Below are 247,455 nucleotides of genomic sequence, written 5' to 3'. Positions count from 1 at the left end.
GTTCTTTGTACCACCTTCTTCTGTACAGTTCAAAGCAGTATTTCAAAGTAAGAAGTTTAAAAATGAACATAGCTTTAAAAAAGTGGCCGCTCCTGCATCGGGGTCTCCCCTGGAGCTTTCTTATCATACAGACACGCTGGAGCCGTGCTGCTCATAGGCCTTTTCTGATAGCACAGCACCCTCCACCTCTACCCGGTTGCTCTTCTTCAAGAGAACACCTGGAGACAGCTGACATCTGCACTTCGTCTTCCCAATTAGGTCCAAACAGCTCTGGTTCTCCTGGCAGCTGGCAAGTGAGCTCTCCTTCAGTCACATTCTCCGCTTACGGGGACTGGAGGGGACAGCTGTGACCTGAGAACCAGTCCCACTGCCTCACAGCCACAACAAACCCCAGAACAGTGTCCAAAACGCAAGGCTGGGACTTCCCCGGTGGCGCAGTGGTTAAGAATCCGCCTGCCAATGCAGGGGACAGGGGTTCGAGCCCCATAACCCACAACTACTGAGCCTGTGCTCTAAGAGCCCATGCGCCGCACCTACTGAAGCCGACGAGCCTAGAGCCCCTGCTCTGCACCAAGAGAAGCCACCGCAATGAGAAGCCCGCGCACGGCAACGAAGAGTAGCCCCCGCTTGTGGCAACTAGAGAAAGCCCCGCGCAGCAAGGAAGACCCAATGCAGCCAAAAATATAAATAAATAAATAAATTTAAATTACAAAAAAACCCAAAACACAACACTTGATGCTGCCAGGACCTTGAGAGCGTGTCTGGAGTATCTAGCACAGCTGTATGTGTCGCCTTGATAAAGGCGAGAAGTGGTCACACAGTCTGAGGGTCCACAAGTCCATAGCGAGAGGCTAAGTTCGGAGCTGCTGTTCGGCGGTTTTCCCGCATAGATCTGAGCTGGAATGACGTTTCCCCAGTGCTGCAGGTCCTACCCAGGAGAACCCTTCCCCTGCCTCGCTGTGTGGCTTGGAACGATTCGCAGACCCTCTCTGGGACAGTAGCCCGACTGCACACCCAGCGGTACGTAAGACCTGGCGGCTGGGGCGACAGGCAGCACACGTGCCTGCGGAGCCGGGTTCTCCCCGCCTACGTCATTTGCATAACAAGTCCCGGCGCGGGCTTAACGCGACTCTGCGACTCAGGCTAGGTCAGGTGACATGCCTCACAGCGCCGCCTACACGGTTTCGCAGGAATCTGCACTTCGGGCTTGTTTTCCAGCGCCCGCCATCCTCGCCGAAGAATGAAAGGCGAGGCTCGTCGCCTGACAAATAATTATGGAGCTGCCTTTACTTTCTGCCCGGCACGAAGGGGGCGCTGGGGCCGTGGACAGAAGCCGACCGGGTGCCTTTCCTGGGGGTGGGGATGGGGTGGGGAGACTGAGCAGGGAGCAAACCAGTGACCTGCCCCGTGACCTCTGCACCAAGGGAGTGAAGTTCAGGATGAGGGGCCCCAGCCGGGCAGAACATGCCCAGGAAGTTCTGGGTCCAGGAGCCTTCGGGAGTGGACTGGTCAGAAATTAGTCCCTGCAGGCGGCTTGTGACCGGCCTAGAGCAGCCAGGCTTAGGAGACTGGGCGTTACGTATAGACTGAATCGCGCTTTAACAGGAGCCCTGCACCTCATCTCAGCCCCAGAGGGGATCCCAACCTGTTAGGGTTTCTCGTGCCACGTGCGCTCGCCCTTCCAGAGCCTTAATTCGCCACCCTCTTTGCCTTCCCTTCTTTGGTCAAATCCTGGGCCCGCGCGCGGTCGAGGATGCCTTGTCCCCTCCCTCCCCCTCCCCCCTCGGGGCCCGCCCCAGAAACTCCGCCGTGTCCCCTCGGTGAGAAGTTCTGACAGAGTGGACAGTCATTCGCATAGGGCGCCGCTCGCTTGCTCCGAAGGCGCTGTCCAGCCCACGGTGCTGAAGCGTCCCGGGCCCTGACAACTGAGAACAGAGATCATTCCCAACCTGGCAGGCTCCAGGCCTCGTCCATATTGGCCTAATAATCCACAAGGAGCCTTGTCTGCCTAGCGGGCTTAAACTGGAATCGCCTCAGGGGCCCGAGCTTTCATGAGGAGGCCCAGGGAGAGTGGACAGTAGTCAATTCCTGGGCTCCATCCTGAAACCAGTAGAACTATGGGCATCTCCACTGACCCCTCCTGACTTATCCTATGAGTCATATGGGGAGACTGGGCCCAGAGGAGGGTCCATTTACCTTCCAGGAGCTCAATTCTTCCCACTTGCATCCAAACCCAGCAGGCCCTGCTACCTGAAGGGGGTGGGGTGAGACCATCCCAGGAATTCCTCCCATACACATTCCCTGTAGTGAAGATGCCTCTCCCTCCATTCTGGATGACCCTCAACTTCCGTGGATGTTCACAACCCTTCCCCCCAACCCAACGTCCAGGCAGGCAGGGGAGATCAGGTGTCCCCATGAAGGGCTCTGCAACTTGGAGTCTAGAATCTTGCCCTTGAAGGAGTAAATGACACGGTTGCCCAGTGACTTGAGCATAATTGTGATGGCAGTGATACTGGGCAGCATGAAGAAGCTGGGTACAGGGCAGAAATCAGACCAGAAAAGAGGGCTGGTAAGATGCCAGAAGGAGTAGCCACTGGTGTCCAGGACCAAACCCACACTGGAGCCCACAGAGCTATCGTGGCAGCCCAGGACCCAGTCGTACCTCCTTAGCATCAGCCGAGCCTCCGTTCAGGCTTGGAGAGAGAAGTGCGAGTCTAGGCAAGAGAGTTTTAAGAGGCTGCTCCCGAGGAGCTGACTCTGTGGCCAGCACGCATTTGGCAAAAGTAAATGTCATGTCCTGGTCTCCTCAGATGCGTGAAAGTACCCAAGTTCAGTGCCCATGACCGCCAGGCAACTCCAGTTTAAGGTTCTCCGGGGTATATAGTGCATTCTGGCTGGATGTGGCTCAAAGAGCCCCAGGGGACAATGCACGGTGGCAGGGTTGAGTTCACACCATGAGGAAGAGCAGGCGGCAGCCTCAGGATTGCTGAATCATCCCAGAATGAGGATTCTTAAAATTGTGCTGCATGGTGAATCAAGTTGCTTGACCCCTCTCCTTATTCAGGGTGCCTGCTGGTGCACCCTGGATGAGTGCCTGAAGATGGCCAGTGCCACTTAGCCCCTTGAAGGGACATACCTGTGTGGGACAGCAGTGGACAGTCAACCACAGAATGAGAAGGTCTAACCCTATCCCCCAACACATGGGCCCCATACTGTAGCCCCCATGGCAATGGATTAATAACTAACGTTGCCCTGGGCATCACAGTGACCCCAGGAGAGCAAAGTGGATATTAGCAAACCCATTAGGCAGATGGGAAAACAGGGGCAGAGAAGGCATGGGACAGTCACCAAAGCCCCAGAGAAAGTCCAACTTTTTTTTTTTTTTGGATCTAGCTCTCAGATCAGGGATTGAACCTGGAGCCATAGCAGTGTAAGTTCCGAGTCCTAACCCTGGTCTCCTAGGTAATTCCCCCAACTATCCGATGTTCAGCTTATTGCAACACCCTCCTTCCTGTCACGTGCTCTCCACTTCATCCGTCAAGGAGCCGATGCTAATGGCGGTCCCCTCCTTCAAAGCCAAACAGCCCTGGTTACCACGGTAAGTAACAAACAGCCACTCCAGACTCTCAACAACAGAATCCTAGGAGGACGTAAGGAGGGCTCCTGTGGCCTGAGGGTCAACATGCCTGACCTTGGCTGGCCCCACAGCCATGGCAAGGACATGGACAGCATCCAAAGAAGGAAGGGGGCTGCCGGGCAAACTCTGGGAGAAGCGTAGGGGGCCTGGTGCAAGTGCTGACACCTTCCGCACGTGCTGGGCCCTCAGGTGGTGAGCCAGAAGTGCTGCCTAGGCTTCTTATTGCAGTAGGAGAGCCACAGCTGGGCCAGGCTCTTGTTGGGGAAGAATGTGAGTCCAAACACATCCAGCAAGCCTGGCAGAGTGAGGACAGCAGAGGGGCCACTGCAGGGGACCACCAAGAAAGTTTCTCTAAAGGCCAGTGTGGCAGGGATCCTGCCAAATTGAATGACTGGGCATCCATGTGAACTAGAATTCCACAGCCTGGATTACCGGGGGCGAGGTTGGGAACATCACACTGGGCAGTGTACAGAGCAGTAACAACGCCACATACACATCTCCAGGGTGGTCCCCATCCCCTCTTCTGCCCCCGTCCCCAATTCTGTATACTCTCATCCCCTCAAAACAGGCAGAATCGGAGGCTAAGGTTAAGAAAAATTTCCCAGAGAGTTACAGAATGGATTTTTTAAAAACAGATAAGAAACTAAGATGATTAAACTTCATATTAGTAGGAGTTCTAGAAAGAGAAAATGGTAGGGAGGAAATTTTTAGAACTATTTTTTTAATCCCCATAATGGAAGAGCATGAGTTGACAGGTTGAAGGGACTCATACCACATACCCACACAGTGGATGAGAAATATCCAACAAGGCACAGCGCTGACAATTTTAACAGTACTTATAGATAAAGCGATCCTAAAACTTTCTGCAAAACAAGTAGCCACACACTAGGGACTATGAATTGTTACAGAACACTAGAAGAATACAGAAGAAAACTTCAAACTTTAGAGGGAAAATTATCTCCAACATAGAATTATCTATCCATTCAAATATCAACCAAACGTGAAGGTAGAAAGAAAATATCATTAGATGTTCAAGGTCTCAAAAATTTACCTTCCGTGTGCCTCTACCAGGAAACTGCCAGAGAATATGCTCCACAACAAGCAGAAAGAAGTGAACTAAGAATGAGGAAGCCGGGACTTCCCTGGTGGTCCAGTGGTTAAGACTCCGCGGTTCCAATGCAGGAGGCACGGGTTCGATCCCTGGTCGGGAAATAACCGTGTCCGACCAAAAGATCTAAAAAAAAAAAAAAAGAATGAGGAGAGGAAGCCATGGGATCCAGATCCAGAAAAAGAGGACCTGTTATAGGAGAGGGGCCTGGGGATCCCAGATGAAGGCGTAGAGATGCTCTTGGGGGACAGTTACATGGCAGCAGCACTAGGCAGCTCCCAGTCCAAACAGGAGCATGAGGTCTGAGAGTCTCCAGGATGCCTGTAGGGGAAAGGGAGCTGGAGCGACGTGCCGCGATTGCCAGCATGATCAGTGGATGTTTGCTGGCTCCTGTGGTCAGGTCGGGAATGAATTAATAATAGGTGTATAGAAACAGAAAAGAGAATCCAGAAATAGGCCTATACCATATGGTCAACTGATTTTTTTTCTTTCTTTTTTTTTTTTGGCCGCACCGTGCGGCTTGCAGATCTTTGTTCCTCGACCAGGGATCGAACCCATGCCCCCTGCAGTGGAAGCATGGAGTCCGAACCACTGGACCACCAGAGAATTCCCAGTCAACTGATTTTTGACAAATGTGCCAAAGCAATTCAATAGGGGGGAAGAACAAGCTTTTCAACAGCTTGCCATATGCACTAAAAAAAAAAAAATTAAACTACAATCTTACGCTACATAGAAAAATTAACTCAAAATGGATCATGGACCTAATGTAAGGAGGGGGACTTCCCTGGTGGTCCAGTGGGTAAGACTGCACTCCCAATGCAGGGGTCCCGGGTTCGATCCCTGGTTGGGGAACTAGATCCCCCATGCATGCCGCAACTAAGAGTCTGCATGCCGCAACTAAGAGTCCACATGCCGCAACTAAGAAGTCCGCATGCCGTAAGTAAGGCGGCTGCATGCCACAACTATGAGCTCGCATGCCGCAACTAAAAGATCCTGCACGTCGCAACAAAGATCCTGTGTGACGCAACTAAGACCCAGCGCAGCCAAAAATAAATAAATAAATATTAAAAAATGAATAAATAAAAATAAACGCAAGAAGGTAAACTATAAAATTCTAGAAGAAAACAAAGGAGTGATAAAGTGTTTGGGAAAGAGTTCTTAAATATGACATGAGCTATAAAAGAAACTAAGCAAGTGAAAAATAAGTTAACTATTAACTACAGGAAAAAAACAAAACATTTTACAACATAGGAAATTCAGTTCTATTGCATTATGAGGCTCTGCTGTGAACAACATTTACATGATCATAACAATGAAGGGAATTCCCTGGTGGTCCAGTGGTTAGGACATGGCGCTCTCACTGCTGGGACCCAGGTTTGATCCCTGGTCAGAGAACTAAGATCCTGTAAGCTGCATGGCACAGCCAAAATAATAATAATAATAAAGACATTGCAAATTAACTTAATCAGAAATTGTGATAAAATAATATCAAGACTGTAGGGAAAGAAAGTAAAGGCTAAATCCTCATCAAAGTAGGAAGTGAACAGATATCTAAAATTTTAAACTCAGTGAGTAACAACAGAAGCATATGATTTAAAGATATGGACATACATGTTCCAAAAACCACAGAACAATCTGAAAGCAGCTGCCTCTCAAAGTAGGGAGCTGCTCTGGAACATGTGGGAGGAGGACGCTGTTATAAGCCTCACAGTACTCTTTTTCTTTTCAACCACCTGCCTGTATTACTTAGACACAAACAAAGTTGGGTTTTTTTTTTGGCTGTGCCAGGCGGGGCTTGTGGGATCTTAGTTCCCTGACTAAGGATTGAACCCGTGCCCTTGGCAATGAAAGGGCAGAGTCCTAACCACTGGACTGTCAGGGAATTCCTCAAATAAATTAAATTTAAAGCCACCAGAGAGCCACTGAAACTAGCTGTGTGGGCCTCAGGCCAAGTCCAGCCCTGGTCTGGTGAGCGGATCGTGGGAGGTGATCACAGTCGGCACAGCCCATGTGCTCTGCATTCTGGGGAAGTTCAGGTTTTGTCCAGGAGCGGAGGCCTGGGCCACTCCACTGCTTGACACAGATCTCAAGAGATGCACTCTCCTGTTTCCCATGCTTGGCACCCCTCTCTGTCCCCACCACCCCCAGCACTGCACTTCTCACGCTCCTGTCCCCATCTGTCTCTTTGACTGTCTCTTCCAGGGAACTGAGAGCTCCCAGAAAGCATGAAAGATGCACTGTTCATCGCTCTCTCCCACCCTCCCACCTCCAGTGCCTGGCCCAGGGCTGGCACACTACAAAAGCTCAACGCTGTTAGGCATGGATGTTGGCAGCCCAGGTTCATGGACAAAGAAGGTCTTATGAAAGTAAACGTGCTAAGTCATGAGTGGCCCCAGCAGGTGGTTCCCTTTGACCAGTTTGCCACTCTTCATCAGGATCTACAATATGTTCTTGTACCAACTGTGGTGCTGCCACTCAGTGGCCCTGTGGTCACCCCAGGAGCCTCTGTCCTCCCCCTGCCGGTCTTCAACACTGCACCTGCCCCTGTGGGAACAGATGCCAGTGATGCCAGTGAGGGGCACGCAGGCTACCCCAGTAAACCCCTTCCCACAAGTAATCCAGTTAACTTCTGGGGTAACCCTGAGCCCGTGTCAGGCATGGTACCAAGTGCTTTATATGCACTGGCTTTTTAACCTGCTCAGAGGCCATTTTACAGAGAGGTCACTGAAGGCTTGGGCCTCAGCGTAGGTGTGCCAGGCTCTGTCTCCTGCACTATGCCTTGGGCCAAACCCAGGTGTTAACTCACAACCTCAAGTCAGAAACCTGTCCCTCATGGGCAGGGACCCAGCATTTCTAGAAAAAGAGCCCTTGGGTCGAGTCAGTAGGGGATAGTCGATCTGTGTGGTCCCCAATACAAGAGCTCAATCACCCTGTTGTCCCTGGGGCCCCAGGTACAGGGCAGGGTATTCCTGGACCACCAAGACCCAGTAATGGGAATGGGAAGCAGTGAGAGGAAGGTTACAATGGGGAGGATATATACAGACCAAATAATGTAAGATTTTTTAAAATTGAAGTATGGTTGATTTACAGTGTTTCAGGTGTATAGCAAAGTGATTCAGTTATATATATAATATATATATATTCTTTTTCAGATTCTTTTCCATTATGGGTTATACAAGATCTTGAGGGAATTCCTGGTGGTCCACTGGTTAGGACTCGGCACATGCACTGCCAGGGCCCGGGTTCAATCCCTGGTTAGGGAACTAAGATCCCGCAAGCCGCACAGCTTGGCCAAAAACAAAAAGATATTGAATATATTTCCCTGTGCTATACAGTAGGACCTTGTTTATCTATTTTACATATAATAGCATGCAATGTTAACCCCAAGTTCCTAATTTATCCCTCCCCCTTCCCAGATAATGTAAGATTTAAATTCATTTCTGCCTGGACCCATACTGGACATGGGGAAGAAACACAGGGGAATGAGGCCCTGTATTCCTGGTCCTGACAGCTCAGGGAAAGGCCAACAACACACACTCCAAAGCAGAACCTTAGGCCCAGAGGTATTGAGCAGAAGAGTATCAATCAGCCTTCTAACCCAGCCAGTAGGCAGGAGATTGGGGAAGGCTTCCTGGAGGAGGTGACGACTGACCTCAGTCTTTCGAAATGAGCAGACTTTAACCAAAGGAGGAAAGAAGGGCAATCCAAGCACAGGGACCAGAATGAGAGAAGGCACAGAGGTAGGGTGTACAGAGCATGTGGTGAGAGGCTGGAACATTGAGAGGTGAGACTGGAGAGGAGGTCCGCGGAGCCAGAGGGGTGAGCTTATCTGTTGGGATCACTGATTTTATAGGGAAGGAAACAGGTTAGGGGTCACTGGACCCTAAACGATGGAGCTCAACCACCTCTTTGAGTTAATAGGAGAGAAAGCCCAGACAAGAGTGGCTCTCCTTAGGAATAAGCCCTTCCGTCTCCTGCAGGAAGGGAGCAGGGCTGGAATTCAAACCCTAGGCTTCTGCCCCCAGCTAGTGCTCCTTCCATGCCATTCCGCTGCCTTCTTCTCACTGGGAACCCAGCCCCTACTGGATCCTGTCCTCTGCAACCTCTGATGGGCAGCTGATACCAGCAAGCGTCTGCAGGGACTCTGGATACCCCTTGGTGTCTTTTGAGATAAACCCAACACAAATAAAGTTTAGTCAATAGCCTGAACTCTCAGTCTGGATCTCTGCAACGGAGAGCAGGCAGAGACAGGAAAAGTCCCCTTCTTGCCGAGCCTGGAAAAGCTGCAGCCCCTCTCCCATCCCCTTCACTCCGACCCTACAAGTCCTCCCTGAGCTACTGAGGGAGTCCTGGGGGAGGAAACAGAGCAGGGAGGGAGCTGGACATGGTCACTGGAGTATGTTGCGGGGCCTCCTCGGCAAAGCCAGTGGGGGAAACTTCTGCCTTTAAATATTTTGAAATAGCAACAAACATAACAAGCACAAAAAATCAGGTGGCACATGTTCTCTTCAGGCCTGGTGTCCCCACCTCCCAGATCCCAGGCACGGGAGCCCAGGCTCACACCAGCAGGAGGCTGGGACCAGAGCTTCTGTGGACCTTCCAAGTATGTTTATTCACATTCCTGTGGGCCCCTGGGGGACCAGCTGAGGTTCCCAGTGTCTGCTGAGGAAAAGAAAAAGCAGCCCCTGACATCCAGAACTGATCGGACGTTCACAGTTAGACCTCAGACACTCAGAGCCAGGTCATTTCCTCTTTCTGTCAGACATAAACAATCACAGAATACCAACCTCAGTCAAGGCTATTCTGAGACCATGATAAAATGAGACAAAATAAGGCTCCTTCATAATTTTGTCTAAGCACAGACAAAAATAAGGTCACTGTGCTGCCACCCATAAAATATCAAACATACCCCTCTTTTGGCTAAAATGAATGACTGCTATATTTTTAGCAGCTTTACGGAGATATAATCCACATAACATACAATTCATCCATTTAAAGTGTACTATTCAATGCCTTTAATTATACTCACAGAGCTGTGCAACCGCCACCATGGTAAATTTAGAACATTCCCATTGCCCCAGAAAGAAACCCTACACCCCTCAGTCCTCACCTCCAAATCCATCCATCCTCCTTGCCCTAGGCAACCACTACAGAGACTTTCTATCTATATAGATTTGCCTATTCTGGACATTTCATATAAATGGAAACATACAATATGTGGTCCTTTGTGACTGTCTTCTTTCAATTAGCATAATGTTTTCAAGTTTCATACATGTTGTAGCATGTATCAGTTATTCACCCCTGCAATGCCTAATTTTATATGTCAACTTGACTGGGGTGTGTATATATATTGGGCATAATCTCTCCTATTACTTCTGTGGCAGTATGCACCAAGAAGCTTAATCTTCATAACTTGGATCCCAGTAATTCTACTTCTAAGAATGAACTAATTCCGGACTTCCCTGGTGGCGCAGTGGTTAAGAATCCGCCTGCCAATGCAGGGGACACAGGTTCGATCCCTGGTCCGGGAAGATCCCACACACACTGTGGAGCAACCAAGCCTGTGCGCCAACTACTGAGCCTGCGCTCTAGAGCCCGCGAGCCACAACTACTGAGCCTGTGTGCTGCAACTACTGAAGTTCGCGCACCTAGAGTCCGTGCTCCACAACAAGAGAAGCCACTGCAATGAGAAGCCCGCGCACCACAACGAAGAGTAGCCCCCGCTCGCCGCAACTAGAGAAAGCCTGCGTGCAGCAACAAAGACCAAAGCAGCCACAAATAAATAAATTTTTTAAAAATAAAATAAACGAGGAAAAAAGCATTTCAAAAGGTGCAGGTAGTTCACTCCTTTCCTCTCCAGGACTGAGCCTGAGGCGGGAGGCATGATTCTGCTGGGCCCTCAGCCCTTCAGCAAGTCTCAGCTCCCATCTGCCTCTTCAAAGTGTAGGTATTTCTCCAAGCTTGAGGGCAGTTTGAGGGATTTTTTTTAAATAACTTTTTTATTTGTGCTGAGTGTAGAACTTAACCTTTATGAAGAAGCATGATACAGCTCTCATAAAAAAGTAAAATACATTTCAAACTTTCACCGTGCCACATGGCTTGTGGGATCTTAGTTCCCCGACCAGGGATTGAACCCATACCCTCGGCAATGAGAGCGCCGAGTCCTAACCACTGGACTGCCAGGGAACTCCCACATTTCAAACTTTTAAGCAAAGCTGCAGCATCAATGCAGCAACAGTGATTGCTCTAATGATACTTTCATTATTCCACCTTTTCAGTTTCAGGAGGAAATTATTAGCCACTGGTTCCTGGTTAACTTGAAAACACACCAGAGGCTCGACGCGGAAAGTGAGCATCTAACTGTCTGGCCTGGGAAGGGATGGGGGGCAACGGAGAGACTTTGACATCAGACAGACCTGAGTCAGAATACTGGCTCTGCCACTGCTAGCTGAGTGGCTTCTCAGCTGAACCTCTCTGAGCCTTGCATTCCTCATGTATAAAATGGGGTGATTCCACCCACACTGCAAGGTTGTAAGAGTGAAAAAGTGACACTGGTAGTATAAGGCCAGTGCAGTCACACTGAGTCAGTCCAGTTAAAGGACTCCAGCTGTTTGCAGTCAGGTGCTGGAAAATGTTAAAACAGAGTTTTGCTTCCAAGTTTCTATTTAGAGGGCTGGAAAATCTAAAATTATAGAGAATTTTTAAAAATTTTTATTGGAGGGCTTCCCTGGTGGCGCAGTGGTTGAGAGTCCGCCTGCCGATGCAGGGGACACGGGTTCGTGCCCCGGTCCGGGAGGATCCCACATGCCGCGGAGCGGCTGGGCCCGTGAGCCATGGCCGCTGAGCCTGCGCGTCCGGAGCCTGTGCTCCGCAACGGGAGAGGCCACAACAGTGAGAGGCCCGCGTACCGCAAAACAAAACCAAAAATTATTGGAGTATAGAGAATTTTTTTAAGGTCAAAGGACTGAAGGAGTGAAGGAGAATCCCTTCTTCCAGGACCTCTGTTCCGTGAGGTCCTTGCCACTGCCCCCAGTGCAGACCAGGCTCCTGGGGGCAATAATCTGCCTCTGGCCTCTGGGGCTGGCCCTGGACCACACCTCCATGAATATGAGGGGCCTTCAGAGGAACCTGATGCTTCTGGCCTGCTTCCAGCTTCCCTGGGGCAGCCTCAGTGATTACACTATCCATATGGTAGGACACAGCTGGGCTGGGGTCACATCCATCAGAGCACTGCCTCAGGCAGCTTGTGTGTGATTGTGACTCCACTGTAAAGGGCAGGCAGCAAAGCCCAGGAATCCCCAGGGGAAGCTGGGAAAACGGCTGTCCCTAAACCGGCTGGGCCTGCACTTCTTGGATCTAGGTTTGGATTATTTGTAACAGTACAGCTAGGAATTTTCCAGAGTCACCTTCCTTCCCCCTCTCCGCGCTCCCCCGCTTCCAGAGAATTGAGTGTATTTTGTTGACAGCTTGTTCTCTCAGATGGCATTGCATTTAGTAACATTTTTGGCTGTTGTGATTTTTGTTGTCGCTGTTATTCCAAATCTTATTACTCTAACTTGTCTCCCTTCCCAGCTGAGGAAATGGTGACCAGGTGAGTAAATGTTCCAAGACCACTGTTTTGTGTATTACGGGCAACCAAGAAAGAACGGGAATGTGCTTGAAGGCAGAACCCCGGAGGCCAGGGGGGTAGAGAGGGGTTCGCGAACTTAGATCCCCAGCCCTGCTTTCAGCACGGGAGGGCCGCTTGCAAATAACTTCTTTCGAAAACAACTACTTTAAAATCGAGACTGAAGGATTCGTTATAAGACGGGTGAGTTTTAACGAAGGAGCCAATAGAGTCTGCGAGCCTCGGAAGGGCCTCTGAGCGCGGCAAGGAGGCGCCAGATTGAGGGCGATTTAAAAGGACTAAATGGGACTTAGACCCCATGGCGGTGAGGAGGAATGGGACTCCCGGCCCCTGCCCGGCCTCCTGCACTCACTGAGCACCTGGCGACGGGACGGCGCTTTTGGGATCCGAGTACCTGTTGCACAGGACTGCTCTCCTACTGCTCCAGAAGCTTCAGGCTCGGCGTCAAGCCCCTCCCACCCCTCCGCCCCCGCCTTGCTCCCAGTTCCAAACCGGAGCCAATCAGTGCTCGGCGACGCCGGGCAGGGAAACCAATCGATTACTCCTGCTTTTTACTAGAAGTAGAGCGTCGTGCACTCGATCGGTGGCAGGTCCCTGGCCCGAGGCAGAGACCTTGCTAAGTTGGAGGACCTTGCTAGATGGTTGCCTCATGCGTGTCTGGGAGGTCGAGGTTCCTTCGCGTGGAAGGAAATTGTCCATGAACAGTTCAGATCCGAGAAGAACACTATCCCAGGCCCTCTCCCTACCTCGCGGTGTGGCTTGGGGCCGCTGATCTATTCTCTCTGGGTCTTATAAAATGTATGAGTGGGACAAAAACGGTCTCTACAGTCCCTCGTTTATCCTGGCCCAGCAAACCCGGGATCAGCGCCTGTGTGTTTCTGGATGATGTCAGTGGTCTCACCCTGGCCAGGGACATCTGAAGCTTTTTTTTGGGTGGGGGGGCGGGTGTCTATAACTTTATTGAACAAGCACAGTTAGTTCTCATCCACATTAACTGTAGATTTTTGAACGTGGGAACAGGTACATAGGTAACCAACGTATAGAGCTGGTTTGGTGAATCTTCATCTTCATTATGTTTTCTGGACAACCACACACAGAGATGGCATGGGGCCTTCCTTATTCCTTGGGCGCAGACAGCTTTGTTGAGCCTAGTGTCAGTGCGTACATCTGGAGTCCCCATCTCCTTCATGGCAAATGTCCGGATTTCTTTGAGTGCCTGAGGGGCACACTTCTTGAAACCCGCTCCATGGATGTGCTTGTGAATGTTGATAGTGTATTCTCTGGTCACCACCTAGTTGATGGCGGACCAGCCCTTCTTCTCCCACCCTTCTTTGCAGGAGCCATCCTGCCAGGCCAGGGTTGGAAAGCTGAAGCTTTTTGAGCAGTAACACACACTGCAGCCAGGTTTTCCCCAGTTCAGTTTTCTGGGGCTGGAAATTGCTTTTCCCCATCTGTTCATCTTTAAAAACCCTCTGACATTGGCCCTCCCTTACCTTGCTATGTGACCTGGGACAAATTACAGCCCCGTCTCTGGGCCTGTAGCCCTATCTGTAAAATAAATTCAGAACGCCCGAGACCCTAAGGTTCTCCCCCGTCATGTCATTTTCATAACACTGCCAATACATCCTACAACTGGATAAACCGAGATTGGGACCAGTGGCTGGATCGGGGGGCAGTCATTTCACCGAGACTCTCCCCGGGGCGATCCTGAGCCACTGGCCCTCAGGAGCCCGCCTTTCCTCAGTCCATGCTACCCACGCTGAGTAAAGCAAGACAAGCCTCCTTCACTGACAAATATTTGTGGAGCTCCTACTGTGTAGTACTACTGTAGGAGAAGCCAAGCCGGTTCCTGACCTGAGAAAACTCAGGGCCTTGGGGTTGAGAGAGACAGACCAAGGTAGAGAGGAGAGACCCGCAGAGTGACATTTGCCACAAGACCAGGGAGCCTGGGCAGAGGAGAGGACCCGGCACATGCTGCCCAGCTGGAGGTGTTGGAACTAGGACATTTCAGGAGAAAGGGGATCTTCAAGCCTGACTAGGAAGGGTGTTCCGGGTGGGTGGAATCAGAAATTCGAGGAGGCCAAAACAGCGAGGAGGTGGAACCCTGGGACTGCCTGTGGAGTGGATGTGGCCAGAGATGAATTAGTGGGGTGTGACAGGTGCCTTAAATGCAAGTTCAGGGGATGGGGCATTGTGCCTAGATGGAGTCACGTTTAGTGGGAGCCCTGGGTTTCATCCTGGCCCTGGGATGGGGAGGGGGGCACCTGTCAGTGTTCCCGCACCACCTGCACGCTAGCCCTCCCAGAGCCACAAGTTGCCGCCCATCCCAAGCGCCTCCCCTCCGCCTTTGTCCGCTCAGTCTGGGGGCTGCAGTCCGACAGGGACGCCCTACGACCGGCCCCCGGAGGCGCTGGGGACGGTTCGGCTTCAGGGAGGCGGCTCTGCTCCCGTGAGGTGTGTAATCTGAACACTATGAAGGGACATTTATACGGTTCCTCGAAGTCTGTAACTTTCCTCGCGGTCACCAGGTCAGCTCTGCCGAGTGCCTTGCCTCCCTCCCCTGGAACAGCCCTTCCACATCTCCATTTCCCTTCAAGAGATGCCCTTATCTTTCTTTCTAATCGGGGGCGGGTAGTGGAGGCTGCATACCTGGGCCTGCGAATGCCAGACATCTGTCGCAGAGAACACCAGAGTCAGCGTCTACACTGGAATTCCAAGCGAACCGGATGGAGGCTCAAGGAGGGTTGACCAGGACCCGCCTTCAGCCGTCGGCTCCGCGGTTCTGGAACACCAGCTTTCCCAGGCTAGCTCGGCTCTGGCTCCCTCCCCGTCTCCTCCCCCCTCAGCAGGGACCTCAAACTCGGGCCCTATCCTCTGAGCACTGGCCCCAAGCCCCACACAGCCTCTGGGGCTTGAGGCCCGGGTCCAGGAGCTCGGCTCCGTCCGGACCGTCCCTCCGCCTGGCTTCCCACCCTAAAGCTCGCGATGGGGGAGTTGGGCGCTCACAGCCCCTACTGGGCTTAGGCCTGCACCTCCAGGGTGCTGTCCATCCCATGGTGCTGAAGTTCCCCAAGGCCTCCGCCCCCTAGGAGAAGACGCGTCCCCCGTTCAGGATCCGACCCGAACTCCAGGGCATGTTCACACTGGTCCAATAACCCGCATGGGTCATCGTCTGCCTCAACAATTCAGACCATCACCGGTTTGAACTGGAGGCACGCAGGAGCTCCGAGCTTGCCTGAGAGAATGTCCATGACCTGACCAGACCCAGGGACCGCGGGAGAGGTGGGCAAAACTCGAATCTCATACTCCGTCCTGGGGCTGGTAGGAACTCACACATTATGGACATAGTCCCTGCCCACTCCAAACCTGTCTTGTGAATTGTTTGGTGAGACTGGGAAGGCTCCCTCAGTTTTCACGGACTCAGCCCCCTTACAAGCATCCAAGCTGTGCAGACTCTGCTACCTGCAAGGCAGGAGAGAAAAATCCCTAGAATTCCTCGCATGTACCTTTCACACAGTGAATATGCCCTCCTTCGACTCTGGGTGACCCCCAGCTCGTGTGGGCGTCCCCATTCCGTGCCTCCCAAAGACTGGGCAAGGAGGAAGGTGCCAGCTGTTCCCAATGTAGAGTACCGTATCTCCCGGTCCAGACTTTTTGCCCTTGAGGGTGTAGGTCGCAATGGTGGTAATTCTGGGAAGCCCAAAGAAGCTGGGGCTAGTTCAGAAATGAGGGCTCAGACGGTTCAATGAAGAGCCAGCACGCCGGGCTCGTGCACTCCAGCGAGCCCTGGGAGGGCCCTGCCGCACCTGCGTTTCCGCTGTGCCCCTGCACGGTCTTCCAGGACCGCACGCAGCTCGGGGCCTTCTTACACCTTCTGATCTTCAGCCCAGGGCACGGTGTGAAACCAGATAGTGGAGGCAGAAGTCTGCAGCGCAGGGCCTGCGGGTGCTGTCCAGCACGTTCCAGGGGAGCCGAGCCTGCGGAAAGCGCCCGGCACTACCTCCCAGCGGAGGCTGACCCGGGTTGCCGGCGCTCGGGCTGGGAGTGGCGCGCGCCCCAGAGTCACGCAGCTCTGCACGGAGCCGGCAGCGCTCCGGAGGCCTAGGCGGGAACCGGCACGTAGAACCGCCGGCTTCGAGGGCAGGGGCGGCAGCAGCGCGGCGCCGTGGGTTTCCGGCAAGCGAGTGTGGAACGTTTACTGCGAGAAAGCAGAACCGAAGCCAGCCGAGGACTCCACAAGCGGCCGCTGGTCCACAGGTTCTCCGAGGCGCCATTGCGCAGCTGCTTCCCGGACAGCTCTGGGAGTGTCGAAATCCAGTGAGAAGACTTGCACGTCACCGCCCCAACTCTGATCTGCTACAAAATGAAAATGCAGAGCCTCTTGTTGAAAAATTAAGAATTTCAAGACGACGACAGCAGAACATTAAACCAAGTGCTGCCCCTGTGCAGCTATACAAGTCCCATGCCCTTGAAGGCGGCCCTGCCCCTACCCATCCCACATGGGATTCATTAAATAAACTTTACCCTTCAAGGTTAACTTTGGGGTTACTTACTACAGCAGAACCACGGCCACCCCCGTCCTCTGTTGCCACAATAAGAGAAGAGTCAGGGCAGATTGATCTACCCATCCCACAGGCATCCATGGGGAGCTGTTATCAGAGGTGGGGAGGTGAGCTATCTATGCAGCTTTGCTCAATCTCAGCTTCTATCTGTAGCTCTGACACCCTCATCTGTTCCCAGGGCATGGGTGAGCCAGGGCCAGGGAGTCACTTCCTGAAGGAAGTGGTTAGGATGGGGTCTTTAGGGGACTTGCTGACACATTCTCAATTTCTTGTCTCAGTTTCCCTATGACACCTAAGAGTAGTTCAGATTAAATGAGGTTGCACATGACAGTAGTGTCCTGGAAGTCTCCTGAAGGGGACTGTTAAAAACAAGACAAATGGAGTCACTTATGCTTAACCCCACATCGCCCAACTGAGACTTAACTTAGATTCATCTCTCCCCAAAACGGAATCTTAAAGTCAGTCAGGAATTGCCTAACCAGCACTAGTTAAGTAATCTGCCTCATTCTGAACGACCCCTACCGTTCTCTAAAGGAAAGTGCCCTTGCCACAGCCAATCTGCTTTTCTGTCTAGTGTAACTTCCTTGTTCCCGCTCCCTCTGCCTATACAAGTCTTTCATTTTGTACAGCTCCTCGGAGCTCCTTTCCATCTGCTAGGTTGGATGCTGCCCAATTCATGAATCATTGAATAAAGCCAATAAGATCTTTAAAATTTACTCAGGTGAATTTGTTTTTTTTATCAGAGCTAAAGGTCTGGGCAATGGGTATAGGGTGGACCTAAAGAATTGTTTTTCAACTCTTTGAATGCGATTTTATTGTGCTCCGCACAACTGAAAAGAAATATGGGGAAAGACAGACTAAAGTTAGGGGGAAGGACTTTCAAACTGTAAACGGTACAGGACTGTTGGGGGAGCAGGGACAGCAGAGGGCGCTGCTGTGCAAACACACCCGTAAGAGGAGGCGCCCGCAGGCACACACTTTTTCTCACACCGTCTCTACCCCGCAAATCTACACAGAAACACACTCCTTACCCCCTGAACCGTGCCTCCCCCCATATTCCCTATCTTACAGGTACTTCAGAGATCAAAGAGTTAGAACTCCTGACTCAGATTCTTTTTTTTTTTTAAATATATTTATTTTGGGCTGCGCTGGGTCTTCATTGCTGCGCGCGGGCTTTCTCTAGTTGCAGAGAGCGGGGGCTACTCTTCGTTGAGGTGTGTAGGCAGTGGCTTCTCTTATTGCAGAGCACGGGCTCTAGGCGCGCGGGCTTCAGTAGTTGTGGCACGCGGGTTCAGTAGTTATGGCTCGTGGGCTCTAGAGCGTGGGCTCTAGAACACAGGCTCTGTACTTGTGGCACCCGGGCTTAGTTGCTCCGCGGCATGTGGGATCTTCCCGGACCAGGGCTCGAGCCCGTGTCCCCTGCATTGGCAGGCGGATTCTTAACCACTGCGCCACAGGGAAGCCCTGACTCAGATTCTTTAACTGGCCTCTGGGGGTCCCTTGGACCCTCACCCCACCTCCAAACTATTTTCATAAACTGAAGGTAGTTTTTCTCAATGAGGAGCTGGGGAAAGGATCTGGGACCCCTGGTTTCCTTCCCCAGTCTGTGGCCCTGCCTCTCCAGCGGGGAGATATTCTCTTCAGTGTTATTTACAATGGAAAGTAAGCTGATGGCACAAGCCGTGTACATTGTGGAACCACAAAATGACAGTTGCAGAGGCTGTGAGGTAACATGGACTCATGTTCACACTGGAAGGTGAAGGTTAAAAAGCAGGACTATGTCAATAGTGTTTTGCATATAGATTAAGTTTGAAAGAGAAGTTGGAAAAATGAAACAGATGGATTAAGGTGGGGGTGATTGACTATTTTCTTTAAAATACTTTTTCTTAAAAATACATTAAAATGGGCTTCCCTGGTGGCGCAGTGGTTAAGAATCCGCCTGCCAATGTAGGGGACACAGGTTCGAGCCCTGGTCGGGGAAGATCCCACATGCCGCAGAGCAACTAAGCCCGTGCACCACAACTATTGAGCCTGCGCTCTAGAGCCTGGGAGCCACAACTACTGAGCCCTTGTGCCACAACTACTGAAGCCCGTGTGCCTAGCGCCTGTGCTCCTCAACAAGAGAAGCCTCCACAGTGAGAAGCCTGTGCACCGCAATGAAGAGTAGCTCCTGCTCGTCGAAACTAGAGAAAGCCCGTGCACAGCAACGGAGACCCAATGCAGCCAAAAATAAATAAACAAAATAAATAAATTTTTAAAAAAATATGTCAAACTGTAAAATGGTTACCTCTGGGAGATAAGGTTATCTGCAATTTTTCCCCCTGCTTCTTTCCAAATATTCTACAATGAACAGGTATTATCTGGATAACCAGAGAAAAAGAAGTTAACAGACACACAAACCCTTAAAAGAGCCTGTTCTCTCCGTGTTCCCATACCATTTAACTGAGGAGGGAATTTTCGCTTCCCCCCCCCCGCCCCCCAAGGCAGCCTATGTGGCTCTTACCTTTTCTCCCCACCTGGTTCCACCCTCATCACCCTCTTTAGAGCTCCTTCCACCACAAACCAGAATATATATAAATACTACATTGGAAAACCCAAAGCAGCTCTGACCCCGGCCTCCTGCTGGTGTGATCCGGCTCCTGTGGCTGAGAGGGGAGGGACAGCCGTGGGGGAGTTTTCCTGAACTCTCTACGGGGCGGGAACAGACATATGGCATCTCCATTGCTGGATTATTCCATGCTTCTTGCTGCTACTATTATTTCAAAATTTTCAGGGGTAGAAGTTTCCACAAACCTCTCTACTAAGGAGGCCCCAATCCTGCCCCCACGATAGCTCCTCTCTGTTCCCCCCTTCCTGCTCCCCCGGGGTTTTCTCTACAGGCCAGAGAAATAGGGTGGGTGTGTCGAACAGGGAAGAGGGACTGCAGCTTCCACAGATGCTGGCTGGAGAGGTGCTTTCTTGTCTCTGCTAGATTATGGCAGAGATCCAGGTTCCGGAATGGTGGAGCCCACTTTGCACGTGCTCCCCCCGTTTTTTTAAAAAATTTATTTATTTTATTTATTTATTTTTGGCTGCGTTGGGTCTTCGTTGCTGTGCACTGCCTTTCTCTAGTTGCGGCGAGCAGGGGTTACTCTACATTGCAGTGCACAGGCTTCTCATTGCGGTGGCTACTCTTGCTACAGAGCACGGGCTCTAGAGCGCAGGCTCAGTAGTTGTGGTGCACGGGCTTAGCTGCTCCGCAGCATATAGGATATTCCAGGACCAGGGATCGAACCCGTGTCCTCTGCATTGGCAGGTGGATTCCTAACCACTGTGCCACCAGGGAAGCCCCTGCATGTGCTCCCTTTGCATGTAGGTTTAATCTCAATATCCAGGGACACGAAAGCTGGAGTCTCTGCAAACGTTTCCCTGTTAATTGAAGGGGACTCTGCAGGTGCAGAAAGCAAGGGGAGATGGAGGCTGGGGGCTCCAATGGGAGGAAGGTGTGTGTGGTGGGGGGATGAGATGGCATGGAAAGAGAATGGGGGCGGGGCAGGAGACTAGGGTTCCAATCCCAGCTCTGCTCTTTCCTTGCTGGGTAACATGGATGAGTCACTACGCTCTCTGAGCCTCAGCTCCCTCTTCCATAACTCAAGGTAGCTGAGGATCCCTGTCTCTTTCTATGGCCGAGTTACTCTGAGAATATTTCCTGGCCTATAAAATCAGGATCTTGGGCTTCCCTGGTGGCGCAGTGGTTGAGAGTCCGCCTGCCGATGCAGGCGACACGGGTTCGTGCCCCGGTCCGGGAAGATCCCACATGCTGCAGAGCGGCTGGGCCCGTGAGCCATGGCCGCTGAGCCTGCGCGTCCGGAGCCTGTGCTCCACAATGGGAGAGGCCACAACAGTGAGAGGCCCGCGTATCACCAAAAAAAAAAAAAAAAAAAAAAAAATCAGGATCTTGATATCTACCCCTTATCAAAGGAAAGATCAGGGGACTTCCCTGGTGGCACAGTGGTTAAGAATCCACCTGCCAATGCAGGGGACACGTTCGAGCCCTGGTCCGGGAAGATCCCACATGCTGCAGAGCAACTAAGCCCGTGCGCCACAACTACTAAGCCTGCACTCTTAGCCCGTGAGCCACAACTAGTAAGCCTGTGCACCACAACTACTGAAGCCCGTGTGCCTAGAAGCTCATGCTCTGCAACAAGAGAAGCCTCAAGAGAAGCCTGAAATAATAAGCCTGTGCACCGCAACGAAGAGTAGCCTCCACTCACCACAACTAGAGAAAGCCCGCGCGCAGCAACGAAGACCCAATGCAGCGAAAAATAAATAAATTTGTTAAAAAAAAAAAAGGAAAGGTCAGTCCAACTTTCTAATCCCAACATACCAGTCTGCTCTCTCTGGGGCCAAGTACCTCTCCAAGTACCTCATCCCTGAGCACTCTCCCTCTCACCCCACCTCTATGCCTTCTCTCAGTCTGTTTCCTTTGCCTGGATTTCCCTTCCCTTTTCATGTTAACATCTGTGTGTCTTCCAATACTCAGCTTGAGACTCATTTTCTCCAGGAAGCCTCCCCCTCCCCCCGCCCTCAGCTCCCCACCCACTGGCTGGGCCAGGTGCCAGTCCTCTGGGCTCCTGTAACATCATGGGCATCTGCTATTCCTACCCGTAACAGTTATACTTAACAGCTGAGGTTTATTGAGCACTTGCTAAGTGCCTGGACCTCCTTTTACCAGGCCCTTTACCAGGGCCTTTACCAGGCCCTCTACCAGGCCCTTTACCCAGCATTATCTAGCTGAATCCTAACCATACATGTGAGGGAGGCGCTGTCTTCATCCCCATTTTCCCGATCAGGACACTGAGCTTGAAGGAGGGAAGGGTGAGTGTGAGGTGGGGATGTGAATCCAGGCCAGTGTTGCTCCAAAACCTATTCTAAGCTTCTGCCTTCTCTCCATCTGCCCACCTCACCCCCTGACCACAGACCTGGTAGTCTCCTGTTAAGGGATATGTCCTAGGCCTTCCTCTGACCTATGAACACCAGGAATGCAGCATCTTGCTCCCCTGTGTCTCCACCCCAAGCCCATCAGAGTCCCAGGAGAGGCTGAATCCGAATCTCAGCTTTTTGGGTCCCTGCAGTTGGGGTTTCCCTCCTTGTCCCTCAGCCTTCCTCACCCCTCCCTAGGTCTTGGGAGACCAAGAGGAGCCTGGATGTGCCAGGGCCCCTCCCTGGGCCTAGCTCAGTGACCGCTTCCACTCAATGTCACATCCATGCCTGCCTAGGGTCATGTTCAATCAGGTGAAAGGACGTCTACTTAGATAGAGGTCATGATGAAGTGTGCTCATGTGTCCAGGCCCCTGGTCAGCCCTCCTCAGGCTTTAGTCTCTTGAGTTCTCACAATGAATCATGAGAATCAGAAACCTACAAGGGGGACTTCCCTGGTGGTCCAGTGGTTAAGACTTCGCCTTCCAATGCAGGGGGTGCGGGTTCGATCCCTGGTTGGGGAACTAAGATCCCATGTGCCTCGCAGCCAAAAAAACAAAATATAAAACAGAAGCAATATTGTAATAAATTCAATGAAGACTTTAAAAATGGTCCACGTCAAAAAGAAAAGAAAAGAATAGAAAGAAACATATGAGGAAGATAGGGGTGTGATTTTTATTTCACAGATGAAGAAAACCAAGGTTTGGCTGATGTCACAAAGCAAGTGGGTAGAGCCACAGGTGATCCAGGGTTGTCTGATCTCAAAGCCCTGTAGCTCCCCGAGCGCCTCCCTCCTGTTCCGGACAGGGCCATGGCGTGAAAATCCTCAGAGGAGGAGAACTGTGATTCATTTCTGCCTCCGCAGTGGCCCAGTGGCTACACCCAAGGCACCAGGAGGCTGGTTGTGAAAGTCTGCGCTGGGCAGCCTCTGGCCCAATAACTGTTTATTGGCAGAGGTCAGCAGGGCAGGGTTATCACCACCACTTTATAGATGGGGAAGTTGCCATCAGAGAGGAGTAAGAAAGTTGCCCTAGGTCATCCCTGAGTCAAAGGAAGAGCAGGGACTTGAACACAGGAAGCTCAGGGACCCTGTGTGGAGTAAGAGGGAGGAGGCTGTAGCAGGGCTGGGACAGCTGGGCCTGGGCTGGCAGCTTTATGGGCCCCATCGAGACATAGCAGGGCCCATCCCTGATCTAATGATCCCTGCTGTAATGAGGGGTCATGTCCCCTCCAGGGAAACTAGGCCCAGGGTGACTAGATAGTGACAGGCGACAAGTTTACGGCAGGCAGGACAGGGGTCCAGGCTGGGAGATAAGGCTGGGTGACCTTGGTAACACAAAGTAACCTGCCTTGTGTAACCTTGGAATCAGAGAGGATGGATAGAGCAGGAGCCACCCCCCTTACTTCCCACGTCGCAAATGTGCGGTCTCGGGGGTACCCGTGATTAAGACGCATCCTTGAGGAAGCGCCCGTTCTTAACCTCCTCCCCCTCCCCATGCCTCAGAAGGAACACCACACAGGGGCCTGGTTCTCCTCCCCCAGCTCATTGGCCCAAAACATAGTAGGGGCTGCGCTGACGGGAAGGGAGAGGATTACTTAGAAACCAGCTTCCTCTTCCTCTTCCCAAAGGGACTTTGAAGTGACTCTAAGGTCACCAGTCAATAGCCCCTTAGCCCCACCAAAGGTTTCTAAGTCTCTCTCCTGCCTGTAAGGGGGACTGGCGTGGGGTTACAGGGACCCCTGAAGTAGACTTCATTCCCAGGAACGGGCTTCCTCCCCACTCAATTCCCCAGTCCTAAAAGATATATTTTTACAGCCTTGTGAACACAAATCAACTCCACCAGAAAAGATCCCGGGGTGTGGAATCCCTCCCCTGACTGTCCAAGTCCCAGGCTGTTGATGCAATTCTAACGCAGCACAGACAATAGGACCCTAAGCCTGATGTGGCTTCCCCCGCTCTCCTCTCTGGAGGATCAAAGCTGCTCCTTGAGGCTGTGTGATCCTGGGCCAGAAGGTGGGGGCAGTCAGCCAGGACTCTAAGCAGGGAGGAAGCCCCTTTGCCCAGATAGTTCTGGAGGAGGCAATCCCTCCTCGGAGGTCTCTTGCCTAAGTTCAGAGGCCCATGGGTGCTGAGAGGTTGGCAGAGGATGGGGAAGTGACTAGACCAGAAAACTGGGGCTTCCTGTTGAAGGAGGGGGCCCAGGCCCACCCAAGTCCATATTCCCCACTCAAGTCTGAGTGAGCTTCTCAAACTGCCACGGAAGTCCCCACCCCATGTGGGACACACAGTACCTAGAGCCATGAAGGGGTCTATAGAGGCATTGTAGCAGGCGAGCCAAGTCCAGGAGAGGGAGCATCCTTCGTGAGACAAGAGGCAGCTTCCTCTCATGGAGGCCCCCAGCCCCATTTCCCTAAATGCTAGGGCCTCCTCCAAGGAAAGTTTTCTTTCCCTGAACTCCTCTGAAGATTCTGGCAGATGAGAAAAGGAGAGATCCATTCAGACCCCAGTCTCTTCTCTTCCCATCTTATCTCTGCAGTCGGGGGGGGGGTGCGCTCAGCAGGACCAGCCCCTCTCCTCTGACCCCATTAGTTCCTCTCTCACTGAGCCTCTTTGCAATCCATTACTCAGTTCCGCCCACTCAGCATCCCCAGCGCTGGCCATCACATACACACTTGCACAGAAATTCATAAGTGTCCTCACTCTGGGTTAGAAGAACAGTCTTTGGGTTTTTTTTTTTTTTAAATATAATTCAAATATTTATTTGACTGCGCCGCGTCTTAGTTGCGGCATGTGGGATCTTTAGTTACGGCATGTGAGATCTAGTTCCCTGACTAGGGCTCGAACCCCAGCCCCCTGCATTGGGAGCACAGAATCTTAGCCATTGGACCACGGGGCAGTACCTGGGTTGCTTAGAAATTAAGTTTGGAGCAGCCTGGGAGGGAACAGAAAAAGAGATAAGACCCAGAGAATCAGCCGTCACTGCCTGAGACAGAAAAGCAAGCCCTCTTTCTGGGGACACCGGATTCAAGAAACACCATCGCACATCCCTCAACTCCGTCATCCCTCCGACGCTATCTCCATTCCCCGAACCTCCAGCCCCAGCCCATTCCAAGGCCCCCGCGGGCTGCTTCGGAGGCGAGAGGGCTGCGCAGCGGTCCACGCCAAAACGAACCAAGGCAGGAATTCGGGGTCCCCACCCTTGTGTGGATCGAGTATGTTGCAATGTCGCTACCCTAGTCCCAAACCAGAGACCAGGTGTGGGACAGGGGAGGAGCGAGGCAGGAGGGCGCCGCCTCTGCGCTGAAGGACGCGGGTGGGTGAGGGGCCCTCGCGCACCGGTCGGAAGGTGACCAGGCGGTGGGGGTGGGTACGGAGCGCAAGTGGGGGCGTGGAGGCTCTTAGATCAGGGACAGGTGAGGGGAGGACCCGCCAGGGGGAGGAGCCGCTACCCGCGTCCTGCTGTCGGGGCTCCCTCCCGTCGCGGCTCCGCTATAAAACCTGGGTCGGCAGGACCGCGGACCCCCGGCGGCCTCTTCAGCGCGCGGTCCCCGGCTCGGCGGCGTCGCCACTCCTGCGCAGGATGCGGCTGCTGCCGGCGCTCCTGGTCCTCGCCGCCGCCCGGCCCTGGGCCCGCGCAGGTGAACGAGGGCTTCGGCCCCGGGACCCCTCGGTGGCCCTTCCGTGGCCCCTCGGTGCTGGGGCCCCGCGCCCCCCGCCAAGGCTGCGCCCGCGGGCGATGGGGCGGCGCGGGCGGCGGGAGCGGAGAGGCGCGGGCGGCCGGGCGCGGCGGGCGCGGGGCAGCGGGTGCAAAGCGTGTGCGCGACTGCGGTGTGCGGGGCCCGGGGCCCTTCGCTGGGCGCCGTGCGGGTCCGGGGCAAGGATGCGTCTCTGAGCCGCCGCGGCGCGCGCCTCCGTTTCTTACCCTTTCTGGTGTTCCTCCGTCTGTTGTGGGTCGCTGTCCGTCCGGCGGGGGCTCAGTGCTTGGTGGCTGCCCCCGGCCCGGGGCAAGGACAACAAACTGGGTGCAGTGGGGCCCGCTCATCCCCGCTTCCCACCCTGGGTGCCTTGTCCCCGGACGCTGCCAGCACCCTTCACCTCCAGAACTGTGTAGGGAGCCTGGAGGGGGACATCCGGAGACCCGAGCCAAGCCGGTCTTTCCGGCCAGGGTGATTTTCGTTTAAAGATTAATGGTGAGGCCGAGCTCTTAATTATTCGCCTATGTGGAACGTGGCAGGAGAGGGGTGTTAATATTTGATAAGGAGCTGAAGGCGCCTCCAGCGTCCGGGCACAGGGATCCAATCTGGCACCTTCTCTACGACCCCACGGGGGTCCCCATCTCCTTGGAAGGAGGCCCCCATCTGCCAGTCCCCATCTCAGCTACCCCTCGGATGGTCCTTGGGGTCCACCTGGCCGAATCTCCTCTCTAAAGCTAGATGCTCCTCTCTTGGAGTCATGGGTGAAGGCTGAGGGTGCCCTCAGCAGCAGAGAAGGAGACCCTCAGCTGGCCCATGGTGGGGTATGAGGGGCATCCTGCAGCAACTCCCGGCCTCTTCCTAGGAGAGGAGGAAACAGAAAAGGCGGGATGTGAACATTTTAACATGTAGGGTTGGAGGTTTGAAACCTACTTAAGCTGCTGGGCTTGTAGAAAGAGAAATGCTTTGCAATTAATGCGGCTGCTTTGTAGCTGTGTGGCTTTGGGTCACTTCCCTCCTGGGTAAGTCAGTTTCCTCCTTGGGTAAGTCAGTTTCCTCGCTTACAAAACAGAGAGTAATCTGACTCAGGTATTGTTCTGAGGATTCAAATAAGATGGTGGGAGTAGGTGCTTAGTGCCGTGCCTGTGTGGCACATAGCAGGCACTCCGTAGCCACATGGCCTGGACTCCGCCAGCCAGGGCTCTCTCTCAGCCGCCCCCTCTCACAAGCTGTGCTCCCCTTAAGCGCGGGGGCTTTCTGACTGGGAGCTGCCGAGGGTCCTGCCTTCCCCCCCCACCCGCCCCATTTCATCTCCTAGGGAACCTGAGGCTGGAGAGTGACCAGGCTGTACATCGACGTCCTCAGACCATCTTCTGCCAGGGAGAGAGGAGGGGAGAGGGTCATAGGCCCCTTCAGAGTCCCAGACCTAGCCAGGAGCTGCTGAGACTTTGCCCAGGGCATCTTCGGGTTTCGCTGAGCTGGTTTTCAGGATTCCTCCCTCCCCCTGGAGTGGGAGGGTGCGGTGAGCAAGGTCCACCCGAGAGAACTTCTTCAATCAGCTCTAAAGCAGGGGGCTGGGGTGGTGGGTACGTCAAGGGTGGGGGACAGTGACTGGGTGACTGGCGATGGTCGTTAGTTCTCTCACTCCATCTCTGGTCAGGGCAGATGGACTAGGCAGCATCTGAGCTTGGAGCCAAGACCTGTGGGTAGCTCCTCTCCTTCCCAGGTCCTCTAGGAAGTGGCCTCAGAGAACTGGCTGGTAATTATCTGTAAGGGCTGCTCCCTCATGAACCAGTACAGGAGTCTGAGCTGCTCCGTGACCCTGCCACCACTTGCCTAAAAACCAGCCCCTACCTTCAGCCTTTAGATACAGACCTGACCCCCAGCCTTGGCCTCATCAACATCACATTTTCCTGGCTTCTGCTTCCTAAAGAGGGTAGTTTCAAGAGCATTCAACCAAGTGGGTCAAAAGTCTCTGTGATTAAGACAGTGGATCAGAGGCCACCGTGACAACCCTAGGAGCTGTAGCCAGAAGCAGGGAGGAGCAAATTCCTCAGAAAAGCTCAGCCTGGACCAGCTGGGCTCCAGGGAGGCTGACAGGGGTTCCACCCATCAGAGCTGGCTCCTGAGGGTTCCGGCTCAAGCCAGGCTTCCCCTGAAAACAGCTTCCCCCTGGGTATCAGTCACCAGGAGGGGCCAGCTCTACCTCAGATGCGCCTTCTGCCTTTCAGGACCTCTGAGACCCATGAGAATCATAACAGGAAGCCTTTCACGGATGCAAATGACCTCCCATCCAGTGTGTCCTTAGACACTGCCTTTGGGAGATCAGTGGCAGCTCCTTCTGCCTGAGGAAGGAAGGAAGAAAGTGGGCTCAGAAAAGTTAATGAACTCTCTTGCAGAGAATAAGCAAGAGTCAGAGCCAGGACTGGAGGCCGGGTGGTGGGCTCCGGCATCAGAGTCTGCCAACACGCAGAGACGGGCCTGGATGGGAAGTGGCATCTGCCCTTTGCAGAGCTGACCTTCGTCAGGCTTGCCCAGATGCAGCAAGTCCCAGGGTCAGCAGAACCCTGTCCCGGGCAGGGGGTGGACTGGCCAGGGGAAGACACTGCAGGCACTGTTCATCTCTGAAAGAGGCTGTGTCAGCAAAGTAGGCACAGCATTTGATCCAGACCTGGGAGACTGGGAAACCCCAGGTGGCTCTGAAGGGCCCAGAGTGCGGGGTGGCCAATTTCCTATAGGTGCTCAGTCTCCTGGCCTTCCTCCCAGCCCCTGCCGAGAACCTGCCCCCTCTCCACCCCATGCCCATTGCAGGGACCCCAGAGGAGGTGGGCTTGGGTGGGGATGGATGTGCTCAGAGGCCTTAGCTCAGGCTGAGCAGGAAGCTCTGCTTTTCTTAGGAATTTCCTCATCCCTGAGTTCTTTCCAGCTCACTTCATTTCTCTCCTTGACTTTGGCCATCTGTGCCCTGACAGGAGGTTGAGGAGGGGAGGGAGGGAGGAAGCCAAGGAGAAGGGAAGGACTCGTCAGGGACTTGACTAAATTCCAACTGCCTGGAGCACTCTCTACCGTCTCTCATTTAATCCTCCCCACAGTCCTATGAGGTGGATGGTATTAGTTCCATTTTACAGACAGCAAAACTAAGGCTCAGAGAGATTAAGTGACTTGTCCCCAAACCCACAGCTCCTAAGTGGCCCAGCTAGAATTCCAGCTCTGATCAAATGCTTTGTCCACCCTGCTGACACAGACTTTCTTTTAAAAATCAATAGAGTAATTTTAGAGGCGTTTCAGGTTTACGGAAACATCAAGCAGAGAGCACAGAGGAGAGGGTTCCCATGTGCACGGTTTGCCCTGTTGTCAACATCTTGCATTAGTGAGCTACATCCATGATGCAGCCTTTTTTCAGAGATGCTGGTTCTCCTGTCCGGAGGCAAGTGGGGGATTGGAAGGCAAGTCTGTCTGGTCCCAAACACCAGGACTGCAGGTTGGAGGGACAGGGGAAAAGACCTAGCCACCTTCCTCCCTGCAGGACTGTGAGAGTTTAGACAAGAATGGGTCTTAATAGCACAAGAGGGTGTGTTCCAGGGAGGGACTAGCCTAATCTCCCTCATCATCCCATCAACTCTGGGAAAGCAGCCAGGCTGAACTTGGCTGTATTGTCCTGGGAGGCCTCCTCTTCCCCTCTCACCAGCCTCCCTTCCAGGTTTGAGGGAGGGGATGCAAGGAGGGAGGGGGAGGCTGAGGAGCAACAGGTAGAGAGTGTCCAGGCTAGCCCCTGGGGAGAGCTGACCCGCCTTGGAGGGCCCCTCAAGGGCTGCTGGCTGTCTGGTCTGCCTTCTCTGAGGACAGTGCCCTGGGCAAGGGGACCAGTGGATTGGCTGTGGGTCAGGGACGCCTGGAGCCTGGCTGTTTCGACTGCCTCCTTCTCCATCCCTACAGTTTCTTCTTAAGGCTCCTTCCCCTGGGCCCTCTGTCCCCCAGGATGTCACCCCAGGAATGCTCTATACCATCTCAGGCCAGGTTCTGACTCCAGGGATATTCCCAGCCTCTGGCCCACTGTGTACACACACACACACACACACACACACACACAGTTGCTTGTGTGCACACAGTTCACTGGCACTCATAGGGACAGATGTGTGTGTACACAGATACACTGACATGCTTCTGCACAGGCCTCACATCCTTCCTCTCTCTGTTCCAGGGTCACACTGGTGCTACCAGAATCAAGTCAAACCCTCCAACTACACCTGCTTGGGTAAGTGCAGCGAGTCTCCAGGTTGAAATGGAGACCCAGGGAAGGTGGGAAGGATGAGGTGATGGTGGCCCCAGTCAGATATCAGCTCCTAACACACACACACACACGCGTGCACACACACACACACACACACACACACACACTCTCTCTCTCTCTCTCTCTCTCTCTCCTGGTGCTCAGGGCACAGGGAACATAGAGTGACCTGAGTTTTTACTGGGACCTCCTGTCATCGTCTCTGACACCAAGAGAGTCAGCCCTCTGGTCCTCTGAAATAAATCAGGAGCAGCATCAAAGCGAGAAATTCATTTTGCTCCTCTCATAACAAAATGGAGAGTTGATTCTGTTCCAGTGACACCCCTGCGTGTGGGCCTGCGTGGCGGTTCTTTGTACTTTTTCAAGCGCTGCCCAGTTTCCTGCAATCTGCTTTCCTCCCACCGTTGCTGTTTTGGTGACTGGACAGTGCTCCCCAACCCCCCGGCCCCGCTCACTGGTGTGGGAGGTCCTGGGTGCAGGGGGCTGGGCTCCCCTGGGGCTCCTTCCCTGCCTCCCAGGGCTCAGATAAAGCTTAGTGTCAAGTCACGGGGTCCTTTCACAAGTGGCCCTTCCAGGGGACTCCACTGCTTCCACGCACTCTCCCATCAACCTCCTTTGAACTTCGGAACCCCTAGGAAGCAGGTTATCACGGAGCTTTCCTTTCACAGCCCAGCATCTGAGGTGGTCCCCTACCCCAGAGCTCACACCCTAGTCCTACCCTGTCCACACCACGCCTTGCTGGTTTTGTGTGAGTGTGAGTGTCTGAGGAGGGAGAGGGGTGAGGGTGGAGTTCTGTGCTGGGCATCCCCCCAGCACAGCCTGCCAGCCATCCAAAGACCTTGCTGCCTTGAGCTGGGCCTGACCTGAGTGGGGTGGAGGATGCCACACCTTGGTGCCAGGTGCCCCTGACTCCCAGCCCACCCTCCCTCCCTGCTCAGGGCCGGACCAATGGGGCGATAGCTGCCAGAATGACCGCCAGTCCCCCATCAACATCGCCACTGCCAAGACACTGCTGGACCCAAACCTGGGACCCTTCTCCTTCTCCGGCTATGACAAGAAGCAAAAGTGGGCCGTGCAAAACAATGGCCACTCAGGTAGGTCTCAGATGGGCTGGATGCAGGCCCCGGACCGCAGGGGCACGGGATCCTGGGACTCAAGTTCCCCAAGGACTGGAGGGTTGGGCTCCTCCTGGCAGGGCACACCAGGTTGTCCACTTTTGCTGAGGAGAGGCTGAAAATCCCTGGGAGGGTGGGGTGGGGAAAGCAGGGTGGACTTTGGAAAGGAGGGAACATTCTATCAGTATTTTCAATCCTGTATCAGAGCAATCTGTAGTGGGGGAGGGGACAGGTTCTAGGAAGAAGGGACAGCATGGCACAGAGGCGTGAAACAGCTTGGGGTGTTCAAAGGGCTGCATGTGGCCCCACGTGCATGGAGGACAGAGCCAGCCCAGGGTCAGTCCAGCTGGGCCTGGGGCAGGTTGCCCAGGGCTGAGGAGTTTGGATGTGGCCCTGGGAACATTGGGGCACCACGCATGGAGGGGGTTGAAGCACGGGCGGGACCGGGCTGAGCTGCATGTTTGGGCAGTGAGGGGTGTACAGAGGGAGAGGCAGACAGGGAGGCCGAGGAGGGGGCCAGGGGAAGGTCCAGGCTGTACCACTGTTCCTGTCCCTTCAGGCCTGGGACCGTAGCCCGTGAAGGGTGCGAGGTAGGAGAGAAGGTCCTGCTTGGCTGGAGCTGGGATGAGGGGCTGGGAGAGGCTGGGGGAGGTGGGTGCGAGGACTCTGCCCCCTCCTGTGCCCTCCAGTGATGGTGTTGCTGGGGGCCGAGGCCTCGATTGCTGGAGGAGGACTGGCCGCCCGGTACCGGGCCAAGCAGCTGCACCTGCACTGGTCCAAGGTGCTGGACTGGGGCTCGGAGCACAGCTTCGACGGGGATCGCTTTGCCATGGAGGTGAGGGACCTCTTCCCAGGTGGATGCCTTGGCTGGGCTCTGGGTATACTTGCCTTGGGCAAGAAGGAGGGTCCAGCACCCTGACGGGTTCTCTCTCCATCCCTCTCACCCCTTACCAGATGCACGTGGTACATGAGAAAGAAAAGGGGACATCAAGGAACACGAACCAGAACCAGGACCCCAAAGATGAGATCGCGGTGCTGGCCTTCATGGTGGAGGTGGGGCTGCCGTCCCTCAGGGCTCGAGGCGCTGCTTCTTAGGATCCAGAGACCTGGGATCCCAGCAAGGCGGGAGGGGCTGGAGAAGCTCCGACTTCCCCTCTGTTTCTCAGTGACTTGTACCTCCCCATGTGGGGAGCCCAGGGCCTTTGAGGGCCTCAGTCCCAGAAGCTGCGTGCCCGCCCCACCCCAGACTGGGAGAGTGAACTGGTGGTCTCCACCGGCTCCCCACAAGCCTCTCTCAAGCCCCTTTCCCTCCTGTTCCAGGCCGGATCCGAGAATGTTAACTTCCAGCCCCTGGTGCAGGCGCTGTCTGACATCCCCAATCCCAGTGAGTCAGGACCCGGGAGGCGGGGGGCTGGGGGAGGGGAGAAGACTTCTTCCTACAGAATGAGGTCTGGATGGTGGAGGAGCCTGTACTCTCAGAGTGAGGTGTGTGAGTCTCCCCAGATATGAACACCATGCTGAAAGACAACATCAGCCTCTTCGACCTGCTCCCCAAGAAGGAGAAACTGAGGCACTACTTCCGCTACCCGGGCTCGCTCACCACACCAGGCTGCGATGAGAAGGTGGTCTGGACCGTGTTCCAGGAGCCCATTCAGCTCCACAAGGACCAGGTACACGGGGCCCGGCTGAGGGTGCAGCCTCCCCTGCGTCAGCTCCTGGAAACTGTCCCTTTGCGGGGGGCCCCAGGCAGTCTGGGGCTCAACAAGCCCCCAGGCGAGGCTAATGCAAGCTCAAGCTTGAGAACCACTGTTCTCTGGTAACAGTGATGATAGTGATAGTAATCACAGGCCCTCAAAGCCCAGAGCTGCGAGTCCCCTCTGCTTAGGACACGCATGGGAGCTGAGCCCCCATGGATGCAAAGCACTTTACATCCCTGATTCTTTTCCTCTGCACAAGAACCTGAGGGGGCTCAGAGAGGCCAGGCGACTGGCCTGAGGTCACACAGTGAGGAGTGCAGCTCCGCCAGCTTCATCCCTCCCTGCTGAGCCCTGTGCCTTCCACAGATCCTGGCATTCTCTCAGAAGCTGTATTATGACAACGAGAAGAAACTGAAAATGACAGACAATGTCAGGCCCCTGCAGCCCCGGGGGCAGCGCCAGGTTCTCAGGTCCCAGGCCCCGGGACGGCTGCTGCCCTTGCCGCTGCCCGCCCTGCTGGCCCCCGTGCTCACCTGCCTGACAGCAGGCTTCCTCCGATGACGACTCATGTTTGGACACCTGACCTCTGGTCTCAGCCCTTAAGAGGGCTTGAGCCTCTGTTCCTCAGGCTTCCCGGGTTGGACTTTGGTGATGATTAAAACAGGGACATGTTTTTTGGGAAACCTCTCTTACGTCTGTTTTTAGTTCCCACAACTACTGCTGCCCTGCTCCCCTCAACCCACCCCAGCATGCCAGGGTGGGGCCTTAGGGCCTGGAGATTTCTTCTGAGCCGGCACCCCTCCCACCTTTGTGAATTCCCCGTTGACACCCCAATTGGAGAGATGCCGAAGGGACCTCAGAGCTCCAACACAGCCACAGCTGGAGAAGTTCCAATCCAGCCTTTCATTATATAATGGGGGAAGCTGAGGCCCAGAAAGGAAAGGAGGCTGGGTGGAGGCCACAGAGTGAGGCCACGGCAGAGCCAGCTGAGAGCCGGCCAGCACCTTCCGCCCTGTACTAGTGGTGGAGAGTGCGGGTCCTGTGTGGGTACAGCCTAGGTGGGGTGGGTAGTGGGGTTCATTTATTTGCCCCAGTGTTTCTTGAGCATCTATGTTCTAGGCACTGGGGCTGTGGCGGGGAATGAGACAGACAAAATGCCTGTCCTCCTGGAGTTCACAGTCTAGCAGGAGACACTATAAATAAAGAGACACATTGTATACCGTATCAGATGGCTGTGGTCAATCAGTGGGAAGGGGCATCCATCAGAAGACTTGCAGGAGCCAATGGGGGGAGGCCACCTGGAGGCCAGCAAGTGTTCATGCATGAAGGGAGGGAGGGAGGGGGAGAGAGACAGTGGGCAAGTGAGGAGGGTGGGGAGGGGGAAGGGGGAGAGGGGAGCGGGGGCCGTGGTGCAGGGGCTGCAGGGGTGAGGCGTACGGGGAGCAGTTAGGACTGATGCCTCATCCAGGAGCTACTGGGTCACAGGTGAATCCAAGGGTCTTTGGCCCTTGAACTTAGGAGCTTTCAATGAAGGCATACCTCCCCCACCCCAAGATCCTGTCTCTAATGGCTTTTTCCTTTCTGGGGCCCAAGAAGGGAGTGAGACTAGGAGGCAGCAGGTGCAGAGAGGAGGGTCCAGAAAACAGGGAGAAAGAAATAAGGGCCCCACAGGTAGGTCCCAGGCCAGGCTGGGCCCAGGGGGCCAGGGGTTGAGGGGCCTCAGGCTCCGGGACCTCATCATCTAGGGCAGGGCTGGAGTTTTGGAGGACCGTGAGATGGATTTTAAGAATGGATTTTGGGGGCTTCCCTGGTGGCACAGTGGTTAAGAATCTGCATGCTGATGCAGGGGACATGGGTTCGAGCGCTGGTCCGGGAAGATCCCACATGCCGCAGAGCAACTAGGCCCGTGCGCCACAACTACTGAGCCTGAGCTCTAGAGCCCACGTGCCACAACTACTGAGCCCACGTGCCGCAACTACTGAAGTCTGCGCGCCTAGAGCCCGTGCTCCGCAACAAGAGAAGCCACAGCAATGAGAAGCCCGCTTACCGCAACCAAGAGTAGCCGGTGCACAGCAAGGACCCAACGCAGACAAAAATAAATAAATAAAATAAATAAACTTAAAAAAAAAAAGAAGAATGGATTTTGGAGGAGCATGAGAAGAGGGGAAGAGGCCAAGAATGGGCCTTGCTGGGTGGCGAGGGGCCCTGGGGCCGGGGCCAGGTCAGCTGGTGCAGGGACAACCTCTCTGTAACAGGCTTCCCGTCTGGAGGTGATGAGATAGATTCCCACAGGAAGACACAGAGCTAGGTCAGCACACATGGGATTCCACTACCGATGCTGGAAGCCCTGGCTTGCCGTTGGTCTCTGGAGGGGGGCTGGTTGGAGGAGGTGACCTCTAAGCTTTCTCCCACTCAGATGCCCTCAGAGTCCCTGACCACCCGCAGCTAGGCTGAGGGACAAGGGCTGCTCCCCTCCATAGCAGCCTCCCTCTCCCTTTCCTCCTTCGTGACCAAGAATAAGCACCCCTCCCTTTACTGCTGACCACACAGCCAGCCTTGGTGGGGGTGTTGGTATTACTGTCACTATGGCAACAGCAGGCAGCTTGTGTCAGCAGGGGGTGTGTGGACACGAACCTGTTCTCTTTGGTTCCCACGCAGGCAGGCTGGGGGGGTCTAAGCTCCAAGCTGCGCCCTCCTCCTCCCCTCCCCCTTTCAGGCTCAGGGCTCTCAGAAGTCTGAACTGCCCCTCCCCCCCAACTACACCCTCAAGGCAACGTTCAGTGAATAATGTGGCAGCAGAACCAGGAAGTCCCAGCTCTTTTCTAGCGAGTAGGGGACCCTGGGCCTCTCCAACCCCCGACTGCAGGCACACGACCCTCCCCCCGGCCCCCCGCCGCCGTCCCTCTGACCCCGCAGTAATAAACCTGGCCAGTGGGGGCCACAACGGGCACAGCTTGTCCCCTGCAACTGGAGGCCAGAGCAGGTGCTGTCAGCGCTCGACTTACAGCAAGGTCACTGCTGGCCAGTCACCCCGGGAGTGGGCAGCCCCTCCCCTGGAATTGGCCCCTGCGCCCTGGAGGCTGAGGCCAGTGAGCTGTGTGTGTGCCCCTGAGAGCCTCCTCTTCTGAGCGGTTTCACTCCCCTGCCCCCGCCAGCCCCCGCCCCCCACCCTCTGCAGACCCCTTCTCTGGAGAAGGTGCTCTAAGCTCCCTGTGCCCAGCCAGCCTGGCTCCTGACACAGCTCCCCCAGAGACGATGGGGGCTACCAGCAGCCCCCAGCCCTACTTTCATTCACTCCTGAGTCCCTGCATTGGGTACAACAACGTACACACACACACACACACACACACACACACGAGCACACACACTTCACTGCGGCCGACCAGGGCTGGGGAAGGCTCCATGGCTGAAGGTTTGGGTCACCACCTGACTTCTAGGTCCCTTAGCACAGACCATATGCGCGTTCACTGAATGCCTGCAGGAGCCGCCGTGGGCCACACGACAATCCTATAAGGGGGTATTTCTCCCGTTGCTCGGATGAGGTTGCTGAGGCACAGAGAGGGGTTAGGGGACCTGTCAGAACCCGGGGTCACCTCTCTGCCTCTTGGGCTCCACGGCCAGCTTTCTCTCTGACAGTCATCCAACCTCTGGAACAGGGGCAGGGTGGGGTCTGCAGCGCGCTGTCCCACCCTGTCTCCACATGCTGCTCTGTATCCCTGATGGGCTGTCTCTCTGGCCCCCTGTTTAGATTTGGCACCTGGGAGGGAGCCAGGGGCTAAAAATACTCCCCATGTGTTTAGATGATTCTTAGAAAATAAACTTCCCCATCTTGGCTCTCAGCGTGCACACTTGCTGGCCCCGGTTCCTGTGGCTCTGATCTGCCAGTGTTGGGAGGGGGATAAGGGAAGCAGGGGGTGGGGGGAGTACTAGGGTCTGTAGGGGCCCAGAGTCAAGGGTGGTGGTGGTGGACGTGCCCAGGCGCACACGTAAGTGTAAAGGCTGCTGTGTCACAAAACTCCAGGGGCTGCCTGTACCGAGACTGCATTGTGAGCGCTGCCCCAGTGTCATGGGCCCTGAGGCTCTGTGCTTCTGAGTGGGTTAGGGGTGGAAAGAGGCAGGGAAGCTGGTAACCTTGCAGGGATGGAAACGTGGCTTCCCTGCTACGGGCCTCTTTATCCCCCTGCAAAATGGGCTAAGGTTGGCCCTTCTGTCTAATGGGGACTAGCTGTCCTCAGGCTCCTGCTGGTGACCTTGGGAGGAAGTCCAGGCCCGTGTCTGTGGGTGGGACTCTGCTCCTGCACCTTGCATTACACGAGTTCTAGCGGCTTTGCTTGTTTATCTGAATAGGGACAAAGGCATTATCTCCTCTAGGGACCAAGGACATGTTCCTGGATCCCTGCGCCCAGGGAGGGGCTTCCTTTGGAGGGAGTGACAGGACAGACAAGTCACAAGCCAGTTCCTTCCTCAGAGCCCTCGTCTCAGATGAGACTGGACTCATATTCCAAGTGCTGGCTGCTGAAAAGCCCGGGAGGGTGGGGATAGGCACAGGGGCAGGGAAGGGACGTGGGTACACGGAACAAGATTTTTCTTTCAACAACATTGAGTCTTTCAACAAACACTATTATTTCCTCTGTGCCAGAGACTGATGATTCAGGGAGAGAAAGGCCCATCTGTGCCTTTCTTTCCCCCAGGACTCCCAACCGGAGGGCCTACAAAACATAGGCCGTGAGGGGGGCGCAGGGGCCCCAGACCTGGGGTTTGAGTCCCTTTCCCCTGCTGCCTAGCTCGGTGAGGTGACTTTGGTAATTTAATTCACCATTCTGAGCCTGTTTCCTCATCTGTAAAATGGGGACGGGGACGGTATTTACCTCATAGGGTTGCTGTAAAGATGAAACAAGATGCCTGGCCAGGAGGATGTATTCAATAATTTGTAGTTACTATTACGGTTCTTCTTATTAGAGAGAGAGCACTGAAGGATGGGTAAGGCCTACAGATGGGGAAACACTGGCTGCTTCCAGGGATGGAGCTAGGGAAGGGTGGGCAGAGGGGCGATGCATTGGTTCGCCGCTGGGGTCAGTAGCTGATGTCTGGTGGGGTAGCAGTGCTGCTCCTACCCAAGGGGGGACCCTCCCATCCCCAGCACACTCACGGGGACTGCTGCTCTGCTCAGACATGCAGGGACGTCCCCCCAGCCCTCCACCCCACCCACGCACAGAGCAGCCCATGAGCCAGACCTCCCAGCCCGACCCTGGCTCAGCGTTGCCTAGGGTCACTCAGGACATCACCAGGAGGAGCCAAGGGGGCCAGTGGAGGCCCAGGCTGCCTGCAGCTCTCCTGTCCCTGCTTTGTTAGGTGGGGTCAGGGTGGGAGCCTGCTCTGCTGCTGCGGGATTGACTGCGCTGGGGACTGGGCTCCTATTTCACCTTCCTCCAGCCCTTCCCCTCCCTCTTCCCAAGGAGCCGCGAACTCACGCACGCATGCGCCCTCTGATCTGTCCTTGTCTCCAGCATGGGCTCTGTCCCTGCTGTCTGCCGGAGGGCCTCTCCTATTCGCATTGGCTGCAGGCTTCCCCCAGCACATGGTCTGGGTGGCCGGACAGTATAAACAACAAATAAACAGATAAACAAGGACATTTTAGTATAAATATATCCCTCCCAAGTAGCATGGGGCACACTTACACTAAAACATTACCTGCTGGTTATCTGAGATTTACATTGCACCGAGTGTCCTGTATTTGGATTTACTGAATCTGATGGCCCTACCCTCATCCCACCTACGCCATGGAAACTGAGGCCAAGAGAGAAGGGTGGGCAAAAGAAGGGACAAGAGGCTGAGACCACCGCCCCTGCCTCCTCCTGGCCCTTCTCCTTCTCCCTCCGGCTGGCCACACCTCCCAGGAACTGCTAGCAGACTGGTTTTCCCTCTGGTGTTTTGGGCTCCCCGTGGGGAGGGCAGCTGGGCCCACCTCAGAAGGGAGCTGGAGCAGGCCCTTCTGCCAGTGGATTTCCTCCCCACTGTTTTCCAAAGAAATGGGAGAGGCCGGTGCCAAGGAAATCTCTTTATCTCCCTTTCCTGGTCTCTGCCCGAGCCGCCCTCGCTGAGCTGGATGTGCCGGGGCTCCCTTCCTGCAGTCGGGCTCCCGCCCATCATGCCAGCCACCTCTCGCGGAAGGAAGCCCTCAGGGAGAGCCTGGCTGCTGTCCCAGGAGGGGTCTGAAGGGGCCTGATGCCAGGATTTTATTTATAAACTGAGTCTCAAGAGGTGCAGGACCCCGACGGGGTTGAAAAGCCCGTCCACGTGACAGCCTGGGGTGCAGGCAGAGAAGGATGGAGACACCTGCAGATAACTGAGTCCGGTCTGTTCAAATCAGATGCTCTTCCTCTAACTCCTATCACTTTGTAATCTCCCTATCTGTTTAACGACCTTTAGCTCTCACTCTTTGCACTCCTGCACTGTTATGAAAGGCCCTTTGTAAGGTAATTTACACCTACTATCTCATCTCATCGTGACAGCAAACTTTAGAAGGTAAACTCCCACTGGAACAGCTGCTTCAGGACAGTGGGGATGTTCACCTGTTTTGTTTCCTGCTCGAGGTGGGCACTGTGATGCATGGCTCAGAGCCCCCTTCAAGGAATGGTGCGTCCCAGCTCTGGGTGCTGTGGCGTGTGGACCTCTTCATCTGTTGGCCTCTCCAGGAAGGGGAGGCTTCCTTGCTCAAGGCCACACTCCTCTCTGCAGAGCCCCAGCCATTGACTGACCAACAGGGGAAAAAGTGGGTTAAAGGGCCGGCCCCATTTAGGGTGACCCCAAAGGGCCATTCCAGCATCAGAGCTCTCGGTGGGGCCAGTTGAGGTTAGCACTGGGCCCTCGTGGGTGCTCCATTTCTCTCTCTTCCCTCCCACAGGTGTTGATCCTCGAGGTACTCCTTAATAAACATCCTGCACACGCAACGCCATCGGCTTCCCAGGAAGCCAGCCCCAAGGACATCAAGTGTCCAAACAGTACAGAGCACACGGTGAGCTCTCAATCAATACTTACTTGGAAGAACCCTGGGGCAGGCATTGCTGCTCCTGACTCTACACAAATAACAGTATAATCAGAGCAGCTAACGTTTACTCAGGTGAGACTATTTGACATGCTCTCTATCTCAGTCCTTAGAAAGAGCTTCTGAGATGGGCATGTTCTCCACTTTCAGATGAAGAGATGAGACACGGGACCCAGAGCTGACAAGTAGGAGAGCAGTAGTAGGATTTGGACCCAGACCATCTGATACTCAAGCCTACCCTCTTACCATCCCTTTGTGGAAGGAAACCAAGGCTTAGCAAGGTAAAGGATCTCGCCCCTTGCCAGCCCATGAGTGGCCACGCGATCTACAAGCCCCACAGTCCCTGCTTGAACTGAGTGCTGCTGGCCTGAAAGTGCTTCTAAGGAGTCCTCAGAGGGAAGCTTGGATTTAGAAACCACCGGTCTGGCCAGAGATGCTGGGGACACATGCTGTTCCCTAGATCTTCAATGCTCTCCCTGCCCTTCCCTGCTTGTGGCTTGTCTCATGAGGTCCACACAGCAGCCAAAACCTGGCTTGAAAGTTAACTCCTTTGTGAAGCCTTCCCCGATCCCTGCTCCCCTCCTTCTCCACCAAGATCCCCTAAGGGAAGACTGGAGGATACCCTCTGAGCCATCGGAGGACGGAAGTGTCAGGCCAGGGTTGGTCACGCGGAGGCGGTGGGGGGGGGCGGCGGGAGGGAGGCAGGCAACAAATGTTGTCAGCGTGAGTGAATAAAGGGAAAGATGATAGTAAAGCAGAGAATTAGCAGGCACCATTCCAGCGCTGGGATTAAATATTTACCTTGCCCATCAGGCAATCCTGAGAGATAATCCTGGTTTTCTGAGCTCTATCTATGCAGACTTTCCTTCAGTAACTGACACAATCAACCTGGTTTTGTTATAGTTTGAACAGCTGTTTCCACATGTGGGGCTAGGGCATACGAGGGGCTTTATTTATTTTATTCATTTATTTTTGGCTGCGTTGGGTCTTCGTTGCTGTGTGTGGGCTTTCTCTAGTTGCGGCGAGTGGGGGCTACTCTTTGTTGGGGCGCATGGGCTTCTCATTGAGGTGGCTTCTCTTGTTACGGAGCACGGCCTCTAGGCATGCAGGCTTCAGTAGTTGTGGCGCATGGGCTTAGTTGCTCCACGGCATGTGGGATCTTCCCGGACCAGGCCTCGAACCCGTGTCCACTGCGCCACCAGGGAAGCCCTGTACGAGGTGCTTGATCCTCGGCTTCTGCTGTTCCCCAGCATCACGTGTTCTCCCCAGTGAATCCGCTTCCCCATCCTTGGGCCCTAAGTCCCTTTGCCCCTCCATCCTGCAGGCCTGGCCAGGCTCCACAAGGCTGCAGGTCAAATTGGGGTTTCACTCTAGTTTTAGCTGTGGCTTCACGTGCAGTCAAGGGTTGAGTCACACTGGAGCTGCTTGGAGGGTCATAGGACCCTCCACGGGTGCTGGGTCTATTGCCTGAGTGGCCTCCTGGGAGGCGCCTCTCCTAAGGGAGAGGCATTGGGTGTGACATGCTGGGTCCACGTGAAGCCTCAGAGTTGTAGGGGTGAAGGGATGCGGAGTTTGTTGTGGCCTATGTCAGTCAGCCTCTGGGATTCACCGGGGTCGTAAGGGGAATGGAAGTGGCTTATAAAAACCGGAAGAGCAATTTTACCCAAATACTAAGGTAGGGGATGGCAGCTCTGCTGTGGGAACACTCTAGCAGAGTAGAAGGGCCCAGTGGGGGACTCCGATCCTGGTGCCCAGTCTGTGAGGGGAAGCAGTGGTGGTGCTGGATTAGGGGCGCCTAAAAGATCAGGAGGTCCTACCCAGCAGACACCACATGACAGCTGAAAGGACTGCTTCAAGCCACATTTAGATACCCTCCAGAGGCTGCATCACTGTGTAGACGGAGAGTGGGATTTTTTTTTTTTTTTTTTTCCGGTACGCGGGCCTCTCACTGTTGTGGCTTCTCCCGCTGCGGAGCACAGGCTCCGGACGCGCAGGCTCAGTGGCCATGGCTCACGGGCCCAGGCGCTCTGCGGCATGTGGGATCCTCCCGGACTGGGGCACGAACCCGCGTCCCCTGCATCGGCAGGCAGACTCCCAACCACTGCGCCACCACGGAAGCCCTGAGAGTGGGATTTCTGCAGGAATAATAGTGAGATCCATTGAAACCTGCGTATTCAGAGAGTGACCTTGACTTGAGCCCAAGGTTGCTTTGGCCAGGCCAGCACAGTCGGCACAGAAGCTGGTTCACAGACGCTGTCGCGTGGAATTTGGTGACGGTTCAAGTTCAGGGAGCAGGATATGGCTGGTCTGTGCTCTAGATGAGGAAACGGCTGCCTCAACAAATACCCATGCAAACGGGATTAGATGAAACGTTTCGTCCAAGCCTTTGCCGGGCGCTGTGGCCATGCTGCCACTTCCAGGACGTTCCCTTTCTTTTCTAATCAGTCAGGGAGTTTAGATTTCCCTCTACATTTATACTGCTTATGTTCCCAGAGTCCAGATTAGGCATACTTTCTCTCTCCTGACGTATATGAGTTTTGGATTGAGGCTTGACGTTTCATTATCATCAAAGGGGAGAGATGAGAAAACCAAAGCTGGGCTCATAAACCCTGGGGAAAAAGACAACGGGCTGCCTCTTTGGGGCTCAGCAGTCAGAATTGAACGGAAGGCCGCTGAGGAGTCAGCCTGCTGCGTGATTGGCCCACTATGCGGGCTGGATGGACATGTGGTATCTAGTTTAGAAGCCCAGGCTTATGGGCGCAAACACCTAGTTATAAATGGTCAGGCTCGATTGTTCTCCCTCCCTTCCCAGGAAAGGCCAGGAAGGAAAAGGCCTCAGCTGAAGGGGGGGAGGCATTGTACTTGGTAGGTCAGGCATCTCAGGTAGCCCGCCTGGCAGGGGGCCCGTGGGGAACATGGGATTCTCACGGCTTCCGTGGCTGGTGGCTGCCTTCCCAAAACCAGTTCATTCAATCCTGGTCTTTCCCATCCTGCCTCTGGCACAATCACCTCCCTGCTAAATCCCTGATACTACCAGGCACTCCAAAGTCCAGTTTGGAGCTAGTGGCCTTGACCTGCCCCAGTCCCAGAGTCCTTTCTTTCTCCCTCCCTGCTCCCACTTTCCCTTCAACACCCCTCCTCCCTCCGTCTGGCTCCTAAAGTCCCTGGGCCTCCAGAGGTGAAGAGAACAAACCTACGAAGTGGGTCTCCCTCAAGAGTCACTGAATGGCTATTTGCTCCCAAGAGTTTTTCATCTTCCAGGAAGAGGGAGAGGAGGCTGCTTTCAGGACACCTACTTCCTCTCCTTACATAACAATAATACTTTGCATTTGCATAAGCGTTATTGGTTGTAAAAGGGGTTCACGTTCACTTTCTCATTCAGTGATTATCACAATAGGATAACCTCACTGATTCTGTTTCCTCGTTTATAAAAAGAGATGATAATGCATCCCTCACAGAGCTGTGGTGAGCATTAAAGAATGAATGAAACATGCATAGCTTGGGGTCTGGCAAACAGTAAATGTCCATTTAATGGTCAAGTGCCCTCTTCAACTTTTCTCCCGATTCCAAGGGCAGAACTATCCTTTATGCCACATAGTAAGTGCTCAATAAACATTTGATGTATGAGTGATAAACTCTGCCCTCTCCCTTTCCCATATCTCCCAAAGTGAGAGGATGTTTATTTGCAAATCCAAGCCGCAGGGAGTTCTGCAAACAAGGAGTGGCAGCAGTGACTTTCTCCAGCCACCAAGGTGAAAGGCCACAGGCCCTGGGGCTGGGTCCCTACAGTTGCCCTGCCACAGGCTGCTCCAGTAGTCTCTGCAGCGGGGGAGGGAAGTTGACTGGCCTTCACTCTAGTTGGCTGGCTTTTCCTCCCTGCCCAGCCAGATGTACTGAGAGTAGCAAAATGGCTTTGGAAAGGCCCACCCCGCTGGCACGGCGATTTCCAGCAGAAAATTAGAATGCTCTCCTGTTGAAATCGAGCAAGACCCCATGGGCCCTCCTGGGTACAAAAGCCCCTCCATGCCCACCGTTTCTTTTTCTTTCTTTTTTTGGCTGTGCCACGCGGCTTGTGGAACCTCAGTTCCCCCACTGGGGATTGAACCTGGGCCCTCAGCAGTGAAGGTGCCAAGTCCTAACCACTGGACCGCCAGGGAATTCCCTGTGCCCCCTGTTTCTTGTTTGTAGAAGCAAGCTGTGGTCTCCTAGGCCTTCCCTGAGTTCCAAAGAGCAGATTCAAGCAATGACCAATTAAGGAAGAGAGGGAATACAGAAACAAAGGAAAGGCAGTCAAGAAACAATAGTTCAGCTATGAAACAGTCCTAATTCCTCCTGAAGGGATATACATAAAAATCTGACACATACCTTTGAATTGTTCTGCAGAAACGAAGACCCACATGTGGTGGAGGAAGGCGACTGCATGCTGACCACAAGCATGTAGACCCCAGGGGGTTGACGTTGTCACGAAAAGCTTCACCCTGTTACCACGCACCGGAGGACTGAGCGTCAGCTGATCACGCACCCCAAGACCCCGCCCCTTTATCCCGAAAAACCTTGCGCCCAGGCCAGCCGGTAAAGCGGATCTGAGACAAACTTACGTCTCCATCTTCTCGGTTGCCACCCTCTCTATCAATAAACCTTCCTCTGCACCAAACTCCGGTATTTCGGTTTGTTTGGCCTCAGCACCGGGTACTTGAACTTGGGTTCGACAGCACTGTTGCTGGGGACCATTCTCCGGGAGCTCTTCAGGGATCAGCACTGCATCATGATCGACTTTTTTTTGGCCGCACAGCGAGTCTTGCACAGTTCCCCAACCAGGGATCGAATCCGGGGCCACGGCAGTGAAAGCCCCAAGTCCTAACCACTGGACTGCCAGGGAATTCCCCATGATCGACTTTCTGAATGCTTTAGTGTCCAAGGTGCTTAATTTTTATAAACAAATTTTAAAAAAATTTATTCATTTATCTATATTTGGCTGCGTTAGGTCTTCATTGTTGCGCGTGGGCTTTCTCTAGTTGCAGCGAGCGGGGGCTACTGTTCGTTAGACTGCGTGGGCTTCTCATTGCGGTGGCTTCTCTTGCTGTGGAAAATGGGTTCTGGGCGCGCGGTCTTCAGTAGTTGTGGCTCGCGGGCTCTAGAGCGCAGGCCCAGTAGTTGTGCGCATGGGCTTAGTTGCTCCATGTCATGTGGGATCTTCCTGGACCAGGGCTCAAACCCGTGTCCCGGGCATTGGCAGGTGGATTCTTAACCACTGCACCACCAGGGAAGCCCCCAGGTGCTTTACTGAACATCTGATCCAGAGTTCCCAGAGGCTGCTCAGGCAGCACCCCATCCCCCACCCTCACTTCAGCCTGAGCAAATCCAACCTCACCTGCTTCAGCTATAGGTCCTTCAGATAAAATACAGTTGGAGGGAGCTTCGCTGGTGGTGCAGGCCTCCAAGGATCTTGCACACGGCCACCAGCCCACTCTCCCTCCTGGCCCTCCTCTCCTCCGTTCTCGGGGCCACACTAGGCGGGCTCCTTTCTCTGGCTTGCCTTCCTTCTCTTTTTTCCACAGCCCTTCTAGTTTTCCTCCCATTTCCTGCCTGTTTCCTTCTTTCTTTTTCCTCTACTTCCTTTGATCTTCTTGGAGCACTTGAAGCCTAGTTTCCACCTGCATTCCTCTTGGGCTTGTGGTAAAGTCCAAAGTTCATTATCAAGAGAAATTTCAGAAGTGGATTGTGTATTTGAAAAAGAGAAAGTTAAGTTACAGAAAGCACAAATTTGTTTATAACTAAGTGGTCTCAGATTAGTGTGTACTTAATGAAAACCATGGGAAAATGTTTTGCAACCATACCAAAATACTTGGCAATGTGAAACACTTTTATGAGAGCAGGTCTGACCTTCTCAGGCCTTCCCAACATGCTTCTCCTGCTTGTTATCTTCTACTATATGCCCCTCGTGCACCTTCAGCTCACCTCAAACGGCCTCCACAGCCTCTGGAACGCACCACCTCGGCTCCCTTTGCTGTTCAGACCACTACACTGCTCTGCACACTTCTGACAAGAAAATCCTGGTCTTGCTTCATGGCGCTGCTCACTTCCCTTTCCCGTATGGTTTTCCCTAAGTACTCTGCCAACAGCTACTGTCTAACGTCCTCAGTCAGCACGTCATCAGAGACAATTATACCTACCAATCCTCCTTAGGTGTATGCATATGCATATCATCTTTCCCTAATTAGACCGGAAGTAATGATTCATTCCCTGGAGCAGTGGTTTCCATAAATGACCAATCTGCAGGACAGTGCCAACTGGCTACAAAAGAATCTCCCCTGAGGAACTTATCAAAATGCAGATTCTGGGGCTTCCCTGGTGGCGCAGTGGTTAAGAATCCACCTGCCAATGCAGGGGACACAGGTTCGAGCCCTGGTCCAGGAAGATCCCACATGCCGCGGAGCAACTAAACCCATGCGCCACAACTACTGAGCCTGTGCTCTAGAGCCCACAAGCCACAACTACTGAGCCTGCGAGCCACAACTACTGAAGCCCACGCGCCTAGAGCCTGCGCTCTGCAACAAGAGAAGCCACCACAATGAGAAGCCTGCACACTGCAACCAAGAGTAGCCCCTGCTCGCCCCAACTAGAGATAGCCCGCGCACAGCAAAGAGGACCCAACACAGCCAAAAATAAATAAATTTATATTAAAAAACGCAGATTCTTGGACTGCTTGGGAGAAGATGATCTCATAAATCCGGGTGTCAATAGGCACAGAGCACAGATGTAATATGACAATGTGGGTGGGACTCTGGAATCAGCACATTTAACAAGCTGCTAGTTGATTTTGATGGTGCTCATGAATTGCCAGGTTGGGAACAGCTGCCCCCAGAGAATCTAGCACAGAGCTCTGTACCTAGAATGTGCTCATATGTCATTAGCTGTATGCTTCTTGACTGGTAATGAACTTGAACATAACATTATTGTTATGTTATACCTGTGTTCTGCTTCTCTAAGTGGGGAAAGAATACTATTATTTGAGTACCCAATAGGTGTCAGGCCCTGTGCCTATTTACATTCATTTATCTATTCCTTATAATAATCCTTTGAAGTAAAGTGATATTCTCATTGGGCATGAGAAATCTGAGGGTCTAAAGAACTTGTTTTAGTGCACGGTTGCTGTAATATAGCAAGACCTAGAATCTCTCCAAATCCATGACCTTTCTACTTACCAGAGGGCATAAAAGTGGTGGCTAGTATCTGGCTTGCAAATATGTTTTACTTGGACAGTACAATGTTTAAAAATGAAAAAACAAACCTGCCAACATGTCTAAATTGGATATTTTGTATATCTGGATTTCTGCTTCTCCTTAGGGGGAAAAAAAAGGTTTGGTCTAACACTGGGGCCCGCATTCCTGCATGGCAACAAATGGAGCCTTTAGAAGGATGTGTGCCCTACAACTCACCACTATTCCCCATTCTCATCCACAGCTGGACCAGCTTCTCTTACACTCTGTTCCCAACCTGGTCCCTATAGGTCTCTGAGTTTGCAACTCCTGCACTCTTATTTACTACCTTGCTTTCCACTGGTAGGAAGTTTGGCAAACCTAAAGTCAGCCTCTTTTTATTGCTCTATCACGTATGGGTCTCTGATCACAGACGTAGGCGTGTTTCTGACCTTCTGATTTCAATACTAAGAAACCTGGTGGTACATCATCAAGGAAAGCTGGGATCTCTGTTCCCTAAGCTGCACATTCTGGCTCTAGCCTAGTAAAATTCTATAGTCAACCTTTAAAATAGTTGGAGAAAATGTGGCAATTCAACTACTTGCTCCAATTCAATGGTATCTACAACTAAGAAAAGAACCCATAAGTGAGCAATGCCACCAAGTGGAAGGGAGATTCCATGTTGAACTGCCTTAGCCAGAGAGGCTGATGACCACTCTCAATTTACAGGGCCATTCAGGAACCAGAAATAAAATGCCTGCCCATCTCTATATGTTGTTTCTTTTCAAGATTGTCTTTTTTTTTTCATTAAAATATTATTTATTTTATATATTATTTACCTTCCATGTGCCAGGAACAATGTCTGAGATACAAAGATGAAGATATTCGAGGCTGTCTTTTAAAAAGCCAGAGACACAGACTGCACTTTGGAAGCCGTGCTTCATTTCTGATGACTTTTCTGATCCTTTTTCTGTTTGTTCGTTTCCTTAAACAAGCTACTATTGCTGCTGATTCAACATGTTTCATTCTATACATTTTTAATGTGGATTCCTGTTTTTTGGAGAATGTAAGCGGTGAGCTATCAAATTCTTTTAGTGTCAGTATGGCAAGGAAATACAAAAACCTCCTTGTATAGGACTCATCTCATGGGGGTAGGATTTCACATTCATTGAGCACTTCCCAAGAAGCTGTGCCAGGCACTTATATACTTCATTTACTTAATATAAGCCCCAGAAGTAGGTATTCTGATTTTAAAGGTAAATAGATAGGATTGAATGTGAAGGACCCACAACTCTAAATCTTCGACTCTTCTCAACACTGTCAACTGCCTCCCTGGAGATCTCCCAGAATGACAACCAGGGACATCCCTGGTTTCTCAGAGCCCCCTAGAAATCCAGGATCATCTCAAGGCATTATACAAATAAGAAGTTGGCCTCTTCTTCACCTTATCTCTTAATCTGCAGGAAAACTATTGAGAAACCTCCTTCATCAATTCTCAGTTCCAAACCAGCAAGCCACCCTTCTCCCTAACCCCTTCAACGCCTTCGAAGCAATTTCCTAACAGGGATGTGGGCCAAATTTAATTCAATTTATCCGGTCACTGCAGGTATCTTGTTCTACCTTCAACACAGCTTGCATTCCCTCAGAGACAGAACCTCCAACTCTGTAAATCAGGTAGGTATTATTCAAGTTAGGAGAATTAAAACAGGGTCACAGAGAGGAAGGCTAAAGAATTTGACTTTTTTGTGTTTACTTGTATAGAGGAAAAACAGCACATAGATGCATCCACAGTATTTAATTTGTTTGGATAATAGTTACAGATAAACAGTTACACTCCATATACAATTACCAATACTTTTTTATACAGTTCATATTTCAGTACATCAACACTATTTTATTTACACTCTATTTATGTACATTAACATCTTTCTAAAGTCAGTGCATTGTCAACAAGTTTTATACAGTAATTTACAAAGTGAATGTAGTTAGTTAATTTAATAAATTTTCTGCTAATCATGAATTAAAAAAATTAATTACAACCAATATAACCAACACAGATCAAACAACATTAGTAGATTGTGCTACCTGCTTAAATAAAACATCTGTAAGGAAATTCTTTAAAATCTTCCACTTTTTCGTGGGACTTGTCCAGTTAGGAATGGACAGATTTTATACACTGAAAATCATGAAACTATAAAGTCTGTATTTTGTTTGACTTTATCACATTATACCATTTAGGCCACTCCTTCCTACCTGCAATTATAGGCTTCTTCTGAATAGGGTTTCAACTTAGATAGCCATTTATGACAACTTTTCCAAATGCTCTGAGGAGAACTGGATAGCAACCGACCTCAGATATCAGAACACAAATGCTTAATTACATTGGTACCTACTATCTATGAGGAAGGAAGGATAATGGAATCTGACAATTAATGAGAATCAGCTTCCAAGATCCAGATGAATAAAAAAAGACTGAAAAAAAAGTGAAATATTTACTTCGAATACATATTTAAAAACAACACAGGAAAAAAATGTTGCCTGAAATAAATAACATTTATATACTTTTGTTCCAGTCTTGAATTATTGAAGGAAAAAATGAAGTGAGCAAAGAAACATAACTTTTGATGACCACTACTGTGAAATGTAAAAAAAAATAAAATAAAAAGGACAAACACCAAAATAAAAAAAGTATATGGACATGCAAACAAAAGTTTACTTCCTAAAACCACCAATTTCATTAAAAATACTTATACACTATCAATGTTTGGGATGTGTTTTGTTGTTAAATTTAATATGATGAGGGAAAATACCCCAATTAAGTTAACTTATAGCCCTTATAGCCATCAAATATGAACAAGTTCTGAAAAGTTTATTTGCACGTATTCTTTCTTTAAAGTGCAAAACAAAGAAACGAACAAACAACCACTAATTGTAAAATACCATCTAGCTTTGTTGCCACTTTCCCTCTCAGAAGCTCTCTGTGCAACAGTGCATGTAAAGATGGTGCAAATTTTGGCAACTCCCCTCCCACACTCAGCAGTGGTGGTAAACATTTTTGAGGGCTCTTGAAGTATCCTCAGAGTAGGCCGTCTCTATCTGGAGGGTTATTTTATTTTAGCTGGATCTCCCAGGACGCTTTTTTTTTTTTTTCCTGCAGGGTCTCCCAACCAAGGCCCTGGGTAGAAGGCACACAACTCTTAAGAGAGTCTCCCTTTCAGACTTACCACTTATATATGCCTCTGCTACCACCAGTGATTGGTTGTGTCTCAAACACAAACACAACAACAAAAACAAAAAGCAATAAAGACATAGAAAGAGTGGGAAAATGGTTTAAAAAGTAAATCGAAAAATCTGTGTCCATGCTGTAAGAATCCTTCGCACGCCTTTGTGATCTTGCTTTCTCCATGTGTCAGTCACTACAGTGGAATAAAACTTCAGGAAAAAGGAGGTAGCATGTCATGTCGTCCCCAGACAACACTACAATTTTTTGTTTTACTTTGACTCCAAGGAAATTCTTAGTATTTTGTTATGATTATTGGTAAACTATACTCGCTACATGTTTGTTCATATCTGGACAAGCACAACTTAGTTCTTATTTGGTCCCAGGTGGCTGGTGCCAAACCCTTTTGTTTACAGGCTAATGGTGGGCTCTGCCTGAAAGTTCTCTACCAGGGAGCTCGAGTGAGACACTTCCAAACAAAATTATTACTACTGTTATGTTAACTGCTATTTTAATTAGGATTTTTATTTTGTGCTTCAGGGTCACAGGATAAAATAACTACACATTTAGCTTGCCTTTCAGTGACGCTTTTGCCCTATGTCAGCTACAGGGAGTCATCTCCCTCATCACTAGCCTGTCTAGCAGCCAGAGTGGTAGCTTTACTGTAACACACAGTACTTTTTGTAATCAGACTCAAAGTCTTCGTCCATGCTGCTTGTGTCTGCCATCTTTTTGCCGTCAATCTTTGGCAGAAATTGTGCATAGTCTATCCCCTGCTGCTCATAGAAAAGAATGTAGGCAGAGTCGGTGTCAATTTCATCAGGGTGAAGTTCCTGAAGGAGCAAGAAAGGCTTTAACTAAAAAGCCATCACTATGCTGGCTCTTAATCCTCACCAGGGAAGGGAGGACCAACCCTCTTTAATTACTAAACCTAATTGCTTCCAATCAGCTTAATATTTTGGCTGTCTCATACCTGCCCCTAAAAAATAAGGCCCATTATTTTCAATGTTTGATTTTTTGGGGAAAATATTCATATCATAGACAAGTCAAAAGAATGACAAAAATGAAACAAAACAACCCATCAAATTCTACTAGCTCAAAAGATAAGAAATTTTTCTTATAACCAATACCTTCTTCCTCTTCATTGTTTTCATTCTCTGCTCTGCATAACCCCCCACCCCAACCAGGGATCAAACCCGGGGCCTCGCAGTGAAGGCGTCGAGTCCCAACCACTGGAGTGCCAGGGAATTCCCTGCATATCACTTTTATTCCTTTATACTGAAGGCATCTATATACTGATTCCCCCTTAGAGGAATTTTTTTTTCTTTTTTCCTGATTCTAATAGCAATAACTATTTTCTATTCAGGAGAAAGTTCATTATTTCAACAAATGTCCTCCAGTTCTGTTGACATTTGTTTCTTTTATTCAAAGATTGGGGATATTTACCTTACAGCTGCTGTCATTGTAACAGTACCACCTGCTGTTTGGGTTTTTGGCATAAGTGACGTAATGGCCCCCGCCCAGAATTCCTGAATGGCACTATAAGAGAGAAGAAAGTGGAGGTATATTAGTAGTTGACAGGGCACAGTACTAGGATCCAATCAGGAAAACACTTTTGGGAAAAAAAAGTGTTTTCCTTCTTCCAAAAACAAATCAAAGAGGAAAACTGAAAATTTTAAAACTCTGAATCTTACCATTTTATTGTTGTAATTATTTTTGGAAAGCAAAAATTCCTTAGAAACACACAATTGTGAATGACTTGAACCTGTGATTCCGGTTATAATGATTACACGACTGTTCCCTTTATTACACTGCGAGCATCTTGGATTCTACCCAAAAGGCCAAGATATCTACTGCTAACTTTGTCTATCACCAAGCTCAATGACCAGCAAATAAGCAGGCCCTGAAAAAATGATGAATGAATGAATGAATGAAGATGAGCAAACAAACTCCTGAAAGTGCAGATCATTCTGAATACATACAACAAACCACTTACCGAAATTGCATATAGATTATAAATAGGCTTAACATGAATATCTTCTCTTTGGTCATCGGTGCTGTCTTCTTCACTGTGGTTTTCAAACTGACCATTGCTGTAGCCATTGCCACATGCCTCATGCTCATAAAGGAAGCCATTGGCCAAAGCTACTTCATGGTCCTGTGGGGTGACCAGCTCAGGCTGGCTGCCCCCCAGCATGTGCCCTCGGCTCAAGGCATCAGCCAGCTCACAAACTTGCCCAGCCCCGTTCTCTTTGCTGGCATCCAAGTTCTCCTTGCTACTTGACAGTTTATTTTTGCTGCCGATCTGGGGTAGCCGGAGCCTCCCTTTGCTCCTCCCTATAGTCCGAGGGCTGCTGTTAGGGCTGCTGTTTTTGCTGGAGGGACAGCTGGTTCCACTTTTTCTTGATAAAGAAGGTGAACCTGTGAACGGGAAGAAAAGATAAATCCAAATGCCACAAGTTAAACCAGCCACCAAATGCTAACTATGAAGTCAACTTCACAAGCGTACACATAAAGGGAAAGACAGGGGCGTCCTGACTGGCTACTCTTTATTCCTATTATGTGGACAGTAAGTTACATTCTTGTCTTCCTCAACACCAAACCCCTCAAGGCAGCAATGTCCTGAAACTGTGAAGTACAACTAAGTACAGACTTAGCAAATAGCAGAAAGATGATTTAGGACAGATTCAGTTCAAAACAATATTAGACTAAGGAGTCTTACAAATACATATTCTTCTTCTTTGTAAAATTAGATTAAAAAATACGATCACCAATTATTAAGCACTTACTATTGCTAGGCATGATATTGGGAACTCTATTATCTCTACCTCTCACAACAATCCTGTAAAGTAGTGGGCCATAAATAGCTCCCCACCCCCTTATATACCCTTAAAAATTGTTGAGGACCTCTAGAACTTTTGTTTATGTAAGTTCTATCTATCAATATTTACCATACTAGAAATTAAAACTGAGGAATTTGAAAAACACAATATACAAGCATATATTTTTCTTTCTTTTTTAAATTAATTAATTAATTTTTGGTTGCATTGGGTCTTTGTTGCTGCACGCAGGCTTTCTCTAGTTGCGGTAAGCGGGAGCTACTCTTCTTTGCAGTGTGCTGGCTTCTTATTGCGGTGGCTTCTCTTGTTGCGGAGCACAGGCTCTAGGCATGCGGGCTTCAGTAGTTGTGGCATGCGGGCTCAGTAATTGTGGCTCTCGGGCTCTAGATTGCAGGTTCAGTAGTTGTGGTGCATGGGCTTAGTTGCTCCTTGGCATGTGGGATCTTCCCGGACCAGGGCTCAAACCCGTGTCCCCTGCACCACCAGGGAAGCCCCACACAAGCATATATTTCACTGACAATATCACACGTATTGTTGGCTCTGACTCCGCTTGTGAGAGAATGAGAGTGGAAAGGCAAATACTTAGTATTTTTTCCTTTTTCTTTTTTTTTTTTGTGATATGCGGGCCTCTCACCGTTGTGGCCTCTCCCGCTGCGGAGCAGAGGCTGCGGACGTGCAGGCTCAGCGGCCATGGCTCACGGGCCCAGCCGCTCCGCGGCATGTAGGCTCCTCCTGGACCAGGGCATGAACCCGTGTCCCCTGCATCGGCAGGCGGACTCTCAACCACTGCGCCACCAGGAGAGCCCCTTCCTTTTTCTTTTTTTGTTGCCTTGCTGCGTGGCTTGTGGAATCTTAGTTTCCTGACCAGGGATTGAAACTTGGGCCACAGCAGAGAAAGCGCTGAGTCCTAACAACTGGATCACAAGGGAACCCCCAAATACTTAGTATTTTTATGAAAACAGTTCTGATCCTCCAGAAGGGGTCTCAGGGACTCTCTAGGGGTTCTCAGACTATATATTGAGAACCCCTGCTGTAAGGGAACAAGGATGACAACTATCATTCGTGATCACCAAATGTCAGGCTCTATGTAAAGTTCTTTACTCTTTTTCTTTTTTTAAATGTTTTGTTTGTTTTTTGGGTTTTTTTTGGCTACGCAGTACGGCATGTGGGATCTTAGTTCCCTGACCAGGGACTGAACCCGTGCCCGCTGCACTGGAAGCGCTAAGTCTTAACAACTGGACCCAGGGAAGTCCTAAAGTGCATTACTCTTGATGTATCAATTTCTCATTCTGTGAACTTAGTATTATCTTCATTATATGAATGAGAAAATAGATTTAACGAGGCTGTATTTCTTGCTAAAAGTCACATTTCAGACAGGTTCCTGTACAACCAAGCTGTTGCTCCAGAGTGGAAAACAGGGAAACACGCAGCCTAGAGGGATCCCTGGAGAGCCCTTGCAGAGTGATGTCTGGGCTCTGTGAAGTCCCCCAGGCCTCCTCACCTTTAGGGCTACAGATGACGTTCGCGCTGAGTGAGGATGGGCTCTTGCTCAGGAGCATGTTGGCTTCCCCAGCTGAGTTCTGAGCATCCATTTTCCTCACCTCTCCTGCCAGAACCCTGGGCTCAGAGAGGTCGTCCCCCTGGGGTGTGAGTGGTTTACGCTGACAGAGAGCTGGGTCTCTCGGCACCAAAAAAGCACTAGGGTCAAAACTCTCACGAGGAAATTTAACAATTTTCTGTGATTTTATCCATCGCCCATTTACAAATTGAAATCGTTTAAGATGAATAATCTGGAGAAGAATAGAAAACACTTGCATTAAAGAGTTCTGAAGATACAAAATACACATTAAAAATCCCCAAGTCTAATACACGTAAATGTTCCAAAAATATAACATAACTTTTTTTCCCCCAGAAGAATATATTTTATTATGTAACATAGTTAACGGTCAGGCCACTGCCCTTTAGCTATATGACTAACATGGTAATCCTCCTAATTTCCTTCAATATCCTAGGAGCCTATACTTGCATGTTCTCTGGGCTTGTGACACATGTGACCTTTACTTCTCTCCAATATCACAGAAGATCCATTCATAAACACACTCATGAGGATAGAACACTATATACTGAATGTTTTGAAGAAAAATGGAGGCGTTTTTTACAGATGAAACTTACCGAGTCTCCAATAGGAGGCCTCTTCCTTCTTACCACATCCTTTGGTTGCAACCACGGAGTTTCACTGTCCTGAAGAGCATAAGAATCTCCCTTCTCTTTTTCTTTTCAAGAGCAATGAATTCCTCTAGCCTTACGCAGTATTATGCTCTCTACTGTGGGCACAGATATTTGGGTGGCTCCCTCTACCCTAAATGCTTAATAATTTACTGTTTATATAAAGAGAACCCCTTTCTAAGGGGGATGCTGGTGTGTGGATTTAACAGAAGCCCACCAAGCTCTCAATATAACATCTATTCCTCATTATTCTTTAAAGACCTCAAAAACATAGTTTTACAAATGCCAATACTTCATGATATGTTTTATGTGATGGTTACATGAGTATATATAACTGTCAAACTCATCAAACTAGACATTTAAAATCTATGAATTTAATTCCATGTTAACTATACCTCAATTAAAAAAAAAAAAACTTCCCCCTTCCCACCTACCTGTTCCCAAGCCTGTCCCTGTGCTCTGCTTCCCATCCCTCGAGCTAGCTAATCAGCATTAGTAATTTCTTGTGCATCCTTCCCTGGAAAGTTGTTCTGGTCTACATTCACAGTCTCACAGAGTAGTAGGAAGAAGATATGAATAAAAAAATACACACAAGGTCTGGTTAAAATACACCAGTGCCTCACATTTGATATGATTTCCTCCCTTAAGGAAAAAACTTTCTTAAATGAATAGGAAGAACTGACACCTCAAACTTTCTTGACAAGCAACAGGTGAGTCTCCTAATCCATGAATGGAGAAGGCAGAAGTACATCAAATCAGAAAGAATATGTAAGCCCCAGTGCACTTGTGCCTTCACATTTAATTCAGCAGCGTGTTGTGGCCATGTGATGAAGCACAGGGGGATTGGAGGTTCAGCCTCTGTTCTCTTCTGTAGTCCATAAAGCACAAGCCTAAAGCTTCCTCTCTCCCTAGAGCCAGGAGTGCTTTCACCTTTTCCTGAAGTTCAAATTCACCAGGTTGTACCACTCGTGGCACTTCTCATATATTGCACTTAATGCAGTTACTGGTCTATATGACTTCTCTCCCCTTCTAGGCTGTATGCTCTTTAGGATACAAAACTAGCAAATATCTGTAGTACAATTCATCTCTGTGTGCAACAGCAAATGTGTTTTAAACACTGCTGCAGGAAGGGTCTTATTCTCAAAAACTCTTATTTGTTCCCCACTTCTTTCCTTCAAGCTAGACTCTTGCTCTCTCAGAGGTGGGACTGTAACATACCAGAATGGGGGGGAGCCTCCAGAGATCTAGTTTCTTGGTTGCCAAGCAGTGGGTCTTACACTTGGAGCAGTAGTACATCTCATTTTCCCCCAGCTCCTCCTCACTGGTGAAAGCACGCAGGCAGCTGTCCAGGTTGATGGGCTCAGCTTGTGCTCGCCGACTCTGCTCCACACTCTCGTGCTCATCTACAACCTGCAGGTGGAGGGGACAGGAGGAACGGGAGAAGGGGTGGGTGGGAGGGAGGGGGTTTAAAATGGTCACCTGCTATGCATCATCCTCATTTACTTTACATGAGGAAAAAAATACAACCCAAACTAGAGTCTGAGCAAATAGGGCATTTGTACATTTATTCACAAATATAACATCAATAACATCCTTGATCAAATTTCTATTTATATGACCACAGCTTTTTGGGGAAAAATTTCTGCATGCTTCCAAATGACAAAAACAAACAAGGAATTGCCTGTTTATTTTACAATTTGAAATCCTAAAACAGCTTACATGTGGACTGGCTCTCAAGGCAGGGTGTTGAGATTAGGCCATTTATTTATTTATGTATTTGCGGTACGCGGGCCTCTCACTGCTGTGGCCTCTCCCGTTGCGGAGCACATGCTCCGGACGCGCAGGCCCAGCGGCCATGGCCCACGGGCCCAGCCGCTCCACAGCATGTGGGATCCTCCCGGACCGGGGCACGAACCCGTGTCCCCTGCATCGGCAGGCGGACTCTCAACCACTGCAACACCAGGGAAGCCCAGGCCATTTATTTTTTAACAGGGACACAGAACATTATTAGTATGCTGCAGGCTTTACAGAGGCTAGGAGAAATAATATCACTGAAACACAGATGCCAGATCTGGATTAAATAAGAAAGGATACAGAAAAGCTCACCTTAAGAGGACAACCCCCAGGGCATTAAAACTCACAGGCTACAACTCATTTGCATATTGGTGCCAAGTAACACAGAGTTATCAAAATACCATGTGTATTGTTATCTGTCTCCTGCCTCTTGGCGCCTTTCTATCTGAGATGGCAATAAAAGGAACAGCAAGCTCAAAAAAGCCTGATTTTGCTGAGAAGACCCCTAATACCTGCCCAAACCTCTGTGGTTCCTGTTAACCAGCATGCTAGGCTTTGAAGCAAGGAGGAGGTAAATATGAGGAAGGAGAGAGCAAAGGGGGGTAGATGTGCAAGGATGTATGTTGGAAGTGGCGTGGGAATCAGGAGGAAGGAGACAAGGAGGGGCCTAGAATGCAACAGAAAGGAAGGATTTTTCCCTCTCCAATTCTTGGCTGCCACTTACTAAGCAATCAAGAACCACGGCAGGTGAGGCATACATAGCATGACTACGAATGACGGTGAGAGACTCCACAGGGATCAAATCGCAGGGTGGGGCCGGGAGGACATGGACGACAATGAATGCCTCTCTTTTTGACAAAGGTCACATACAGGTCCCTCACTCCACTTATTACTCCTTCCTTCCGGAGGTGAATTGGTTCTCTCTGCCTGAGGCAATTTCCCTCAAGTTTTCCTTCCTGAGCTCACAGTTTAGAACAGATTTTCAGGTGTGACTTTTTCCCTACGTGAGAAGATGGCTGAGTCACAGGCTGTCAAATGTTTTTATAAACTATCAAGGTTGGGGTTGATTATGCAATGAAGAGTTTTAGCATTGCATCACCATCCATTTCTAAGGAGCTTATTTAAAAAGGGGAACTTAGAGGAAATCTTTTTTTTTTCCGGAAGGAAAATCTGGCTTGACCTTGATTTCTTTTCTGATATTAACTCTCATCATTTTTAGGGCTGGTCATCCAAGGGAAAAACTGACATGCTTCAAAAGGAAACATGCTGTATCATGGTGGTTAGAATCAGAGTAGAAAAAGAGGTGTATTAAATATAGTACTGTCTCTTTTCTCACAGCCAGTTAAACATTATCTGTATTATTACCTCTACCAGGGATGCCTTATGGCCAACCACAAATTATAGTAACTAAGTAAAGAATGTTGATTTTTATTGACTATATTTTCTATAGAACACACAGGCTATAGAGCTGGATGGAGACAGGGAGGAAGGAGATGGATGAAAAACATATCTGTGGACAAAAATAATTTTTATTTATTAATAAAATTTCCCTAAATGACAAAGATTCCCTTTACCTCTTGGGATCCATTCCCAGATCCTCTACAATTATTCAAATAGTCTAAATTATTATTGGCACCCTCTTCCTTTTTTTTTTTAAATCTAAGTTGCTTGAAAGTTCATCCTTAGCCCAAAACATAAAGGAATGAAATAATAAGCTTTCATACATTATAAGACTATTAGAAAAAGAGGGAGATCTGAGAAGTTATCTAGTTTAATTTTTTACTAAGGAATATGAGGTCCAAACGGGAAAAGTAAAAAGAATAAGCACAATTGCCTATATTTTTCCCTCCTTACCAAATAAAACATTCATGTAGAAATTCTGGAAAGCAGTGAAAAATGTAAAAAGGCAGGAAACCTTTTATACTCTTAATATAAAGGCAAACTGTCAAAATATTGGCAGATTTTCTTCTGCCCTTTTTTTTATACGAAGAGATTTTTCAGTGTATGCAATTTTATGTCTTTTTTTTCAATTTTATATCTTGCTTTATAAAAAACTTTACAAGACATCATAAGCATCTCTATGTATGTCGGGAAAAACTCCTGGTAGCCAGCATTTTCAATGGCTGCATAATATTTTATCCAATTTCTATACCACATGCCTCTAATGTGGGACAAATACAAGTTGCTTCTAATTTTTTACTATTCTAACAAATGCTAAGATGAAATCTGTCAACAAATCACAGAGTATTTCCCTAGGATAAATTCTTAAAAGGGGAATTACTGGAATAAAAACCATAAAACATACAGGCAACAATCTCAATTTTGAATCTCCTTTGTCTACGTGACTCTCCAAGCACATGCAGAAACCACATGTAGGAAGAAATTAGTCATGTGGCCCCATTCCCCAGAAAGGAAGGATATCGCAATAGCAGCTTGGTTTCCATGGTATCCTAAGAGCATCACTGAAAATGGAAGTGGGATGAGATTTAACAGGTCACGTAGGTCCCTCTTCCTATAAAGCAGGATGTCCTCCAGAGTTTTTCAGATTGCACACTGGGTTTGTTAAAAAGGGAAAGAGATTTACAGCCAAATAATTTTTCATCTTTGACAGGAGTATCTTGTCACAATAATGTCCTGTTGGATTTTGTGCTGATGAAGATTTAAGAATCTTTCTTTCAATTGCTAAAATTTTCCCTCTTTAAAGTAACCATGGTTGAGGTTATTGAATTACCTTGCTACAGTGAGCATAATCTGCCAAAACATCTACTTCTCTTCAGCTACCTTTAGCCCAATGATCCTTCATTTGGCCAAGTATCCACAAATAGTACTCATCCTTGGCTAGTGAGAGCCTTACGGTGTGTGGGGGCGTATTTAGGGATCCAAATAGGGAATTTGGTCTGGAACTGGGAGTTCCCCCACTCCTCAATAGCACAAAAAGACAGAAAAGTCCATAGAGAACAGACTTGTGGTTGCCAAGGGGTCGGGGAGGGTTGGATTGGGAGTTTGGGATTAGCAGACGAGAACTATTATATGTGCATTATATATGCGAATGGATAAACAACAAGATCCTATTATATAGCACAGGGAACTATAATCAGTAACCTGTAATAAACCATAATGGAAAAGAATATAAAAAAGAATATATACTTATGTATAACAGAATCACTTTGCTGTACACCAGAAACACAACATTATAAGTCAATTATACTTAAAAAGAAAAAAAAGACAGAAAAGTTAATTTTCGTTACTAACTTATCTAAAGGGAATGTCTTAAGAAACAGTGAAGGAAATTTCCATCAAGAATCATATAAATGGGCTTCCCTGGTGGCGGCGCAGTGGTTGAGAGTCCGCCTGCCGATGCAGGGGACACGGGTTCGTGCCCCGGTCCGGGAGGATCCCACATGCCACGGAGCGGCTGGACCCGTGAGCCATGGCCGCTGAGCCTGCACGGGCCGGAGCCTGTGCTCCGCAATGGGAGAGGCCACAACAGTGAGAGGCCCGCGTACAGCAAAAAAAAAAAAAGAATCATATAAATGCAAAAGCCACTACTACTCTTCCTGTGACTAAAACAACTCCTTTGATTCTGTTGCTTTTACATCTCCATCAGATTCTTCATATCTCTACACACAAGCTATCTAGTCACTCTACTCTTCAAACAATATTTAGCAAACATTTTTAGATATGGAGGTAGTATTCTTTTGGAAGTTACATTTTCAAAGTTTAATGACTGCTCCAGCCAGAGTGGCAGTAGAGGAAGGCTAAGTGTGAAGAACAGGCATGGAGATGTACTCTTAGGTGTCTTGAAACATTCAGTTCTTTCTCTAATTTTCTGATCACTGTGCCCATTAAAGGTAGCAGCTATAGCCCTGGAATGCACTTGGGCTAAGTAATAGTGGTTACCAAATGCTGCAGCTTCAATAATAATTAATAAACAGGCAGAGAGACTGGCACGCTTGATATGTCATGGCCAGAGAATATAACTTCTTAATTACGTCCAAAGTTTTGTTTCAAGATTTACTTATTATTAACATTTTTGAAATTCAATGCCCCAATACAATTAACTCTACAAGTGGGAAAACTGAAACATCCACATAATCATGTTAATATATTTAAGTGCCACAGAGAATGCCAATGAATGTTTTTCTAGCTGTTTTTAAACTGTCTGAAAATAGAAATGGCATGATACAGTTAAGCTGGGAAAAATCTTACATAAGAAAACCACCATCTTACGATGGCTTTGAGTACTTACCCTTTCCTGTGATGTTTGATAGCGGAGGTGAAGGGCCGTGGGGTCCCAATCCACAGCGATATAGGCATTTCCAATGAAAGCTCTGTCTTCCCCACAATCAATTTTACAGCCCCTGCAAAATCTAAAGGGGGAAAAAAGATCTACTGAGGAAAGAGTAATTACGAAGGGATCTAAATTTTCTTTATCAGAAATATTCTCCCCAGGAATTCCCTGGAGGTCCAGTGGTTAGGACTTGTCGCTTTCACTGCCACGGCCTGGGTTGAATCCCTGGTAGGGGAACTAAGATCCTGCAAGCTGTGGGGCGTGGCCAAACAACACAAAGAACCCCCAAAACTCTCCCTTTCTACTTCTTCTCTTTTTTTTGAAAACAAATTTGTTTATTTATTTATGGCTGCGTTGGGTCTTTGTTGCTGCCTGCGGGCTTTCTCTAATTGCGTTGGGGGGGGCTACTCTTCACTGCAATGCGCGGGCTTCTTACTGCAGTGGCGTCTCTTGTTGTGGAGCATGGGTCCTAGGTGCACGGGCTTCAGTAGTTGTGGCACATGGGCTCAGTAGTTGTGGCTCGCGGGCTCTAGAGCACGCAGACTCAGTAGTTGTGGCGCACAGACTTAGCTGCCGTGCGGCATGTGGGATCTTCTAGGACCAGGGCTCAAACCCATGTCCCCTGCATTGGCAGGCGAACTCCTAACCACTACGCCACCAGGGAAGTCCCCCTTTCTACTTCTCTACTTTCCTTCTTGGGCATCCCAATTTGTCATGGGCTTCTAACTTCAGACTGATAAATGCATGAATATGTACTAGTAATTATTATTATTTCAGGGAATCCTGCTTATCACTTCTCAAATCTTTGGTTTTTCAAGGTACTTGATAACCATTTGTAAATCCACATGAATATGCGGACTTTATGGCAAATAAGTGATATGGGAATTGGCTATCTGAGACCATACACCCTCAAGAAATTCTAAATTCAGTTATTAAATGCTTGGGGGTAGGACAATTTATCTGGCATAACCATGCCTATTTCCTTGTTTGTAAAATGGCACATTAAATAAATATATATAAAAATTTATGGGGGCGGGGAGGGAACCATGACAAAGGCCATGGTTCCAAGGCCTATACAGACTCAGTTTGCTAAAGCCTATTACAGTTCTCTGAAGGCTGACTTCAGTACTCAGGCATTTTCCAAGCTGGGACAGTAATGGCCAATTAAACTCCATAACTCTTCTAAAAACCAAAAATAGACTTCCAGCAAGGTCTAGTAAATAGACTATGTCTTACTGGGCTCAGAATTGCTAAACTGATTTATATCTAAGGAGCAGAAGGTATAGAATGATAAATGTTAGTCATAAACTATGAATTTGATGAGGATTGTAGAGTTTACAAAACCAGCTAAATCTCAAGAGCAAAACTTAGCTATTGACCTCACGGAAGAGATGAATGAAGAATTCCTAAGTTTATTTCAAGCTTTTCATTATTCATTATTACTTCTAGAAACTGGAAACGTTATGAAAAGGGTATAATATCTGAAGCTGCAATTCTAAAATTTTTCTTTTGCAGAAGGTCACTTTACCTATACCATGGGCACCAAGCACAGGAGTTCCCATCTTTCTGCACAACTCGTAGAGTGAATGGATACTGATAACCCATACTGTCATCACTGAAACAGAACATAAACCAAAGAGTATAAGAAACATTTCTTAGTTGAGGTCTCTTTCATCTTCTCTTGAACGAACCCTAGAAAGAGGCATCTGTCAGAGCAGTATGTTCACATTGACAGCTCAATGCTGGTTATCCTAACCCATTAACTGCAGCCCTGTGCAACCACACTCAGGGCTCCCTGCTTATAGAGGGGGAGACACAGCAGACTGCCAGATGTCTCTGAGCGAGTCCATGTGGTCCACGTAAATTTCATAAAAATAAGCTAATCATGAAATCAAATGCTAATTATCCTTCAGCCCTAATTCTATCAAGAGATTTAATTCACATTAAACCAGACCTCTTCCATGACAAGAACACTGACAGACCACAGAAAGCTGAAAGGTCATAATGGTATTAGAGGAGTTGACTGACTATATATTTAGAAGCTTCTTTAATGAGAATCCCTGATGTGGTACATGACAGATACCCCCTTTCCTTGCCTTAACTATCTAAAGCTATAAGCTACGTAACATTTTTAGGGTAATGTCTTAACTGCAAGATAGCTTTGCGAGTTCTCCAACTTTAAAAAAATTTATTCATCCTTGCCCCAATAAGAAGCAATGCAATGACTATAACATAAGAGCAATATACTTTATGGATCATTTGGCAATTTGTAGTGGCTATTGCATGGCTGCTCAAGGTAATAAAACCATGATAAGGACTCACTGTAAGGGCAACAGTGAGTATCATGCTTGTCACAGCAGTTCCCAGCTTTCTGCATAACTTGTTGATTGAATGACTATTGATAGCCCATGCTGCCCAGTATCATGTCAATGAAAACCAGGTCAATGGTAAGTAAGGAATCCAAAGAAAGATAAAGGGACAAAACAACCAGGTAGCACTCTGGCAGAGAACTGTGCAGCACCCTCTTCTAAAAAGTCTCTTTACTTTGTTGCTCTAACGGAAACCTGGCTTTCCTGAGGACTCCGCTTCCAGTTCACCTCTTAAGTGCTAGCTTTCTTCTCATACACCCCAGAACCTGAAGGTGATATGGGTCTCCTCCTTACTCCTCTTTACCACTTCTGGTAAAATTCTGGTTTCTATGTAGCATCTGCTACTGAATTATACCACCTGCTTGCTATTCCTCCTTGGTAGGGACATTTTTTCTTTAGTCACTAAAGATTTTAGAACGCAGTTCACTGTTTTTCTCTCTGTCACTTCCATCATACTCTTGGTGACTTCAATGTAACTTACCTAACAACTCCTTGGCCTTCTCTCTTCCAACAATAATCTCCATTCTATATTGATCTACCCTCTCCAATGGTCATATTCTAGATCTTGTCAATTGATGGTGGCTATTACATGGCTGCTGAAGGTAATGAAGCCATGATAAAGACTTTACCATCTCCAAAAATCTCAATTCCAAACATCCTACTTTGAAACAAACATTTCCTATCTTCTTGGATCACTTATTCAAGTATCACTACTCTAACAATTCTTTGACCCAACATAAACCTCCAATCACTGCCCTCAAATCCTCACTTTCCTCCTTATCCACTGTCCCTCAAACTAATCATCTTCTGCATGGATCCTCAATTCCAGGAATTTGTCCATTTAATCTAAATTTTCAAATTTATTGACATGAATACTCAGAAAAGTAGAGAACTGTACAATGAACAGCACCCAACTACAATTAATCATCGACTCTTGGCCACTCTTATTTCATCTATACCCTTACCTAGCCCCACTAGATTCTTTTATTCCATTTTTTAAAAATGTGGTACAATATACATAAAATTTACTATTTAATCATTTTAAGTGTACAACTCAGAGGCATTAGGTACATTCACAATGTTGTGCAATTATCACTACCACCCAGCTCCAGAACCTTTTTATCTTCTCAAACAGAAACTCTATCCATTAAGCAATAATAAATTCCCCTCCCCCCAGACCTTGTTAACCTCTAATCTACTTTCTGTCTATAAACTTGCCTATTCGAGATACACCTCATAAAAGTGGAATCATACAAATATTTGTCCTTTTGTGTCTAGCTTATTTCACTGAGTGTAATGTCTTCAAGGCTCATCCATGTTGTAGTATGTATCAGAACTCCATTCCTTTTTATGGCTGAATAATACTCCACTGTATGTATATACCACATTTTGTTTATCCATTCATCTCTTGATGGACTTCTGGGTTGTTTCCACCTCTTGGCTACTGTGACTCACTAGATACTTTTGAAGAAAATCAGAGGCATTTTATCATTTTCATCCATAAATATTTCACTGTGTTATCTCTAAAAGATAAGCCCTTATTATTCTTTTAATGTCTGTAGGACCATCTTCTCTTTAACCCACTCTAACCTCTGTGTCTTTTTTTTTTTTTTTTTTTGGCGGTATGTGGGCCTCTCACTGTTGTGGCCTCTCCCGCTGTGGAGCACAGGCTCCGGATGCCCAGGCTCAGCGGCCATGGCCCACGGGCCCAGCCGCTCCGCGGCATGTGGGATCCTCCCAGACCGGGGCACGAACCCGTGTCCCCTGCATCGGCAGGCAGACTCTCAACCACTGCACCACCAGGGAAGCCCTAACCTCTGTGTCTTCATCTACACCACTCCACTAAGACAGCTTTTGCAAGGTCACCAAAGACTGCCATTTTATCAAATCCAGTGGTCAATTCCCAGTCCTTCTCTTAATCTGACCAGTCCTCCCTTAAACACTATCTTCACTTAACTTCTGGGACACTACTCACTCCTGGTTTTCTTCTTACTTCACTGGCTGTTCCTTCTGAATCTCCTTTGTTGTCTCTCCCTCCATTATTCAGCCTCTAAATACTGGAATGCATCAGGAATTAGATCTTAGGCATCTTTTCTCTTACTATCTAAATAATATCAACTGGTCTCAGGGCTTTAAATACCAACTATTTGCTGATGAAACCTATATTTATACCTCCTGGAAAGACCTTAAGTCTATCTCCCACTTGAAAATATAACACAGATCTTGAATTTAGCTTGATTCCTATCATTGCTTGCCAAAACCTACTCCTTCTCCAGTCTTCCTCATTTCATTAAATGGTATCAGCATTCACAAACAATTGTTCAGGCTGAAAATCTAGCTTGGATTCCTCCTCCCCTCATACTCTATATCTGATTCATTAGCAAGCCCTGGGAAAAGTCCTCATCTAGAAGCTAGATTAGATTTTCACTTCAAATTTAATCTTGCCCTATTGTCATTTTTACTAAACACAACATTCATCAATTAAATCACTTATCTATTATTTGTACTTTTCCTTTAAAATTTATTTACCTTAAGCCGTATCCTAATTATCAAAAGACCCTCATAGCATAACAAATAACCTATCTGCAAAAATAATTTCTTTACTCAGTTAACACAGAAGCAAAACTCCCACTTGTACCATGATAACAAGAAAATGATCTTCAATTCAAATGAGATATAAAAGGCAACACAATCCCAAAGATTATTAGAAGTAAATACATTTACTAATCCAATAGAACAGTGGTAAGAGGAATGGAAAAAAAACCAGAAGATGCTTATTTTCTTTACCAAGACTTATGAAATTACTCCATGTTAAAATGACATGGTAGGGAGATAATCCAACTGAATCATTGTTATGGCATGAGACTTTTTCAGAGTTCATGTATAGATATGCACGTATAGATACTGCTCCCATTTGGAATTTCAGAGGGTTGAGATGATGCAAATTTCCTGGTGAATTCATACTCTCTACTTTTGTAGTAACAGAAGCCAAGGATATTACCTGAAGCATATAAAATACTAGCTGAAAAAATTTAGGTAAGAGATCAGAGAATACAATTATTAGACACTGGAATGTCTAGGTGATGAAAGGAAGGCGTACAGTCTCTCCTACTCAAAAGACCAAACCAAATGGTTGAACTGTATGTTCTCTGGATGGTTCTTCAAGGAGTGATTAACCTGACATGGAATGGGTCCTATAAATCACACAGAATTCACATAAATTCTTCTTCTACATTTGGAAACCAAAGATCTAGGAAGATGCCCTGAAACTCACCAATCTTGCGCATGATTACTAGCTTCCTGAGGTGGGAGTGGGCTGGCTAATCGAGATACTTGAATCCAAACTGCATCATACAGGTCTTTCTTCCGGGTATGCGCAGTACATGGAACAATCAGAGGCATTCCGAAAAGGCTGGGGCGATTCTTCTGAGATGACAGGAAATACAGTTCTGTCCTCATCTGTATGTACAAACAAGAGAAGGAAGAGCGGAGAAGATAGGCCTCTGATTCCTCCCTTTCATTCTTCTAAGACTGCCAAAAACAGGCATCACTACCATTTTCAACTTAGTCGCTATCACACTTCTCTTTATTTATAGGACCATCTTTTATTAATATGAAGAGAATGGTTATTCAAAGTGGAATCACTAAAAGGTTGAGGTATTGCCAATTTCAGAGTTGCTCTCTATCAAACTTGGGTTTTCAGCATTTAATATTTTCAAACTGCGTAGTTTTTCTCTGATAAATATTTCTCACACTGAATCATATGTAAAAAAATTAAAAATCATATTCTTAATTACATGATAGAATAAAAGTAAGGTAAACTTTTAAAACGTTTGCTTTGAGTATGTTAAAGGAGATTTTTATCATTTCTTAACATGGAGATACTGCACAGAATTAGCTTGGAAATGATGGCTTAAAACAAAAGTTCAGTATAATAGAAAGGTTGCTGGGAGTTGCAGGATTACTCAAAAAAGCTGATGAGCGCTTGGACATTTAATTCTTTAAGTTTGGTCTTTATATAGTAGAGAAGCTAAGCCAACAACTTATAAACCCACTAGTTTCTAAGTGAAAAGACTCTCTTATTTCAGATCCTCAAGTATTTTGTTTTGCCATTATTCACTTAAGATTAGCTAAGTACATGATTTTAAGACCCCATTTCATGTGTTGGTAGTTATATTATTATAAGACCCACAGAAATGTGGACAGAGTTCAGAACTATTTTTTAAAAATCAAAAAACTTAGATGAGTTTTTCTCTTCTAAAACTTCTACTTTTCTTCCACTCCAACTCCTGGTAGATGACTTATTTTACTAAATAAATGAGGTCATTTAAGCAACTATTTCTTTACTCTTCTCAGTGTATTTCTCTTCTTTTTTTTAAAAATTAATTTATTTATTTTTGGCTGCGTTGGGTCTTCGTTGCCGCGCGCAGGCTTTCTCTAGTTGCAGCGAGGGGGGGCTACTCTTCATTGCGGTGCGCAGGCTTCTCATTGTGGTGGCTTCTCTTGTTGCAGAGCATGGGCTCTAGGTGCGTGGGCTTCAGTAGCTGTGGCACGTGGACTCAGTAGTTGTGGTGTACGGGCTTAATTGCTCTGCTGCATGTGGGGTCTTCCTGGACCAGGGTTCGAACCCGTGTCCCCTGCCTTGTCAGGTGGATTCTTAACCGCTGTGTCACCAGGGAAGTCCCTGTATTTCTCTTCTAAACCCACACAATTTTCATCCTCTTGAAGGTAACTTCTCCCAGGGCCCTGTGGCCCATACCTGCTCAGTTCCTAATGGGATAATGCTCCCAGCTTTACTGCATCAGGAATTTTCCTTTTGTCCTCTCCTAACAACTTTTTCTCTAATCTGAAAAAACTCACTTGACCTAACTGTGCTAAGTTCTTGCCCTATTTCTTTACTTGGTTACACAGCCCAACTTCTCAGTTTTCATTCTTTTTGATGTCTCTGGCCTATGTAACCACGTCTTTCTTTCTTAATTTTTTTTGAAACTGACTTCCCTTTAGTTGTTGTGTCAACACAACACTATTTCTCCCTTTAGTCTCTGAATATTCTTGCCTATGATACCTTGCCTTATTCCCCTTCTTTTTCTATCTTGTAGAAGGGAGTAGAAGAAAAATATTTTCAAAGTAAGTCAACCATGAGATCAAAGGGTCTGAAAGAAGAAGGTGGCAATGAAAATGATGAAAAATGGTAAATTCAAGTAGTATTTTGAAAGAAGAAATTAAAAGGCATAATGATACACTGAATATAGGGTTTTAGAAGAAAAGGGGAAAAAAATCTAAGAACACTTCTAGGCTTTAGCCTTTAGCATGGAAGAACGGTGTTGCCTTTCACATCAATAATGGGAAAAGGGAGTTGACTTGGGACAGATGGTAAAATCAATTTTAGGCATTCCCCAAAGAAGCTGCTAGATCATGAAGGAAACTGGAAACAGGGAACTGGTTAAAAGGTGAAAATTTCGAGCTGACAATATGGCTTTATGGTCCAATAATTACAAAAACCTATATATAATGCTTTAGCACTTACAAGCACTTTATGTAACATATACATGATAAATGAAGAGAGCTGTTTTCTAAGAAAGATTAAAAATACGTCAGTGTTCTTAATATATAATCTGATAATGCTCCGTTAAAAAAGACATGGGGAAATAAATGAATCACCCCAATTATTTTAGCTGATGGGACCTGTTGGAGCTGTGCTTAAACAAAATTCCAAGACACAAATATATCCCTTAATTCTCTAGGATGTCCACTCATACAATCCTGTTTAGAATATGTTCCATAGAACATCATTCACATGGTCAGAAAATCACTTTAACTCGGGAGTTACTGATTCAAAGGAGGGAAAATATACATTTCAAAGAATTATCACAAAGCAAATAGTTGTGTAATCACCAGTCAGGTCAAGAAACAATTCAGCCAGCACTCCAGAGCCTTCCTCTTGCTTCCTCCCAATCACAAATTCTTCCTTCCTCCTAACGGTAACAGTTTTTCTCAATTTTATGGTAATCAATTCTTTGCTTTTCTTTATCATTTTATACCCTACGCATAAACAGAAAATTTCATTTTCCCTGTCTTTAAAGTTTTTATTTATAAATAGAATCATATTATTGGTATTTCTTTTGTGTCTGGTTTCTTTCCCATATTATGTTTATGAGATTCATTTATGTTGGGTATAACTAAAAATTCATTTATTTTCATTGCTGTATAATATTCTATTATATGACCATGTCTCAATTTCCTTATCCTTTCTACTACTAATGGACATTTAGTGGTTTTATTTTGTGTTTTCATAAAAACACAAAATGGAATAGTGAAATTACTTATCTTTAATTAGAAAACTATTTTTACAAGTAGCCGTATTAATGTACACTCTTATCAGCAGTGTATGAGATTTCCTGTTGCTCAATTATTCTTACCAACACTGTCAACCTGTTTAATAATGATAGCTATTCTGGTGGGTGTGCAGTGATATTGTAATGTGGGTTTTTTAAAAAAAATATTTATTTTTGGTTGCCTTGGGTCTTCGTTGCTGCACGTGGTCTTCTCTAGTTGCGGAGAGTGCAGGCTACTCTTCATTGTGGTGCGCGGGCTTCTCATTGTGGTGGCTTCTCTTGTTGTGGAGCAAAGGCTCTAGGCCGTGGGCTTCAGTAGTTGTGGCACGTGGGCTCAGTAGTTGTGGTGCACGGGTTCTAGAGCTCAGGCTCAGTAGTTGTGGCGCACGGGCTTAGTTGCTCCACGGCATGTGGGATCTTCCCGGACCAGGGCTCAAACCCATGTCCCCTGCGTTGGCAGGCGGATTCTTAACCACTGCGCCACCAGAGAAGTCTTCATAATGTGATTTTAATTTGCATTTCCCTAATTAGCAGTGTGGCTGATCACTTTTTCATATGATTATTGGCGATTTAGATATCCTTTCTGTGATGTGCCTATTTAAGTATTAGCCATTTTTTTATTGAATTGTTTTTTCTTAGTGACTTATAGGAGTCCTTTATATTTTCTGGATTGAGCCTTTTTGTTGGTTATATGAGTTACAAACATCTTCTACTCCTAGGCTTGCCTTTTACTTTCTTAGTGATGTCTTTTGATGAAACCGAAGTTCATAATTTTAATGATGTACAATTTATCTTTTCTTTTATGGTTAGTGCTTTCTGTGTCCTGTTCAAGAATCTTTTTCTCTAAACCAAGGTCATGAATATATTCACGTTTATTATCTTCTAGGGTCTGCTTTTCCTTCATATTTAATTCTGCAGTCCACCTGGAATTGATTTTTATGTGGTGAGAGGTAGGTGTGTCAAGTTTCATATGGCTATTCAATTATCCCAGCACAATTTACCGAGAAAACTGTCTTCCACTGCTCTGTAATGTCATCTTTGTTATAAATCAAGTGTTCATACATAACAGAGCCCTGTTTCTGGGCTATTTTATTTCATTGGTCTATTTGCCTTTTCTCACACCAATATCACAATGTCTCAAGTATCATTGCTTTATAAAATCATTATATCTGGTAGCTCAATTCTTCATGTTTTGTTCTTCTTCAAGACTGTCTTGGTTATTTTAGTGCTTTGTGCTTCCATATATTAGAATCAGCTTATCAATTTATACACACACAAGCATACACATACAGAGTATGCATTTTTATTGGGATTGTGCATTGAATCTGTAGATTTGTTTGTGGAGAACGGATATGTTTGAAATACTGAGTCTTCTAATCCATGAACACAGTCTGTTCCTTCAAACATCTGAGTCTTCTTTAATTTCTAGCAATAATATTTTATTGTTTTCTATACAGATACCTTGTATATTTTTTGTAAAGTTTATTTCCAGGTATTTAATTTTTTTCTTGGTACTTAGTTTTTTGAATAAATGATAATTTTATGATAAATGATTTCTGTAGTGAATTTTGGTGGTCCCCAAAAAGATATGTCACATCCTAACTCCAAGAACTTATGAATATGACCTTATATGGCAAAAGGGTTTTTGCATATGTAATTAATTGAGATATCATCCTGGATTATTTGGATGGCCCCTAAATCCTATGACAATTGTTCTTATCAGTGAAAGGCAGAGGAAGAAGGAGAAGAAGGCCAAGACAGATGCAGAGATTGGAGTTATACAGCCACAAGCTAAGGAATGCCTGTACAAGTTGGAAGAGGCAAGAAGGATTCTCTCCTAAAACCTATGGAGGGGGCACAACCCTGTTGATGCCTTGATTTCAGACTTCTGGCCTTCAGAACTGTGAAAGAATTAATTTCTGTTGTTTTAAGCCACCAAGTTTGTGGTAATTTGTTACAGCAGTCCTAGGAAACAACTTGTCTTGCCCAAGAATCTTCTTGTTTCTCCCTCCAAAACAAACAAACAAAACCTTCTCCCCAAAGGCATCTACACTTATATGGCGGAGAAGATGTACGTGGCTACATGAACATATAGGAGCCACAAACTTTTTAAAGACAGTAGTACTATATTCAGATGCACCAGCTCTCCTGTTGCTGCTTGATACATGAGTGAGGAATGTCATTTCATACGTAGGCCGTCATGTGTGATATTAAATCCTGGCTGCAATCACTTAGAACATAACACATTGAAAGTGCACACACTGAAGATGTTGCAAAGACAGAAAATGGCTGTTTCATAAATAACACTGGCAAGACCAGCAGTAACTTGCCTAACATTAAACTAACCATTTTTCGGTGGACTGCAATGATGTAGCCTGTAAAGGAACTGTCAGGAAGAGATGGCATATGACCATTCACCATTCCATTTGTGAAGTTTTTCTCAGTTCCACATGGCACAACAGTGTTTGGCATTCCATTGGGGATGAATATGGATCGAGGCAGGTCCCCATTGGTGGTTAGGGTGAACATTCCATTTGTAGATGGGGAAGAGGAGAAATCTACAAATTCAAAGATAAGTATAGCATTACAAGTCTGTGGTACCTTTATCTTTGCTCTTTTCTCAAATATCGCTGGAGCCCAGACCACTGACACTCTCTTTTAACAGAGGACAGGGAGGAATCATAGGTCAAATGATAATTCTAGATTAACTGGAAGATTTTAACTTCAGATTTTACCTCGATAACTCACACTTCTGACTAAATGACAAAGCATGAGTAGCTGATAGAAAGAGTAAGTAGAATTTTTCCAACAATCTTTATTAGTACCGTGTTGTGGCACGAAAACAGTTCTACTGCTTTTCTTTTTCCTCTCCTCTAAAAATTCATTTCTCCATTCTTCTAGAAATGTTCTAAGACGGTAGTCCCAACCCAGATGATGGGTTTTTAAAAAATTGTTTAACTTTTAAAAAAGACTATTTTTTAGGGCAGTTTTAGATTCAGTAAAATAAAGAGCAAGGTAGAGATTTCCCACCTGCTGCCTGCCCCCACCCAGCACAGCCTCCCCCAGTAGCAACCTGCCCCACCAGAGTGAAACATTTGTTACAACTGATGAAAGTCGCTGCTTTTTAAATTAAAATTAAATTAAAAGTGCATTTCCTCCCTTTGACTAGCCACATTTCAAGTGCTAAACAGTCCATGTGACTAGTAGATAACTCTATTGGATGGCAAAGATTACAGGAAGTTTTCTTCATTGCAGAGAGTTCTATTGGACAGTGATGATAACCAAAAAGCAATGTTAAATCATCCACCAACCCAACCATCAGTACTATCTACTGAGTGCCAATGAGAGGAGCCTCATTCTCTCTGAAGCATGTTATAGTTGGGGAACGAATCTAACTGGCAACAGTATAAAGAGGAGACAAACCCCACTAATGGCCAAAAAGACTCATTGGATGACCATATTAAATCACAGGCAATATTAGATAAACAGATTCCTTTTTAGTCAAATTTATTATTTTGTTTTCTGATAGTACATTTCTCTCATACCATCTGTTACCATGTTAATATTAGATAAAAGAGTTAAAGGACATCTGAATTCCAGTGGTAGATTTAGCTAGTAACTACCTATCTAACTTAGGTTCTCTGAATTTTAGGTTCCTCACCTATAAAATGAGGATTTGAGATAAATGATCACCAAGGTTTCCTTCAGGCTCCAAAATTCTTTTGCTCTAATATTTTTAGCCTAAACAAAAGCCTAAAAAGGATGACAACCCTTAGACTGTTATTCAAAGCTAAAATCATGAGAAGGAGCTCTAGTTCTATCTTACCTGTCTGTACTGGACTAGAAGCTGAAATTGGAGATCCAGGGACGGGAATTTCAAATGCACACAAAAATCCACTCACTGAGAGTCGTACTTTCTGGTTGTCCTGAGGGAAATTCTATAGAAAAAGAGGCAAGATGAGAAGGGGGAGATGTTTCAGATAAAATGGAGAATCATCCCTCTGATAGATCTGAAGCAAATGTCTTAGATCCTTTTATCAGTAAAACAAATAAGATGTCCGAATAATTTTTCTAAAATAACTATAAATGAAAGCTTGATAAACTAAGTGAAAACTAACCTTCCTGACAAAACCATTATCCCCTTTCATAGGAGGGCAGTATGATGTGTATAACTGACTTCTTAAGTTTTGTCCATCATTTCAAGAATCTAAACCCAAAATCCCCAGAGAGATCTCACCTCCGCATTACGTATGAAAAAAAATGTCAAAGAGGTGGGAGTTTGTTCAGAAATCCCAAAGATGAATATAAATAATACCAGTGGTAGGAGCTCAATTTAGGGTAGGCAATATATTTATTAAATTTCTTGTTTCTCCAGCTGGTATGCAAGAAGTGATTTGTGTCACTTTGTCTTTACTCTTTAATTTCTTAGTGTGTTGAAAGGCCAGGTATATATATTCATAAATAAGTACTAAAAGAACACATTTGTACATATATAAAATACTTTAAGAATTCTAGCAATAGTGGTAATACAGAAGAGCTGTTAGATGTAGCAGCAGCAGTCACTGGGGGTAAATCTAGACTGTAGTGACACAGCTAGATCACTCCATATAGGTAGCTTTGGGCTTACATATTTCCCTTCTTTAAAAATACCACCATTGGGACTTCCCTGGTGGTCCAATGGTTAAGACTCTGTGCTTCCACCGCAGGGGACACGGGTTCGATCCCTTGTAGGGGAACTAAGATCCTGCATGCCATGCAATGTGGCCAAAAATAAATAAATAAAAAAAAATACCACCGTCATTATTACTCTTTTATTCTCGTAGACAACTCTTTTTTTTTTTTTTTTTTTTTTTTGCGGTACGCGGGCCTCTCACTGTTGTGGCCTCTCCTGTTGTGGAGCACAGGCTCCGGACGCGCAGGCTCAGCAGCCATGGCTCACGGGCCCAGCCGCTCCGCGGAATGTGGGATCCTCCCGGACCGGGGCACGAACCCGCATCCCCTGCATCGGCATGCGGACTCTCAACCACTGCACCACCAGGGAAGCCCCTGGTAGACAACTCTTTTAAGTTTCTTCCAGAACGAAAAACTTCACAAATTTTTTTCCAGTTTTTGTTGTGTTTTATTATCTCCCTTGGTCATTTGACACAGTAATTAATTGAGAAAACTGTGATCTTTGAAGGATGGAATCAAGAGTTTCCTAAAAAGAACAGCTAATATCACCTTTATGTTGGAACCATGTACTTCTGCAAGAAGGATTTGTTCTGATTTAAGTCCACAGAGATCGCTCAGCTGTTTTTTTAAACCTGTGTACTTTTCATCCATATTCAGTCTTAGTCCATACCGTACAGGGGTAGTACCATCCAACGTAATAACTAGTAAAGAGAAAAGATTTTTTTACCAGTAAAATTCAGGTTTCATTGAAAGCTTTACACTGTGTGTGTGTGTGTGTGTGTGTGAGAGAGAGACTTGGAAATAGCAAACATTTCAGTCTAGAATTTTAATTTTATATGTAAACACTACGACAGATGGTGCTTAAAGATAATCTTAAGTAAAATCATTATTTTTTGAATATTCATCTGATACAGAAGTGTGAGTGGCTTTGCAAGATTTTAAAGAGAGTTCCTGGCACATTTGAAACTGACAGAAGACTCAATGGGCACAAAAATGGACCCATATTCCAAGTCTTTCAAACCTCAAATCATGCCTGAAATTAGACTGTTAAATTGTAACATGCTCACAACACTGTAAACCAACTAACACCAATAAAATTAAAAAAAAAAATTATAACATGCTGACTACCAATCTTTATGAGAACGCATTACACACAAATGACTATACTTACAAATTCAGGCTGCTTGAATAAGGTAAAAGACAATGGAATTAAATAATTTTTCATAACTTTGCGACCCACCTGTTATTTCTAAGTGCATATAACTGTCCATCGGTAGTGGCAAAGACAAAAAATTGAAAGGGTCAAATCGGACACTTATATGCCCACATGTCTTGCATTTGACTTGGGACCTTAGCTGCCCATGGAACAAATCCACAACTATTGATCTATTTCTCCTCAGATGGTTGTCCCAGGCCTAGCAAGAAAAATGATTAGAGAAATTTTTTATCTCCCCAAATTCAAAGAAAATGGCTAAATATATTAGATCTAAATGTCAAGAATATAATCCTTAAAAAATAAAAGCTTCATGCCTACAAATTTACAAGTCAGATATGTAATTTAAAATATACTGTCTACTGAGATAGTAGAGAAATACATAAAATACTTCAAGAATTCTGGCAACAGTGGTAACACAGAAGAGCTGCCAAGTGTAGCAGCAGCACTCACTGGGGTAAATCTAGACTGTAGTGACATAGCCAGATCACTCCGCATCGGCAGCTTTGGGCTTACATATTTCCCTTCTTTAAAAATACCACCATCGGGACTTCCCTGGCGGTCCACAATAGAATGTGATTCTTTCTGCTCAATCTATAACGTATTAAATTCAGACGGAAAACCCTATTTTTTTCTTTCTTCTTACCATAGTAACAATGATGAGTTCTTTGTCCATTAAAAAGCGGATAAAATATGCCTATTGGTCACTGTACACATTACTTTAGCAATTATGGGGACTCCTAAATTTCTACTGAATGATTATTCCTACATCCTCTCCCCCAAATTTACGTTGAAGAGGAAACACTTTTCTATTTTTATTAAAGATGCTTTGTTTTAGGATTATTGCACAAGAAATAAGCAGAGAAACGTAAATTCCTTCGTTTTCGCAGTAAAATTCTGACCGCAGAATAGTTTAGTTATCATTAAGTTGTGCAACACGTATTTGTGGTCAGAATATTTTATCTATTGCTTACATTAGAAACTCAAAACTGACAAACCTCTGCAGCTACTTCCCAGTCTGGTCGGCCATCACTGTCCTTTAGTTCCACATATGGCTTCTCATGGACTCGGTTGAGATCTTCATGAAGACCATCCAAGAGAAAAGCCAGAAGTTCTTGGGAGTCTTGTTGCTGGAACCCATTAAACCTGGGAGCATATTTTGCTATGGTCCACTATAAATATAAGAGGAATCAAACTCATTATTTGCTATCTCATAAAGTTTAGAAAGAACATGCCCATAATTCTATCAGAGGCATTAGAAGAAGATACATAGTATAGTATTTAGTCTGTCTCTATTTCAGCAAACATATTTTGGATAATCATGAAATCTTTCTAATCTTAATCTCAAATGATGCTCCCTCCCCCAGCCCCAAAAAAGTATTATGGCCAATCCTATGTCCTGGTTTAGCATCATATAAGCAAACAGTTCTTAAGGTACATAGCTATTTAAGATACAAGATGGAAATATTAAAATGGCATTTGCTCACATTGGAAGATTCCCTTTTATAATGTTTTCTTTTACAGTTAGCTTTTCTGGTCTTGTTGTATCCTAGCTTTTATTATTAGAGGCAGAATAGCCTCATGTTCAACTGTGAGGACTTAGTAACTAGCTTGCAACCTTGGACAAGCTATTTGACTGCTATGAGTCTTAGTTTCCTGAGCCATAAAATGCGGATAATAATGTTGCTTTATACTGTAGGGCCATTTAGAAGATTAAATGAGTTAATACATAATTATTACAGTGGCTGGTAATCCTAACATCAACTAGAATTCACTGCATATGATATTAATGTCAAATTTGTATCCATTAAATTACATTCTTTCTGCTACTTTTTAAAATTCTACAGATAGAAGTAATTATCTTAGTAATGTTAAAAATGTATGGAGTATCATTAATTAGACTCAAGTCTACCTTGCAGTTAGAATACTGCTAATAGTGAAGGATTAAGAAAGAAAGGCTTACTGTATATACAAGTAAGATACCTGATAAATTAGTAAAATGAATGACATCCCAAATTTAGACTATACTTTTGATCTTTTTCTACCCAGTATGTCTATAGTAGTATTTTGCATATATGTGAAGAAGTAAAAGTATCTGACATCCAGTTTATGCCTTGTGAAGGACCAAAAAACATTACACTAAAACTAAAAAGCTAAATATAAATAACATGTAGAGAAAAATAATTACTTAAATAACTGCTTAGGACTTAAATACCTTTATATTATTTTAACATGCTTACCCGAAGCTTTAATGGGGCAACATTCTTCTGAGTTCCACTCCAAAGTTCCTGTACTAAATCCCCATAGCATTTAGCCATATGCCCCTTCATACCAATGGGATTTGTCCTAGAAGTTTGAGAGGAAAATTCATTGCCAAAGATTCTTATAAATCACAATCATGTGGACACAGAAATGCCTAGAGTCTGTTTCCTCACATCAAAATATCTTTTCAAAATAAGAGAAGTAGCATTTGGTCCTTACTTCATGCTTAATAGGGCAAATGAGATTAAGACTTTGCTCCCCCAGGGTGAAGAGAGAGGAGATTTAGGTAATATTGTGTTCATAGCAAAGTTATAAAAGTTAAGAGCCAATGACTCAAGGAAGATTACCTGTTGAGTTCATAAAGATGTCTCCCTGAGATAAAATACTGTGTCAGTGGCTGTGTGTTACTAACACACTGGATGCTTGAGTTCATGAAGCATGTGTTTCCCAGGTTACTCAGACCTGTGGCCCCCTTTTCTGTCGGAACTGGAACAAACAACATGAGAACGGAAGCCTAGCTGTAGCAAGATGTCATGACCAAACAGTTATTTGTATTCAATGCAATGATTTTTATAACTCTTCTAATCAATTAAATGGAGTTAATATTTCTCTATTGGGTCTTGCAATGCTAAGTAGAGGCTTTTTAATGGAGCATCATCGGCAATCATGATAATCTATGTTCATTTGTAATCTAGAAGCAGCAGTGATTCTCTTTAATTGTTATGATCGTTTTTTAGAGTTCAAACAATTCTCTCCTAGAATTATGTCTTTCAAAATATATAAATTATTTAATTGCATGGTTAGAAAGAAATTTGATGCTTCAGGAAAAAGAAAAATAAGAGGGGGCCTAATCGCTTTTGAGCTAGAAAGCTACAAGTCGTTAACACTTCAATAGTTGAGAGAAGGAAAAATAAAAGAATAATTTTAAGATTGTTTAAAAATAATACACTGTAGACTTACCCTTGTGTCTATCTATTTTACTACTGTTTGCTATAAAGGACATTTCTTCAGGCCAACTCATATCTTTGTTGCGAACTGGAAAAACAGACAGCAATGTGTTAATTTCTTATCTATTCAAATCACACCCACTAAATTGCTTCTGTTAAAAAAAAAAGTTCTTATTTCTAAATCAGAAACTGAAAAAAAAAATCAAGTTAATTTTAGTAATTGCCTCTGAAACCATTCCAATTCTTTACACTGGAGACTTTATTGGTTAGAATTAATTAGTAAGCTAATCTCTAAATTACATACATGAAGTAAAATTATACTCAACCATCTATAGAAGGAATTAAAGTTCTTAAACTTAATACATTGGAACTATTACAATGCTTTCTTAAATTGTGACAACTGCCAGAGTAATCTATTCATTTTAATACAAAGGCAGCTAGGAATGTTTCATGAATCTTCTTTTTTTTTTTTGGCGGTACGCGGGCCTCTCACTGTTGTGGCCTCTCCCGTTGTGGAGCACAGGCTCCGGACGCGCAGGCTCAGCGGCCATGGCTCACGGGCCCAGCCGCCCCGCGGCATGTGGGATCTTCCCGGACCGGGGCACGAACCCGTGTCCCCTGCATCGGCAGGCGGACTCTCAACCACTGCGCCACCAGGGAAGCCCTGTTTCATGAATCTTGATGAGAAAAGACACACTAAGTTTTCAATGATGTGTGCTTGCCAGTGTGTAAATCTATGCTTATGTTGGTGAATGACTAGTGTTGACTAATGAAAAGCCTGCACCACTAACTGTTGCAAGAAAGTCTCCTGACAAAGAGGCAGCTTGAAAATTTTAAGGAGCTATAAACTTATAACTGAATTCACTTGTTTTTACCCACTGTTTCCACCCTTTCCAGCCAATGAATGCAGACATGTTTTTCTCTTAAAGCAATATAAATAGTATTACATTACAGTAGGATTACATAAGGGTTTAATGGGTTTTCTTTACTATATAGAATATAGTGATCAAATACCAGTTGGAAAAACTATAAAATCAACTATCAGTGAGTAATTCAATCTTTAAATTCTTCCCCTAAAAATCTAATACAAATGCATGCTTCCATCTTGTACCTTCAATTACCAAGTGCTGCTCATCCTGGATTTTCAAATATTCCAATCTATGATCCTCATCATCCAGAAGAGTGAGGTAATTCTGTATATGGAGGAGGAAATGTTTTGTTAATTTAATTACTAAACATGAAACAAATATGGAAATAAAAATGAATGACAATTAAAAACATCCTTGTAGTTACATAACTCGTGACAGATATTTAGCATATTATAGTTATTCAGAAATGCTTATAATTTTGGTGGCAAAATGAGGGAAAGACAATGTATACTTTGTAAACACATACTTTATGTCTCTAAAAAAGTTATATAGGATTTGGGGGAGACCAGAAAAGACTCATCACATATCAAACCAGAATTCATTGAGATTTAGATTTTCTGAACAGCTGATAGAAAAGAAGTTTTTTTAGTATCTAGTATGAAATTCAGTAAATGTGCTTGTGGTCAAGATGGAACTTGATTATTTACTAGGAATTGAAAATGTAAAACCAAATGTCATGCAATAGAATTATACATTTTTGTTGATGCTCACCCTGTCTAAAGTGCTCAGAAAATTAATTCATTTAATTCTTACAACTATCCTAAGGGAAATACTATTATTTTCCCCATTTACTCATGAGAAAACTGTGACACAGAGTCAAGGGACTCGCCCTTGGTTATTCAACTAACAGGTGTGAGGGCCAAGATTTAATCCGTGGCAGTGTAGCTCCAGGACCTCTGCTCTTAACTTATTATACAACTGGTCACCTCTCAATGGTGACCAAAGGAAAATGTAAGAAAGAAGGAACTAGGGAATAAAGAACTGGTTAAAACTACTTATGATCCAATTTCAGAGTATTAATGGAAATATATTGCATGTGTTAGGAAGAATATATAAGCAATTAACAGCACTGCCTCTGAGGAGAATGGAAGATAGGGGTCAGAGGATGGAAAGGAAGAATTTTCACTACATACTTTTGTATTGTTTGAATTTTTTTAACATCTATATAAGTTACTTTAAGACAAATCAAAAATAAACTATTTGTTAAAAAGTGATATTTGCCGTTACTTTATAATAATAATCTTTACAAGATGGTACTGTCCATGACTGTTATTATGGGTTTCAGATGACAAATATCTATATGTATGCATCCAGTAATTTAAAAGTTGAAGTTTCCACTGCGATTCCGAGACATGGCTTTCAGAACAATTAGTGTAGATAAAAATAACCCATACTTATGAAACATGGATTTAACACTTAATCAGGACTTTCCTTGACTCCAACATGTCTCTTACCTCACTGTTGTATAGCCACAGGCGCATATCCTCCTCTTTGATGCGCAGCCTCTGAGATAGATATTCATGAATTTCCTTGATGGTCTGCATTCGACTAAAACAGCCTGTATAGGCTAAGACCCGCTTTAATGGTGCATTCGGAGAAGGTACATTTCCTATGGTCACAGTAGTCACAGTAAGGAAAAACGCAGATGTAAAAAAAAAAAAAAAAAAAAGCACCCCTCTCAGCAATGGGGACCATACTATTTTTGGACATGATGAGAAATGAGAGTTACAGATTTAATAATTTTATAAATTAAGACGCTTTAAGAGAAAGCTTTAAAATGAAGATAGGAGAACTAAGTGTCTTAGAGTAAGCCTTAACTTTGAAAGGAAGAACAACAAAATTAGAGGCCCAAATAATTGGCAGTATCTGGATCCCAAGAAGACTGGCAAATATCAACGGGCATCTGTATCTAGGCTGCCCTCAGCTGAGTCACACTCAATAGCAAAATCAAAACTCAGTGTAAGAATGGGGAAGATAAAATGGGGCTGGATTTGAATTCCACAGATAGATAATTGGATTTACCTGATCTACTTTCTTAAAATAAACTGTCTTTGAGTTACTAATCACATCACTCTCATTAAGTAGCCCAATTACCTAGCACACTGGTACAATTACACAAGAATTGTTACTTGTACTTAGAATTCTAAGTAGGCATAGATGTTACTTGGCCAAACAAAGCTTTAAAGTGAAGCCAAGAAACTTCCCATGACAAAAAAATTGCCCTATTGAAAGGTAGTAAGGGGGGAATCATATGGCCTGCCCACCCGAAAAGAGAAAAGCAGACATGACCTTGAATTCTTGAAGGGCTCAAGGTGGAAACAAAAAGAGGCAATAAGAGGAAAGAGTGAATACTGAAGGAAGAATATATCAAGTCTAACCACATATTTCAAAAGAAAAGGGTGATAAAATGACAAGAGATTATGGAAATCAAAAACAGGTTGCTAAAACAATATGCTAAACCCTGGGTAACTACTCAGCCAAAAATCTAGACAAAAGCTGTAGCTTAAAATGGTCATCTCTGCCTATGGGAGGTTATAGTTTACTGAGCAACCCAAAACTAAAATACACTTAACATATCAATATAATCCATGAAGGGTACAATTATACACTCGAGGTAGTTTTCCATCCATTCAATGGTGACTTAGCTTTTTTCCTCCCATTAAATGTGCTTTGAGTCTTTACCTACTAAACAGAGGAGAAAAGTACTGGCATCATCCACTTTTTCAGAGTTTCCAAGAATTAACTCACCTAAAATAAGCTGAAAAATCATCTAACAATGACTTCTTTTCTGTTGAAAAGGCTACAATTAAGTCATTGTTAACTGTGGCAAGGTTTGTATACCTGTCATTCCAAAAGGAATAAAAGAGCCTAGTAAACAGCTGTGATAAATTGAGTAATGAGAAAGATGAAAACCACGTTATGGAGAACAAACCCAACCATGATCAATTTTTAAACATCTAGCAAGGCAAATCATTTACTATCAGCAAGCAAAGGATAATCCCTAGAAGAAAACAAAAGAGCAAATTTCTCCAAAAACACATCAGAGGATTAGTTATAAGATTACAGCAAGAAAGCATATTTTTATAAACTTCAAAGTGATTAATGATTGATTTCACAACTAATTAGTAAGAAATAAAATTTCAAATTAAGAACAAATTTGGAGCATAATAACTACCCAGTTCTAGGATTCAGAAGCATTTGCAAGTGCAGTGTCCAAGTCAACTTCTATTGTCCTTAAGCCACATAAGAAATTTATTTGAATTCTAGACAGTTTTTGTAGCATAGCTCATTAAGCAGGCAGCCACTTATTATACATAATTTTGTGCTTTTGAATAGCACCAACAAATCTAGTGGAATTTACAGAAGCAGCAAAAATCTAGGATCAGCACAAGAGTTACAAAGAATACTTACTAAAAGCGCAACAACACATCTTGCCTCTCATGTTATCTTTCAAAGAGAATTGAAAAAGATATGTACTAAGGGTGACATGGGAGCAAGGCAAATACTATTATTATTCAATGGAAAATTAAATTAAGAGTGTTTCAGAGAGATTCTTATTTCACTGTTCCTTGATTTTAATGTGTTCCAAGACAAAGTTTGGTTAGGCAGAGGCCACTGCTTTGCTATAATTCTTACCAAACAGTATGTGTAAGAATCTCCATATATTATCTGAATACAACCTTTAATGAAGATATAAAACTACTCTATTACATTTCAAAGGAGGGATGATACTTTATAGGGTTGGTTTGGATTCAAAGGTAGTTCTTTCATATTAAGTTATATTAATTATAACATCATTCTGGCATTGTTAACACAGTGTGGGACTATGTGTAAATGGATGAACTCATTATTTTTGCTGAAGAAGAACTATTTCAAATATTTGCAAGGCAAAAGCATTGAGCAAGTCCAGGCCATCAATAAAATTTAACCTCATAGATCAGCTCGGTGCTTTGTGACCACCTAGAGGGGTGGGATAGGGACGGTGAGAGTGAGATGCAAGAGGGAGGAGATATGGGGATATGTATATGTACAGCTGATTCACTTTGTTAGAAAGCAGAAAGTAACACACCATTGTAAAGCAATTATACTCCAATAAAGATGTTAGAAAAATAAAATAAAATTTAACCTCACAGAGAAATCAAAAGGGAACTTTTTGCATGTATTACATTAAAACGAGAACTTATATGTCATTTTGATAGGCTTGATGTTTTTGAAAGAAAATGTGTCAATTTCATTTTCAAAAATGTATCTTTTCCTTTGTATTATCTGTCTGTTATAAAGGCTCCTTGGACCTAGTATGAGAAATGTATCATGTTTTGTTAAAAAAAAACAAAAAACAAACAAAAAAAGATGATATTGCCAAAGAAATTACTGCTTAGAAATTTGAGTGGAGTTGAAAAGACCAGTCATTGACTGGCAGACTCTAATTTAGGTCCAGCACATAATTTACAATGTCTTGTTCTCAAAGAAACAAAATAAATAAAATTTACTTCTACGTATTATCTTTGTATGTTTACAAGCCAAAAAAGGGAACAACATTTCTCAGTTAGCTGCTGAGATTTTGCCTCTACCCTATCTAGTTCTTGCGCATGACCGTAGATCTAAGCCCCACAAGTGATTTACTGATTCTGTATGAAAACGGATGAAAATGTGTATTAGTACAGTGGCACCAGACTATGAGCAAATTGGCTTTTATTTTTTTAAGGAAATGCATGGTATTCTTGCTGCATTCTTAAGTTACCTCTTGGTAAATGCTGAGGAAACATTCTCAGGCTCATCATACCCATATTCACCCAGATGTTAGACTGCTGTGTCCGAGTGGCAGGCTGCTGTCTCAGGAAGAGAAGATAGCGAGGAAATAATTCCAGCTCTGGGATTTCTGTCTTGCTATTCTTGATTACCTATTGTTTTAAAAGACATAAAGTGATCACTATAAAAGAAACAAAACTTGCCTTTTTTTTGGTTTTTTTTTGCGGTACGCGGGCCTCTCATTGTTGTGGCCTCTCCCGTTGTGGAGCACAGGCTCCGGACACGCAGGCTCAGCGGCCATGGCTCACGGGCCCAGCCGCTCCGCGGCATGTGGGATCTTCCCGGACCAGGGCACGAACCCATGTTCCCTGCATCGGCAGGCAGACTCTCAACCACTGCGTCACCAGGGAAGCCCAAAACTTGCCATTTTTAACCTAATTTCTTAGATTTATTTTTAAACTAAAATGTTCAATAGGTTCACTGCCTATATATCAGTTAGATTATAGAAATTCACAGGTTTAAATTACATGGGTTTAAAGACCCTCAGCCTCCTGCACCTTAGTCCATTTTCCAGGATTAGGATTCCTGGTGGGTATTTTCTCCCCTTTCATTTAAAAGCAAGTAACATCAAAATTAAGGGGAAAAAATCTTAAATATTATCTACAATTCTAGCACTCTCACACCATAACTCTTTTCACTTTTACATATTTCATACATATAAATGATGGTATTTTAAAGGACAAATTCTTAGGAATGGAGTTAATAAAAAAGTACGAAAGTATTCATGTCATTAACTACATAAGTCATAGTGACACCCAAAATGCAGCAGTATTCCCGGAAATGTATGAATGTATTACTTTCACAAAAACTTATCACTGGATATCATTTAAAGATACCCCATTTCTGGGCTTCCCTGGTGGTGCAGTGGTTAAGAACCTGCCTGCCAATGCAGGGGACACAGGTTCGAGCCTTGGTCCAGGAAGATCCCACATGCCGTGGAGCAACTAAGCCCATGTGCCACAACTACGGAGCCTACAAGCCACAACTACTGAACCCACGTGCCACAACTACTGAAGCCCACGCACCTAGAGCCCATGCTCCGCAACAAGAGAAGCCACCGCAATGAGAAGCCCATGCACCGCAACAAAGAGTAGCCCCTGCTCGCCACAACCAGAGAAAGCCCGTGTGCAGCAACCAAGACTCAATGCAACCAAAAATAAATAATAAAATTAAAAAACAAACAAAAAAAAATAAAAAACAAACCCCATTTCTTTAATACATATAAAAAATATTATAAATTTGCTTAAAATTTTATTTCTTGTATTTGTAGTGAGAACAAAAATGTTTCCACGTAAAAATTTACTATCTGTGTTTTATGTAACTGGACTGTTCATATATTTTTTGTCTATGATTAAAACAACTAAATTGGATGTACAAAACTGGAAGTCACACGGTTGAAACAGGATTTTTCAGTAATCTCTCTAATAACTTGCTTGCTAGCCCCAAAACACAGGAAAACGTATTACCAAAGTAGTGCTTTAAGAGTTTTAAGAGTAGCACCTTATCAATTTAGCATTCCAAAAGGATAGCAAGGTCAACAGTCAAACTCTTTAAAACATAAAATCTTACAGAACCTTTAATAGTCTCAAGTGATTGGGCTTTGTTTCATTTCCTTTTGCCTTAGTAACCAATATATTCTGCAACAGAGCATTTTTTAATATCAAGAGGGGGCAGTAAAGAGCCAGATAAAAACAATGTTACAAACCAAACCTTTAGGACTATTTCTTAAAATTATTCTACATGTTCTGATATGCTATAGTATGGTACTAGGAAAGCTCCACTTAGGAGCTTTTTCAACTCCTATTTAAAGCAGTAAAAGGAGCTCTCCCTGACACTGGAGGAAAACAAAGTCTGTCCACTTCTAGAGAGTCACTGATAGCTGCAAAGCCAACAGTAAAATTCTCTTATGATTTCAGTTTAACTGTGATTTTGGGAAAGATCAATAATTCTGCATCTATAGTCATCAGGCTACATAAAAAACATACTTTTGGCAGAATCTGAAATGACAAAGAAGTAATTTTTATAATCTGTAGCTTGCTTTCCAAGATAAGTGATTTTGTGAGCAAATTACAGATTAACAAATTCTTATACATACAGGCACAATCATACATAAATACATATTTATTTACATTTTAATTATTCTTGTATATGAACTTATTAACTTCAACCATAACCGGCAAACAATAGATGCAATTCCATTTACAGGAATTTACCTTAAAGAGATCATCACAATGTTTAGAAAGAGACTATTCACCAGAAAATTGTTTTTTTTTTTTTTTTTTTCAGTCGTGTGGTGCAGCACACAAGATCTTAGTTCCCCGACCAGGGATTGAACCTGTGCCCCCTGCATTGGGAGCACAGAGTCTCAACCACTGGACTGCCAGGGAAGTCCCAGAAAATTGCTTTAAACAATTAAGATCTAGAAGCAAACTAAAAGTCCATCAGTGGTGATTGGTTAATTGTGATTTATGTACATATGCATGTGTATGTAATAAATTAAGGAACACTATGCAATTATTAAAAATAATGGTATAGATCTAAATTTATTAGCTTAGAAAGATATCAATAGCATCTATCTTAGACTGAAAATAGCAGATCACAAGACATCAAGTATAATATGATTCAATTTCATTAAATTATCTATACATATTTGTATATGTATATGAATAGGCACAGAGGAATGTTTGGAAAGATGAAAACCAAAATGTTAATAGTAATTATCTCTTAAGTAGTAGGATATGGTAGATATGGTATGCTTTTTATTTTCTTCTTTATTTTTTCTATATTGCTTAATTTGTTATCATTGAGCTTGTACATGTGCAAATTAAATAAAGCTATTTTTTTAATGGTATGATTTATGTAAAAATGAAAGTATTTACTTTTAACCTTGCTGTAGCAAATATATTTAGTATTCTTTAACTTGAAACACCATATTCTAAATGTTTTTACAGCAATTTTTCCTGAATCAGGTTAAATTTATCTTATTTAGAGGTAAAAAAATATTATCAAGCCTGCAACTGAAGCTTTTATGTAGTAAAATTACTACTTATTAAACTAATATTTATCTGACATCAATGTTAAAAAACATGATCTTTTGTGAGGCTCCAAAAAAACTTGTTTAATAATTATAATGATGATGGTGATGATAGTAGCAACAGGCAAAATTTATTGACCATTTACTATAAATCAGGTGCTGTGCTAATCATATGTATTATTTACTTATCAAAACAACTATAATGAGGTAGATATTATTGTTATCACCATTTTACAGATGAGGAAACTAAGGTTTACAGATTAGCACTGGCAATCTGAATTCAGGCAGACTCCAAAACATCAAACTCACTCACTCATTCACTCACTCACTCGCTCACTCACTAACTCTATCTATCTATCTATCTATCTATCTATCTATCTATCTATCTATCTATCTACCTACCTACCTACCTATCCATCCAACACAATTATCACCATGATTCTCCTACAGACATAGAATATTAGATCCGCCTTTGTCAATGCAGGGGACATGGGTTCAATCCCTGGTCCAGGAAGATCCCACATGCCTCGGAGCAACTAAGCCTGTGTGCCACAACTATTGAGCCTGTGCTCTAGAGCCCATGAGCTACAACTACTGGGCCCACGCCCTGCAACTACTGAAGCCCGCGTCCCTAGAGCCCGTGCTCTGCAACAAGAGAAGCCACTGCAATGCGAAGCCCGCGCACCACAAAGAAGAGTAGCTCCTGCTCGCCGCAACTAAAGAAAGCCCACGTCCAGCAACGAAGACCCAACGCAGCCATAAACAAACAAACAAATAAATAAATTTATTTTTTTTAAAAAAAGAAGAATATTAGAGCAGGAAAGTCCCACCAGAAATTAAGTGATTAACTCAAGGACTATCCCACTTCCCAATAAATAAAGAATATAATATGTATGTAAATGTATCTATGTATATTCATATTTATATGTATCTACCTAGGAGTTCTGTTGACAAATACAGTAGAAATCTTTTGGAGTCAACAAACACAAACCCTAAATTCCTGATTGTGATTTAAACATAATTTTTAATAAACATAATTATTAATAACTCAAAATCATTATCAAAATTAAGAGTACGGACATATAGCAGACTTTTACTCTTTTTGGACATGACCTAAGTTACTATATCTTATTCATGGAAATCCTTTCTGGTATAAAAGCGTTCTTGGACATTATACAGGGAGAGTGTTTCTTGATACAGTAAAAGAGTCTTCTTATAAAGTATTTTACTGCGTCAGTAATGTGAAGAGTATTCAGGGCAATGAGTACTGCTGTTTACTGTATAAGCAGAACAAATAATGTTGAACAGTTAACTCACTAATATTTTGATATTACACACTCCAAGCCCTTTAAATTACTGTAGAGCATTTTACTTATGCTCTAAATGGCTCATTCTAGTAATGGCAACAATCAGAATTCACTAGTTTTGAATTCTTTTTATTATATGTTGTGATCTTTTATATGTTCCTCCTTCAAAAAGACAAACCACAAAAATCCACCAACAGCTACAAGATGAATCCAATCCCTAAGTGGATGCCTGTGTGGTTAATGGGAGTAACAGTTTTAGAAGTAACCTCTGTACCACTTCCTCTACATTCACTGAACTTTTTGGCACTGGCTCTCAGACTTCTGCTCCAGTCTGAGTTCTGCATTATCTTAATGGCTATGTTTATGTGGATGACTTATTTAATAGACTAGCCTCATAATTCCTTGACTCTATTTAGTCTAGTGACTATTTCCTCCACTCCATATAAGTCACCCACTCCCAAAGGAACATCATTGTATGGTTGGTACCTAATGTAGTGCTCAATAAATGTATGAGTAAATGAATGAATGAATATGAAAGAACCTAAAATTCATTCAGCTAATTTGAACAGGTACTGAATACTCTGCTACCATGGGTAAGAACTAATTTGTGGATAGTGAGGTTCACATAAAAAATTAATAGAAGACCCCATCTATAATTGCTCCTTATATAAGGCAATACTGGCTATACTTACAGGTCTAGGTAAGGCCAGGTTTGCTCCATACCAATGATAAAGTGCTCTCCATACAGGTTCTGGAACCATTTCATAATCTCTTCCATGAATCAGCTGTGGGGTTCGTTTTAATCGTCCTCCTTCTAGTGTTAATGATGTAGCCTTAGAAAGAATGGAATGTAAATGTTGATTTTTTTTTTTTTTGGCTGCACCTTGCAGCTTTCAGGATCTTAGTTCCCAGACCAGGGATGGAACCCGGGCCCACGGCAGTGAAAGTGTGCAGTCCTAACCACTGGACTGTCAGGGAATTCCCCCAAATTTTGATTTTTAAAATTGCAGTCTCTTGTGTTTTAACAAAACCTAGACACAGGAGAATAAATGCATCACTACTCAGTTTCATGTCACTAGAAAAAAATGAATTTTCTAAAAGATTTTTATTTTGAACTTTCAAAATAAACTAAGAAATGAAACTCAAGGCAAATCATTTGAAAAAAGTCACTGGAACATTTGGGAATAATAAAAGTTTTCACAGACTTCTTTCCAACAGTAAAAAATATTATTTTGAAAAAAAAAATTCACATACACGTGAAACTACATTTTTACAGTAGCTGTCCTAAGTAAGAAAAACATTTCTAAGGATCACTAAACTGCTTCTACACAAGTACTAAGTCATGAAATATTCTCACAGAAACATTTCCATCTACAACAGGTTAATAAAATGAATCACAGACATTTTCTATGTGCTAAAATCCGTAGAATGAAATTTATTAGCAACTTGAAAGAGATGTCAAATTACTTACCTTTACTGGTTCTTGAGTTACTAGTGGCTGGTTATCAATAGCCCCTGGTTTCTGAGGATTGAGGTGCAACAAAATATTCCCACTGGTTCCTAGTAAACACTGGTTGTTATTGTCAGAAGTGTTATGTTGTCGAGCAAAGCACATATCTGCCCCTGGTGTGGCAGAATACAGAAAGCCTGTAAGGAAAAAGAAGGTGGAATCTCTTTATTTTATTATACATAAATAGGCTTGAATATACAAACTCAATGTCCATGTATTAGGTTAATGCTATTATTCTGTGGTCAGGTCAGTACAGGGTTAGATTCTGATGAATTCTGTAGAAGATAGGAATTAGAGAGGTATTCCTTTCTGGACAATACCTAGTATAACACTAGGTAGAATAAAAGCTTTGAAAATTGTTACCAAATGAACGTTTGGCTAGACTCCTAGAATATCTAATAATTCACGAGAATTATATGTCCTCTTCCTTTCCTCTGATAGGAAAGGAAGAAATACAGTCAAGTAGCTGGGCTCTCACATATCTTCCCTTAATTCTTCTCTTCCACCTGCAAAGGTTCTTGGTAGATAATGGTGATAACAAGTCTCTAAACCAAAGGGAAGGAGCTAAAACAAGAACCCCAACAGAGAGTGCTGGGACGGAAGAAACTGTTCCCTAATAAATCTATTTGAAAGGAAGGCATGAATGTCACAATAGAAAAATACACACAGGAAAATGACTGATGATAACTTAGAGTTGTGAACCCCAGTGGTATCTTAAGGTATTTCAACTCTCAACCACATATTAATCTCAGGTAAACCTTCTAGCCATCATTTACTTTGAAACTTGTATCTGTGGTATGGCTCAGCATGTGTATAGCACAGATTATACAGAGTGAGCATATATCAAAAAGGATCTTAGGGAGGGTCAAGAAACAATCTTAGTGTGAAAGCTGATCAGAGAGAGCACTTCTAGGACTGCTAAGTGATCTCTGTAACGTCAGATGGTGAAAAAGAAGCAGTAGATTCTACAAAGAGTTTTGTAGAGAAAATGCTAACTCTGTCCAATTTGCCTTCTCCCTCCACAGAAAAGGAGAAAAAAAACTCAAAGATGAAACAACAACAGAATAAGGTTGAGAGTTCTGCCACTGTATCAGCAGAATAATAGGGATTCATTTGGGCCAAAATACACCAAAGCATCTTCCCCATAAGTGTAGAACCACTAAGTTTTATGTAGGTATCAACAATGGAAGGGGATTATGGGGAACATTATGAAGTCTTTCTAAATATTTTAACAAAATAACTCCCAAATTCCATCCTGAAATGTCTGTAGAATCTGATATGAGGGTGCATTTAATCCAATGAATGTATGCTTATGGTTAGAGAGAGTTCTGGAGATAAAAATTTAGATTTTATTATGTCTTCTCAAATTTAAATTTATTGACAAAATGATTTAATAACAATATGGAAAGATTGACTTAATCAATGAAAACTGTGAAAATATTTTCAAATTGAGAGATTAATGAGGTAGAATATAGAAGAGCTCCTCTTTGTAAAGATACTAATACATTCAAGAATCTATTAATTGACCATTTCATTCGAAACTTATTTCTGTGAATGGAAACCTGATGCCCCATATCCTACCAAGCACACTCTCTGAGTGTACCCCTTTAAGAAATGACCCTGCCTAAACCTCTTGGAAAACAAACTATGCTTACCACTGCCAGCAGTTTCCGAGGCTTCAGATGCAGTAGAAATGTTGTCTGAAAATTTCTCTTCTGTGGTGTTCACATAACTGGGGCTGCCTCCTCCGATTCTATCTTCACTCTGCTCTATAGGATGTACTGCTGTTCCAAATAAATATTTTCCTCCATTCAGAACAGATGACGGCTCAATTGCAACAGGGCTGGCATCCTAAAAATTATGAAGTCAGAAATTAAGAGGTAAAATTTAATAATCTGCCAATTATGCAGCCTTCAAAAATGAATCCGCAAATGGTCTATTGTTTCTAATCTTCCTGTGGTTGGCTACAGCCACTTAAAAACATTTTGATGGATAACTAAATTTTAATTTCTTCAAAGGGGAATAGTGTATATAAATAAAATTGGTAAGGCAGAATGGGAACAGACTGCAAGGGACTCTGTGCCACATAAAATAATTTAGACTTTATTCTGTTGAAAGTTGGAAATCATGGAAGGCTTTTATTGATACTAAAAAATTAAATAATATTTATTCTTTTTACTATTAAAGATTACATTGTTATTATAGAAAATATGGAAAAATATGAAGAAAATAAATATCACAAGTACTCAGATGCCATCATTTATTTTTTGTGACTGAAAACATATACATATATGTAAAAAATAAATGTGGAGAATACAGTTACAATTAAGGGCAGGGCACTGACTTCCCAGCTCTGTGACCTTTTACAATAAGTAAACTTATAAGCCTCAGCTCCTTCATGGGTAAAAACTAGGATAATATTAGTATTAATATCTACCTCAGAGTTTTATGCCTGGCATTTAGTAAATGTGAACTATCATTCTGGTTGTTGTTAGATATCACATTTTAAATACAGCATATTGCTAATTTTTCTTTCCCTTAACATTATATTGATAGGATTTTTCTGTGAGAGGCTTTTAAATAGGGGAATAACATAACCCAATTTTTGCTTTAAAAATAACTCTAGTGTGTAGAAAGGATTTGAGGCAGAAACTGAAAATTGAGACACAAATTAGAAGACTTCTATAATAATTCAGGCAAGAGATGATGAGGCACTAAACCATAAAAAGCTAGATCCATAAGTAAGGAGATAGAGAGAAGAGCATGGATTTAGGAGATAAAAAAAACCTTGACAACTAATTGTGTATGAAAGAGGGGCACAGATAATTCCAAGGTCGGACATGAGGTGCTGGCTTAGATGACTGGATGGGAGTTGACACCTTCATAAGATAAGGTGTATTGGTGACTGGAATCGTTTTGGGAATAACCTTATTTTGGGATATTCTGGTTTGAGATATGTGGACATTGAGTCTAGTGCTCAGGACAGAGAAAGAGACTAGATATAAAAATGTGAAGCTCTGGGAGGGAGGGAGACGCAAGAGGGAAGAGATATGGGAACATATGTATATGTATAACTGATTCACTTTGTTATAAAGCAGAAACTAACACACCATTGTAAAGCAATTATACCCCAATAAAGATGTTAAAAAAAAAAAAAAGAGATTCCAGGAAAAAAAAAAAAAATGTGAAGCTCAACAGACTTCTGGAAGGACAAGAAAATGGTGTATGTAGAATAAGGAGAGTACAGCATTTACAGGATAGGTAGCAGAAGAATCTGGGAAGGACACTGAGTCTGAATGACCAGAGAAAAATGAGGAGATGCAGAGTACCAGAAGCAGAGGCCGCTAGCATAGAACTATTCTCTACTAAGTTTACTTGTGGAAAAAAAACAAAAAAAAAAGAGAGAGAGCTAAGAATTGAGGAGAAGGTGGAGGGAAGGTGCTATGAGAATGTATATCTGTGAGTGTTTTAAAAAGATCAGGATAGGGCTTCCCTGGTGGCGCAGTGGTTGAGAATCTGCCTGCCAATGCGGGGGACACGGGTTCGAGCCCTGGTCTGGGAGGATCCCACATGCCACGGAGCAACTAGGCCCGGGAGCCACAATTACTGAGCCTGCGCGTCTGGAGCCTGTGCTCCGCAACAAGAGAGGCCGCGATAGTGAGAGGCCCGTGCACCGTGATGAAGAGTGGCCCCCATTTGCCGCAACTAGAGAAAGCCCTCGCACAGAAACGAAGACCCAACACAGCCATAAATAAATAAATACAAAATTTTAAAAAAAAAGATCAGGATATTTTTAAGTGAGAGGTAAAGAGAAAGACTAACGGGGCTAACCAGTAGAACAAGATCCCACAGGCATCTGAGAATGATAGACAGTAGCATGGGTAAAGGATCTTAAGTGGCATTCAATAAATAATGACATAAATTTTAGTAGATGAAACTGATCAATGGCTGTGGGTCTTGAAGGCACAGCTTATAAAGTAACTAGTTGAAACCCAAGAAAAACATCAAATTTAAAAGACAAACTCCAAGTCACAGCATAGCAACAGCATAATGGATGCTTTAGATTCTTTTAATGAAATTACAGCATCCCTAATTTTAGCCAAAACAAGGAGACATTGTGTCAATATTTTATTAGATTTTTTTCCCTCTTTGATCTGTAAGGCAGGGGAATATTATCAATTTGTAAATCCTTCAGAAGCCAGCTCTGAAGAAATCCCAGTGCCTTTAATCAAGAGTGGCAATAAGAATGAGAATGAAACCTAGATTTCTTTCTACATACCAATTAACTTTATTGGACTAAAAAATTTTTAATAGTCTTATTGTTAAAACTTCAAATAGTTCAGAAGCACACAGATTCACATTCTTTATTACAGATCCAAGTGTTACCATCTTCTATTAATTATTAACTTTCTTAAAATATGGGAAAGGTACCAGATTATTTTGGGTATTAAATAACCCTAGTTCACAATGAAAAAATTATTCCCTATTCAATTCTCTTTCAATCCTCTGATTACTTCAAGGACAGGGTCTCAGTTTGGTACTAATGTGCTAATCTAATGCTTGATCTGCTAATCTAATACTTGACAATTTCTATTTTTGACAGAGAACAGGTCTCAGTATCAGTCTTCAAAAGACAACACTACTTGGCTAGACTTTAATAATATATTTTATTTTCATTGATTTTATTTTGATCCTCTATTTCTGGAATGTGACACTGATTTTCTATTTAAGATAGTGATATAAAGTTTCCTTTTAAAATAAAATATATTTATGTAAAAATGATAAAGTTATTTATATAAACATACTAAGAAAATAATAGTATGGGAACTATATGGTAAAAAAATGGTGACCATAGTACACAAATGATAAAAACTGGGAGTCTACATTAAGTATGGATTTGGGGCCATCAATATTTTAAATTCAACTATCCACCAAAGAAGTCAAAATTGTATATGGACAATGGAACAACAGAATCACACTGACCTATGGCCTGTGAAGTAGGCCTGAGTAGTTAGTTTATATTATTAATATGTTTGGACTTCAGTTTGTAGACTTCATAGCAATTTATTAAAGATAATATTGATCTTCTCACAGCTTTTCTGATATTGAGTCCCTACCAACAAAATATATTCCATTTAAGTCAGATTTCAAAAGAAAATTTTCAGTAAACAAAAATGACTTATTTAAATTAATTCAAACTTTTTCTTCAATTATGCTTTCTGATTTATTTGGTCTGGAGTGGAGCATAGGCATTTCTTTTTTTTTTTTTTAAGCTTTCTATGTGATTTTGCTATGCAACCACTGCCCAAGTGAGGATTATAGTCTCCTACTTTTGTTTTCATAATGTGCTCCAAATGCTGAGTAGAGTAACTAATTCCTTAATGAATCTATTACTTGCTCTGGAACTTGCTTTTTAGAAAAGCAAGTTGGTAGCATCATATAGGTATTCATTTCTTTCCCCTTCAAATCTTTATCGAGGTTGGAGCATTTTATTACTGGCCACTAGTCACACAAAGTCTGATGGAGTTAATAATCCTATGAAAAATGTAGATAAACAGGAATCTTACTCACATATTTGACATATTCTTTCCACTGCTGCCACCACTGCATGGAGATGATAAACCAATTGTGTCCGGGTTGCAGACCATACCTGCTCTCTCGTTCTAACCATCCTCTGTACATACAAAAGAAATTCAGTACAACAAATGGTGTATAAAACATATGACCATGCACCTACAAATTATCATTAGAAATTTTTCAAAGGAAAAACATGAAACAGATATACTAGGGAGATGGCCACATTTTAAATTAGTGAAACACTGATAAGCCAATTTCTGGAGTCATAACACCACTATTAAGCCTCCAACTGATGTTTCAAATACAGCTTAAATGAGGAATAATTTAGTAACATACTAGTTACCTGAATTAAGTAAAGAACTCAATGATTTTGGTAAACTTACAGTCATGTGCAAACATCACCACAATCCAATTTTAGAACATTTCAGATACCCCCAAAAGATACTTTATGCCTATTTTTAGTCATTTTTTAGTCAAATTGCTGCCCTCAGCCACAAGATACCACTAGTCTATTTTCTATCTCTTATAAATTTCCTTTTTATGAACATTTTGCAATTTTTAAATGGGCAAGGAACTTAAATAAATGGAATGTTATCACATTGTCTTTTATATCTGGCCTCTTTTGCTTAGCATGTTTCTGAGGTTCATCTATGTTGGAGTACATATCACTAGTTTGTGCTTTTTTATTAATAATATTCCATAGGTATATTATTATATATATACATATATACACCATATTTTGTTTATCTATCTAACACCTGATAATTTGAAACTGGCCAGCTGTTTTCCAAAGTGGCTGCACCATTTAACATCCCCATCAGTTACTGTATGAGGGTTCTAGTTGCTCCACATTCTCACCAACACTTGTTATTGTCTGTCTTTTCTATCACAAATGTCCTAATGGGTGTGAAGTGGTGTCACACTGTGATTTTATTTTTAAGATTAATTTATTATTTATTTATTTTTATTGTAGTATAATTGCTTTACAATGTGTTAGTTTCTGCTGTACAATGAAGTGAATCAGCTATATGCATATCTATATCCCCTCCCTCTTGGACCTCCCTCCCATGCTCCCATCCCACCCATCTAGGTCATCACAGAGCACAGAGCTGAGCTCCCTGTGCTATACAGCAGGTTCCCACTAGCTATCTATTTTACACATGGTAGTGTATTTATGTCAAACTTCATCTCCCAGTTGGTTCCACTCTCCCCCCTTCCCCTGCTGTGTCCACATGTCCATTCTCTATGTCTATGTCTCTATTCCTGCCCTGCAAATAGGTTCATCTACCATTTTTCTAGATTCCACATATATACATGAATACATGACATTTGTTTTTCTCTTTCTAGCTTACTTCACTCTGTATGACAGCCTATAGGTCCAGCCACATCTCTACAAATGACCCAATTTCATCCCTTTTTCTGGCTGAGTAATATTCCATTGCATATATGTACCACATCTTCTTTATCCATTCATCTGTCATTGGTTGTTTCCATGTCCTGGCTATTGTAAACAGTGCTACAATGAACATTGTGGTACATGTGTCCTTTTGAATTATGGCTTTCTCAGGATATATGCCCAGTAGTGGGATTGCTGGGTCATATGGTAGCTCTATTTTTAGTTTTTTAAGGGACCTCCATACTGTTCTCCATAGTGGCTGAATCAATTTACATTCCCACCAACAGTGCAAAAGGGTTCCCTTTTTTCCACACCCTCTCCAGCATTTATTGTTTTGATGATGGCCATTCTGACCAGTGTGAAGTGATACCTCACTGTAGTTTTGATTTGCATTTCTCTAATAATTAGTGATGTTGAGAATCTTTTCGTGTGCCTCTTCATCTGTATGTCTTCTTTGGTAAAATGTCTATTTAGGTCTTCTGCCCATTTTTTAATAGGGTTGTTTGTTTTTTGGATATTGAGCTCCAATGAGCTGTTTGTATATTTTAGAGATTAATCCTTTGTTTATTGCTTCATTTGCAAATATTTTCTCCCATTCTGAGGGTTGTCTTTTCGTCTTGTTTATGGTTTCCTTTATTTATTTTTGGCTGCATCAGGTCTTAGTTATAGCACGTGGGATCTTTGTTGCAGTGCTCGGGCTTCTCTCTAGTTGTGGCCTGTGGGTTTTCTCTTCTCTAGTTGTGGCATGCAGGCTCTAAGGTGCATGGGCTCTGTAGTTGTGGTGAGTGGGCTCTGTAGTTGTGGCATGTGGGCTTAGTTGCCCCATGGCATGTGGGATCTTCGTTCCCTGACCAGGGATCGAACTCACGTCCTCTGCATTGTAAGGCTGATTCTTTACCACTGGACCACCAGGGAAGTCCCCACACTGTGATTTTTAAGACACTATTCTTATTGAGGAGAAATTCATATAACATAAGATGGTTGTTTGTTGCACATTTTAAATGTACTAAATGTACTAAATTGTATACTTAACAATCGTTTTTTTTTTTAACATCTTTATTGGAGTATAATTGCTTTACAATTGTGTGTTAGTTTCTACTGTGTAACAAAGTGAATCAGCTATACATATACATTTATCCCCATTTCTCCTCCCTCTTGCGTCTCCCTCCTACCCTCCCTATCCCACCCCTCTAGGTGGACACAAAGCACCGAGCTGATCTCCCTGTGACATTTGGCTGCTTCCCACTAGCTATCTATTTTACATTTGGTAGTGTACATATGTCCATGCCACTCTCTCAGTTCATCACAGCTTACCCTTCCCTCTCCCCATGTCCTCAAGTCCATTCTCTACATTTGCGTCTTTATTCCTGTCCTGCCCCTAGGTTCCTCAGAACCATTTTTTTTGGTTTAGATCCATATATATGTGTTAGCATACGGTATTTGTTTTTCTCTTTCTGACTCACTTCACTCTGTATGACAGTCTCTAGGTCCATCCACCTCATTACAAATAACTCAATTTAATTTCTTTTTATGGCTGAGTAATATTCCATTGTATACGTGTGCCACATCTTCTTTATCCATTCATCTGTCAATGGACACTTAGGTTGCTTCCATGTCCTGGCTATTGTAAATAGTGCTGCAATGAACATTGTGGTACATGACTTTTTTTTTTTTTTTTTGCGGTACGCGGGCCTCTCACTGTTGTGGCCTCTCCTGTTGCAGAGCACAGGCTCTGGACGGGCAGGCTCAGCGGCCATGGCTCACGGGCCCAGCCGCTCCGCGGCATGTGGGATCTTCCCGGACTGGGGCACGAACCCGTGTCCCTTGCATCGGCAGGCGGACTCTCAACCACTGCGCCACCAGGGAAGCCCCATGACTCTTTTTGAATTATGGTTTTCTTAAGGTATATGCCCAGTAGTGGGATTGCTAGGTCATATGGTAGTTCTATTTTTAGTTTTTTAAGGAACCTCCATACTGTTCTCCATAGTGGCTGTATCAATTTACATTCCCACCAACAGTGCTACAATTGTTAATTTTATGCTATGTGAACTTCTCCAAAACATTTTCATACATCCCAACTAAGCAGTTATTTTCTATTACCCTCTTCCCCCAGCCCTTGACAATCACCAATCTGCTTTCTGTACCAATAGATTACCTATTCTGGATATTTCATATATTTCATATAAATCAGGGGGCCCCAACCCCCAGGCCGTGGACCAGTATTGGTCCATGGCCTGTTAGGAACCGGCCACACAGCAGGAGGTGAGTGGCGGGTAAGCGAGCAATGCTTCATCTGCCGCTCCCCATCGCTCGCATTACCATCTGAACCATCACTCACATTACTGCCTGAAGCACTCTCCCCCCACCCCACCCCCCGAGTCTGTGCAAAAATTGTCTTCCACGAAACCAGCCCCTGGTGCCGAAAAGGTTGGGGACCACGGATATAAATGGAATCATATAATATGTGACCTATTGTGTCTGGCTTCTTCATTTGTGAGGTTCATCCATGATGTAGCATGTATGAGTACATCATTCCTTTTTATGGCTAATATTTCATGGCATAGATATACATTTTGTTTATTCATTCATCTACTGGTTGATATTTGGGCTGTTTCCACCTTATGGCTATTGTGAATAGTGCTGATACAAACATTTGGCTACAAGTATTTGAGTGTCTATTTTCAATTGTTTTAGGTATATACCTAGAAGTGGAATTGCTCGATTATGTGGTAATTCCACATTGAAGAAGTACCAACTTATCTTCTAAAGCAGCTACACCATTTTACAATTCTACCAGTGATGCAATGAGGATCCCAAATTCTCCACATCATCAAAAAATTTATTTTCCATTTTAAAAATTAAAAATACCCTAGTAGGTGCAAAGTGGAATTTCATGTGGTTTTGAACTGCAAAATTTCCTTAATGACTAATGTTTTTGAGCATCTTTTCAACTGCTGGATAACCACTTGTATATCAACTCTGAAGAAATGTGTATTCAAGTCCCTTGCCCATTTTAAAATTGAGTTACCTTTTGGTTGGTGAGCTGTAGGAGTTCTTTAAATATTCTACTTACTTGACCCTTGTCAGATCTATGATTTACAAATATTATGTCTCATTCTGTAGGCTTTCTTTTCACTTTCTTGACAATGCCCTTTGAAGAACAGTTTTTTAATTTTGATGAAGCCAAATTTATCCATTTTTTTTCTTTGGTTGCTTATGCTTTGGGGGTCATGTATAAGAATTAATTTCAAAATCGAAATCATTCTTGGAAAAATATTTTTGCAGGATATAGAATTCTTGTTTTTTCTTTCAGCACTTTAAATCTTATTGAGGATCCATTGTATGTGATAAGTAGCTTCTCTCTTGCTGCTTTCAAAATTCTGTCCCTGGCTTCTGACAACTTGATGATAATGTGTCTTCATGTGGATCTCTTAGAGTTTAACCCTGCAGTTCAATGAGCTTTTTGAATGTTTAGGTTCTTGTCTTTTATCAAATTTGGTAAGTTTTTTCTTCAAGTATTCTGTCACTTCCTCTCCTCTCCTTCTGGGATTCCCATCACGTGAATGCTTGCTGCTATTTCACAGGTCTCCTAGGCTCTGTTCATCTTCCTTCATTCTTTTTCCTTTCTACCCCTCAGTCTGGGATAGTTCAATTGAACTACCTTTAAATTTGCTGATTCTTTCTTCTATCTACTCAAATCTGGTGGTGAACCTCTCTACTGAATTTTTCATTTTGCTTATTGTACTTTTCAGCTCCAGAATTTGTGCTTGGTTCCTTTTTATACTTTCTCTTTACTGATATTATCTGTTTGTCCATACATCATTCTCCTCGTTATTTTAACCTCTTTGTTCATGGTTTCCAGCAGCTTTCTGAACATATTTAAGATAGTTGATTAAAATCTTTGTCTACAAAGTCCAATGTCTGTGCTCCCTTAGAGACAGTTTCTGTTAATTTCTTTTATGAATGTGCAATGGACTTTCTTGTTTTGCTGCATGGTTCATAATTTTTGTTGAAAACTAGACCTTTTGAATATTATAATGTGGCAACTCTGGAAATCTGATCCTCCCCCCGCCCCCGCTGGTTTTTGTTGCTTGCTATAGTGTTTGTTCAGTGACATTCCTAAACTATTTTTTGTAAAGTCTGTTATATGTTGTCTCTGAAGTCTCTCTTCACTTCACTTGTGTTCAGCTAGTGTTTTGATAGAGATTTCCTTGAATGGCAGGAGCGAGGGGAGAGGGAGAGAAAAGGAATAGTAGGGGGAAAAAAAAGAGGGAGGAGGAGAGGAAGAATAGGGAGGAGGGGATGGAGGAGGGCAGGGTGAGGAGAGGAAGAAGATGGGGAGGAAACAAAAACCACTCCTGTCTTTACAGAATAGCTCTGTGCTGGGGAATTCTTCAATGCTTATCCAGGCTCTTTACAGCTGCCTTAGCCTTCATTTTATACATGCCCTCAGTCTAGAGATTAGCCAGAGGTGAAAACATAGGGGTATTCTCAGGTCTATTCTGAGCATGCATCTCGCCACAAGTATGTGCAAGGCTTTCTAAATTTGCTAGTATACATAAGTGTGCTTTCAAATGCTCTAATTTTCCAAGGAAACTCTCTCCAGCTTCTCCTCCTAGACTTTTGGCACTCTGTTGTACAGCTCAACTATAATCTTTTGCCCCAGGTGGTTACGGTTTGTTCATTTGCTTTACAATATTTTTGAGGAATGCCCACTGCTTTTCCAGCCTGGTTAAGTTCTCAGTTAGGCATACCAGAGATGAACTCCTTGTGTCAGTTCTTCAAATAAACCCAGACAGGTTAGAACAAACACACACAAATCTTTGTGAACATGGTGTGCTCTGTTCCATGTGAAACCAAGCACAGGTGCCTAAACCAGGAACATGGGTTGCCATCTTCAAGACTGACAATGAACCAGATAAGGGCAAATATAATTGCCAGAGTTTTCCTATTGCTTTTTCAGTTGGCCTTTTTTAAAAATCCAGCATTTGCTTAGTTGCTATAAACCTTCAACTCTTTTTGAGAGTTCTAACAAAGTTTGTTTTGACAGTTTTTCCTTTATTTTTCACTGTTTCTGTGGAGAGACAGGCTCTTGGAACTATACCAGTTTCACTGAGTCACTGCTATCATTGTGCTTTTAATTTGCCTTCCCTGAAAATGCATGGGTGTACTAGCCATTCATTCATATATATTTAGTGAAATGCCTATTCAAGCCTTTTGCATATTTTACTTGGATTTAAAAATGTTGTAACACTCACTTATATAACCTGGAAACAAGTCCTTTACTGAATAAATGATATGCAAATATTTTCTCCCAGTCTCTGTGTTAATGGTGTCTCTTGAAACTTGAAAGTTTTTAATTTTGACTATGTCCAATTTATCAAAACAAATTCATTTATGGATTGTGCTTTTGGTGTTATATCTAAGAAATCCTTGGCAATACCAATCACAAAGACTTTCTATTGTTTTTCTCCAGAAGTGTTATAGTTTTAGTTTTTATGTTTAGGTCTATGGGATCCATTTGGACTACATTGTTTTTGCATGGTATAGGTAAGGATCTAAATCTTTTCAAGGTGGATATCCAACTATTCCCACACAATCTGTTGAAAAGACAACCCTTTCTCCATTACATTTTGTTGGCAAATTTGTAGGAAATTAATTGACCAAATATATAAAGGTTTATTTCTAAACTGTCAGTTCAGCTTGATTGACCTGTGTGTCTGTCCATGTGCCAGTACCACACTACCTTGATTAATGCAGCCTTATAGTAAGTTTGAATTCAGGAAGTTCAGGAAGTTCTCCAAGTTGTTTAGGCTAATCTGATTTCTTTGTGTTTCTATATGAAAATTAGGAATATCTTGTCAGTTTCTACAAAAAAGCTAGGATTTTGATTGGTATTGTGTTGAATCTATAAATCAGTTTGGAAGAATTATCTTGACAGTACTGAGTTTTCAAACACATGAACACGGAAAGTCTCTTCATTTACAAAGATTTTAATTTCCCTCAGCCTGGCTTTGTAGTTAGTTTTCAGTGCACAAGTCTCACACTTCTTTTGTTAAATTTGTTTCCTAGGATTTTATTTATTTTGATTCTATTGAGAAAGGAACTAGAGTCTTAATTTTAACTTTACTTTCAAATTATTCAGTGTTAGTAAATAGCAATTCAATTGATTTTTTATATTGGTTTTGTATCCTACAACCTTGTTGAACTAATTATTAATTCTAATAGATTTTCCGTGAATTCTTTAAGAGTTAGAATCTATGTCTGCAAATAGAAACGGTTTTACTTCTTCCTTTATAATCTGGATGACTTTAAAAAATTTATTTATTTAATCTTACCTGATTTCACTGGCTAGAACCTCTAATACAAAGGTGATAGATGTGGTGAGAGCAAGCATCCTTGCCTTTGTCCTGATCTTATGGGAAGTCTTCAGTGTTCCAACCATTAGATATATCAGTTGTAGGTTTTTCCAGAAATCTTTATCAGGTTAACAAATTTCCATTCCCCAAAGGTTTCTTTGAATGTGCATAGTTGTGTTCCAATAAAACTTTGTTTGTGTACCCTGAGATTAGAGTTTCATTTAATTGTAAAGTGTCCCAAATTATTAATCCCCATTTGATGGTTTTCAAACATTTAAAAATGTAAAGTAACATTTTTAGCTTGCAGGCTGTATAAAAATCAGGTAGCATTCCCAAGTTAGCCAAAGGGCCAGAGTATGAAAACCCATGGCCTAGAATACAGTCTGTCCTAGACTGTATTCCATGTGCACTTGAATATGTATTCTGCTGTTTGCTGGGTAGACTGTTCTGTTACTGGGTGCATATATATTTACAATTGTTATATCTTCCTGATGAATTGAAACTTTTATCATTATAAAATGTCTGTCTGTAGTAACATTTTTTTGCATAAAAGCCATTTTAATTGTAATATCAGTATAGCCACTCCAGCTCTCTTATGATTACTATCTGCATGGTTGCATCTTTTTCATCCTTTTATTTTCAATCTATTTGTGTCTTTAAATCTCAAGTACAAATCATCCACAATTTATGATGGGGTTATGGCACGATAAACTCATCATAAGTTGAAAATATCTTAAGTTGAAAATGTATTTAATACACATAATCTGCTGAACATCATAGATTGATTAGTTTCGGCTACCTTAAACGTGCTCAGAACACTTATATTAGCTTACAGTTGAGCAAAATCATCTAACACAAAACCCATTTTATAATTCAGTGTTGAATATCTCATGCAATTTATTGAATATTATACTGGAAGTGAAAAACACAATGGTTGCATTAGTATAGAATGGTTGTAAGTGTACTGGTTGCTTACCCTTGTGATTAAGTGGCGGACTGCAAGCTGCAGCTCACTGCTGTTGCCCAGCATTACAAGAGAGTATTGTACCACATATCAGTAGCTCAGAAAAAGATCAAAATTCAAAATATGGTTTCTACTAAACATGTTATTGCTTTTGAACCATGATAAAGTCAAAAAATCATAACTCAGGGACTGTCTGTAGTTGGATTTAAAAAGATTCAGTCTATCTTTAGCTTTTGATTAGAGCGTTTAATTCATTATTATTTAAGGTAATTATTGGTTTGGATTTATGCCTACTATTTAGTTATTTGTTTTCTATTTATTTCAATTTTTTTTTTTTTTTTTTGCGGTACGTGGGCCTCTCACTGTTGTGGCCTCTCCCGTTGCGGAGCACAGGCTCCGGACGCGCAGGCTCAGCGGCCATGGCTCACGGGCCCAGCCGCTCCGCAGCATGTGGGATCTTCCCGGACCGGGGCACGAACCCGTGTTCCCTGCATCGGCAGGCAGACTCTCAACCACTGCGCCACCAGGGAAGCCCTCAAGTATTTTTATTTGTTCCTCTATTCCTCCTTTACTTCCTTTTTTGCATTAAATAGATATTTTCTAGTATATCACTTTAATTTTTTTTAAGAAACCATATTTTGGGATTATTTTCTTAGTTGCTGCTCTAGAGTTACAATATGGATCTTAACATATTCTACTTCAGATTAACTCTAAATTATTGCAGTGAAATATAGAAACCTTACTCAAATATAGCTCTGCCTCCTACTCTTTTTGTATTATTATTGTCACACATTTTCTGTTACAAAAACAATTTTTAAATCACTATCTCATTAATTTTAAATTAGTAAAAAGAAACAGAAAATATATATTTATACTGTCTTTTATTAACTATGTAATTATGTTTACTGGTGCTCTATATTTCTTTGCGTGGAGTCAAATTACCAAGTGTCTGGTGTCATTTCCTTTCAGCCTGAAGAAGTTTCTTTAGCATTTATCTTAGGACATGTTTACTAGCAACAAATTCAGTATTTATATTTACCTTCATTTCTGAAAGATAGTTCTGCTGGATAAAGAATTCTGGATTGACAGTTTTTCCCCTTTCAGCATTTTATTTTATTTTTATTTATTTTTTATTATTTTTATTTTTTGTGGTACGCAGGCCTCTCACTGTTGTGGCCTCTCCCGTTGCAGAGCACAGGCTCCGGGTGCGCAGGCTCAGCGGCCATGGCTTACGGGCCTAGCCGCTCCACGGCATGTGGGATCTTCCTGGACCGGGGCGCAAACCCGTGTCCCCTGCATTGGCAGGCGGACTCTCAACCACTGCGCCACCAGGGAAGCCCCCTTTCAGCATTTTAAATGCCATCCCACTGGCTACTGACCTCCATCTTTTAAGAACGTCAGCTGTTGACTTGGGGTTGCTGTCTACAAAAGAAGTCATTCTTCTCTTCCTGCTTTGAAGATCTTCTCTTTGCCTATAGCTTTGAACAGTTTGACCATGTGTCTAGATATGAATCTCTTTATGTTTCACTTACTTGCAGTTCACTGGAATTCTTGAATTACTGATTTTCAACACATTTTGGAAGGTTCAGCCACTAATTTGTCAAATATTTTTCTCTGCTCTTTTCTCTCTCCCTTCTTTCCTTCTGGAACTTCCATTACGTTTATGTTGGTATACTTATTTCTGGCATTCCATATGTCTCTGAAGTGCTGTTCACTTTTATTTATTCTTTTGTTTCTGTTCTTCATATTCGAAAAATCTATTGGTTTATATTATATTTTGCTGGTTATTTCTCTGTCGGTTCAAATCTGCTGTGAATTTTTGTTTCACTTACTGTACTTTTCAACTCCGGAATTTCTATTGGCTTCTCTTTTAAAATTTCTGTCTCTTTACTGATATTTTGTATTTAAGCAGTCATTGTCATGATACTTTAATTCTTTAAACAAAGCTTACTTTAGTTCTTTGAAAACACTTACATTCAAATACTGCTTTGAAGTCTGCGTACTAAGTCTAACATCAGTGGCCACCTCAGAGACAGTTTCTATCAACTAGTTTTCCCTCCGTATACGGGTCATATTTTCCTATTCTGTTGAATGTCTTGTAATTTTTTGTTATTGAAAATCAGACATATTTGATAATATATTTCAGCAACTCTGGATTCTGACCGCCCCCCCGTGTGTTCTTCCTTGTGACTTCCAGAACTAATTCTGTAGAGTCTGTCTCTTCCGCAAGTATAAGGCTGCTCAGTTTTATTATTATTTTTAAATATTTATTTATTTATTTTATTTTTGGCTGCATTGGGTATTAGTTGTGGCATGCAGGATCTTCGTTTAGGCATGTGGGATCCTCCGCTGTGGCACACGGGCTGCTCCGTGTTGCAGCACGTGGGCTTCTCTCTAGCTGTGGCGCATGGGCTCCAGAACGCATGGACTCTCTAGTTGTGGTGCCTGGGCTCTCTAATTGTGGCCCGTGTGCTCAGTAGTTGTGGCACGTGGGCTTAGTTGCCACACGGCATGTGGGATCTTAGTTCCCCGACCAGGGATCAAACCCACGTCCCCTGCATTGGAAGGCAGACTTAACCACTGGACCACCAGGGAAGTCCCAGTTTTATTATTATTTCTTATATTTATTTTTAAGCCTGGATTTCTTGGGAAGAGCATAACTTACTTGCCAGCCAATGACTGGTGAGAGGCTGTGCTTAAACATCTGGAGCCACTTGCACCTTTTCTCTGATGGATCTGTGTTCACCATTTGAGAAACACATGCAAACTTCAGAAAGGTTACAAACCTTCTCTGTGCAAGGGAAGGCTTTTACTTTCTGCATGTGCAAGGATTCCCATTAAACCAGGAATGAATAGACATCTAAGGCTCGCTTTGGTGTCTTCTGAGCTTGCATGTAGTCTTGTATATACTAGCAGCCTTCCAAATCATTTAGAATATGGGGAAGTTTACTCACTATGGTTATCTTGTTCTCTGGATGTCTTTGTTAAAATTTTGACTGGGCTGTCCGTCTGCTGCTTCCCTTAACCAGTACCTCAACCCCAAGCTAGCGATGTTCCCTGATTGTTTGCCACCATGTAATCTCTACTGTTTTTTACAATATTTTTATAAGATTGTTTATATTCTTATTTTCTTTTTTTGCTTTCATTTTTTAATTGAAGTATAGTCAATTTACAATGTTGTGTTAGTTTTAGATGTACAGCAAAGTGATTCAGATATATATATATATATATATATATATATATATATACCTTTCAGATTCTTTTCCATCATAGATTATTACAAGATATCAAATATAGTTCCCTATACAGCAGGCCCTTGTTGTTTACCTATTTTATATACAGTAGTGTGTATATGTTAATCCCAAACTTCTAATTCCACCCCCCACCCCCATTTTTTTTTTTACAATTCTCTTGGCCAGGCACTCAGCCCTGCTCTACTGCAAATCAAGTCAGCCCTCTCTGGCCTGCCCTGGTAAAACTATCATGCAGATCTATTGGATGGGAGGGCATGGGAACAGTCTCAGGTAGAAATACTACAGAATCCCATTATTCTTACCAAGGTTTAGTAGTTTTTCTTGAATAAATGCTTCTCAATTTGTTGAATAACTCTGTTCAGTTTTCAGAGTCCTGAAATGGTTGGCTGACAATTTTGCCCAGTTGCTTTTCGGGGAGAGAATTTGCTGAGATCTTCACTCAGCCATTGCAGAAATCATGATACTGATTTTTAAATTAATTAATTAATTAATTTTTTTTTACTGTTTTGGGTCTTCATTGCTGCGTGTGGGCTTTCTCTGGTTGCAGCGAGTGGGGGCTGCTCTTTGTTGCAGTGCGGTACGGAGGCTTCTCATTACGGTGGCTTCTCTTGTTGCAGAGCAGGGGCTCTAAGCACGTAGGCTCAGTAGTTGTGGCACATGGGTTCTAGAGCACAGGCTCAGTAGTTGTGGCACACGGGCTTAGCTGCTCTGCAGCATGTGGGATCTTCCCAGACCAGGGATTGAACCTGTGTCCCCTGCATTGGCAAGCGGATTCTTAACCACTGCACCACCAGGGAAGTCCATGATACTGATCTTTAAAAAAAGTACTGATTCTTTAAGTTAGCGACAAATATTTCTTTCTTTCTTTTTTTTTTTGAGACAAATATTTCTTTCACTTCATTGCCTATGTAACAACCTGACTCATCCTTTATTTATTTTAAAATATTTATTTATTTATTATTTATTTTAGCTGTGCTGGGCCTTAGTTGCAGCACGTGGGATCTTTAGTTGTAGCAGGCAGACTTCGTAGCTGCGGCATGCGGCTCTTAGTTGTGGCAGGCGAACTCTTTAGTTGTGGCATGCGTGTAGGATCTATTTCCCCAATCAGGGATTGAATTCGGGCCTCTTGCATTGGGAGTGTGGAGTCCTACCCACTGGACCACCAAGGAAGTTCCTCATCCTTTAGTTTTTATTAAAAAAAAATTTTTTTTTGAAGATCTAGTTCAGTTTATTCAATGATTCATGAATCAGGTAGCATCCCGTCTAGCAACTAGAGGTGTGATTCCCTGAGTCATCCATCAAAATCCATCACAGTAAAATGAATTTTTGACGTGAAAAATGGAGGCAAAATAAAACAAAACTCAGAAATCCAAATGAAATAAAAAATTTGGAACCTAGGATTTAAAATTCAGATTTATTGAAAAATACAGAAAGCAGTAGTGTTTTTAATGAAAAAAGTCCTAGACTTGATTCTGCCACCTCCATGTAATTTTAGGTAAGTTCCTCAACTTTTGTGAATCTCAGTTTTCTCTTTTACAAAATGGGATGATGAAATTAATTTCATGCAGTTATTCTGAGGACTAGATGAAATAACCCAAGTGGAAGTATTTTGCAAAGGACAAAGTTTTATAAAAATATAAGATTATCTCAACATTATATTTTTAAATAGGGTTGCTATGAACATTTGCAAAATAATTAAGCCAAGAAATATATATACAGTTTACACAGCATTCTTAATATCTATGCTAAGTCATAATGACTTAAGAAGATATTAGTATAATATGAAATTATATTGCAGTGCTGTCAGATAAAAAAGCTACTGCAGCTACATAAAAGCCTTTTAGTATTTCCTTACACTATCTCATTTGTACACTTCAATGTATTTTTAATTTTTATTTTACGAGAGTTAAACATTAGAGAAAATCAAGCAACACTGTCAACATCTGTAAACTGTAAATAAGAAGAAGTCTTCTGAGTATGAAAATTAAAAAGACTACACAAGACTACAGTTTTTATGAAAACAACATTTTAAAAAAATGGATTTTGCCTAACCTTCTTTAAGAACTATTTTTAAAAATCCATTTTAAAAACAAAATATATTTACTACTTCAACTAACCTAAATCTCAATTGGCACTGCCTATTTAAATGTGACTATGTAATCTTGTTCTCTGGTGTTCCCAACAACTGTTTCAGTAAAATCTCTTTTATCCATTAGTCCAAAGCCAAAAGAAACTACTAAAAAAGTAGTTATACACACTAGTTTAGGAGAAAGTCAAGTGACAAACTATATGTTGAGACTTTATTCTAAAAGCAAAGTTTAGTAGAGATTCAGTCATATTTCTAAAACTTTCTATATAAACATGTAGTATAATAGTAATCCTAAAGCAATGAAAGATACTTAAGGTATTAAAAATTGAATTATAACTATAAAAATATACAGGCTCATTAACCCAGGTATATGACTTCAATAATTCTGCCTAAGTAAATCCCTAATCAAAGGCTTATAGACTTTATTACTAAATTGTTCCAATATACTTATGTTAAAGAAAAATAGAGATAAAATTAGGGGATGAATAGGACCTATTAGCCAATCGTTTAAATTATAAGAGGATTTTATTGATAAATACAAGTGTCATTTTATATTATCTGCAGTGGAAATGTAAGCAGAAAGTAAAACTATATTTCAGAATACTCTCATTTTTGTAAAAAATTTACAAATTCCATCAGAGGTATATACGTATGTGCATATGTGATAGAGTGTCAATAGTGCAACCATCAACAAAATGAAAAGGCAGCCTATAAAATGGGAGCAAACCACATATTTGATAAGGGGTTAATATCCAAACTATACAAAGAACTCATATAATTCACTAGCAAAAAACCAAAACAATCCAATTAAAAAAATGGGCAAAGAAAAAAAAAATGGGCAACGGACCTGAATAGACATTTTTCTAAAGAAAACATACTAATGGCCAATGGCTACATGAAAAGGTGCTCAACATCACTAAAAATGAGGGAAATACAAATCAAAACCACAATGAGATATCATCTCACATCTTTTAGGATGGCTATTATAAAAAAGATAAGAGATAACAAATGTTGGCAAGGATGTAGAGAAAAGAAACCCTTGTACATTGTTGGTGGGAATGTAAACTGATACAGCCATCACGGAAAACAGTGTGGAGGTTTCTCAGGAAATTAAAAATGGAACTACCATATGATCCAGCAATCCCACTCCCGGGTATATATCCAAGGGAAACGAAATCATTATCTTGAGGAGACAGCTCTATTCCCAAGTTCATTGCAGTATTATTCACACTAGCCAAGGTATGGAAACAATCTTAAGTGTCCCAAAACGGATGAATGGATAAAGAAAATGTGGTGTTTTTATATATATAAAATGGAATTTTATTCAGCCTTAAAAGAGAAGGAAATCATGTCATTTACAAAAACATGGATGAAGCTGGAGGGCATTAAGCTAGGTGAAATAAGCCAGACAGAGAAAGACAAATACTGCATGATATAAAAAAAAAAAAAGTCAAATTCAGAAACTGAAGAGGAAAGTGGCTGCCAGGGGCTGGGAGAAACAGAGGTCGGTAAAAAGGTACAAATTTCCATTATAAGATATATAAGGTCTTCAAATCCAATGTGATATAGTTGATAACAATCTATTATATAAATGAAACCTGCTAAGACAGCAGAACTTAAATGTTCTCACCCCCACCCCCAAAAGGTAAATAAATATGTGAGCTGATGATGATGGTGTGTTAATTAACTCAATGGGTGGAATCCTTTCATAATGTATACAATATATCAAGTCACCACATTGTACACTTTAAATATCTTAACCCAATCCCTTGGTTAGGAAGTTAGTTTAACAAAAAATTTCATTATGTAACTGTTTTGGAGAAACAAAGTGCTATTGCAATGATAACGTTAAAATGGGACATGCTGTTACTCAGTAACAATATATTTCAGGTGTCAGAAATTTCAACTATATAATGAAAAATGTACAGATTGAAACTACAAACTTACCTAATAATTTGTCCTTCCTCTTCTGGAGTAGCTGGTCTTAACCCCAGAACTATGTGACATACCTAAAGATAAAAGTGGTAAATTAAACTTCTTTGGTGCCAATGACTGGACTATAGACTATTTCACATTCTCTGTATGAGATCCATATTCTAGATGGGAATCTAAATCAGCAATAGCTTTCAATTGATGAATTATCAATGATCCACTTAAGCAAATCTGAACTTTAAACTTAAATTTTCTGTTCTGTTGTTTCTTTTTAAACAAACCATTGCAATGGAAGGCAATTTCCAAATCTCTGCGTGATAAAAAAGAGACAGAGAGAGAGAGAGAGAGAGAGACAGAGACAGAGACAGAGAAAGGAAGAAAGGAAGAAAAGGAGAAAGAAAGGAAGAAACTACTTTTCAGAATATTTCATTAACACTATATATCTTAATTATCTCACATAGAGAATATTACTTCCTTTCCTGAAATCTGAAGAGTATACCATGGCACCTGGGCAGAGAGGTGAAGGGGAGATGAAAAGGACACAGAAAATGAAGGATAATGGTGGCATTTCAATTTGAACAACTCTAAGAAAAACATTATTGCCACTAGTGCTAAATATGCTTTTTTTTTTTTTCTTTTTTTTTTGTGGTACGCGGGCCTCTCACTGTTGTGGCCTCTCCCATTGCGGAGCACAGGCTCTGGACGCGCAGGCTCAGCAGCCATGGCTCATGGGCCCAGCCGTTCCGCGGAATGTGGGATCTTCCCAGACCAGGGCACGAATCCGTGTCCCCTGCAACGGCAGGCGGACTCTCAACCACTGCGCCACCAGGGAAGCCCTAAATATGCTTTTTAAGGCTCATTTTCTCCTCAACTTATTTGCCTTCTCTAAATATCATCACAAAAGATATGATTTTTCCCCCAACATTTAACATGAAAATTTTCAAAAATACAGAAAAGTTGAAAGAATTTTACACTGAACACCTCATTCCCATCACCTAAGTCTAACATTAACATTTTTATTATACTTAATCTATTCATCCCTCAATTCATCATCTTAATTTTTACATGCATTTCAAAGTAAATTATAGCTATTAGTACAGCTCCCTGTAAATACATCAGCATGCCTGTTTATAGTTTTGTTTACATTTTGAGGTACAATTAACAGTACACAAATTAGGTTTACAAGATTCAGGCATGTATCAGTAGTTTGACAATACCATTTTATCCATTCTCCTACTGATGCATACTTGGGCTTTGGGTTTTGTTTTTTTTTTAAATTTATTTTTGGCTGCGTTGTGTCTTCGTTGCTGCGCGCGGGCTTTCTCTAGTTGTGGTGAGCGTGGGCTACTCTTGGTTTCGGTGCGCAGGCTTCTCATTGTGGTGGCTTCTCTTGTTGCAGAGCACGGGCTCTAGGGCGTGCAGGTTTCAGTAGTTGTGGCACATGGGCTCAGTAGTTGTCGCTCATGGGCTCTAGAGCACAGGCTCAGTAGTTGTGGTGCATGGGCTTAGTGGCTCCGCGGCATGTGGGATCTTCCTGGACGAGGACTCAAACCCGTGTCTCCTGCATTGGCAGGTGGATTCTTAACCACTGCGCCACGAGGGAAGCACAGGTATCTGGGTTTTTGTAAGCAAACTTAATGAAAAGGAAATATAATATACATGCTTAAAAGTGAACAATATTTTAAAAAGATTTTTTAATTGAAGTATAGCTGATTTACAATATTGTGTTAGTTTCACATGTACAGCAAAGTGTTAAAAGTGAACAAATCTTAAGTGTACAGTTTATTGACTTTTCACAAAGTAAACACACCTATGTAACCTTCATCCAGTCAAGAAACAGAACATTGCTACCTCTCCCAAAGTTCCACTTTGAGTTCTTTCCCAGACACCACTGTACCCCTTTAATGTGTTCACTCTACTAAATTCTACCACCATGGATTGGTTTTGTCTGCTTTTGAATTTTCTGGTCCAGTATTTTCCACTCAAAATTATGTAAGATTCATCCATGTGGTTGTGTGTAGCACCAGTATATTTATTTTTATTGTTTTAAAGTAAACCATATGTATGCATGTGCCACCATTTCTGTTTATGTATTTATTGTTGATAGGTACTCGGGTCATTTTCTGTTTGGGGCTGTAACAAAAAATGCTTATAAGAACTTATTCTATGTTTCTTGGTGCTCAGATATACAAGTTTCTGTAGGGTACATACATGGGGTAGATTTGCTGAGTCATAGAGTATACATAAAAACAGCCAAACAATTTCCAAAATACTTGTAAGAATTTATATTCCTACTGGCAATGTGTAAGAGTTCCAGTTTCTTGCTATCCTCAACAATGCTTCATATCACCTCAAAGCTAACCATTCTAATGGATGTCTAATGGTACTCCAAGAGTGATTTTAAAATGTATTTCCATTATGACTAAAGAAGTTAGCCCCCTTTCATAATTATTAGCTATTTGGATATTCTCGTTTGTGAAGCACCTGTTCAAGTTTTTTGTACACTTTGATATTGAGCTTCTGCCTTTTTTTCATTGATTTTTGCTCTTTGTATGCCCTATATACAAGTCTTTTGTTGGATACAGATAAAGCAAATATATTCTTATCTTTTCATTTTTTTTTTTTGGCCACACCACATGGCATGGGGAATCCTAGTTCCCCAACCAGAGATCGAACCCGTGTCCCCTGCATTGGAAGCGTGGCATCGTAACCACTGGACCGTCAGGGAAGTCCCTCTTTTCATTTTCTTAATGGTATCTCTTGATAAAAAGAATTCTTAATTTTACTGAAGTCCAACTTAAAACTTTTCTTTATGCTTAGTGCTCTCTGGAAGTATTTTGGCTGCATTGGGTCTTCATTGCTGCATGCGTCCTGTTTAAGAACTCTTTGCCACCTCAAAGTCATTAAAATATCTCCTATATTATTTTCTAGACATTTTATTGTTTACCGTTCAAATTTATTAGATTTATAATCTACCTAAATTACTTTTCATGTATTATAATGGGGTGGGAATGAGGCATGTTTTCACCATATGAATACTAATTAATTCAGTACCACTTACTGAAAAGACCACCCCTTTGCATCTGCAATGCAATGTCTTCTTTGTTATAAATCAAGTGATCCCACCTATGTAGGTCTGTTTAAGAACTCTCAATACTGTTCCACTGGTTTGTCTAACTTTATGCAGATATCACATTGTCTTAATACTGTTATTTTTTTTTTTTTTTGCGGTACGCGGGCCTCTCACTGTTGTGGCCTCTCCCGTTGCAGAGCACAGGCTCTGGACGCGCAGGTTCAGCGGCCATGGCTCACGGGCCCAGCCGCGCCGCGGCATGTAGGATCCTCCCGGACCGGGGCACGAACCCGTGTCCCCTGCATCGGCAGGTGGACTCTCAACCACTGCGCCACCAGGGAAGCCCAATACTGTTATTTTACAACAAGTTCTAATATCTGGTAATACAAGTCCACTGTTCTTTAATATCACCTTTGCTATTTTTATTTTTGGCCCTTCATACTTCTCTGTGTATTTAGAATCAGCTTGTCAAGTTCTGCAAAAACACAATGACAACAATGAACTTTTTGGGATTCTGATTGTGAGTGCACAAATCTTTAAATCAACTGAAGGGGAATTGCCATCATTAAAGTATTGAGCCTTCCAATCCATAAATACGGATTACCTCCCTCTGTATCGTTTTTTTTTTATTACTGCTGTAACAAATTATCACAAAATTTGCAGCTTAAAACAGCACAAATTCATTATCTTACTGTTATGTAGGTCAAAAGTAAGGCATGGATCTCACTAGGCTAAAAATTAAGACGGCAACAGGGCTGTCTGTATTCCTTTCCGGAGGTCAAAGGAAGAATATGCTTCCTTGCCTTTTCCAGCTTCTAGAGTTCACCCACATTCCTTTGCTCGCAGCCCCTTCCTCTTTCTTCAAAGCTAGCCACTTGCACCTCTCTCACTCTTCTTCCAACGTCATTTCTTTCTCTCTGACCACAGTTGAGAAAGATTTTCCACTTTTAAGGACTCATGTGATTAGACTGGACCCATCTGAATAATACAGGCCAATCTCCCCATCTCAGAGTCCTTAAACTCATACATCTGCAAAATCCCCTTTGCCATGTAAAATAACATATTCACAGGTTCCAAGGATTAGGGCATGGATATTGGTGGGGGTGGGGGTAGGCTGAGTTATTCTGCTTACCACATTATTTAACATTTGATACTTTCTGACAAATGTATAAGATAGAAGATCCTGCTCATGTTTAGCATGCTTCCTCTGCAAAATATTGGGCACTGAGTTTATTAAAAAGGATTGAAAATAAAGTATTACCACAGGAATGGTTTACTAATTCTACTGATACTTATGTTACACTTAAATACTCAGCCAAGAGTGGGATCTTGGCAAATAAAATAAGAGCATAATTCAAGCTTTTATCACTGAACTTACCAGCTAACTCTATTTTAAGACACAGATAGAAAATAAAACTAATTAGCATAACAGTCTGCTTACTCATATATTCAGTGAACATAAAGTTTACTTAAGTGGTCAAAATGTTTGTATAACTAATTATGACTTAAAGTAGTTGAGAATATTATTTTAAATGAGATAAAAAAATAGCTGATCAATTTTCGTATTACCAAGCAAGTCATTTCTGTTTATAGTAGTGATTTATATTATCTTTGTACATTTTTTATTTTACAAAGCTATCAACTTAAATCCCTGCTGAAAACTGATAGTGGAGCAGCTGAGTGATTTATATGGATATTATAGGCTTATCAGATTGCATATGCTTTAAATATACATTAATTATTCATTAGCTATAAGGAAGAGTTCAATTTCCATGTATTCTAACATCGTTGTGTCACAGACAAGTTACTCTTTATTTGCAATGGAAGATCATGATACAAAGATACTAAACCTTTCTGACTTTCACAGGGATGCTTTTACAAGGAAAGGAAAATATAATAAGGAGAATCTAAAATATCACTATTAAATCAACAAATATTTATAAAGAACCATGAAAAATGGGAAACCATAAGTTATTTTTTTTAATTGGAGCAAGAGAAGTATTTTAACTGGGAAAACAGTTAAAATATGGCTGCTCACTCCTAGCAGCTATTCTTTCCTCCTTCTCCTTCAATCTTTTTTGGACCTTCTAAAGAATTAGAAAAAAAAAACAGAACTGAGAAACAGTCTTGCATCTAAGATAATCTCCTAACTGGGAAGATTGTATATTTTGTGAAAAATTTACAGCTGCCTACTTATGATCCATCTCTCTGTTCACACAGCCTTACTTGTTAGGAGGGGCCTTTAAACAAGACAACAATGAAGAAAAATAGCAAATTATTCTCTATGTGTCTACATTCTCCTCTGTCATTACTTGTAAGATAAACATAATCAGCTCTATTCTACCCTCCTATCGTCTCATGACTTTGAGAAACTTCAGTAGGCACTCATGCTCTCTCACCATCCTTCAGGTCGTGTATGGGATAATGTAGTTCTTTTTATAATATATGGTTTTGTAGCCTAGTTGTAATAACTATTACATATGGAAAAGATGCAGAACTACTGGTACCACTGTCCTCTGTACCTGTCATTTACCTTAAACATACCTGGAAAAGTAGATTCAAAAATTCATTGGCAAGAACATTTTTCACACTCCAGATTTGATAGTCTTCTAGAGTAAGATGGCCCATCTGAAAGAGAAACAGTATTTTAAAAGATCTCATTTTTTATACTATTTGAATAAAATCTGGTTTATTAAACTTCTAATTGTCATATGTCTGAAAGAAAACCAATAATTTAAGGTAGATGCTATGTGTTCATCTGAGAAGTAGGCCAGCTAGGATAAGTTTAAAAGTAACCAAATTTTGTTGAAATAGTCAATGGCAATGAGGACAATTTATCCCCAACAATCTTCTTCCTCCAATAAGACCTGGGAAATAACTCACAGTATCTTCTGGTTCAAAGGTCACTTACGGAACCCACAAAAGGCCCTGAGTAGGGAAAATGAAGCATTTACTAATTTCGAAAGCATTTTTGCAGACTCTTTGGATTATGCCCTTTGATCCTAACAATTTTCTAAGACCTTCTTAGAAATATCTGGTAATTTTATCAGAATTCTTAGAGATTTAAAAGAATTTAATAAATATAAAAAATGAGTATCTACATTACATTTCCCCAAAATACAATTTAACATTACTCTTATAAGTTGAGTAAAGCAATATTTTCTTGGTGTCAAAGTGTACCAAAAATTACATTTTCATACAGAAGGCAAAATATATATAAGCTATTGATTACATGCTTATTCTGGCTGCCATTAAAGAACTCAGAAGAGATCTTTACCAATATTACTTTTTAAATTTTGTAAAAGAACATATGTACCACCCAGACTGAGATAAAAGGTCATTTCCATCATCCCAAATATTCTTATGGTCCTCCCCAGTTAAATCACTCATCCCCGAAATCACTGTTGTAACACCTGTTACCATTTTTAAGTTTTGCCTCTGTTCTCGAACTTCATATAAATGGAATCATACAATATGTGTTCTTTTTTTCTGTGCATTCTTTCACTCAGTATAAGGCTAGCCCTACCATAACTTATTAAAATGGGAGAAATAAAGATTATAAATGATGGCAACGGCTGTGTCTACTTAATTTTTATAAAATGCCTAGCTTATAAAATATAATAAATGTTTTTATGTATATAACACTTAATGGAGTTGTTTAAAGATGGAATGGGCTATCTTTAGAGACAACTTGGAGGTGTTGTAACAACAGATCCAAATAAGCACTTGGTGGGGATGAGGTAGAAGAGATTTAAATATATATATAAACTATATAAACCAATTCAGAGTACAAGGTATTTTTAGAAAAGGATTAGTCCCAGCGAGACTCACCTTTGTGGTGTCATGTGCATTCAATATGCCTTCTACAATGTCAGATAGATCCATGTGTAATTCCTTTAAAAACAGAAACCCAAAGAAGTAATTAGAAAAGAGTAGATATCATCTTTATTAGTCAGTGACTAAGGTATACGACATTTTGGTCAAGTTTTTTTTTTTTTTTTTTTTTTGCGGTACCCGGGCCTCTCACTGTTGTGGCCTCTCCCGTTGCGGAGCACAGGCTCCGTACGCGCAGGCTCAGCGGCCATGGCTCACAGGCCCAGCCACTCCACGGCATGTGGGATCTTCCCGGACGAGGGCACGAACCCGTGTGCCCTGCATCGGCAGGCGGATTCCCAACCACTGCGCCACCAGGGAAGCCCAGGTCAAGTATTTTTTTAAATTACCATTAATAGATTGTTACACTTGCTTTAAAAAATTAAGCCAATTTCCCTCTGGTTTCATTTTTACTTTACACAATACATTCAGTTTATGAAATTTTCTAAGGCAAATTCTTTTTCCAATTTTGTACCTTCAGCTATGGATATTTAGAGTAGCATAATATAGCAACTAGAGGTAATAACAAATCCCTTTCTCTTGATCTCTTTTTAAAATTTTTCACTCCATTTTCCTGTTGGAAATTTACATGCAACAAGATGTATACAACCAGAATTTACCGGGATGTCATCGGTGCGGTTGTCCTTCCAGACCTCTAAGAGTGCAACCACCATGTCTCTCAGTTCAACCCTGGAGAGAACTCCATCACGGTCAACATCAAACACCTTGAAGCAAACTAAACAAAAGAAACTCTTATGAAGTATTCTGAAGTACAATACGTTTTACTGGAAGCTGCCTTAGTAAAATTACTTAGTTTCTTAAGCAAGTATATTCTGGATTAAGTCTGCTTATCTGGAGCAGACTATGTCATTAAAGTCCTCTGAACTTGTAGGACTTCCTGCACATACTTGCTAAGTCTCTCTATCTACATCATTAGTCAGGTTGGAGAACCCTATCCTTCCCCCAAATCTAGAGTTAAATTCCTTGCAAACTGAAAAATAAGAGCCAAATTACTGTACAATACCTCACAGATTTTGAGGAGGTAATTCAAGCCTTTAAATTAATTTGTACTATTTAAAACTGATCACTTCAGAGTTGATTCTCACAATGTTGAAAATGCTCCATCTACATTAAGAATCAACAATAACAAGGTGGTACAGTTGGCCCTCTGTATCCACAGGTTCCACATTTGCAGATTCAAACAACCACAGATCGAAAATATATAAAAATTAAGAAAAAAATTTTCCATAAAGTCCCCAAGAGCAAAACTTGAATTTGCCACACTGGCAACTATTTACATAGCATCTACATTGTATTTACAACTATTTACATTGTATTAGGTATTATAAGTAACCTAGAGATGATTTAAACTACACAAGATGTGCATAGGTTATATGCAAATACTATGCCATTTTATACAAGGACTTGAGCATACATGGATTTTGGTATCCGAGGAGGTCCCAGAACCAATCCCCAGCAGATACTGAGGGATAACTGTATAAAGATTTTGCCTCTCCAATGTAATTAAGGCACACTCATTTTTTGCCAAAGAACAATTTTAACTCTTCAATTCTTTGTTTATATACAACAGACTAAGAATTAGAAATAGCAGCACTTTGCTAATTAACATCAAATGAATCACTCTAGTTTATTAACTTCCACTAGCAAAAAAGAAATTAAAATTTTTTAAGGCAATAATAAACCTCAATTGAAAAGCAAAGATTTTGGCCTCTTTATTTAATATTTGAACTTTAATGGGAACAAATAATCTATCGTAAAGCCAGGTTGGAATAATGGTATACCATATCAGGGAAGAAAAAAGGAATATACATTTTTTAGATTACATACTTATCTATTTCATATACTCCCATAATAATTATGCTATTAAATCAATGGAGTGCATCACAGCACATTACTGAAGAATATCAAATAACAAGTAGCATACCCCACATAGGCAACATTTGTGAAGCTGTATTTTAGAAAGACACAGAGATAATGACACTTGTAAATATATTAGAATTAGGTTCCAATTAAATGTTGGAACCTAAACTGTTGCATTTTCTCAAATATAGTTAAGATTTATTAATTCAATATGCTTATAAATTACACTATAACATTTTAGTTAGGCTTAAAAGACCATTTTAGTATTTAATAAAACTGTGTTTTGATCATAAATTTCACTTTGCTAATAAAATACTAATGTATTCAAGTGACAGAAAATAAGTTATACTTCAAGTCATGCAAGACACAAAATTCTCTATAGACTACCAGAAAATATTTTCTAAATGCTTAACATTTTCAAATACATCATGACTGATGTAGTTCATTTATCATGAGCTGCACATTCATCTGGAAAAATCAACCCCGTTACTAATGACAAATCCCAAATCACTCCACAGAAAATAGGTGACTGAATCCTTACAGCGACCTCAGTAAAAGCTCAACATGAGACTGCTATTTGCCAGAGTAATGAAAATTCAAGCCTCAATCCACAGATGATTTTTATATGAATGAATGCTGATTTTTTTCGCTGTATAGTTTGCAAATTTTGTGATAGTGTTTAACACACTTACATTTTTGTCTTTCAGCCAGGGGTCCTCTGCAACAGGCTGATAACCCACAGGATATCTCCTTAAAATCTATGTGATTGTCACGATTTTCATCAAAAGCATTAAACAAACCTGTAAAATAGGAAGACAATGTAAATCACAACAAACTTCCTAATGGTAATAAGGACATGTTTATGAAAGGAGGCATGACTCCCATAAACTGACTGAATTAAAAAAAAAAAAAGTTTATCAGTAGTTCCCATTGTCCTAGGAAGTATTTCCCTTTTTCCTGGTATAATTATAAAACTTAACTTTCTAGCAGAAAATACATTACTATCATTTAGTATTTGGTTTTGTTTGCCTGCCTGTCTCTATTTTATATCAATTCCTATAGCTCAAAATGACTTTAGCTGTAAAAAATAAAAATCAGTTTAAAAAATCAAGAACTGAAAAAAAATGTCAGAGACCACAATTATCCTTATTTGGAAAGACTAAGAAGAAAAAGGAAAAAAGAAGAAAAGTTGAACTGCATATCGAAGACATACTGTGTTGTTATTAATAAGCTCCATTAAGCTCTTTCATGAAGCAAAGAAAAATAACACACTATATTACCAAAGAAAGAAATTCTGTACTGCAGTCTTCTTTGTATTACTTAATATTTATAAATATTTAAAAATTCAGAAATAAAAGGGAATTTATAATATAATCCTGTGGTTTTCAAACCTTTTGTAAAAAATAGAAATGGAATAATTTTGTTTTCAAATAAAATGACTTATCACTCTCCAATTCTAGAAAGGTAAAAACACAACTGCACCTTTGAAGTAGGTACAAGCCCTATCTGTTCTGGCTCCCCAAACAGGTATTTCTGAAATACACTGGGAATGTGAAGAATACAGATTGTCTGTAAGACTCTACTTCTGTGCCCTCAGTTTAAAGAGTAGAAAATCAAAGCTAGAAGTAGTTACATGACTTGCCAAAAGTTAGAAAAGTTTAAAAAGGTCTGAACCAGAAGCAGAACCCAAGTATTCAGATTCCAAATATGGTTTTTGTGATATCACCAACAACTACCCTTTGCATTACTAACTTTTTTTTTTTTTAAGTTATAGCAATGAAAAGTTTAGGGCTAAGTGGGGAGCATAGAGATGGTCCAGTCCAGTGGTTTCTTAATCTTTTTGGGGCAGGGGAGGGAGGGAGGGATAGAACAGTGGAACCTTCTTCCTTTTTTTTTGGTGCCACGCCACACGGCTTGCAGGATCTTAGTTCCCCAACCAGAGACTGAACCCGGGCCCTCAGCAGTGAAAGTGCAGAGTCCTAACCACTGGACCGCCAGGTAATTCCCCAGTGGAACTTTCTTATGTAAAATAAAAACAGTGGAGGCTCTTGCGGTGAGGGAACAGGTGGGGCTATGTGTGGAAACCTAGAGCTTTGCCTGCTCAGTGGCCACCTCCCTAATCCCTGCACCAGATGCTGAGGCACCTCACTGGAGTACTGTTTTGTAACCACTGTCTCGGTCAAAATGTTTTATATATATGAGAATGTACAGGTGAGAGAGCAAAACTGACTTATGCAAGGCTACATAGGTAGAATAGGAAGCTCAAGACTATAATTCCCAATTTAGTTTTTTTTCCCACTAAACTACACTATTTGCAAGAAACTTGCAAACTTGTAACATTATAGCCTTTTAGAGTTAAGATGTATTGGTTAGAAATAAAAGATGGTCTTATGTGTGTTTAGCAAGGAACACTGTAGAAATAGAATGTTCCTACCTTCACTTAGAGATGGACGAATTGGTGGTGAAACCAATGGGCCAAACGTCTCTAAATCAAATCGTCCAGTTCGGGATTGAGCCTTCAGCAACCAATAGCGTTTCTCCAGATCAATGATGTCTGATTCCTCCACTGAGAGTCAAATGAAACAAGATTATAAAACCTCAGGCTTCTCTTCTGGGCAGTTAGTTTATCCTGATAATGTAACTTCTAAGGATATATTTTAATTTCCCAGTTAAATTGCTAAAAATTACCTAAAACAAAACTCTGAAAGACAAATACATTATATTTAAAATGGAATGAAAATTAAATTCAAATTAACATATAAGAAGCTTTAAAATGGAAAAATTTTTTTTTGCAGTTCCCCATTTAAATCCAATATGTAAAACAGGAAACAACTGAGACCTTTATGGCTTCCCACACCATTTTTTTTTTTTTTTTTTGCAGTACGCGGGCCCCTCACTGCTGTGGCCTTTCCCGTTGCAGGGCACAGGCTCCAGACGCACAGGCTCAGCGGCCATGGCTCACGGGCCCAGCCGCTCCGCGGCATGTGGGATCTTCCCGGACCGGGGCACGAACCCGTGTCCCCTGCATCGGCAGGCGGACTCTCAACCACTGCGCCACCAGGGAAGCCCCCCACACCATTTTTATCTGTACTCATTTTTGGTAATTTTCAATCTGTATCTTGGATTTAGTGATTCTATATACATATTCTCTCCTGGCTACACTATAAACATCCTAATAGCAGGATACCATGTCTGATCCATCCTGTCGATATGGTAACTACACACATTCAATACTTATTAAATAAATGAAAATGAACATGACAAAAGATGTTATAAGTAATAAAGTCAATACATAAGACAGGGTAGAACAGGATTTATAATGTGATAGGTAATAGGGGCATCATGAAAACATGAACATCTTTTTCTCCTCATTCATCAGAAGATGTATTTTAAAAAAAAAATCACAGGTAAACTCCAACTATGGTTACATTCTATATGTGCATTGTTGTTGCTGTTGTTTTTTTTCCCTCCAAGGAACTAAAGTAAGATTTGGAAAACAAACAAGGTGAGTCTTTCCATTACCCTGGCTTTCTGCCTGCAGCCTCTTCCCAGACCTTGGCAAGGTATGAGGAACCTAAGCAGTGAAATTTCACTGAGTTAAGAATAGAACTTGTAGTTCAGGTAGGTTGAGGTAGCTCAAGTTTACAGGGCAGAATACTGGAGAGGAAAGAGTTATGTAGAGAAAGAGCTCCAGAAATATGAACAGGAGTCTTACTGAGTTTTAGCAGAGTACTAAGCTATGTATGCATAGAGTGAAATTCATTGAGGCTGGGCTAGGAAATGCCTAAGTTCTGACCAGCCAGAGCGGAGATACCTTGTTGAACACTGGGAGCATTCACAGACTCAGAGGGTCACTTAATCAGTAGGGGAAAAACTAACTCTTAGAGTAAAGGCTACTCCAGACTTGCCCCCAAAAAACTTTAAAAAAAATTCTGGAAAATATCAACCTGATCCACAAATAACTGCCTATCAAAACAAAACAAACTTCCTAATTTAAAGGATGACAACAGAATCCATTAGCCATATAACATTCATAATGTCTAGCAACCAAATATATATATGTACATAAAACAGCAGGAAAAAGCGATCCAAAACCAGGATAAAAACCAGTCAATAGAAAATAGAAATAACATAGAAATAACAGAGATGATGGAATTAGTAGACAAGGCTTTAAAACATCCATTATAAATATCTACAGAATTTAAGGAAAACCATGACTATATTGAAAAGAGAAACGGAAACTATTAAAAAAAAAAAGTACCAAATGAAACTACTAGAGATGAAGAGTACAATACAATCATCCCTTGGTATCCATAGGAGATTGGTTCCAGGACCCCCGTGGATACCAAAATCCAAGGATGCTCAAGGCCCTCATATAAAATGGTATAGTATTTGCATATAACCAACGCACATCCTCCTGTATACTTTAAATCATCTCTAGATTACTTATAATACCTAATAAAATGTAAATGCTATATAAACAGTTGCTGGTGCGTGGCAAATTCAAGTTTTATTTTTTGGAACTTTCTGGAAAAAACTTTTTTTCAAATATTTTCAATCCCCAATTGGTTGAATCTGTGGATGCTAAATCTGTGGATATGGAGGGTCAACTGTACTTGAAATTTTAAAAATTCATGGGAGATTAACTGCAGATTAAAAAATACAGAGAAAAGGTCAGTGAACCTGAAGACTGAGCAATAGAAACTATCCAAATGGAAGCATAAGGAGAAAAAAAAGTCTGAAAAAATTAGTAGACTCTTAGTGACCTGTAAGACAATACCAAAAGTATAGCATACATGTTACTGGGGTCCCAGAAAAGAGTGGGCAGAAAATATTTAAAACAAATAACAGCTGAAAAAATTTCAAATTTGATTAAAACCATAATCCCATAGATCCAGAAGTTCAGTGAAAATTGTGCAAGAAAAATTCAAGGAAAACCAAACCAAGGCAAGACACGATCCAACTGCTGATAAAGTAAAAATCTTAAAAGCATTATGAGAGGGGAGAAAAAATACATTACAAACACAGGAACTAACATAAGCAATGATTTCTCTTCGGAAACAAGGGAGCCAGAAGATTAATGGGGTAAAAAAGGGTTTGAAAGGAGAAAAAAAAAAACCTGTTAATCTCAAATTCTATATCCTATGAAAATATCCTTCAAAAACAAAGGCAAAATAAAGTATTTTTTGGACAAACAAAAGCTGAGAGAATTCATCAATAGCAGAACGGTACCAAAAGGAATGTTAAAGGATGTTCTTCAGACTAAATTAAATGATACCAGATGGAAATCAGTATCTACACAGAGCAATGATGAAAACAGGAAACACCCAGTCCATAATGTCCATCTGATATCATTAATCATGACAGATTTTGGATAGAAGTTTAGTTGCAGCTTTGGTTAGACTAAGTTTACCTCTAGTTCAAATGTTCTGAAGGTGAGCTCAGATTTCTATTCAGGAGAGCTCAGAAACTGCTAGTTTTTGAACCTGGAGATCTATAAACTCCAGCCTGAAGGCTGCATACATGTTTGTATAAATAATGTTTTATCAGAACACAACAATGCCATGTACTTACATTTAGTTTATGGTTGCTAATGTGTTACAGTGGCAGAGTTGAGTAATTGTAACAAAGAGCCATATGGCCTACAAGTCTGAAATATTAACTATTTGCCTTTTAAAGAAAATGTTTGTCAATCCCTGTGTTGAAACTGCATAACCACAGGACTTCAAGACTGCAACTCCATAAAATGACAGCAGCTCAGGACCACAGAGCCTTGAGACTGCAACCTTCAAGATTTTGAGACTTCAAAATTATGAGCTCATGAAACTGCCTAACCCCAGTCTCAGCAAAATTTCCACAGGACAGAATTACAGGGCAGAGATGATTATCTTTGCACTTGCAGTTCCTTCAGATTTAAATCTGAAACGGGTTTTTCAAAGTCTGGCTGGCTTCTCCTTATCCCAGCAAAGACTGTCCTCAGGCAGGCTCACTCTTCTGGCAGCCTTAGCCCCAATCTCAGCCTCTGGCCTCAGAAATGAAAGCACCTTTATATCCTTTGATTACCTAGGAAGCACTTGTCCCTCTGGAATTCAGTTTTGTTTTTTTTTTTAAGATTTCTTTGTATTGATATGTCTTCAGTGGCTTTAAAGATTATGATTGTTTGGTTTATGTAGTGATTTCATGTTATTAAAATGGGAATGAAGATCCTTCATGTCTTTCTACTTCCCAACCTAAAGTAGAACCCTTCCCCTGTTATTTAACATGATTCTGAAAATTCTCACCAATGCAATAAGATACGAATATGAAGTATAATGTTAGAAAATAAGCAAGGTTATTATTTGCATATAAGTAGAATGCATTCCAAAAAACTCAAAGAGAAAACATTTAAAAATTATAATTGAGTTTAAAAACCTGTAGGGATATAAAATAAATATAGAAAAATCAATGCTTTTCCTATATCTCATTAATACATGTAAGAAAATATAAAAGAGAAAAAGCATAACAATAATAGCAATTTCCCCACAAGAAACAAATATCCAAAAATAAAAGTCAGTAAGAAAATGGGGGTCAGATTATATAGGCCACTGTAAGGACTTTGATTTTAAGTGAAATTGTGAACCACTGGAGGATCTAATGCAGAGGAGTGACATGATCCAATCCACAGGATCACTCTTGACTGCTGAGTTAAGAATAGCCTAGGGCTTCCCTGGTGGCGCAGTGGTTGAGAGTCCGCCTGCCGATGCAGGGGATGCAAGTTCGTGCCCTGGTCTGGGAAGATCCCACATGCTGCAGAGTGTCTGGGCCCGTGAGCCATGGCCTCTGAGCCTGCGCGTCCGGAGCCTGTGCTCCGCAGTGGGAGAGGCCACAACAGTGAGAGGCCCGTGTACCGCAAAAAAAAAAAAAAAAAAAAAAGAATAGCCTAGTGGGCAGCTAAGAACAGAAGTGAGTTTAAATCATCAATATACGGAATTAAAAAGCATTAAGACTACAATAAATTAACAAGTACAAGACAGACAATTCATAAAAAGCGGGGGGGAAGTTAATTTCACTAAGAATAAAAACATCATTTCAGAAGAAAAATTTAAGCAGAATCATGCTGCTTCAAAACTTTTTTAACACTCTTCTTGCAAGATACCTGCATGGCTATTACAACTCTTTCAGATCTTTACTCGATGTCGTATTCTCGGATCTTCTAAACTGCACCCCATCCAATGATGCTCCTTCATCCCTCTTCCCTGCTTTACTTTGTTCTCTAAGACTTATTTGTTTTCTTTGTTGTTTCCTCCAACTAGAACATATGCTCCTTGTAGGCAGGCTTTTTGGTCTATTTTATTCATTGTTATATTCTAAAACTTAGAATAATATCTGGTACATTTTGAGCACTCCAGAAATATTTAATGGACAAGTAGCTTACAAGTTACGTGGCAAGACAAGAACAATGTATTTTAAATTTCCAGTGATTTCAAAGTATTCATTCTTACTTTATTCCTTAGCAGTTTTGGTTTTTCTTTTTTTTTTTTTTTTTTCTTAAAGTTTTTTTGGCTGTGCTGCGCAGCTTGAGGGATTTTAGTTCCCCGACCAGGGTTTGAACCCGGGCCACTGTAGTGAAAGTGCCGAGTCTTAACCACTGGACCACCAGGGAATTTCCACAGTTTTCTTTTTTTTTTTTTTTAACAGAAGCATCTACTTCAAATACCCAGATGACTGAATTTATTTAAAAGGAATAATTTAAAATTTTAGCAATAGGGAGAGTAATTACAGGAGTTTGATATATAAATTGAGCATTACTGCCTCATTTTCCTAAATAAGATGTCTGTTTACTCCATTTATTATGTGAAAGGAAGAAAGAAAGAGAAATCTGTTCCTCCAGAGAAACAGTTTTCTCAAATTCTAAATTTTCTTCCCAGTAGTAGATCTTCAGATTAAAAAAATCTGACACTGAAACCAAAGGTGGAAGACAGAAACTATGTTCTCATTTTTATACATCTAGGCACTGAGCATATAATGGGTATTCAATGAGTACTTCTGATCAGTTGGTGTTTAGTTTATACACTAAATTAGAACACAGAAAATTCATATCAACTTCCTCCCAAATATTTTTACCTTTGAAAACTAAGTTCATTAATCTCCTTAAAAAACACAATTTTTTTTGTTGAAGTAGAAATGTGGAAAGACAAGTAAGTAGAACATATTTGGAAGACAAAAATGATCAGATTGGTTATGGCTACAGCTCCCTTTTAAGTTTATGCAATCTGTTCATTTATAGTTACAGACTGTAATTTGTTAATCAAGTATTTGTAAAAGCATGCTAAAGTAAATTATATATATTATCATCACCCAAATATTTTACATGAGTTGGCAGCTGAATTGCTGAGGAGAGGAAAGATAACTAACCTTATTTTCACTTAAAGAAGTTAGAGGTTAACGACTGCAGTAGTTACTCTATTTGCAATTCATAAATAAATATCAAAACTTATACTTTACTAGCTAAATGGGAATGAATTTATCACCCACCTATTGATATAATTTTTTCTGGTTCACAACAGTAGCATACTACAACATTCTAAATAGTTCCTGGCCTGCCCTTTGGGCCATCCTAATCAAGTCCCACCTTACCGGAGGCTCCAGCTACAGAAATTGCTCTTTAATGCCAGAATTGGATTCTTATTTAAAAACAAAAACAAAAACAAAGCCAAGCAAAATATCCAAGTATTTTCAAACAGTAACACAGTTCTTTAACATTTCTGAGGAAGCAACCTGTTCTCAAAAGCAATGACCTTCTGCAATCTATTTAAGCCTTACATCATTTACAACCAGATAAGAGGATAATGAAGGAGGGACATGCAGATTTACTAGGCAGTTTATGGCCTAAGAATCACTGAAGTATTTTTCTCTTACAGAAAGGAGGCTTTAACATTGCAAACTAAAATGTGGCAAGGGAATATAATAATATGCATATTTTTAGTTGAGATAATAAATGCTAAAATAAAGCATTTGAGTTATATAAATTTGAGTTAGATAAGAAAAGAAAACCAATCAAAATGAGTTCAATGGCCCTAAAATTAGCCCAAAATACTACATTAATTACCTCAGTATCCAGATTCTACTACTTAAAAGAAATCACGCTTATGATACATTTTAGGGAAACTCTAAAAAACATATTTACAAGAAAGAGTTAGCACACATATTTTCTTCCAAATAATATAACTAAACTCTATGAAAAGATGATCATCATTAAGGAAAAAACTCTCGATTAGTTCTTAAAACATAGTTCTTAAAATCTTAGTTCTTCCAATTACCTATTTCACTGTTGGTAAATGGGGAATCATTCAGTGACCTTGCCTGGATCAAATGAAGTTAATTATTAAAGAGAAATTTAAAATAATAATCATTTGAAGGTATCCCAAGGGGAAAAAAAGGAAATTAGAAAAGTGAAGCTGCAAGATTGTCTGAAGTGAGTCTGAGGAAGATGGCTCACCACAACCACAGCTATCACATGACTACCTCCTTTTACCTGCAATTACAAGCTGCTTACGAAAGATTAAAGAAAAAAATGACTGTGTGTCAATAAACTGTCTTCAAATCCTAAAATGATACTAAGCATGCACTCTGGGCTTCAAACATCCCAATTTTGGCACCTATTAGCCATTTGATCTTGAGAAAGTTTCTTTAACTTCTTGTAGCTGTGGTTTCCTCATTTTTAGAATGGCGATAAAATGAACTTCAGAGGTGGCACAAGGATTAAATGAGATAATGTACAAGGAGTATAGTGCCTCCTTTAGTAAGGGCTCAATCTGTATGTGGTAAGTTGGAACCTTCCAAAGCATTTTTGGGGAAAAAAAAGTACAGGAGCTATATGTCAAGATCATTTAATATTCTACAAACATTCAATAAAAACATTTTATGTACCTGACATTGCACTAAAAATTATAGACATGACAGTGAACAAAATAATTATGTTTAGATTCTAATAGAAGAGAAAATGGGTCATTTTAATCCAGTGTGTAAAGTACAATGAAGGAACAGAGACACAGGGTTTTCAGGGAGCACATAAGCAGTGAGGCCCTAGAAGTCTTGATATTTAAAGAGGTACACACAGAACATCTTAGGGTTGACCAGGGAAAGGAAAACTAGTGTGACAGAAGAAGGATATTGCAAGCAGAAGTAAAAAAGCATGTGTAAAAGTCTCTAGGAAAAACAGGTAGTGATAGGACAGAAAAACAAAAAGAATAACCGTTGTATTCTGCTATAATTCAAAAATAAGGAAGAGGATAGATAACCTATAGAAGGATTTATGCTATGGACACAAGATAAAAGACAAAAAACAAGAGAGAACTTTACTTTACAGTGAGTGACAAAAAAAGAGTGTTAAAGATGGCAGTTCAACCTAGAATTAGTAGACAGTTCGGTTAGAATGTAGACGTTTCAAAGGTTAGCATCTAAAGGATGAGCCTTCAAACTCAAGCAGAGAGATGCCAGACTCTGATTGGATAGGACTATGCATGTACAATAGTAGGGGATTTGATACACTGAACTAAATTTGTAAAAAGCTGATTAAAACAAATTACATTTTGAGTTTATAGTCTGTGGCTCCAAATTCCAACACTATGTAGTGCTAAATAACCATGAACAAAATGGGTGGGGAAAGGCTATTACAAGAAAAAGCCAAATGACTAGTTAGTCTTAGAAAGTAGGATCTTCTTTCAGATATCAATAATAATAATAAACTTGTACCAAACTATTTCAAACATTTAACTATATAGAACATGTTTATGTTCTCTATATATGTTCTCTGATTCTGAATATCAAAATGTTTAAAAATTAACTTGTCATTAAAAACACTATATATTTGACGAAAAATATCTTTTTAGGAAATCTAACCTTAGGTATTTAAACAGCAAATTATAAAAGAAAAATATATCAGTCTTGATAAAAATCTAGTTAAGATCTACTCAAGCATAAAAACTTGGACTTTTGGCTAAAGTTCTAATTCAGGGAATTCCCTGGCAGTCCAGTGGTTAGAACTCAGTGCCTTCACTACTGAGGACCCAGGTTCAATCCCTGGCTGGAGAACTAAAATCCTGCAAGGCGGTGCAGCCAAAAGAAGTTCTAATTCAATTTCTTAAACTTAAATAAAAGGTAAGGTAACAATAGTTTGGAATCTGAAGTTCTAAAAACTGTACTGGCCATGACAAAGTCTAAAATCTTGTCTAAATCAAATCAGTTAGTTATTCTAACTCTGTATTGAATGCAAATAGCGCCCCAGTTTCATTTGTGATTTACACGAAAGAGAAAAAATTTGATTAAAAGTGGCAGTATGTTCAACTTACTGTGACTTCAAATTTTACTTTATAATCGTATGTGAAAAAGTAATTAAAGGCATCTGCACTCTAACATAAATGTTATTTACAAGTGAAAAATTATAACTCCTTTTTGTTTCCTAAATACCTTGGGTCATTACACAAATTTAAATGGAGTCAGTGATGCTTTAAAATAAATATTTTCTGTTTACTTATAAATCAGTTAATAACATTCTCTATTTTTATCCCTTGTTTCCACATTCCTGACACATTATTTGAAAAGTTTAATGTACCAAATATTCTTTGAGTGAAAGAGCCTGCAAAGACATCCACAGAAGCTGAGAATTTATAAATAATATGATAAATCACAGACATCAGAATGTAAACCTACCCATGTCAGAATTTCTGTAAGAAATTTAGCAGTAATTCTGACTTTGTCATAATGCTTTCATAGGAAAGCCCACTGAGAAAGGAGCCATTTGCTGAAGCCAGCAGCAAATGAGTTGTCTGTTGTACTAGTTTATTTTTGTTCTTTATTTTTATAAATTCTAAAATAAAAGAAAGCAAACTGGTAAGAAAAACACTTTTTTCCCACAGACATGGATGAGTTAATTTTTGTACTGATCTACAGTCCTCTCTTAGAAAACTGCTTGCTCCCAAAACAATTACTCTCTGGAGAAAGTGGGATGAAGCTCACTGACATTCCCAAGCCAAGTGTTCACTAATACAAAAGGATGCAGGGAATTCCTTGATGATCCAGTGGTTAGCACTCCATGCTTCCACTGCAGGGGGCACGGGTTTGATCCCTGGTCAGGGAACTAAGATCCCTCATGCAGCGCACGCAGGGCCCAGCCAAAAAAAAAAAAAAGAGGATGCATATTCATTGTAAAGCACCTACCTGTTCTATACCAGGCATAATGCTGAGTCCCTTAAAAAAGGTACTATCTCATGTATTCCTGAAGGGTAGCACCATATACCACCCCAAACATGCCACTTTAGCATAAGGGTTATTTTGAGTTGAAGGCAATTGAGAAGAAGTTGATACAAAAAAAAAAGCTCTCCAGCTCCCCCTATTAGCCTAATTTATAAAGATGTCTTACCTGCCCTTCTACCAGGAAGAAGTTAATCAACAGAGACCACTCTAGATACTTATCAACCTGGAGATAGCACCAAAGGAAAGAATCTACATAACAAACCTTATTAACCAGCCATATCAATCAACAGTTCCTCCATGTATTTGCCTTCCCACAATATGGCATCCCTAGCAGCTCAAAGTCCTTTTCTTTTGTCTTGTCACATCTCCATAAAATTATTGCTCTTTGCTAAGATGCTATATAAGCTCAAGCTATAACCACCCCTTTGAGTTACTCATCACTGAAAGTTCTGGTACATAAGTAAGTTAGTTAAGTATCAATAGTAACAAAGTAAGCTTACGTTTTTTTCTTGTTATCTTTGTTAGTCTAATTTAAAGGGCCCCACCCAATGAAACCAAGATAAGTAGAGGAAAATACTTTTCCTTCCCCACACTCCTTACAACATATCTATGAGGTACAGTTGTATCATTATCCCTGTTTTCCAGATGAAAAAAGAAGTTCATAGAGATTAAATTTCCCGCAGCTACATGAATAATAAGTAGCAGGGCTAGAGTGTCTGACTCAGTCCGAAGAACTCCTAAATACCACATGAGTATTATTTCTCAAAAAAATATATATATATATATTCAGGCGGGGGCACTGAAAAGTAGGAACATCAAATTCATTGCCTATTCATGCCAGAATTTATCTGTCAGAACTTCTGGTGACAATGGAATGAAAATGAGGGGGAAAGTAGCTGGTGTATAACTAGTAGCCAACTCATAAATTATATGAACAAATAGATACAAATAGCACTTGATACCCAAGGTCCTCTACTCAGTCAACAAATACTTATTTAAGGCTTGACACAGGGTGAATAGAAAAATAATACAGACTCTATGATTTAAAAGAGATGACATGTACAAATAAATGGAATGCTATAAATAATTATAATACAAGGACAAAAGTGATAAGTTCATTCAAGAAGGGTACAAAAATGGTGTTATGAGAGTTCAGAGGAAGGAGAGACGATTTCTCACAGGAAGGCAAGAAAATGTTTTATGAAAACCAAGCAGCATGTGATTTAAGTCTTCAAAGATGACTAAGGTTTATAGGGAGAATAAAAGGGAAAGGCATTCATTCTAGTGTTAAGGAGTAGCATAAGCAAAAGCCCAGTGTAGGTACAATTTTGTAACCACAGGAAAGAAGAACAGTAGAAGTTAACACTTAGGCCTGTGTTGTGGAGGACTAAATACTGTCCCTCAAAAATTCATTATCACCTGCAATCACAGAATGTGACCTTATTGGAAATAGGGTCTTTGCTGATGTAATGAATTAAGGCCCTCGAGTTAAAATCATCCTGAATATAGACTGGGCCCTAAATCCAATGACTGGTGTGCTTAAAAGAAGAGGAGAGGACATAGACACACACAGAGAGAAGGCCATGGGAAGACGGAGGCTGCTACAGGCCAAGCAAAGCCTGGGGTCACCAGAAGCTGGGAGAGACAAGGAAAGATTCTTCCCTAGGGCCTTCAGGAGGAACAAGGCTCTGTTAACACTTTGATTTCAGCTTCCAGAACTGTGAGAGAATAGATTTCTGTTTTTTCAGTTTACAGATTGTAGTAATTTGTTACAGCTGCTCTAGGAAACTAATACAGCTTGGTTAAGGACAATTAGTAGAGGGCTATTGTGAAATAGTAATATTGACCCTGGTTCCTGCTAATATTTGGTCTTTGACCAAATTCCTGTAATTTCCTGAGTGATAGGAATCTCTGACACAGAGCTCCTAAATTCCTCGCAATTTTCTGGGTGATAGGAATCTTTTGTTTTAATGTCTGAGATGACTTTTGGTAAGCTCTTAGAAAGGGTCTGGTCACTAGAAAGGCCAAGCCATAATTAGAAACTCGGAACTTTCAGCCCCATTCCCATTCTCTGGAGAGGGAAGATGAACTAGAATGTAGTTAATAATCAGGCATACTTATGTAATAAGCCTGCAGAAAAATCCCCAAAGCACAGGGTCTGGAGGGCTTCTAGACTGGTAAACACATCTACATGCCAGAAGAATTGGGGCATCACAGCTCCACAGGGACAGAAGTTCCTGTGTTTGGGGCCCTTCCAGATCCTGCCCTATGTATCTGTTCATCTGTATCCTTCAACATATCCTTTATTATATAATGAATCAGTAAATGTAACTGTTTCCTGAAGTTCTGTGAACTGTTCTAGTAAATTACCAAACCCAAGGAGGGGGTCATGGGAAGTCTCATTTATAGGTGGTTGGTCAGAAGCACAGGTCACAATCTGGACTTGGCGTCTGAAGTGGGGAGCAGAGGGTCAGTCTTTCGAGACTGAGCCCTAAAACTGTGGGGTCTGTGCTAACCCCAGGTAGACAGTGTCAGACTGAACTGAGATGCAGAACACCCAGTTGGTATCCATAGAGCACTGGAGAATTGCTTGGTGTGGGGGAAAAAAAAATACCCCACACATTTGGAGTACAAAAGTATTCAGTGAGTAGACAAAAAAGAGAGTTTTCCTTTTCAGCTATGTACTCAAGCCTCCAGTATTCCATTTTACTATACTTTGGAAGAAAAAACCCACTGATAAAAGGCAAATTCTCATTTTCTCGTATTACCAGGCAATTGTATTAAAAAGTGAACAGAACACAATGAAATGCCATTACTTACAATGTGTGACTCCAGCCAGAGTTTGGTAGAAAGTGGGAGTATCACTATCATCAGTGAGGGTCACATATACACCTCCAGACAGTAGCCAACGAGAGAAGGTAAAAGCATCTTTGTTTAGAAGAAGCCAATTTCTAAACTTTTCATAGTTTACCTTTTCGCCCTAAAATTAAAACAAGAAAACATAGGTTTAGTCAAATTTTAAGGTACCTACTTGGAACTTATACAGCTTGAAATTTGCATTTAATTGACATTTACCCTTCTACTATCTATAAAGGAAGAATTATCTAAATATCACTATAGGCTATATACCTGGAAATAAAATTTTTCAAATATAATTGTACTTCAGAACTTTCATTTGCATAAAATCTATATGCTAATTGCAAATTATTTCATCAATTCATTAAAGCAGTGCATTTCTACTAATAAGTCACATTTTATTTGCTAAGGTATATCCTGAAATCAGTAAACTGAATTTCTTTCAATATTTAATAAAACCAACTTTTCACTTGCTTCATCCCTCTTCTTCAGTACTTCAATTGGTCAGAATTAGCATATTTTAATTAAATATGTATGGAATTTAAATATTCTTTTAAATTTCATTGGCGAATTAAAATCTATCCAGGAGTCCTCCTCCAAAAGACATCACTGAAAACATGTATTCACAAGTCAACTAGAATACAAAAAGAAGCAAGGAGATTTCTATTTCTTTGTTTTCTTTCCAAGTATTTGTCTTCCTAAATCTCTGGAGAAAAAAAGTATCCAGGCTGAGAAAGAACATCATATGGCTGTGTAAGTCAATCTCTTTGACTGGAAGACAAGAGGACCCAGGTAGAGGGAGGGCCAGATGTTTCTATGAGAAAAAAGGCAGAAGCAACCCACATAGAAATACAATGAAGAATGACACTCAGGAGCCTAGCAGCTCTAATGACACTCAGGAGCCTAGCAGCTCTAATCCTGATGGAGATATTAAGGGATTAACTTAGAACCTAAAAGAGTTATGGTAGAAATAATTTCTATATTGTTAGTAGCATCCTATTAAGTATAGCAACATGCTTAAGCCTCATGGTTTCAGAACACTTAACAGTGCAATCCAAGCGATCAAGACAACATTGGAAGTCTTGTTTTTCTACATGGAAGAATATGGCATTCAGACTTGCTGCAGGGATGTGAGGACATTGCCAACATGTTTAGAGAATCATAGCCATATTCTTTCTCTACCCTACATTTAGTCTAGAAAGAGGGTTTGCAGTATAAACCCTACAAGCTGATGCAAGGGCACCACCTATGCCCTGTAGTCTACTAATTTTTACAAGTTAACATCTCTGACATTGGGAAAAGTCTTAAAATCAATAATACCCTTCAATTGTAACTCGCAGGTTTTTTGTTCTTTATAATACATAAAGGCGCACGTTATTAATCGATGGCATCTTAGATTCAGTTGAACGTGGTAGTTTCAATGGTTTCAGTGAAACTAAGATGATGTTATAAGATGCACCTTCATGTACCATTAAGAAAGAAAGAAGCTGCCTATTATTCTACCACCTTCACATATAGGTAATATTTATTGAGTATTTACAATGCCCTAAGCACCATTCTAAATATTTTTATATTCATTTAATCCTCAAGCAACCCTCTATAGGAGATACTATTATCCCCATTTTACACACGAGAAAACTGAGGCTCCAAAAAGTTATGCATTCAAGGTTATACCGTGGCAGAGATAGGATTGAACCCAGGTAGTCAAGGCTCCAAAGTCTCCATGCCTAAACTATACACTTCGCTGCCTGGCCGACTTAGTGAAATATAAAGCAATCTCTGAAATCCACTTGCCCATTGGGATCACTCCATATAACTGGTAGCACCAAAATTCCATCTGCCAAACCTGACTTTTTATGTTTTTGAATCATGGCTCTAAATAAGGGAAGTAAAGGGGAAGTCTCCTTTTATAAACTGTCATAATAGCAGTCTAGAAAAAAAATTTTCCAGTACTATAAAAGGCAACTAAAAATAAACAGACTTGGGCTTCCCTGGTGGCGCAGTGTTTGAGAGTCCGCCTGCCGATGCAGGGGACACGGGTTCGTGCCCCGGTCCGGGAAGATCCCACATGCTGCGGAGCGGTTAGGCCCGTGAGCCGTGGCCGCTGAGCCTGCGCATCCGGAGCCTGTGCTCCGCAACGGGAGAGGCCACAACAGTGAGAGGTCCGCGTACCGCAAAAAAAAAATAAAAATAAACAAACTTCTGAAACTGATACATCTTTGAAGAACAATGTAAAATACGAATTTCCACCTTGAGAATCAACAACCAAAAAAATTCAGTAAGAAAAAAACAATATAAGTCCTATATGGATTTCCTTCATTTCAAGTTACTGAAACATGGTAACTTGAAAAGCAAGGATCTGGATCACATCACACACATTACTCAGAAATTACAGCAGATAAATACATCAAATAGTTGAATTAGGTAAAATTAGCCCATTTACAGTCTTGTTTTTTTGTTTTTTTAAAATCAACCTTGAGTACCTAGTGATTTAAACAGCTATACACGAGTATCCCAAAACCTAGGCCTCTCATTTCTTTGATCCTCCCTCTTCCATAGGTCTTGTCCTTCATACAAGACTAACCCAACCATTTATTACCATAGTCTTATATTGATATTTTTATTATAAATCCATTCCCTTTCCAATAAATGCAATTTTAAGCATTCCACTTTCCCTGTCACAATTTCCTCTTATGAGCACACTCCTTCTAGTATCCTGACTCCAGTGATTTTTTAACTCCACAGGACCTACACCAATCACCTACACTTCACGTTGTCAAATCTAATGATCACTTCTCAGTGATCAAAGGACAACTCACTTGATCTTTCGGCTTATTTGATGTAGTTAAATACTCCTTCCTCTTGAAACATTTTTATCTCTTGGCTTCTAGGACACCATTCTCTTTCGTTCCTCCTCACAAGCTATTCCTTAGGCTCCTGTTTTGATTCTTCATCATCTCGCCATACGTCAGAGTACAGGACTCAGTCTTCCAATCCATTTTCTATCTTAATTCACTCCTAGATGACCTCATCCACATCTATAAGCCAACAAATCCTTTCCTCTGAACTCCAACTTATATGTCAAAAAGCACAGTTACCACTCCACCCGAATGTCTAATATGATTCTCTAATTATGTCTTAAACTTCTCTTGCTTTTGAAACCTCCAACTTCCCTCCCCTATAGCGTTAGCCAGCTCAGTTAATGGCAACTCCATTCATTTACTAAATCAAGCGAAACACCTTAATCATCCTTTTCTCTTTCACTCACAGCCCATCATCAATACAAGAAATGGTCCTGTCAACTCCACCTTCAAAATAAATGCAGAATCTGAAAAGTCTCATCACCTCACTGTTACACCATGACCTCTTCCCTGGATTATTCAGATACCTTAATCAGACTCTGTTCAGTGTACTTTCTACATAAGAGCCAAAATGATGACGTTTAAAATGTAATCAGGACTTCCCTGGTGGTGCAGTGGTTAAGAATCCACCTGCCAATGCAGGGGACACGGGTTCGAGCCCTGGTCCAGGAAGATTCCACATGCTGCGGAGCAACTAAGTGCATGTTTCACAACTACTGAGCCTGTGTTCTAGAGTCCGCGAGCCACAACTACTGAAGCCTGTGCGCCCTAGAGCCTGTGCTCCGCAACAAGAGAAGCCACCACAATCAGAAGCCCATGCATCGCGACAAAGAGTAGCCTTTGCTCGCTGCAACTAGAGAAAGCCCGCGCACAGCAACGAAGACCTAACGCAGCCAAAAAAAAAAAAAAAAAGTAATTAAACAACAGCAAAAAAAAACTCATATATTTTCCTGCTCAAATACCTCGAAAGATTTCTGTCTCACTCAGGGTGAAAGCTGAAGAACTCACACTGTCCTACAGGGCCATGTGTAATCTCCCTACCCCATCCCACCCCGTCCCCCAACCTCTGTAGCTTCATTTCCTACTATTCCCTTGCTCATTCCATTCCAGCTAAATTGACCTCTTCTTGTTCCTTGAACAAGTCAAGCATACTTCCCCTGAGGGCTTTTGCTATATTCTCTTCATGAAAAATGCTTTCCTTAGATATCCGCGTGGGTTTTCTCTCTCACTTCCTTAAAATTCTTTGTTCAAATGTCACTTTCTCTGATAAGCCTCTCCTAACTATACTATACAAAATACCTACACTTGGCTACCTCCTCTCCATCACCACCTATGCCCTGTAGTCTACTTTATTTTTCCCTATAGCACTAATTATTATCTAATATATGTACCTGCTATTGTGCCTAAATTATAAGAGAACTGGGTGGCTAACCACATTTAATCCCCATCTATAAAATGGTAATGTCTGCATAAACCTTATTAAAATGAAAAAAAATAGGAACTTCCCTGGTATCCAGTGGTAAAGAATCCACCTTCCAATGCAGGGGATACCCGTTCAATCCTTGGTCAGGGAACTAAGACCCCACATGCCACGGGGCAACTAAGGCTGCACGTCTCATCTAGAGGCCGTGTGCCACAAACTACAGAGCCCACGTGCCCTGGAGCCTGCGTGCCACAACTAGAGAGAGAAAACCCTCACACCACAACTAGAGAGAAGCCCGCATGCCTCAACAAAAGATCCCGCATGCCGCAACTAAGACCCAACATGGCAAAATAAACAAATAAAATATTAAAAAAAAAAATATATATATATATATATAATTCTCCCCAGAAATGAGCAAGCACTTAACATCTCTGTGAAAAATTCAAGTAATCAGGCCTGTAAAGATGAGATCAGTTTTTTTTTCTGGTCAGCAAATTTTATTAGGGGAAAAAAAAATGATCTAGTTTGTCTTGAGGTACTGAAATACCATCACAGCAACTTCCAGTCAATAAGTAAGAACCAAAAATGCAGGAGGACAATCCTTCTGCACCAAACACACAGAAATGTTTAGTAAAATGTAACACCATAACTACTACCAAAAACTGCTTAGCCAAGCTCAAAAGCAAGAAAGGGAAATCTCCAGGTGCTATCAACACAGAGGAAACTTAAAGCCAGAGTGATGAAAAGCTAAAGGTAAAGCCAGAGAGTCCAAAGAGATATAAGAACCACACACATGGGCTCCCCTGGTGGCGCAGTGGTTGAGAATCCGTCTGCCAATGCAGGGGACATGGGTTCGATCCCTGGTCCGGGAAGATCCCACATGCTGCAGAGCAACTAAGCCCGTGAGCCACAACTACTGAGCCTGTGCTCTAGAGCCTGTGAGCCACAACTACTGAGCCTGCATGCCGCAACTACTGAAGCCCGTGTGCCTAGAGCCTGTGCTCCACAATGAGAGAAGCCACCACAATGAGAAGCCCACGCACTGCACGGAAGAGTAGCCCCCCTCTCGCTGCAACTAGAGAAAGCGCGCGCACAGCAACGAAGACCCAACACAGCCAGAATAAATGAATAAATAAAATAAATTTATATTAAAAAAAAAAGAACCACATATGGCTGGGGTATTAACAATCAATGCTTATATAGTTAGGAAGGTGACTAAACTAAATTGAATTAAAACTCTCTGAATAAAACCAAGAGCAGTGAAAGTGAAATGGAAGTGGGTCAAATAGTCACCCATAAGAAATCATACAGCACTGAGTGCTGCAGGAAAGAATCAGAAACTTGTAAAAGGACTTTACCCTGCCATCTCTTGGGACTTTTCCCATATTAGCAGACCTCTGAAAAGAAATAAAAGAATTTTCTCTGTTAAAGATACACATTTTCTGTTGTTAAAGTTTTTTTACAATGAAAATATATTATTTATGAAAACAGGAAAATGACAAATTTTTAAAACCCAAATATTTCACTATGCAAATCAATTAAGTAAAATAAATGATAAAATAGGCATTGATGGATCATAGAGGTCACCTATGGCTCAAGGCCAGTGAGTGATATATCTACATGCTCATGATGAAAAGCAATGAGCACCACAACCTAAGCAATGCTGTTTCTGCAGGATCACCTGTGTGTGTGTCTGTATGTGTGCTGGTGTGACAGTGGAGGAGTATGTTTCATTATACCGTTAAGTATAGACAGTTGCCTTTATTGGGAATTGGGAATTTTCAGATTCACAAACACAGCAGTAGTGTCATGCACCTTCGAGCATAGCACACAAATCGTTAAAGCATCAAACATTAAATAGAAAAATGTCAAGAATATGCTACACATAAACATCTATTCATCACAGCTAAATTCATTATACAACTAAGAGTTAATACTTTGTCCACAGGGAGGGATGAAATGTAAATCTTTAAATATACCTCTGAGAAACACTTCCTGAGTGTATCTGGGACTTTACCATCCACCACATGGAGCATTCTTTCCATTTCTTCCCGTATAACATAGCTCCCGGATTCACTTGCAAAAAGACTAAAAATGTCTAGGAGAAAGAAAGAATAAAGTAATTTTATCATAGATTAAACGTACTCTGGTGGAAGTAGAGAGGGAAGAGATAGGTAACAATTATTGAGTGATTACTAGTGCCAAGCACTTTATAAATATATAATTTAATTTATTCCTTAAAAAAACAATGCTAATTAAAACAGGAATGTGGTATCTTTTCAAATACCAAATTTGCAAAAATGTTTGGGTGTGACAATACCAAGTGTTAGCAATAAACTGGGATAAACAGGAACTCTTATATACTGTTAATGAGTATAGATTACTGTAACACTTCAGAGAACACCTTGCCAAAATCTAGTAAAGATGAATATTTATGCTAGAAATTCAATTTCTAGGCAACTCTACCTCCACTTGTGAGAAACTCTCATACATACATGCATAAGGTACAACATACACTGAAGTATTCTTTGTAATAGCAAAATTTAGGAAAGAAAAGATAAATGTCCATCAACAAAAAAAATAGGTAACCTGAGACACACACACACAATGAAATACTATATAGCAGTTAGAATAAAGGAACTAAGTGTTTCCACATGAGTAAATATCAATAATATTCAGGGGAAAAAGCAAATTGCAAAACCTGTATAGTATACTATCTATTTTAAAAGTTTTAAACCTGTAAAACAGTTGAAGATATGTTTAAGGATACATACAAATGTCATAAATGTATAAAGACCTGCATGAGGAATGAAAGATCACCAATTTCATGAGAGTGGTTACTTCTGTCAAGGGAAGAATGTGGATGGGAATATGGAGGGATACTGAGAAAGAGCCTCACCTTGGCTATAATCTTTTATTTCTTAAAAAACAAGTTCTGGGACAAATATGACACAATGGTAAGAAATAATAAAGCTGGGTGGAAGTACATACTACATGTATGTTTGAAATATTACTGTTATGAGTTGAACTGCCCTCCCACATGTCATGGCTGATTCTCTTAAGGGGAATATTTGCTAGAAGCCTCTGACCATCTGTTATGGGTTAAATTATATTCCCCCGCTCCAAAAGATGTTGAAGTCTTAACCTCAGTACCCATGATTGTGACCTTATTTGAAACAGGGTCTCTGCAGATATAATCAAGTTAAGATGAGGTCATTAGGGTGGGTCTTAACCCAATATGATTAATTATAAGAAGACAAGACAGAAACAGTGGGAAGAAAGCCACATGATGAGATGGAAAGAGATTGGAGTGATGCAACTGCAAGCCAAGGAATACCAAGGATTGAGGGCTACCACCAGAAGTTAGGTAAAAAGAAGGATTCCTTCCTGTAGATTTCAGAGGGAGTAAGGCCCTGCTAACATCTTAATTTTGGACTTCTAGCCTCCAGACTGTGAGATAATAAATTTCTGTTGTTTTGAGCCACCCAGTTTGTGGTACTTTGCTACAGCTGCCCTAGGAAACTAATACAATTGTATAATAAAAATGATTTAAAATTTTAAATATATGTGTTTATGACCCTCAAATTGGTTATTTTTATTTATTGGCTACCTGGAGCCAGAGTATGTGTTTGTTGGTAGAGGGATGTTAATTTGAAAAAATCAGGATCTCAGTTAAATTCCAATACATAAAATTGGGTTTAGGGATATGTTCATTATCTTGATTGTGATAATGTGGATATATACATGTCTGAAAACATCAAAATGTACACTCTTTAAATATGTACATTTTATTGTATATCAATTATACCTCAGCAAAACTGTAAAAAAGGAAACAGCTGAAGAACAACAGTCTAAATTCAGAAATGAGAAAGAAGATTCTGAGAGATTTAGAAGAAGTAAGAGGGCAGCTTAGAAAAGGAAGAAAGAAGAGAGAAAGACCAGCATCCAGTGGGCAAGGGTAAAATTCTAGGGATTTTTAGAGCAAAACGTCATACTCTTTAATATAAACACCTTCCTAAACTCCCCCTGGAAAATTTTCTTCTTTTTTTTTTCTTCTTTGAAAGTTTATTTTGGCCTCAATGTTTTTCACATGTTTAACTGTAGGTACATATGTGTGTATATAAACAATCACTTTGAGAAAACAGTAAAAGTTAACAATTTATTGATTGCCCGCTAGTTCTTGATACTTGCCAGGTGCTTTACATACATTTTTTCTTCTGAGTTTTACAGTGAAAGATTTTGGTGGATGTCGCTTTCATCCTTGTATTGATGAAAAACAGGGGCTCAGAAGTTCAAGGAAGAGGCCCAGAGTCATACATATAGTAATTGGTCAAGCTAGCTTTTTTGCTCTTGGTCTTTCTCCCATGTTTTGCTCTGAGAATCATTAATTATGATAATAGTCAAATTATACTACTGAATTCCTACGATGTGCCAGACATTGGGGTCAGAGTGTCAGAGATAGAGCAATTCTAGCTGAGTCCTCCCATGCTGTCACTTAAATTTTAACTGTCATCTGACATTTCCCTCTCATCTCCCCTGGAAAATTTTCAATAAAATTTACATTGTTTACTAATATTCTTGTTAAGAGCAGATTTGCCTTGGGGGAGCTCAAAGAAAAGAATGAGGAAACATAAGACATTATAAGTAATCAAATGAATGAATTAAAAATTAAGTAAATAAATGCATATCCTAGGTAACACAGATGGACAATGAATGATCAACTAAGGTTGTCTTCCCTTTCATATTTAGAGGGTAAATGATGCCGTCTCATTGTAACATAAAATTTCCCTGCTTAGTAGAACTTAAAGGTGCCATCCTCTTCTGGGCTTACGTAATTCACCTAATAAAATTCATCTCTGAAGTTAAAAGTAAAACCATGATAAATAATTAAACCTTTTACCAAGAATTTGTATAAAGTATTATCAAGTGAACTTCTGGTTGTATTTGTGAAGTAAGGCAAGAATAGATTGCTAAATCTATGTATTCAGAATTACTTTTTAAAAATCAGCTTTACTAAGATATAAGGCACGTTCCATAAAATTCACTCTTTTAAAGTGTGCAATTCAGTGTTTTTTAATATATTTACACAGCTGTGCAATCATCACCACTATCTAATTACAGAACATTTTCACCCAAAAGAAACCCCCATACTCATTGGCAGTAAGCTCTCCATTTCCCTTTCCCCCTAGCCTCTGGCAACCACTAATCTATATTCTGTCTCTATAAATTTGCCTAATCTGGACATGTCATATGATTGGAACCACATAATGTGTGTTCTATTTTGACTGGCATTTATCACTTAGCATAACGTTTTCAGGTTCATCTATGTGGTAGCATGTATCTGTTGGAGGAGAGCAGAATTTGTTGCCCCCAAATACGTCACTTTGGCTTGACAATTATTTTGAGCTTAAAGGCAATCAAAACCCAGCAGATTCAGAAATGCTCATTACCTCCCCATCAACAGCCTAAATTTACATTGGAAAAAAGGCCTATACCGGAAAGAGAGTTGTTATCAGAGATACTTTTTTACCTAAGAAACTAGTATAACAGGGCAACCTTTGTTCTCCAAACATCTCTGCCTTCCTGTGAATGGACTCCCTTCCTCTTGTACCCTCAGATCCCTATCCCTTTCCTTAGCTCAGAATGTTATATAAGCCTCAATTACCTGGCTGCCCTTTGGGTTTCATATTTTTATGGGGCTCCTGTACATACATACAAAATTTGTTTGGTTTTCTCCTGTTAATCTGTCTTATATCAACTTAATTAGGGAAATTTTTCCCGCTCCTACGCAGTACTTTATTCCTTCTTATTGTTGAGTAATATTCTATTGTTGGTTATATCACGTTTTGTTTATGCTGAATGCACAGTTGATGGGCATTAGGGTTGTTACCATTTTGTAACCATTATGAACAGTGCTGTTAGGAACTTTTTTTTTTTTAATGAATATATGTTTTTAGTTTTCTTGGGTATATACCTAGGAATGAAATTGTGGGATCATATGAAAACTCAGTGATTAACAGTTTGAGAAACTGCCAGTTTTCCAAAGTGGCTTCATTATCTATCTTACACTTACGTGGTATCTAATTGTAATTTGAATTTACACTTCCCAAATAACTACTTATGTTTAACATTTTTTCAAGTGCTTACTGGCTACTTGTATATCTCCTTTGGAGAAACATCACTTCAAATCCTTTGACTGTCATCAAAATTTTGCGGTAGATTATTCTGTACACAGATGTAGTATTTTAACATTTTGAGATAATAGAAGTACTCACATTTTGCTTTCTCTTCATCTCTGCCTCTTGTAAGAAGGACAAGTCCAACTATTAAGTTATTGAAGTGCAGGCCTTTGGATGTTCCACCAAAAGAACAATAAATCACCTAGGAGAAAATGAATGATACAATCAACTATAGACATTTCAGTTGTCGAGGAATGTGAGGCTGACATCACCTTTAATAAATCTTATCTCCATCTCCAAACAAGGTCCTGGTAAATTTTAGTGCAATGATGTTGTTTCTCCCTCTTCTTCCTCCGTTACACCTTGTTATGGCACTCAGCCAAGAATATACTGTACTTATCCTAAAGGACATATATCACTGGCTCACACACTGAATTTTCTTTTTCTTGGGAGTCCTCATCAAGGTCCAAAAAGATAAGTTCCTCCCCTTCAATAGTCCCAATAATGTGATAAGGATTTCACGCAATTAGACAACTTCCTTCAACCTCTGTTAAACATATATACATAATTTTGATTTGAAAGATCAACATTCTCTAAGTGAATGTTCAGAAATACAGTGGCAATTATACTGCAGTATATAAATGTACCTAATTAACATGTTGTACACCTTAAATTTATACAAAGTTATATGTCAAATATATTTAGATTTTACGTAAAAAAAAGAAGAAAATACAGAAAGACATTTTTATACTCTTAGAATTGAGTATTATGGTAATCAGAAATAAAGAAGAAAAGCTATTCATAAGAAAGGGACAGTAACAGCAATCACATAAATTCATTTATTCAACAATTCTGTGTTGAGTGCCTAGTGTGATAGTGTGATACAACAAACATATGTTTGGTCTTCCTCCAGGTTCCTGACACAAGAGCTTCTAAAATCTTTGGAATTCCCAGAGTGATACAGGTGAAAGGAGCATCTTTTGTTATTGATAATACCCCTTTAAACCATACCTGAATTTATGCTAATAAGGTGACTCTTGGTGAGTCCTTACAAAGCCTCACAATGGGAGCTGGTAGTCAGAGGAACTAACGATGTGATTAGAGGATTAGAACTTTCAGCCCCACTTCCCAAAGTCAGGGAAAGGGAGAGGAGCTGAAGATTGAGCTAATCACCAATGGCAAGTGACTTAATCATTCATGCCTATGTAATGGAACTTCTATAAGAACCCCTAAACTACGGGTTTATTGGTGAACACATCAAGGTGCAAGAAGGTTGGAACATCCAGAAAGGACAAGAAAGTACTGTGCACCATCGCCCTCCTAACTGCCCCCCGCCATCCCATGCATCTTTTTGCATTTGGCTGTTCCTGAGTTATATCCTTTATAATAAACTGGTGATATTAAATAAAGTGCCTTCCTGAGTTCTGTGGGCCATTCTAGCAAATTACTGAATCCCAGAAGGGGAACATGGGAACCCTCGACTTATAGCTGATTGGTCAGAAGTACAGGACGTCGGGGACCTGCGACTGGCAACTTCTGAAGTGGGGGGCAGACCTGTGGGGTCTGCACTAACTCTGGATAGTTAGTATCAGAACTGAATTGAATTGTAGGACACCCAGTTGGTGTTCAGAGAGTTGGAGAACTGATTGATGTGGGGAAAAAACTCCACACATTTGGCATCGGCAAGTGCTGTGTTGTTTAAAAAAGAAAAAGGAAAAAAACCCGACCTAGTATCTGCCATGCAGAATTTGTCATTGAAATACACGATTAAAGATAATTCAAGGAATAAAACTTAAATGGTCAACATATGAAAATACATATTCATTAAATGATATTTATAAATATATTTAATAATACTCTGACAGCTGATGCCAAAAACTGTGTGTTTAGTGCCACTGAGAGCAAAAACTAGCATAGGGAGATGGCCTCAAATCAGAATATATAAAACATAAAAAGAACATAAGAAGTATACTTCATAGAATAACTATTTTTAGTTAGCCCCTGCATAACCAGAGGAAGGTAACAGAAAACCCCCTCTATCCCTGATTTTTAAAGCCCCAGACCTTTAAAAATCCCCTACCATTGGGGGAAAGGCAGAATCACTGAGAAAGTCTTGCCCTCCAAGATCCAGAGACATAATGATCCCCTAGAACTGAGACAGAAATAGGACAACAGAGAATGTCCGCCGGCCCCTGGTACCCCTCACCCACCTCCGCCACTGTGCTAGCAAACACTGAGGAATAAATAACAGCAGTCTACTGCCGAAGGAGAGGGAAGAGTATGGAGAGAGATCTTCTCTGTGGTACAGTAACAAAGAGAAAATAAAATCAAAAGTTAAAGATAGAGGGGCTTCCCTGGTGGCGCAGTGGTTGAGAGTCCACCTGCCGATGCAGGAGACACGGGTTCGTGCCCCGGTCAGGGAAGATCCCACGTGCCGTGGAGCGGCTGGTCCCATGAGCCATGGCCGCTGAGCCTGCATGTCTGGAGCCTGTGCTCCGCAACGGGAGAGGCCACAACAGTGAGAGGCCTGCGTACCGCAAAAAATAAATAAATAAATAAATAAATAAATAAAATATATATTTGATATGTTTCAATCTCCTTACAATTATCCTTAGTGATGATCAATTTCCCCATTTTTGCCCATCCCTTTGTAGAGAGAGACTCTTCGAATTGGCTCCTGAATCCCTTCTATATGACTCTAAGTAGTGTCTTACACCTTCCTTACTTTCTGGTATGACAAGATGGTCTAAGCTCATTTTATAAATTCCCTGACCCAGACCTAGAATCAGACATTTTTCCAAACAGCCTTGTTCTTTCAAATGGGAAGTTGTACTTAGAGATCACAATCAGGATACTAGTGGTGCTTATTGCCTGGGTATTAGTGACTGTTTCTCAAACTTTTCAGTGGACAGATCTAGGAAAGTAAAACACATCATGAATTTATACTAATACTCCCATATACATGCAATCTTTTCCATTTCATCTCCAACTAATCATTACATTTTGATATCGATTGAATGTTTCAATATTAATAATGTTTCTATGTTCCTTTCTAGAGGACATCACTGAACTAAGGTAACATGGAAGTAGGATAACAAGAAGATAATTCTAAGCAGTAACTTCAAAAGGGAATCTGAGAGCATAAAGCATGAGAATACTAGGCCTAGATATTTGTAGAAAAGACTTCTGATGCTCTCACAAAGGTAGTTCTCCTTTCTTTGGGGACATAAGGCATGGAGACATTTCCTCATGCTTCTTGCGGCTGAATAGGGCTGTATGACTACTTCTGGCCAAAAGGTTATGGATAGAAATGACAGACACCACTTCTGGGCCATGCACCTAATTGCACAAGCCCTCTCCCTAGCATGACTTCCATTACTTCACTACTGATTTATAGATGCTCTTTCTGATATGTACGTGCCAAAGATTTGACACTGCCAAACAAAAACACTAATTCAAAAAGAAACATGTACCCCAATGTTCATAGCATTATTTACAATAGCCAAGATATGGAAGCAACCTAAGTATCCATTAACAGATGAATGCATAAAGAAGATGTGGGGTGCGTGTGTGTACACATACATATACACAACAGAATACTACTCGGTCATAAAGTAGAACGAAATTTTGCCATCTGCAACAACACGGATGGACTTGGAGGGTATTATGCTAAGTGAAATAAGTAAGAGAAAGACAAATATGGTACAATATCATATGTGGAATCTAAAACAAACAAACAAACAAATACGTAGTGAATACAACAAAAAAGAAACAGACTCACAGATATAGAGAACAAACTAGTGGTTACCAGCAAGGATGAGAAAGAGGGGAGGGGCAAGACAGGGGTAAAGGATTAAGAGATGAAAACTACTATGTATAAAATAAATAAGCTACAAGGATATATTGTACAATACAGGGAATACAGCCAATATTTTATAATAACTATAAATGGAATAAAACCTTTAAAAATTGTGAATCACTATTTTGTACACCTGAAACATATATATATATATGTACATCAACTATACCACACACACAAAAAATTCATTAAAAGAAAAAGACCCACTAAAATGTGCACTATTGTCTTATGAATGAGTAACAAATTGAAAATAAACATTTTGGCTTCAGTGCAGGGAAAAAAGAAAAAAGGGGGGAAAATTGACACTGCCTGTAAAGCTGAACCAACAAAAAGAGCTGTCATGGAGAGTCACCCAACTCCATCAACAGGATTTTTATGACTGAAAAATAACCTTATGTTATTTGGAGTGATGAAAAACTTTGGAAATAGATAGTGGTGATGACTGGACACAACATAACATGGTGAATGAAATTATTGCCACTGAAACGTGTACTTAAAAATAGTTAAAATGGTAAATTTTATGTTATAAATATTTTACCACAATTAAAACATACTAAAAATAAACAAACAAACATGGGAGAACTTCTACTTAGAACCTGTTTATCACTATCAACTAATAATAAACACCTGATTATACCTGATTGTTCAGCACAAATGTTCTCCTTGTTTGTTTAGAAAAGATTTTTAAAATAGACAATTAGTGCCTTAACCTATTAAGTTATTGTTAGAAAGCAGCTTTGAATTTTGTTTCCCACTTTAAAACACCTGTCTTGTTCCAACCCCAAAGATTAAAACACCAAAAGTGGAAACACCACTTTTCTGAAACATGAATTTTAGGAAAACAATTATGATTTCTGTGGGGAAATGAATATTGTGGGGAGAAAGGTAGAGAGGATTTCATCTGTATAGAAAATGCTTTTATTCTGCTTTATTTCTTTACATTTTTGGTAGATCTTAAATACTGCAATAAATCCTTTAGTGCCTCATACGTTACAGACAGCAAATATTTTTTGAATTATTGAGTGCACTTAAGAAAATAGACATTTCAGGGACCTCCCTGGTGGTCCAGTGGTTAAGAATCTGCCTTCCAATGCAGGGGGCGCGCTCTAGAGCCCGTACGCCATAACTAGAGAGCCCACGTGCTGCAACTACTGAGCCAGCGTGCTCTGGAGCCTGTGCCACAACTAGAGAGAAGCCCATGCTCTGCAACAAAGAGCCCAAGCACCGCAATGAAAGACCCCATGTGCCACAACTAAGACCCAATGCAGCCAAATTAATTAATTAAAATAATAAAAAAGAAAATAGACATTTCACTCCACCATCCACGTTTGTTGGCAGCTAGAGTCCCATTCTGACCAACCTACCAGCAATCTTCCCCATTAAATGCTATCAACCGTAAGAAATTAGGAGTAGATTCATGGGACACATTAATGATTAAAATACACAGGATCCTAGACAATTTTGAAGTTCCTGAACTCCATTTCATTCTTCTGAATGTGAGCCCATTGTAATGTTAAAACCAGACACAGTAGTAGTCTAAGATTCCTATTTTCTTGTATTCCTTATAACCAACCATTTATTTAAGGAAACTTAAGTGATTCTCTGCTTCTTAGGATCAAAAGAACTAATAACATATACCCTTCTGTTAATGTTATCTTAAAGGAAAGCTGAAGAGAATAAATTATACAAAGTACAGTCATTTGAGAGTTTTAAAAGATGGGCAATTTTTTCATTTTGTATGTTTTGCTTATTATCTGCCTCTCCTGACAAAAATGTAAGCCACATGAGGGACAGGGATTTTATCTGACTGTTTACTGCTTTTCAGCACTCACTATTCCTTTTTATATAAATGGTATTAGAAAAATACATTTTTAAAGATAATTATAATAGATAATCATTTGTTTACTCCTTAAGTAGAGCATTTTAGATCAAATTTATACAGATATCGCTTGTTTTTACTTAAATGATTTTGAATCTTATATAGAAATCTTAGCAAAATTAATTTTAGACTTGGATTAATCTTATGCTTCAGATTCTCCTACAAGGATGTGATGAATGTTTAGTTTTGGAAAAACAAACAGTCTATAGGAACTGGCAAAAGGTCAACTTGACATACCTTTTGTTTTACAATAATATAGTAAATAACTATTTTCAAGTGAATGAAACAATCCTTTAATCATTGAATATATCAATTCTCACATTTTTCTACTACTATTTTCAAAAAGGACTCAATTCAAATCTCTAGAAAAGTAAATTTTTATGGGTATTTCCTGGCGGTCCAGTGGTTAAGACTCCTAGCTTCCACTGCAGGGGGCCTGGGTTTGATGGGGAACTAAGACCCTGGTGGGGAACTAAGATCCTGCAAGCAGCACGTTGTGGCCAAAAATGAAAATAAAATAAAATAAGTGCTGAAAAGTGCATTTTTAAAAAATATACCTTTCCCTTTAAGAGATCACTTAAGAAGTAGACCAATTTCCTCATATGCCTAACTATAAAGCTAGCCTAGAAGTTACAAAAAGTTAATTAGCTTCCATGTTACGACAAAGATCATGTTCCAGAAATTTAAAATGGTAAAGTGATCAAATTAACTAATAAGAATTAAGATAAACATGCTGACTTTATTTAGGAACGTATTTGACAAGGTCTCATAATAATACATTTTAGATAATATAGTAAATTGTGGACTGAATAATTATAGTTAGGGTCATGCAAATCTGATTGAAAATTATAAACACAAAGAGTGTTGATTAAAAATTCTATATCTTCTTTGGAAAAAAAGGCTATAAAGAAGTGCCAACCTGGACTTTATATTTTATCGTAACTATTAAACACTTTTTACCAGTGATTTGGATTATGACATAGAAGCCGTGTGTGTTAATTGTGTAAATGACAAAGATGGGAGGAATGGCTAATAAAATAGGTAGCAGAATATAGAATCAAATTCATCTTAGGCAGGGACACTAGGCTAAATGCAACAAGATTAAATGTAATATATTCAGAATTTTTTAAAAACTCAGTATTATACATAAGGATAGAAGAACATGATCAAGCTTGGAAATTTTAGCTAACAAAGCTATGACCTTTCTGCTTAAGCTAATGCAATTTTATGCTGCATGGTAGTGATTAAAGACTTAAATATTCTCCTACAGTTCACTAATCTAATTCCATCTAGAGAGCAGCATGGGATTAACCAGTATGCATATTAACTATGGTTAAGGAGCAGCAGGGGAAAAGGACTTGTTCATGTGCCTAGAAGGGAAGGTTCCCATTTCCCAATTCAAATAGCTTAATTCCAACTGTGAGGGGTAGCAGATTTCCAATGGGAGTTCTAGTAGTGACAGCAAAAATTTTGGGACCATGATACCGTGCCAAAATCCCCAGTGGCTTGTAGCTCCACCCTTATCTCTAAAACCATAAAATGAGGCTGGGACTAGGTCAGGTGAATATACAGAACTGTTTCAATGCCCCCAAATTTAAAGGGGGTAGAATGAAAAACAAAAATTTCACTGAATTCATGATATCTTATATTTTCAAGACATTAAAATATATTAGCAAGACACAAAAACTTCAACAATGTAAGAGAAATGTTACAGAGATGGATGTTTAAGATAAAACTGACCACTTTTAAAAGTTAATAGTTACAATGGGATATTATTCAGCCATAAAAAGAAATGAAGTTGTAACACGTAATACAACATGGATGAGTCTTGAAAACATTATGCAAAGGAAATAAGCTACACACAAAAAGACAAATATTGTATGATTTCACATATATGAAATATTTAGAATAGGCAAATTAATAGAGACAGAAAGTGGCTGAAGTGGGGGGGGGTAGGTGGCGTTATTATCACTTAATAAGCACAGAATTTCTGTTTGGGGTGATGAAGACATTTTAGATAAAGATAGTAGTGATAGTTCCATAACATTGTGAATGTAATTAATGCCACTTAAATGTATACTTGAAAATAGTTAAAACAGCAAATTATGTTATATATATTTTAACACAAACACTATTTGCTCTCTCTCAGCTCAGTAAGATCCAGTAAAGTGACTTATTTGAGGCCTGACCTACTTCACTCATCCAGTCCAAATCTATGATGTCATGGAATTACCTAGAAAATTCAAAGATTGACTAGCAAAATCAAACAAAACCCTAACCCAAAAGCAGCCCTTAAAATAACTCACAAGCAGTTTAGTTATTAAGAAACAAGGAAATCATTCCCCACTCACAAACTATACCTTGTGGAAAGAACTGTTTGAATACAGAATGCATTTTCTCTCATAATCAATGATCAGATTTCCCTGGCTAACCCCACGAATTCTATCTAAATTATAATGTGGTTAAAATACTGAGTAATTAACAACAATAATTTAAAGAAGACTTTAAAAGTATACAACTGTGAATGTATTCATCTGTATTATGAACTAAATAAGCTTAGGGGCTAGTACAGGAATGCAGTCGTTATTTACAAATATTATTTCCAGGGAAACGTGTACACTATGTGGTAAGAAGGAAATAAAAAGGCAATATGAACGTCTCAGTCCATCTCCCCTCTCTTTCCTGGTCCCATGCAGTCCCCACTGCTGAGATTATTAAGCAGACAAAAGTAAACTAAAGAAAGAATGAGCAACTGGAGTAGGGGCAGTGCACATTATCAAGTCCCTACATGCCAGAAATGTCCTTGATAATACATCTACCCAAAATCGCATTCCCAGAACCGAGACCACCATTCCTCTAAAGATGGATCGATCAAGGAGGGTAATAACATGTTTGGCTATCCTTTGTTCGTGCCTTATTCTCATGAATCCAGTTCAAGTCAAGAAGTAATAAGCATGAAACTATTATCTATATGCATAACTGAATCACTTTGCTGCACACCAGAAACTAACACAACATAGTGAAGCAACTATAAGTCAATAAAATAAATTTAAAAAAAAAAGAAGTAATGAGCATAGAGCACTCTTTCTGCACATATATACATTGGCTACTGGTAATAATAAACCTGGAGGGAAGTCAACAGTGAAACTAAGAGAATACCAGCAAGTTGCTGTCATATGCAGATGCTGCTTTGTAGCTACATTTAAGAATATGTTGGTTCTGGAGACTTCCCTGGTGCTCCAATGGTTGAGAGTCTGCCTTCCAATGTGTGGAACGTGGTTCAATCCCTGGTCAGGGAACTAGGATCCCGCATGCCATGGGACTGCTAGGCCCACACACCACAACTACTGAGCCCGTGCACCTCAAATGGAGAACCTGTGTGCCCCAAACTACAGAGCCCGCATGCCACAACTACTGAGCCCACGTACTCTGGAGCCCACGTGCCAAAACTAGAGAGAAGCCCACATGCCACAACGAAAGATCCCACGTGCTGCAACAAAGATCCTGAGTGCCACAACTAAGACTTGACGCAGCCAAAAAAATAAATAAATAAAATAAAATGTAACATGTTTAAGAAAAAAAGAGTATGTGGGCTCTAAAATGCCATTTTAAAGAATGGAGATCTTTGTACCAAGATACTCTTATCTTCCTATTTCTCTCAGTAACCAAAAATACACAGTTAACAAATAAATATCATTCTGGGATATCTTATGATCAGGCAAATCAGAAACACCACACAAACCCAAACACACATTCATTCTAGGCAACAAAGACAAAAAAGTAGGACTACATCGAGCTACAAAGCTTCTGCACAGCAAATGAAGTCAACAACAAAATGAAAAGGCAACCTATACAATGGGAAAAAAATATTTGTAGATTATATATAAGGGGTTAATATCCAAAATATGTAAAGAACTCATACAACTCAATAGCAAAGAAAAAAAAATCAAACAACCTGGTTTTTAAAAGGACAGAGGAACTGAATACAGACATTTTCCCAAAGACATACAAATGATCAACAGGTACATGAAAAGGTGCTCAACATCACTAATCATCAGGAAAATCAAAATCACAAGGAGGTATTACCTCACACCTGTTAGAATGGCTATCATCAAAAAGACAAGAGACACTGTTGTATGGCATATATGAAAGTTGTTAGGAGAGTAAATCGAAAGAGTTCTTATCACAAGTAAAAAATTTTTTTTTCTTTTTTATATCTATGTATGATGACAGATGTTAATGAAACTTACTGTGGTAACATTTCAAGAAATATGTAAATAAAATCATTATGCTGTACACCTTAAACGTCAATGCTGTATGTCAATTTATATCTCAATAAAATTGGAAGAAAAAAATAAACTGTTGGTGAGGATATGGAGAAAAGGGAACACTGGTGCACTGTTGGTAGGAATGTACATTGGTGCAGCCATTATGGAAAACAGTATGGAGGTGCCCCCAAAAATTAAAAATAGAATTACCATATGATCCAGCAACTCCACTTCTGGGAATATATCCAAAGGAAATGAAAACAGGATGTCGAAGACATACATATACTCCCATTTTCAATGCAACAGATATTATTCACAATAGCCAAGATATGGAAACAAATTAAGTATTCATCAATGGATGAATGAATAAAGATGTGGTATACATATACAATGGAGTATTATTTAGCCATGAGAAAAAAGAAAATCCTGCCATTTGCAACAACATGGATAAACCTTGAGGGCATTATGCTATAAGAAATAAGCCGGAAAGAGAAATAAAAATTCTGCATGGTATCACTCATATGTGGAATCTCTTTAAAAGAAAAAAAAGGTCAAACTCTTAGAAACTGAGTAGAAAAGTAGCTGCCAAGGCCTGGGGGAAACAGGGACAGGTTCGTAAAAAGGCACAAACTTCTCAGCTGTAAGATGAATAACGAGATCTGAGGATCTAATGCACAACATGGTGACTACAGTTGATAACACTATATTATATGCCACTAATTCAAATTTGTTAAGAGAACTTAAATGTACTTACCAAAAAAAAAAAAAAAGCCCAGGAGTTACATTCTGTAAACTCCAGGACAACAAAATGTTTTAGGAATCTGAAGAAACTGCTGTGAGGGCAATTTTTTGAAAATAGAGTAAATATCCTAATTCATACCTTTGAGATACATCTTTAATAGGATACATCAAAAACTGGTAAGAGGGAATTCCCTGGAGGTCCAGTGGTTAGGACTCTGTGCTTCCACTGCCAGCGGCCTGGGTTTGATCCCTGGTTGGGGAGCTAAGATCTCACAAGTCAAGTGGCACAGCCAGAAAAAAAAAAAAAATCTAAAAAAGAAAAAAATGGTAAGAAAGGTCCTTCCTTCTGGGAGGGAAATTAGATGCCTGGTGGACTGGGTGGAAAGGAGATTTTTTCATGGTCTGTTCTTTTTTAAAATTTTGAACCATGAGAATGTATCATTTGTTAAAAAGTACAGAAAGAAAAAAAGACATGTATTTCCTAATTGTCCTCACAAGCCATATCATACTGACAGAGATCTAAACCAGGTAAAAAATGAAGCCATAGTCACCAGACAAGACAGATTTTCAGTAGACCAAATAAGACAGTGTTGTGCATCTTATATAAAAGTGAAAGAATCAGGGCTTCCCTGGTGGCAAAGTGGTTGAGAGTCCGCCTGCCGATGCAGGGGACACAGGTTCATGCCCCAGTCCAGGAAGATCCCACATGCCGCGGAGCAGCTGGGCCCGTGAGCCACATGGCCGCTGAGTCCGCGCATCCGGAGCCTGTGCTCCGCAACCGGAGAGGCCATAACAGTGAGAGGCCTGCGTACCGCATAAAAAAAAAAAATGTAAAAGAATCAACATGACAAATAAATGTATGACCTTGCAACTGCACCTGGGTTTTCAGTGAAACATAACTGTTAACAACTCTGAAACCAAAAAGACCTGGGGTCAAATCCTAGCTCTTCTAATTAGGAGCTGTATGGTCTTGAATAAATTACATAACTTCAATTTGCTAGTCTAGAAAATGGGATTAGTAATAAGAGCACCTCCATGGTGCTATTAATAATAGCAACATTCACATGGTGTGGTGAAAATTAAATGAGATAATTTACATAAAATATTTACCCTAAGCCAGGTGCATGGTAAATAACTCCATAAATTTTAGTTATTATCATCATCCAGGGGAGGCAACACAGAACAGTAGCTAATAAGGATTTGGATACCTGGACTTGAATCCTGGATCTGCTCATTAGCTTTAATACTTGAGCAAGTAACCAAACATCCTTAAGATTCAGTATCTTTTTCTCATTCATAAAATGGTAGGAACAGGGGGCTTCCCTGGTGGCGCAGTGGTTAAGAATCCGCCTGCCACAAATTCTATAAAACACTTAGAGAAGAGGTAACACCTATCCTTCTCAAACACTTCCAAAATATAGCAAAGGGAGGAATACTCCCAAACTCATTTTACGAGGCCACCATCACTCTGATACCAAAACCAGACAAAGATGCCACAAAGAAAGAAAACGACAGGCCAATATCACTAATGAACATAGATGCAAAAATCCTCAACAAAATACTAGCAAAAGAATCCAACAGCACATTAAAAGGATCATACACTATGATCAAGTGGGGTTTATCCCAGGAATGCAGGGATTGTTCAATATACGCAAATCAATCAATGTGATACACCATATTAACAAACTGAAGGAGAAAAGCCATATGATCATCTCAATAGATGCAGAAAAAGCTTTGGACAAAATTCAACACCCATTTATGATAAAAACCCTCTAGAAAGTAGGCATAGAAGGAACTTTCCTCAACACAATAAAGGCCATATATGACAAACTCACAGCCAACATCGTCCTCAATGGTGAAAAACTGAAAGCATTTCCACTAAGATCAGGAACAAGACAAGGTTGCCCACTCTCACCACTATTCTTCAACATAGTTTTGGAAGTTTTAGCCACAGCAATCAGAGAAGAAAAAGAAATAAAAGGAATCCAAATTGGAAAAGAAGAAGTAAAGCTGTCACTGTTTGCAGATGACATAATACTATACATAGAGAATCCTAAAGATGCTACCAGAAAACTACTGGAGCTAATCAACGAATTTGGTAAAGTAGCAGGATAAAAAATTAATGCACAGAAATCTCTTGCATCCCTATACACTAATGATGAAAAATCTGAAAGTGAAATTAAGAAAACACTCCCATTTACCACTGCAACAAAAAGAATAAAATATCTAGGAATAAACCTACCTAAGGAGACAAAAGACCTGTATGCAGAAAATTATAAGATGCTGATGAAAGAAATTAAAGATGATACAAATAGATGGAGAGATATACCATGTTCTTGGACTGGAAGAATCAACATTGTGAAAATGACTCTACTACCCAAAGCAATCTACAGATTCAGTGCAATCCCTATCAAACTACCACTGGCATTTTTCACAAAACTAGAACAAAAAATTTCACAATTTGTATAGAAACACAAAAGACTCCAAATTGCCAAAGCAATCTTGAGAAAGAAAAACGGAGCTGGAGGAATCAGGCTCCTGGACTTCAGACTATACTACAAAGCTACAGTAATCAAGACAGTATGGTACTGGCACAAAAACAGAAATATAGATCAATGGAACAGAATAGAAAGCCCAGGGATAAACCCACGCACATATGGTCACCTTATCTTTGATAAAGTAGGCAAGAATATACAGTGCAGAAAAGACAGCCTCTTCAGTGGTGCTGGGAAAAGTGGACAGCTACATGTAAAAGAATGAAATTAGAACACTCTCTAACACCATACACAAAAATAAATTGAAAATGGATTAAAGACCTAAATGTAGGGCTAGACACCATCAAACTCTTAGAGGAAAACATAGGCAGAACACTCTATGACATAAATCACAGCAAGATCCTTTTTGACCCACCTCCTAGAGTAATGGAAATAAAAACAAAAATAAACAAATGGGACCTAATGAAACTTAAAAGCTTTTGCACAGCAGAGGAAACCATAAACAAGACGAAAAGACAGCCCTCAGAATTGGAGAAAATATTTGCAAATGAAGCAACTGACAAAGGATTAATCTCCAAAACATACAAGCAACTCATGAAGCTCAATATCAAAAAAACAAACAACGCAATCCAAAAATGGGCAGAAGACCTAAATAGACATTTCTCCAAAGAAGATATACAGATTGCCAACAAACACATGAAAGGATGCTCAACATCATTAATCATTAGAGAAATGCAAATCAAAACTACAATGAGATATTATCTCACACCAGTCAGAATGGCCATCATCAAAAAATGTACAAACAATAAATGCTGGAGAGGGTGTGGAGAAAAGGGAACCCTCTTGCACTGTTAGTGGGAATGTAAATTGATACAGCCACTATGGAGAACAGTATGGAGGTTCCTTAAAAAACTAAATATAGAACTACCATACGACCCAGCAATCCCACTACTGGGCATATACCCTGAGAAAACCATAATTCAAAAAGAGTCATGTACCAAAATGTTCATTGCAGCTCTATTTACAATAGCCAGGACACGGAAGCAACCTAAGTGTCCATCAACAGATGAATGAATAAAGAAGATGTGGCACACATATACAATTGAATATTACTCAGCCATAAAAAGGAACAAAACTGAGTTATTTGTAGTGAGGTGGATGGACCTAGAGACTGTCATACAGAGTGAAGTAAGTCAGAAAGAGAAAAACAAATATCATATGCTAACACATATATATGGAATCTAAAAAAAAAAAAAAAAAAGGAAATGGTCAGAAGAACCTAGGGGCAAGATAGGAATAAAGATGCAGACCTACTAGAGAATGGACTTGAGGATACGAGGAGGGGGAAGGGTAAGCTGGGACAAAGTGAGAGAGTGGCATGGACATATATATACTACCAAACGTAAAACAGATAGCTAGTGGGAAGCAGCCGCATAGCACAGGGAGATCAGCTCGATGCTTTGTGACCACCTAGAGGGGTGGGATAGGGAGGGTGGTAGGGAGGGAGATGCAAGAGGGAAGAGATATGGGGACATATGTATATGTATAACTGATTCAGTTTGTTATAAAGCAGAAACTGACACACCATTGTAAAGCTTTGGTGACTTTACCAACTGTAAACTGACACACCATTTAAAAAAAAAAAAACAATCCACTGCCAATGCAGGGCACACGGGTTCGAGCCCTGGTCTAGGAAGATCCCACATGCCACAGAACAACTAAGCCCGTGCACCACAACTACTGAGCCTGTGCTCTAGAGCCCGCGCGCCACAACTACTGAAGCCCACGTGCCACAACTGCGGAAGCCTGTGCAGTTAGAGCCCGTGCTCTGCAACAAAAGAAGCCACCACAATGAGAAGTCTCTGCACCTCAATGAAGAGTAGCCCCCGCTCGCCGCAGCTAGAGGAAGCCTGCATGTAGCAACAAAGACCCAACACAGCTAAAAATTAATTAACTTTTTAAAAAAGTACTTATCTTTATTTTAAAAAATGATAGTAACATTAGTACCTGTATCATGACAAATGTCATATAACTTAAATAAATAGATAAAAATTTGTGAATTCACTAGGAAAACACAAGCTTTACCAAGTATTCAAAGTTACCATGCCCATTAACAGCATAATGTGGTTGTTCAAAGTACTAAATGACATATTTGTAAAGCAGCTAATAAAGCAGCTAGCATATAATATTAATAAACAACAACCAAAGTCTCTCACAGTCATACAGTATCCCTGAGGGAAAGGTTTGGTTTCAAATAAACAAATTACTTTTATTTATACCTCCTGTAACATTTGCAAACCATGTTATTATGTATAACTACGATATTGCCAATTTTGGGTTCAGTTGAAATTACCCATAGAAGGATAAAACTAACAACTTTGGCTATTATAGCATGATGCTCTCAAATGACCTAACAGAGAAACAGTCTAATAATAAGTTCAGGTAGTATCTCTTTGGAGTTCAAGGATATGAAATAAACATGCTATTATGCTTCAAATAAATAGGCTGGTGAGGGCTTAATGTGGTTCCCAGGGGTTACTGAAAAAATATTCCCGACCCTAATGAGGAAAAAAAAAAGACAATGAAAATCAGTAATGGGGACTATTTTTCAGTCCAAAAAACTTCAATACATAGCTTTCAAAATACCAGTAAAATTAAGCTGCTGATCCTTTTTCAGGGTTCTCTCGGACAAACAAAAGGATCCTCAAACATTCTTGAATGAGGGGCTCCAATTCTCAGGAACTAGAGAGTATCATGAGAAGTGCCCCAAACCAAACTCAATCGACTCAATCGGAACCAGAAACCAAAGGAACTTTGCTGGAAAAAGACTGATAAATGGACAGTGGCAAATCATATTGCACTTGGGTTCCATTCTGTGACTTCTACCAACAGAAGACCTATAACACCAGAAAACTCAAAGCTCATCGAACTATCAAGCTTTGGTGACTTTACCAACTATTTAGTATCTTGACTGTGGTGGTAGATACATGCACTCACACAGTTATAAAATTGTGCAGAATTTTACACACACACACACACACACACACACACACAGAGTAAAACTGGGTAAAGCGAAATAAGATCAGTGGATAACATCAGTGACAATATACTGATTGTGATTTTATGCATTTGTAAAATGTTATCTTCAAGGAGAAACTGGAAAAATATAAAAAGGATCTCTGTTTTCTTCCTTATTAACTGCACGTGAATCTGTATTTATCTTAATAAAAATTGCAGTTGAAAAAATTTAGGATGGGGACTTCCCGGGTGGTTCCGTGGTTAAGAATCCACCCTCAACACAGGGGACACGGATTTGATCCCTGGTCGGGGAACTAAGATCCCACATGATGCGGGGCAACTAAGTACGAGCGCTGCAACTATTGAGCCCACGTGCCACAACTAGAGAAGCCCATGCACTGCAATGAAGGGCCTGCGTGCCACAACTAAGACCCAACGCAGCCTAATTAATTAATTAAAAAAAAAATAAAGTGAGAATCCCACCAACCTTAAAAAAAAAAATTTAGGATGAACAGATCTTCAGAATATTTGAGTAAATGTACCCTAGAAAGAATTTTTTAGGAAAAATTTTATATTAAATGTATTCTAAATAATATTTTCTCCCTACCACTAGCTGTAACAGGCAGCTTCTCCTAAGGGCACATGACCAAGGGAAAAAATTCCACAAAGATCCACACATTTACAACATGAACTTTTCTGAAAACAAAAAATAACAAAACACTTTTCAAGTTAAAAAAGAAGAAACAAATTGGGACTTCCCTGGTAGTCCAGAGGTTAAGACTCCGCGCTCCCAATGCGGGGGGCACGGGTTCGATCCCTGGTCAGGGAACTAAGATCCTGCATGCCACACAGCGCAGCCAAAAAAAAAAAGAGGAAGAAACAAATTATTCGTAAAGTCAAATTAAGTAATAAAAATTATACCCCACATAATAAATATTATCTCTGTGTCGGGCATCAAATGGGGTAAGGGAGACAATGAAGAAGGAACAACTTAATTTCTTTCTTGGCACCAAAAATTGATGTATACATCTTCTGTTACATGTGCTTAATTTGCTTCCTTACTCATAGTCTTCAACTCATTAAAAGTGTCTTGGTTTTGAAAGAAGACTTATTCTCATAAATTTTTTAAAAGTCCTTTGAGATGGAAAAAGATTTGTTTGATCTAGCGGTATATCATACCTATTTCTTAAATGTAAAAGTTGCAGTAAGGAGGGCTCTTCTGAGAACCACCTTCATAGTCAGTCTCTCACCTAGACAAGAAATGAGCAAACTACAGTAATATACGGTTATTAGTTTGACCTGCCCCTCCAACTAAGAGCCAGGAATGCTCAGAGCTCGGTCTTCCAAAACTCATGCCAGTTCCTGCCCTTACCTACAACCTTTGGTAGCTTATACTGGCCTAAATACTGTACCACTCACCTGTTAGGTAAATACTACATAACTCTATGAGAAACAGTAAAATCAAGACCCAACTCAACATATAGGGTGTGATAAACACTGTGTCAAAGATGAATTTTATTTTATTAAATCACAAGGGCAACTAGAATACTCACTACAAAACAAAAGAGGACAGGTTATAAATATCTTCAATATCATCATTAGAACAATACCACCCGCACAATAAATTTTCAGAGAGTAATCACTCTTGGAAATCTCAAACTGAGACTTAAACAACCAAGAATACATAATTATATAAACCTATTTCCAGTAGTCAAGGCAGATTTCTTCAATTAAATAAATAAAAATATTTTCAGGTAAAGTAATAAACCTGGCATTTTAGAACATGCACATTTACTACCACAATTCCACAGACACATGCCACATGCAGGCTCCAGGGATTACGACCTGGAGATTTGGGGGTCCATTATTCAGCCTACCACACTCTCCAATCAGAGTAGCTACGATCCCTAGAGGGTGAGACAAACTCCCATTGCTTTTGTCATCTCTCTGTTGTCCTCCAGCTTGGCTCTGGACACAGACACAGTAGTGGAAGTACATGGCATAGCAGAGTAACTAAGGCACCTGATAGGAGGACTAAAAATGGGAGCTCAGCGAAAGGGAAGTATTATGGATATTGAGAGGAGGAAGGAGCTCAGGAAAGTTGTTTTTGAACTCCTGGGTTTGTCACATAACTGCACATGCATGGATCTGATCCTAAACAGAAGTACAAATTGAGGATAGGTCAATGCCCAGGTTCCAGACTGGCCACTGGGTGGTTGCACGTGTGGAACAGGTCCAAATAGCACTGCAAAGGCTGTGAAAACTTCACTGACACAACCAAAAGAAGACTGGTTGGAACTTGCAGCCTGAACCCATCAATACCCATGATGTGACAAAAAACAAATGTACAGCTGTCCCTTGGTGTCCACAGAAAATTAGTTCCAAGCCCTTGGCAGATACCAAAATCTGCGGATGCTCAAGTCCCTTATATAAAATGGAGTAGTATTTGCCTATAACCTACGTAATTCTCTCCTATACTTTAAATCATCTCTAGATTACTTATAATATCTAATACAATGTAAATGTTATGTAAATAGTTGTAAATGCTATATAAATAGTTGCCAGCCTGTGGCAAATTCAAGTTTTGCTTTTTGGAACTTCCTGGAATTTTTTCCCCAAGTTTTTTTCATCCGCAGTTGGTTGAATCCTCGGTTGGGGGACCCAGGAGATCTGGAAGGCCAACTGTATCAACATCTCCATAGGATTTAAAGAGACTCAGCATCTCATAACATGATCCTAAAAATGTCTAGAGGGAGTTCCCTGGTGGTCTAGTAGTTAGGATTTGGCGCTTTCACTGCCATGGCACAGGTTTGATCCCTGGTAGGGGAACTGAGATCCTGCAAGCTGCACGTCGTGGCCAAAAATAAAAAAAAAATTTTAAATGTCTAGAATAGGGACTTCCCTGGTGTCTCACTGGATAAGAATCCGCCTGCCAATGCAGGAGACACGGGTTCGAGCCCTGTTCTGGGAAGATCCCACATGCCATGGAGCAGCTAAGCCCATGCACCACAACTACTGAGCCTGCACGCTAGAACCTGCGAGCCACAGCTACTGAGCCCGTGTGCCACAACTACTGAAGCCCACGCTCCTAGAGCCCATGCTCCGCAACAAGAGAAGCCACCACAATGAGAAGCCTGTGCACTGCAACAAAGAGTAACCCCTGCTTGCCGCAACTAGAGAAAGCCCGTGAGCAGCAACGAAGACCCAATACAGCCAAAAATAAATAAATAAATAAATTAATTAATTAATTTTAAAAATGTCTAGAATACAATCCAAAATTACTCAGCATATAAAGAACCAGTAAAATCTCAATTCAATTAGGGAACTACAATCAACAGGCATCAACAATTACACGAGACAGATATGGAGCAGCCATGATAAAAATGCCCAAAGAAATGAGAACACTTTTGAATGGAAAGATGGAAAGTCTCAGCATACAAACCAAATGGAAATTTTAGAACTGAAGAATACAACAACCAAAAAAAAAAAAAAAAATCACTTCCTTAGGTCTACTAATTGGAAATCTGGGAAAACAAGCTCAACTTTTAAGAGTGAAAACTCCTTGTGAAGGCCAACTATACTAGTCATTAACACCTCAGTGTTCATTATTTTAATCAGGTGACTTTCTTCATAACTCTAATGAGATTACGAGGCAGTGTATTTCAACTTTGTCACAACTTTAGTCACCCCTTTTTGATAAAGGGCCTATAGTTGGCACTCAATGACTACTGAATAAAGTTAATGAACAAAAATAAATAGTATCAAAATATAAGTCCTTATGAGACTAAGAAAAAAAATAAGTAAAGGGCTTCCCTGGTGGCGCAGTGGTTGAGAGTCCGCCTGTCGATGCAGGGGACACGGGTTCATGCCCCAGTCTGGGAAGATCCCACATGCCGCGGAGCGGCTGGGCCCGTGAGCCTGTGCTCCGCGATGGGAGAGGCCATAACAGTGAGAGGCCCGCGTACCGCAAAAAAAAAAAAAAGTAAAATGTGACTACTGGGTACAAAACAGGTCCACTGTTTTATACAAGATGTTTAATATATCTTGAGACTCAACATGCTGTTCCTTTAGAGTGAGATGGGTAGTAGCTCTGCAGAACTAAATCATATTTATTTATGTGTTTAAAATATTGTTCTTAGATGAATTTAGTAAGTATTATACTACAAACCAAGAAAATGTATAAGTGATTTAAAAGCCAATGGCATTTCATCTTGGTTCCCTATATTAGTAAATCTTCACAAAATTTTATTTATACAAAATTAACAGATATATAGATATTGTTAAAAATGGATTTTAAAAAGTAGAAATTCAGAAAAGGATCAAGATTGGAAAACATCAAAATTAACTGAGTTGGGGTTCAAAAAAGAGGAGATAGTTCTAGACCTGGACTCTATAGAGCCACCATATACAATATAGATTAAGTCTTTTATATCAACATTAAATTTGAAGAATGATTATTATTTTATATTTTCAAAAATATCTATTGCTGAAATACAAAAAACCTCAAATTCTTCAGTGCCCTGAAATGGCTTGAGTCAATGAAGCCAAACACAAACTCCCATATACATGTACACCACAGAATGTATAAATCTTTACTATACAGTTCAGATCCACTAACATATTTAATCAAGATATCTGAACAGAGATTCTTTTCAAATATTCTTCCTTAAAAATTAAAAACTTTATTTCAGGATACCACTATTGAGGGAAATGCAAATCAAAACCACAATGAGCGGGACTTCCCTGGTGGCACAGTGGTTAAGAATCCACCTGCCAATGCAGGCGACAAGGGTTCGAGCCCTGGTCTGGGAAGATCCCACAGGCCATGGAGCAACTAAGCCCATGCACCACAACTACTGAGCTTGTGCTCTAGAGCCCACAAGCCACAACTGCTGAGCCTGCGTGCCACAACTCCCGAAGCTGGCATGCCTAGAGCCTGTGCTCCACAACAAGAGAAGCCACTGCAATGAGAAGCTCGCTCACTGTAACGAAGATTAGCCCCCGCCCGCCGCAACTAGAGAAAGCCCACAGGCAGCAACAAAGACCCAACGCAGCCAAAAATTAATTAATTAATTTAAAAAAAACCCACAATGAGATACCACTTCACACCCACTGGGATGACTATAATCAAACACAGTTAATAACAAGGTTGGCAAGGATGTAGAGCAATATTGGAATCGCACACTGTTGGTGGTAATGTAAAAGGGTGCAGCCACTTTGGAGAACAGTCTGACAGCTCCTCAAAAGGTTAAACACAGAGTTACCATAAGATCTAGAAATTCCATCCAAGGTATATACCCAAGAGAGATGAAAACATAAATGCACATTAATGTTCAGAGCATCATTATTTATAATAGCCCAGAAGTGAAAATAACTCAAATATCCATTGATTGATTAATGAATAAACTAAATGTGATATATCCATATGATAGCATATTGTCCTATTAAAAAGGAATGAAGAAGTGATACATGCTGCAAGATAGCATAATGTTTTTGAGATTCATCTAAGTCAAAGAAGCCAGTCACAGAAGACCATATACAATGTGATTCCATTTATATGAAATGTCCAGAATAGGTAAATCTATAGAGATGGAAAGTAACTAGTATATTAGTTAGCTTAGGGCTAGCAGAGAAGGGGATGGAGAGAATAAGGTTTCTTTTAGGGGTGATAAAACTGATTGTGGTGGTAGCTGCACAACTCTGTGAACAAACTAAAAGCCATTAACTATATACTTTAAATGGGTGAATTGAATAGCATGTACTATATCTCAATAATTACAGAACTGTTAAGGAAAAAGCTGCTAGGGAAAAAACAGCACTATTTCATTTAAAGCAAAGAAGTGGTATTCACAGCAAAGTTGGTTTAATATACTTTTTTTTTTGGCGGTACGCGGGCCTCTCACTGTTGTGGCCTCTCCCGTTGCGGAGCACAGGCTCCGGACGCGCAAGCTCAGCGGCCATGGCTTACAAGCCCAGTCGCTCCGCGGCATGTGAGATCTTCCCAGACCGGGGCACGAACCTGTGTCCCCTGCATCGGCAGGCGGACTCAACCACTGCGCCACCAGGGAAGCCCTAATACACTTTTTTTGAAGATTACTTCTGTAAGTATTTTTATTCCTAATCTGAAATTTTTGAAAATCAAATATAACTACAAGAAAGATGGGAAAAATACTTCGGATGAATCTTAATGTGAGGTATTATATGCCAGTATAGTTTTCTGTATAATTGTCAAAATACCTTTACTGCTCTGTCATTTGGAAATTAATGAAGAAATTATTCTTCAGAGCTAGAATACTATTAAAATTGCCAACCATATACAAAATAACTTAAAACTTTTTGCCTATTACTAATTTCTGTGAACAGTGCCAATTATAAACTGATTTTTAAACTATAAACTATTTAAAAAGCTAAACTCTAGCCAGAATCTGTAAAAAAAGAAAACACATTTTCATAGATGCTACTAACTTGATTTTAAAGAATATCTCAGCTTCTTTCACATGAGAGGGAAAAAATAACTAAAACAATTCTTAAGCCTGATTTCTCCTTCCTCTGAGGTCAGCTGCTTTGTACAGATGGAATTTTATATCTAGTATATTTCCATTGTTATTAATGGTAATTTAACAACGTGCAAATGATGTAATTAAAATTCATCCTCAATTCACCTCCTATATTTTATCTTTTTTTATATAAATTTATTTATTTTATTTATTTATTTTATGGATGCATTGGGTCTTCGTTGCTGTGCGCGGGCTTTCTCTAGTTGCGGTGAGCAAGGGCTACTCTTCATTGCAGTGCACAGGCTCAGTTGCTCCGCAGCACGTGGGATCTTCCCGGACCAGGGCTCGAACCCGTGTACCATGCATTGGCAGGTGGATTCTTAACCACTGCTCCACCAGGGAAGCCCCTATATTTTGTCTTGATGTCCCACATTACTTCAATAGCAAATAAGGAAAACTCACTAATTAAATCTTGCATTGTTTTTTTTTTATTCATGGTTGGGACAAAGAAGGCCAAAAAGCATAAAAATTCATGGATTATTAGAGGAAACAAAGACAGCCTGAGATAGATAGATAGACAGACAGATAGATAGAAAGAAAGAAATATATGATATGTATATATGTATCTACCACAACTAAAATACTTAAGCTAAAAATACATTTAGAAGATCAGTATAAAAAAGTAACCATTGTCTCACAGAAAATCATACTAAAAAGTTGGAAGGTATAGAACAATTTAGCCACAGGTATGAAAACTAAGCAAATGAAAAAATAAAGCAATATTTTACAACAACTATAAATGGAGTATAATCTTTTAAAATTGTGAATCACGCTGTTGAACACCTGAAACTTATAAAATACTGTAAATCGAGTATACCTCAATTTTTAAGAAATAAACAGTACACCATGTTGCAGAGAATATTTACATAGTCATAACACTATAAATAACAAATACCAATTTAACCAAAGATTGTGATACAATTGCATTGGGATGATGTGGTGTGGAGTGTGTAAGAACACTAAATATCTTCTACAACTGGAAAGCAAAGGATAAAATCTAAAATTAACTAAGAATTAGCAGTAAAGAACAGTATTTAGAAAATGTAGGTATATACAAGAAACTATTACTAGAAAGTGGTTGCCTCTGGAACAGGGATGAGATTTAGGTACGCGGGGACAAGGATTCTTGTTTTTCACTCTCTTTCTGATTCTACTTTAACTATATGCATATATCACTATGATAAAAATAATTTAAAATTTTTATTTGCAAAACAAGTAACTGGTTGCTGCTGGGGAAGGACTCTAGATAATGGGGATAAAATGGAGAAGTCTTAACTTTTCACTTAAAACTCTTCTGTAAGTTTTATTTTTTTAATCTTTTAAAAATTTATTTTTATTTTTGGTTGCATTGGGTCTTTGTTGCTGCGCGCGGGCTCTCTCTAGTTGCGGCAAGCGGGGGCCACTCCTGCCTGCCATGCGCAGGCTTCTCACTGTGGTGGCTTCTCCTGCTGTGGAGCACGAGCTCCAGGCACGTGGGCTCAGTAGTTGTGGCACCCGGGCTCTAGAGTGCAGGCTCAGTAGTTGCTCTGCGGCATGTGGGATCTTCCCAGACCAGGGCTCGAACCCATGTTCCCTGCATTGGCAGGTGGATTCCCAACCACTGCACCACCAGGGAATCCCTTCTGTAAGTTTTAAATAGTGTGCCATACACACACATTACCTATTTCTTTTAAATCAATTGAAAACAGTTCACAGGATTATAAAACATGAAATACAGAGCAATTAAAAACAAAAAAGCACTGTAATTCAATATAAATAAATATATAACTAAATAAAAACATAAATAAAAACATTTATTGCATACATTTTTTTTTTTTTTTTTTGCAGTACGCGGGCCTCTCACTGCTGTGGCCTCTCCCGTTTCAGAGCGCAGGCTCAGCGGCCATGGCTCACGGGCCCAGCCGCTCCGCGGCATGTGTGATCTTCCTGGACCGGGGCACGAACCTGTGTCCCCTGCATCGGCAGGCGGACTCCCAACCACTGCGCCACCAGGGAGCCCTACTGTATACATTTTTTAAAAGGCAAGTTTATTAAATAAAATGTTCAACTGTCCAATCTATATTAAGTATATTCCTGTTGCTACTTTATCCAGGATCATAATACACCTTGTATGATATAGCTTGTGGCAGAAACTGTTAGCTATTTATACAATAACCATTTTCTTTTCTTCTTGTAATAGAACCCCAATTTTTTCTAAGGTATTATTATACCTGTTCAAATTTACATTTTTTACATTTTCTAGAGTCTCTTGCAACTGGGGATAGCCAATGAGATAAAACTGAAAGTCAATGGGTGGACTTCCGAAAAGACTCTCTGATCAAATAGGACCTGGGTCCCTGATGATAGGGCAGCTGCCATTCAAGCCCTAGAATATCTACCTTTGAAATTCTTTTACATAAAAGAGAAACAAAACTAATATATTTAGTCACTGTGGATTTTAGGTGGGGGAGAGTGGTGTTGCATTTCCCACTGGTACATAGATCAATAATAAATCAAAGCCTGCATGTCAGACCATCTAACCTTGTAACTTGATTTGAGGTCCATATTTGACACCATGGTTTATTTTCTCATTCTATTGGGACTTAATACTTGTGGTAAGTCACATAGAATCCTTGGACCTCAGTATGAGATACTATGTAAGATGCCTCTCTCCTTGAAATTCCCCTAAAGGATCACCAAAGAAAAGTTCATGCACAGAGTATAGAACAGTCTATAACATAGTATAGAATAGGCTATAAGTCCTATCTCCCCAAACAAACTTTACCAAGTTTTATGAAAATAAGTCTGGTTATTTTCACAGGACGTTCTAAGAGATAGAAATTAATTTTATTTATATAGATTACTATCCTGTCAACTTACTTTATTGTTAAAGAATAAATTGTGAAATTTATTGTTGAAGGGAAAATATTAAATACTATTTTCAGAAAAAAACTAAAACATGTTAGTTGCTCAATATTCTTGTTATATTTCATTAATATTTGTCCTACAATCCATTATTTTTCATATTAAGAATTATCCTAGGCCTGTGTCAGGTATATATCCCACAGAATTGTTGACTGTTATATGGTAGTCATGAATCCATGGCATTAAATGTTTATATAAGAGTCAGAAAGTAAGTTACTAACAAATACTCTTCTTAAATTTAGAGAATAGAACATTCCTTATTACTTCTCTCCCTTCCTCCAGCCCAACAGCAAAGGAGCCTTGCCTAAACAAAATGTTCAGAATACCTCTGTACATTAATTACTTAATATCTGACAGACTGTCAGACCAGTAAACTAATCCCAGGACCGACTGAACAAACCAGATTATTACCTCTGTCTTAGGTAACTTCCTGCTGCCACCACACTGGATAGCAAGTCCTAAGATTCAGTCTGTACCCTCTTTTCTCATCTCTGAAGATACCTTGTCTACTTAAGTCTGTTCAAATACACAACTACAAAAAAGGCTCAGAGCATAAACTACAGTGTCACTAGACATCGATGAGGTAAATTTTTAGTATACTCTCTCAATTAACTTGGCCTTGGTTTATTTAACATTATTAAATAATGTCTTTGAAGTTCTGGGTTGTAACTCCCCTTCTACTCACTAGCTTCCTTTAAAGCAAATATTTGTCCCTTACAGCTGATCTATTCCCATCCCAAGGAAGAAAATGAATTTTCCTTAAACTCACTGATGCTTGAAGAAAGAAACCTGTTAATGCTGCAGGTTCAACTACTAAGTTTCAAGTCAAAATTATTCTCCTTGGAGTTAGTATCCCTGAATTCTGCCTAGTGAGATTTCCTGGCTAGCTTTTTTCTTTGCTGTTCCACATCTTAATCCATGATCCTAAGATTGGATCCTTGTCCTCACAACTGACTCCCCTTGTCTGTTCTTATCCTACTTTATTATCCATACTTTTCTTGGAAGCTAATTATCCTGGATCTTCTACGATTAATGATCTCATTCTAGAATTGCCTTGCTTTCACTTTTATTTTCTAAAAGCTTAATTTTTAATTTTTTTTTTTTTTTTTTTTTTTGCGGTACGCAGGTCTCTCACTGTTGTGGCCTCTCCCGCTGCGGAGCACAGGCTCCGGCCGCGCAGGCTCAGCGGCCATGGCTCACGGGCCCAGCCGCTCCGCGGCATGTGGGATCTTCCCGGACCGGGGCACGAACCCGTGTCCCCTGCATCGGCAGGCGGACTCTCAACCACTGCGCCACCAGGGAAGCCCCTCTAAAAGCTTAATTTAATCCATAACTTAAATCAGGAGAAAAAGGCAGAGTTCCAAATTTATCACTGGGAATTCTTTCCTTTCACTGCCCCAACTTTCCCAGACTAACCTACCGATATCCTTCTCTCCTCCAATCCAGGCAGATCTCAAAGTCAACAGTAGAACATTACAATTTAACTGCACTTCATGGGACTTCCCTGGTGGCACAGTGGCTAACACTCGGTGCTCCCAATGCAGGGGGCCCAGGTTCGATCCCTGATCAGGGAACTAGATCCCACGTGCATGCCACAACTAAGAGTTCGCATGCCACAACTCAGGAGCTGGCAAGCCACAACTAAGGAGCCCACGTGCCACAACTAAGAAGCCCACATGCCACAACTAAAGGAGCCAGCAAGCCACAACTAAGGAGCCCGTCAGGTTGCAACTAAGACACAGTGCAACCAAATAAATAAATAAATGAATAAAACAATTTAACTACACTTCAAACTCTTCTAATTATAGTCAAGCTGGTCATATACCTAAATTCCTACAATAATTCTGATGGAAGGTTTGGAGGTTCTTTTGCCTCAGAACTTAAGTGACTAGGAAAAGATCATGAAGTAAATAACAAAGTTAGAACTAAAATCCAAATATCTTAATGAAGAACGAAAAGGAAATCATATGTCTGTCAATAGTCAATTTTTATATTTCCAGCTCACTTTTCCAAGTAGAACAAGTATTCTTCCTGAAAAGCTCAAAAAGTACATCTAATTAAATGTTCTACCAAGTTTTAGAGGAATAACTGAAGTACAATAAACTGCATATATTTAAAGTGTACAATTGATCCATTTTGTCACACTTCATGTCATACCACTGAAACCATAATCACAATCAAGAAAACAAGTAACAGGACTTCCCTGGTGGTCCAGTGGTTAAGAATCTGCCTGCCAATGCAGGGGGACACGAGTTCGATCCCACATGCCGTGGGGCAACTAAGCCTGCGCACCACAACTATTGAGCCTGCATGCTGCATCTACTGAAGCCCGCATGCTGCAACTACTGAGCCTACACACCACAACTACTGAAGCTCACATGCACTAGAGCCCACACGCGGCAACTACTGAACCCACGCACCGCAACCACTGAAGCCCGCGTGCTCCGGGGCCCACGTGCTGCAACTACTGAGCCCACATGCTGCAACCGCTGAAGCCTGCACGCCTAGAGCCTGCACTCCACAACAAGAGAAGCCACTGCAATGAGAAGCACACTCGCCGCAACAAAAAGTAGCCCCCACTCACCGCAATTAGAGAAAGCCCGCGCGCAGAAACGAAGACCCAGCACAGCCAAAAAAAAACGAGTAACAAACATTTCTATCACCTCTAGTTTCATGTCCCTGTGTAATTTATCCCTGCCTCTCCTTCCTCCTGCACCAACACCAGTACCAGGCTCTAGGTAAGCTTTGTTTCATGATAGATTTTGCATTTTCTAGAATTTTATATGAATGGAATCATAAGCATGTGCTCTATTTTTAATTGGATTCTTTCGTTTAGCATAGTGATTGGGAGATTCATTTATGTTGTGTGTGTACCAACAGGTCTTCCTTTTTACTGCTAAGTCACTGAATATAATTTTACAAAGTAGTAAAAAGAAAATCCTCATGAAAAACATCTTACTATATTTATAATAAGCAGAATGAACATTTTTAATATGCTTCTATTTTAGAAGGAAGAAGGTCAAAGAAACACTGCCCAGTGAAGAAGTATATTTTATTAGTATCAAACTCTCAGGAAAAATAAATTAAAGACTTCAATAATCTAGCTTTAGCAGCTAAAAATGCAGGACAAGACTTCTTTAAAACATATTCCCGTTCCAGTGGACTAGTTATTAAATGTATGTTGCTGAGAAAAGTTAACTAATATAGGAGAAAATACAATGATAGGTATTACTGTATGTATTACAAATCATTTATTATATACTATTATTTTGAGTTCAGTTCAAAAAATTTTTATTCATTCACAAAAAACCAGAGACATTTTACAACAAATATTTATTTTAAATGGGAATAAACGAGACGCGTACTAAAGAACAATACTGTAAAAAAAAAGAAAAAAGGATAGACTATACTAAGGACTTCCTTTTTAGCCATAATATATAAACATTTTTCAGTAAATGACTTGCTATCCTGTATTAGTTTGTGTGAACATAGGAGGATATATTGCTGTTTCTTCATGCCATTTGTTTCCTGAGAATACACCCTTGAAAATCCCACAGTTGACTGCAATGTTCCTTAATTACAAAATTAATCCGAAAATCACAATTTTTGATGACTATAAAGTGTTACATATATTTGAAACTACAATATATGTGGTTATATTGTTTATATACTGTACGTATTTGCATTCAAAACTACAATGATGTATATAGTATGAAATGTTACCATTACACAGCTAATAATTTCTTTAAGTCCATCATTTTTTATAATAGCATATTTGGGACAACACCTCAGATTCTCAGAAAGGTGCTTCAGGATGTTCTTATAACTTAATAGAGAACTAGGCAGGAAAATGTGTACCCTAAAGCTGTAAGTATAAATGACTCTGGAGACTTCCTTGGTGGCGCAGTGGTTAAGAATCTGCCTGCCAACGCAGGGGACAGGGGTTTGAGCCCTGGTCCAGGAAGACCCCACATGCCGCGGAGCAACTAAGCCCATGCGCCACAACTACTGAGACGGTGTGCCACAATTACTGAACCCCATGTGCCTAGAGCCTGGGCTCTGCAACAAGAGAAGCCACCACAATGAGAAGCCTGTGCGCCGTAACTAGAGAAAGCCCGCGCACAACAATGAAGATCCAACACAGCCAAAAATAAATAAAATAAATAAATTTTAAAAGAATAAATAAATAAATGACTCTGAACATAAATTCTTTCCTCTTCATATTTTCAATCAGCTACTCATAAAAAATAAAGCATCAAGAAATTACATTTAGGGACTTCCCTGGTGGCACAGTGGTTAAGAATCCGCCTGCCAATGCAGGGGACATTGGTTCGATCCCTGGTCTGGGAAGATCCCACATGGAGCGGGGCAACTAAGCCTGAGCCTGAGCTATAGAGCCCGTGAGCCACAACTACTGAAGCCTGCACGCCCTAGAGTCTGCATGCTGCAACTACTGAAACCCAAACACCTAGAGCCCTTGCCCTGCAACAAGAGAAGCCACTACACTGAGAAGCCTGTGCACTGCAACGAAGAGTAGCCCCCACTCGCCGCAACTAGAGAAAGCCCGTGTGCAGCAACAAAGACCCAACGTAGCCAAAAATAAATAAACAAAATTATTTTTAAAAACAGAAATTACATTTAGAAGTACATTAAGGAAGGATTCTCATATTTATCACTTAATGACAAAATTATGGAAATACAGAAAGTTCAACTGTATTTTACAACTCTTCTCCCTATATTTTAATCTAAGTATTGAATGTAACAATTAATATTACTCAAAGATGATAGTCTTAAAAGATAATAACTACCATATGCAAGGCAAACATAAAAATCATTCCATTACTGCTACAAATAGAAATTTATTAGGGACTTCCCTGGTGGCACAGTGGTTAAGAATCCGCCTGTCAATGCAGGAGTCATGGGTTCGATTCCTGGTCCAGTAAGATCCCAAATGCCGCCAAGCAACAAAGCCCGTGCACCACAACTACTGAGCCTGCACTCTAGAGCCCGCGAGCCACAACTACTGAGCCCACGCACCACAACTACTGAAGCCTGCGTGCCTAGAGCCTACGCTCCACAACAAGAGAAGCCACTGCAATAAGAAGTCCATGCACTGCAAGGAAGAGTAGCCCCCGCTCTCTGCAACTAGAGAAAGCCCACGCACAGCAACGAAGACCCAACGCAGCCAAAAATAAATAAATTATAAAAGAAAAGAAATTTATTAGGTAGGTGCTCAATAAAATACAGCTATATTTATTCCATGGGCATGCAGAAAGGGAGAAAAGGATAAGAATGAATATGCATTCCTTTTACATTCACCCAACTTTAGATAACGTTAGTTGCTTTTCCCACCATTTAGAATTCTTTTTATATAAAATTTCCAACTTCTGTAGTCAAATTCAGCTGAATTTTATCAGCTAAATTTAGGCAGAGGTTTTTAACACTCTCGATTATAAATTAAATCAACTTTATTTTACCTTATAATACCAATTAAGGAATATGCTATTGGATAGAAGTGTCTTATCAAGACTGACTTGAAAAGGATGTCAATTATTTTTATCATCTACTACACTAGTCATGTCAGTGGCTCACTTAATACACCAAGGATTCAAAATAAGTGATTATGCATAAGTTATTTTCTGTAAGAGTATTTTTTAGTACCAATATAAGTAACTTCTTTGACATACGGCATACCACTTAGAACACTTATAATTTATGTAATGTATTTGATGTAATGTTTTCTACAAGGAATTCCCTAGTCCCATTATGCTTAATGACATATCAGCTCTTCTCCTATAAACTTTGTTTTTCAATAGCTTATGAAACAGTTTAAATATTGCTCTAGGATAAAACTTGGCAGTTAAGAACCATCAAGACAATAATGCATATTTTTTTTAAAAGTCCATATGTAATTTTACAAGAAGGGAGTGATATATTCTGTTATTATCTTCATCTAAGAGAGCCCCTGGAATCTTTTTTGTCTGGTCTTACAAAGAGAAATACAAAAAGAAAAAAACAACAATGCAATTTGAGAACTAGCATGAATATTACACTGAACGAAAGTGATGCAGTTAAGATAAAGACTAGTGGATATTTTACAGATTCCAGTTCCAGAGAAAGATTTTAAACCAGTATCCTGCTTAGTGTTCTACTGTTAGCCATAATGTCAAGACTAGGATTTAATGTAACATGAAAACATTAGCTGCTTTTCTCTGGTTGATATAAACATATTATTTTAGTATATTACAACAGTCAATGATCAACAGCATCAAGAGCTGACAATGGCTAGAGCTGTCAAGAAAGTTGTTATCCATGATGCTAGTAAATCCAACATAAAGGGATGTAATCAATAATACTGATCAACTAACATCAAAACAAAAAAACAATCACAAATCATTATTCTATGGTCAGATAGTCCCCCTAAACCTAGACTGTCTAGTATTGAATTGGACAAAAAGTTCGTTTGGGTTTTTCCATAACATCTTACTGAAAAACTGGAACAAACGTTTTGGCCAACTCAATAAATGCATGTCCCTAGCCCCAAGGGGCATCTAAATGCATTATGAATATCTCAGCATAAATTTACCAACACTAATGGAAAAATACCCTACTAATCAGCTGTTTGTTTTCACATGTTGACCACTATATCTAAAAACACTCCAGTCTCCATGATTGCTTTTGCTTAAAATGTGTATTTTCCTCAAATTTGGAAAAGGTTAAATGTTCAAAGACTGCAAAGCTAGCAAAGCTAACTGACTTTAGGAGTATGGTTTCCTGGTCATTGTCCCCTGGTCATTCTTACAATAGGGTTTTGCAGAATATACAATTACTTACAAACAAAACAAAACAGAAACATCAAAATACTCACTGAGTTTATATTATATGCACAACACTCTGGGGCCAATTTTTTAAAAGTCATAAAGTCTGCCCGTCAAGAATCATAACTTAGTTGAGACAAGATTTAAATGAACAATTAGTCATTATCTAATAAAAACATTGTACTACATAGTACAGAGGCAGGCTTTAATGCCTGTTAAGAGTTTAAGGATGGGAGAAAAACAGTGCGGGCTAAAATTGTCAGAGACAGCTTTATGGAGGAAGGTGGAGTGGAATTTTTATCCTAGACAGCCATCCAGAATTGAAATCAATCCTGGGATAGAGATTTAAGAGTTTCCAGTTAAAAGAAATAGTTAAGGAGTAGCAACTATCAATTCACTTGCATCGCATATTTTGTAAATGGTGAAAACCAGTTTTAAGTGAATGTGAAAACAAGAGGAAATGATTACAAATTAACACTACATGGAAATGTTTTGTCATTAGATTTCTTTGGGGGAATAGGGGTTGGGAGATGGGTGACACACTAAAGAAAAAACACTGAATAATTAAGAGTTAGTAGCCTTGGTTCAGAAAAGTCCAATTTCCAGTAGAACAGTTTTCCATTCACCTTGTTTTGACCTTGTTTTCTTAATTCCCTCAAATTCCATTCATTTAATATTTTGTTCAAATAACACAGTTATTATAAGCAAGATCAGAATTACATCAAAATATTAACTACACTAATCTATCCTAGAAAATAATGAGTCAAATGAAATCAATGCTTTGATTCTAAAAATTTTAGACTACTTTGAGTTATTTTTCCTTATCCAAAATAGCCTGTCTTGGAATTTATATAGGAAACTCTTAGAAGGATTTTAAGAAAGATCGCAGAAGAGCCATATACAGTCGAATGATTACTTCCTTAGCTTTGCAACTAATCACTTTGTTTAGAAATCCCATCATTTAACAAGATTTTGCTGCAACTACTGAATACAGATCCTCCATTCTATGAGTCTGCCTACCCACTACATCTAAATTCAAACTTCAAAACTATCTGCCCAGATCTATATTTCCATTTTACTTAAAATGTACTATTTCCTCTTTAGCAAATAACTTTATACTCTGCAAGATGAAGCATACTCCCTTTCCCAAATACACACAAAAGTTGAAGTCTATTTACTAACCTGCCTGTCTTGGAGAGATGCCTGAAATAAGCTACAAGCTCATTTTATATAAATGCTGGAACTATTCCAGAACTGAGCTTAATGGGGTTCACTCATCCTTTGAGATTATTGTATGAGACACTATAAAGACATCCTTTCATGAGAAAATACGAGAGATTAAAGACAGAAGTACCGGGCTTCCCTAGTGGCGCTGTGGTTGAGAATCTGCCTGCCAATGCAGGGGACACGGGTTCGGGCCCTGGTCTGGGAAGATCCCACGTGCCGTGGAGCAACTAGGCCCGTGAGCCACAACTACTGAGCCTGCGCGTCTGGAGCCTGTGCTCCGACAAGAGAGCCCACAATAGTAAGACAGCCCGCAATAGTGAGAGGCCCACGCACCGCGATGAAGAGTGGCCCCCGCTTGCAGCAACTAGAGAAAGCCCTTGCACAGAAACGAAGACCCAACACAGCCAAAAATAAAAATAAACAAAAAAATAAATTAAAAAAAGACAGAAGTACTTAGTTCCTTATAGTACTTTAAAACCTACACAGTGTTATATGTACTAATCAATATTCACATGCTAATAGTACTCCTCCTCACTTAAAATAAACCTAGATCTGTAAATAACAGGATAAATTAAGTTCACCATCATCACTAAAAGCATTTATAAAATTTCTATTTGTGCTTAATACTGTGGTAGAGTTTACACACAAAAAAGTGTTAACTACAATGAAACTGAAATTTGAAACTATCATTATGGATTTTACAATTTAAAATTAAGATCATTCTTGGAAAACAATTATTCAATACTTTAATTATTCTAGCCAGTGACGATTCTTAAAAGATAGTCCAAAGGACAGAGACTCTTGAAATAATTTTGGGTGAAATGAAATTTATGAAATATTGACATAAAAATGACGCTCCAGGGAGTTCCACTTCCACCTTAGATGTAGAAAGCCTGAGTGTCACTCCTAACCTAAAAACAAGAAAAAGTCATTTAACTATCATATTACATTTCTTGAGCATATCGGAGAACTGAGTTAACAGGGCAACCTGTATCTGACATTTCAAGAAAGATAGATTCCTCCAGAACAACAGCAGGAAGAGGCAGCTACCATGCAAGTGAGTAAGAAAAAAATCAGCGACAATTTTAACAAAGTGCCACTAATCTATTTCCTGTCTCCACAGATTTGGCTATTCTGGCCATTTCATACAAATAGAATAAAAAAATACATGGTGTTTTGTATTTGGCTTCTTTGACTTAGAATGTTTTGAAGGTTCATCCATGCATGTATCAGAAAACTTCATTCCTTTTTTATTAACAATATTCCATTCTATAGATTAGATATACCACATTTTGTTCTATTGATGGACATTTGACTTGTACACTGAAAACTATAAAACATTGCTGAAAGAAATTAAAAATCTAAATCAATGGAAAGGCATTCTAATTTTGTGAGTCAGAAGACTTAAATATTGTTAAAATGGCAATACACCCCAAATCAATCTACTGATTCAATGCAACCCCTATCAAAATCTCAGCTGCTTCTTTTGCAGAAATGGAAAAACTGATACAAAAATTCATATGTAAATGCAAGGGACCCAGAATAGACACAACAACTTGAAAAATTAGAAAGATGGGGAAATGACACTTTCTGATTTCAACACTTACTATAAACCTAGAGTAATCAAGACAATATGATACTGATGCAAGGATAGACACAGAAAGCAACGGAATAGAATTGAAAATCCAGAAGTAAAACCTTATGCTTATGATCAGTTGATTTTCAACAACAGTGATAAGACGATTCAATGGGAAAGAATAATCTTTTCAACAAACAGTTGCTCGGACTATAACAGAGAAGAAAAAACCTGACTCCATATTGAATCTATTCCTTTAGCTCTAACCTTTGCGCTCTGTTGCCTGTGCTTAGTCATGCAGGTTTTGCACCTTTCATAAAAGAAATGTTGCCTATAGCCTAAAATATACAAGATAGCCCATTCTCAAGGCTCTGACTTCTTAAAGGTATAACACTTTTTCATTCATATAGAGATAAAATGTTGCCAAACAGAGAATAAGATTTGTCTTGCAGGAGGTCTAGGAACATTGTGATCAGACCTCCGTGGACAGCTGCAAGAACAAAGGCACCAAGAAGTCTGCAACAACCAGCCATACCCTCTCCCCTTTTACTATAAAAGAAGCCTGAATTCTAACTCAGGGAAGATGGTTCTTTGGGACACTAGTCCACCATCTTCTCGGTCTGCTGGCTTTAGGAATAAAGTCGTTATTCCTTGCCCCCACAACACGTCTCTCAATTTATTGAGCTGTTATGTGGCAAGCAGTAGGAGCTTGCCAATTAAAAAATGGACAAGGACCTGAATGGACATCTGTTTATAGGTATGTAGATGTACACAAGTAAATCTTTATACATGATCCAAAGAGATAAATCAGATATTCTGACCTAAGTTTTCCCAGCACCATGAATTTACAGAGACTGACAGTTTTGACTTTAAGGAAGAAGCTAAGGGAAAGAAAGGCTCAAGTTAGTATACATTTGAATTTGGAAGCATCTTGTTTTAAATACTATGGATTCAGTTTAAATCCCTTCCTCTAATGGGCAAGTTATATTATCTCATTAAATTGCTAGTTATATCCTAAAATGAAAAATTCTGAATTCCAAATTTTTATATTATACTAGCATTTAAGACAAATAAATTAAAAGAAAATAGGAAGGGCTTCCCTGGTGGCGCAGTGGTTGAGAGTCCACCTGCCAATGCAGGGGACACGGGTTCATGCCCCGGTCTGGGAAGATCCCACATGCCGCAGAACGGCTGGGCCCGTGAGCCATGGCCGCTGAGCCTACGCATCCGGAGCCTGTGCTCCGCAATGGGAGAGGCCACAACAGTAAGAGGCCCGCATACCGCCAAAAAAAAAAAAAAAAAAAAACACAAGAAAATAGGAAGATGAATTCATACTGAAAAAGAGAACCAATAAATAGTATCAGGAAAAAAACTAATCCTGTCATAAATCCAAAATAATGACAGAGCAAGAAAGTACGTAATTTTACACAAGAATACATGTAACAGAATTAATGCAACATATATCCCCACCAAAAAAAAAAAAAAAGATTAAAACACACAAAAAAGCAATAAATGTAATTTCTATATTATGTAAACCATAAGATTCAAAAGCACACAGCACGGGTTAGAAATATCAACTGTCACTAATTAGGAATGGTGAATCAAGGTTTTATGAAATACACCAAGCTTAAAATTCTTATTATAATTTTCACTGTTTTATTAATTTTTTTATCATTTCACCTTTCGAATGACATAATACATATCTGTGTATATACCTATAAAATAGTGAACTTAATGTTAGAAAGGGGATATTTATATCAACTTAGCTCATTTTATCTCTACCTAAAAATTTTTAGTAGAATTTAAATAAGCCTTTACAAATTCCAAAAAGCTAGTGTTTCATGTACAACATTTAATTTTACAGAATTAATTTAATTAGGTTTTACTATATAGAAAGGTTTTAAATTCAAAATTTATAAAAATACTCCCAACATAAAAATTATATGTCAGGGTGATGAAGTTTATAAGAATAAGAAGCTAGTCATATAAATGGTCCCATGATAATAATCAGTGGCTATTAAAGCTCAGAAGCACACAGAAGCAGAATTGCAGCTCTGCAGTACTCCCATTTGGCCTCTAAGAACACAGCCATATTGACATCTAAAACAAGATCTGTTAACCTACTCAGCAAGAAAAATAACTGTAGGGAAGATTACATCTGTCAAGACCAGGAGAACCCTCAAGAATTCAGGCTGGTGGTAACTATCTCACAGGAAAACCTAGAACATAAAGATTACCTCAGCAACTTTTGGAGGCACTCCATCCCCAAGCACTTCTCTGATGAAGCAGTGCTGGCCCATGTAATATGAGAGTCCACAGGTCCTCTTGAAGGCATCTTTCAGTCGTTTCAGCTCTACATCTGTAACTGAAATTCAGAAAGAGAAGATGGGTAAGAAACTAGAGGAGAAAAGTCATCTCTCAAAATCTTTACATTTTTTCAACCCAATTCCTAATAAAAATTGGCAAATATTATTTCTCTTTCCAAATAAGTCAAATAAACCCAAAGATATTTTTCATAATTCTAATATCTTCAAATCTAATCTAGAGAATAAATATGCAAATTCCTGACCCACTATTTTCAAATGACAGAACATTAAATTATGCATACAAGTTTTAGGCAGGGGTAAGGAAGAGGTAACAAGTACTTCGAATTAGCAAGTAAGCTAAATGGCCTTAGACGCTGGCATTAATATGTTTTTAGCAGCAATGCACTCATTGCCTCTGGGATAAAAATTATATTATTTCTACTCTTTGAGCACATATCTATCCATGCAGAAGACACCCCCTAAGTTTAGTTTAGACCGTGTCATCATCTACAAAGAAAGCAACCTATAAATAGATGATTCTAATAAACTATAATTTTTAGACACCCACTCTCAAAAAAAAAATTACTGAGCCATTACTTTATTTTAGGCATTGAAGCCTTTTTTCCACTGAATAGAACAATCTCTGTCTACAAGGACAGAAAAATAAATACTCTTTAGTATTATGTGGTCAGTACAATCGTCACTATGGAGGCACAGAATTAGTACCTTTATCCCATGCTAGAGAAGAAAGACAAGACTTCTGGACAGAGAGGATGATTACTTAAACTTTTAAAGGCTAATCCAGGCAAAATGGACAAGGGCATGCCAGGCAGACATAATAGTTTGTTTCAAAGTATAATGCATAGAGCATGATGTATAGAGCGTATGGAGAACTGTATGTTACTAGAACAAAATGAATAAGGCAGGAAGTAGCAAGTGATAAACCTAAAGCAGTCATTGACCAATTCAGAGAAATTCGGTTCTGTCATAATAAGGAAGGGATTCCGTCAGACACAATTCAGATACAAACTCCAGGCAGACAGGAAACAGGACACAGTCAGATAAAATTCAGATAGTTTACCAGTTCTATAGAGAGTGGAACAAATGTGGAAGCAAAAGATAGACTGCTACTAAGAGAAGAAAAGGAGGAGCTAAATCTGGAAATATTTAGAAGGAAAAGTCTGTAGAATCTGAAGCTTGACTAAAAGTAGAAGCAATCTAGAATAACACTCAGGATTCTATCCTGGGAAACTTGAAGGATGGTATTAGCATGTAGAAAGGGAATGTATGAAAAAGAGTAAGTGAGGAAATGGGGACTTCCCTGGTGGTCCAGTGGCTAAGACTCCACACTCCCAATGCAGGGAGCCTAGGTTCACTCCCTAGTCAGGGAACTAGATTAGAGCCCACATGCTGCAACTAAGGGTTTGCATGCCACAACTAAAGATTCTGCATGCTGCAACGAAGATCCTGCACACAGCAACAAAGATCCTGCATGCCACAACTAACACCCAGCAGAGCCAAATAAATAAATTTTAAAAATATTTTTTTAAAAAAATCGTGAGGAAGAAAAACAATGACAAATTCTGATAAGGACATACTGAAAATGAGGAACCTTGGGGAGATCCATTGGGTTTTTACAATTATGAGTGTAAAGCTTAGGAGAGGTTTGATGAGAGTCATCAACCTATAGGCGGCAATTAAAGCCATGAATGAAGAGTACAAATGAGACAGAGACAAAACTGGGAGAAACCAAAGCTTACAGTACCTGTGGAGAAAGAAAAAATACTCAAACAAGATTGACAAGGAATAGTTAGAACAGGAAAAACAAGAGTGTAGTCTCCAAAGGACAAGAAAAAGGGCTGGTCTACAGTCTCAAGTAAGGCAGAAAGGGCCAGCAAGATAAAGACTAAAGAGTGCCCTGGCACATAGATTATCATTCAATGAAAGTCTGTGGTAGGGAGGGAAAGTTCATGAGTTCAACAACCTGTAGGGCAATGATAAAACAATAAGAACTAATACTTGAATAAGTAGCTAGAAAAAGTATGAACACTAGATGCTTAATTCATTAAAAAATGAATTCATAATATTAATAGCCCCAAGTTACTAATTTTGTTTCCTTTTTAGAATGCAAAAGTGAGAAACAGAACAAAGCTCATTTTATAAATTACAATAAAAAAGAAGAAATTACTTCAGCTACCAGAATACCTATTTCTTCAATATGCCTAATTTTCATTAATGGTTTTACTAACAAATTAGGATGCTCATAGTCTAGTGGAGGAGGCAAGAAAAATCAATCATTGTGATATAAAATGATAATCTTATACACTGTTGGTTACAGATATTTGAAGGACTGTTTGGTAATATGTTAAAAAAATAGCAACCAGATGACTAATGAATTTATTCCCTAATAACAGGATAAAATGTACATATAAGCTTTTTAAAGCATTTGTAAAAGCAAACAATGTCCATCAGCAGAAGACAGATTGAATAAGTTATTGTATATGCACAAAAGAAACTATCAGACACTAAAATACTGCCAGAGATCCATATTTACTGAAAATAAATAGTATTTTTATTCAATATAAACAAGATAACAATTAGTTCATCTGTAGATAAGGAATACATAAAAGCATTCATTGTACAAGTGAAACTTTGAAAACTTTAAAAATAAAGATTCAGGCAAGATGGAAAACAAAAGAGAATCAAGCCTAGTAAAATTTTAGGGTAGGAAAACATAATATTAATGCAGTTATTTTAGTTTTAGAAAGAAAAAGCAATTTCTGGAAAAAACAGAAAACTGAACACAAGTGGTTTTTCTATCTCCTCTCTCTCCAAAGACTTCACTAAAATTACAGCAAGAATAAAAAAGGACATAAACTCACAAGGACAAAGAGAATAGGAGAAAAAAGAACTGAGGATCTAAGAGGCAGTCAATTTTTTCTGGGGAACATTAGTGTCTGGAGGAGTGACTGACCTGAGCAGATAAAATAAAATTGAAACCTAAGCACCAGCAGTTGAGAAATGTGAACAAGAAAGTGAACTAACTTACTCTGTCTAGAGCACCCAAAAAAGACTCGAATTCATTGTACCAGTTACCATAAAAAAAAAGGGGTGAGGGTAAAAGGTGGGATTGAAGAGAAATTGGTTGAAAATTATATGAGGAGTGCTTAGACTCTCGGGTCCCTTGCAGCACAACACAGTCACGCACCAATCTACCATCTACCCACCCCTGCACATCACTTTTAGATGTAGATATATATCAAAAACCAGAGATACATTCTCTGGAGACACTGACACAGAAAGGCTCCATACATGGAAACACCAGATTTAGCTAAGAGCTATAGGAAGGACAATGAGGTATGAAAAAAGGTGAAGATTAAGTGAGCATTTGCATCCAGCTGTCCTCCCTTGCCTTATTCTCACATATATATCACCTGGGCAGAATCAATGAGGATTCTTCTCTGAAGAAAGTAAATGATTCTAGAACAAAGACCTACTGTTACTGACATGGGGTGAGGGGAATGTCTCCATTCCCCCTTTAGAAATGGCTGGGTTCCCAAAAGGAAAATCCACAAGTCAACAAGTGATATACTCAAACATGTAAGTGTTCCAGTCAATCTTCTAATGCATCACTCTTTAAAATAAAAAGGCAGTTTGGCAGTTATTATAAAGTTAAGCATATACTTACCTTATGACCCAATAATTCCACTCCTTGCTATTTACCCAAGAAAATACTGTACAGAAACATACAAAGGAGCTTTATTAACAATAGCAAAAACACTAGAAACAACAACCCCTTGATCCTTGAACAGATGAATAAATAAATGTGATATATCCATACAATGGAACAGTATTCTGCAATAAAAATGAAGAAACCACTGATTCATGCACCAACGTAAGTGGATCTCAAAAACTATGCTGAGCAAAATAAGCCAGACACAAAAGAACATATACCATACGACTGCATTATATAAAAGACTTAAAGAGGCAAAACTAGCTGTGATGTCAAAGACAGTGGTTGACAGGTGGTGAAGTGGGGAGTATGTGGCTGGAATTGCAGGGAACAGACACTGCAAAGAGATAGGAGAGAACTCTTCTGAGTTGATGGAAATGTCTTATATATTTGATTGGGGTGGTGGCTACAAAAGTGAATATGATTGTCAAAACTTACTAAACGGAATACTTAAAATCTGTGCATTTTATTGTATGTAAATTATATATCAATAGACTGAAAAAATGAATGAACTGCCAAAGAACACCAAAAATTGAGGAAGATTCCAAAAAGAAAGGTACCAAAACAAACAAATGGGGGAAGGGGGAGGGGTGAACAGAAATAATGAAGAAAGAAGAAAAAAATATGAAAACCTCCAAATATTCTCAGAAAAGGAGAAAAAGAAAATTGCATCCAAATAAGAATAGGGTACTAGAAAAATATAACAAGGAAAAAGTACAAACAATCTCTCCTATACCTTTTCCAGAAAGCTACAGGAGAATGTCCTACAACAAAATGAGGGGGTAAACAAAGGAAAGAAAAAGGATCCAGGAAACACTGACTGTAGCATAAGAGAGGTAAAGGGAATTTCTAAGATGATTATGATATGATATCCCAGCAGGACAGCTATGCATAAGCCTAGAGAACAAGACTAGATTAGAAATGAAGGATTCCAGAATAAAAAAGGAAAGAATGACAGTAAACTAATACATTTGGACAGTAAACTAATATATTTGACCACAATGGGAATAGCTTAAAGAGGTATTTCACCTTCAAAAAATAAATCTCAAGGGCTGGTTTTACTTTAGGTTTTTCTTAATCTAAGGAACTGTAGAAACATTTCAAGTCCACCTATAACACCGTCATAAGAGTCAAGAAACTAACCAGAATCTTATTGAAAACTACAGAAACAGAACTAAAATCCTTCCTCAAACAGGAAGTAAGTGTGAATGAAAGACAAGGGAACACCCAAGGCAAAGAACAAAGGGAGAAAGTTTTCTTTTCTCATATCAAAACAGATTTTCAAGAAAATTTAACACAAATCTCATCCAACAAAAAGCCTTGGTGATTTCAAGACATCTCAGTTTTCAAAATATTCCATTAGTGAGAATTAGCAACTCACACTCAAATACCAAGATATGGTAAGAAAAAGAAAGTACTTGATAATCACGTAATGATTATAGCACAAAAGTAAAAGCAATTACACAGAAAGGGCAAATACTGAAACAGAGATAAAACAAAGATTATGGTTCTCACCACAGAAACAGAATCCTTCCAGTAAGACGTTCCTGAAATGCAATCAATCAATCAACAAATCATTAATTAATTAAAGGCTACTGTGCCCTTACTGATCATATGCCCAAACACTGTGCTAGGCCATGAGGAACACAAAACTAATAAGACCTCCAAGTCTGCTTTCAAGGAACTCACAGCTAAGAGACAGATTCATGAATAAACAATGACAATATAGTAAACATAAAAGACATAGTTGTGCACAGAGGAAGAACATCTAAAAAGGGGGAAGAGTGCTCTAAAACTACATTACTAAGCACAAGTTAGAGCAAAACAGATAGCTAGGTGCATCTAGTGATTATTTGCATATATACTTTCTATAAAGATCTCCTTGTGAATTCTTTTTACATTTGATCATCTATAGCATGACATTCTCAAGACCTATTTGATCTATAATAAACCTAATATAGCAACTTATCAGCATAAACAACCTAATCACCAGTTTTTAAGAGAAAATGGTAGTCTTCCGAGCTAAGTAAGATTTACAGGTTATATCAGTTGATATAACTGTGACTAACATGGCTGATTTGAGTTAATTGTAGCCACGAATTAGTGCTTCCTGGACACCTTCTCATCCAAGACTTTCCCACCCTTTCTTACCACTTGGCTTTCGGAGCAGGGTGAAAGGCAACAGTGTACTGTGGTGAGCTAAGGCGAGGACACTGAATTCACTCCAGGCAGTCTATGTCTCGCTGAAGGACTACATATTCAGGGCCATGGGCGCTGACAAGAAACCTGTGCTTCTTTAATACTCTCCGCTATTTCTGAACCACATTTCATCTGATCCTTTACCATCACTATCAATAAATATTGTCCAAATAAATGAAGATATATGTGTAATTCCAACTCAAAAGGCCAGAAACATAAGGCATCTCCCTTACACTTGACTATTCTCAGACCTCACACTGGGAAGAAAAGCTGTATGAATAAAAATATTCTGTAGCTCCTCTGCTCTGGAACACAAGTTCAAGCATAAAAGGAATTACTGGTGGTAGTAAAGACTGATGATGCAAACCTCAAAAACGGAAATACCTACAGGGAGCAGGAGGGTACTATAAATGATGAAGTGGGCCAGGTGGGGTCTGTGGAACCCTAGAGAGCACATATTCCTCCTACAGCGTGAAGCTGCTACTAAGTTCCAGGCCTATGCTGCAATGTGGCAATGAGGAAACCAGGAATATAAATTTTTTGTGAAATCTCTCCATATTAAAAGTGTTAGCAGCTAATATTAAAAAAAAAATTAATCAACATGCAGTCTAAATATGGCCCACCAGCTGCCAAGTTTGGCAACCTCTGGCCAAATGGTTAAGGGCACAAACAAAATATATGTATGTTCGAATCCAACACGGTCACTTACATATATATATATATATATATATATATATATGTATAAAACAAAGACAGAAAAACAATGGATGCCCAATAATGACAGTCTGTGGGGAGGAGGAGATTTCTAGCAGTAATGAGAGCAGCCCCTGTTTACTTTCTACTCCTGACTCTGGAGGAAAGTTGTGAAAATGAGGACTGGAGAAAGGAGGTAAAAGTCCAACAAACAACAACAAATTTTTCTTCCCCTATCCTTTTCCTCCTTACCTATAGACTAATGTTACCATCCCAGCAGATCCAGCTGCCACCTAACACTGGAACAAAGGGGAGGGAAGGAAAAGAGAGCAAGCAGAAGAAGAAGGGAGATATCAAGAAGAGGAAGGCAATTTCTGTAGGTTTGACAGACAAGCATACAGAAAGTATTGTCATTAATTGTAAAGAACGTACTCAAGTCAACCCTTAGTACCTTCCGGGCATTGGTTCCAGGACCAGCAATCCCACCCCACCCCCACCCTGATACCAAAATCCACAGACGATCAAAGTCCCTTATATAAAATGGTGTAGTATTTGCATGTAACCTACAAAAGTCCTCCTCTATACTTTAAATCATCTCTATATTCCTTATAATACCTAATACAGTGTAAATGCTAAGTATCAATAAATTGTTGTAAATACAATGTAAATGCTGTATAAATAGTTGTCTGTGTGTAGCAGGAGTGGCAAATTGAAGTTTTGCTTTTTGGAACTTTCTGGAATTTTTTCCCCCAAATATTTTTGATCCACACTTGGTTGAATCCACAGATGAGGACCCTGCGGATACAGAGGGCCAACTGCATTAGATTTGACCATGAGTGCTGTCTTACTCAAAGCCAGGTTAGTCACATAAGTATCATAAGCACTTTTAATTTAAAGGTTATTAACATTCCCAAAAATTATGAACAAAATAAAACCTCCCTTTGTGAAACAAATTTTGCTATCAACATCACATAAAAGACGCAAGTCAGGAGCCATATGGTCTGAATAGGTCAAAGGTTCAATCTGATAATTCTGCTGCATGCACTGGCTATAGGTTGGGCTAAATATTATATTTACTCGAAGCACGGGTACACTCATTTGCTATATTTACTATATTTATCTATAAAGGCTCCTAAACATACTTGAACTAAAGTCACATTTTATGAAGACTACGTTGTATCAGATTAAAGAATGGAGCTCATATTCTATATTCAACCCATAAATCAAACACAAGACTAGTTTAGAGTTCAGTAAATCCAAGACTTCTCTAGAGGGTATTTTAAAATTTATTTTAAAAATACAAACAAGAGCAGAAAAAACAGGGACTTCCCTGTAGATCCAGTGGTTAAGACTCCGCACTTCCAATGCAGGGGGCGCAGGTTCAATCCCTGCTTGGGGAACTAAGATCCCACTTGCCCCGCAGGCACAGCCAAAGAGCAGAAAAAACATTTTACGGTTGTCTAGCAGTTTCTAGTTACACAGTAATCCAAGCATATTCTGAATGGCCCCTGCAACAACATGAAATATCATGAAAACTGAAAAGAACTATGTATTTCACCTAATTATATACAGGTATCCCCCACTTTTCAAAAGTTCACTTTATGCCTCTTCGCTTTTATGAGAAACCTACGTTAGCACCTGTTTTCGCTAATCAAAAGAAATCTAAAGAGGATTTTTGCTTTTACAAAAGAAGGCGAAAATAGCTTTTAGCATTTGTTTTGCAGAGAGCTATTATAGAGGCATCATGCACCCCAAGCAGCAAGAGTGGCATTGCCAAGCTCCTTCCCTGGGAACTACACTAGCATCTCAGCATCAAGCTGCCATAGCTCTGAACTATGTCTGTGAGCATTTATGTTTTATCTCAATTTATTTTGTACATTGTTAGCAAGATGTGCCCTAAGGTGACTGCCTCTTTGCTTTATGCCATTTCAGCTTACAAAACGTTTCACAGGAATGCTCTACTTTCAGATAATAGGGAAAACCTGTATACAATAGTAGGCAATAGTGTGTTGGGTGTTATGGGGGATACAAAAATAAACTATGGTCCTTGGATTTAAAAGCTTAAAATCTGTCAACAAATATTTGAGTGTTTATCACAGGCCAGGTGGGCACTGTGTTATGTCTTTATTCTATTAGTTCTTAAACCTGGAATCAACTGAGGAGCATTTAAAGAATTCTGATGCCCAGGCTCCATCCCAAACCAATAAATTGAAGTCTCCAGAAGTAGGACCCAGGGATTCAAATGTTTGCTAAATTAATGAATACATAAGTAACATACCAATAACACAAAGTAGACTGTAATAAATACCCTAAAGGGTATAAACAAGTGATACTGAAGTACAGAAGAAAAGATTACAAGGGAGGAATCTAGGAAAGTTTCATAAAAGGGGGTCAGTTCCCATACTAGAAAGTTAAGAATGAGTACAAGACAGGGAGACAGGAAGAATATGTCGAGTATCAGGAAGGGAGTGAGCAATGACACAGAAGTCAGAAGATGTTAGGAATGTTTACAGGACAGTTTGAGAGGCTGGAATGTAAAGTGTGGGGACTGCAAAACAGAAAAGTATGGCAAGAGAAATGGAAGGAATATCTAGGGTGATAAATATGCTAATGAGTTTTTACTTTTTCAGGAGTTATTCTGGTAAGAGTGTGAAAGAAGTATATAATAAGGCGTAAATTTTTTAAATTAGGAATGCAAATCTAGAAGCTAATGAAAAACTAAATCTAAGACTTCTATTAAGTGCTCAGTGTTCATATAGACACAACATACTCCACACTGAAAAAGTTTACAATTTGAAAAAGAAAGCCAGAGAGACATACATCAGCCCTCATACAAATCCATCCCTCATTTTATTTCATTTTCTGATAACAGAGAAGAAGGAGATCTCAGTTTGAGATCTCCAGTATTATGGAAAAATGTCTACCAAAATGCCCATCATTCGCTCCCTGGCCAAAGAAAGAAATGATGCAGGAAACAGAAAGAGAACAAGATTAAGGAAAAGAAGGCAAAAAGAACAAGAAAGTTAACAAAGTGAAAACAGAAAGATTAGAGAGAAAATATTAGACAAAGAGGCACAGGAAATCAACATACATTCCACTGGTATCCCAAATTTTAAAAGCTGAAATAACAAGACTGTCACTTCTGCTGCAGTCATAAACCTGCCCAGGTTCAAGAGAAGCAAGCACAGATTCCAATGTGTCAAAGTCACATTGTAACCAGCTTGTGGGATGGGAGATATTTGTCATAGTTATCTTTTGGAAATATAATCTGCCATAAACACGAATACTAAGTATTACATCTGTACTGGTTTTCTTTTCTCCATAGGCATCTGAAGAATTTCACATATTATACTACTCTTCTAAATATTTACAAATCTCTGTAACACAAGTTAGATACGTAAGTACTAAAGAAAATGGTACTTCCATCAAAAGTGTTACTAAAGAAGTTGGCCCTAAAATAGTCAACCATACAACTCTCCTTCAGGAATACTAAACCATTACCTCTAGCCAAAGAGAGCTAAACTGAAGATTTAAACTTTCAACCCCACTGGGAGAGATCAAAATCCCATCTGTACTACATCTAAGGGCACCATTTCAGAAATCAGGAGTAACCTAGCCTTAGAGAAAAAAAGAGGAGGCAGGGAGAGAAGACTGTGATCTATTTCTTCACAAAGAACTTTGGTATCTAAAATCTGTAGAAAGAAGGGTGGCGGGGGGAAGGAAGGAAGGAAGGGAGGGAAAATATATTCCAAGTCAAAAGGATAAAAAAAATTAGGTTAGCTTTACTTCCTGATCTGAGGTTCTAAGACCATTGAGAGCCTTCCTTCCTGAAAGTTTAAATGAGTATTTTCTCTTTTCTCATAGTCAACTTGACTTGTATAATGAAGTACAACTTAGCAAGGCAATGGACACACTGTCCTTGGGAAAGAAAATCAAAGATGAAACAGACCTAGTTTGTTATAACTGTTAGTTTGTTATAACTGTTTTAAAAGAGGAGGGGGAAGCATAATCTGCCAAAAAAAAAATTCATTTACAAAAATTCATTTACAAAGCAGAGCTATCAACACTAATTCTATTTCACCTTGTTTTAAGCAATAAGCATGTTCAAATCATTCAACCAGGGATTTCACAACTTTCTCTAATTCCATCATTTTAATGTTACAGCCCACATACCCTATATATTCATTATCTGTAGTTCTTAGAGGCAGTTCCTAATTGCATGTGGCCTACAAGAATAACATTCCACCTAGCTGTTATTAAATTGTACTTTTAGCTGATTTTTTTCAACAATCACTTATTAAATGATCTACTATGTGTCAGGCACAGTCAAAATGAATAAGACATAGTCCCTGCATTCTAATACTTCAAAATTTAGTAGGGAAAAAAGGCACAACCAAAATAACTGCAATGCCAGACAGGAAATGTTAAAGAGGAGGTATTAAAATGGAGTCCCCAAATAGCCAGTGATTAATTGTCCCAGCTGGTAATTAAGAAAGGCTTCCAAGAGATGTTGACCCTTGCAGGATAGGAGTTCACATGGCCAAAAAGGGCAGAAGTGTAATCCATATAAGGAAAACATATATAAAAGAATAAAGTAGCATGGATAATCAGGGGATTGCAGGTAGTTTGATATAAATGAAGTACAGGGTACAAGAAACAGAGCCGCAGGAAATGAGGTTGGAATGATAACTGGCAGATAAACAGAATCCTTTTTTCGAGGTGATAATGTTCCCAGGTAAAAGACTATACTTTCCAGCTTCCCTTGCTATGGAACTAGAAATAGCCAATGAAATGTAATAGAAATTGCTCCAAGAAGACACCTTAAAAGCTCCAGATAGCTAGCAATGTCCTTTTGCTATTATCTCTTCTTCTCACCTGGATCTCAAGATGGGATGGCTGCCTCTCCAGAAGCCATTTTACCCTGTAAGTGAACTTCAAGTTAAAAACCATACACTAAAGATGGTGAAGTCAAAGAGACAGAAAAAGCTTAACAACCATGGAATTGCCATACAACCTCTGGATATTCTATCTCCAGATTTACGTATAAGAAAAATAAGAAACTATATCACATATTTTCTGTTTAATATTCATCCAAACTTAATCCTAGATAGATAGAGATATCAGATGCAACTGCATGAAAGGACACTCTAAGCTATTCCTGAGTTTTAAACAAAGAAATAACAATCAGATTTATGTTCACACTCATATTAATGTGTTTAAAAGACTGGGAAAAGACCAGATAAGCAGCATAAAGAGCAGTTTAGAGGCTACTGTGTTAGTTCAGACAAGAGTTGAGGACTTAAACTATAAAAGGGAGGTAAGGTAAGGCAGATTCAAGAGATGTGAGAGTTGACTGAACAGAGTTCAATGAATAATTAGCTGTGAAAAAAACAAGAAAGAAAAAAGGATCTATGGTGAGTTCTAGATGTCTGCTTGGTTCTAAGTTATACTCAGACTTGATGAAGACCAAGTCTATAGAAAAACTTGAATATTTCACATTGTACAGCTGACCTTTGAACAACGTGGGTTTAAACTACTCAGGTACACTTATACGCAGATTTTTTTCCAAAAGTAAACACAGAGGACTACGCCATCCGCCATCCGAGGTTGGTTGAATCCTCAGATGCAGAACCACAGATATGGAGGAACGTTGTATACAGAAGGCCGACTGTAAATCATACACAGATTTTCAACTATGGGTCAGCACCCAGAACTCCTAAGTTATTCAAAGGTCAACTGTATTTACATTTCTGTTATGGACTAAATGAACGTCACTAACAAAATTCATATGCTGAAGCCCTGACTCCCAGTGTGGCTGCATTTGGAGTTAAGAAGTAACTACTGTTAAATGAGATTATAAGGGTGGGGCCATTGGATTAGTGTCCACCTAAGAAAAAACACCAGAGTGCTTGCACTCACCACCTCTCCCCCCGCTCTCCACATACACACAAAAGGCCATGTGAGAAGCCAGAGAGAAGGCAGCCATCTGCAAGCCACCAGAGTCCCCATCAGAAACCAAATCCTGCCAGAACCCTGATCTTAGATTTTCCAGCCTCCAGAACTATGAGAAAATAAATTTCTGTTGTTTAAGCCACCCAGTCTGTGATATTTGTTATGGTAGCCCAAGCTGATTAATACAGAATTTGGTATTGAGAAGTGAGCTGCTGCTATAACAAATGCCTAAAAATGTGGAAGCAGCTTTGGAACTGGGTAATGGGTAGAGGCGGGGGGAGTTTTGAGGCACTTGATAGAAAAGGCTTAGACTGCTGTTAAGGAACTGTTGGCAAAAATATGGACATCAAAGGCAATTCTGGGGAGAGTTTAGAAAGAGGAGGGCTATGGAGAGTCTCTGTTATCTCAAAGAACACATCATGAACAGAATGTAGGTTAGGAATATGAATGCTTAAGGCCATTCTGGTGAGACTGAAACCAAGTCCCCCTAAAACCAAGTTCCCCTGCAGAGTTTATGATTAACCTCTCTATCCAAAATTTATTCCCTTTCTTGTCCCACCCCTTTCCCCTCAGGACTGAGGAATATCAAAGAAAAGGGGGGACTGAAACCAAGTGGGACCCTGCAGCGGCTTCCTGGGTACTAGGCCCTCTGTGTCCCCCGTTTGTTTGGCCAAAGAGCAGACTCAAGCAGTTAATGATTAGAGAAGTGGAAAATGCAGAAACAAAGGAAAGCAGTCAAGCAAGAGAAGTAATAATAGCTTGAACAATGGAGTCACAGGACTAAGTCACTGAAGGGATACAGATAACAGTCTGACGTGTATCTTTCAGTTGTTCTGCTGAAACTAAGACCCCCAACCCAGTGGAGGATGGTAACTACTAGCTGACCACAAGCATGACCATAAGCACATAGACCCTAAACTGGTTGGAACCAGAAAGTTGTTGATTAAGATTCCTGAACATTACCACCAACCAATCAGAAAAATGTCCACTAGTTGATCATGTACTCTGTGACCCTCATCCCTAGTGCTGCCTTTTAAAACCCCTGCCTGAAAGCCACGGGAGAGTTCAGGTTTTTTGTTCATTAGCTGCCCACTCTCCTTGCTTGGTGACCTACAAATAAAGGCCATACTTTCTTTCACCACAATCCGGTGTCAGTAGATTGGCTTTACTGCGTGATGGGCAAGTGAACCCAAGTTCGGTTGGGTAAAAAGATCTTAGGGACTCCCCTAGTGGCACAGTGGTTAAGAATCCACCTGCCAACGCAGGGGACACAGTTTTGAGCCCTGGTCTGGGAAGATCCCACATGCCCCAGAGCAACTAAGCCCTTGCACCACAACTACTGAGCCTGTGCTCTAGAGCCTGCAAGCCACAACTACTGAGCCTGTGTGCCACAATTACTGAAGCCTGCGCACCTAGAGCCTGTACTCCACAACAAGAGAAGCCACCGCAGTGAGAAGTCTGCGCACCGCAACAAAGAGTAGCACCACTCGCCGCAACAAAGACCCAACACAGCCAAAAATAAATAAAAATTAAAAAAAAAAGATCTCAGACAGAAATGAGGAACAAAAAACTGGAGGAGAGGTGATCCTTGCTAAAAAGTGACAAAGAACTTGGCTGAACTGTTGTCATGTTCTAGTGTTCTGTAGAATACAGAACTTTCAAGTGATGAAATTGGATATTTGGGTGAAGAGATTTCTAAGCAAAGTGTTGAAGACTTGTTTTTCTCGTACTTCTTTTTAGTAAAATGTGAGGAAAGAGATAAATTGAAGGAATTGTTAAACAAAAAGGACCCGGAACTTGAAGGTTTGGAAAATTCTCAGCCTATCCATACTGCTGCAAAAAATGATAAAGGCTTGATCTGAAGAGAACACTAACAATAGATGTGGCTAACATCTATTTGATAAGGAGGTGAACCACAAACTTAATCAACCACTTCAGCAGAAGTCAGGAATAAAGATGGGATTATAGGAGCAGAAACACTGCTAGCTGGGACTAAAAGGAATAGAAAACAAATGGGACAGAATGAAAGAAGGCTGTCTGGGATTCTACAGGATGGAACAATAGTTACCAGCTACAAACATGCATCATCCTTCAAGAAAAGGGAAGACTGACCCCAAAGGCGATTCCGAGAGGGCAGGGCTGCCACTCCCGCCACTGGTCCAGGGTGTAGTGCTGGCTCTTCCTCATCTTCAAAAGGTGCGGCCTCCTTGGTTTGCGGGTGGGGGACCAAGATGCCACCACCTAGTGCCTCAAGAGCAAGGTCATGGCCCAGGGGCTGGGGGCAAGGCTTCCCCACAGAGCCTTGGGGGTGACGCTGCTTCCCCAATGCACCTGGAGGGCAGTGCATGAAACCAAAGAGGAGTATTCAAGTCTTAACATCTAACAGAGGGACTTCCCTGGTAGCGCAGTGGTTAAGACTCTGTGCTCCCAATTCAGGGGCGCGGGTTCAATCCCTGGTCAGGGAACTAGATCCCACATGCATGCCGCAACTAAGAGTTCACATGCCACAACTAAGAAGCCGGCAAGCTGCAATCAAGAGGCCCACCTGCCACAACTAAGACCCAGTGCAACCAAATAAATAAATATTTTTAAAAAATCTAATGGAATTTCCCTTTGTAAATTTCAGACTTGCTTGAGAACTGTCACTTCTTTCTTCTTTCGACTTCTCCCTTTTGGAATGAGAATGTATATTCTATTCTGTCCCAGCATTGTATTTTTGCAAGCTTATCTCCAGTCTCATCCACACCTGGATTAAGATGATATTCAGATGAGACTATAGACTTCAGACTTTACAGTTCGTGCTGGAATGAGTTAAGACTTTGGAGGCTGCTGGGATGGAATGAATGTATTTTCAATGCAAGGAGGACATTAATTTGGGGGGGCCAGCGGGCAGAATGTTATAAACTGATATGTCCCCCAAAATTCATATGTTGAAACCCTAAACCCAGTGTAGCTATATTTAGACTAGAAAGTAATTAAGGTTAAATGAGGTCAGAAGGGTGGGGTCCTGATTGTTTAAAAATAAGATTAGCACCAGAGAGCTTGAGAACTCTCTTTCTCTCCCTTCAAGCACACAGGAGAAAAGCCACTTGAAGGCACAGACATAAGGCAGCCATCTGCAAGCCAGGAAAAGAGCCATCACCAGAAATCAAACCCTGCCAGAACCTTGATCTTGGACTTTTCAGCTTCCACAAATGTGAGAAAATTAGTTTCTCTTTTTTAAGCCACCTAGTCTATGGTATTTTGTTACAGCAGACCAATACAATATTTACAGTACCAATAATAAATAGGCCGACTCCTCCTTTCTAGTTTAGATAAAAAAAGCTATTTAAATGGCTTTTGCAGGATCAAAGGAAGGGATTAGAACTCACTGTCTTTGAAAGGAAAATAAAAGTCTGTACTTTAGTGATCTCACCAAAAAAACCTCAGTGTGAAAGAAAGAACAGCACAATGCTCATCTCTAAACTCTTAAAAATTTTTTTTTTATCTATACCAGTAGTTATCAAACTTTTTCTGCAATGACGCAGGATGGATGTTTTCATTTCCACATGCATTCCCTGAACACTAGCTGTAACAACACTCTTTTTACTTCCATTTAAATCATATAGGGGACTTCCCTGGTGGATCAGTGGCTAAGACTCTGCACTCCCAATGTGGGGGGCCCGGGCCCTGGTCAGGGAACTAGATCCCACATGCCACAACTAAGAGTTCACATGTCACAACTAAAGATCCCGCATGCCGCAACTAAGACCTGGTGCAGTCAAATAAATAAATAATTTTTAAAAAATAAATAAATCATATACATATGTGAAGTATATGAACTTTAATCCACTTTTGTAAAGGTAAGTTTTTTTTTAAACAAAGTTCAGTACTTCACTATTACTCATTACGTGGTTATAAAATATTTCACGTTAGACCACAATATTGGTGTTCTATACTCCTATTATATACTGCCTTATATCACAACTTTTTTTCAAAGGTAATGGTTAAGTCTTATCTCTCCAAGTAGATTTTAAGTCTCTGGAAAGCAGGGACCAAGTAATCTATTTCTTCATCTTTCTCATAGAGCCAAAGCTTGTCATGCATTCAGATTTTTGCTGAAAGATAGGAATTGCTGTTTTAACAGTTTAGTTCCAAAGGCATGGATGAAAATTTAACAACATTTGAATCAGAAGATAACCACAGAAGTAAACAAACACTGGGAAATATGCCTTTCACTGCCAAACTAGAGTAAGAATTTCCAAATACAGAAGAAGGAAAATGCTCAGTGTAGCAAAGAAATCACAACCAATATTAAATTATAAATGTGCTTGGTGCAGCTGATCTAAAATGAATTTACCTACCAAAAGTCTCTCTAGCAGACTACCTATAGCAAAAACTATTGCAAAGCCACTTCAAGTAGACAATAAAGGCCAACCTAAATGGAACATCTTAGGTAAAGAGGCAGCCCACGACCAGCACGTTTTTTGCCACTAGTGACTTCAGAAAACAAGAGTTTCAGAATATATCTAGGGCCAAATGGTGTCATAAGAGTTTTTTCCCTCATAAGAAGGGGCAGGGACTTCCCTGGTGGCACAGTGATTAAGACTCCATGCTCCCAATGCAGGAGGCCAGGGTTTGATCCCTCATCAGGGAACTAGATCCCACATGCATGCCGCAACTAAGAGTTTGCATGCCACAACTAAGGAGCCCGCCTGCTGCAACTAAGACCCAATGCAACCAAATAAATATTTTTTAAAAAAAATAAACAAATAAAATTAAATTAAAAAGGGGCAAAGCAAGGCTGAATGATTAAACTCACACACATATTCATAATCTTTAATCAAGTGGAACAAAATTAGAAATTCTGAAACTGGCCTAACATTTGTTCTGTAAACTAGAGTTTCTAATATAAATGATCAATTCATTTTGATACAGGAAATCAGCTCTAAATAAGATAATATAAAAAACTAATTTTAATGATTATGTATTTATTCTTCTAAAAAGATTAAAGGACTTCTGAGTGTCACAATTTTCCACAATACCACCATAAAACAGGAAAAAAGTTCCCAATTTTTATAAGTGAGGCAAAAAAAAGATTGATTTGGCTAATCAAGGACAATGCTAAAACTATAAGTGCTGATTTTGATCTCTAAGCAATATTGCCCTCAAAAAAAGTAATGGCTCATAGGAGTTACAACAATGCTTATACAAACTGTTTCTGTGGCAGATCATGGCAGTTATGGCTGTACCTGTGAACCCAAAGTATAAACTCTATTATTACAGTCTAAATTAATAAGCTTTCTACTTATTCTGAATTCCATCTATCAAAATACAAAACGCAAATGAGATCATTAAAAGTCCAATGCCAAGACCCCTCATCAACCCACAAAACAGTCATCGCCAGATTTAAGAGTATTAACTACACTGCTTCTGAATATCTACAACTTCACGTCACAGGGAATGATCTTTAACTATCAGACTCCTTTTATTATCGTCCTTTAAAACAAACATTAGAAGGACAGAGAGCCCAACTGAAAGTTGGAAGAAAAGACTTAAATGAGCATTTCATAAAAGAGGATAGCTAAGGTATTCATTAGAACATTAGAAAAGGTGTTCAATTTCGTTAGCAATCAAGGAAATACAAATTAAAACCATGATGAGATACTACTACACAACCATTAAAATGGCTATAATTTAAAAGCCTGAGAACACCAAATGTTGGCAAGGATATAGAGGAACTGAAACTCTTACTCATTGCTAGTGGGAATATAATAAAATGGTATATCTACTTTGTGAAAAGGCTTAGCAGTTTTTTATTAAGTTAACACATACCTATCCTATGACCTAGCAATTTCACTAAGTATTTACCTAAGAGAAATAAAAACATATGATGATCCCAGAAGACTTGTACAAAATGTTCACAGTAACTTCATTGATAATAGCAAAAAACTGGAAATGACCCAAACGTTCATTGAACAAGTTAACAAAAAATTATGATATATTAATATTACAGAATACTATTCAGCACTGAAGAGGCAAAGGCTACTCAACCAAGTAACATGGATGAAGCTCACAGTTATTATACTGAACAAAAGAAGGCTGATAAAAAAAGAGTAGATTCTACTTATGTGAAAAACTAATAAACCTATCCCAGATGCATAGGAACAGTCCTACAAATACAAATACCTAATGTACTGACAACTCCCCAGCTACTTACAAATGGACAAAAATTCCCTAAGAATACTCTTATCCCTCTATGTGACTAACAGTAGTTGATAAACACTCTGAAGTTGCATCTGAAAAAGACTCACTGACCTAGCAGGAAATAGTATTCCACATCTTCAAATATTAGCATTTAGATACATTTTTAAATGACTTTTCAATTTTATTGTTATTGTGCTTCATCTAGTATTCCCACAGAATTGTTTCTGTTATTTTTTTTATTGCAAATGTACAGTATTTCAGCTACATAGCGACTTAAATTTCTGTAAGTCACCACCCTATGAATCTAATCATCATTTATAACACTGTTTCTATGGAGAAATAAATTTTAAATTCCAAATAAACTTTTGGAAGTCAATGTATAGAGTACTTTAAAACTAGCGTACTCTCTCTTAGATTAAAAAAACACATTTCAATAGCTCAGGTAATTCAATATGTTTCTCTAACATCATTAAATCACTCAATAGTACAAATCTAATTTTTGGTAGTTAACATGCCTACCAAAATAAATTTTCACAACTCCCTTTAAGCATTCACAGTACTTTGTTTTATGACTCTAATCTAAAACAGAAATATAGCATTTTGAAGGAAAAGCCAAAATAACCATTCCTTCAATGTTTTCAAAGTATCTATTAGAGAGGAAAAGAACAATATATAAATGGTTAACTAAACATAAAAGCAGAAGTAATATAGAAGAAATCCCACAATAGAAACAAAGAAATTTCTACAAATATGACATGGAAAAATCGCAAAAAGCAAACTAGTGATGAATAAATTATGCCTGGCACGAATAGATTGCAAAGGTAACTACGACATACATTAACCTAGTAGAAAAGAACAACTTCTGAAGTAGACCTTGATATCTAATACAATAAGGAGAGCATATTAAATACAATTAATGGACACTTGAATATATAAAATGTATAAGGGGGCAATCAGAAACAAATCTACTATAGGTCAGAACCTCACAATGAGAAACAGTACTAGAAAAATGTAGATAATGCAAAATTCAAAGGATCAGAAAACCAGTAAAGGCAAGGTTTAATAAAGATAATGTTACTCTGTACATCAAGAATATAAAAGACCACTTTGAAAACAGGAGTCCCAAGCAAGAGTTTTTACATCTAAAAATTAGATTTAAAATGAAAGTAATTTTTACAGATGGAGTTTATTATAGATTAAATTTGGAGAAACTAGCCAAGACCAGAATATTGATGATGAGGATCCTTGTCTTAGAACAAAAAGATCTAAAATATTCTAGCATGCAATAAATAGATGAAAAATTTTATCTTTTTTTTTTTTTTTTTGGCTGCACGGCATGTGGGATCCTAGTTCCCAGACCAAGGATTGAAACTCTGCCCCCTGAAGTGGAAGCATAGAGTCCCAACCACTGGACCACCAGGGAAGTCTGCTTTCTTTTTTTTTGAAAAATTTAATTGTAAACCTTAGAATGAGAAGTAGAGATACAAAGCCTCCAACTATCCCAAACTATAGTTGACCCTTGAATAATGCAGGGGGCTAGGAGTGTCAACCCTCCATGCAGTCGAAAAATCCACATATAACTTATAGTTGGTCCTCCATATATGCAGTTCTTCCATATCCATGGTTCCCCTGTATCCTCAGGTCCATATCCTCAGACTTATCCAACCACGATCATACAGTACTATATATATTTACTATTGAAAAAAATCTGAGTACAAGTGGACCTGCACAGTTCAAACCTGAGTTAAGAGTCAACTGTACTTACCTTTCCCTAATGATATTAATACTCACTGCCATCATCCTTGCACTGTCCTCTGCCTCTTATCCTCAATTACTCCAATTGGTCCAACATCCTTCAAGGCTTAATGTCTCTCTTTTACTTTTTTTTTTGAAGCATATTCTAAAGGCTTCCATGCCCCATTACCTAAAGGTAGGTGTCCCTCCCACAGAATGACCTTCCTTACCACCATTTACTCAGTATCAAACTTTCGATGCTTTAACCTTTAAATAACACAACTTATACTGTATTTGTTAATTTAATTGAGAGCAAAGAAATGGTCTTACTAATCTGTATCCCAACACCTATGAAAGAATCTTAAATACTACTGATGTTCAATAAATTTTTGGATAAAGATTTAGATTTTTTGACGATCAAATGAATGTCCTATCTGTTCTTCTATTCACAGCCTTTCACTTATTACTGAACCACAGCATCTAAAACTGTACTGACTCACAGTAAGGGCTCAATAAAAATGTTTTTTCATTATCTTGTACCTGATGTTTGTCATCACTAAATGCATCTCCTGCTCACATCTTTCCTCAGCCTAAAACCAGTTTTAAATCGAGTTCATTTAGTAACCTACTGAATGAAACCCAGGTGGGAAATATAGTACGTTAATTCTAAAAGTGCTGTGGAATAGGTATAATTTAGACATTTACCTGCGCAAAGGCAGAAAATCAAATAATGACCCAAAATCTCTTAACTCTGATAAATGCATCTTTTTCCTTATCATTAAAACAGATAACCTGTAAGGCCAACTGGCCCGAGGCAGGGGAACACAATCAGATTCACAGGTTGCATCAGACGGAAACTCTCCGGACCACCCAGTTCCAGAAACTGACCTGGAGACATTCCACACCACCCAGTTCCAGGAACTGACCTGGGGACTTTGCACTCGGCCCAGCCTTCCCGTCTTTCGAGGGGCGGGACTAACGGTCCCCCAGGATACCCGAAAAGACCACCAAATAAGGAATACCCTGCGCCCTCCCAGATTCACCACACCCCTTTCCCTTCTTCCCCTATAAAATCTTGCCCAACCCTCGCCCGGGTGCGACTTCTCTGGCTCCTTTCTCTCGGACCAGTGAACCTCGCCCGGGAGCGCTCCCTAATAAAGCTCACTTGAAGCTTTCCTCTGTTTTCGCGGTGCCGTTTGTTAAGATCCGACCTTACAATACCATGTACTGAAAAATTACTATTTATACATTTTTGTGGTATGTTCTTCCTTCAAAAGATAAAAAGTGACAAATTTTAGAAGAAAAATAATCACACAATATCAAACAAGGCAGATAAGATACAAACTGGATACGACCCAGTCTTGCTCCAAATCACCTCCAAACTATCTTTTTTTTTAAAATTTTTTATCTAACATTTGACCTATGTCAGGTATTCCAGGTGTTTTACAAATATTATTTCATATAATCCTTGTAATTTCCCTACAGAGTAGACACTGTTATTATTCCCATTTTATAAATGAGGAAATTGAAGCACAAAAGGTAAGTCACTTGCCCAAGGGCACGCAGTTGAGTGACAGAAGCATGATTTGCACCCAAGGACTCAGTTTCCAGGGTCCATACTCTTAATTTCTACATTATGCTTTTAAGAAGAAACTTAAGGGCTTCCCTGGAGGCACAGTGGTTAAGAATCGACCTGCCAGTGCAGGGGACCCAGGTTCGAGTCCTGGTCCAGGAAGATCCCACATGCCGCAGAGCAACTAAGCCCATGCGCCACAACAACTGAGCCTGCGCTCTAGAGCCTGTGAGCCGCAGCTACTGAGCCCGCATGCCACAACTACTGAAGCCTGCGTGCCTAGAACCTGTGCTCCGCAACAAGAGAAGCCACCACAGTGAGAAGCCCCCGCTCGCCACAACTAGAGAAAGCCCGTGTGCAGCAACGAAGACTCAACAAGCCAAAAATTAATTAATTAAAAAAAAAATTTGAACACTGAGTTCATGAAGTTAGTGCACTTCACCATTGCTGGTAGCATTATACACTGGCAAAATCCTTTTGTAAAGTAATATGGCAATACTTAAGAGCAGGAAATGTTCATATCCTTCCATCATGTGATTCATTCCTGGGAATTTCATTTAAACGAATAATTTAAGAGTATCAGAAAAGACGGTAAAAGAAAGATTTTATAGAAACATGAAAACATGTTTGTAATACAATAAATTAACCAAAGATTATTAAAAGTGTACAGAATATACACAAAAATGAATGACATTATGCAAAACAGTGGTTGTTGTATTGCGTGGTACTTTGGGATCATTTTTTGATTAATTTTTTATTACACAAGTAATAAGTAAAAGTATTTTTTTAAGGTCAAACAGTGCATACAGATAAGGCTAAAGGCATCACCACTACTAAACCCTAGTCACTGACTCCCAGTGGTCTTGATCCCTCACCCTTCCCCAAGAGATAATCATGTTTGGTCTACCTCCTTTCAGATCTTTTTGCATGCTTTCATATGAAGTACCCATAGAAATGTAGCTCATTCCTTTGCATAGTATTAGTATATTCCATCACATAACAATCCTATAGATCATCTAGATGTCACTTATTGTTGACATTTAGCCTGTTTCTCATTTTTTCTTTCATACAATTGCCATGAAAAATCATGTACATGTCTCCTTAGAAAAATATATACATATGCTTCTCTAGTAAGAACTAGGCCAGTCACATTTTTTTCATTTAATAAATACCACCAAACTTCCAAGTGGCTCTACCAATTTACATTCCTACAATTGTGCTTTTCCTAGCCTTTTATTCACTGTTGTTTATACAGTCCCTGTAATTCAAACGAACAAAAATTTCTAAAAGAATCTATCCTGTATGGCCCCGTATGGGTAGCTGTTTAAATAATGAAGAAAATAAATCTCCACTTCTCTTGTTATTGAGAAGGTATAAATCTAGCTCCCTACTATTATGTCCTAGTTTTATCCCTGAGCACATCATCTGTAATTCAAAGCAGAAAACAGTGTGGCAATGTATATACCATTTAGCCTTAGCGCTCAAAGATACAAGGTTGACAGCATTGTTACATGTGGGTGTGTGGAAACTAGAAGTGAATGCAGTCATCTCTTCTACTATGCCCATACAAAGTTGTTCTTGGCTTTACCACAACACACATGGTTAGTGCATGCTGTAAAACAGACTGTGGCTCCATATCTTCACTTCACAGACTGCCAGTGTCTGTAATCAAAAGGAACCACCCTATCTTTGCAGAGCATCAAGTTGGACCATCTGCCACTACTTCTGTTCCCCAGAGTCCCTGAGCTTTGCTGCACTGCATAAAAAATTGAAGTAGTCTAAGAGAAAATTCTGCTTCTTCCTTTCTATTAGTTTTTATTAACAAGCATAAAAATGTGAAGGAAAAATAATATAGAATGGAATATGTGTGCTAGACAGCTAAGCTAGTTTATCAATGAATGAACCAGTAACAACTTATCAGCCTAGAGCACAAATGGGGAAATAGGCAAGTTGTACAAGCTTTCTTCTACTAAGAATAGCAGCTCACATTCTGAAACATGCCAAATATGCCACTTTACAGTTAACAAATTCAAATAATTTCTGGGGACGAATATGTCTTTGGAAACTGCCCATAAGAACATAAATCAAAAAGGACACCACTTAGTTTATGGTCACAGGAAATCTGTTGTATACTTAAACGCTGCAGGAGAGTCTTAAAAACGTCACGGAGGGCTTCCCTGGTGGCGCAGTGGTTGAGAGTCCGCCTGCCGATGCAGGGGACATGGGTTCATGCCCCGGTCCGGGAAGATCCCACATGCCGCGGAGCGGCTGGGCCCATGAGCCATGGCCGCTGAGCCTGCGCGTCCAGAGCCTGTGCTCCGCAACGGGAGAGGCCACAACAGTGAGAGGCCCGCGTACCGCAAAAAAAAAAAAAAAAGTCATGGAAAGAATGCCTTTAAGTATTCCTTGGCTTTTTTTATTCTCCATAATAAAACAAAATGACTATTTAACATATGTTGATGACAAGTTTTCTAGTTCATTCACTTGCTTCCAGCAGTTTCTCAAATCAAACACACAATTTATCATTCTCCTGGTTCATAAACTTCTGAGCTATCAGCAACATGGCACTCATCAGTTCAACTACATTAAAATGTATGTTTCCAAGTACCCTCCTTTCCCCCAGAGAGGAAAAAAACTTAGTCAGAAGACATCTAGTAGCCCAAATCCCTCTGCAAGTCTAACCAAAATGTAATGACAAGTTGTCATTAGTGCCTTTAACCTTGAAAAAAAAAAGATTAATAATAAGTGTTATTTCTAACCTAGCATTTTACTCTTTAAAAAGCACACTCAAAGACACTATCTCATAAGATTCTTTAAAAAAAGAAAAAAAGGGGGAATTCCCTGGCAGTCCAGTGCTTAGGACTCTGAACTTCCACTGCCAAGGGCCTGGATTCAATCCCTGGCCCGGGAACTAAGATCCTGAAAGCCGCACATCGTGGCCAAAAAAAAATTTTTTTGCAATAGGCTCATCAGATAAGGATAACATATTTCTCTGTACTGGTTCTTTTGTATTGAAGAGAGGAGAGAAAGAGAAAAAGACTGAAGGCAAGGAGGGAGGGGAGGGAGGGAGGCAGAAAGGCAAGAAAAAAGGAAGGGAGGGAGGGAAGAAGGGAGAAGGGCAAGGAGGAAGGATGGGGAGATGGGAGGAAAAGAAGGCCAGCCCACACACATACAAGTTTTCAGGTTCCCTAAGAAAACCAATGATGTTTCATTCACCGCCATCCCCCAAAACCTGCTAAGCCAATCACATTTAATATCCATGAATTTAAAATTAGTTATTACTTCCATTCTCTTTCCCTTTAAGAGCAGTCTTTTATAACATAATATATCCTAAATCTCCCCTTTCCAGAAACTTTATTATTCACTATGATGGCTGCAAAGAAAAGAAAGCTCAATCCTCCAGTAAGATTCACCTTCCAAGTAACAGTCAAATTTTATATTTTAGGCTCCCATTTGTAAAGAAAGCCACAAATAACAACACAGGTGTACATCTTTATCAAATGATTACAGAATTAAGTCAGATATTCTACATTCTACTACTAGTACTAGCTAAATCCATAATATTCAACTTGGAAGTCATTTTCTTACACCTTTCAATTAAGAAACCAAGAAAAATTTCCCACAATTCTATGAGAATTCACTCATCCTTATGTGTCATTAAGATCCTTGCTGAAAGGCACTATAAAAAAAAACACCTTAGAAGAGAACAAATTAATGAAATTTGGAAACAAAAAAAACCCAATGTATTAGTCAGAAGAAAACATTAATGAAATTTGGAACTGTTCTTCTACTTTCCATACAGAGTGGAAATTACTAAATTTTTAACATCTTTCCTGACAAACTGGTGAAAAAGAACACATATAGTGCCTCTGCTGTCATTTAGGAAGAACTGCTGAAAATCAACTGATGCCTTGGCAGCCACTACACCTAATAAGTGACAGGAAAAAATGTCATTTTCAGTACTACTGATGATAACAACATATAACACTGAAAACCTTCATATGTTATTCCTTCTGTTACCAAAAGCAATTCAGAACAAAATTGTTTAAATGGATAAGAGTCAGATGTGGACAATTCTGAATTCTTTAAAGAAATTCACATATTTACATTGTCAAACTGAGTTCTTACTTTATATTTTCTCAACAGTGCTTACCGATACATTATAATAAGATGGTGCATACCAACCTGGTAATAACAAATGTTTTAATCTGAAAATTTTTAATTAAAATTATAAGAAAATCTAACAGCTTCAAATTTTTATAGAAAAAATTCATGTACCGTAGATACTTAATTTTCATGAGTATTTTAGATATTGTCCGTTACCAGTTCTCTTATCTCAGATTTTCTACAGCAATGATTACCAACAAGCATTGGAGGGAAAAATCATTACTGTTCTATGAAACATTCAGGTAGAGGAACAGACAACAGCATTACCAGTTTATGGTTTGAAGAAAAATAAAAAGAAAGTTATTTCAACTAGTGAAAGTTAATTTTGTTTAAATGAAGAAAATGGTCATTGTTTTCCAGTTTTTCTTGTCAACCAAGCTCTAATTATTCAGTTAATCTAGTTTTATAAATAAGTTTATTGCTTTAAAAATGACTCTGTTTTAAAGTTGAATTTAACTTTCAAGACAATCTGTAACTAAAGAATTACCTTTCCTGTAATCATTCACTCAATATTTCCCCAAGGAATTCCTGCCCTAGTTATGTACAAAAATTTTATTATTTTTTTCATTACACTGTGACTTCATGGCAGTGGTTATTAAGTTGTCAGGAAACAAAGTAATTACTAAAAGGATTCATTCAGAGAAGGCATTTTTACAAATAAAATTTTATATGTAATTTTATTAAAATATCAAAAATAATGCCACAGAATAAATATATAAGAGGAAAAATTAAAACGAAAGTACCAAAGAGAGTTTGGCCTTGAATACAAACTTCTGCCTTTTGAGGAAATTAACTCATATATTTATAGTAATAGTTTTACTACTCTGACATTTAAAACTGAAATGAATATTTCACTGCACATTTAGGAAAAATGACTATAATTAGATTTGGTAAGAGTTTGCTATTGATTCTTGATTTTTATAATTCTAAAAATATTCTAATTTAAGTTTATTTTTGAAAATTGTGGTGCTGTTTTTTTCTCCCAGAAACAGAAACACACTGCTATTATTAAAGTGGATAAGAATCTTAAGCCCAATTTTTATTTTTTAACATCTTTATTGGAGTATAATTGCTTTACAATGGTGTGCTAGTTTCTGCTTTATAACAAAGTGAATCAGCTATACATATACCTATATCCCCATATCTCCTCCCTCTTGCGTCTCATCTCCCTCCCACTCACCCTATCCCACCACTCTAGGTGGTCACAAAGCACCGAGCTGATCTCCCTGTTAAGCCCACTTTTTAAAAGAAACCCATATAACTCAAAGAGCCATATAAGCTAACAGGCAATAAACAAACAAACCAACAAATAAATAAAAAGAAAATGTGGACAGGAAGTAAAAATTCCATATAACCAAGTTCACCCTATTTCATAAAAAACAATTTCATCCTTCCTGCGGCAAGAAAAATAAAGTATTTAGAGATAATGAAGCATTTCATGCTGTACTACAGCACTGGATAGTGTTCCACTTGCTGTTTATTTATTTTAATGTAAAATTTTTTAAAATTTGACAGAGTTATATAAACACTAAATTTCATTTCAATATGTAGTGGGTTTTTTGCCATTTTTTTACTTTCTAGTAATCAAGGAAAAGAGAAGTTCTATTGTTAATAAGAAATCCTGATATAAAGATCTAAAGGATCTTTGCTACTAGAAGAAAATCTTTTCACCTAACAGCCCTGGTTCAAAAGAAACAAGGCTACTAGTTGTAGGGCCAACTACTAGTTGTAGTGGGGGGAAAAACGCTATAGGGAAAATATATTCTAAACTAAGGCCCTAGTTCAAAAACAAAAACAAAACAAACTATTAAAACCAAGAATTGAATCTGGCCATCAAAAAATAAACATAAAATATGTCTAGGAGTTTCTTTTCCCTATTGCACACAATAAGCACTTCATAATTGTCAGCAATTTCCTGATAACCATACATGGCTTTATAAACAACCTCAAGATGGCAACATTCTGAAGTTTTATTACATAAAAGCAAAAGTGTACCAACACTTCCCAAACAACCAAAGCAGAACAACTTAATTTAAAATAAGGAAGTCTAGATTACACATGATGCAATGCAAGTTTCTGTGAGGGAATACACAAGTTTCTGATGCAAAACTATATGGAGGAATAATTAGAACAGAATTTATGAGGTAAAATAGGAGTTACTACACATATTCAAATTCTTTGTTTAAAGATTTTTTAAAAACTAAGAATGGAAATGATTCCCTGGCTCATATTGGATTAGCTGCTTAGCAGCTTTAAAAACAAAAACAAAAACAAAACATAAATTTATATACTAACTTTTACTACACTCGAAAATAAATTTCAGGTAATTTCTTTTTAAGTTCAATACTAAAAATATAAAGTCATAAATTAGAATCGATTATTTTTCAGAGATCTGTTTGAGTAAAAATGTGAAACTTCAAAAATGATACAAAATACAACTGTTCACAGGTTTGACTATATACAAATTTTAAACTCATGCACATTAAAAAATAGCAAAAAAAAATCAAAAAATGGTAAACCAACTAGAGAAAATATTTATAGCAAATCTGTCTGACAGTTTACATTTAAGGCATTTATTATAAAGAGGTTCTCAAATTGATTTTTTTTATGTTTTAGGAACTAAAAATGTTGATAAGAACAAAGGACAAAAAGATAGTGAGTAAATACAACTATCAAAAACGTGGGGAAAGTTTCTACCTTGACAACTAATACAAAAAAATACAAATTAAAACAAGCTGCCATTTTAGACTATTCAATTAGCAAATAATTTTTTTGGCAAATTATAATACCAAATTCTGATAAATGTTTAGTAAAATCAACACTCATATATCACTTTCAGAAAATAATTACAAAATAACAAGGTCTTACTATATAGCACAGGGAACTATATTCAATATCCTGTAATAAATGTAATGAAAAAGAATATATATGTATAAATGAATCACTTTTCTATACAGCAGAAAAGCACAACATTGTAAATCAACTATACTTCAATAAAATTAATTTTAAAAAAGAAATAAAATTCAAAAAGATGTTATTTCTCGAATTCTATTCTAAGGGAATAATCCTAAATTTGGGGGAATCTTAAATTAATGAAGATGTTCACTTCAGCATAATGTAATAAGTGAAAAACTGGAAGAAACTTAAATATCTAGTAATAAGGCAACAGTAAATTATGGGCAATCTAGGCAATGCAATATCAAGCAACCAAGAATCATTATAATTATGAAAATATAACAATTTGAAAAAAATAATATATGATACACTATGTAACAAAAAATACAGAATTCTAATAAAAGAACACTGGATTGAAATACATTTAATTTCACTCCCTTCTTAAAGCCCACTAAAACTCAATAAAGGGACTGTTTGCTTCTTTAAATGCATAAACCCAAAGACAAAGAAATCAGGTTGGAGATAAAATTAAGAAAGTTTTGGAAGCTGTAAAGCAGATGGATGTATATTCAATATTAAATACAGGGCTTAGTAGATATAATAAAGCTGAATCCCTAAGCTGACAATAGGAGAAGGTGAGCTTTTCATATGCAGAATCCTATAAAGGCTCAGAATTAGTGGGACCAGGGTACCTCTAGAAGGTGGGAGTAAAGAAGGTAGTTGTGCTATTGGCTCAAAGCTAACTAAGAAACAGTGACATTACAGAGATACCCAACTCCATTTCACAAGCCTAGCCACTAAGCTTCCCCAACTATGGCAAAAGACTAGAAGTTTACTGTCTAGAAGATATGAAACACTTCTATGGACATCAGACAAAAATGAAGTTAGATAAGCCATTCTAGAAACACGGGTATTAAATAAACACATGAATGGGAATGTAGAGGTATCTCCCCTCTTCCTCTTCTGAGCTTCCGGAGTCTGGCAATCAGACATTCACCCTCCAGACAGAAGACTTGAGAGGACTTCTCTGAGTAAAGACCTAAATATACTGACTTATACAGTCTCACCTCAAGAAACAAAAAGAATATCAAATAAACAATCTAACCCCTACACTTAAAACATCTAGAGAGAAACTAACACACCATTGTAAAGAAATTATACTCCAATAAAGATGTTAAAAATAATAATAATAAAATTAAATTTAAAAAACTAGAGAAAGAAGAACAAAGAAAACCCAAAGTCAGTAGAAGGAAAGAAATCATAAAGATCAGAGCAGAAGTAAATGAAATAGAAACAAAGAAAACAATAGCAAAGATCAATAAAACTAAAAGCTGGTTCTTGGAGAAGATAAAGAAAATTGATAAAACCTTAGCCAGACTCATCAAGAAAAAAAGGGAGAGGATGCAAATCAATAAAATTAGAAATGAAAAAGGAGAAATCACAACTGACACTGCAGAAAAACAGAGGACTATAAGAGACTACTACAAACAACTATATGCCAATAAAACGGACAACCTGGAAGAAATGGACAAATTCTTAGAAAGGTATAAATTTCCAAGACTGAACCAGAAGAATTAGAAAATATAAACAGACCTATCACAAGTAATGAAATTGAAACCATAATTTAAAATCTTCCAACAAACAAAAGTCCAGGACCAGATGGCTTCACAGGTGAATTCTATCAAACATTTAGAGAAGACCTAACACCTATCCTTCTCAAACTCTTCCAAAAAACTGCAGAGGGAGAAACACTCCCAAATTCATTCTACGAAGCCACCATCACCCTGACACCAAAACCATAAAAAGATATCACACACACAAAAAAATTATACACCAGTATCACTGATGAACAAAGATGCAAAAATCCTGAACGAAATAGTAGCAAACAGAATCCAACAGCATATTAAAAGGATCATACACCATGATCACATGGGATTTATCCCAGGGATGCAAAGATTCTTCAATATACGCAAATCAATCAATGTGATACACCCCATTAACAAATTAAGGAATAAAAACCATATGATCATCTCAATAGATGCAGAAAAAGCTTTTGACAAAATTCAACACACATTTATGAAAAAAACTCTCCAGAAAATGGGCAAAGAGGGAACCTACCTCAACATAATAAAGGCCATATATGACAAGCCCAAAGCAAGCATCATACTCAATGGTGAAAAACTGAAAACATTTCCACTAAGATCAGGAACAACACAAGGATGCCCACTCTCACCACTCTTATTCAACATAGCTTTGGAAGTCCTACCCACAGCAATCAGAAGAAAAAGAAATAAAAGGAATATGAATTGGAAAAGAAGAAATAAAACTGCCACTGTTTGCCGATGACATGATACTATACATAGAAAATCCTAAAGATGCCACCAGAAAACTACTAGAACTAATCAGTGAATTTGGTAGGGTTGCAGGATACAACATTAATGCACAGAAATCTCTGGCATTCCTATATACCAACAATGAAAAATCAGAAAGAGAAATTAAGGAAACACTCCCATTTACCACTGCAACAAAAAGAATAAAATACCTAGGAATAAACCTGCCTAAAGAGGTGAAAGACTTGTACTCAGAAAACTATAAAACACTGATGAAAGAAATCAAAGATGACATAGACAGATGGAGAAATATACCATGTTCTTGGATTGGAAGAATCAATATTGTAAAAATGACTACACTACCCAAAGCAATCTACAAATTCAGTGCAATCCCTATCAAACTACCAATGGCATTCTTCACAGAATTAGAACAAAAAATTTTACAATTTGTATGGAAACACAAAAGACCCCGAATAGCCAAAGCAATCTTGAGAAAGAAAAACGGAGCTGGAGGAATCAGGCTCCCTGACTTCAAACTATACCACAAAGCTACAGTAATCAAGACAGTATGAGACTGGCACAAAAACAGAAATATAGATCAGTGGTACAACATAGAATGCCCAGAGATAAACCTATGCACATATGGGCAGCTAATTTATGCCACAGGAGGCAAGAACATACAATGCAGAAAAGACAGCCTCTTCAATAAGTGGTGCTGGGAAAACTGGACAGCTACACGTAAAAGAATGAAATTAGAACACTACCTAACACCATACACAAAAATAAACTCCAAATGGATTAAAGACTTAAATGGAAGACCAGACACTATAAAACTCTTAGAGGAAAACATAGGAAAAACACTCTTTGACATAAACCACAGCAAGATCTTTTTTGACCCACCTCCTAAAGCAATACAAATAAAAACAAAAATAAACAAATGGGACTTAATTAAACTTAAAAGCTTTTGCACAGCAAAGGAAACCATAAACAAGACAAAAAGACAACTCTCAGAAAGGGAGAAAATATTTGCAAATGAAACAACAGACAAAGGATTAATCTCCAACATATACAAACAGCTCATGGAGCTCAATATCAAAAAAACAAATTATCCAGTTAAAAAATGGGCAGAAGACCTAAATAGACATTTCACCAAGGAAGACATACAGATGGCCAAGAAGCACATGAAAAGATGCTCAACATCACTAATTATTAGAGAAATGCAAATCAAAACTACAGTGAGGGCTTCCCTGGTGGTACAGTGGTTGAGAGTCCGCCTGCTGATGCAGGGGACACGGATTTGTGCCCTGGTCTGGGAAGATCCCACATGCCGCAGAGCAGCTGGGCCCATGAGCCATGGCCCCTGAGCCTGCGTGTCCGGAGCCTGTGCTCCGCAACGGGAGAGGCCACAACAGTGAGAGGCCCACGTACTGCAAAAAAAACAAACAAAAAAAACTACAATGAGGTATCACCTCACACCAGTCAGAATGGCCATTATCAAAAAATCTAGAAACAATAAATGCTGGAAAGGGTGTGGTGAAAAGGGAACCCTCCTACACTGTTGGTGGCAATGTAAATTGATACAACCACTATGGAAAACAGTATGGAGGTTCCTTAAAAAACTAAAAATAGAACTACCATATTACCCAGCAATCCCACTGCTGGGCATATACCCTGAGAAAACCATAATTCAAAAAGAGACACGTACCCCAATGTTCACTGCAGCACTATTTACAATAGCCAGGACATGGAACCAACCTAAATGTCCATCAAGAGATGGATGAATGGATAAAGAAGATGTGGCACATATATACAATGGAATATCACTCAGCCATAAAAAGAAACGAAATTCAGTTATTTGTAGTGAGGTGGATGGACCTAGAGTCTGTCATACAGAGTGAAGTAAGTCAGAAAAACAAATACCATATGCTAACACATACATATGGAATCTAAAAAGAAAAAATGGTACTGATGAACCTAGTTGCAGGGCAGGAATAAAGAGGTAGACACAGATAATGGATGTGAGGACATGGGGTGGGAGGGCGAAGCTGGGGCGAAGTGAAAGTAACATCGACATATATACACTACCGAATGTAAAATAGTTGGCTGGTGGGAAGCAGCAGCATAGCACAGGGAGATTGGCTCAGTGCTCTGCGATGACCTAGAAGGGTGGGATAGGGAGGATGGGAGGGAGGCTTAAGAGGGAGGGGGATATGGGGACATGTGTATGCATATGTCTGATTTGCTTTGTTGTGCAACAGAAACTAACACAGTATTGTGAAGCAATTATACTCCAATAAAGATCTACTAAAAAAAAGTACCATTAATATCTTCAAAGAGATAGAAGATGAAAAAAAAAGAACAAGATACTATTTAAACAAAATTCATAGAACAAAAAAGGGCTCTTAAGGACATACAAAGGGTCAACATGCACAATTAAAAATGTTCAACATTCTTAGACTTTAAGGAAATACAAATTAAAACCACACTGAGATACTACTTTCCACTAATTTGAATGTGTGAAAATTAAAAAGACTCACAATACCAAGCATTGGTAAGGAGGCAGAGCAACTAAAACTGGTGAAAGTAAAAAAACTGTATAACCACTTTGAAAAACTATTTGATGGTTTCTAATAAAGCTAAACATATACCTACTCTATGTCTCAACCATTCCACTATGCTCCTAGGTATATAAGATATATGAAAGCTTGTGTCCAGAAAGACTTGCACAAAAATGTTTATAGCAGTTTTATTCATAATAGCCAAAACTAGGAAACTCAAATTTCCAACTGAAGAATAAATGATTATGTTCAATTCATACAGTAGAATACTACTCAGCAACAACTTGGATGAATATCACATCTCTCAGACATTTTTTGAGCAAAAAAAAAAAAAAGCCAGATGCAAAAGGATACTATACGATGCCATTTATATTAAGTGTAAAAACAAACAAAACTAATATATCATGATAGAAATCAGAAAAGTGGATGCCTCTGGTGGGTAGAGAATGATTGATTGGAAAGAGGCATGAAACGCCTTTCTGGGGTGATGGAAATGTTCCATGTCTTGAATTGGGTAATAACATAATTGTAAAGCATTTGTCAGAAATCACTGAACTAAACATTTAAGATCTACATCTTGCTAGGAATGTAGATTACATGAGTGCATGTTTTTTAAACTCTTTGAAGTATACACTTAAGATTTGTGCATTTTACCACATATAATTTTATCAAATGAAAATTTTCAGTAAAGAAAAAATTTGAGAGCTTTTAAAAATTAAAAAATGAGGGCTTTCCTGGTGGTGCCTGCCAATGAAGGAGACACGGGTTCGAGCTCTGGTCCGGGAAGATTCCACATGCCACGGAGCAACTAAGCCCATGCGTCACAACTACTAAGCTTGCGCTCTAGAGCCTGCGAGCCACAACTACTGAGCCCACGTGCCACAACTACTGAAGTCCACGCGCCTAGAGCCCATGCTCTGCAACAAGAGAAGTCACCGCAATGAGAAGCCCACACACCGCAACGAAGAGTAGCCCCCGCCCGCCACAACTAGAGAAAGCCCGCACACAACAAAGACCCAACGCAGCCAAAAATGAAATAAACAAAATAAATTAAAATTTTCAAAAAATGAGAGCAGAAAGACAAAGATCAATAGAAAAACTGTAAGGTAACTTTAAAGAAATCTCCCCCAAAGCAGTAAAAAGACAAAGATGGAAAAAGCTAAGAAAATTAGAGGATCAGTCCGGAAGGTCCAATATCCAAATAAGAGTTGCAAGAAGAAAGAAAATCTAAGAGAGGAAATCATCTATGAGATAATTTTTTTCATTTCCCAGAACTGAAAGAGATTAGCCTTCAGATTAAAGGAGCCCATTTTTAGCAATAAATAGGTGAAAACAGAGCCATATTAAAGGATATCACTGTGAAAATTCAGAACATTTTAGATAAAAATCCTATAATCTCCCAGAAACAGAAACAAATACAACGGTACAAGAATTAGAATGGCACTGGATATCTCAACAGCAAATGGGAAGCCCGGCTAAAAATGAAGCAATAGTTTTGCAAAATTCTGAAGGAAAATGATTTCCAGGGACTTCCTTGGTGGTCCAGCAGTTGGGACTCTGCACTCTCAGTGCAGGGGGCCAGGGTTTGATCCCTGGTCAGGGAACTAGATCCTGCATGCTGCAACTAAGAGCCCTCATGGCACAACTAAAGATCCCAAGTGCTGCAACTAAAAGATCCCACACACTGCAACGAAGATGCCACGTGCCACAACTAAGACCCAGCACAGGCAAATAATTAAACATTACAGAAAAAAAGAAAGAAAAATGATTTCTAACTTAGAATTCTAACTCAGACAAACTTTAAGTATGAGGACAGATTTAAGATATTTTCAGATTTACAAATTTTAATAATTTACCTCTAATAAACTCTTGCTCAAAAAGTTCCTGGAGAAAACCAAAACAAGAAAAAATCCAAAAAGCAGAAGATATGGGAGAGAAGTAACAAAGATCTAGTAGTACAGGAGAAACCCCAGGATAAGGGTGAAGGGAGTTGCCAGGATCATAACCATGGACAAGGTTCAAAGAGTAGCCAATCTAGGGCTTCCCTGGTGGCGCAGTGGTTGAGAGTCCGCCTGCTGATGCAGGGGACACAGGTTCGTGCCCTGGTCCGGGAAGATCCGACATGCCGCGGAGCGGCTAGGCCCATGAGCCATGGCCGCTGAGCCTGCGCGTCCAGAGCCTGCGCTCTGCAAAAAAAAAAAAAAGAGTAGCCAATCTAGTTTGAAGCCAGTCCAAAGGCTACACAAAAAACATTAGAAGTAACTGACAACATTTGATAATCTTGAGAGGTGAGTGTAGGGTTGAATTAGTGATACTTAGAATACTAAACAAACACAAATAAAACCACAATTATTAGCTCTAGGGAAAACAAAAAATTGTGCTAGAAAAGTAATCATAGCTCACTACATGACTTCGGCTGTGCATCATACGTACGTGGTCATAAGGTAAACACTGAATATTTATCTAACCAAGATTGCCATATAGCTATAGTGTAGGATGAAGTAATAGGGAGAGGTGAAGAGGAAGTGACTAAGGGGAAAGGGGGGGGGGGGGAAGAAAGCTAAATTTACATGCTCAGAAGTGGGAAGTCAATAGATAATGCCTAGAATATAAAGTAGTCTCTTCTGAGAAGAAAATACCAAGGAAGATTAGGCAACGGCTTATTATTCAACAAATCTTATACAAACTACTTAACGCTTTAAGCTATATGCATGTATAGCACCGATAAAAATAGACATCTCAGAAAAACCTAAAAGATATAAAACTGCATGTGTTATGATTTAAATAATATAAAACATTTATTTGAAAAAAGAGTAAAAGCAAATAATTAGCTGTGTTAGGTGACAAGATCATTAGTGAAATTCTCTCCCTTGTCCAGTCTTCCAGTAATACTACTGTATTGCTTTTATAATTTTTAAGCAAATTTTACAAAAGTGCTATTGGCTGTTAGGTGACATCCCTGTTTGCCTTTATTTACAATGCTCCGTCCTTCTCTATAGCTACCACCCTCCTTTTTACAATGACACCTGAATGCCTAATCATCTTCTGTGACTTAGTTAAAACATCACCTTCCTCTTTCCTTTCATCCCCAAACTACTCTCTCCTTCATGACCCTGCTTTATCTTGTATGAATAATAAGCTCCTGAAGGTCCTATCATGTCTTATTTGTCTTGATACACCTAGCACTCAGCACAGAGCCTAGAACAGTTGGTAGGCATTTAATAAATAATCATTCAATTATTTATTTATTTCAATAAGAAATCTAAGTGCTTTTGTCAAATCAAACAGACCATAAAATTTTTAAAAAGAGGGAAAAAAGGCAAAAGGAGCTAATAAATTACACACAGAAGAGACTTTTAAATGGGAAATATAATTTCTTACTATTAAATTTCATTTTTTCTACTTTAACATTTTTAAAATAATCTACCTTTTACTTCTCTATATAACTCAGGTTGACAACGTATTATTCAAATCTTTAATAGGAACTTACCTAGATTACCTTAAGGATAAACTCAAAATGTCTTAAATTCTTCATAAGCTAATGAAAGAGGCAGATATCAGATGATTCTCTAAACTTTGATGTTGAAGACAATGTATTAGAAAATTTTTTTCAATTATATTGATCAACAACAAGCTCTTAACCTGATCAGATTCTCTCAACACAAACACTTTGAATGGTGATGCCAACAAATAGCCTCAATTTTTCTGCTACAAAAAAAACTTTAAAAAGCTATTAATGGCAAAGGATATAAATTAATGAGAGCTGTTGAAAGCTTCATAAAACACAAATCTATTTTTATGAAACAACTGGCTAGAAAACACACAAAAAGCATTTACATATTAACCTGAAAATTTAACCTTAAAAAAAAGTCACAAAAAACTTTACAACGGGACTTTAATCCCACTGGAATACCAAAAGAAATGGAACTCCTTATTACAGCTAAATATGAAACAAACATAGGTCACTTATGAAGTGGACTAAAACGTGATGCTGCCTTTTTGATTCTTTTTTTTGGTAATAAGAAAAATAATTTTTAAAATACAACTTAAACTTTTTTGAAAAACACAGATATACAAGGAGACAATAAAAATCACCTTCAACCTCACAACACAGTGATAACCTGTCAATCTGTTAATGTTTTGCAATATATTCTTCAAATTTGTTTTCCTTTACATGTATATAATTTTTACAAAAATGAGATCATACATTATATTACTTCATGTTTTCCTCACTATACCATACTGTCAACAGCATTCCATGTTATTAAGTATTCTTCTACAGTATCAGTTTTAATGGGCATATGATATTCATTGTGTGGATATAACATAATTCTAATCTACTGGTGGATACTTAAGCTGTTCATTTTTTTTTTTTTTTTTTTTTTGGTATGCGGGCCTCTCACTGTTGTGACCTCTCCCGTTGCGGAGCACAGGCTCCGGACGCGCAGGCTCAGCCGCCATGGCTCACGGGCCTAGCCACTCCGCGGCATGTGGGATCTTCCCGGTCCAGGGCACGAACTCGTGTCCCCTGCATCGGCAGGCGGACTCTCAACCACTGCGCCACCAGGGAAGCCCCCATAATTTTTTTTTAATTATAAACAATCTAAAACAAATAATTGTTACTAAATCTTTTTGGTGAAAAAAGAATATCTTTGTTAATCAGTTCCACAAGGTAGGTAAGAAATGAAAAGCATCTAAAAAACTACCCACAGAACGTAAGCACATCATACATTGTCTACATTAAAAACAGTAAGCTTGGGACTTCCCTGGTAGTCCAGTGGTTAAGAATCCGCCTGCCAATGCAGGGAACACGGGTTTGATCCCTGGTCTGGGAAGATCCCACATGCCATGGTGCAACTAAGCCCGTGAGCCACAACTACTGAGCCTGTGCTCTAGAGCCCGCACGCCACAACTACTGAGCCCGCAAGCCACAAGTACTGAAGCCCGCACACTCTAGAGCCCGCATGCTGCAACTACTAAAGCCCGCACGCCTAGAGCCCATGCTCTGCAACAAGAAAAGCCACAGCAATGAGAAGTCTGCGCACTGCGACCAACAGCCCCTGCTGGCCGCAACTAGAGAAAGCCCGCGCGCATCTACAAAGACCCAGCACAGCCAAAAATAAATTAATTAATTTTTTAAAAGGCAGTAAGCTCGTAGAATTTTTAGGTGTAAGAAAAGACTGAGGTTATATAGGTAAGCCTCACGTCCTTTTCTCTACAAACCGCATACACATTTATTCCTTTCTTGAAAAATCGAAGAAATTCCACACGCATGAATTTCAGTTACTACAGCTTAGCTGAATAACCCAAGTCCCCCCAAAACACAGCTCAAATTTCAGTCATTACATTATATTAACTATAAATAATTGCATAAAGCACAAATTTCACTGCTATCTCCTCAGTGCACAAATCCCTATGTAAACAAAAGATAGACATCATGATCAGTGACCAGCAGTGTCACTTCTTTAAATGTCTGTCCATAACTGGTCACTCAGCATCTGTTATTTAGTTCTCATGTGAAGAGCAAAGGTAGTTACATAATAAATCCACATTATAGTTTATGAAAATGGAGAATCAAAAGAGGGAACTCTCCAACAAAGATTAAAATGTAGAAAATAAATGAACTGATAATGCTAAATTCAAATTGAACATAAATGGAGTTTTAGAAGAAACAGCTGACCATGGAAATATTGACATTGCTACCTTTCAAGAGACACTAGATATGCATTTAGAGGAACTTAGTGAAAGGTAAATAAAGAAAGTAGTCGTGTTGAAAAGGATGAAGATGTCCCAGAGGAAGCAGCAATGGCAAAAAAACAAAAAAAAACTTTTAAGTAGCCCTCAGAGGTACTTTCACAACATTGAAAAGAGAAAAAGTGTTGGAAGTAACCCATACTTAGAAAGGACTATGACAATTCATCAAAGAAAAGATGCCCACTCCATATTTTAAGTTATACAACAAGAAGGAAGCTTGAAACTACTCCTGACAGGTTTTTTACAAAGAAATTTTTTAAAGTTCTGATCATTTAAGTTATAGTGTACTAAATAAACAGTATTATTGAGCATTTAAAGAAATATCTATAATGCACCATAAATTATACAGCCCAATGCCAGAATTTGCATTCTAGGACCAAACACATATATACACACCCATAAAGTGTATAAATAACACATACTAAATTATGTCTTTGGTTAATACTGTTTTTCCTTTTCCTATTTTAAATGCAGTAGAGCTGAGTACATTCCATGTATAAGGCCAGAGTTATGATTACCCTTATCCCATCAACACTGGTAGAGGTAATCTGACAGAAAGCTGCAGAAGTAAGTCTAACATGACAATCAGAATTGAGATGTGAATTCTAAGCACAAAAATGACAGTAGGAGGAAAGTGAAAAAAGTAAATAATAATTTTGACCTGTCATTTTTAATTTTCCCAACAAATCTTTAACTTCTAAACTAATTCGGAAAGAAAGGATAATTCATATCTTCCAACATACATAATCAAAAAGCAGTAACTCAGAATATGCACTGCATTTTCATTATCACTCAGTTTTTTTGCCAATTATACTCTGATTTTTAATTTTATGAAAAGGAACAACTTTTTTAAAATGAAGAAAATTTGGGACTTCCCCGGTGGCACAGTGGTTAAGAATCTACCTGCCAAGGCAGGGGACATGGGTTCGAGCCCTGGTCCAGGAAGATCCCACATGTCATGGAGCAACTAAGCCTGTGCGCCATGACTACTGAGCCTGCGCTCTAGAGCCCACGTGCTACAATTACTGAGCCCGCATGCCACAACTACTGAAGCCCACGGCCTAGAGCCCGTGCTCCGCAACAAGAGAAGCCACCGCAACGAGAAGCCCATGCACCGCAACAAAGTGTAGCCCCTGTTCTCCACAGCCAGAGAAAGCCTGCGTGCAGCAATGAAGACCCAACACAGCCAAAAATAAATAAAATTAAATCTTAAAAAAAAAAAAAACTACAAGGAGATGCTACTTCATATCCACTAGGATGACTAAAATAAGACAGATAACAAGTGTAGACAAGGATGTGGAAAAACCGTAACCCTCATACATTGCTGGTGGGAGTGTAAAATAGTGCAGCCACTTTGGAAAACAGATTGGCAGTTCCTCAAACTGTTAAGTATCGAGGTACCATATGACCCAGAAATTCCACTCCTAGGTATATACTCAAAAGAACTGAAAGCAGGGACTCAAACAGACCTTTGTACACCCATGTTCATAGCAGCATTATTCACAATAACAAAAAGGTAGAAACAATTCAAATGTCCAGATGAATGGATAAACAAAATGTAGTATACTCATTATTATTAATAATATACATATTATTCAGCCATAAAAAGGAATGAAATCTGCTACATGCTACAACATGGATGAACCCTGAAAATATTATGTTAAGTGAAATAAGACATGAAAGGATAAACACTGCATGATTCCACTTATTAGAGGTACCTAGAATACGCAAATTCAGAGACAGAAAGTAGAACAGAGGTAATTACCAGGGGCTGGGGGTGGCGGAGGAGGGGTTATTATTTAATAATTATAGAGTTTCTGTTTGGGATGATGAATAAGTTCTAGAAATAGATACTGGTGATGGTTGCACAACATTATGAATGTACTTAATGCCAGTGAATTATGCATTTTTAAATGGTTCAAAGAGTAAAGTTAATATTATGTATAGTTTACCATAGTAATAATAAATGACTGAAGTCAGAAAAAAAACAAAATTATGTACATACCTGAGTCTGTGAAGATGAGACAAAAATTCACATGAAACATTTCAGAAGTCCCTTACAACAATGCTAAGACAGTTGAAAATACAATACTGGTCAAAAGGCTATGTTCCAGGCTTCCCTGGTGGCGCAGCAGTTGAGAGTCTGCCTGCCGATGCAGGGGACATGGGTTCGTGCCCCGGTCCAGGAAGATCCCACATGCCGTGGAGCGGCTAGGCCCGTGAACCACAACTACTGAGCCTGCGCGTCTGTAGCTTGTGCTCCGCAGCAAGAGAGGTCGCGACAGTGAGAGGCCCGCGTACCGCAAAAAAAAAAAAAAAAAAGGCTATGTTCCTACTGCAATTACATAACTGAGTATAATTTTTGCTTTCTATCTCATATGTATGAGAAAAGTATATTATTTTACTTGTTAGGAATACACACACAGCTTTTAGAAAGGGTTTTACAGAAGTGCAAATGTCAAATTAGATTTTTTTTTTTAACTATTGGAAATAACTGTGAAGGACTTAATAAATGTGAAAACTTTAAAAGGCTGAAAAATCCACTTGCAGTGTTTCCACTTGCATAGGGAAATATGTAAACATCTATCATTCCAGGTATAAGGACTCAGGATACTAAGATAAACATAAAAATCTACCCTTTCAACTTAGCTTACCCCTGCCAGGATCACAAAGGCACTGGTGAGAAGTAGACATTCTGGGTGCATTTTCAAATCCTCAAACTGACACAAATATATAAGATGAGAAAAGTCTTCTAAATTGCAGTGCAACCTACAATTGTCTATCTTTTAATAAATTCTTCTAACACATACAGAACTGCCATGCAGTGCAGTTCTCTTGGACCTATAATTGTAACCTTCAGTCACATTTCTATAAACTTCCAAATTGGGAGTTTGAGGTACGAGCCACATGTTATTTAAACATTCAGATGAAGACATGGAAATGAAATTTACAAGGTGCAGTTGTCCCTTGGTATCTGTGGGGGACTAGTTCCAGGAGCCCCTGTGGATACCAAAATCCACAGATGCTCAAGTCCTTTACATTAAATGGTGCAGTACAATGAATACAGTCAGCCCTCCTTATCCGCAGATGCAAAACCCAAGGAGGACAGAAGGCCAACCGTATATCTTAAAATAAAACTAAATAAGAAATAACTACTGATTTTAAAATGCAACACATCATCATATAAAGACACCAATGACTGTAACCATCTGCTTCTCTTGATCACCAAACAAATGCTGAACATCTATCTGTGCTTAAAACAGTACAAAGTGGGTTTTTGTTGTTGTTGTTTTTTATTGGGGTACAGTTGTTTCACAATGTTGTGTTAGTTTCTACTATATAGTGAGTGAAATAGAGTTCCCTGTGCTATAGAGCAGGTTCTCATTAATTATCTATTTTATACATATTAGTGTATATATATCAATTCCGATCTCCCAATTCATCCCAACCCCCCAATGTTTTATTTTTTTAAAGATTCCTCCTGGGCTTCCCTGGTGGCACAGTGGTTGACAGTCCGCCTGCTGATGCAGGGGACACGGGTTCATGCCCCGGTCCGGGAGGATCCCACGTGCTGCAGAGCAGCTGGGCCCGTGAGGCGTGGCCGCTGAGCCTGCGCGTCCGGAGCCTGTGCTCCGCAGCGCGAGAGGCCACAGCAGTGAGAAGTCCACGTACAGCAAAAAAAAAAAAAAAAAAAAAAAAAATTCCTCCTCAAGAAATTTGCAATCTAGCGGGAAGATTAAATTAATAAACATAAAACAATACCATATGTATGTAAAAATATTAAAATAACAAGGATACAAATTAAGAGTCACAGGAATTCAAAAGTGGTAAGTGCTGGATAGTCCAGGAACATTCCAGAGAAGAAGGTACAATTTAGGCAAAGTCTAGAAGTCCAGAAAGATGGGTAGAATCAAATGAGAACAAACCCTTCATATTCTAGCCTCATCTTGCCTGTCCAACACTCTGTACAATATAAAATTATTAGAATAAATGAAAGCAAAGAAAATGTCACCCAGACAAATGACAGAAATATGAAATGAGGAGTACCAACCAATTAGCCCACATAATGCATACTGTAGAGAAGTTAAATTTTTTTAAGTAGGAGTATATATCAAAGTGTGGTAAATTATATGAAAAAAGGTTTCCAAAAATTGCATGGACTTTTGACATGACTTTCCCTTATTTTCTATTCATATCAGTAAGTATTTACCGTTTATGAGAAACGTGTCTCAGAACCAATCAAACCAATGCTCACCTGAAAAAAGTGGCACTCAAACTTAATCAAAGGTACTAATTATAACACAAATTAGAAATCTACTAGTCCTGGGACTTCCCTGGTGGTGCAGTGGTTAAGAATCTGCCTGCCAATGCAGGGGACACAGGTTCGAGCCCTGGTCCGGGAAGATCCCACAAGCCGCGGAGCAACTAAGTCCATGCACCACAACTACTGAGCCTGTGCGCCACATACTGAGCCCACACGGCCCAACTACTGAAGCTTGTGTGCCCTAGGGCCCGTGAGCCTCAACTACTGAGCCCACGCGCCACAACTACTGATGCCCGCGTGCTCTAGGGCCCATGTGCCACAACTACTGAGTCCACATGCTGCAACTACTGAAGCCCACACACCTAGAGCCCATGCTCCACAACAAGAGAAGCCACTGCAATGAGAAGCCCACGCACCGCAACGAAGGGTAGCCCACACTTGCCGCAACTAGAGAAAGCCCTAGCAGAGCAACGAAGCCAAAAAAATAAATTAAGAAAACAAACAAACAAAAAGACTCTGAGATCCCAATGCAGTGGGTCAGGATTCAATCCCTGGTCAGGAAACTAGATCCCACAGGCATGCCGCAACTAAGAGTTCGGAGGCCGAGACCTTCAAGATGGCGGAGGAGTAAGACCTGGAGATCACCTTCCTCCCCACAAATACATCAGAAATACATCTACATGTAGAACAACCCCTACAGAACACCTACTGAACGCTAGCAGAAGACCTCAGACTTCCCAAAAGGCAAGAAATTCCCCACGTACCTGGGTAGGGCAAAGGAAAAAAGAAAAACCAGAGACAAAAGAATAGGGACGGGACCTGCACCTCTGGGAGGTAGCTGTGAAGGAGGAAAAGTTTCCACACACTAGGAAGCCCCTTCACTGGCGGAGATGGTGGGTGGCGGGAGGGGAGGGGCAAGCTTCGGAGCCACGGAGGAGAGCTCAACAACAGAGGTTCAGAGGGCAAAGTGGAGAGATTCCCGCACAGAGGATCCGGGCCGACCAGGACCAGCACTCACCAGCCTGAGAGGCTTGTCTGCTTACGCTCCGGGGCGGGTGGGGGCTGGGAGCTGAGGCTCTGGCTTCGGAGGTCAGATCCCAGGGAGAGGACTGGAGTTGGCTGCGTGTACACAGCCTGAAGGGGGATAGTGCGCCACAGCTAGCCGGGAGGGAGTCCAGGAAAAAGTCTGGACCTGCCTAAGGGGCAAGAGATCATTGTTTTGGGGAGAGTGAAGAGAGGGGATTCAGAGCAACGCCTAAATGAGCTCCAGAGACGGGCGCAAACCGCGGCTATCAGCGCAGACCCCAGAGACGGACATGAAATGCTAAGGCTGCTCCTGCAACCACCAAGAAGCCGGTGTGCAAGCACAGGTCACTATCCACACCTCCCCTCCGGGAAGCCTGTGCAGCCCGCGCAGCCTGCCACTGCCAGGGTCCCGTGATCCACGGACAACTTCCCTGGGAGAACACACAGCACACCTCAGGCTGTTGCAACGTCATGTCTGCCTCTGCCGCCGCAGGCTCGCCCCGCAGTCTGTACCCCTCCCTCCCCATGGCCTGAGTGAGCCAGAGCCCCCGAATCAGCGACTCCTTTAACCCCATCCTGTCTCAGCGAAGAACAGTTGCCCTCAGGCAACCTACACGCAGAGGCGGGGCCAAATCCAAAGCTGAACCCCAGGAACTCCGCGGACAAAGAAGAGAAAGGGAAATCTCTCCCAGCAGCCTCGAGAGCAGTGGATTAAATCTCCACAATCAACTTGATGTACCCTGCATCTGTGGAATACCTGAATAGACAACGAATCATCCCAAAATTGAGGCGGTGGACTTTGCGAGCAACTGTAGACTTGGGGTCTGCTTTCTGCATCTAATTTGTTCCTGGCTTAATGTTCATCTTAGTTTAGTATTTAGAGTTTATTATCATTGGTAGATTTATGGATTTGGTTGCTCTCTTCCTCCTTTTTTTTTAATATATAGATATATATTTTTTTATTTTTCTCTTTTTGTGAGTGTGTATGTTTCTTTCTGTGATTCTGTCTGTATAGCTTTGCTTTTACCATTTGTCCTAGGGTTTTGTCCGTCTGTTTTTTTGGGGTTTGTTTTTGTTTTTTTTAGTATAGTTTTAGTGCTTGTTACCACTGGTGGATTTGTTTTTTGGTTTGGTTGCTCTCTTCTTTCTTTCTTTTTTTTCTTCCTTTTTAATTTTTTTATTTTTAAAAATTATTTTTTATTTTAATAACTTTATTTTATTTTATTTATTTTTTCTTTCTTTCTTCCTTTTTTTCTCCCTTTTCTTCTGAGCCGTGTGGCTGACAGGGTCTTGTTGCTCCGGCCGGGTGTCAGGCCTGTGCCTCTGAGGTGGGAGAGCCGAGTTCAGGACATTGGTCCAGCAGAGAGCTCCTGGCTCCATGTAATATCAAATGGCGAAAGCTCTCCTAGAGATCTCCATCTCAATGCTAAGACCCAGCTCCACTCAACGACCAGCAAGCTACTGTGCTGGACACCCGATGCCAAACAACTAGCAAGACAGGAACACAACCCCACCTATTAGCAGAGAGGCTGCCTAAAATCATAATAAGTTCACAGACACCCCAAAACATACTACTGGACACAGTCCTGCCCACCAGAAAGACAAGATCCAGCCTCACCCACCAGAACACAGGCACTAGTCCTCTCCACCAGGAAGCCTACACAACCCCCTGAACCAACCTTAGCCACTGGGGTCAGACACCAAAAACAACAGGAACTATGAACCTGCAGCCTGCGAAAAGGAGGCCCCAAACACAGTGAGTGAAGCAAAATGAGAAGACAGAGAAACACACAGCAGATGAAGGAGCAAGGTTAAAACCCACCAGACCAAACAAATGAAGAGGAAATAGGCAGTCTACCTGAAAAAGAATTCAGAATAATGATAGTAAAGATGATCCAAAATCTTGGAAATAGAAAGGAGAAAACACAAGAAATGTTTAACAAGGACCTAGAAGAACTAAAGAAAAAACAAACAATGATCAACAACACAATAAATGAAATTAAAATTCTCTAGAAGGAATCAATAGCAGAATAACTGAGGCAGAAGAATGGATAAGTGACCTGGAAGATAAAATACTGGATATAACTACAGCAGAACAGAATAAAGAAAAAAGAATGAAAAGAATTGAGCACAGTCTCAGAGACCTCTGGGACAACATTAAACGCACCAACATTCGAATTATATGGGTCCCAGAAGAAGAAGAGAAAAAGAAAGGGACTGAGAAAATATTTGAAGAGATTATAGCTGAAAACTTCCCTAATATGGGAAAGGAAATAGTCAATCAAGTCCAGGAAGTGCAGAAAGTCCCATACAGGATAAATCCAAGGAGAAACAAGCCAAGACAAATATTAATCAAACTATCAAAAATTAAATACAAAGAAAAAATATTAAAAGCAGCAAGGAAAAAACAACAAATAACATACTAATATATCCCCATAAGGTTAACAGCTGATCTTTCAGCAGAAACTCTGCAAGCCAGAAGGGAGTGGCAGGACATATTTAAAGTGATGAAAGGGAAAAAACTACAACCAAGATTACTCTACCCAGCAAGGATCTCATTCAAATTCATTGGAGAAATTAAAACCTTTACAGACAAGCAAAAGCTAAGAGAATTCAGCACCACCAAAGCAGCTTTACAACAAATGCTAAAGGAATTTCTCTAGGCAGGAAACACAAGAGAAGGAAAAGATCTGCAATAACAAACCCTAAACAATTAAGAAAATGGTAATAGGAACATACATGTCGACAATTACCTTAAATATAAATGGATTAAACGCTCCAACCAAAAGACACAGACTGGCTGAATGGATACAAAAACAAGACCCATATATATGCTGCCTACAAGAGACCCATTTCAACCTAGGGACACATACAAACTGAAAGTGAGGGGATGGAAAGAGATATTCCATGCAAATGGAAATCAAAGGAAAGCTGGAGCAGCACTTCTCATATCAGACAAAATAGACTTTAAAATAAAGACTGTTAAAAGAGACAAAGAAGGACGCTACATAATGATCAAGGGATCAATCCAAGAAGAAGATATAACAATTGTAAATATTTACGCACCCAACATAGGAGCACCTCAATACATAAGGCAAGTGCTAACAGCCATAAAAGGGGAAATCGACAGTAACACAATCACAGTAGGGGACTTTAACACATCACTTTCACCAATGGACAGATCATCCAAAATTAAAATAAATAAGGAAACACAAGCTTTAAATGATACATTAAACAAGATGGACTTAATTGATATTTATAGGACATTCCATCCAAAAAAACCCAGAACACACTTTCTTCTCAAGTGCTTATGGAACATTCTCCAGGACAGATCATATCTTGGGTCACAAATCAAGCCTTGGTAAATTTAAGAAAATTGAAATCGTATCAAGTATCTTTTGTGACCACAACGCTATGAGACTAGATATCAATTACAGGAAAAAAATCTGTAAAAAAATACCAACACATGGAGGCTAAACAATACACTACTAAATAACCAAAACACCACTGAAGAAATCAAACAGGAAATCAAAATACACCTAGAAACAAATGACAATGAAACACGACGACCCAAAACATATGGGATGCAGCAAAAGCAGTTCTAAGAGGGAAGTTTATAGCAATACAATCCTACCTCAAGAAACAAGAAACAACTCAAATAAAAAACCTAACCTTACACCTAATGCAATTAGAGAAAGAAGAACAAAAAAACCCCAAAGTTAGCAGAAGGAAAGAAATCATAAAGATCAGATCAGAAATAAATGAAAAAGGAATGAGGAAACAATAGCAAAGATCAAAAAAACTAAAAGCTGAATCTTTGAGAAGATAAACAAAAATTGATAAACCATTAGCCAGACACAACAAGAAAAAAAGGGAGAAGACTCAAATCAATAGAATTAGAAATGGAAAAGGAGAAGTAACAACTGACAATGCAGAAATACAAAGGATCATGAGAGATTACTACAAGCAACTCTATGCCAATAAAATGGACAACCTGGAAGAAATGGACAAATTCTTAGAAATGCACAACCTGCCAAGACTGAACCAGGAAGAAACAGAAAATATGAACAGACCAATCACAAGTAATGAAATAGAAACTGTGATTTTAAATCTTTTAACAAACAGAAGTCCAGGACCAGACGGCTTCACAGGTGATTTCTATCAAATATGTAGAGAAGAGCCAACACCTATCCTTCTCAAACTCTTCCAAAATATAGCAGAGGGAGGAACACTCCCAAACTCATTCTACAAGGCCACCGTCACCCTGATACCAAAACCAGACAAAGATGTCACAAAGAAAGAAAACTAAAGGCCAATATCACTGATGAACATAAATGCAAAAATCCTCAACAAAATATTAGCAAACAGAACCCAACAGCACATTAAAAGGATCATACACCATGATCAAGCGGGGTTTATCCCAGGAATGCAAGGATTCTTCAATATACGCAAATCAATCAATGTGATACACCATATTAACAAACTGAAGGAGAAAAACCATACGATCATATCAATAGATGCAGAAAAAGCTTTCGACAAAATTCAACACCCATTTATGATAAAAACCCTCCAGAAAGTAGGCATAGAGGGAACCTACCTCAGCATAATAAAGGCCATATATGACAAACCCACAGCCAACATCATCCTCAATGGTGAAAAACTGAAAACATTTCCACTAAGATCAGGAACAAGACAAGGTTGTCCACTCTCACCACTATTATTCAACATAGTTGGAAATTTTAGCCACAGCAATCAGAAAAGAAAAAGAAATGAAAGGAATCCACATCAGAAAAGAAGAAGTAAAGCTGTCACTGTTTGCAGATGACATGATAATATACATAGAGAATCCTAAAGATGCTACCAGAAAACTACTACAGCTAATCAACGAATTTGGTAAAGTAGCAGGATACAAAATTAATGCACAGAAATCTCTTGCATTGCTATAATGATGAAAAATCTGAAAGAGAAATTAAGAAAACACTCCCATTTACCATTGCAACAAAAAGAATAAAATACCTAGGAATAAACCTACCTAAGGAGACAAAAGACCTGTATGCAGAAAACTATAAGACACTGATGAAAGAAATTAAAGATAATACAAACAGATGGAGAGATATACCATGTTCTTGGATTGGAAGAATCAACATTGTGAAAATGACTCTACTACCCAAAGTAATCTACAGATTCAATGCAATCCCTATCAAACTACCAATGGCATTTATTACAGAACTACAACAAAAAATTTCACAATTTGTATGGAAACACAAAAGATTCCGAAGAGCCAAAGCAATCTTGAGAAAGAAAAACGGAGCTGGAGGAATCAGGCTCCCAGACTCCTGACTATACTACAAAGCTACAGTAATCAAGACAGTATGGTACTGGAACAAAATCAGAAATATAGATCAATGGAACAGGATAGAAAGCCCTGAGATAAACCCACACACATATGGTCACCTTATTTTTGATAAAGGAGGCAAGAATATACAATGGAGAAAAGACAGCCTCTTCAATAAGTAGTGCTGGGAAAACTGGACACTACATGTAAAAGAATGAAATTAGAACACTCCCTAACACCGTACACAAAAATAAACTCAAAATGGATTAAAGACCTAAATGTTAGGCCAGACACTATAAAGCTTTTAGAGGAAAACATAGGTAGAACACTCTATGACATAAATCACAGCAAGATCCTTTTTGACCCACCTCCTAGAGAAATGGAAATAAAAACAAAAATAAACAAGGAAACCATAAACAAGACGAAAGACAACCCTCAGAATGGGAGAAAATATTTGCAAATTAAGCAAGTGACAAAGGATTAATCTCCAAAACATACAAGCAATTCATGCAGCTCAATATCAAAAAAAGAAACAACCCATTCCAAAAATGGGCAGAAGACCTAAATAGACATTTCTCCAAAGAAGATATACAAATTGCCAACAAACACATGAAAGAATGCTCAACATCATTAATTATTAGAGAAATGCAAATCAAAACTACAATGAGATATCATCTCACACCGGTCAGAATGGCCATCATCAAAAAATCTACAAACAATAAATGCTGGAGAGGGTGTGGAGAAAAGAGAACCCTCTTGCACTGTTGGTGGGAATGTAAATTGATATAGCCACTATGGAAAACAGTATGGAGGTTCCTTAAAAAACTAAAAATAGAACTACCATATTACCCAGCAATCCCACTGCTGGGCATATACCCTGAGAAAACCATAATTCAGAAAGAGACATGGACCACAATGTTCATTGCAGCTCTATTTACAACAGCCAGGACAGGGAAGCAACCTAAGTGTCCATCGACAGATGAATGGATAAAGAAGATGTGGCACATATATATACAATGGAATATTACTCAACCATAAAGAAATGAAATTGAGTTATTTGTAGTGAGGTGGATGGACCTAGAGTCTGTCATACAGAGTGAAGTAAGTCAGAAAGAGAAAAACAAATACCATATGCCAACACATATATATGAAACCTAAAAAACAAACAAACAAAAAGGTTCTGATGAACCTAGGATCGGGACAGGAATAAAGACACAGATGTAGAGAATGGACTTGAGGACACAGGGAGGGGCAAGGGTAAGCTGGGATGAAGTGAGAGAGTGGCATGGACGTATATACACTACCAAATGTAAAATAGATAGCTCTTGGGAACCAGCCGCATAGCACAGGGAGATCAGCTCGGTGCTTTGTGACCACCTAGAGGGGTGGGATAGGGAGGGTGGGAGGGAGATGCAAGAGGGAGGAGATATGGGGATATATGTATATATATATATATATAGCTGATTCACTTTGTTATGAAGCAGAAACTAACACACCATTGTAAAGCAATTATACTCCAATAAAGATTTTTTAGAAAACTAAAAATTAAAAAAAAAAAGTTCGCATGCCACAACTAAGGAGCCCACGAGCCCCCACTAAGGAACCAGCGAACCACAACCAAGGAGCCCGCAAGCCGCAACGAATGAGCCACCTGCCACAACTAAGACCTGGCGCAACCGAATAAATTAAATAAATATTTTTAAAAGAAATCTACTACTCCTTGCATATAAGGTCATGTTTCTGTTTTCCTTCGTATCTTCTACAGAGTGCTTTGTGGATTCATGTAATTTTAGTTTAGGCCAGTTTTTAACCCAATTTTAAATGTTTATATTCCTGGAACATTTAAATAGTTGCATAAATGTCATGAAACAACCATAATTTATCCTGTAAAAATACAATTTACCAGATTATTACTACTAGCTTTATTCTGTGAGCTTTCTCCTTTATTCAAAAGGCACTAAGTTGTCCCATTCATTCAGTCAACATTTTAATAAGCCCTACCAGGCACCTTCTAGACCCCAGAGCTCTCATTCTGAAGGATTTCAGAACTCAACATAAAGTAGAGGAGACAGCCAATTAAACCAGCAGCTATAATGCAGCAGAATAACTACTATAATAAAAGTATATTACAGCAGGAGAGAAAGTAGGAGCAATATCAGGGAAGGCTTCTAAAAGGACTTGATGCCTGCGTTTAGTTTTGATGGATGAGGATCTAGTAAGGCAGATAGTTCAGGGAGAAAGATGCATGTAAATTCATTGATGAGCATGTACTTCATGCCAGCCTCTATGTCAGCTTCTAGAAATGAAAATAATACATTGACGCTAATTCAAGATACTAGTAATCGTCTCAAGAATTTACTTCATAGAGAAAAGGCTTAAAATTTGGTCTTAAAAATGAGTTCACACTCAATTTTTTTTAATGAGTTCACTGTGCACAAAAAAGTAAATATTGCATGATTCTATTCATACGAGACTCAAAAATAAGCAAAACTAATCTACAGTGATAGAAGTCAAAACAATGGTTACCTCTGAAGGGCAGTATCAACTGGGAGAGGTTAGGAGGGAACCTACTGGGGCAGTGGGAATGTTCTTTATCTTGGTTTTGCATGGTGGTTACTTGGGTACATACCTAAAATTTCATCAAGCTGTACAGTGAGATTTTGTTGTATGTAAGTAATGAAGGGAGGCATTCCCAGATCTAGGAAGCAGCATTTTCAAAGGCACAGAGTATTCAGACAAGGACCAAATCACAGAAGCTACCAGGGCTTGCCATGCTAAAAAGACTGACTTCAAACCATGTGTACCTTCCACTGAAAGGCACTTGAGTAAAATGACCAGATATACATTTCAGAAAGACTATTCCAGATGTATAATGGATTGGAGGGGTACGAGACTAATAGTCCAGGGGACAGATGAAGCCCTTTTCTAAAGCAATAACTTTAAAGGTGGAGAAAAAACAGAAGATAATAAGAAGGTAGCACCAAAAGGACACTGTGACTGATTAAATGTGAACAGAGGAAAGAAAGAGTCTCAACTGATGACTAGGTTTCTGGCTTGGGCCCGAAGTTGCATTTAGTTTTGGACTCTACTTAAATAATATAAGAAACATGCTCCACTCAAAATGGAACATTTTTCTATGAGATGTTATTCATTGCCAAGTGTTCATTCAGTTGATGTCCTATTTTCCTTTATTATTTAAATATATTTGCTTGGGACTTCCCTGGGTGGTGCAGTGGTTAGAAATCTGCCTGCCAATGCAGGGGACACGGGTTCGAGCACTGGTCCTGGAAGATCCCACATGCCGCGGCGCAACTAAGCCCGTGCGCCACAACTACTGAGCCTGCACTCTGAAGCCTAAGAGCCACAACTACTGAGGTCCATGCACCTAGAGCCCGTGCTCCGCAACGGGAGAGGCCAGCGCAATGAGAAGCCCGCACACTAGCCCCCACTCGCCACAACTAGAGAGGGCCCACGCGCAGCAACGAAGACCCAACACAGCTATAAATAAAAATTTTAAAAAATAAATATATTTGCTTGGCAATCATCTGTCAACTTCAATTTGAATCTCCATGGTACCAGCGATGTGACAATATAAAATGTTTCCACCATTAGGTAATTGCTCCTTACTACACCTCTAAGCCTACAAAGAATAAGCAATTTGTCCCTCCATAATCAGCTGTAAAGAAGTATTCTCAAGTCAGCATCTCTGACAAAATGAATAACTTCTGATCTATAAAATTCTATACAGTGAAGGATTTCATTTATAGATGCTTACATAAACTAAAGAATCTCTAAACCAAATTTATTAATCAAACAACTGTTCCAAACCCACCACAGCTTCCTACCACAGCTACTCACCAACAGATTCCAAAACCAACTTTAAAGCAGAGCCAAAAATGACATAATAACATGCCTAATACAACTAACTTTTTAAAAGCAAAAGATGCATTTAAATACATATATACTATAGATAAGAAAACATGAGTTTTAAGCCTCTGGGCATACACACATGAGCACACACACATATCCGAACCAATTTTCCTCTAAAAATTCAATCTGGTTTTTAGAAAAGATTGCTTTGATATGTAATTCACTCATTCAACAAATATGTATTGATTAGCTAATGTGTGACAGGCACTGTGCAAGTGCTAGGAATACAGCAGTGAGTAAGACACGCCCCCACCCTCATGGAGTTTTATACCCTAGTGGTATATGATCCTGAAAACTGTATTCTGGGGCAATGTCTTCCTCCTACCCCAGTCTCTAAGTGAACACTGCAGTGAATCTGCCCTGAGCCTTAAATTAAGATCCACATGACTGAAGATTAAGTATAAGGATTATTAAAAAGGAACTTCAAAATAATTAGTTGGTAAAAACATAGAAGGCCTCTCGGAAATTAAAAAGTAGAGATATAAGAATTATTTTTAAAAAAGCACCAGACTGGGGACTTCCCTGATGGTCCAGTGGTTAAGACTCTGTGCTTCCACTGCAGGGGGCACAGGTTCGATCCCTGTCCACTGCCCGGAGGGCGGGTTCGATCCCTGGTCAGGGAACCAAGATCCCGCAAGCTGCGCAGTGGTGTCCCACCAAAATGGAAGAGTAAATCAAGAAAGAGGAAACAAAGAATACAGACAACAGGATCCAACACAGGACAGCGAAGGAAATCCCCAGAATAATGGTGAGGAAGATCCCAGGATGGCAGCCATGCTTTAAGCACAAAGGCAAAAGGTACAGATTGGAGCAGGCCAGAAAGTTCCAGGAAAAGTTTTTTCTAATATGGTGAACTGAGTGAACACCTGATGTATATTAACATATGGAGTAGGGACTTCCCTGGTGGCGCAGTGGTTGAGAATCCACCTGCCAATGCAGGCGACACAGTTTCGATCCCTGGCCTGGGAAGATCGCACATGTCGCGGAGCAACTAAGCCCCTGAGCAACTAAGCCCCTGAACCACAACTGCTGAGCCCTCAACCTAGAGCCTGTGAGACACAACTACTGAGCCTGCGTGCCATAACCACTGAAGCCCGCGTGTCTAGAGCCCGTGCTCCTCAACAAGAGAAGCCACGACAATGAGAAGCCCACGCACAGCAACGAAGAAGAGCCCCCGCTCGTCGCAACTAGAGAAAGCCCACGTGCAGCAAAAAGACCCAATGCAGCCAAAAATAAATAAAATAAATTTTTTAATTTTTTAAAAAATAAAAAAAATAAATCGCTTCAAAAAAATCACTTCATGAGCAAAATTATTAAATATTATATATTACTGAAAGACATTCTTAAGAGTTCATAAACATAATACTTACCTCCATACTAGTCTCTCAATGACTACTCAGGACTTTACATTATTAGGTATGAACTTAAATATCTGAACTAAACACACAAAATTACATATTACTTTTAAGGCTCCCAGGTTCTTAACTATGATTCAAAACCTTTAGCAATTTTTTTCAAAGATTTTTAAAGCTGATGAAAGGAAAAGAAATTCTGAGATGGATTGCTCAGTATACTCAATCCCTGTCAATACTCCACTCTTTACCCCCCAACCTCACAAACATTATGCAGTTCTCCAAATCTTCTCTCCATCATTTGTATATTCACCCAGTCATGCAATATTTGCTGAGCACAAAATACACCAGGCACTGAACCTATCTTGGCACTGGGGATTCAGCATCATGACTGATGATAAACATGATAATCACAAATTATGAACTATACAGAATAGTGCAATACTGACAGAAGACCACTTCATATAAGATGATAAGAAAAGGCCAAGCTGAGGCAACCAGAGTTAGGACTTCAGGTACGAAGAATGAGCCAGATATGTGAAAATTTGTAAACAGCCTTTCCCGACTGAGAGGAAAACAGCCCGAGAAGAAAGGAATGACAGGATCTGATTTGAATTTTAAGATTACACTGGCCGCTGTGTGAAACTGGGAAACCACTGCATGGTATCTTAGCAAGAGATGATGGCAGCTGGGACTAGAGTAGTAGCAGTGAAGATGAGAAGTCAACAGACTGGACTGGATACCAAACTACATGACTAGGCAACAGACTCAAACTGGGGATAAGAGGTTAGGTCAGATAGTGAAAGAGAGGAACTAAGGATGTCTATAGATTTTTGGCTTTACCCACTGTGTTGGAATAGTGGTGCCATTTACTGTCACGGGAAAGACTAGGAGAGGCCTACCTTGATAGAAGGGCCTTTTCACGATGCAATCTCTATAAACTCTTTTACAAGTCATTAGGAAAAGGCAAGACACCACAGCAAACCTTGAAAGTTTTTTCTGCAAGGGGTAAGATGCTAAGACATTCTAACTTTACAGAAATGAAAGAGGAGAACTTCATTTTAGCAAAGATAGTATAGTAAAACCTCATTTTAGCATAGATTTGCTCTTAATGCAGTCCAGTATCAAGGACTCCAACAACCATCAATTTTCCTGAACCTTGTTCACAAGATAGTGATGAACTTGGGATTCCTCTAAAGTAAAAAGAGCCTTATGTTAATATTAAATCCCTAATGAAAAGGGGTGACAAGGGAAAGCCTTTATCTTTGAACAGATGGGTCTTCTAACAGACAGGTCTTTGACTATAACAGTAAATACCATAAAGCTAGTTTTATCAGGCTTTTGGGTCAGTAATTAACTATCCACCTCTGACCTCCAAGAGCTCTTTATTATTAGAAGAAAGGAAAGAGGCTGAGTGGGTGGCTCAATTTAAACATAAATATCATGAAGCCCAAAAGGTAAAAGCAGAAGCATAAACAAGCCCTGAAAAGAGAAGCAATGCTTTCTGGAAACAGTATGGAAAGAACTGTCATCAACAAGGACCTATTGTATAGCACAGGGAACTCTACTCAATATTCTGTAATAACCTTAATGGGAAAAGAATCTGAAAAAGAACAGATATATGTATATGTATAACTGAATCACTTTGCTGTACACCCGAAACTAACACATTGTAAATCAACTATACTCCAATAAAAAATAAAAATTTTTTAATAATTTTTTAAAAGTTTAAAGATATTTTAAAAAAAAACAACTGTCAGTCCCATCTTAGCCTTCTCAGTACTACTATCAAACCACCAACTTTTAATTTATAAATAAAAACCTCTTCACCTCTGCAGCTGTTTAACATTGGAGCTTCTAAACTCTCAGCATTAATCTCTAGTGCTCCAAAAACAGATTTTCTATAGCTACAGCAACAATAATAATCATTTCCCTAACTTTTCCTGGGACCTATCATAAAATCAAGTGCCAAAATTCTTCCCTGTCTCCTGAGAAAACACCTGGCTATTGGTTGGTCACCACATTCCCAAGTCTAAGTGACTTAGACATCTTTCTGGAAGGCAACCCTGAATGCTGTCACTGTGAAGTCTCACTAACCAAGCACAAAGACAAACAATGAACAACAAACAACAGCTGTCCAGTTTGGTAAATGGGGAGGCCATTAACCATCAAGTGATGTCACCTCATTCTGCTCATTCCCCCCCATATCCAGGGTTCATTGGTGTATTTATCTCTTCTTTGTCACTGACACTTCATATGGAGTGTCAAACTGGAGATTATGAAGAATAGAACCTTTGTAACTACTTAGGTGACTACATATAAGCAGACTAATTTAAAATTGCCCTGTTTTCCTCCTTTACATATAATAACAGCTGGCGAGGCATACTTGAAAAAGGCTTGACCCAAACCTACCATTCCACACTAATGCTAGAGTGTTCACTCGTAAATTTAGCAAATTTAGATGAAGGCAAATCAGTGCTTTAATAAAAGAGAATAGTGCATCCCAGAAGGTACCAACTGTGAAATTCAATTTCCATTTATACAATGATATTTTATACTAAACCAGCTAACATCACATCATAGGTAGTATAATACTAATGAAATTTTAATATTAATACTACAAAACATGGAGAATAAAATCTTGGTTGGGGAGTCAATGTTTTAGAGCATGTTAGGGTTGGTGGATAAGCAAAATGAAAAGTTCTGAAATCCTCAACTATTACATGCCTAATTATTCCACTAGCAAACACAACAACCTTTAAGTGACTAGGAAATTAAATTCTTTAATAAACAATTAATTGAGCACATACTATGAAATAAGTATGGTGATAGGGCACTTCCAGATCACCAAATACTCCCACACACACTCCGCATTCCTACAGTACTCCCTTCTATAGCACTGGAGCACTTAATATACTGCATGTTAATCATTTATAAATTAAATACATATATACTACATTTTGAAAATATTATGCCCATTAATCAAAAAAACACAAAAAAAGAATCTTAACATAGAAGTTCTAATATTTTATTCCCACTTGCCATGGACAGTCCTACACACACCTTACAATATATACTGTACACTTCAGTGGAGATCATCGACCCAGGCTATAGGAGAGGGGTCTTAGTCATCTCTGTTTCTTCAGTGTCTAAGTCATAGACAGCTCAGTAAAAATTTGCTGAATGTATGAGCAAACAGACACTTGAAAAAGTGAATCCACAACATAACTTTTTGACATCAGCCAGCTGCTTAGTCTAATACAAGTGCCAAATTCTACTTAAAGAAAGGGATTAGAAGAAATTTACCTACTGTATTTTATTACTACAATTTAAAAGCTAAGGACAATTTTAATTCAGCTAATTCTTAATTTAAAAAAAAAAGCCTTATAATTCTGTTTCCAGAATGATGCAAGGAAGGAAGAGAGGAGCAGGAAGAAAGAATTAAAGAACTGGAGAAGATTTTTTAAGGTTTCTTGAGAGTTCTGAAATGCTCTAAACTGCAATTCCTTTCATTCAATGTTTTTTTATTGCTATGTTCCAAGCACTTAGAATACATTTTTAGAAATACACAGCCACAAACTTAAGATGCAATAAGGAAATGAAGTAAAGAGATGAAGAACTTAGATGCTAAAATTCTCACTATCCATAAAGTACAGTAATACTGTACTTTAGAAAATACATGCAATTGAACCAGAGTCAAGCCTTCAAAGGAAAGCTTGTGTTCTATTTAAGAAAGATAGATACAAGCCAAAAGTAAAAGCTACCACTAATACATCTCCCTTAAAGAAAAAAAAAAAAGTTAAGGTATATTTTAAGGAAATTATTTTTATTAAACTGATATACAGTGTAGCTAAAATAGTATGCAAAACCAATCTTTCTAATTTCTAGAGCTTCTGAAATGTAAATGAGAAGTCACTAGCCTGCCCTTTCAGTAGGAGTTACCTGTCACATAACACTCCATTTCCAAGGCCCCATTTTGCAAGATAAACTGCTTGTAACTCCATATTTGTAGGTGGCAATAAGTACTTGATATTTTTTTAATACTGTCTAATTGTGGTTAGGCATTATTTAGTGCTCAGTACTTTTAAGTAGGTATTTCAGTATTTTTAAGTACTTTTAAGTACTTTTAAGTAGGTATTTCTTAAGCAGGTATTTAAGTAGGTATACTTCAGTACTTTTAAGTAGGTATTCCAAGCAAGTAGGTATTTCAGTAGTTTATCAAGCTTGCTTTTTACTTGTACAATGATTCATATAACACACAATGTGTATTTGTCCAATCCTTTGCTCCTTCCCATTCACCTTATACAATATAAGCAAGCAGCTAAGACTAAGGATGGAAGGTCCAGTACCTATTTACATTATTCACATGCCCCAAAAAAGTTCTCAAACTATTTTCTAGCTCTATCAAAAGCTTTATTAATTCCTTCTATAACCTTACTAAAAAAAATTCTATATCAAAATCTGACATTTACTAGCGTAAACAGTATCATATTCAAAAGAACTACCCACTTTATAAAAGAAAAAGCTGCTGGTTTACATTTAGAAATGCTATGTTATCAATTTGCTTCTCTTTCTTGCCTTAGTTTTCCTCTGCAGCAAAAATGATAAAACAAATTCATTCAAACAACAGTTAAATAAGGTTTTAACAAATATTTTGCTACCTCTTCAAATATATGCTTTAAAATTCAACAAGCAGACACTTCCTAACAAATTGAACAAATACCTTCGGTCAAATCACTTTAAAATACACCAACTATTAATTTCGTTTATATTTACAAAGGTAGAATATTAGTTTTATATGAAAGTAGGCAGGCTAGAGTTGGATAAAAGTTTAATTTCAGAATTCCTTAATGCCAGCTAAAACACCCTCAAACTTAAGAAGCTAAACACTTCTAAACCTTGAAGCTGAAATCAGTTTGACTGATGTCCTCTTTCATGCCATGTAAGCCATTGTCTAATTGAGGCCAGACCTGTCAGGTTCAACAGCATCCCAGAAATGACTAGCCTTCTAGAGCTGGAAACACATCAAGAATTTGGAATATTTCTCATATTGAAGAAAGGAAAAAAGTTCAAGTGAGATTGTCCCTAAGAACAATCAGCATTCTGTTCCACATGGAAAAAAAAAAAAAAGACCTAAAAAGCATATTTTTGTTATTCTGGTCAGTCCACAAGAATATATCAAAATTCTGTATCTATTTTCAGGTGATGGCCCACTGAACTTACCCCTTTCCTTCCTACACATGAACAAGAGTTCACTATTAAATTCTCATTTTGAATGCCTGTCTTGTAATCTAGATTTTTTATTTTATATCTTTAGCTACTAAAACCATCACCTGGAGCACGGCTGGTTTCTTGACTTAGAAACCTGTTACCAATAATGCCTAGCACCTAAGCTGCTTAATGTTTTTCACTTCTTACCAAGAAAATCCATTAAATGTAGAAAAGAAATAAATACAAGCGCGCGCGCGCGCACACACACACACACACACACACACACACACACACACACACAGAAATCCCAGTCATGAAAAATTAAGTCACATTCTGGCCATAAACCGTGCAATTGACACTTCGAGTTAGCGTGTGCCTTAGTGATCACGGACAGCGGTATCAGAGTAAGTGATAGGGGGTTGGAGGTGGTTGACAACATACAGTGCTACAGAGCCAATAAGCAGCAGGCTAGGATTGACAGCAAGGCCGGTCTCTAAAGGGAGCTATAACACAATATCAGAATGCTGGATTTCCGAATGCCATTTTATGGGGAAGGAGGGGATGAGAACTGGGGATCAAGTGCAATGAAAGGCTCTGACCAATGTTTGAGGCGATGAAACCGAAGACAAGGTCTTCTGGCAACACCAGCTGTCCAGTCTCATCTCACCTCAAACACAACTCAATTTCAGGTCGTTCTTATCAAAGTCAGCTGCTCAAAGGGTGAGGGGGTGGCAGGCAGGGGATGGTGACAGCCCCCAAGAGACTGCCAAAAGCCCTTGGAAAAGGGAGAGACACTACAATTGGAAGGGGCTTGAAGGGGCTTCTACTTCGCAAAAGGAGGGCTTTGCAGGCGCCTCCCGTCTCCCTTTCCAGCCGGGGTTGTTAGGTAGGAGGTTAGGATGTTGCTGGAGGGTTTATGAAGGAGTGATAGGAGAAAATGGCAGTAAAGGATGAGGGGGGCTGGAAGGGCTGGTGCCACCCAAGAAAAGGTGGGAGGAGGGACTTCCCTGGACACATCCAGGATAACAACGCCACCACAGAGCAAGGGCAGTGCCCTGCTAGCGCCTGACACCCCTCTCTCTGGGAAAGCTTCGCCCCCGTCCACACGATCCCAATCCCCAAACACTGCTCCCACCCGACCCTTCTCCCCCACGCTATCCCCATCGTGGCCTCCTTTCCCTTCCGCCTCAGGCCCCACGCCCTCAAGCTCCCCTCCCCTTCCCCGGTCACCCACCCTCAGGGCAGCCCGTCGCCGGCCTCCCCGGCAGCTCGCCCAGACCCCTCCCCCCTCACCTCTCCTCAGCGCCTCCTCGTAGCTGAGGAATCCGATCCGTGACTCCTTGGCGCCCATGCTCCCCTCATTCCCTCGGCTGGGGGTCGGAGCCCGATCTCGCCCCCACCCCCCTCCCGCCTTCTCCTCGGCGTCCCGGGCAGACGGTGTTGGCGTCCCCCGGCCTCCTCCTCCCCCACACTAACAAGTGCGGCTTCTGCCCCGGCGGCTCCTCCCGGCCGCCGCCACCGCCTCCATGCCGAATCACGTGACCCGCTCCCACCCCGCCCCCTTCCCCTCCCTCTTACTCCGCCCTTCTCCTCTCTCCTCCCCTCCCTTTCCTTCCCTCCTCACGCCCTCTTCCCTCCCCCGCCTCCCGCCTGCCCCGCCGAGGGTCACCTGACCCAATGGCCGGGGATTGTTCCGGGTAATGGCCGCCAGGGACCACCCACCCCGCCCCGCCGCGCGCAGGGGCGTAGGGGCGGAGCCAGACCTCGCGCGTAACGCATCATCGCCACCTTCCGGCCAATCCGAAGCCGCGAGGCCCAGGAGCCTCCGCCCGCCTGGGGGGCAGGGACTTCCGGGGCGGTCGAGGCAGTCCTCCCGCCCACACGTTCTGGCGCTCGCTGGGCGGGGTCGGAGCCCTTGCCTGGGCCCAGACGCATCTTAAAAGAGAAATGAAATCTTAGGGTGCCGAGGTCCTAGTGGTGCGGTTCATGAGAGAAAGGAGCGGGCAGACGGTGCATTCCTAACGTTAAGGGCATTTTTGATTGGGAGGGAGCTGTGAAAGGAAAGGAGACTCTCAAGGATTTCATGTCACCAGAGAATTCTTTATCCTAGTGGGGCGATCCTTAAGGAAAGCGAATGTTGTGACAAAGTTGAGATCTTCCTTTTCGCGTTACCCCATCCCCCATCCCCCATCCCAGTTGACGCTAGATTTCCTTTCACATACGCCCAGCCAGCCTGCCCTGGGCGCACCTCCTGCTCTGAGCCTGCTTCGTGTACAC

General features: G+C 40.5%; 3 protein-coding genes across 7 annotated transcripts; 1 reads left to right on the top strand and 2 right to left on the bottom strand.

Annotated features, from left to right (window-relative positions):
- Positions 1–12,932: 12,932 nt before the first annotated feature.
- LOC137211945 (large ribosomal subunit protein eL31-like) lies at positions 12,933–15,030 on the bottom strand. Its single transcript, XM_067714729.1, is given in 2 exon segments — positions 12,933–13,692; positions 13,695–15,030. Coding segments are annotated over 2 exon segments (393 nt in total). The 5' UTR covers positions 13,717–15,030; the 3' UTR covers positions 12,933–13,321.
- Positions 15,031–25,259: 10,229 nt separating this feature from the next.
- Positions 25,260–33,369, top strand: CA4 (carbonic anhydrase 4). Of its 4 annotated transcripts, none has more exons than XM_067714411.1 (8): positions 25,262–25,532; positions 29,788–29,841; positions 30,813–30,968; positions 31,679–31,824; positions 31,944–32,042; positions 32,310–32,373; positions 32,493–32,659; positions 33,053–33,369. In XM_067714411.1, the coding sequence occupies exons 1-8, from the start codon at positions 25,475–25,477 to the stop codon at positions 33,245–33,247; spliced, it is 939 nt and encodes a 312-aa protein (XP_067570512.1). In that variant the 5' UTR covers positions 25,262–25,474; the 3' UTR covers positions 33,248–33,369. The 4 variants fall into 4 exon arrangements, with proteins under 4 accessions (XP_067570513.1, XP_067570512.1, XP_067570511.1 ...); XM_067714410.1 differs by lacking the exon at positions 25,262–25,532 and adding an exon at positions 25,724–27,108 and having other exon boundaries at positions 32,946–33,083; XM_067714409.1 differs by lacking the exon at positions 25,262–25,532 and adding an exon at positions 25,748–27,108.
- A 15,341-nt stretch (positions 33,370–48,710) lies between these two features.
- USP32 (ubiquitin specific peptidase 32) lies at positions 48,711–246,692 on the bottom strand. Of its 2 annotated transcripts, none has more exons than XM_067714913.1 (34): positions 246,472–246,692; positions 184,218–184,345; positions 146,735–146,840; positions 142,439–142,557; positions 136,140–136,299; positions 123,520–123,651; positions 121,778–121,885; positions 119,825–119,940; positions 119,163–119,225; positions 117,876–117,959; positions 112,274–112,335; positions 96,259–96,361; positions 92,343–92,538; positions 90,649–90,824; positions 89,870–90,010; positions 84,769–84,928; positions 81,482–81,636; positions 80,210–80,291; positions 79,112–79,186; positions 78,499–78,637; positions 78,130–78,235; positions 76,888–77,061; positions 75,917–76,091; positions 75,226–75,377; positions 73,832–73,943; positions 72,352–72,563; positions 66,945–67,129; positions 62,830–62,916; positions 61,260–61,380; positions 56,435–56,626; positions 54,492–54,780; positions 52,147–52,571; positions 51,597–51,689; positions 48,711–50,983 (listed from the first exon to the last, which is right to left on the bottom strand). In XM_067714913.1, exons 1-34 carry the CDS (start codon positions 246,527–246,529, stop codon positions 50,810–50,812), a joined length of 4,860 nt encoding a protein of 1,619 aa, XP_067571014.1. In that variant the 5' UTR covers positions 246,530–246,692; the 3' UTR covers positions 48,711–50,809. The 2 variants fall into 2 exon arrangements, with proteins under 2 accessions (XP_067571014.1, XP_067571015.1); XM_067714914.1 differs by having other exon boundaries at positions 84,811–84,928; positions 246,472–246,691.
- Between the last annotated feature and the right edge of the window lie 763 nt (positions 246,693–247,455).

This window comes from Pseudorca crassidens, chromosome 19 (assembly GCF_039906515.1).
Source record: "Pseudorca crassidens isolate mPseCra1 chromosome 19, mPseCra1.hap1, whole genome shotgun sequence".
NCBI classification, from domain to species: domain Eukaryota; kingdom Metazoa; phylum Chordata; class Mammalia; order Artiodactyla; family Delphinidae; genus Pseudorca; species Pseudorca crassidens.
Note: the sequence above shows the minus strand (reverse complement) of the source record. Positions and strands in the feature narration are given on the sequence as shown.

Bases quoted from the DNA above. Each gene is read 5' to 3' on its own strand.
- CA4 (XM_067714409.1), top strand. From the start codon at position 26,763: ATGGCCTGGACTCCGCCAGCCAGGGCTCTCTCTCAGCCGCCCCCTCTC. The intron at 27,109-29,787 runs GTGAGCAAGGTC...TCTCTGTTCCAG, and splicing joins CCCTGGAGTGGGAGGGTGCG to GGTCACACTGGTGCTACCAG. The intron at 32,660-33,052 runs GTACACGGGGCC...TGCCTTCCACAG, and splicing joins TTCAGCTCCACAAGGACCAG to ATCCTGGCATTCTCTCAGAA.
- USP32 (XM_067714913.1), bottom strand. From the start codon at position 246,529: ATGGGCGCCAAGGAGTCACGGATCGGATTCCTCAGCTACGAGGAGGCG. The intron at 142,558-146,734 runs GTGAGTACTTCT...TCTTTCTCCTAG, and splicing joins AGATGAAGAGAAAGCAAAAT to ACATTTTTAGTCTTTTTGCA. The intron at 73,944-75,225 runs GTGATATTAGCT...CTTTTTCTATAG, and splicing joins TACATGGTTCCAACATAAAG to AATTTCCCTCAGGACAACCA.